This window comes from Patagioenas fasciata, chromosome Z, assembly GCF_037038585.1.
Source record: "Patagioenas fasciata isolate bPatFas1 chromosome Z, bPatFas1.hap1, whole genome shotgun sequence".
NCBI lineage: Eukaryota > Metazoa > Chordata > Aves > Columbiformes > Columbidae > Patagioenas > Patagioenas fasciata.
The window spans coordinates 36542840-36786632 of record NC_092560.1 but is presented as its reverse complement, the minus strand read 5'-3'; the positions used below and the strand labels follow the sequence as shown (position 1 = coordinate 36786632).

Here is a 243793-nt window from a genome sequence, read left to right as displayed (position 1 = left end):
ATACCGCTCTTGGGTTAAGATTTGTTAAGTAAATTGTAAACTCAAATAATGTTTTCTGAGAATTCTGTTTAGTTACATGTCCTACAAGAAGCTGCTTGGATGGTGCAGATCTGCTTGCTGCAAGTGAGAAATCTCTAAGGAAATTTCAAATGCTGTATTTCCACTAGTATTGACAGCCAATGTTTTGATAAAGCAAATACTACACTGATAGATCTGAAACAGGACTTCGATCTGGTAAGGGAAATCAATATCCAATAAATATGACAGCCAAAATGGAGTTAGAAACTTTGAAGAATAAATTTATGACAACCTTACAGGTTGACTGCATTCGATTGGACTTGCAGATTTGTCTATGAAATAACGTGTGGCTATTGTGGGACAGTATGATGAGATTGCTAGCAGATTGATATACTGACTGTTATATACCAATTGTCACTCTGATCAAGAAAATGTAGGGAATGAATTTAAGTCTTAATAGGCTATGATCCTTTTGTCATATATGTAGCAGTTGCGAAATTTAATTCTGATTTTTTTTTTCATTTGTAATCTATGTCTTTGTAAATTGCACTAGCTGGTTTTCTTAACAGCACAACTTTTAGCATGCATAAATGTGAATTGCTGCAGAACCTGCAAGTCTTTAACATCAGGTCATAGGCCATACTTGTATTTGGTCTGATCCTACATACTTGCACAGTTTTTGCTGATGATTCTGGAAAGTCTCATAAAGCTGTAGTGGTTTGGTGTGAAGATAATGATTGGCATAATTCTTTAAAAATTATTGAAGGTTCAACCCAATTAGCAGAACTTGGCACAGCTTTAAATTACTTAGAGTTTTTTAAGGAGGAACCTCTAAATTTGATCTGTGATTTTGAGTACATAGTCAAGATCCAACACACGTATCTGATTCCGAACTTTTGTTTGTTGGTTTAAAAAAAACGGGGGGGGAAGTAGGGGAAACACCACAAAACCAATTGTCAAAAGCATTGTATGTGATTAAGTATTTTGCAAGTATGACCCAAAACCATGCTAAATCAGAAAGAACGTACATTAGTTATGGTCAAATCAGTAGTCAATGGAAAAGGCCACATCAATTGATAACCTGGGGAAAAGGTTATGTTTGTGTCATTACAGGCCAAGGATTGAAGTGGATTCCTGTGAAATGGGTCAAGCCACGTCTGAATAAAGACAACAAAGATACAGTGGATGCAGATGGACAGAAGGGAGATAAGTTGTAAGGACTGTTTCAGATGTAAACCTTGGATCCTAATTCAGTGTTATAGATGCTATAGATAAATAGATGTTATAGATAAATCAAAGTCAATCCATAAGGAAATTCAACAACTTATGGACTACACCCAGAAGATTAAAGAAGATATAGGGCTTTTCAGCTTGGAGGAGTTAACAAACTGGCTAGGGTTAGAAGGGTGGTTTAAGAGCTTTTTACAAAGTGTGTTGCTTATCTTAGTTATAGTAGCTATAGGGTTATTGCGTTTAAGCTGCTCTCTCTCTTGCTTTAAAAGAATGTTTGAGCGAATAGTGAATCAGGCTCTGCTCATACAAAAAGAAAAAGGGGGAAATGTTGGAGAATGGCTTGGAAATGGGAGACGTGGGTCTGCGGAACAGTTGTGCGAGCAGAGCCTATTCTGAAGGCCTTAGCATAAGTAGCAAGACTAGGCTGCAGTGGGAACCGCTGACTGTTTCAATAAAATCAGTAAGGTCACTGAGACCTTGGCAGAGTTTCACAAACAGCTTTCAAGAGCACAAGAATGTAGAATAAGCATAGCTAGCAGCTGCAAGTAGGAGGACGATGCAAATGTGACTGTTAGAGCTTAAGCCAATTAGTAGGTGACAGGTATGCATAATTATCGTTAACTGTATAAGTATATGCTATTTGGGCTAATAAATCGAACTATGCTTTATCACTCATATTGAGTCGACCTGCGTGTTCCTCCGCCGCTCGAAGTTATTAACAATGAGGAGTGGTTATGTTACCCTCATGTCCCAAGTGGGTGGCCAGACATCAGTATGCTTTTTAATGAGACCGTTAGTCAGTTCCATGATCCCATTGGCATGCAAGTAATATGGTGTAAGGAACACCCACTTAGTAATCTCCCTTCATGTCCAGTCTTGAACCACTGCAGCTGTCAAGCATATTCCATTATCAATTAGAATACTCTCAAGAGTGGGTAAAACACTGTATCGCTCAAGCAACACTCGTACTGCTTGGTAAAACAAGAAGGGTCTGGCTAGCCTCTGTGGTCCCTTTTAGAATGTGCCAGAATAGGAAGCACGCGCTGCAAATCCCCATTCCACTTTCAACAGATCTTGTGGATGCAGCTGGCCCAGCTTCTGATTAATTTTACGTCTCTCATTTGGAATATGAAGCGCCTCTGTATGCTGTGAAGTCTAATCCCATTTCCTGTTCTTCCAAAGCAGGTCACATAGAGGGCAGGCTATCATTAAAAATCATTTTATGTGTTTTCTCCCCTAGCCCTATGTGCTCCATAGGTGTTGCAACACTCACTTTGCTATTTGGGGCCTGCCCCTCCTCAATAGCAGATAGGAAATCAATGGGTACTGCAATAGCTCCCACTACTCACCAAACCACTAGGAATTTAATTTTCTGCCTGGAACCTTGTACATTTGGAAGATGAAATATCTATTTAATTTTTTTGTCACTCAGTTCCAGATAGCTTCAGCTACCTGCCCAGCCTCCTTATTATCTCTGCCCACCAAGATGGCATCTATATATTGATATATGTGGATGCCTGATGGCACTTTCAAAGTGTCGAGGAGTACAGCTAGGACCTGGTGAGCAATAGTGGCATAGTATTTAGACCCTTGCAGAAGCCAACTGAAAATGTGTTGTCTCCCTTCCCAGGTAAAAGCAAATTGGGGTTTGTTCTGCTCCCTTAGGGGAATCATGAAAAACATATCTTCGATATCTAAGGCAGCCATCCATGGATGGGCTGCTGCTTGTATCACAGTCACCACAGATGTTATGTTTGGGATGGTGGCCATTAGGGATGGGGTGTTACTATTCAGTTTTTGATGATCAATAGTTAAATGCCACCACCCATTGGAGTTGTGAATTGGCCAAACTGAACAATTATAAGGAGAATGAATTTCAAGTTTATTAATGACCTCCGTAATGCCCTGTTTTGCTGCACTCAGCAGGGGTTATTGGGGGGTACAGGTTGTTTTGGATAGTGGCAATGCAGAAGCAAGCTGTAAAGTTCTAATGCAAACACCGTCTTTAGGCTGCAGCAGTGTGGGAGCAAAGTGCAAGGTCCCTAATGCAAGCAGCTTCCTTAAGTTTTAGCAGCACAGGAATGAGCTGTGAAGCCCTAATGTGAGTAGCTTCTAGCCCACAACTCCTATATTAATAAAAACCTCTGAACTTACCCATTTTGGACCCACAGGAATGTAAGGTTTATAGTCAGTGGACCACTGGCAAAAATTTACCCACATGGGGTGGGTGGCCCATATCCCATCCTGCGACTTAATTCTTTAAATCATTTTGTTCCCCCCACAGAGGCACGAAGCGGTCAAGTTTCCCCTCCTGAAGGGTGGCGGTGCAGTTGCCAAACCTTTTTTTCCACTCTAGCAGTTCATTCCCTCCTGGATTGTAGATTTGACCTGGTCTACCTCAGGAAGGGGAGTTCAGGCTCCTGGGGGACAGAGGATGCTGTCCAGTGTGGGGCTCAGGGCTGATCTGCCGGATCCCTCTAACCCCTCCTGCACTGCCTGTATCACCCCTTCCCTTTGCACACCTGAGAGTAACTACATCATGCAGTGTCTGCCATTGTGAGCACATGCAGAGGCAGATTCCATATTCCCTCCACTAACTCAAACAATCTCTTTCTCAGAAGCACTCCAGGTCCCCAGCACCCTCCTGTCATTGCTTAATAGTGCTTTAGTCTCTGTTTCTCTTGGTCTGACCAAAAACTTCATTTGCAATTCACTGAACTTGGGTCCCATCCCTGGGGCTGCAATGACAATAGCTTGGGGCTTCCTGCCTTGTAGACTTGTGTATGTCTCTGTTTTAATAAGAGGTTGCATGTCTTTTCACTCCAGTTCCTCCATTTATTAAAACTACTTTCATCAGGGTCTCTCCAGACTTTGCCAACCTGATCCTTGGAATCTGCACCCATCATCAGCTTTCGACTTCAGGCAATGTGGGGAGGGTGTGCTCCCCTGCTTGTGCCAATGTAAAATAAATCCTTTGTTCCAATGCATATGTCCACTCACTTTCTCTTTGCGATTCTACCTTTACACATTCTACCACTGATTGTCTCTTAGAGTAGAATTAACCTTTTCCAAATGCTTATAGTATTTATGCAGGTGCCAAGCTTGTTTTAAGCAGGGGTACAGGATGGCACACGGAACAGCACACATGCTTGTGACCACACTAGGATTGAACCATCTCTGTTCCACCCATTGTGTACTGGGGAGGGAAGCATTACAGATATGCCTGCATAATAATGTCTCAATTTTTGATATCCTGGTTGGCTACACTAATTTAAATGTCATGGAGGCACCCCAAAAATCAATTTAGGTACAACTTATATTGTGAAAGCATTGTTTTTTGACAGGACTGACGGGACCAGCAGAATGAAAGACTGTGCCCAAAAATAATTTCACAACTTAACTCTCAACCTCACATAAAATGCAGCTAGCTTTAGTCAGTGGTGAAACACCCACTGTTACTGTGGAGAGATTGTGAACAGTATTAGGGCTATCTTGTTTTTAATGTCCTTTACACAATAAGTACAATCTGTAAGCTGCAGCTCAAAGGCCAGTATCATATGCAGAGATCTCAGCAAGCTAGATGAGTACAAATCTCCAAGAATACACTCAAGAGTTATCTTCCTCTGTTTTCTGTCCAGTGTTGAATTTGAAGTGCATTTGTTAGTAATTCCTAGCAATCTATCACTAGTGGCTTTGTACTTGAATCTGAGATGAAAATGTAGTAAGACTACTACTAAGGCATGGGAGAAGAAGTTTGGGAAAAAACAGTTCTGTTCCTCTCTGACACTGCAGACATGTCGACTACCCCTTCAGTCCAGGGCTCTGTTCGTGTTGAAGACTGACTTCTGTGTGGCCAGAATGACTTTCAAAAAAGTAAAGTGAAAGTAAAAAGTCGATATCCACACATTTGAACTCTGACTTCTGCTGATATCATTTGTAAGAACAATTGGCCACTTCTTCTAGAACTTATAAATAAACAAACAAACAGACAAACAAACAAATAAATAAATTTAGTTAAAAAGTGACTAAGCACAAGGATGGCCCTATGGCCCTATGTTTCTGTTGTTCATCAAAGGACATACGTGTAAAATTTGATTGGAGGCTGTAAAACTAAGGGGATGAAATGGGAGATTGCATTTTCTACCTCTTTTACAAGAGAAAAACCGAAACTGTTAAAAGACTCCCCTGAAATTATAAGTAGAAGAACATGGTACAATGGACAGAAGGTAGACCTTCTAATTTCCAATCCAATTTTTTGTTACAAAATTGTCTTTCCAGTTTTTGAAGATATCGCCTGCCCCTGGCCTTTCCTGTTCCCTCCAAACGCATTCAGTGTGAGGTTGATGTAATACTCTTACCAAGTGATTATAACATGTAACAAGCCATGTAGACATGAACTCACAACATCCAGCTTAACAAGTTACTATACCAAGTATTTATTTTAGTTGGAAGGGCATTCTGGGGTTCACTCCTTCAGTCAACACCAGTACAGAACTGTTGTTATTATTAACCACTAGATGCCACTGTTGCTCCTATAGAAGCAGTACAATCTACATCTTGGTCTGTCTATGAAAACCCACAAACCTCCAACAGATTTACCCATGGTATATCAAAATATTGGTGTAGCATTGAGCTAAAAGTATAAATGCAGGTTCCCACTTACAATATTTCTGCTCCAAATATCCTTATACTCAATTCCTTTATAAATGCTAATACAAAACACCTTAAGGTCCATTTTTATCTTTCTGGTCACCTCTCATGGAGTCCAACTGCTCTTTTTGTGGCACAAATAACCACTGTAACACCTGAGGAGTTGGCACAGCTGACACTTACTGGAGTAATTTCAGTGTGTGCATAAGCAATAGAAGTAGCTTAGTGTCATACATTGTATCTCTGCAACCCCATAGCAGTAAGTTGTCTGGGAATTTAGGACACTGTGATGATAGGGTTGTGTAGGTATGAAGGAGCCCTTCCTACTGGAGGTCATACTGTGGATGCCTCGCTGGGACCTGGCCACCCCCAGCTGTATGCAGGGAGACAGAGGGAGGAAGTGGGAGATAGTATTTTTAAGTGAAAGACCCGTATGGAAAGCTGAGACACTCATAATATCCAGGATCTGCCACCCTGTTGCTCGCAGAACATCTTGCATGGTATTAATGTGCCTGAACACATTTCTTGGGCTGTTCTAAATGGTGACAGTGGAGCGAACGTGCACGTGTGCCTGGTACCTAGTGCTTTGCTGTCTGGCAGTATAAATGCTTGTGCCTATGTGTGTGTAGAGAGGAAATTAACGATCAGCTGCGTTGGAAAGGATGCTCAGCTCTTGGGAAGTTAGAAGGTGTATATCCTGAGCCTGATGCTCACACGTCTCAAAACCACAAAGAACACACAGCCTTCTCACTGCTATGGAGGAGGCAGAAGGAAAAACAGAAAATCACTCCAGTAAGTGACCTCTTCATAGCTAAAGGCTATGCAGAGTAAGCTTTTTATTTCATTAGGTGGGTGAAATAATTTCTGTCTTTTTTGGAAAAAGACTTGAATTTTTTCTCTCATGACTATTCCCTCACTTTTGCTAACATCATGCAGTAACAGCTTCCATACTCTTCCTCTTGCCCTGACATATGTATCTGACAATTGATGAAGCCACGTGAAGTGACAGACAATCCCATAGACTTAGGTACAAAAATGTGTGGTTTTGCAGACTAATGATTAAACATATGCTACTGGATCTTCAGTAACTTGGATGTATTTCAGTGAAATGACAAATGGATGTCAGGAACAATTTATGGCTTTTGCTGGAGTTGAGCATTTTGCACAATGAAGTTAGGGATGCATATAAATATGGAGAATATTAGGGAGATCTTAAAATTCTGAATTAAAGATGTCTTTACAGGCACAGAGGCCTGAACATTTGATTCCTGTTGTCAGTCATCCTGGGCTGTGGACAATGTAGTCACCCTGAGGTCATGAGGAGGCTCTGCTCCAGCATCTCGAAGCTCATGATAATCATGATATACTCTGGCTGTGGGAATCTGCGCCACTGGAAAAGACATCTTCAGGGAAGGGTACAGTTGCTGGCTAGAAAGTTGTTAACTCTTTGGGGATGAGGGCCAGATGGCAGAGCAGGGGCAGAGGAGGTAGCTTCGCTCCTGCTGAAACTGCACCCCCTGACCTGCCTTTCCATGACCACCCTTTGATTGAGAACCCAGGGCAGGACAGTCCTATCCCGCCTCCCGTGGCCGCCCTCGAGCGATGTGAAGCTGCGGCCGCAGATGAGCCCCCGGGTTCTCCCAGCGCGGCGGGGGGAGCGAGGCGCACCGGTGCGCGGCCGTGGCCAGGGGTCACAGCCGAGGGCAGACTCGCCCCACCGCTCGTCAGGCGGCGGCCCCGGCCCCCGCGCCGGAGGGCGGCGCGGCCACGGCGCGGCAAAGCCGCGAGCGGCACTTAAAAAAATCGTTTCCTTCCGGAGCGGCAGCGGCGGCCGCCACTTCCCCGGCGTGGCTCGGGCACCGGCGCCCTCCGGCGTGCGGCGCTCGGAAGCTGCGGAGGAAGCCAGCTGAGCGGCAAGCGCGCAGCGGGGCGGCTGCCGCCGCGTGGAGGAGGCTGAGCGGTGGGAGGGGCGGGGAGGGACCAGCCACCGCGGTGACAAGGTGCCAGGGAGCGGAGGGGCCGCTGCTAGTGCTCAGCTGTCCTCGCCGCCGCCCTCCCGCCCAGAGAAGTTTGACTGGGGAGCAGCACAGCCGCCCGGGCCGCCGCGGCGGGGCAGGGAGGAGCGCCGGGAGTCGCTGCGCCCGTGGCCGCCGCGGGACGGGGGTCTGCTCCAGAGAGAGGCGGCGGGGGCAGCGACGCTGCGGAAGCCGCCCCGCCCGCGCCATGGCAGCGCGGTCCCGAAGACCCTGGCTGAGCGTGGTGCTGGGCTTGGTGCTGGGCTTCACCGCCGCCTCCTGGCTCATCGCCCCCAAAGTGGCAGAGCTGAGCGAGAAGAAGAGGCGCGGCGCCAGCCTCTGCTCCTACTACGGCCGCTCGGCGGGGCCGGGGGCGGCCGGGGGCGCGGCGGCCGGGCAGCAAGCGCCGCCGGAGGCAGCGGCGGTGCTGGACGGCACGAGTTTCAGGAGCAGCCCCTGGGAGCTGCCTGCGGCGGAGGGCACGGTTTCCAGCCCCGCCGCTGGCGGGGAAGGCGAGCCGGAGGAGGAGGAGGAAGGCGGCGAGAAGCGGAGCGGCCGGACCGGCGTCAGCCACAACGGGAGCGGGGACTGGGGGGGCGCCCCCGGCTGTGCCAAGCCCCGCAACTTCCTCTACGTGGGGGTGATGACGGCCCAGAAGTACCTGGGCAGCCGGGCCGTGGCGGCGCAGCGGACGTGGGCGCCCTCGGTGCCCGGCCGCGTGGAGTTCTTCTCCAGCCAGGGCTCCGCCGCACCCCCGGGGCTGCCCCCGTTGCCCGTCGTCGCCCTGCCCGGTGTGGACGACTCCTACCCGCCGCAGAAGAAGTCCTTCATGATGATCAAGTACATGCACGATCACTACCTGGACAAATACGAGTGGTTCATGCGGGCGGACGACGACGTCTACATTAAAGGTGACCGAGGCGCGCCCCGCCGGCGGGATGGAGAGAGAGGGAAGGAGAAAGAGGGAGGCGAGCAGTGCAGTAGTGGCCTGGGGGCCTGGCGGGGTCCCACGGCGGATGCGTAGAGTAGGTTCCCGCCCGGGAGAGGGAGCGCAAGGGATACCTCGATCCACCCCGCGCCCCGGCGGCCTTTGCTTACAGCCCCCATATGCGGGAAGTGGGGTGCGATCCGGACACTGAGGACCCGGTGGGAACCCCGAGGTGCCCCCGTGGGGCCGGGCTCTGGGCGGCCGCGGCGTCGGTGTGTGTCGGGGGGCTTAGGCGGCGGGTTGGACCGCGCCGGGCACGGTGAACGGTCCCTGCGTGGGGGTGGGATCCCGATGCTGCGGCCCCCACGCTTGCTGGGGCACGGCTCTCTAGGCAAGCCTCTGCTGTGGACCGGCCCAGAGGGTCCAGCCCGGCTGGCAGCGGGTCTGGGCGTGGGCAGGGGAGCGGCGGGGCGGTGCCGGCCCTGCGCCCGGCCGTGCTCTGCTGCGCAGCCTAAGGGTGGCGGTGCCGCCTCGTCCCGCCAGCCGTGTGCGAGGGGCGAGCGGGAGCGGCGGGGAGCGCTGACAGCTGAGTCCCGCTCCGGCTGGACAGCCCTCGTCGCGGCTGCGGCTCAGCCCGAAGTCCGGTAGTCCTCGGAAACGGTGTTTTCAGCACAAGTTCTGCTGGTCTCCTTTGCAGCGTGTATCTCTGTAAAGCACTGGCCCTCTTTCCCTGCGAGTTTTGTCGCACTATTAGAAAGGGATGTTCCTTTTGGTCTCTGTTGCTGCTGTTGCTCCTGCAGTGTCTTGCTCTTAGGAAAGAGGAGCTGAAGTTGTAAGCATAAGCCTAGTTTGTGAGCATGGTCGCTTGCAGTGCTGAAAGTTAACTGGAGGTAACTGTAAACTTTGTCTCTTGATTTTGTTAGAGTCTTTTAACAGGCTGCTTGCTTGTCAGCTATCATTCATCTGTGAAATACTCTCACGGGTGCATATTTATATATGTACATATATTTGGTTGCAGGTGTAGAAGTCACTGATTTCTTTGGGCTCGTTTTAGAGTTGTAAAGATCCAGTCTTTAACTGCTTCCAAGGTTCCAAGTTGAACCTATCCACAAACTCTTAATTTCAAATAAATATAGATTCACAATTTCTTAAAAGAAATAGGTAAGGGGTTCGAAGAAAAAGTGTGTAGACATTGTAGCACTGGAATTGCTTTAGAAGGAGACTGAGTTTTACCTTGTTGCAACAGTTACTTTGTAATCAAAGATCTTGTTTAATTTAGATTTGCTCTTGTCTTTTCAAAAGTGAATCCTGTTACAATAATACCTGACATGTGTGAAAGATAGATTTGTCCAGGGATATTTTCAGTGAGGCATGAATACTGGGATACTGCTTTGGAAATGATCTCCTGTGACAGTCTCAGGTGCCTTTTATACTTTTTAAAAAAGCTTGAGGTACAAGAAAAGAGATGGCTGGCAGACTAAGCAGAGAAATAACAGTAAATTTTTTTTCAGGTGAAAAACTTGAGGAGTTTCTTCGCTCACTGAACAGCAGTAAACCTCTGTATTTGGGACAGACTGGTCTGGGTAATATTGAAGAACTTGGAAAACTTGGCCTGGAGCCTGGAGAGAATTTCTGCATGGGAGGACCGGGAATGATCTTCAGCCGGGAGGTTCTCAGGAGGATGGTGCCACATATAGGTGAATGCCTTCGAGAAATGTACACCACTCATGAGGATGTGGAGGTTGGCAGATGTGTCCGAAGGTTTGGAGGAACACAGTGTGTTTGGTCGTATGAGGTAAGTGACAGTGTAAATTGCAATGTGCTGTTTGTTTACAGAGTTTTACATTTGTAAGTAGCTGTATCCGCATTCTCTTTCCACCATAATTATGTTTTAATGCATGCATCACAATGTAAACTGCAGACTCTAAGGAAAAAGCAGAGGAAAACATTCATGTAATGCTGCTGTGAGCATATTTAGTCTACTTGTGTCTTTCAGTTTTCATTGTTAACAATTACTGCAGCTATGTTTCAAGTATTGCTCTGCTATAGGTTGCTTGACAGGATGCTGCTGTATTTGATGTATGCTGTTCAGGTTGGATCTCTTTATGAACTTGTTTTCGGAGAAGAATGAGGCATATTTGTTTGTTTGGTGTCATAGGTTCTTTGAATATGTTTTAGTATTTGAAGAAGAATTGCCTGCATTTACTTACTTGTTCAGATGTATTTTAATGGAGTTTATAACTGGTGAAAGCAGAAATAAGTTGGTATTGTGATTTTTTTGTTTTGTTTTTGTTTTTGCCTTGTACAGAAATGAAATTTGTTATACTGACTGTGTATACGATACACTTTCTAACAGTATTTTTCTTAGTGTAAAACAGTGTTAAAATGTATTAAGGACACATGCAGTGTAACAAATCTTCCTATGCTGAAGTCACTTCAGGAGCAAATCACTTCATTCAGTAGTAGCGTTTTCTAACAAAATGCTAACAAAAATGTGTTTCAGTACCCAAAAAGTTTATTTGCAATTCTGTAGCTAAAATTCAGCCCTATTTCTCTGGAAATATTGTGGTTAGTGGCAAGGCTATTTTTGTAGGCAAAAATAGGCTAAATGTGCAACTACCAGAAAGGGTAAAGGGTGACAGCTAAAATGATGAATATGATTTTAGTTATATTGACCCGTTCTATAATATTAATATATGCTTGCCATTGTGGAACTCCCTTGTTAAGCAAGAAAAATTATTTAAATGCACCACTGAAAGAGGTTATGTGCTATTAAAAAGACAAGAAAATAGTCAGTTTTATGGATTAGTGTTTTTCTGGATGGCCTGGGGAAAGGTGGTAATTTAACAAATGGGTTTGTTAGGCTACAGCATTGTAAATAGATGAATGAAAGTAAATTTTGAACAATGGATGCTAACTGGGTAGAAATCTTAAAGGTGGAAATTCTATCCTTTAACATACAATAGGAAAGTGCTTTTAGAGACTTCCAATAAATGCAAATACCACTGTAAAATAGTGCACCTATTGTACTGGTTGAGCAGGGAAAACATAGATTGTTCAGATGGATATCGATGTAGGACTAGTGGTTCTTAATCAGACTTCTAAACCCTGTGCTATGTTGGCATCTTAATCTGGCACTGATGTGTTTGGGACGTGTCTGCACAAAGTCGGTTTCAAATCCTTTTGGACATGTGATGCCTGCTGATCTGTATCAGACAACAGAGTTGTCATTCTGCCTTGACAGTGGTCTCTTGGAAGGGGTTTTGCTTTAGTTTTTCTGGTTTGTCTTCTTAGTAGGGAATCTGAAGAAGGGAAGAAAACTGATGGTAGATAACATTATCACTCTGGTTGTAGTTTTTTTTGATGTTGAATGGCAGGAAATTTTGACTCCAAGCACGAAGCATAAGTGGTATAAAATGGAAAAATATGGTTACTTTCTTCCTTTTTGGAAACCAAGTTATATGACTACTCAGATGCTCAGCTTTTCATGGTAGGATTGGTGCCTTGAAACAAAAACTTTTTGGAAAAAATGTATCTTTTTAGGGGATCTGGAATACAGTGGCACCAGTCTTCATTGTCAGTGCTCTTGAAGGTCCCAGGCTTATACATTAAGATATAGAAAAAGAAAATATGTGTTTGGCATTGCACTAACAGCTGCTGATTTCTGACCAGTCTTTCCATCTGTTAGAAGAATCTTTGATGTCAGTCAGCCTCAGGAGATACTCCAGAACATGCATATGATTAAGAAAAAACTGCTTAGGATGCTATCCCAGCATTAAATTTGTGTAGAAGGAAAGGAGTGAAATAGAGTGTCCAGAGAGATGGAAGTCGCATTTGTGCTTCGCCATAATTTGTGTTATGAAGCTGGCTATTTCAAGCAATCTGATGCTGCACCTGCACAGATTGGCATGTTGTGGGTTGGTAAATCAGGTGATGGCAAGGGTGCCTTTTTTCCTTGGGCACTGGAACTCTTGCTGTGTGCTTTCTCATTCCTACTCTAGATCAGAAGCACTTTTTGTATGCTAGAAGGGGAATTACTTCCTCAGATACACATGTGCAAAACCTCAGATAAGGGACAGGACTTTCTGCATAGCCAGTTGCACTTTTGTACTGAAGTTCTCTTCTTGTATGTAAGTATTAAACCAAGACCTTTTTAGCTGCAAGATCTTTATGAACTTCATTGCTTTTGGGAAGACGCATAGTTTGTATTTAATATGCGTGGCTGAAGAGTAATATAAACTTCAAACAAAAGTTGAATCACTCTTGCAGCATTATTTACTAGATTTCTGACTGCAATGGAAAGTTTCTTTTTGGTGAGGATGAAAGAAATCAAAGATTTCAAGAGAAGACCTAAAACTCTTGATCTGCGCTGTGTGGCTCCACTGGTGTAGGTAAGACTGGTTGCCTGTTTATTCTACTGCTGTTTAGAATTAGCTAATATGCTGTGCTAACTTATATGTATAATATGCTTGCTGGCAAGGAGAGGGCTACAACTTCAACTTTTTTGGGCGATAGTATCTTTTTTTCTTTTTTTGACAGAATGCATAAAAAAAAAGAGAGGTATACGAGCCTGCAATGAGCCGCTCTTATTTTGAACGCTTTCTAGAATTTAATTCTCATTCTGCCAGACTTGAAGCCAGGGCTAAAGGTTGGATCTCCCACAAAGCAAATGGGTTATGGCTGAGGTGATGAGTCTCTCCCTCTGCTGATCGAGTTCCTCCACTTTAAATAAAGAATTAGTCATTGCGTTGCTGAAGAGAGTGAATCTAATAACAGGTTTTTTAGGGCACTTGTGCAAAAGGGAGGATACAAAAACCTGCCCTCAGGCTGCAATTTGGCAGTTGCTCTAAGCTGACATAAATAGGGGCTTTCACTGAAGGGTGGTTGCTCCTTTCAGTTTCTGTCCTGTTCTGCAGGACTTGTGCAACCCAGTGGTGAGCTGAAGCAGAGGCGGGATCCACTTGAAACCTGAACCTGACCAGAAGTCTTTTCTTCAGCTGAATCCATTCTCGTGGCAAAGCTTAAAAGCATTAGAAGAGAGAAGGGGTGGTCGTGTTCAGCCAAGAATGAAGGGACAGGATAGCGTCAAACTGCCCTTCTTGGCAGCACCTTATGTTTGAACTGGCTGGAAGCAACAGTTCGAGGAAGTATCTGCTAGAAGCATTGTATTTTGGATGGATCATTTTCTTTCTACAGAAGATCCACCCTTGTTCTGATGTATTTCGTAGAACTGTAGAATGCCCGAAGTTGGAAGGGACCCAGAAGGATGTATTTTATTTATCAACTATATCTTAATTTATCCTCCAGTTTTGATGATGCTGTAATGATTAAGGTGTAATGAACTTGACAATTTTGTCTAAAATACCTCTGTAAAAAGTATTTTTATTTTTGTTAGGTGTTAGCAACATCTGCTTCCCCAAATCAGTAACTGTCGAGATTAAAAAGGGTCTTTTGCTTTTGTGCTTTCAGAATCCATATTTCAAGCTAGCACTCTCTCTTCCACTAATTTTGAAGCTTTGAAATGTTTTTCTTTAAATGAATGCTGAGATTAGCTTGATTTTAGTGACTCATACTTGTTTTATTCTTTGGAAAAAAATATAGTTTAAAAACTGAGATGCTGTGTTTTTCATCGCTTTGCTATTTAGGAGGGACTTGACAACAGAGGGAAATTTCCATTTGGAAAATAAAGGCTGGTGGCTTTATCCCTTACCTCCCACCACCTTTTTAAAATGATATTTCTGATTTCAGAAGACCATTTGGTAATTTGTAACCTAAATTTATAGCAGATCAGAGAGTGTAGTTCTACAAAAGGACAAAATAAAATGCAATGAATGGATCTAGACTTCAGCGGAGCCTTTGACACTATCTCCCGTAGTATACTCCTGCATAAGCTGGTAGCCCATGGCTTGGACAATTGCACTCTCTGCTGGGTTAAGAACTGGCTGGAGGGCCGGGCCTAGAGAGTGCTGGTGAATGGGGCTACATCTAGCTGGTGTCCAGTCACTAGTGGTGTCCCCCAGGGGTCAGTGTTGGGTCCAGTCCTGTTTAACATCTTTATTGATGATTTAGATGAGGGGACTGAGACCATCATCAGCAAATTTGCTGATGACACCAAGTTAGGAGGGAGTGTCGACCTGCTGGAAGGCAGGAGGGCTCTGCAGAGGGATCTGGATAGACTGGAAAAATGGGCTGATTCCAATGGGATGAAGTTCAACAAGGCCAAGTGCCGGGTCCTGCACTTTGGCCACAACAACCCCCTGCAGTGCTACAGGCTGGGCACAGAGTGGCTGGAGAGCAGTGAGGCAGAAAGGGACCTGGGGGTACTAATTGACAGGAAGCTCAACATGAGCCAACAGTGTGCCCAGGTGGCCAAGAAGGCCAGTGGTATCCTGTCCTGTATCAAAAATAGCGTGGTCAGCAGGACAAGAGAAGTGATCCTTCCCCTGTACTCTGCATTGGTGAGGCCACACCTGGAATATTGTGTTCAGTTCTGGGCCCCTCACTTCGGGAAAGATATTGAAGTGCTGGAGCAGGTCCAGAGAAGAGCAACAAGACTGGTGAAGGGACTTGAACACAAGACCTATGGGGAGAGGCTGAGGGAGCTGGGGTTGTTTAGTCTGGAGAAGAGGAGGCTTAGAGGTGACCTCATCACTCTCTATAACTACCTGAAGGGAAGTTATAGCCAGGTGGGGGTTGGTCTCTTCTCCCAGGCAGTTAGCAATAGGACAAGGGGACATGGGCTTAAACTCTGCCAGGGGAAATTTAGGCTGGATATTAGAAAGAAATTATTTCCAGAGAGAGTGGTCAGGCATTGGAAAGGCCTGCCCAAGGAGGTGGTGGACTCATCATCCCTGGAGATTTTTAAACTGAGATTGGACATGGCACTTAGTGCCATGATCTAGTAAATGGACTGGAGTTGGACCACAGATTGGACTTGATGGTCTCTGAGGTCTTTTCCAACCCAGTCGATTCTGTGATTCTGTGATTAAGCGGCTATAACAATTCAAGGAAAAGTCAAACATTTTCAGGGTATAAATACTATTGGAGAAGGTTTTTCTTAAGAAAATTAAAAACAACAAATCCAGTATAAAAAGAGTGAAAGATCATTTGTCAGCGTATTAGGGACATTTATTCTAATATTAATTTTGAAAGCTTTTATTTTTGTAGCCCTTTTTTCCTGTTCTGTGGAAGAAAATATCATAGAGTCATGGAATATCTCAAGTTAGAAGGGATCCATAAGGATCATCAAGTCCAATGCACACTACATTCACTTTAAACTTAAAAACTACACGCATACAATCAAATGCTTTCATAGAAAACACCCTTTATACTTTTGATCTTTTGGTAATGCATACATTGATGCTTGAAGAACATATTGTACTTTGTACATACAAGCAGTCCACATTAATGATTGTGTCTGTTTTCCCATTGTTTCTTTCCTTTTACAAAGTTCTATGACAATGCTAGAATACACGCTCATTACTATTGTCTCTCCTTGGTGAAGATGTTAGTGGATCACAGCTCAGGTTTGAGTTGAATACTTCACCAAACAGAAGTGTTAGAGGTTTATTTGCCTTTGATGATGATAAGATGGTATTTTACTCATTTGGGTACCAGATTGATCAGTCTTGAAGCAGTGGTACCCACTCTAACTTAAGATGTTGGTTTTGGGCAGTTTCATTCAGTAGTTACATGAATGCAGCTGTCATTTTAAAAAAAAACACAGGATGAGCTGTCAGTGACCCTAGAATAGAAACTCATGGAAGACTGGATAATTAAGATTATAGCAGAGGTCTCTGTGGGTATACAGAGAGGAATGGAATGATCACAGAGGCCTCAGGACTGTTTGCAAAAATGTCCAATTACCGATACAGGATTGTGTATGTGCTCTCTTAACTATTTGTTATTAATAGCTATCTGATTACAGAAGTGTGAAAGGTCGTTATTAAACTTTTTTACTTTGTTGTGAATCTCACCTGGTTACAAAAGTCAGTTATATTCCCATAGCATTGTAATATACTGTTTCTTTGTGTACACAATACCAAATAAAATGCAAATCATTAAATGCATATCCTATTGCGGTAACCATGGTGCTAAATTTGGGTCGTTACTCTTCCCCTGTGTGACTCTGGCTGGTCCTTATCTGAGCTGCCTGCCCCTGTTGTGCTTCACAGACTCCCTGCTCTTTCTTTGGCTTTGTAAGTAACCTCCTGTCATTCATTTGCTCTTCTACCTGGGGAATTTGGAGGGACTGCCTTGTGTTCACATACGCTGGGGACTCCGTGTCTTCTTGCCCCTTCTCGATCATGCAAGATCAGCTTGGCTGAGAATTGAGGAAGTACATGGTGAAAAAACAGTGGTCCCTGGAGATACGTTTCTTAGATGTCTTTATTGTGAAGGATTCTGATGGTATTCCCATAGGTACCGTGGAGGTCTGCGCCAGCACACACAGATCCATGGCTGCGGTTCACCATGTGATGGAGCCAAGAGCTTAAAGGGACTGTTTCTCTGCCTGGTTGAGAGCTAGATTCTCTGAGTTTTCTGGCTTGTTTGCAGATGGGGTGTCCTGTCTTTCCTGCTGTGCCCCAAGAATGAATACTGCTTGTGGCTTTTTGGAGTTTGACAGCTGTGTAGTTCTGACTGCTGTTGCTGAGTTGCTAGTGTACTGGAGGACTCCGGGGATGCGTTTTCACGTCCATGGTGTGACAGAAATGTGCATACACCTTCCTCTTAATGTACTTCTAAGATGCCAGCAACTATTTATGTGCAGGGCTATGTGGGCTAGCTAGCAGCTTTCTAGTCTGTTTTGAACATTTGTATGTCCTTAAAGGAAATATTTCAAAGGTTTTCCTCATTAAGAATAAGCTCTTGTTTGAATTACCAAAGCATCCCACAGATGAGCAAAAGAAACACATCAGGAAAAGTTCTTACGTTATTAAAAATTAGTTCTTTATATGGGTTCCCTGAACCATCTCTCCACCTATGTGGACATTAAGACTTTTGCACAATTGATATATTGGAGGTGATATTTCCATAGAAGTCTGGTGTGGAAGGCTAGCTGCTCAAGTGTACTTAAAAATAGTGTTTGACATGAGACAATGCAATTGTGGCACAACTGTTGTAAGAGTCATCTCATTGAAACCCATCACAGCATCACTCTTGACAGTGCCTGTCACATCATACAAGGAATAATCTTGATTTTTAAAAAGAGACTTAGAGATGAAGAACTCATCTGCTTTGGGGTCAACAGTGGATTCAGTGCTTTAAGTGAATCCACAAAACAAAGCACAATGAAACTCTGATGTTTTTGATTTTTACCCTGAAATAGTTTTCTGTACTTTACCTTAAAATCAAGTAAACCGAACATAAGAAACATTAGTTTATATAGGTATTCCCAGAATTATCTATATTTTCAAAATTTTGTCTTTCCTAGGTGTTCTGAAATAAATTTCCCTTTCACAGGTACTTACTTGATTGTGGTTATTGGTTATACTTTGACAGAGCATTTTGTTAAGCTGTCCTGGTTAAGCCTTTTTGAAGGCTGTTAGATGCAGATTACCAGGTAAATCAAACAGTATAGAGTTGCTCAAAGTATGTGCAGTCTTGTTAGAAACATTGATAGTCCACAGGTTGTTTCCTCCTGCTCCCTCTCAGCCCCCAGAGTTGCTGCATTTTATTACTTTTTCTGGACTGTTCTTTGTATATCTTCTTGTCCTGACTTAGAATATCTCCCTGAGATAACTTTTATTCCTGAGTTTCACTTCCAAGCTTCATGTCTTTTGATCTCATCAAAAGACGAGCTTCTGCTGAAGCAGAAAATGCTCGTAAAGAGAGAAGCTGGAAGTTGTAAACAAAGAGAGTTATGGATATTATTTGAAATAAGTGCTAATTAAATGTACTTGTATTTACTGTGGTATTTCATTAGGTATCAAAAGTGGGATATGTTTCTTTTTTTTTTTTAGAAGAATAAGCTTTCAAGCTGCTCTCCTAGTTCTGTATGTTTCTTGTGAGTTTTCTGAAAGTAGGCAAACAGGTATAAAGTGTAGCTGGGTCATTTTAGGTCTTCAGACTTTGTTCTGTAGTTCTCACTACTGGTTTTCATTTATTTTCAGTTCTCATGTGGAAAAATACATATTAAGTCATTGTCAGTATATGCTGCTGTAATGTATTCTCTAAAATATGCTTTTATTTAGTTATTTGATTTCATTATATAACATGAAATGTTCAAAAAATATGTACATTATTTAAAGCATAGCAAGAACTGCTATGCTTTGCAGAGTTTATTCCATCTGACCAGTGCTGGCTAATGATTTAAGCTTAAGGTTAGCACACAGGTTGGTTACTCTTTAGTACCTATTTGGAACTGGGCAGCAAGTAAATGTGTGGTTCTACCCTGGCTGCAATATTTTTGGCCTCCTGGGTATCACACTAAGGAAAAGTTTTTTTGGCCTGCTTTTAATAATTCTTTTGAAGCATACATATACTTTAGGAAACCGAAACTGACTTAAACTAGAGGTATAATTTTAGGAAATTCTAGAGAAGGATAAGCAGCCTGGTAACTGACACAGGCTTCTTGAATGCTGTTTTATGTATGCTTTAGTCTTGAAATGGACCTAGGAAAGGGGAGGTTACCTTTTCGTTTATTTTGTATTTAGTGTTTTTCAGACACATTTTCTTTCCGCAGTTATTTTCCACATTAGTTGAAGTTTTACCTTTAGTAAACTAACCTTTGTAAACATTTAAAAATTAAAAAAAAACCCCAACAGTATAAAGTTAATCTTCTGGAATGCGCTGGTTTAACCATGCAGTTAGAATATTGAAGACTAAAACCTGAGGTACTGACTGGATTTTTTTTTTTTAGTAGTGATGAAGTATTTTTATTTTGGGTCTTGGAAGTATCCCTGGTATCAAGGAGGTGTTTGTTCATGGGGCCCTTTCTGAGTCTAACATGTGTGAATGAGCTACTGATGGCCTGGAAGCAGATGTACTAAAGAGATGCAGTATTTCTTTAGTTTTATATGTGGTTGCGATGCAGTAAGTGTATGTGGCCTTTACAACATCAGGCTTACACTGGAAATCTGTGTGCACAGAAATGTGCATTTTTATGTATATATGTATAGATTTAAAGCTTGTACCTAGTTGATAACCAAGTTCCCAGGGGCATAAGTGAAGGTCCTTTGGAGCTTTTAAGTTGTGCTTCTAGGTTTTTATTGCAGTCTCTCTACTGTAAAGCTTAAGAATTTAGCTCTCAGCTTACTTTTGATTTCTCTTCATAGTTATATCTGTGACTTTCTCTTCTGTTCATACGTGTATTTTGGCTTCCAGCTTCAATTTAGCATAGCTTTTCAGCTTTCCATTTTCCTGAAAGCTTTTTCTTTCCAGCTATAGTACACCTATTATTATAATAACTTTTCATCACCAAAGGGGACTCTCTTATGGACCAGATCGTATCCTACCTGAATTGCACTGCCTCCTATTGTTGATCAGTATAAAACACAGTGCCTTTTTCTGTCACTTTTTATTGGTTTTGGGCAAAATTTTCTGAAGTGCCTGAGTCTCAGTTCCGGAGATAGTGGAATTTAACTAGAATGGATGTAGCTGATGACAAAGGGAAGTGCTTAACTCAACAAATGAAAAAAAATTGTTATCTACTGTTGACGTTCTTAATAGTTGTTTTAAAATAATTTGTTCGGTCTAAATCTATCCTGCTAGAATGAATGAAGGTAGATGCTAGTAGTTTGGATTCTTCTTTTCTTCCACTCCAAATTTTTGTGTTTGAACGTACTTTTCTTCATGTGGTGAGGGAAATAATTGCGCCTAACTGAGGTAGCTGACTGTAATAACAATATTGTCAAACTATAAAAAGTATTTTTTATTAATATTTGGCTGTAGTAATTTTGGGAAGTGAAGTATTCGTGTACCCAAGAGAGTCATCTAAATGTGTATATATACTTCTTTTGTGGCATTTGATGCTTGAGGTTTGCTTAGAGTTGTAGACTGTATCTATTATATCTTTGCAAAAATTATTGTTTGTATCTTCAAGAAAGAATTCTGGACTGAAACTATGCATTGGGCATTCCTCCATCCTGGCCATGGTAAGCTGGTGCTCACTTCCCTCTTCCAAATCAGTTAGCCTCATTTTTTACTGTACTAAACCCAAGAATAAACCTACCTTCAGACTCCATTCTTAAACTGTTATCATGCTATGCTGTTGGCATGTATGCTTGAAAGTGACAACTCTTGTTATGGGAGAGAAATATAAGAGACCTTTGGTCTTTATGGAACAGAGAGCCTTGAATGAGTAAGGTCTTTATTCAGTGTGCTTATGAATTATCCCAGCCCAGCCTGAGCTTCCTAGCTCATCACTGGAAAAAACAGTTTGAACAGCAGTGGCTTTACTGTTTTAGCTGCACATGATTCTAGAAGCAGGAGAAGAAGCAGCTGGAAGAAGGTAAGTTGGAATAGCAGACCGACATGTATTCATTGAGTTTGGCATGTTAGAAAACAGTTACTACAGATCAGCTGCTCATGACTGGGAGCTGCATCTTCACAAGTAAGACTTCTTTTTTTGCCTTAAAATAGGAGATGGTGCTGATGTTCTGTGTACGTGCAGATGTGTATCTATCTGTGTGTGTGTGGGTGTATGTATGTTTTTAAGAATAATGCCAGGTATTGCCTTTTGCCTTTTTGATCCACTTTGAGTGATGGATAACCGTGAAGGCCATTAAATTTATGTAATTTAGCTTGTTGCCAGCTGTGTCTGGTGTTGGTTATAAAAATTTTGTGCCTTGACCTATCCAGGATTGTAGGAACCTCACCCCCATAGCAGAATCCAGTGTTAATATTGTTTTGTTCCTGTTAAACAAGCCAGTTACCTTCTATAGTATTCACCTACTGACTGGGTTTTGCTGGTGCATTGAGGGATGTGAAAGCACTGATGCTCCCACATTGATCTGAATAGGATTTCCATTAGCTGTGTACTTTGTTGATAAAACTCTGAGAAAAGTTTGTTAATTCAGAAGGGAAAAATCTAACTGAGGCCCTTGGAACAACCGTGTTAAAATATGTTCTTGAGTGGATGTTTGTTATTGACTTGATTAAATGGGAACTCTCAAATTTTTCGTATTTCTGAATGTTGGTGATACCTGATTTAGTGTCTGAAAAATACACCAGTGGTAGCATTCCTGCAGGTAAGTCTAGAACTGCAGGAGCTTTCTGCTCATCTCAGTTTAGAAGAATTTTGCTTTTGCTAATTAGAATGTTTGGTAGTACTAAACTCATAATTTTAGTAAATAAATTAACTGTTAATTTTCCACTGCTAGACGTTATTTGGAGACCTCCTGTTTTCCTTGGAAAATGACTTTGAAAAGATTTATTTGGAGGTTCTGCCATGAATCTGTGGAGTTGCCAATAAAAATTAACCAGCTGATGGTTTCACCAGTTGTAATGTCTGTGTTTCCTGTAGTATAGATACACTTGGTGTTCTTGCAGACTCGAAAGAAAATAAAATGCAATGCCCTGGGTTGTGGGAGGAAGGGATTTGTGCTTTTCTTGTTGATTTTTTTGTTGTTGTTTCTGTTTAGCCATGATTATAATAATCAGCTTGCTCAAAATGCATCTTTCTCTGTAGACTACCTAGTACAAATGAAGTAGCTTTTCATCCTTGTCACATCCATTCTGGTCATGCAGGTAGGTAACAAAACTAGTTGCGGGATTAAATACTTCAGCTATGTGGTAAGAGGGGCTTTAATGACTAGTTCAAGAATAGACTCACACAGTGTATCTCTGTTATTTTTTAAACAGTTTCAGGAAAATGTGTATGTGTTTTATAGAATAATTATGATTCTTTGTTCACTGGGGATCAATACGTAGTAATGAGAGATGTCCAGTAGAGTTTTTGGCATCTGTTCATCAATACAGATAATAAAACAGCAACACTACTGTATTGAACAGGTTGATATTTGCATTCATTCACATAATCGAAGGAGGTATTTAAGAAACCTTCCTCACTTCCCACCATTCCTTTTACAAATATATTGATGTCCATCTAAAATAATGGGGTTTTCCATTTTACCTGTTTTATGCCACTGGAATACAGTTACAGAAATGAAATTGCTGCAATAAGTAGCTTCTTCACTTGCACTTTTAACTTTGAGGCAAATGTGCAGCCATTTGTTCTTCTATGAGTTGATGTTATTTACTTTGGCAAGCTCCTGTTTTATCCCTTGTACTTACACATACATATTGATAAATGCTACAGAACTCTTATTTAGTGAGTTACAAGGATCCGTGCTTTTTGTTCCTCTTGTTCTCTTAATCATAATCACAATCACTCTTCCTTTTGCTTCCTTTTGCTTTTCCTTACCTCAGTCTCTCTTTTTTTTTTTTTTTTTTTCTTTTTAAATGGGTGATCAGGGTTAGGTACAGTACTAAGTATGGGAACTCATCTGCAACTTCTACAGTGGTACTCAATGTTCAGCTTCACTACTGCAGCCCAGGATTACATTTACCAGTTTTAAGGCTTCATCACACAATAGGTTCATCATCATTTTGTAGTTGGTTAGTACTACTAAGTCAGTGTCATCTTTGGCCATTTTCGCCTATTGAGCTAGCGGAATATTTCACTTGTGTTAAAGTTTACTAGTGCTGTAGTCACACGCTTAATCCTGTTGCTATTGTGAAACTGTGCTGTCATAAATATGATGTTGAAGCATCAGGTAAAAATTGCCTTTTCCTGTGTAAAGGAGACATACCTGGTTAGTACAGTGACCCCCTATAGCAAGGGCAGATGCTGTGGTAGTAGGAATGTGCTGTATTGCATCATCACATCCCATTTGGAAAATGCTAGCCATCGCTCCAAGTCTACTTGTACCTCCTAGAAGAAAAAATAAGAAGGATTTAATCTCACAAAGAGCTTAATCGTACATGATGTTAAATGTTGAGAGCTTTCATTCCAACTAAAAGAAGCAATTCAGAGGAAAGTCTTAGAGGAAAGTTGCCTTTTGGTCTTTCAGCTTTATACTCTGTGATTTGCCATTTTCTTTTTTGATGTTGTTCGTTGTGAAATTACTGCAAATAAACATGTAAATAATCAGAAACCCTCAAAAGAGCTCAAAGGACTATCCTTGAATGATGGACATTCTTCTTAAAGTCAGTTACTTCAATCCAGAGGTGAACAAAGGTGGAGGACAAACATGCAGTAGTTTCCAGTTTTGCTCTACAGCTGTTGTAGCCAGGACAAATACTGAATGAATACTGGAGTCTGCTGGCAGAGCTGATGTCTCTGTTTGAACTATGTTGATTGTGTAGCACAGATCTTTTCAAGCCATGACTTCATACCTACTTTGGAAAAAATAAAGATCCTCTGTGTACTGTTTGAGTGTTTTAATTCATGAAGAATTGAATTGAAAGACTCCAACTAATTTTTTAAGGAACCAAAAGTCGAAGAAGTGTCTATGTATATGTGTATAGTCGCACATGTATGTATGTATAGATATATATATATACATATATATATAATGGTAGGAGAGCATACCAGTACTTTTGAAGCTGACAGTTTGAGGTAATTTCCTTGAAATATCTAAAAAATATATGTATAAAAAATACAGATTTTTAAAAGAGATTTTTGGATAGGTCAGAAAATCTGATGAAAACAAGGCTTGCATAAATGTATTTGTTTCAAGAGATAAAGGTCTCTCAAGAGCAGGTGGCATAGGTATGGTGGAAACCACCTCTTGAAAATACATGATTTAGGAAAGACATTACTGTATCATGCAGACTGGATTGATAAACCAAAATGTAAAATTAAAAGTTCTGATGCTGGCTGGATGTGTCCTTCAGCTTTCAGATTTCTGTTTTGTAAAGCCAGCAGTCCTGGCTTGCTGGACTGAGTTTGCTTCTTACTGGCAGGCTGAATGAGCTTGATGAAGAAACTTGCTAACAAGTCATCTGCTATGAGACTTGTAACTACTATGAAATGACAGTGATTTCCAAAGATGATGAAGCCTTTATCCAAGGCCATGATTTTTTTTCCCCTGACATTTTCTTAAATGACTTTTGTAGTAGGTACAGTATCACCTGTGCATGTGATTTAATTACATAGTCTGATATCTGCCACCCGTTATGTCTCAGAGGAGGGGGCCATGTTTCTGCGGACTACTAGCTACTTGACAAGGACAACAGCACAAAGTCTTCCATCACTGTGTATGCAAAGCATTGTAGAAGTTACACTGTTTCGATTCTTTGTTTCATTTTGTTTCTTTGTTGTTCTTAAAAAAGAAGAGGGAAAGATAAGGCACAGATGGAAGCCAGGAATGAGCTAGAACATACTAGTGTTGGCATGCTCTGATTAGCATGAGTCTCTGAGGCTGTTCTCCTTGCACCTTGAGCTGACAGTCTGTGCTTGGTTTTGTAGGCCCTTCTGCACCTGTTTCATTAGGGATCTGGTTTAACTTTAATTGCAGAGGTCATCCAGCATACAATAACAAAACATGTGAACTAGGCCTTGCTTGCTGGCAGCTGGAAACCTTGTGGGCAGTTCCTGTATGTGTCTTTTGCCAGTGCTACCAGTGTGGAGAGCAGAATTTGGCTATGAGGAGGCAGTGAAAGGCTTGGAGGATTCAGGAGGGGAGGAAAAGAGCAGGGAAAAACATCTGAGCACTGCTATAAGAAGGTTTTTAGTCACTGGTGCATGCTAGTGAGTGCAGAATACTTCGCAGATGACTTTGGTTGTAGCTCCTAGTAAACGTACATTATAGCAAATGCTACATCAGGAGAAGTACTTGTTTAGTAGTAGGAAACGTTCTGATTACAAATGGGAAAAAATGTACAGAACCTGTTTTTCTAAGGAGTTTTAACTTTCTCACTTTAGTACTAAGGAGCTGTCATCCTCATGTTTGTGTTACCTGATTAGGTATTTAAGTAGCTTTTATTTAACATAAAGTCAGACTTGGCATATAGGCAAGTTGATGTGTTCATCTTGGGTCTGACATGTTTGAGGATGTGAGTTCATTGTTGCTATTCCAAGGCTATCTGGGAAACCTTTTCCCTGTATTTAATCTAAAATAGTAGATGATTGCTTGCTCTTCTGGGTTCCAGACACTGATGTGCTCATCCATTGGTCAGCAGGGAAGGTCTGTCCTCACTGATATGGTCTGCATGGATAGTGGGTCTGCAGAGAGAGGGAAGAGTGCTTTGGATTTTTGCAGTAGTTCTGTCATTTTGTTGTGATGATTCTGTCTTTTTTCACTTTCCTGCCCTTCTTAGAGAGCAGAGCTACTGGCTATTCAATGTTTGGTGGTTTGAGGTGGACAGTGTGGGAAAACTTGGTTTTGTAAGTGGTAATGGTTTGGGTTGTATATTTTTCCCAGCTAAATGAAACTAAGCAGAAGAGCAGACAGGGGTTTCCATTATATTCAGGTGGTCTTTGAATCAGTGCTAAAGCCTTTGTACACCGAAAGCAGAGCTATCTTTTTTCAGACTTCAGTAAAGTCAAAGGTAATTGTTTATATGGTAGTATGGGATCATTTTTTTTAGCTGACAATGAATGAGTTACTGTTTAAAAAATGATGCAAGTGTAATATAAAAACCTCCTTTCAAATTTAGCAACAGACTTTTAAATTAGTTTCATTAAATTCATGTCAATGTGTATTTAATAAAAACACTGATGCATGGCTATGTGAAATACATTAGCCATTGTCTCTAGTGTGGACTTGTTTTGAAATGCTAATAAATGATATACCATTTTGTAGGTGGTATATTCTAGGCCAGCAACAATACTCATGGAAAGAAAGAGAGCCATTCAGACACTTATATCAGATTTCACCTCAGGAAAATGTCCATTGTTGCATTTATTTGAATTTACCTATTTCTACGTGTTTTTTTTTTCAAATGTAATTCCTACAAATGCAAGTATTATATGCAGTGTTAATGCTTCTTCAGAGCTTTTCAACTTCAGTAATAAGTAGTGTGTGTTATATGTCATGTGTACCTATGTTCTTTAAGGAGTTTAGAGCATACCTGTGTCTCGAAGTTGGCACCAGTCGTGCAACATATTAATATGCAATGAACAGTTCAGTCTTCGCTGCATACAAGCAACCTGCTCCTGCCAGCTCTGGGAGCTTTCTTTGAAGAGAAATATCAACTTTTGCAGAACTCAGCTTTTTCTAAGTAAATAAATTAATGTAAGTTGTAGACCTAAAGGTGCTTCTGGAGTCTCCTTGCGGTGACCTGTGGTACATGCTGCTACCTACTTAGGTATGAAAAAATCCATTTTCAGTGCCCCTTTAGCATTTAAATGGTGAGACGAGCCATAAAAGTCTTGAGGAAGCTCTAGGTGGCCATAGCACATGCAGGCATTAAAGCTACTGTCCATGACAGGTGGTGTGAGCTGAGCTGGAAGCAGTCCACCTTCTCTCTTTTCTCAGATCAAAATCCTTACCTTTTTATATGCTTTTCTTATAGTTGTAACAGGAAACCTTTGGTTTGCAGGAGAGGTGCAGCCCTTGAATTTGGCATAGGGTGCAGAGGCTTATTTGTGTTCTGCTTTTGGCTAACACAAAAGTCTGTGGGTAGCAGGAAACTTTACAACAGGGTTTGGTTAAGTGCAGTCGGTCCTCACCCAGGGAAAGTTTGTCTTTTCTCCTGTCTTACTCTGTTTGCTTTATGTATAGAGGAAGAACAGTGTTCATTCCTACATTTTACATCTTTAGCCTACTTCGTGGGAAGTGTCTTCAATTTAAAGTTCAATTAAATGTATGTCACATACTGAATATAGTGGCTTATTTTCTGCCATGAAATTCCCTTCTTGCTCAATGCTCACATTCCCTCTGTCCTTTGTCCCTTTCTGTAGCTTTGCCTGTTTATGTCCTGTTGCCACCTTGTGTGCTTTTGCAGCAAAATTTTTGCTGTGGCTCTTGTCTCTGCTTTAGAAGTGACATAAAAGCCTACAGAACCATAACAAATTGCTGTGTGTTAAATGAATCTGTTTTCATAAAATCTACGATCTGTCTATAAAAAGAAAAGAGACTTCTTAATGAAATAAATGTGCAAGGAAAACATATTAAAGGAATGAGGTGGGCTCTTAAAGTTTCATTCAGTCGTTTGAACATACCTAGAAAGAAGAGATGTCACTTTCAGTGCATGAAGCAGTAATAACTTTTTGAGGTTATTGAGGAGGAAGTACATTTCTTCTAGTCATTTTTGACCTTTTTTTTTTCTGAAGTCTCAGAAAAGTAGATGTATTTTCCTCGGCTTGCTTAAATAAAGAAATATGTGTAAAGAGGCTTCTCAGCTGCATTCTCTTCGTCAAATCTCTGTTTGAAAACCCTCTTCTTTTTTTTTCTTTAATTTAATCTATATGCACATTTTCCTAAGAATACAGCTTCTGTAGTTTCTGGAGAAAGTCTTATTATTTTTTTTAAGGGTTCTTAGTTTTGCTGTTGTAGGAAGTTCACAACTGGGATGTAATCTTCTGAGGCTGCGTAGGGAACAGGTTACTGCTGCATTGATTTGCAGTGCACTCCATCCTGGAATGGAGGAGTGTGAGTCACCAGATTTGTGTTTCTCACACAGTGATGAAGGCATTGAAGACAGTGCTGTTCCTTCTTCCTTCTGTGTTACCCTGTAGTGCTGAGCAGCTGAGTGCCATTGCCTGAAGTGCTGCCTTGACACCAGACATATTTTAAGATAAACACAAGCTTTCTTGGGGCTTCCTGTATACCATTATGCCTTGCGTATTTTTAATTATTATTGGTTTTTCTTCAGTACAATTTTTCTGTTGTATGTAGTCATACGAACTGTTGCTGAACTCAAAAAGCCACATTGTTTATACATACCCTTTCTGTTCACTCATTATCAAAAGTTCTTTAGCTACTAAATGTTCAAGATATGTTGCATTCTTTGACACAAATTTCCAAAGAATGAATAATGTGATCATCATGGAGCACATATGTTGAAGGTTTTGTCTAAACTGAAGGGAAGGAATAGCTTTTAGAAACCTTTTTTAATGTTTAATGATTTCATACACATGAATACCATAATGTTCTCTAAATTTTGAAATCACCCAGCAATAAAAGTGCTTTCAACATGGTAATGTGTGGTTTTTGTAGAGTTTCTCCTTGAATGCCTGTAGCCATGTTTTCTGTTGTAAATCTTTCAGATGTGATCAGTTAAATGTGGTTAGTTCTCAACATTATTTGAATGAGAGACATATGGAGGATCTTAGGTGTTTGAAAGAAATTATCATGACAATAACTCATGCAGTTCTCACTTTCCTGAATCTACACTCAGTGAATGCCTCCAGACTATATTGAAGATTGGAGATCTTGAGGTAGTGATTGTTGAGACGATGTGCCTACAAAAGATACCAAATTGTGGTCCTGGCAACTACGGACCCAAAGAGATCCCACGTTAAATCCCATGTTAATCTACTTGACAGCCTTTGTCTAACTTTTTTTTTTTTTTTTAAATGGTCAGCCTCCATAAATCTCTTTGCAAAATGTTACAGTATTGCCATGTGTTATTAGCTCATTAATGTTCATTTTTTAGCTAGACAAATTCTGGCATTGTAGAAGAGCTGAAATCCTTCAACTTCTGTCCAATACAGATAATTATAAAATCTTTCGGTGTTCACATGGTTTATGACCTTCATGCAGCTGACTTTTCTTTCACTATGTGTGTACTCAGTGAGCGATTTAAGTAATCGATGGAACACCAAGCATAACAGGTTGTTTTGCTAGTGCATGCCATTGGATTGGCTACAGAGTTTCTATAGCAATATTGTAAAAGTGTTCCTGAAATGCAGTTACAGAAAAAAAAAACATCAAAACTTTTATTTTAAAGCTTTAGAAGGATATACACACTCAAGTGATGAACAAACTCAATTAGTTGCCTTTGATTATAGATCACATAAGTTAATCTATTGTATAATATATTTATATACATACACATATGTATGTATACATACATAAACAAACTCTTCTTGAGAAAAATAATATTTAAAGTAAACTTTTCTACTAGAACCTATGGAATATGTAATTAAATAATAATTTATTTTACCAAATATAGTTTTAGAAATAGTCATTAAACTGACAAGCACTGTCATTTGGATGATTTAGAAGCCTTGACAGAAATTTTAGTCTTCATATCAGAAAATGTCTTTGCATGTGTATTTACAGCTAGTAGAGGTTATTCTCTATGCTGGTGAAAAATTGCATTGTAGCTAGGATGGAAGGGATGTTCCAAAGGATGCACAGGAAATGGCCCTGACCCAACGGGTGACTTGGCAAAAGCAAACTCTGCCGCCCTGAGGAGCTGTGAGGGATGGGAGCATCACATCTGCAGCTTCTACATCTGCATGATCACTGCTGAAGACAGAAGGCGAGAAGATGGAAGGCAAGATTGTGAGATGTTTTTGGTAGACAGAATAAGGATACCTGAGCAGATGCTCCCTTGAAAAGTTCTTTTTGAATTCTTGAGAGACAAAAAGGAGACCTGTGTCTTGCCATCTTCTCCTGTGCAGGGGAGAAGTATGTGACAAAGTGAGAGCTTGAAAGAGGAAAGCAGAGAGTAAGGGAAAAATATGATCATCCAGGAAGGGATAACAGCAAGTATGTCCAGTCTAGGGCAAGTATGTACAGCTCTGGGCAGGGCTTTGAAGTAGAGGACTTTTGACTACATACTGTTAGAGCTGGAAACAAAGGGACACTTTCTGTAACTGTGAATGACTTGTTTCTAGCAAAGGAGATCCATCTGGAGCTCCTGTAAGTAGGCAAGGAAAGGATAAATTGGAAGCACAATTAAATTCTAGCAATGTCAAAGGCACTCAGTTTAAAACATAATGGTAATAGTGATGGGATGTTCTGAGTGAAATGAAAGTGTCAGTAGTTAAGACACGATGGAAGTTTGGCAGGAGCAGCTAATGTGCTGTCTCTTTAAAAGAGACTTGAATGAAGGATTGCAACTTGAATGAAGGATTTAGTCGATTGTAGTTTTAATAACAAAAAATCCTCTCCCTGAGTAGCTTTAAGAAGTTGGACTTTTCTTTACAGTTCTCCATGTTACTTTTTTTTTCTCTTTTTTTTACAGCAGGGGTGTTAGGCACCTAAATCAACACAAGCTGAATAAAGCTGCAGAAAAAAAAAACCAAAAAACAAAAACAAAAACAATGATCTGTGCATGAAAGTAAAGTATGGGATTAAGTTTAAATGTGTAAAGGCATGTTTTATAGTAGTTTGCCACTAATCTTGTCTTCTTTTTTGTTGTTATTTGGTTTGTTTTCCAGTTTAATGGATTAGTGTTTTTGTTCAGGCATTCTTGGTCTGTAATTTCTCAGGATTACAAATCCTCAGCCTTTCACTTTTAACAACAACAGGCCAATGATGTTCATCTTCACTTTCAGAATGCATATAATGCATATGTGTATCTATCTTGTTAACTTGTGGAGTGCTGGGTTCAAACACCCAGGTAACTGCTGGTTGCTTCACCAGTTAGGTCAAACAGGACATGTCCATTCTAGTGGGTCTGCATCTGGTTAGGAACCAGATTTTGTCAGCTGTAAAAAATTGTGATGTAGGTCCAGTCTAAATATGCAGCAAAGGTTAATGGGCAGCTTTAATGACTCCTAATCAACTTATGGCAACCATTTCTTGGTAGAAGTTCTACTGTGTAGCCCCCATTTAATACCTTGTAGGCTCATGTTATCCTTCAATTGTTACTTTATACACTTTGGATGAAAGCAAAGCTCTTTTTTTCATTGTCCAAATACACAGTCCAAGTCAAGAGCATCTCTGTCTGGAGGCTCTGGTTCCTGCCATTTCAGACAGGATTCCCAGGCTATCGGGGGCAATATGGGGTTTGAACACAGGATTTTCAAATTCCTCGGTTTTTTTTTTTTTGCTCTTTACTCATTGGATGCTTCCCATCTTCCTTGAAATATTTTTTTGGTTTCCACAGATTTGTTCTTTTCCTATGTTCTTCTCCTACAGGAAAAAAAAAAAAAAAAAAAAGACTGGAAAACACATTCCTATTTATTCTGTCAGTGTTACTGTTTTGCCCCCTTGGCAGTGTCAGATAATTTTTGATTCTGCTTGGTGATGTTTTGAGACACTGTCTTATTTGTAACTCAGTATATATCTTACGCTGCATATAGTCCTTTTTTACAGAATTTCAGTTGAAAGTATATACTTCTACTCCACTTCTATCAACAGTTATCTTCAGTAACCTCACTGCAAAGCAGCTCAGACTTTAATACACTGCAGCAAAGAGCAACTTCTTCAAGTGCAAACTAAATGTAAAATTCTGTCACCTTGGCAAATTTTTGCAGGCAGTGTCCTGTGCGGTACAGAAGTAGAAAAGTAAACTAACTTTGGAACAGCTATTGTGTAGAAAAATATTATAACCAACATAGTTGATCCCTGTGCCCATATAGTCTATAGAGTTCAAGGTTTTTAAGGAGCTTGTCTAAAGACAGTAGCTTTAAATAATGTTTAAATTGTGTAGTGATATATGTTAATCAATTTTAGCAATATTTCTTTGTGTACAGGTAACAAATTGTGATTTCTTTCAAATGCTTGCTAGCCAGATGGAATTAATTTGTTTTCCCTCCCAACACATTTCAAGAGAGTTATACTGAAGGCAAGAATCCAGCATGAAAATCAATTATCTTATAAAATAAAGCCTATAAACCCAGGGATGAAGGCAAATAAATTCTGAATGTTTTGTTTTTTCTCTTTTGCCATAGTCCACAACACTTCCATTGCTGGTGTAATCTGTTGAAAAAGCGCTTTGTGAGGAAGCACTGTGAGAAAGTTCTCCAACAGTGCATTTATTAGTGTGAGGAAGTGGTGGGAGACACAGAGAGGGGATGGTGAAATACTGTCATCGTCAGTTGGCTGAGGAAAGCAAAAGCAAAAGCAGGAGCCTTCTGTGTGGCAGCCAGAGAGGGGCAGAAATGTGTTTTGCCTTTCTGGGTGCAACCAGCCAGGAACTGCGATACGGGAGGTGCAGTTCAGGTAGTCTTTCTCCCTTGTAGCCTGCTTAACAGCATCTTCCAAAACTGCATGCATGGTCATCCGTTACTTACCATAACATAGGAGGAATATAATACATTCCTGTGTGAAGGGAGTTGGGAGGATCCTAAAATAGGAGCTTTTCTGAAAGCATTTTTCCTTATTCGCTGACATTTGGTACTCCTGAGAAAAAGCAGGTTCGAGATGGTGTGATTTGCCATGTGAATTTCCAGCTCTGTGAGAATTAGGATTTTTTTAATTCTAAATTTTAGTCTTTGAATATTTTAAATTATCTAGGGTGTATATGACAAAACATGGCCTTCATGTCCCTGATTGACTTTCAGATGAATAATTTTACAGACATTCATTACAGCTTTTTGTCCCGCAAAATTTAAAAGTTTGCATATTTCCCTTTTCTGTTGGTTTTTTTTTTTTTTTTTCTGTGTGTGTGTGTGTATGAATCTGAGAAGCACAGAAGGAAGAAAAAGTATAATTATTTTGTCAATTGTAGCTTATGATTGCATGTTTAACACTCTGATCACTTTTCACCTTCCTGATTACATTATCAAGAGTATTTCATTTGCGCCTTTTGTTTAAAGTCCATACTAGTTGTACCCAAGTCAGCATCATACTTGGAGTTCCTCTGACAAATAAGCCAATGTCGTTTACAAGATGCAGGATTTCTACAACAAGGAATGGCAGCTATTTTATTTTGTGCAGGTGAAGGACAAATATAAATGTATGTGTATTTACTGTGTATGGGAAAGTAATTTTGTGACTGTGTGTCACAATTTCTTCCTCCAGCCTTTTTTCCACAATTCCTTTCCACAGATTTTGTTTTGGCAAGTAAATGTCTTGAGATTTCAGATTTTTCTTCATGAGAAGTAGGAGTCCAACGTTTTGTCTCTTACCTAGTGAGATACATTGAAAAATAGATCTATATGGATGATGTACTATACTGAAGAGTTTGTTACCACATGAGTGGTGTCTTGATTTCAGCAGTTTTGCTGATAGACTAAACTCTAATATGGGATTATCTGCTACTTTTTGAAAGAGGAGTTATTAAACCTTTTATTAAAAACAAACCCAACAGACTTCATTCCAAGTAGCGTGTGTTAACTGCTCCAGCTCATAGCCACAGCATTCCTGAGTTGTACTACAGTAGAATGACATCATCATTCCTGCTTCGTACATTTCTTTGTATTAATTCTATTGAAGCTTGGAATAAAGTGTTGCAACTTTTTCCCTTAGCTGTTGTTCCTTTTGATTCCTAAATTATAGATGTTCTTCCATTATGCTTAATGGTTTTGATAGTTATCCAACAGCTTCCTAAAATTTTTAGGTGTTTGACCTAGAATCTATTATAATAATTAAGCAAGAATGAATACTAGGTAAGATTTATGAATTTTCCTGTTCTGATGATTTGTCAAGATTTTATTTGGCCAGGTGTATTTTTTGTTTTTTATTTTACTCATTCAAAAATGAGGCATAAAATTTATGATTAAAATAAAAAAAGAGATTAGTTAACTAAAAGCAATATTTGGCTGATACAGTATTCAAAGGATGCATTGTTACATTTTTTTAGCATTGCTGGAGGAAGAAACATGGTCTTAAGTATTCATCTTGTTGGTTAATAAACCTTGTTGGTTAATAAACCTAGTCTTTTGACTAATATGTAGGAGAAGAACTGGTGATAAACTCTGAACGCTTAGAGATGCATAGATTTTTTCTGTGATGATACATCTTCAGTGATGGTATCTTCCGGTTTCTAACAGACTTCTGTAAGTGATCAGATTGATTCACTGGCAATGGTGTAGCTATTGTAATTAGATCATTTTGTTTCTGGTGTACTGAGTTAATAATTACTATGTGCCTTTTCCCCTCTGTCTTCTCTGCTTTTCCAAGTTCTGAAGCAAAGGGATTTTTAACAAAAATTGTTTCTGTAATTCTATTAATTTGTCCCTTTTGCAAATTTAGTTTTGTTGATATTTCGGGGGGGTTTATTTATTTATTTTTTAATTTATATGCCTCATTTAAATGACATCAGTAGCTCAGGTATTAGCTAATGATAATGCCATTGTAGTGCGCAGACACTCATAAAGATGTCACCACCATTCTAGTAATCTTTAATTTTTATGATCTGTATTTTATGCACAAATCATTACCTTTTTTGAAAATCAGCCTGAAATGTTTTCCCTGAGGAGTTATTTTTCCTTTCCTTTAGCCCTAAGTAGCCTTTTGTGGCTTTGAGTAGCCTCTTGTGTACCAGGTTCAGATGTGCTAAATATAAAAGGTAGAAAAAAGGGAGATAACTGAATTTACCAAGGTCTGCCGAGCAGGACTGAGTTCTCTGGTTTTGTTGGGGTAAGCAAATGTTCCACACTACTCAGCCCAAATCTGCAGGGGGAACACAAGGGAAACATGCAAGGGGACAGAAGGTAATGAAGAAGAGTTAGTTACTGAGGTGAGCAATGCTTGACCAGCCTCTGTGATGCCTCTATGCCTCTATGATGAAATGACAGGCTTTGCGGATGACGAGAGAGTGGGAGACTGAGTACACTTTCACTTTAGAAGACTATAATGCTCCCATATTACTCTCATTTGTAAGCTGAAGAAGTATAAGCTGGATGAACAGGGTGCTAGGTGGGCTGAAAAATGGTGGAACTGCTGGACCTGATGGACATGAGGGATGGTTCAATGTACAGTTAGTTCCTGATGAAAAGTTGTGTAACCTTGGGGTCCACTTCCAGGTGCATATTGTTCAGTATCTGTCAAGAGCCTGGTTGCTGAGATGGAAAGGAATACTGTACCCTCAGCAAGTCTGTAGAGAACATTAAGCTGGGGAGTGACACAGATGGAAGAGGTGAGGTGCAGTATGGAGGGACCATCAGACACCTAAGGAGTGGGCCTTAGAAACCTCATGAGTTAAACAAGAAAAATTGCAAAGTTCTGCAGATGCGATGAAAGACCCCCATGCTCCTCATGTGTCTAACTCATGTAGGAACAGTTACGTTTTTGCAGTCCTAAAATTACTTTTGGCCCTTTGAAGGCAACTGTGAGGCTGATGTGGCCCCTGATGAAAATGAGTTCGACACCTCTGCTCTATACCATCTTTGTGGGGACTGGCTGAGTAGTAGATACTCTGAAAAGGACTTCAGATTTCCAGTGGATGCCAGGTTACGCCAAAAGTACACTCACAGAGCAAATAAAGCAAGCTACATGTTTGTCTGCATTAGGAAGAAGCATGGCTGGTAGACTGAGGGATTTTTTTTTACCCTCTATTTACTACTGGAAGGATGCTTAATTCTAAAGGAAATGTAATAGTGGCCTTTTATAAATATTAGAAGAACAGTTACAAAGATGATAGAGCTGAGCTCTTGTCAAGATCACTAGGCAGTATAAAAAGGAGCATTTGTCAGAAGCTGTGGCTTTGGAGGTTCGTGTTGAACTTTAGGAACTTTTGCATGAGGAGGGTAGGGCAGTAGTAGGAGAGGTTTCCCACAGGGTTGTGCATACTCCATGGAGGAAAGTTTGGAAGCTGCATCCTGAGGCTGAACTGGGCGATCCCCTAGCTCCCTGCAAATCAACGTGTCTGTGAGGAGAGAGTGCTCTGAAGAATGGGGAAGAAACAGGATGTCTTGAATGATGGAGAGATCTCAGCAAAGCTCATGTGGGGTCCAAGTCTGTAATGCAGCACACTCTTAAGGTAGCTCTGAAGTGGAAAACAGCAGTATTTGAGGCAGTTCTACTTGTGTAGTATCTAAAGTAGTTGGAGCAGAAGCTGACCCAAACACCTAATAGAGTCTCAGTGCATCAGTAAAATGAAATTGTTTCTCTGGAACTGTGTATGTTAGGAGAATGCTAACCTGTTTTTTTAATAAAACCCTACCATAATACTGATTTTCTCTCAGTATTAAAATTATTTTTTGTCAATATCAGTTTGAAATTAAACTTTAGGCTAGAAACAGGTGTGAAAATAGGGCAATAGAATGGAAATAGGTCATCATAACTTAACTCTTGGTTTCTAAGTTTTTTTTTTTAGTTAATTTTCAAGCCTCTATCAGAGGTTAATTCTTTTTTTCAGTGCTTCACAAAACTTACTTGCTTGATATCTTCTTGAAGTTTTGAACTGCCTAATTAATTGCAAGTGTTTTTAGAATAAGTTTTCGTGTTATTAATGTGCTGGACTTGTACTGCATTGGCCCTCAAGCTACAGCAGATTCTATAGTTCACGTGGGAGCATTATGCTAATTTATAATTTAGATTCTTTGACTAAGAATTGTAATGTTTATATTTGATAAGCATAACGTAATGTGGTTTCTCTGCATTTCCAGGAAGCAAATTTGTTTTGAAATCTCTGCTCAAAATGGTTTTGATATTGTAATGGCAATTTCCAGTCTCTGACAGATATCTGCAGGAAGATGGATTTATTTGGCCAGGGGATTTCAACATGCTAGTTTAGGCCTGTAGGCAGAAGGAAACTAATCCAATCCACTGTCCGTTAGTTTCCTTGACCCCAAAATCTCAGTAAAATACTGCTCTGATTGGTCAAGGCATGAAGGCTTGGTGAAGGTTCTCCAGGTCTGGTTGGTCTACAGAAGTAAAATGTGTTAAAGTGATCAGCTTGTATCTTGAGTAATGATACAGCTGTAGGGAATAAACTAATCTGGGAAAAAGTTGTTTTGTCTGTCTGTATGCCTGCTTCATGTGGCTGAGGTAGATGAATCGGGAGAACAAAATAGTAAGAGAAAACTGGTGGAGGCTTGGATTGTAATCCTGTTTGAATGGAAATACTCTGGGTTAAGCAACATGCAGAAAAAGCAGGCAAAACATGTACCTTTTTTTTTTTTTTTCGCTAATAGAAAATACTAAGTAGGTGCAAAAGATCTATTCTCTGCATTTCAAATGCAGGCTTGGTATTTACTATTTAACCAGTAAAAAATAGGAACTGAGCACTGTAGGTCACCGATTGTTTTTATATTATCTGGATACCAGCTCTTTTTATTCCTTGACAAAGGAAGGGTATGTGCTCTGCTTGATTACTTACTGGCTTAATAATGTGTAGCTCTCTGTTCTATTTACTGTGACCAAACCTTTAGGAAAGGCAAATTAAATATTCTATATTTAGAATTGGAAGAATTCTATCCATATCCTATTTAGTTATTTTTAATCCTTTAATAATAAAAACAAGATAGAATTTTTTTTTCCCCATTCTTCTAAATATTACTGGCAGCAGCAGGGTTTAAGTCTGTACATCTCAGCAAAACATTGTCAACTATATGATGTGTTTATTTCTTCCCCCTTAAATGCTCAAGAATACTGTTCTTTAATTTGCTGTCATGTCAGTCTCCAATTTTAGAATTTGTGGGATTATGTTGACTGGACAACAGACTGTGTGTCAAAACTAATTTGGTTTGTACCAAAGAGACATTAAGATGCTGACTCTTGCCAGTAATTAATCTATGATGCTGTCTGGTGCTAGGGAGATCAGTCCAAGTTATAAATTCTTTGAGTGAAGCATCATCACACCAGTTATATCTTTTGGAAGTTTGGATGACTGTTGTACAAATATAGCATACTGTACAAATATCTGTGCGTGTTTCCTTAAGTACCTTTACACTTACAGAAAATAACTATGGATCAAGACAGGAATTTACTTGAAAAGAAGATAGCGGGGGAAAAATGGGTTGTTTTCATGATTTCTAGCACTTTATAACAACAAAGCTATGGCACTAGAATTTCCCAAGGTATTTAGAAAAATCAAGGTTTTGGCATTCATACGCCAAAAGGAGAAAAAATAAATGTGACTTGAGTTTGAGAAAGGCAGAATTACATAAGTCAGTAGCTTAAATATTGTTTTTAATCAGAGTGGAGCCTTGTGAAAAACACATTAAAATGTCTAACTTTCCATTATATCTTTAAATGGTCTCCATTGTGTGGTTGCATTTATTGGCTATTACATTTAATTTTCATAAACTTGGTTCGGACATAAAGCAGGATTATAGTACCTTTCCAGTACCTTTCATATTGCCCACTGAAACTCCTTGTTTTTTATTTGTATCTCAAGTTTTTTTAATTTTTGCTAAGAAAAAAGTAGTGTTAGTTGTTTATACTCTTTGACCTTTTGATAATACCAAATTGCAGCAATATTCTGTCCTTAAGAAGGGAACAAGGAATTTCATTGTCAGACTGGTCTTAAGTCATAGAGACTTGGGGTCACTTTTCTGTGCTTTTGTTAGCCCTTTCTTCCTCTTCGTGTAGAGAAGAGACTTATTTAATTTATGGAATTAATAGGACAGAACATGTTGTATAATAATGAACAATTATTAGAAACAATTGTCAATATATATATAACAAACTTAAATGTATTAATATATGAAGATGCATAGTTGTCATCAGAATGAAATTCTTTCTGTAATGACAGTTGGTAGTAATGTGTATTGCCATGTAAGGTTTGTGGTCTTGTAGTATTGATGATCACAAATTAGACTAATGGCTGTTGTCTCTTTTTTTTAAAGACACGTGAGCTTCTCTTTCCTGCTGACTGCACCTTATTTGAGGTCAGCCAAAGAAAGGACGCCAGAAGACTTGGCTGCATTTAAAACCAGAATAGAAATAGTCTGTCTTCCTTTCCTTCCTTTCCCAACTTTCCTTCCTTCTTTTCCTTCCCTTCCCTTCTTCCTTTATTTCCTTTCTTTCCTTCTCAAGGATGACTCAACATTTTTATTAAGTATTAAAAAAAAAAAATGTGGCAAATTTTACATTAGCTTATGAGAGAATTGTAATCTACTTCTAAAGCTGACCTTAGCACAGTTTTGGGTGGTGTCTGTGTCCTGTTCCATTCTTTCTCAGTACATTCTTAAATCCTGTTGCCATCATCCCAAGTGCATGATTTCTGTATAAATATTTCCTTGGCTTCTGTCATAAGACAAGCGTGTAGACCGTGTACCTATTTTAAAACTTTGCAGCTTACTACTCAGAGAGAAATAACAATGTTGCTTCATAACTGAAAGATCCAAGAAAGATGTCTGCTTGTTTGTAATTTTATCTAGTGCATAATATAAACAGACCAAAAATATGTGGACCAGACAATTCAATAGATTTTCTTTTTCTTGTTACAGGAGCAAAATCTGCAAACATTAATTAACACACTTACTTTATATTATGATATATACTGAAAAACCTCACTTGCCTATTCTGGTTCTGCAAAAGTAGTTGTTTTTCCTCACTGAAGTAGAGGGGAAAAAACAAACAAACAAAACCTAGACAACCAGGAAACCCATTTTCAGCCATAATTTATTGCAATAAAGTATTGTATAAGTTGAAATCTGTTGCAGCTTCATTTCAGACACTTAAAAGCCGTGTGAGGGGTGAGAAAGAATGCTGACTGTAGATGAGTCAGATTGCCTCTTTATGGAAATTTCTGTGTTACTTGAATTTATTTGTGGGTTTTATAAATTAGTCTGAGGAAGCAAAGACTAAGAAGGGCTTTACATACAGAAAACAGCAATTTTGGTGAAAGTATGAATTGTGTATATTTAATAAGTTGCTAGAAAATATGAATTAGTTAGAATTCATTACTGCAAAATGTTATGCTAGAAGCTCTTTCAAGGAGCACATCAATCAGGTTTATCTTTTTTTGGACCTGAATTCCTCTTAAATTGTTTGAAGCTTCTTATCTATTATAGACATCAGTATTGTCACGGTTTAACCTGAGCTAGCAATATAATCATGATAGCTGCTCACTAGCTCCCCTCCTCACCCCCCAAATAGGGAAGAGGAGGGAAGGGAGAAACTTGGATTGAGATAAACGCAGTTAAATAAAGTAACAAAATACTAATACACTAGAAGTGTATATGTATATGTAATAGAAATAGATTATAAAATAAAAGATACTCAATGCAATTCCTCACTAACTCTATCTAGACCGAGCAGCCAGTCCCAGGCAGCAGCACCTGGTCCCAAAGCCGATCCCAGAGAGAGAAAATAGGAAAAAGGTAGAAAGGCCCAGAGGCCTCTGCAAAATGTCAGTCAAGCTCTGCCCCATCCATGCCCCCCTTCCTTGATGCCTCACACCTGTGGGCAGAGTGCTCAGAACGTCCTTGGCTCTCAGACCATAGCAATTAAAAACATTAACTCTGTGCTGTGGTGTTATCTTATTGTTCTCAAACTACGTCCAAATAATGACTACGCTAGCTATGGTGGAAAAGAAAGTTTTCTAACTGTATGAAGAAAATTAACTCATTTTCAGTCAAACCAGCACATCTATGTACCACATGGATATTGTAAATTCCAGCTGATACTTTTTAAATTACAGATAGGTGATTCAGCTTCTTCACCAAGGTTACTGAATGCTTTGAGTAATACATTGTCTTTCGTAAATCTTCTGTTTGTGGATGTGGTGGTGATTTTGTTTGTTTAGGTTTTGTTTGTTTGTTTGTTTTTTATAAACCTTCACATCATCCTAAGTTGTCCTTTGGTGACCGGTTAGCTGTCTGGGACTTGTATGAAGAAAGATGCTGACCTGGTAGGCCACTCTGCAGTAAGATGTTGGCTATCATCAGCTGGTGCCAAGGTCCTGAAGCTCCCTGGGATGAGAGGGTCTGGCCAGGTTCTGGTCAGAATAAGCGCATCATCTTTGTCTTATTCCTTTGTAGAAATTTTTGTCTGGCAGAGGTAGAATAGAATTGAATGCTCTCAGAACAGAAATAAAAAATAAAGTGGCAATACTGGACTATATTTTTAAAATTAAATAAATGTAGATATATGTGTTATGGATTATAAATTACTGTCTTTATGAAACTTATAATAAGTAATCTTACCTAAGTATAAACACACAGAGAAGCAGAGATGTGATTCTTGTACTTAGTGCTGCTAAATATATCAAACACGTGTCAAACAAACAAATATGTCAAACATACTTTAACACTCAGATCAATTTATTTTAACATGCAAGACCTGACTACTGAAGCAACTTACTTAATATGTTTTTTAAGCTCTCTTGCAAACTGGGAGTTATTTAGAAGCTCCTGAAAATTGTTCTATCTGTTCTGATCACTTTCTGATCAGAAATGCAAAAATATGATCAAATAAAAGAGTTTAAGTTGTTTCAAAAAGGATGTAATAGTCTGTTTCAAACCCCCTGTTATCTAAATATAGTTAAGTTACTGAGGATTACTCTGGTTAATTCCATTTTTGTTAAGTCTGCTGTGTGACAGGGATATATGTAATCTCTTGAAATAAAGCAGACAATGTAATAGCTCCACAAACTACTGTAGCTCTCGTGGTAACAATCTCTCTGTATGCACTGAGACAGAAGAATGAAAACAGCACCCTGTGAAACAACAAACTTCTGAGGACAGTAAAAAAAAATCAAGAAATTTCTCTCCCTGGTTATGGATTGCCTCTCCTTGTACATAGATCAATCAAAATAACACTTCAACATAAACGGCATTAAAAAAAGACCATTTAATGAAATGTGGTCAAGTAATATTACTTATAAAAAAAAGTTGGCTGATGTGAAAACATGAAAGGAATGTAAAAATGTTTCAAAACTTAATGTAGCTTATTTTTGCATTTGTATATTACATAATAAAATCAGAGAGCTTTTTAGGGTAAATATATGCTCAAGTATCCTGTTTAAAAGGACTGCCATTTGCCATTAAGCAAGCTGATTATATGTCACTTTATGGATCTAGAAGAGAAATAGGGTGATGTGACTTGAAGAGTCATGAAAAGACTGTGTAGTATATTATAATCAAAATTCATAATTGAATTTATGATAAATCTTGCCACCATGAACCAGCTCACTGATAGACAGTTCTGTCAGCTGCTGATAAAAGTCTAGAGATAGAATCATAGAAAGTCCTGAGTTGGAAGGGACTCACAAGGATCATCGAGTCCAACTCCTGTCCCTGCATATGACAACCCCACCGTTCACACCATGTGTCTGAGGGCATTGTCCAGTCTCTTCTTGAACACTGTCAGGCCTGGGGCCGTGACACCTCCCTGGGAGCCTGTTCTAGTGCTCCACCACCCTCTGGGTGAAGAACCTTTTCCTGATGTCCAACCTAAACCTGTCCTGGCACATCTTCCTGACATTCCCTCAGGTTCTGTCATTGATCACTACAGAGAAGAGACCAGCATCTGCCCCTTCCCCTCCCCTTGTGAGGAAGCTGTAGCCGCCATGAGGTCTCCCCTCAGTCTCCTCCAGGATGAATAAACCAAGTGACTTTAGCCGCTCCTCACTCAGCTTCCCCTCCAAACCCTTCTCCAGCTTTGTATCCCTCTTCTGGACACTCTCCAGTAGCTTTATGTCCTTTTTATCCTGTGGCACCCAGAACTGCACACCGTGCTCCAGGTGTAAGCCGCACCAGTGCAGAGCAGAGCAGCACAATCACCTCCCTCGCCCGGCTGGCAATGCTGTGCTTGATGCACCCCAGCACACGGTGGCCCTCTTGGCTGCCAGGGCACTGTTGGCTCATGTTCAACTTGCCATTGACCAGAACCCCCAGATCCCTCTCTGCAGAGCTGCTTCCCAGCATCTTGTCCCCCAGTCTGTATGTACAGCCAGGGTTGCGATGTCCCAGGTGCAAAATCCAGCACTTGCCCCTGTTGAACTTCATGCGGTTGGTGATTGGCTTCTAGAATGGTGTTTTGCTCCCTGGTGGCAATGCTAGGTCTCTGTCGACTCTTGGGACAAATCTGTGTGACAAGGCTTGTGTTGTATTTTGTTTTGTTTGTGGTGAGTTTTTTTAAGCTCTGCACTAGATTCAGCTACCATTATATGTTTTTAAATTACTGCCAGCATAGTAAAATAAACAACTGAGTGTACTTAGTTGAACCTCCTTCTGAAACTGTTCTATGAAACTCGATTCTGGAAGCTGCTAAGTTATTTTTCTTTCTAAAATGCTTTTCCATTTGGCAGTGAATTAAAACCTTATATACAAAGCAAACAAACCCCTCTGTTTAAAGCATTAAGGTTGCTTTGGCAAGCATTTAAAACTGAAAGCACCAGGATGCAATTTAAATGCATCTTGCTTATGTTAAAGTAGAATTTCTGATGATAGCCTTGCATGTAGGTATTCTTTCAGTGGATAAGTATAAAATTTTGCTTTAAGGGATTTTCACAAATCGTAAACGTGAAGAGCATTCATTGCTGTACAGTAGCATGTAGTGGCCTTGAAAAGGTGGCAGATCATGATTTATTTTGTCTCTAATACACATATAACAAATGACAACAGTCCTATAAATGGTGTAGTATGATGATTAATGAAGTCTTCTTTCTTATGCATATTCCTAATCCTTATTAATATACTTTGTAGACTATAAAAACAGGCTTTAATAACATAACTACATACACAAGAAAGCAAATAATGAGTAAGGTATCCTTGTACTCTGTTTCAGCATCTGTGTGAAGTCAGAGGTCCATCCTGATGTGTCAGCATATTTGACAGTTTCATAGTTTTTTTTATTTAAATGTTCGGGTGCATTTCTTCCTACTCCCCTGTGATGTTGACATAAACTTTCTCATAAGATTCTTTTTGAAAGTCCTTAAATCTATTTCACTGAAACTTTAATAAAAAGAATAAGGAATAGAAGGAAAGGCAAAATGTGGCATGGGACATTTTAGTGAGACTGTTTGCCATAATGAAGTTTGATACTGCACTGTTCCAAAACTTACTTTTGATGCAGTACTGTATACCAATACTGCAGCTCAAAGGGGCATTGTTTTAGAAAATGCACTGGAAGGGATTTTATAATGAGAAACTAAAATATTCTAAATGTAATTTTTACAGCAGTAATACATCTTAGCTGGACAGAACTATATTACAGTTACTAGTGAACTCCAGAGTAGAAGATAGTACATAGGATAAGAAACCTTTAAAAACACAGTTATGAGTGCAGTGAGAGGGACTTTGCTTCCCCAATTCCTATCTTGCAAATCATTCTAACTTTCAGGAGAGTGCATTTAATAAGAAGGCTTTAGCTGACAGGCAAATTCTCTAAAAGAGAAACTTGTTTTTAACAAAACCAGGACATCCAGTATCATCCAGTATCACATCCCCTCTGGTAGGGCTGTATATGACCTGGCTTAAGAAGTTATCCTCAATGCACTTCATGAGCCTCCTGGATTGCCCACAGATCACTGTGCTACTTTTCCAGCAGATGTCAGGGTGGTTGAAGTACCCTAGCAGGATGAGAGTGTGCAAGCCTTTGATTTTGAGGTGTTTATTTCCATATTGATTATTGAATACCTTTTTTATTAGATCAGCATCTAGAATCTAAAAGTAATGTGTTGACTTATTACTACAGTCTCTCTCCCTGGCCCACCGCCAGTTGCAGGCAAAGCACAAGCAGTGCATGCAGGAGGCCATGCGAGCTGCATTTTAGATGTCTCTTGGGCAGATGGGGCACTGGGAGTCTGCTGCTGCCTCTGCCAGGCCTCTTGGGACAGTTAGCTCATGCCACCATCCTGTGTAGCAGTCCTGCTCTCCCCCATGACTTTGTCAGTGCCCAGCACCACGTCCTGCTGAGACAGATGTTAAAGTGCTTGGGCTTGTCTGGTGCTACAAGTTGTAAAACCAAGGAAGCCTCAGGACGCTGTGGGAGAGAGAAGGCAAGAGCGTCCCAAGGGCTCTTCTTGTGGGCTGAAAAGCAGCAGCCTCAGCTGTGGGGCAGGGCTGAGAGACATGGGGCTGGGCTGGGATGTGCTTTTTGTCAGATCAAAGTCTAGAAGTATTGTGTTAACTTATTACTACCACAAAATAAGCCTACATTCTTTGACATTTGCAGTAACTGATGATGCCTTATGCTCAGCCCTACCTTTTGATTGTTCTCTGTTGTTTGATGTCTGTTCTAGGTGTTGAAATGAAATAGCTCTTTAATAAAAGAAACAATGAGGCGGAACTTGCAAAGTTCAATGTCCATTATCTCTTAATGAAAGTGTGATTAAAGTAGGCTTGTGCAGTCTTGAGAAAGCAATCTAAATATTTTTGTGGCACTTCCTACGTAGCATATTTAAAAACTGAAAAGTCTAAAACCTGAGGTAACCATTTAGTGATTAGTCAGTGTACTCTTCCCATCAATTTTAAATGAAGAAAGCAAGAAAACAGACTGTTTTATCTGAAGGATAAAATAACCTTAAACCAAGCAGTTTTAGCAGGAAAATTAAATAAACTAAATACTTGCTTCTTACAACCAGGTATTTAGGTATTGTTTTTCTTTTCCATATATATGGTGCCTCTGGCCATAAATAAATGATCTTGCATCCCAAGCACTTCTACTCTAAAGTAAACAAAATTTTTATTTTTAATAAATCTCTATATCTTAAAGATACTATAATATTGGATTTAAATTCCTTTTAGACTTTGTAGATGAGAGTACATTTTTAATGGCATTTGCTTTATAAGAGTACATTGGTATCAAAAGGTATGCCAAATGTTATAATATCTACATCTGTATCTGTTGATGCCTAAACACTACTATAATCTTGCCTTAGAACTGTATCTCTTAACTGCACTAAAGTCAAGACACTCATACTATTTGCCTGACTTTTTCTTAAGGAATTTCTTTGAAGTTAGTGACAAAAAATGCAAAGCAAATCCCAGCTGCTTTGCTACAGAGGAGATAAGTTATGTTTTTTCTACAGCATGTCCTCTTAAGTTTTCTTTATGTCATCTTGTTATTTCAGAAAGCTAAGATGACAACAAAGGATTGCACTGATGAGGTTCTGCTGCTAGCATAGTCTGACTCACTTCTGTGTTTGTCAAGACAAAAACTATTACATTAAATTGGAAGGATGTTACCTGATGGTCACATTTGTAGAATTTCTTGCATATCTATGCTGTTGAAATATGCTATTTCTTGGGATGAGCACTGGGATGAGTGTTTCCATTCTTCCACATGCTCTTCTCACATTCAGTTCTTCTGGGTGTGTTATTTTCTTTAAACAAGAATTTTTAGCCGAATTATGGAAGGTGAATATTCCTGTCAAATGCTGTACAAGTCAGTAACATGCCAAAGTTTTCTTTCTGTCAACAAGTGTATTCAGATACACTTCTTTTTAATGGAGAGCAAAAATCCCAACAATTCTCAATATACCTTGAGTTAAAATTGCCTTGAAAAGAGCGTGCCTCAAGTAGTTTGTTTTTGAGGACTGCAGCTGAACTGCTCACCTGAACTTGGCAATTATTGCTTGGATTATGGAGATGATCAAAGCTGTCTTCAGTGTCTAATTTATACTATCTCAGCATAGTCCTAGTACTTTTATGGTATTCAAATCCTTCTCAGTAGGTGCATCACTCTTTAATCTGAGTATTGATTTGCATAATTGTCATCACTGTTTTTCATAATTGTGTGGAGACTGCCATTTCCTATTCTGAGGACTATCGTTAGCTTTTTCTGGTTCCTGTGTTGGGATATCAGATACCTTTATGGTTTGATGAGGTCTGACTTGAGCCTTCTCTTCTCCAGGCTAAACAGTCTGAGCTCTCTCTGCCTCTCCTCCTATGGGAGGTGCATTGGTCCCTTTGTCATCAACAAAGTACTGGTCCCAATATGGACCCCTGAGGGACATCAGTTGTTACTTATCTTTGTCTGGATGTTGAGCCATTATCTACAACTCTTTGGATGCTGCTGTCCAGCCAAATACTTACCAATGGAATAGTCCATCCATCAAATCCATATCTCTCCAGTTTGTTGTCAAGGATGTTGTGTGAGACTGTATCAAAGGCCTTACAGAAGTGCAGATAGATGTCATCAGTTGCTCTTCCCTTATCCACCAATGCAGTCATTCAACCGTAGAACACCAGATTAGTCAGGCATGATTTTTTGTTGGTGAAGCCAAGTTGGCTGTGTCTTCCATATGCCTTGACATAGCTCCCAGCAGGATGTATTCCATGGTGTTGCTGGGCATAGCATGATCCCACGGTCTGCCTTCTTATCCTTTTAAAAATGGGCACAATGTTTCCCTTTTTCCAATCACAAGGAGTTTAATCTGACTGCCAGGATTTTTCAAATATGCTTGAGAGTGGCTTGAGAACTACATCAGCAATTTCCCTCAAGACCCTGGGATACATCCTGTTGTGTCCCATGGACTTGTGTATGTTCAGGTTCCTAAGAGGGTCTCAAACCTGATCTTATACAATGGGAGCAAGTTCATTCTCCCAGTCCCTGCCTTAAGATTCAGGAACTCAAGAATGTGGGCAAAGCGCTTGCCAGTGAAACTGTGGCTCTTGCTCTGTATTTGTGGGATTCTGCTCTCTCTTTCCTCTTCTTCTTCCTCCCCACCCTCCCTAGCTAGCATCTGGTAAGCCGAATTGATTCAAGACACAAATCCTTTTCATTTTCCATGTTTCTCTCTATTCCACTTCCTCCCTGCTCCCTACTAAATTCCGTGACCTAGACTTACCCTGTAACTTCTTCCAGATCCGCTTGAATACAAACTCCTTTTGTTCCTGTGTTTGAGATGGGTGAAACTTGGATTTAACGAGCATGACTGAACACTGCTGAACACCTCACTGATACCCAGTCTTTGTAACCATGGTACTAGCCTCTGTTATGAAACCTGGTTTTGTGGTATGTTGCAAAAATGTTACAAATATATTAACCTTAACACGCTTTTTGTTGTGACGTCTAATAGCAGACTTGAACTTGAGGTTCATAATACATTAAACTTTTAAAAATAAATTTTGACACAGCTTCCGCTGCCAGGGAACAATGTTAAACTGTCTGTTGGTTATTTTTGTGATTCACAGTGGAGTATTTTCTGCAATATGTCAGTAGTGTTGTCATTAGCACAATGCTGAGTATGTTCAAAGCAGATCTGCACATTATAAAAGTAGCCATCATTTTTTTGAATGCTGCTGGTGAATTGTGATATTAGATATAAATTCACTGTTGAAAGATTTCTTCTTGAATTTATTAACTGATGCCATTTTATGATGCTTACCTTTTGCTACCCATTGCTAGTCTTAGTTGGCATAAAATCCTTCTGTTTATTAGGACAAGCCAAATGTATTTGTAATTCCTTAGTAAAAGGATGTCAATTGTCATTAAGACACAATTACAGTGGAGACCTTTAAGCCTCTAGCTGCATCTTGTTAACTGGCTTATGATTTTCTAGAGTAGCTATTAATCATACACAAGACACTGGGTGAATATCAAGGATGATGAAAAGACAAGCTGTCTTGACAGCTGGTTTGGCCTTAGCTATTGTGCACTCTCAGTCAGGTCTTATTTAAACTGGATGTTTAGATTTTGCTATGATAACAGACTAAAGAGTCAAACCCAAAATTGTCCTTTGTATTTGGAATCCTTTTAATTTAATCTATTGTCAAGTCATTTATCCTGAAATATTTGTTGGAGGCCTCTGATAGCTGGAAAGCAGCAAATAGAGTTCAGGGTGAATAAAATCTGACAGAGAGATCTCTTTTAATATGAAATCCTACCCAAGCTGTAAATGATGCTGACAGTCTGTTAAAAAGTGCCACTGTGAGTTATATTGTAGTATGTTACTGTGTTGTAAAGGCATGCAGTTCAGAATATAATTACAGGTTTTATGAAGATGTGTCAAAGAATATGTTGTGCATTCTTAACCACATCATTTATGAGAAATTTTCTATTTTGTATTTGCCATGGTTGTAGAGTTAAACTTGGATAAGACTTATGGGAAACCAGGTGTATTTTCAACAACCCAATAATAAAATCAGTGAAAAGGTAAAATAAATGGTATTTCACTGAAATTTAGTGGAACCATGTGTTAAAAGCAGAGTTGTTGGTTTGGCGTTTGTTTGTTTGTTTTTTTGCATGAGGAAGTACTGACTGATGGGATCACCACACTCTACAAATATCTTGCAAGGCCCAAAACTTCAGGTGGTATGGCATAAGGAGGGGTAGGTGAAAGATTTAAAGCAGGGGCAAAGGTAGCTTGTTACTAAATGGAAGCAGTAACAAAAGTATGCTTACTTAACACCTTGATGGGCCAATGTTGTCACACTTTATGTGTTTAAGGAGAGATTAGAGATGTGATATAAAGTAGGCTACAATCCAAAAGACAGAATGAAATAGTTTAAATTGTAGGCAAGCTAGGTCTGTTGAGAAAGATGAGACAGCAGTGTGGTCTACTGGAAACCAGTAAAAGCCTAATTAGTTATGTCCTGACAAAAGAAGTTGGGGAACTTACTAACTAGTGGATAATACGCTACCTCTAAGCCTGAAGAGCTTTTGCTAATGTTTTTGTTAAAGTTGCTGTTGTACTAAGAAGAAAAATGGGAAATTAAAAGAACATCTTTTATTTTTTAACTTGAAGTGAGGTGTGGATGGAGGAGCTGTTGTTCCTTCTTCATTTCCATGTCATAAATCACAAGTAATAATGTGATTATTTATATTGCATTAAAAAACGAGGAATTAATGTTTTGGAAGAAAAGTAATAATGAGAATACCCTTTAGTAAAGGGTATTTAAAAAGAAAACCTTTTTATATTTTAATCTATGGAACATCCTGGCTCTTTCTGTTTGAACAGACATGTTATTTGCATTTGGTAGTGATCTTAAAGTTGGGCAGGGCAAATGTCAGTTAGAGCTTGGAGTTGCATCCAGTCTCTCAGTAATTTCTGACTAATGCTGTTGTGAATTAGTGTTATTTTTGGGTTGCACATGCCCCTGGTAGTATTGCTATTTTTCTGCTTCAAATCAGGACAGAAGCTCAAAGGTGTTGATGTAGCAGTTGGGAAATGAATCCACTAACGCCAGTGCTCTCTGTAATACAGAAATTGTGTCTGCCTGAAAGGATGAAGTATACCACATGGCCTGAAAACTTACCAGAAAACTCTGGAAACAATGTCAGCATGGAGAAATATGACACTGATTTTAGGGGCTTATCTTTGCTGGGAGAAACAAGTTTTTGACCCAGCAGATTTGTGTGGATTTCATATATGTTGCTGAGTGGGTAACAGATTTTATTATTAGTGGTAATTCCTGAGGTGGAAAGTGTGCATCTTGGCTCTGAGCCTGGTCTAAATTTTCAGTACACCAGTTAGGAAAGCTTTTTGTCTACCACTTGAGCAAATTTTGCATGAAATCTGTGAGACAAGATAAACAGGGAAAACCCAGGTGCTTTTTCTAGAGTCTTATTTTGGAATTGAGTCACTTTTAAAGGTCATTTCTTTCTGAGGCGTGTGTCTTTTAGAGGATTGCAAGCTGAATTCATATTTTTGTGTAATAATTCCAATCCTGATTCACATGGTCTTCTCTCGCAAAAGTCAAGACTGGGTTTAGAAATTACTTCTGGAATAAGGCTGATTTTGCTTTTGATATTGCAGAAATTGTTTCAGTGGGCAGAGCGATGTAATTATTGTACTTTTCAGTTCATGTCTGTATCTCATTCATATCCATGAAGAGAAAGAAAAAAAAGAAAAAAACAAGTGATCTCTTTACAACTGATGAATACCTACCTGAGAAGTATTGCCAATGAAAACTTAATGAAATGCATCATGGAATCAGAGTCACAATCTGAAAACAACAGCTGTATGAACGTAGATTCAAAGGAAGATCTAAAATAATGCCTAGGAGGAAAACCAAAGCATTTTGAACACTTACTTAGGCAGCCTGTGTACAGGTGTTTCGAAAAGATGGACACAATTTGAATCACACTGCTTTGAAATTGGGTCCATCTTTTTTAAACACCCTGTATTTTTTACCAGGTGTTCTTTGGTTTTTGAAAAGTAGATCTCTATTAGATAATACGTATACACATATAAGACTATATACAACAAAAAAAATAAAGATTCCAGTGAAGTTTTCTTAACTGGCATTGTCCAACGTTGGATTACTCTTGGGGTTTTCACTCCACTTGAGTTTTGGAAGTTGTGACACTTGAATGTATGAAGTTTTTTAACATGGTCAGGAAGATATACCTGCCTGTCAAGAGACAAATAATGTTGGGAGAACTTTTTTTTTTTTTCAACAAATGCAGCTCTGCAGTTGGAAATAAAATTTATTTGATACAGTATGTGTCTATTTTAAGCAAGTCTCCATTTGGTCAGTTGAAAGTATGTGTGGGAAACTCAGAATAGCATTCTTGGTCTGCCTGCAGTTGGAGTCACAGTGATTATTTGCTAACTAGATGGTGCTTTTTCCAGCAACATCAATCAGCTGGTATTTCATTAGCTCTTAGTGAGTGATGTTTTCGTATTAGGTCATAGTGATGTGACTTAAAGCAAAGTGTCTAACAGGTCATGTTTTCAATACATCAGTGGCTCTTTGGGAGACTTCTATTTTGGACACATGAAGAAAAATCAATTGCAGGACCTGATTCACTTGGATCATTAAGATATATTGATAGAAACTTCAGCAAATCTTTTCTGCCATATTAATTCAAAAGCAGAGCACAGCATGCTCTGAAGAACTGAAAAGTATTTGAATATCTTTGATGTGTTAGAACTGGCCATGTGGGTTTGGTTTTTTTTTCAGTCAAGAGCTTAGCCACAGGTATACAGCCGCCACTGGAGCACGAAAAAGTGTGTGGTTTTCTTTTTTGGGTGAATTCACAGTAGTTTCACTAAGTTAATTGAGCTAGTTGGCAGAAACACGTCCTTCTGCTCCAAAATCAGAAAGCTGTGATATTTTTGTTTCTTGAGTGTCCAAATGACTTTGCTTTTGGAAACTAGCTTCAGCTTTCTCTAAAAATATGTAGCATGTCAAAAGAAACCTTTCAATCAGCAAGGTATATCATTCAGTCTGATGTTTGTTTTCCTTGATTTGTCGTTGGTAAAAGAGCCCAGAGCTTCCATGGATCCCAAAGTAATTTGTCAGACACAGTTCTTATGCAAAATGTTATGGTAATTTTTACTGGCATGCACAAGTTACATTTTTGTGGTGTTCATGTTTCTGCAGGCACTGGATGGGTCAAGGTTGAGAAGCTTCTTACCTGCCTTATTGTTGTGAATAGGAAGCACCAACTTTAGGACTACTATAGGATAAAACATTACTGTTGCTGAGAAATGGGACAGAAAAATCAAAAAATAGGATATTGTACCAGTAGGTACCTGCACCCCTTGACAGGCTCAATGAAAGTAGCCATCAGCTATAAATTGCAAAAGAAATGGTAGCTAAAAGTCAAGAAAGACTTAAAAACAGTTTACATAGTAAAAAAAAATCTTATTGAGACTTTTTTCTTACTAAGACTTGAAAAAAAAAGATGACCACTCAGTAGTCAGTCCTACTCATCACTTTAATGCACTTTTCTCGCCTCTTTTTTTTTTTTTTTTTTTTGCTACTGACTTATTACTTGCTTTTTAGTATATGTTTATTTTAGATTATGGAATGGAATGATGTTAAACAAAAAGCAAAATTGAGCAATTTTCTTATTTAAGTTCAAAATGGGTTGTAAAGCAGTGGAGACAACTTGCAACATCAACAATAAATTAGGCCCAGGAACTGCTAACAAACACAGTGCAGTGGTGGTTCCAGAAGTTTTGCAAAGGAGACGAGAGCCTTGAAGATGAAGAGTGTAGTAGCTGCCCAGCGAAAATTGACAATGACCAACTGAGAGTGATCATCGAAGTTGATCCTCTTACAACTACCTGAGAAGTTGCCAAAGACCTCAACATCGTCCGTTCCATGGTCATTCACCATTTGAAGCAAATTGGAAAAGTGAAAAAGTTTGATGAGTGGGTACCTTGTAAGCTGAAAAAAAATTAAAAAAAATAGCCGTTTTGAAGTGTCATCTTGTCTTACTCTACGCAACAGCAATGAACCATTTCTCAATCAGATTGTGACATGTGCCAAAAAATGGATTTTACATGACAACCGGCACTGACCAGCTGAGCGGTTGGACCGAGAACAACCTCCAAAGCACTTCTCAAAGCCAAACTTGCACCAAAAATGATCGCGGTCACTGTTTCATGGTCAGCTGTTAGTCTGATCCACTACAGCTTTCGGAATCCTGGCGAAACCATTACATCTGAGAAGACGCTTAGCAAATTAATGAAGTGCACCAAAATCTGCAATGCCTGCAGCCAGCATTGGTCAACAGAAAGGGCCCAGTTCTTCTCCATGACAACGCCCAACCTTGCGTCACACAAGTGACACTTCAAAAGTGCAACAAATTGGGCGAAAAAGTTTTGACTCATCCGCCGTATTCACCTGACCGCTTGCTAACCAGTTACCACTTCTTCAAGCATCTCAAAAAGTTTTTGCAGGGAAAACATTTCCATAACCAGCAGGATGCAGAAAATGCTTTCCAAGAGTTCATCAAATCCTGAAGCACGGATTTTTATGCTACAAGAATAAACAAACTTATTGGCAAAACTGTGTTGATTGTAATGGTTCCTATTTTGATTAATAAAGATATGTTTGAGCTTCGTTACAATGATTTAGAATTCACAGTCCAAAACCGCAATTACTTTTGCACCAACCTAATAGTTGGACTATTTGAAGAATTACCTGGTATCACAGTCACATGGGTAGGACAGCTTGAAATAGAAGTAACAAAAGAAACTGGAAACTCGCTGTATTTTTTTCTTGTTTTGAAGTGCTGTTAGATGAGAATTGTAAATGAACTGTGAAAGTATATTGCTTTTCTGATTCTTTTAACTTCAGAAATGTGACATAGCTAAGGAATTCAAATTTATTCGTGTATGTGAGAGAGATAGACTGAAATTATTATTTTCATGGTACAGCTCTGATACTGCTATTTCTACACAAAACACACAGAAAATTCAGCCCAAGCACATGTAACATAAGCATATGTACACACAGACACACATTTATTTGTTTTCCAAATTATGTGTGTGTATTCACGTATTTTCATGCTTTATCTGCATTATCCCATATGTTCAGCTGAGCAGTATATAATGTTTTCAAGATGTGCTTTCCAAAAATTTTAACTGCAGGAACAGAGCTGATGTTCTTCTCTAAGTAAGCAGGAGACATGTTGATTTTCTGTGTCAAAAATCTTGTATTTTTCCCCTGCATGTATATGGGTGGGCACTCAAATAATGGCTGCTGTTAAAAAAACCCATATACTTTTGTAGTGTTTATATCATAACTGACCAGAGGACTGTGCCGTGCAATTTTGTAATTGACAAAAACAATTCTCAGAAAGGCAGTTGCAGAGAACGATTTTTTTGAAGGTCTGTTCAAGACTGAGAGAATCATTAGCATAAAAACTAGAATGATATTTTTATGCTCTAGTGCTCTAATCCAGCTCTCACTTGACGGTGAACTTAAACATGCTGACTTAGTTTTAGTCTGTACAGGCTTCAACAGAAGCAAGTAAAGGATTTGTTTGACCTTTAAGTTATAAAATTAGCATTAGAACAAAACAAATTTGATAGACAATGATGTATAATATAGTTACATGTCAAATGGCTGTCTCTCAGACATAAATGATTGCAGGCCTGGTGCAGCCATAAATAGGGAGATGTGTCGTCCCTCTTGTTGCTGCCTGTGCTGAGCTTGCCTGCTGAGTTGCTTGGAGTGCTTGGGCTTTCCAGACCTGAACAAATACCAAACCAAAGGACCTGTTTTTTTTTTTCAGGATATGTTCTGACACAGAGCTAGTTTCTGATTATCTCCTTCAGTGAAGATATGCAAAACTGTGTTAGAACTGTAAATGGATTTTTTTCCTTCCTTGCATTTCAGATTTGTGTTAGTTAAATGTACAAAAATAAGTTTGAATGAAAATATTACAGAAAGGAGAAGTGTGAATATTACTTGGAGCCCCCAAAGCTTCTCCCTCGAGTGAGAACACATACTTGTTTTCCTTTTGTGGTCCCTTCATTTTTTTCTTAGTGTTTCTGTGTAATGCTTAATGCTTTGCTTAGGTGCTGATAAACAGGTAGAGGCATTTAATCCGCTATGTGATACTAATGACAGCCATGTTAACTTGCTGATGTTTATACCATATGGTGTGCCCCTGTCAAACCTTTTGTAAGTTGACAAAAATCTTCATAGAACCATTGTCTATAAAGCAAGTTAATTTGAAGCACTGGGGGATGAAAAAGACAAACCCAACCTAAAAAAAAACAAAGCCAATCACAAGGAAGTAGGTTCTTGCTGTCCCAAGTAAGTACATGAAGTGAATAGTGAGCATACTTGCAGTTCAAGTCCTATAGAAGAACAATGAGGTCCTGGTATCCATGTAGTCTGTATTTCACAGGCTTTGACTATATATGAAGTCCTGTGTTGTACTGACATATAAAACTCCGTATCTACAATAATGATCATATTCCCCCTTCTCTGTTAGCCTTGGCAAAAACCACTGCTAGCCTGTGATACAATTGTATTGCTGTAAGTAACCTACAGAAGTACAGGGTGAATGGTGGTACAACTTCCACAGCATATGCATGACATGTTTACTGTAACTTGCAGCCTGCCAAGGTGTTCACAGAAAGGTTGCAGGGTTGGGTTTGTTGACCAAGATTTTAATGCTTTCATGTGTCAGGCTTCTGAAATAAATCCAGATATTCCCATGGGAAAAAACAAACAACAAAACAAACAAACAAACAAAAAAAACCAGCCAAACAACCAAACAAAAAAAAACAAAACACAGAAAAAACCACCACAGAGTACATTTTTTCACTTTATATGATTTGGAGAATCTGGTGGTTTCTTTCACCAATATCAGAGTGAAAATCAGAGATAAGGTGCTCAAAACATGTATGAAATACAAGACAATCTATTAGTGTTGTTGTTTGTCACAGTGAAACAAAGCAATATTTTTTAAGCTCTTCTGATACTGATTTTAGCACTTAACGTGTATCCTAAATGAGGATGTTAATTATTATTTTAATTTCTTCAAGAACATAGGGAACTTCTACGAAGTTGGTTTTAACTCTCTAGTCCTGTTTTGCTACTATAACTGGTAGACTGGTGTAGTTTAGGTAATATAGGAATGTATCCTTGTTAAGATGGAAGTATTTTTTCCTAGCTTGACTGTTCTCATTCCTAATAGCTTAGACTAGTCCACTAACTCCTCAGATCTTACAGTTTATTTGACTTTCCCTGTGCTTTTAAAGAAACTTGCTCCAGCTTTGCTTTGCCTTTTCTCCCTAACATTAGAAGCAAGTGTTGTATTTTTAGAATACTGTGCGTTCGATCCCACGTAAATAATTGTTCCCTATCAAAAAACTGACAAAATGGTAGACACTACCTTTGTGTCAGTGCCAACGTGATTAGGCTGAGTAGAACATGACATTTTACACTGGAAAGATCAGATGTTATTACTGTGGTAAGTATGCAGTCCTCGTAAAAGGCAAGTATATGAGAGCTGGGATTTTGTTGAACTGTACCCTTGTAGGGCAGTGTGAGGTTTGGGTCCTTGTAGGATTAAACTTTCCTTAGAAATGGCTGAGAAACAAACAATCAAACAAGAACAGTTAGCAGGCTCATTCCTGGAACAGCTTGCAGATAATTTTACAGTAGTAGCATTTTGGTCAGAGACCCGGTAACTCCACGCTCAGAGCAATTAAATAGTTGTAATATTAGACTACAAGATAAAACTAAGAGAGACATTTCATTTGCAAGCACTGACTTTAGACAGAAGAGTTATTCTGTACAGCTAAAAAGAGGTGCCTACTTTGCATTATACTTGATGAGAAATTTACCTTTTGCTACAGACTGTAGAGAAACTACATTAATCCCTGCAAGTGTCTGTAAGACTGTGCCCATTCTGAGGAGAGCAGCTTGCCCCTTCAGTTGAACTAATGTATCTCAACAAATTTATCTTTTCAGTATCTGTGTTTGTTGTCCAGTATTTGGTGCTGGTTTGGTTTTTAGCAAGAAGATCAAAGTTAAGACTAAAACCTCTAAAGGAAAATCAAAGGGAAAGGAATGGGTATGCTTTTATTGTTTTATTTCCAAGTTGTAAGGCATAGTCACTGCCTTGTCACATGCAGCAAAATAAAACTGGTAACGACTAGCAAACATTCAGAGCTGATGACAAGAGAAATTGCTTCCTGGAAAGGAGGGGAACGAGTATGTTAATGTATAGTGATCTTGACTAACAGGGATTTATTCCAAAATACTATCGAGTGCTCTGCTTCAAATGGTTAAAAGTACATCCATAAGTTATGGTCTAATAACCATAACTAATGACTGACTGCAGAGAAAGTAACAGTAACATCTTAGAAGAGCATGCAGCAGTGTTGAATGCCAAAGAATCTAGGCACTCTAATTGAGATGGCAGGAAACGATTCCATTGTTGTTCATGAAAATAAACTAGTCAGCTTAAAACAATTATGCTTGTAAGATCCTGTAGAGGTATTGTAAAGACCATTTTATGTAGTCATTTATATCTAGAATTTTGAAAGCCAAATTTAATCTCTCGTTTACTCACTTTAATGAGCAGACAAACAATGTGGAAGTAATAATATTCAAATACTAAAAAAAATTACTACTGTAACATAATTTAAAAATACTGTGTTTGTGACACTAGAGTTCAGTTCTGACAACCCCAAAGTGATAGTTAAACCCCCCCAAATTATTGGAAAAGTGAGAAGCTGTGTGTTCTTTCAGTAGTGCCTTACTTTAGTCCCACTGATTTTTAGCGTTTTGTTTTTCTAATTTTAGAAAAAAACACTTCTGAACTTAATTTAACTGTTACTTCTGTGAAGCAACTCTAGTTTCTGGTGACTGACTCTTTGATTTCACAGGAAGAGAAAGAGCACTTGCCACAGATGAGATTTGTAAAACCTCAGGACTGTACAGAGAGAGGTGGAAGCAGGAACACTGTTGAAATTTTAGATTGATTTTAGTATGACTATGTTTCAAGCTCCTATTCTGCTCTTAGAAACTTGGGGACTTACCCCCACAAGTGCCAGTCAGCCACCACCTCTCTTGCTCTTAGCTGGAATCATCTGTGCTCACTGCTCTGTGCAGTAATTGTAAATCCATTGTAATCTGGGAAGTAGAATTAGATAATTCTTTATATAATTTACACATATTGAGGAAAGGCATCAATGAAGGATCTTTAAACCTTCATGAACCACTGAGCAAAACACAGTATTAATTGTGTGAACATGACACTTGGTATCATTGAAGTGCAGATATACCGTGACAGATGGCCGCTTGTACTATGAAAGACAGCTTTTTAAGTTACTGCTTCACCATCAGTACTTTGAGAACCATATAATATATTGGTTTTCTGTGGGCTTTTATGAAGTTACATGATAGCCTCCAGACAATATGCACCTCAAAACACAGCGTTAGCGAAGTTATGTGAAAAATTGGAAGTTACTGTACCCTAATCCGAAAGTTTCAATGAGCATGTGATGTGCCCTCCTGTTCAAGCTGTGTCACAGGTCAGCTTACTGAACAAAGTACATGAGGTGTAGCAATCAGAACCCAACTTGAATTTTTTAACTGCAGTGTTTAGCTTTGATATCATGATGTGGAATAATAAGAGGCCAATATTTTGAAACATTTAGTCCTGACTTCAGCAAGTGTATGAACTAAAGCAGGGAGAAAATATGTAATCAACTAGTCATATGATTCTTGATATATTGTCAAACCCCTATTGCTCTTCAAGTGTTAATTCCAGAATGGTCATATTTGTTTATTTATTTCTTAGTTGTAAATTGTATGTGTCTTGTGTATATGCAGGATAAAGCTATGGTATATTCTTCTTTGTTACAACACAGCTTTTTATAGAAACAAACAGAATCTCTACACATGTTGTAGAGATTTTGTTCTGGTGCTCTCTGCCCAGGACAAACAAAAGAATGTTTTTATTTTGAAATCCTTGGCCTTCTACAGTTATTCAAGGCTTGTCTGACATCAGATATTTCACAGCTGTTGGTTTCTTTCTCAGAGACCCCAATACTAAACACTGACTCTCTGACTTTCAGCAAATACAGCCAAGTTCCATACTCTATGTGGAACGAACTTGGATGCTGAAGACTTGAGATGTGCATCCTCACTTATCCTCCTGCGTCAGTAGAATGTCATAAGCACCTGATGTCCAGGGCTTTATTATTATTCATATCCAGAAACATTTATTTTGGCAGACCTTAGCAGATATTGTTCATATCTGAGGCTCTTTAGATTTAACAGTTTGTTTTAATGCTGCAAATGTTATATTATTTTTAATGCCAAACCCATCACAGAAGCACAATTAGTGCCAACATCTCTGTCTGCTCAGGTAGATTTCTCTGTTAGAACCATGGAGCTGTGATCCCTTTCTATTCTCATCAGGTTTTTTGTTTGTTCATAATGACACCTCACTCGCAGCCCAGAGTCCTGGGACATGGTAAGACTTCAGGCATATCCCTCTCTTAGGTGCTTCAGCTTCATTTGGCTGACTTAATCAAGCTACTGAGGCAGGGAGAAGGCAGGAATATTTTAGATGTTGCAGGTGGTTTATTGTTTTTGTTTGTTTGTTTGTTTTTGTGTGTGTGTGTGTTTTGTTTGGTTGTTTTTTTGGTTGTTTGTGTTTGTTTGGGTTTTTTTCCTTCTTCTTAAACCCTGTGCCCTTTTGATGAATTATGAAGGAAACTTAACAGGGTAACTTGGTAAAATGTGCACTTTACAATGGCCTAGAGTTAGGCACTTTATGCTCAATATCATGGTGTGTTAATATTCTTTTTTGTATCTGATTATAAAAGTATATTTGTGGAAACCAAGTGACTGAAGCTTGATGTGAAAACAATTCCCCCAAGCATCCCCCTGTCCTTCTTGCATATGTTGTTAGTTGGCATAGACTGCTGTACAGCTGTGTTGTCCAAGGGTAAGTGATCACCAAGAGTGGAGATGGCAGCATCTGGCATTGGAATGCAAGTCCTAAAGCCCAGAAAAAGGGGAGGAAAAAGTGGTGGGAAATGGTATAACAGCCTTCTGCAAGGTATGAGGCAGAAAGCTCTTGGGTAGTTTTTCTGGTACAATAAGGCACAGAACGAACCATTTGAAATGACAAGATGTCTGCGCAAGTTCAGCATGACACGGGCTTTTAAACCTGGCCCTTGATGCTGCTCAACAAGTCTTGCAGAAGTCACGTATGTTTGTAACATACTTATGTTTGCTCCAAAGATTTGTTTTGTTGCTTTTCTAGCAGTGTGTTTTAGTCTGTTGTCTGTTGTCTAGATTGTAGTTATTATTATTTTAAAGACTTTTGAAATCTGAAACTTTCCTGGTTTTCTACATTTACAGCTACTCCTGCCAGTGCTTCCACAGATAGTCTTGTGTTTTACTAGGAAGACTTACATGCCTCATTTGAACCTCTTCCATGGTGCATTTTATGAAGTCCTTAATACCTGAGTGTGTCAACCAGATAATCTTTTAAATAAGGAGACTCTAAAGCAATAACTTCTTAAGTGGCAGTCCTACAGCTATGTCTTGTGACCAGTGCAACTACTGATCTCTTGTGTGATGTTAAAAAGCTGTATGTATATATCAAAAGTGCAGGAAGAACTAGAAAAAAAAGTCTGAAAGATAGAATATTAAAGTTGGTTCATGATGCTCGAAGGCAACTATTGAGTAACAATGAGTAAGAAGTCTCAAACTTCAGCTGTTTCTAAATTTTAAGTGTAGAAACATTAACACAGGGGAAAGTAGGAACAAATGAAAGGAGTTTCTTCTATGCTGATGCTACTTCCTGGATGTGATATCTTCATTTTGCCCTGAAATATTAAAATTTTTTTTTTATTAAATGAGAAAAAAAAAATCACTCATGGAGTTTTGAACTGCTGTGTGAGTTTTTTGGGTTTTTTTCACTTGAAGCCTTATGCTTGCTCATGATGAATTTCTTGTGCTCTCACTCTTGGGATGACATTGTATACTCCTAAGTAGTGCAGGATGTCTGCCAGGAGAAGACCAGGAAATTGGTCCAAAGCAGACATATTTTCCAGAAGTCTATTACATCGTTGGATACAGGATAGAGGTAATTTACATAGGCCAAAATTATTTCAGTCTTGAAAATTGGAGACATTTTGAACTAGAGGAGACACTTTGAATTAGAAAAATAAATATTTTGTCTTTTACTAAGCAGCATTTGCTTTGATGTTAAAATAGAAATACTTCCAGCATAATCTCATAATCACTGTAGTGCAACACCATGTGTAACTACTACTGTTAATTCCATTTAATTAGACTTTTGAATTTCATCATGGAAGGGAATTTAGAAATGTGGATTTTTCTATTACCTTTATTTTTAGTCCATGCTAGAAAGTGGGGTATTAGAACACATAAATTTTAAGTCCAGCTGGAGACTGGCAAAATAGACTCATATACAGTAATGGCAGATGAAAATGAATTTTTCATTCAGCTCAAGAAAATAAAAATTCAGACATTAAATTGTGCTCTGCAATTAATTAGCTTAGTATTATGTATCTGCTTGGCTTTTAAGATCACAATTTAATTTCTGGAATACAATTTTTTTCAAGGCTTGGCACTTCAAGTGTAGGTGGTGGAATTTACTGAGGTCAGTTTTGTAGTTGGGGTGAAGACACAGCTTAGTGGTAGCTTCTGCATCCCTTATTTAGTGCTTTTATCCATGTAAGAAGGACTGAAGCATGGCTATTGAGAATGTTAGAAAAAAAAATTATGGTTGTCTTCTAGTACAAGGACTTGGGCAGAAATTTGTTTGATGCTATGTTGGAAATATATTTTATAAAATCAGGATATAGGTGTGAATTAATTTGCAAAATACGTGTTCTTATTTTAACTCTCATGCTGGGTTGCAGCATTCTTAGAAACACAAGTTCGATATGAAACAACAGAAATGTAAATAGAAGATGTCTGAATATTTGTCTGACAGCAAACCCCCACAGAAAAGACTGGTCCTAAGGCTGTCTAGCTTTCCTCAGAAATTGTCAACCTATTTCCCTTGTCTGTCCCTGAAGTAAGCACAGGTTTTCTAATTCCCACTTTGGTGAATAGAAGGTTTTGTTAAGGTAGTAAGGGTAATAATGACTATCGCAGAATTTGCTGTTTGATCTGTTTCAAAATTTTATTGTTTCCTTTCACTTGAACTTTTTTTTGGAATTATAATCTTGCCTGCCACAGTTGTTGTGTAAGCAGTTATGATACATCTAGGCCCATGGCATTTCTCTGAGCAGTATGTCAGTGTCATCTATGCTAAGACAAATTGCCCTTGCTTTACTCTTACAAATACTTACATTGAACTAAATAGGTTGTTATTAGGCATTTCCCTGCTTGAAATAATTTCCCTTTTACTGTAATTAGCCATTACATTCATCAAGGGTTTGCTTTGAATTTTAATAAGCATTAGTAGCATTTGTAGTAAATTTTATTACTAAAAGTTGTGTGAATGACTGCAGCATTTATTATAAATGTGAAAAACAGTATTGTTTTTGAAAGCATAAACCATGTTAGTAATAAGTTCCATTATGTGACATAATTGATTTACATGGATAATATCTTTGCAGTGCTGATTTCTCTTTACAGTTCTGATTTCTCTCCTTTTTTTTTTTTTTTTTTTTAAATAATTATTACTAGATATAAGCCGGTCTAGCATTTCTGCATTTGGAGAGAAAAATGGAAACTGATAGGACTGAAGACTAACCAGAATTAACTCTATTTCATTCTTTATTGTATAGAAGCACAGTGTATAAAAGCTGGTGACATGTCAGTTTTCTTCACTATTTATTTATTTCCCCGTTTCAATGGGTCATGATAAAGAATGGCTGGAAATTTTTTTTACTGTGATGTTATACCCTTTGGGATGGGGTTGGAGTGGATTATGAGAAGGTATTTTTTATTTCTTATGGACTATTCTCTGCTATTGGGAAAATAATCACAGAATCACAGAATGTTAGGGATTGGAATCACAGAATCACAGAATGTCAGGGATTGGAAGGGACCTTGAAAGATCATCTAGTCCAGTCCCTCTGCCGGAGCAGGAACACCTAGATGAGGCTACACAGGAATGGCGCTGGATGGCCGCACAGCCTTCTGGCGTATCAGCCACTCCTCCTACTTTCATGTCATCAGCAAACTTGCTGATAGTGCACTCTATTCCCTCATCCAAATCATTGATGAATATTTTGAATAAGACCGGCCCCACTACTGAGCCTTGAGGCACTCCACTAGATACAGGCCTCCAACTAGACTCTGTCCCATTGACCACGACTCTCTGGCTTTTTCCCTTCAGCCAGTTCACAGTTCACCTCACTACCTGATCGTCCAGACCGCACTCCCTCAGTTTAGCTGTGAGGATGCTGTGGGAGACTGTCAGATGCCTTACTCAAGTCAAGGTAGACCACGTCCACTGCTCTGCCATCATCCATCCATCTTGTTATGTCCTCATAAAAGTCAATGAGGTTGGTCAAGCGTGACTTCCCTTTGGTGAAGCCATGTTGACTGCCCCTAATGACTCTCTTATCCCTAATACGCCTTGAGAGGGCACCAAGGATAAGTCATTCCGTCTGTTTCCCAGGGATGGAGGTGAGGCTGACCGGTTTATAGCTACCTGGGTCCTCCTTCTTGCCTTTTTGAAGACTGGAGTGACATTTGCTTTCCTCTAGTCCTCAGGCACCTCTCCTGTTTCCCAAGACTTGGCAAAGATGATGGAGAGTGGTCCAGCAATGACCTCAGCCAGCTCCCTCAGCAACTGTGGGTGCATCCCATCTGGACCCATGGATTTATGGATGTCTAGATTGCCTAACTGCTCCCTAACCCAGTCCTCATCAACCGAGTCAAACTCCTCCATTGTCCTGACTTCCTCTGGGGCTTCAGTGGTACAGGGCTCCTCAGGACACCTTCCGGCAGAGTAGACAGAGACAAAGAAGGCATTCAGTAACTCTGCCTTCGCTGTATCTTCTGTCACCAGGGCACCCACCTCATTGCAGACGTGAATTCCTTTCTTACTCTTGACTTTGCTGTCTGGAAGGCAACCTGAGTAAAGAGGTTGTTGACTACACCCCCTAGACTTCACTCTCTGATCTTGTGTGGATTTTTTCAGCCTGCTGACTCTCAATACCCTTCTCTCTTGCATTGTCTTTCTTGAGGAAGTCAGGTTAAAAAGAGGTCCAATGCATTCTCCAGCCTGCTGCATCCTGGTGATAGAGACAGGACTCTAAACAGGGAATTTAAGCCCTCTGCTGCCCTGTGTATGGTCAGTAGCTTGTGTTGTAACCTTGGTCACCTGAGTTCAGGAGAATTAAATATATCTTTCTGTCAGTACACTAATTTTATCTTCATTTCTTCTGTTATCTTCCCATGTGTAGAAATGAATCAGCTGCTTTTATCCTCACAAACCTTTAACTCTATATTGTACTTAGAGTGAAGAATAAATGACTGTGACCTGCATATTCATGTGTTTATTTTTATTGATTAGCTACTGCAGGTTCTTAAAAGGAGCTAGACCTTTTGAGCATCTTCACATTACCAGCTGATCACTGGATTTCCATTTTCATTTGTCCCATGGATGAGTCATCTTTTCTTAAAGAGTAACCATGTGTCTATGTATATATATATTTAACTCCTTTTTAAGTTTCTCTCTTTTGGTTGACTTTCCCTCCTCTTTTGTCCCGGTGATCAGACCAGCACCTTGAGTGCATGACTTGACTCTTTAAAATTTTGTCAGATGTCTTTTGGGAGTGGGAGAATATTACCCGAATCACGTTCACACTTACTCCCTTACATGCCTACATGATGTTTCTTTTCCAAGTCCATTGTGTGTATTTGATATAGACACTTGGATTTTGCAAGCTCTGTCAGTTTTGTTTTCAGGAACCTTAAGCATATCTGAGCTTCTTTCATTTATCTGGGATGTGAGCATCGTCTTCTGCTATAAGAATGGTATTCTCCTTCCCCTTTAATGGTCTTTCACAGGTTCTCCTGAGATTGTTATGTGTGGTCCTTGTATCTTCAGAGTTACTCCACTTCAAATTATATCAAGGGAACCTGGTGTCTCTATTGATTTTCCAAATTAATAGAGATATAGATGTTGCACATTTTGATTGGTAGTATTATAGTAACTGTTACGTGTTATCTCTCTGTTTGTTTGTTTGTTTGTTTTTTAATTTATTTCCTTAGAATGCTCCCTAGCTGGGTTAAAGTATCTGGTTATTTTAGCCAATCAGAAAATGAATTAATTTTAATGATGCTTCATAATTTCAAAATATTGTTTCTTGAATATTAGTGATGAATTCCTATTTGGATAACTCATCAGTAAGGAAAAGATTGAACAGTAAAATAGGTGAAAACATTAGTTAAATATAACTAAGTAATCCTCTGAGTTAATCTTACTGCAGCTTCAAATCGAGGCAGAGTTCCCTTCTGACATGATTGTACAATTGCTATTTTTTGCGTATTCTTGCAGAGCAATGTAATATAAATTGCAAATTTATGGTAATGACATTCCTATTCCATTCAAATACTTTGGCATATGGCTTTTTCTGTATTGCAGACTTTAAGATAATAAAGAGCTACATGAAGTAGCTAAGATGAGAGGTGCACAAGGCATCGCACCATTGAGTTTGCATGCAGTAATGTAGCTTGCACCACTTGGGTTTCAGTAAATGACTTGGGTTACAGTGTACTGCAACTGTGGATCTTTACAACACAGAAGGCTTGTTATGTCTGGAGGTCTTACAGTGTAAGAGTAGATTTACACTAAAATAGGGTAAGAACCTGAGCCCTTGAAAAAAAAAATAGGATAACTATTTTATATTCCTAATTTCTGTGACAATTAGTATTTAATTCTTATCACCTTTTACTGCCAGTTTCAAGACAGAGAGGAGAAGGAAATGAGATTCCTTCTTATTCCCTCATTGTTGCCAGCAGTAGTGAAAGTTGCAATAAACTACAATTCACAAGCAGTTATGTCTGTAATGATACTGGTCCATGTATAACGAAGGCATGAAACTCATTGTGTTCACATCTCATTTAGAAACAGTTCTGGTAATTCTTATGGATGAGTCACTGACAAGAGAACCCCCCAAATCTTTGGTTTTTTGCAGTGCAGTGCTTGCCCTGAAACGTGTAATGCGTCTCCAGAACTATGATAGATCCAGAGCAAAATTAGACTTTATTAACTTAGTATGAGTAGCAAGAAGTTTTTATATTGGTAACAAGTTCTTGAGGTGTAATTTTGTTGTTCAGAAACTGCTGATTCTGGTAGCCTCTAAACCTTGCTAATTTTGTTCGCAGTAGGATCATGTTGGAAATGGGATATCCCACCTTGCAAGCATTTTCTTGTTCCATCAAGACTGGCCAAAGTGAGGAATATTTTAGTAGCAGTTTGTACATTTATTTTGCTTTGAGCAAGTTTTACAGTTTTTTTTCCTCAGTGAACTCATCTGTCACTTTTTCAAGCTTTCAGTTCAATGAAATGATCTTGGAAACAGAAGACTTAGGAGAATCCTTAATGTTAAGAACTGACAGTCTGATCTATTTCTGCTTCCTCTAAAAATGCATATCATGGATTGGAGCTTCTGCATCTGAAACTGACGCTCTAATCCATCAGTTCTGTAATTGCTTCCAGAAGGTGAAGTTTAGAACTGCAGGCTGTGTCTTGTTCAGTGACTTTTTTACTGACTGCTTGATATTTAATCCTTTTAACTATGTACCATCAGCACAGCCCAACAGTATTTTCTGCTTAGACTCTGTAACAATTACCTCTTGGAGCCTTATTCATTGTTGTATAAAGAGTATACCGTTAAGCATGACTCACTAGAAGTTTCAGTATCTGCTTTATGGTCTTCACTGAAGATAAAATGAATTTTTCTGTAGTATATTTCTCCGACAATCATCTAAGTTGCCTGTATTTCTTCAAAATGTGTTGCACTCAGAAGGGAAAAATATTTGTGAAATAAGGAATATCTTTTTCAGGATAAGCATAAACTTTATGAAAACATGCTAAATTTTTGTTGCTTATGGTGCTCAATCTATTTTTCCATTCAAGCACTTATATTGTTATCAGTTTCCCACTCAGTCTGTTCACATACATATTTAGAGTGGGAATAATGTGCATTTTCATGTAATGGTGGTATTTGGCTCTATTCTCTCACACCTCACCACAAATATGTCACTGTCAGCAATAGCAGTTCTGTGTTACTGGAAGGAGATTGATTGCTACGGGCAACCATTTACCTAAATTACCATGCAATGACAGATATTCTACTTCTGCAAGAAGTTATCCTTTGATGTCAAGAGTCAGTTATCAGCCCTGTGAACAACAAGCACAAAACTAGGCTCCTGAAATTAGTTGAGCTCTAGGTGTGGAGAGGAAGAAAAAAAGATTTGCAGCTTTGAAGGTGTGTTTAAGGAGAAATAAGTTGATGGGAAAAGGGGTGGCAGCTTGGTAACAAGTGACATGAATAAGAAGACCAGAAAAGGGTTTTAGGTAAGCATAAAATTGTGAACACTGTTGTTCAGCATTTTCAACCAAAATCAGTAATATATTTATCTTGTTTTATATAAGCACCGATGAACTTCAGAGATTATACTTCAAATAGAATTTGAAGGTATAATTTACTTTAAATAGGTCATTGCTTGATTTGTAGTTCTGTCTTTCTCTAATTCACTGTGTGAAAAGAATGTATGAGTATACTTTTATATGATGAAGTGTGAAGTGTATGATGGTGCTTCTTATGGGAAAGTATTATTCAGAGAATCAGATTGGATACCTTCTGTATCCTTCAGGAGATGTAATTTAGTCTGTAATATACTGATCTGCTACTTCAGAGCAGAGCTAGTAAGAGTGATGCTTTCTCCCCTTGAGCCAGAATTATTGTTTCTGTTTTTTCTAGTATAACCAATTTGGGGAATTTTGTTCTGTATAATGTATTAGTTTCATGTGAATATTTTTGTTCAAATTGCTTGAATGCTTAAGGTTGTTTGATTGGTTTTCTGGCCTTTTTTTTTTCCCTCCCTTTTTTGTTGTTGTTGTTGTTTTTTGTGTTTTGTTTGTTTGTTAATTCAAATAGCTTTTGGAGCCAGTAAGATGATCTTGTATCCACAGACTTCCCATGAAAAGTAGTTCATAAAAGCTATGTGGGGATGCCCTTTCTGGCAACCTTCCACACACTCTTCAGTGGTCAGTGTAATCTCCAGGGTGAGAAAACACAGGTTTTTCATAGACATACTGCAGAAGCATTTGAAGGGGACCATGTCACTGTTACAAAAATGCAGTTCCTCAGAGTGTTCTCATGTTGAACAAGGATGTTTGGCACTTCAGACCTTGTTCTTTTTTTCGTAGTATACCTCTGTGGCACAAGCTTTGTTCTGTGGAAAAATAATGGAGGATAAATGTATTTTTACACCTGCTTTTCTTCACTGAAAATGCTAAGGGACCATTAATTTTATTCCTATTTTTTTGAGAATGTGTGTTAATAAAAGGAATCAGGAATTCACTCTACACAAATTGTTGGCAAAGTTAAGGAAAACATATATGTGGGTACCTATGGCATGCTGTAAAATCTTCATAGTACTATCGTGCCATGCCAACTAGTCATCCAATATGCATAGATTTCTAAATTATTGACTAGGCTGAAGGTATTAAAGACAGGATTATGTGACCCTGTGATGCAAACCAGAAGAGCTTCCGCAAGGAGTAAACCAAATACTGCTCTGTACTACCGTAAAAGTAAGTTCCTCTGAAGACAGATACATAAATAAAGGCCTTGTCTGCTAAGGTCTGGGACAGGAGTCATATATTCTGAACAGAACAAAATCTGTGAAGGTTGTGTGAAGGTTAGCCCTTTTTGATTGAAAAACTACTTACAAGAATGGCTAGATTTGTTGCTATTGCTGTTGATGTGATAATGCAGAAAGCTGTACCAGATTTCCAGCAAGCACATAACTCTCTCTCTTCCTCAAATTTCTGCCAGATGTCAAATATCTGCTTTCTGCTTCCAACTTTGCCAGAATAGTTCTCAAGGCTGTTGATATGATCAAAGTGTGTTCTTTTTAGTTGACATGAGCTTTCCCTTCTCTGCCCTCCCTCCTTTCTTCTCCAGAAAACAACATTTATCCTGAGGTAGATAGGCATTGACAGTTACCATGCTGTAACTTGGTGGTGAAGAGTTTGATGAAGTACTTAAGTCCATGTAGACAGTGTCTGCTGCTTTCTCCTTGTCTCCAGTTGTTTTATTTTAGAAGGTCATAAAGTTGATCATGCATGAATTCCCCTTGGTGCCTGGAAATGGTTCCCAGTATTGGCTGTTCCATCACATTCTCAAGGATCGAGGTGAGGCTGACTAGTTTGTAGTTCACTTGGTCATCCTTCTTGCCCTTCTTGAAGACAGGAGGAGCATATGCTTTCCTCGAGTTCTCAAGCATCTCTCCCAAATACTGTGGTTATTCAAAGATTGTTGAGTGACCTCACAACTCCTTACTTGTTTTAGGGTCATCTTTAAAGGTCTGATGAAGTTTTTTCTCTAAAGAGGTTAAGTTTACTTTTCCTTAGAAAATTCAGGAAAACTCTATTTCTTTCTGTTTTCAACTAGAATTAGGTCAAAGCCACGAAAAACTGTCTTGTGCTTTATACTGTTACAGACTAAGTGCATGGTTGCACATTAGCATAGCTTGAATTGAATGTTCAACTCCCTTGTCACTGTAACTAGACAGCAGTCCCATCCCCTTCTGGTCCAGCTTACGTTCCCCCTGACTCATAAGCTGTATCTGCTGACTGAAGCAGACAAGTAGTGACCCCAGAAACGTTACTAATTTGAAATGACTTACTGGAGTACAGTTGGCTTGGAAGGACTTCAGAATTAAGCTAATATAAGCAGTGAGTACACACAGTCAAGAGGTGACAGTGAGTCGTGGAGGGGAAAGGAAAGAAAGAGACCTTGTGTTTGAAAAACTGTTAATTCATTTCAGTAGTGTAGAGTAACGGTTCTCTAATAAATGAGACTGAGCAGTGACAGGATCAAAGAAGTTAAATTTAGGACAGAAGAAGAGTGTCATAATTCAGAGAAGAAACACAGGTTTTAAAATCAGTATGTTAATTACAGTGACATTTCATGGAATATATTTTAAGTAATTTGTGTCTTAATAGAATATAAGGCAAGTATGTGAGTGTTTGAACATACTAATAGTTTCAGGTACATTTTAGTTAGTTTTGCTTGTAAGCCTGTATTTAATTTTTCTTTGACAATGTTTAAATATTGCTGAGATACGGTACAATGGTATAATTTACTATTTAATGAAGAATTAATAACTAAGGGTTTTTGTTTAATACTAAGCCAGTTTTGAGAATTACTGCTTTAAAAGTAGCTTGTTGTTCACTGTATACGCAGTTCAATGTCAATTATTGACACATTCTGGATATGCAAATCTCCATGGCTGTGCTTGGATTTGAATCAGAATTTGAAGTAGCAGTTCTCTTGCAAGTATTCTGGTTTTGTAATGAGGTATTGCTTCATTTTGTTGTAGTTCAGTTTTACAGAGCATTGCTTTGTTCATTCAGCAGTTTAGTATCTTGCCTGCCAAGAAGATCCTGATGACTTCCAGTTTTCCTTATGAAGAACAGAAGCCCTTGAACACTGCAAAACAAATGTGCTTTCAAAATGATTACCACTAACTGCTGGCAGGGTGACTGTCTCCCTTTGTTCGTTTCACTGTAAAATAGAGTGTGTTTATACAGAAGGCTTTCTATGGTAACTTTGTTAATACCAAAGATGAAGGTAATATCTAATAAATGTCATCTCTGTTTTGCCACACCTGTGAACCTCTATTTTGAAGAGAGGAATTGTTATTTCTATCAGAGCACTGTCACCTCAGACGGTATTTCAAGCAAATTCTGCAGCTCGCAAGGCACATACCTAGTACTGAAGATCCTCAGTCCTGACAAACCAAAACCATTGTCTTGGTTGGTAGACATGAAGTTTTCATACTTTTTGTTTTGTAGTGTTGCTGGAGAGGACTTTGTAAAACATGAGATTGCATAACTAATTAAATCTACTGTGAAACTTGAAACTTAGGCAATTGTAAGACAATGTAGCATTTGTATTATTGCTTTACCACATAGTGAGGTTTTATGTAAGTGAGAAATAAACAGAGCTCCGTGTTCTTAAACGTGACTGAGTCAGTGGAAACGTTGGGCTAATATTTGTCAAGGTCAGTGACACATTAGTTTAAATAAACCTTATTTTTCAGTCCTTTAGGTTATTTGAGCAAGCAGACTTACTTCCTTAGTTGTATATTATGCAATAGCATTTGATTTATGAAGATTTTGGTGATTTGATTCTTTTGTGTGTATGCTGTCAAAAGGAGCTGGCACTAGATAAGAGAGAGATCGAACAAACTAATATTACTTAAAAAAAAGGGTTTTGTTCCTTTTCTATGTCTCTAATCTGAAATTGTGGGGAGTTTTTAACGTCGGGTTGTGGTGACTTCTTGACCACTGCTTCCAACCTTTGCTTTAGAAAGGAATGCATGAACCACTTCAGTTTCACTGACATAGGGAGCTCATTTTCCATGATATCACCAACAGAAATATGGCTTAGTCCCTGAAGGCAACACTGTATTTTGCAAACAGCAAGATATTTGTGCATTCCCTTGAAGAAAAATGCAGTTGCATATGATATAATTATGGCAATTATATTGCAGTTCATTTTCATCGTCAAGTTTCTTGATAATGCTGTTTCCTATATTGCCTGTAGAAGCATATATTATGCTATTAATTTCATCACTGTGGGATGTCAGATACCACAAGAAAAAACAAACAAACAAACAGTTTTGCATTTCTCTTAGTAATTTTTGTTGTGTTTTATTATTACAAGTGGTATTCAAAAATAGCTGTATTCTTAAAAACAGAATTGTAATAGTTTTTGCAATTTCTTGATTCTGATGTTATAAATGCCTATTTATTTGAAATAGTAGGCAGTCTGATTCAGTTGATAGTGCTTTCTCTTTTGAAGCTATGCTTATATTTTTTTTGTGTGTGTGTATGTTTATTTCAATCTACTTGTTAATTAACATTTCTGCCCCAGAGAGAGGCCGTCACTTCTGCTTCTATAGCATATGTGTTCTCTTAATCCATTTTGTCGTATAAGCTAAGCATATTTGTCTTACCCAGTAACATTTTCTAACCCTTTCCTTTTTTGTCTGTGTTCAGCTGCAGTATAATAACTGTGTCTATGCTGGCTTCTGATACTATACTTCCCTGTTTTAAAACATTTGGAGGTCTCTTTAGGTCTTCCATGTATCCTCCTTTACATTCTGGTTCTGTGGGTTGCTTTGGGACATTATACCTCTGGCCATTTCAATTCTCAGCATTGTTCATGAAGTCATACTTCCTATTAATCTCTAAATTATCCTTATTATTTACATCATCATTTTACGAGGATGAATTGTTTTAATCCATCATTGCTTCCTTCTGTGTAAAAACCTTTTTTTTTTTTTCCCCTTTGGAGGAAGTAATCCTTTTCATGGACCTTTTTTTATTTTGAAGGTGATTCTTTACTGCAATCTCAAGTGCATTTGGTATTGCATTTGTCACACTATATCATTTTTATCAGGGATTGGTGCCTGGGAAGAGCTGTTCAAAGTAATTTTTTAGGTGTCCTTTCTCCAATCACTTTGATATTTTTATTAGGCAGTATTATTCTATGTTTATTCTTACTCTACTATTTTTTTCTGTAGTTTTGTTTTTCTTATTCTTTCATATTTCTGTCAGTCTTTGTTAAAATCTAGTCAGTATTCAGTGTCTTCTGATTTATCCTTTCGTCTTCCATTATCTAGTGTATTGGTATAGTTTCTTCAAGTTAAAAAACTGCCATTTTATATTATGGTACTGTTTCTGGTGGTCTGCGTCAGCACACATACTGCTCTATTCACGTTCTAAAAGGTATCAGCCTTCTCTGTATATACAACTCCAATTCTGAGCTAGGCAGCAAAAATAGAAGAAAGAGCTGCTCCATCTATGTTTTTTTTTTTTTCTTTTCTTTCTCCTCCCCTGTTTCATGAAAGGGGAAGAAGGTTTTCTGTAACTATTTAACACATTTCTCGTTCTGTATACTGAGACTACCTATATTCTTAGGCTATTTGTTCTACCATGTTTTCCTAAATCCTGTGTTCTATCAACAGTCTTCTTTCAGTTCATATTATATTATTCGCTGAGATCTGTTCTAATAATGGTGTCTTTATCCTTCCTTCAAGGTCCTTCTTTCTACCTATGATTCCTATCATCGATTAAGTCATCAAAGTCCTTTCTGGAATCAGGGCTATTTTGTCTTCTATCTGTTATGTCCTGCAAAGTGTGTTTCCTTTTGACAACTGTCTTTTAGTATGTACATTTAAGTGCTTTTTTGACTTACTGTCTATAGGAAGACATTTTTCCTTCAGCCACCCCCTCTCCCCCGATCCCCCCCCACCCCCGCCTCGGCTTCCTCTGGGAGAATAACCTTTCAAGTAAATCTGTTTCTGTGTTTTGACACTCTACTAATTTTCACTGCATAAAGTTAATGTAATCAGAAAGTGATTGCAGATTTTTCACTTGTGAATCTCTGCTACTTCATGTATTCTGCAACACTGAGATTTGATAACATGTTTAGTCCTAAATTCTAATCGCTGGTTGCTTATTCACGTGCTTGTTCCAACATGAACTGGAATTTCAGTAAGGTCTTTATAGTAGGTTATTGCACAGCTGTTTTTTTTAGGATTTAGTTTTTATTATTTTCTTCTTTATTTATTTATTTAGCTGCGCTTCATACATAATAATAATTCCAAGTGTTGAATGTTTTTCTTTTTGCTGCCTCCCTTGTGATTATCACTGTTGGTTGTAAACACTATCTTACCACCATTTGTTGGTGCAAAAGTGTAAACTGGAATGAAATTATATGATTAAAAAATGATATGATTTTAAAAAAAAAGAAAAAAGTCCTTACAGTTCATGCTGTAGCTATTTAGGTGTTTGGGGTTGGTAGGTTTGGTTTGGTTTTTTTTTGTTGTTTGTTTTTGTTTTTTCTTTTTAATCTTAGCTCTGACTTGTCAGAAAAGTATCAGCTGGCTGTCTGTTTCTTTGAAAATGTAGCTATGAAACTATTCATAGCACTGTGCCTATGTGAGAGACAGAGAGTGTGATTTCGTTTTTAGGCTGCCTCATTAGGCATTCCATTCCCCCACTTCTTCTGAGTTGTCCCTTTAATCACCTCCGGCAAACTGCTACTTATGGGAACTGAATCACAAAAATGTTGGCAGTTTTTTCTTCCAGTGGCTTAATCAGTTCTCCAGTCTGGGTGATGTCAGAGCAACCAGACAAGAAATTTAATCAAGATCAGGCTCAAAGTTGTTTGTCCAGATGCTTCTTGTAAAGGCCATTCCCGAGGATTTTAAAGGAGCTCTGAAGAAGCTTGTCAGTCTAAGCAACACACAAAAGGAAAATAATATTTTTTTAAGAGTAGTTTCTAAATAGTCAAATAAGTTGTTGGTGATGATTCTATAGATTCTTTACATGGCCTTCTGTCATACATGTCTGGTTTATTACCTTGTGCAAAACAATGTAATTACACAAAGATTCTGTGACTAGTCATAGTGAGAAATACAAATATGAAAGGATAAAATTAAATACTTTGCTAATAATGGTTTATTGAGAATGGTAGGCAATCAGAACTGCTTAAAACTTTATGGGCCTGAGCAAAAAGCACGAAGTTTCCTACTGTTTCCTCTCCTATTGTCTCCAGCGAGTTTGGATTGCTGAAATATTTTGATACTTGATGCAGTGCACAATATGGTATTATATTGCTCAGGTATTGTTTAAGTAGAAAAAGAATCAAAATTATAAAGATACATTTGAAATATCTTTAATTAGAAATGTATTAAAACTTGCAGGTTCTGCTAAAATGTTTTAAATTGTATTTAATACAATTTAGTCAAAGCGATTTTATAAAAGGTTTTTTTAAGCAGTTTGGGTTTTTTAACTGTTTTTGTTTTGGTTTTGTTTTTTTCCTAATTGCCAATAGCCTTAAGTTTTAGCAGCAAAGTACTTTATATTGAGGATTGTATTGCATGGCAAAAAGTCTCATTTAATATATTTCAGGGAAGAATTTTTTAAAGCTTGCTTTTACATATGTTTTTAACTTTGAATGCTGTGTTGAGTGAAAGTCAGATTTTTACTTAATTTTCATTGATGAATATTAAGATACAACTAGATTTATTTTTTCTTTCCACTATATTTGGTTGTTTGATTATTTTGTATGACTGTTGTAGAGTAGCTTAGTTGGCACTTATGAGGTGTGGCATGGGATGCATAAAGGTCAGTACTAAAACAAGGACCATATTGTTCAGGTAGGTAAACACTGGAAAGGGAGATGCCTGCTCAGAGTTTTCCTCAAACTGTGTGTAATTCACTTCATGAAGTTGAAAGAGTGAGCCTCTAAGCTAGGCTGAGGTCCTGCTGAGTAGCTGCAGTTAGTCATCTAATATAATTCTAAATCTTACTTATCCTTAAGGTAAAATCAAGGTACTGTTTCTGCTGAAATCTCCTGAAAAATATATGACAATAATTGTATTTGTACCTCTTCTAACATTTGTGGTGCTTGAAGATTGTGTGCTTCCTTTTTCAACTATCAGAGCAGAGGGGAAACTGCAATTACTGTTAGATCATGGCAAACATCTAGTCTTTTGGCTTGAATTTTAAAATATGCTTGTACCTTGATTAAAGATACGATGAGATGTACTACCCCTGCAGATTTTTGTCTTTTTTTTTTTTAATATTTTCAATTTTCCTTTTAAATCATGGGGCAGGACAAGGAAGCAGAGAAGCAGAAGATGTTTTAGATCAGATGTATCTGTTTGAATGCAACGTAGTTTTGAATGTTAAGAACGTTCTGCTTAAAATTAGGACATTTCAGAAAAAAATAACTTCTCAATAAAGTAGTTTGTTGGAAACATTGAAACAGAGTTTTTTTGTTGTTTTGATACAATTTGACAAAACTCTGATGAACTCAGAAATTTATTTGCATAAGTTTACTTATTTTTAATTCCTAAAATAGTTTTAGTTGGAAATTTTGTGCGATTCTACTTGAAGTCAAAGGCTCTTCCTTGTTTTACATTTCCTGACTGAGAGCTTTGTTGAAGGCACATCTGTACTTTTGGGAAGTGTGTTGAAATATCCTCTACTAGTTGTCTTGCTTATGGGGACTCCCGTATTACTTCTGAAATAGTTTTATTTTCTGAAGATTTTTGATTTCTCACACTATTTTTTTTTATAAATTATTGCAGAATTTGTTAAAGTGTGGTTTTTTTTTTTTTTCCAAGTACTTCTTATGTTTTACTAAAGATGAATCTGTTTAGCCTGATATATTCTGAGAACCAGCTTGACTCTTTACATGGGTTACAACATTATAAGGTTGAGCTATGGGCTCTGTTCCATATCTCTGTCTAGTGTATTGCTTTGGTCAGATCATCTCATTTCTTCTAATTAAGATATTTCCTCTCGGGTGAATTACATTGCATTGTAAAGGGTTTCTAATTTTCTCTCTATGTAAAATATTTGAAGTATGACTATTTTTCCATTTCTTCTTTCTGCCCTCTTTGCTTGATTTGTCTATATTTTTTGCAGAGAGATTTATCCTTTTTCTCCCCACTGTCAGGTTTGCTACCAGGTATGACAGCTCAGTTTTACAGCTTTCTCTTTTGCATTCTTCAAGTAGTTTTATTTTTGAACCTGGGACTATATGGAGTGGAGTTTCATTCATTACTTACTTATTCTGAAAGACATTCTGTAGGTAGACTCATTTCTTAATACATGTTGACCCCCATCGAATTTGAAAGAAAACTTCTTGTGGCCTAGTTTGGCATTTGGTAAATACCTCAAAAGATGTTCATAAAACACTTCAGATTTTTACTTCTTGTTTAGGACTGTATTAGCATACAGAAGGCATACCTGAGATTTTATGGAAAAATTACTGTAATACTCTCCTGATAAAAAGACTATGCAAGCAGCAGAGTTAAGTGACCTGGCTGGAGAAGGAGAATAATTCATTCATCTGACTGTTGGATTGAATTTTACAACTAAGTGAAGAACTTAATGTTTTCATTTTGAAGATTTTTCAATCTGACTTTGGCTTTTCTAAACGTATGTCCTTATGGTACCTATTTGCCTTCATCTCTCTCTATTTTCTGTTGTGTTGGTTGGTGGGTTTTGGTGTGTTTTTTTTCTTAGTTTTGTTGGGGGTTTTTTTGTTGTTGTTTTTTATTTGTTTGTTTTGTGGGGTTTTTTTGGGTGTTCTTTTTCATTGTTTTATTTTTTTGTTCCCTTATGAAAAAATACCCAGATTGTAAATATTGCCCCTGAAAGACTGGAAAAAGTAGTTCTAGTTATTAGCTGAAATTGAATATTTTTGTATTTTTCTTTATAATTTGTTTTTCCAGATCTTTTGATTGAAGAATTTCAGAAGGATCATTTTTTATTACTTTCAATTAGAATTACTGATTAAAAATAAAGCTATTATCAGTGCTATTGCCCTTCATTTGTGGCAAGACAGAACTATCACATATTCAACTTTTATTACTTTAACTCATTTTACCATAATATTTAAATATCCTAGATTCAAAAGTGATTTTACATGGGAGTGAATATTCACATGTCTTGTAGCAAGACCAAAAGTGACACATGTGGTTTGTACTGTGAACTTTACCTCCTTGGAAAATTCTGCTTGATCTTTAAATTTCAATTTAATTTGAACATTTAATAATTTGGGTTTCCTTTGCAGTATTTTAGTCCCCAAACAAATAGGGCTTGGAATTGTAGTTTGCAGGAAGTGTGTATTTTTCATTCACAGTTCCTGGAATATGTGTAATGTTGTCAATAAGAAAATACTGAAACTTGAAACTTAATATGCTATTGCTAATCTATGGTATCGCATACTTAGCTCTAATTCTGTTGTATTGACAGAAAATAGCAATTGTGGTAACTAAGACTTCTTCTATGGTTGAGTGATAAGCTTTGAGTAAGAATATGGTTTTGCAACTGAAGTCTTTGATAACAGAGCTGTGAAGCCAGAGCCTGTGTTGTTGCCAGCAATCAATGGCAAATGGAAGTGTTCACTGTACTGTATAATGGAAAACCGAATATGGACTTTGTTATTTGGGATAATTATCAATGAGCAATCTCTTTCTGATAGTAATAGTAATGCTAATACCAATATCAATCAATCAGTTTCTAATACTGGACCTTGTTCTGTGCAGTCAGTCTTACGAAAACAAAACCAACCAAGCAAAAACTAGTTTATACTTGGTCTGTGAAAACAAGGACAAAATCTTTAAATCAAATATGTTATGTAATAAATATTATATCCTCAGAGATTATAGAACGTGCATTTTGCCAAATCATTTATTTCACTATTCCTTGCCAATGAACCCTGCATAGATTTGCAAACAACTTCCATTTCATAGCATTTCATTGCATACTACAACATGGCTTTATTTGTTTATGGTTAGCTATAGAACTATTTCTGCTTTGTATTAATGTTTCACAATTACATATATTTTATTATTTTGAATTAGTTTGGAGAAATTAACTCATCTCCAGGAAATAAAAAGTTTTCTGACAGTTGGATTACTGTGAATGCTATTAAAACCTGTCTTGTTTTGTGTCTATATTTATTTAAGGTATAAAATAAGCAACTATTGCTGCCATTGTTATTTTGGTGTTGTCTTTAGGGTTGCAGTGTTCCATGCATGGAGCGTTGGTTAAGTATGACAGGCTGCACAGATATTTAAGGTTTCTGCTATTCCTCAGTTCCATACAAGCAGTATAAATGAGAACATATGCACAGAATTAATTTAAGGACAAAACATTCAAAGGCAGGTACAAAATTCAGTAAAGTGAGTAAAATACATTGACATCGTTTCATTCAGATCCAAATTAAATGAGTAATATTGGAAAAAAAAGGAAATCCCTTCACAATACCTCTTTTTCATATCATCTGCTAATTTGTCTAGTGTGCTAAATAAAAAGCAATTTATAAAGCACTCAGATGTCTGTTTTTGCTTTGTTCTGGTCTTTTGGAGAATAATAGACACAGGTACATGAGTCTGATTCACAGTAACTGAAGAAGTCTGTTAAGTGTTGGTTCATGCCTTCAAAAACTTTTGATACTTCAATTTAAATAGACTTTAAAAAAAAAGGAAAAGTGATTTCTTTGGTTTTAAAATAAATATGACCTTTTTTTTTTTTTTTTTTTTTTAAGTTAATAACTATCCAGAGAAGAAAATATTTACTTCCAGTTTCCACTGTCACTTTTGCTGGTTTTGGCATGTGATGAAATCTGAACCATTTTCTTTATGTCATTAAGTGAAATTAATGTTACCATTTGTATTTTTATTAAGATTTCTGTAACTAGTTTTCAAATGCAGCCTACAGTTTGGTCAAACAATTACATAAATTGTGATTATGAGCTTGTGACGGGATTCACTGTGAAAATGAGGAAATGATCTTTAATAGCAGGTCAGTGCTTAGAGAAGCTTAATGTTAGCTGCATATTGCTTCTTTCCACAGGAGCTGTCATAAGCAAACAGGTGTTCTTTCTGTCTTTATTATCACAGAATTAAGTTATTAACATAAAAATAGGTGCTTGGTTTTGCAGAGATAAAACATTGAATTCATTGAACAGTAGGCTGGGGTGGAGCAAAAAGCTATTAAATGTACATGTTCTCTATTAATATTGCTGTACTGTTAATGAGAAATGAACTCTGACTTGGGAAAATTTAACATTGTATCATGAAGTCAATAAACAGGAGGTGTCTCTGTTTGAAGCTCTCTAACTATCGTCTTACTATGCATAAAGAAATAGTATATGTAAAAAACTTTTGACCGTATCTCCTAGAAAACAAAGCTCCCATTCAGTGATATTTGTAGCATAATTTTGTTCTGGGTCATAGTATCCTAGTCTTTCATGTTAGCTGTGTGGAAGATACAGTAAAGTAAGAATTGGCATTTTAATTTCTCAAAAGAAAATGTGAGTTTTGTAGATCAGAGCTGGAACCCTGGACATTGGGTGAGGAGAAGGAGCAGCTGCTAGCTACTAACTGCTTGAGCAGGGTGTAGCCTCAGGCTTTAAGAGACACTTTATCCTCATTGTCTCCAAATAATGTTTCAAGAGATGTATACCCAAAGTTTTTAAAGATGTTATAGTTTATTTACTTGCCTGGGATTCTTTTTTTCCCCCAGAAAATTGTACTTGGCCTCCTGAGCTCTTGCTCTGCAGATCAGACTTAGCAGACTCTTTACACTGACAGAGTTGCATAAGCAGCATAGTTGTGTTTATTGAATTATATAATACTTTCCAAGTGTTTATTTGGTTTTGTTTGTTTGTTTTGGCGGGGAAGTTGTTGTTGTTGTTGTTGTTTTTATTTGGTTGGGTTTTTTGGGTTTTGTTTGGTTTTTTTAGTGTGGACGGATTTTCAGAACATTGTCTCTGAAATAATCTATTAGGTGTTGGTCTACACATATTGCATTTGAATTGCAGTTGAACTCCTTATTCTGCAGAATACTGAACATGATTTTAAACAGTTTCTATGCATAATATTCTGCTTTGATGATTTTGCCGTTTAATTTGGAAACAAAGATACGAGTGAGAAGATCCAAGGAGTAGATATTTCATAACCTTTTTCTGTAAATTCTTGATAGCTGCAAAGTGAACAAACCTCCTTTGTCTTAACTGTCAACAGCCAGGCTAGAAAATACAACTTTCGATTGCACTCTTTGTTGAGAGATTGCTAAAAGTAAGATGGTAAAGATTTTGATATGAGAATTATTAGAGTCAGATGTGAAAGAAAACAAGGGACTTCTTAAAGTTCAAGAACAGAAGTCTGCCAAGGAATGGCAGAATCCACATTTAGATGTAATAATAAGTCAGAATAATGAGGTTACAGAAACTAACAATCAAACCTGAATGGTTTGGTCATGCCATATCATATTACTAGTGTTCGTTCAACAGATTACCAATTTCATTTTTCCAGGTTATAGAATGATAAAATTTTTTCCATCCTAACTTATTTGCTTGACTATTCAAACGTGCTTTATATTGACCTTAGGGATTCATACTATCATTATCCAAGACTTGATCTATCTTTTATCATGCTTTAACCTCTCTCAAATTTATCTGCAGAAGCTAATATTTTTTCCTTCTTATTGTCAGGAACATTTTTGTTAATTAACGTTTTAAAATCCTTATTTTCTCATTTGTGATAAAGTTTTAATTTTATTTTTGTCTCCAAATTGGTTCAGTGAACAAATTGTAAGGAATGTATTCATACATGTATTGTGCGTGTATACATGTATTATGTGTAGTTTACTAGTTTACTAGCTTACAAAATGAACCTGATTGTTAGTATACCACACGGATATTTAGGACAGAAAAAAGCGTGTCAGTTAAAAGGGAAAGGCTGTCTAATGCTACAGCGTCTGTTGATTCAACTTGACTCCAACTTGATTTGGGTTTGAGGTACTGAGTTTGTTAGATTTAAGAGGAGGAGGTCTTGAAAGGAGAACATCTGCCTTTTAAATAAATTTGCTATGTAGTTGGATTAGACACACCGTAGCTACACAAGCATGCACAATATAGAAATGGAATGTTAGAATTCGATCTGAACATAACTTAGAATTATGCGTACTGCTGATACAATTTAGTCAAGCTTTAGTGACATAGTTGATCCTTAACTCCCGACTTCAATATCAGTTTATATGTGTTTTTAGCATTTTTCTGTTGTAGCCCATTTTTGCCACACAAGCATTAACTGAAGCAGGCTTGAGGGTGAGAAGGAGTCCTTACATTTTACATACATATATGTCTTTATCCTCTTACTAATATGCTTTGTAGCTTCCTTCAGAGAAAGTGAGATTTTCAAGATTCAGATCCAGGTTAACAATTATGCGATAAGAGAAACAGCAAAGTGGGATTCTCTAAATAACTATTAATAATATTGTGTGTGCATCTGTGTGTTTATATACATACATAGAATTAATTAAAACATGTAACTTTTTTAATAACACGGCCAAGCCAGCTCATGCATCTTGAAACTGATTCTCGGATGCCTTGTTGCATACTAGTTTATTGTTTAAAAAGAAGAAATATATAAAGCATTAAGTTTTTGCTTTTTGTTATTGTTTTTAGGTGAAGATATGCTTAGACAGGAAATGTTCAGCACTCAAATGACAAGCGTTTGCTGGTGTGAAAGGAGCATAGACCACGACATACTATCAAAGCAAGAACCTATATTCAGTGAAGCTAAATTGCAGGCTTCACCACTTTTAAAGAAAAACCTGAACTAGTTCTTTCAAAGATATACTCAATATATGTCAATGGATATTAAGCAATGAAATATATGTCAATGATCATTAGCACAGGAAATACAACAGTTAGGTTGTTGTTTGTAATGGCAGTTTGAAGAATCTTCCAGGAGTACCTGTTACACAGCCCCACAGAGATGGCTGAGAAACTGACTTTGCAAGTCAGGCAAACAGGATACTGAGCAATTTCTGTGAAGCTCAAATGCCTCAAGCGACACAATAGTAGCATTATTTTCCATAGCTTCTGTTGAGCCATTCTGTAGAGATCCATGGAAAGTATAGATACTTCTATTAAATTTGATGGGTGCTTACAGCACTATGTGGAAATGTTACAATTATCTATTAAATTGAATATGAATATTTTTTAAGGAAAAGCATTTGCATCAAATGTAGGGGGGAGTTAACTGTGCATCTTAGAGAACAATCTGCCAGATCCCTCCTTGGAGGGCCAGTGCACAGAGACATGAGCATGTCAAATCAACACTGGTTATATGTTAGCTTGCGACAAAAACGCCTGGCAGTCTGCTGTAAAATACTACAGCTTTTTCTGCTTTTTTGGCCTTCTGAAGAACTGTGGTTGGTCTCTGCTGTTTTTTCCAGAAAAGAAAGTGCCTGCCTGTGTCCCCCACTGTAGCTAGCCCCCTGCGAGTTGCTGCTCATGAGATGCAGAGCCAGACTGGTCCTGCTGGTCTCTCAGCAGTGTGAGGGAGTTATGGAAACCTGCTGCTGCATTCAGTGAGGCCTTCTCTGCCTCCAGCTTCAAGAAGTAAGCACAAAACCACCTCCTTCAGAGAGGTGGGAGCATTTCTTCTGTGTATCAACCAGATCAATTTTTTAATTAAATAAGACCTATTTCAGCAACCTTGCTGGTATAAGTACCTTCAATGCTTTGTTGTCTCAGAGTGAGTGCATTGCCCTGGAGATGACAGAAAGAACTGTCTGCCATCTCAGTTATCACATATTATAGAAATAGCTTCCGTGGGAGTATTGCTGATTTTCCAGGTTGCCCTTGAAATGCTGAAATGTAGTATGTCCATGTTCTTAACACAGTGTCTGAGGAATTTCAGAGTGAAGTGACAGAAAATTTCTGGGTATATTTTCTGCATAGAAAAGTGTGAAATGATAGACTGTGTCTTTGTTTTGAGTCTGAAGAAACCATTATTGAAATCTAGGCAAATCTTGGTCAAGAATCAGTTCAAGTGTCTGTGTTAAGCGCATAATTTGGGATTGTGCTAAACTGAATTCTTCGGTTCATTTGTTCATTATTTTTTCCAAATCACTTTTTACGAATGCACTTCATGAGATTGTATGGGTGTAATTTATGAAATATGTTTATTTTTATCTTTAGAAGCCTGCATATTCTTGGTAGAGATGATTGTATTTGATGTCATGTCAGGAGGATTAGAAATCATTTCATGCTGACTGTCAAGCCTTTGAAATGTGGGTTTGTTCTGCAAATAGAATGTTTCAGAAAAATAGAATTGTTTGGAGGTGTTTGGAGGTGCGACTGCATCTGTATTTTATCAGGTAAGTAGTGAGAATTTTGCTGCCCAGTACCTGGCACCTTTTCCCACTAGTATCTATAAATGTCTGTGGAGGTAGACATGATTAAACTTTCAAATGGGAGCATCCCCACCCATGGGCATGTAGAAGAGATGGAATATACATTCATAGAATCACAGAATGGTTTGGGTTGGAAGGGACTACAAAGATCACCCAACACCCCTGCCAGGGGCAGGGACAGCTTCCACTAGACCGGGTTGCTCAAAGCCTCATTCAGCCTGGCCTTGTTCCCTGTTAACTATGGCCATTGATTTGAACTGGGCACTATATGAGTTTGTGATGTTAATTCTGTCTTTAGATTCTTTAGATAGTCATCTATCCGATTATATTGTTAAAGTATGATTACACTTTAAATATCTGTGGTTACTACATCCTGTGAAATTTGATTGTAGACCAGCATATTCTCAAATACTCCGATGTTGAAGTTTTGATAAATATTTACATCTTTTATATAAGTTGCTTTCTACCTAGCTCCCTTGGGTAGCTAGTGTGGTATGTTGGGTCTGGACAAGACTGTCTACCCTTCACTAGATTTGGCACATGGTCTAAAATTTATTTGCAAAAAATTAATTAATGCCTGCTGTAGTAATCTTGTAATTTGTGTGTGTGTTTTATTTTGTGTTTGTGTAATAATGACATGTTATTTGTGAATATTGCCAAGAGAATTCTGAGTATGCCTCCTCCACCTATATTGGTCTGGTCAATGAGATCATTAGTAACTGGCAGTGGAGAGGTCTGCCTTCATATTTGAAGATATTTGTAGTAAAGGGAAACTGACGATGGGGAGGTCTTCCTTCATCATTTTTCCCACTTACCACTACATTAAGAAGACACAGAGGATAGCTTTTGCCTGCATTTGAAAAGCATTATCTTCGTATTTCTCTTATTACTGCTTTATCCATTTCCAGTTATGTTGGAGTTAGGTCTGGATTATTAGAGACAGCAGGACAAAAAAAAAAAAATTAAATTATGTTTAGAGTAGCCTTACAGACTGAAGCATCTTCATTTTGAGGAAATAGTTTGTTAAAATTGTATGTACCTCTTAATTATTACTTAAGATAACTATCCCAAAACAGTGGACAATACATGTATGCTGTATGTTGGCCAGAGACTGGGCCATGTGTCAGCAATGTTTATTATAGCTTTTCCTCCATGTTTAAAGTCAATGGAGTTCTACAACTAGCTTTTAACATAGCCACGGAAACTGAAGGTGTGCTATGGTTCAATAGTATATATACACCTTCTGCTCGAAGTAAGGGAAGCCTCTGACATTGGGGTGACCAGAAGAGGAGTAATGTGCACTGCTGCTGATGGAAGGGGGATTAGCCATGTTGGCAGGCTAAACTAGCGTGGACTCAAGTCCAATGGTAATGGCACTGTAAACTGCAGTGTGTTGCAGCCAGCAGGGAGTGCATTTACATGGTTTGCTTGACTGTTTCACCAGTTTTATCACTCTGCTACTTCACAATTTCAAGTCGTTAACTATCATATGGACTTATCACTGTAGGAGGTTAGCTATGATTAGGTCAAAGTGCTCAGGGGAGCTTGTTGTTTTGGTTTGGTTTTGATACAGATAATAGAAATTTTATTGTTAAGTTAGACCTAAAGAAAGAAATTATTTATTCTGGCCAGTCCTGTTGATTGAGTCCAATGCTGACTCAGCAGGTGTATCATGCTCAGACCTCTGAAATCCAAATTTAAATTTCAATGTTAAACATGGTTGTCCTAATGTGCATAAGCTATACTGATTAATTGAATTAGTCGTTTCCTTTATCAAGTCTTCATGGACTGTCAGATTTTTGAATACCTTAAATGCACTTTCTTATTTATGATATGAGGATACTTTTATCCTTTTCAATATTTTCAATTGTAAGGGACAAAACCTTTTTGTGAACCTGTAGGTCACTTATGAACTGCAATGCCTATTTGCATACTGAATTCTGAAGGTATTGCAGAATTTAATCTCCCTAAACTACTCCACAGGCCTGTTACAGAAAAGATCGCATTGGGCTTTCAGATGGAATGAATCAAGAATGTGGTAGAACACCTTAAAGAGAATGAAAGTAGATCAACTGAAGTTCCAAGTGAAGTAAATTTAAAATAAAAGAATGAAATCATACAGGGTTTTGCTAAATGTTCCTGTTTCTCCAGTTGTCTACAAAAATGTTCTTAACATAAAAAGAAAATGAAAATTCTACCTTGCATGAAGTCATGGACAGTAATTGTAAAATTATAAGTGAGCTGGTTCATATACTATTCGTTTATGCAGGCTTCTACAATTCTGAAAGGCACAGGCTTAACTGAGGATAAATAAAAATGATACACTTCTTCAAATTTTATTTCTGCTTTTTCAGTCTTCATCTGAGTTAGATGAGTGATTTCTACTCCAGTCAGTTACAATGTCATTCTGGTCATACGTAAGTAACAGCCATTTTTGGTAATAAATAGAGAAGAGCTTTTCTTGAAATATGGCTGAAATTCATACGGAGGGTCTACTATGTTGCATTGTAATTTCATTCTCTATTAAAAGCGTCTGAGTGCTTCATATTCATGCGCTTTCTACATTAAAAATGTATTTGGAAATCTGTAATTCCAGTGCTGTGCAAAACTCCATAAATGTTCCATGAACAAGTGTATCAATGTAGCACGTTTATACATGCTGTTGTAGAACAGATTTCAAAAATCATTGTGAATGAATGTGTCCTCAAGCCCAATAACATTTGTTTTGAGTTTATTACAAAGACTTGCTGTAAATTAAATAAATTTCAGGTTGATTGGGCTTTTTTTTTGTTTTCCTTAAATGGAATAAGCTTTTGCTTTCTAAATTTATAAGTGCCAAAACCCAGTCAAACAGATTGTGTTCAGTTTGATTTTTAAGAATCAGATCTGAGAAGATGCTTTCTGTAAGAACTCTGCTTTTTAAAGTTACATTTTCACAACCTAGGAAAGCATTAAGAGTATGTGCATTTTATACTATAAACAATTTATGCTTTGATTAGCCATCTGATTTATGTGGCATTTAGATGTATTATCGTTTCTTTTTCTTAGTGAAAGCAAGTGATATTTTTGTTATTATTGTTGGGGTGTTTTTTAGGTTTTGGGTTTTCTTTAGTTTTAAAGACCAGCAACCAATCATTTGTTTACCAGAAGTTTTATTTTAACATCTATAGAATTAAAAAAAAAAAAAAAATAGAAGTAATTAGAATAAGATAAAGGTAATTTTGATTGAAGGACATTAGATGAAATGCAAAAATGACTTTTCAGACATATGTTTACAAAGCCATTAACTGCACCCATTCAGTATATTAGTAAATCATATATGTTTTTATCCTCAATCTAAGTCTGTAATCAGATTTCAGTTTTAATGGTGCTGTTTCTGATGAAGATTACAAGAAGCAACGCTATGAATACAGAAATTGCTAACTGTAATTGCTACACTATATATGATATATTTAATGCATTTAATGACTTGTGTATAATTTCAGCTATTATGTGATATTTTGGTTTTTTGAGGGAATGATAGTCTTTTTCAGTAGTTTTTTTACCAACATTCAGTGATAGATTAAAACTAATCAACTAGAGTTTCTGTAAGTCTTCCTTCTTACAGTGTCTAAATGGTTACAACAATTCCTCTGTTTTGTTTGTTTGTTTTATTTGTTTGGGTTTTTTGTTCGTTTTTGTTTTGTTTGGGGTTTTTATTTTTTAAAAAATATTACTTTTGTTATATATTGTCCATAAGAAAATTATGTATTAGAAAGAAGTACCCATAGAAGAAGAAAACATGCAACATTGCAATGGGGTTTTGAGCATTTGTAACACTCTTTTTTCTCGTTGAACCTGTGCTGTGGGGTTGTAATTTAGGGTACTGCTTGGTGGGGTCAAGTGCATCTGCTACAATCTGCCACACTGTCTTTATATACATGTTGCCTAAGTAATACTTAATCACACCTCTGTGCACTACATGGAGAAAATAGAAAGGAAAGTCTGGAAAATGTCTAAGAAATACACGCACAAACATTTGGTATTCACATATGTGCTATTTGAAGCTTTTCTATTATGGTTAACTAATAGAGATCAACATCCTGTATTTTGCAGAGGCAAATGCATGTTAGCACTAATAGTTTGAGTAATCAGCTTCGTGTCATGCTTAAAACTCTTGTTTCAATGTGGACTGTAGGTTTTTAAAATAGAATCAGAGCACGTGCCTAAAATCCTCATCTGGAATTGCAGGAGTGGAAGTTTGGTCCAGCTGTGGAGTTGAGAGTAAAACGTCAGCTCACTCTGAGGCAGAATTTATTCATAAATACCGAAGACATGCACTCAGCAGGCTTTTTAATACTCTTAGCCATGACCGTATGAATACTTTTGTCAGGTCTATTCACATGCTTAAAGCTGAACATTTTCATTATTTGAAAGCTTTGCTATTTTATAGAAGGACAGAAAGAAACACTTTGGAGTGTTAATGTTTTAAATGTATTTTGGTGTCAACCACTGTTGTGTGTCCAATAGTAATCAGTGATATGAAGTATAATGGTACAAACCTTTTGTTGCTTTTTATTTTTGTGTATGTAAAAATTTTCTTAATTGAAATACACCAAATTATTCAATAATGTTCCCCTCAAAACTTAACCATAGTCATAGTGAGATATCATCCTTGTGATCAGAATAATGAAGAAAGAAGAGAAACAGATCTTTGGCAAGATTTACTCTAAAATTGGTCTTGCCATATCACTCAATTTCTCATCTCTTCTTAAGTGAGAACCAGTCTAAGCATCAAATATTGGTGAATTAAGCTCAAAGTTGTCATTATAATTATTTTTACTATTTTACCCAGCAACAAATATGATCTAATTTATGCTAAGAAGTGTGGAAGTGCACAAGGCAATAAAACAGAATCAGTATAGTGCAGCCTACATTACACTTTGAATTTGAGTGACACAGCATAAAACTGTTTCATTTCTTATGTTCAATTGTTCTTTCTCAGCCTCATTTATCAATCTCTGATTAAGAGAGGACATTTGAGATTCAGTACTCTTCAATATGCTGCCTCTTATTTAAGTGTTTTGTTTACATGTCAAAAGACGCGTGGAAGGAACTTTGTTCAAGCACCTTGGCTGTATTAGCACGCCAAATTATCCAATTAAAAGCACATTTGGTTTTTTTGAGGTTAAGATTGGAACAAGGGGCATTTTGAGAAGATGAGGAGGCTATTGTATTTTGATAAATGCCACAGGGGAGCTGTGCCTTTGTTTATGATCCATCAAAAAGGTGAACTGCATATGTTATCACTGCATCTGAAATGAAGTTACTTTGTTCTGCTCAAAATTTAGTAAGAGCCAAACAGTAATTTAGTTCATGAATATCTTCCATTAGGTCAAAAGTTGCCATTTGAAGACTTTTCTTCAGGCTTTTCAAGACCTTACTAGACTGTCATCTTTGTGCTGAGATGTGTTGCTATCTTGAAAATCCTGTGCTTTTGTTTCATTTCTGTGCACACCCTAGGTTCACCACAATGAATACAATTCATTGACCCAGAAAGCCTTTGACAACAGCTACTGGGCTCTTGAAGCAAACTGTCTGGTTCCACTGGTTAAAGCTGTACCCCATTAAAGATGAGGGAGAAAAGCCCAACAGTATGGTGTTCATGCAAAGATAAAGGAGAACGATAGCACTGTGTTGGTTTCTGTGTTATACGCTTCTTTCCTTCCTCTTTTTTTTTTTCCACAGCTGTGTTTATTAATGTGTTTGTCTTGGGTTATTAGTGTAATAAAAACAAGTGCTTTTTAATAAAAGGAACTGTTTGTTGCATGTGGATGCTTTGGTGATAGTAAACACTGGTGCTTTTAAACCCAAACTGTATCTGTGCTTCATAACTTTTTAGATCCTTTAAATGACTATGTAGCAACAAAATAGAAGTGGTAATCATCACAGAAAAGCGTATCTGCTGTCTTTTTGCTTGTGGAACTTAATCTTACCATATCAGTGTTAGAAACCTGAGCTCCCCTTTCTTGCAAACCCCATCTCTCAGGCACCTGAAATTGTATTTTTCTAATTATTATATTGTATCTTAATTATGAACTGCCAAATGTTTGATTGCACTGCTCTAAGTACTCTATGGAAAAGCATGCTCTCCAACAATTTCAACTGAACTAAGCACAGGTTTGTGGAGTGCTTTTCCTTTTTGCATTTAGATTTCAGCTTCTCAGTGTCTACTTACCCTATTTACAATACTTATTTTTTTTAATCATTAATTAAGTACCCACAATTGTTAAAAATATATTAAAAAGTGATGATATAGCAGAAACTTTGCCATCCTGCAGCTTCAGCCTTTGACTGCATGGTAGTGAAGCCTTTGGGGTTCTTATACTTGTCCATGTTTTGTCTGTGCAGTTTCTTTGAGACTGGAATATACTCATTTTAAAAGGAAAGTTAAGATTTTTATAAATGTGCAGGCTGAAGGTCATCACTTCCTATTGCTATCATAATTCCAGGGAAGATCACTTCTCCCTGCCACTGTTGTTCCTGGAATGGCACCCTGTCCTGTTTTCATGAAAATAACCTGGATTCCTTTAAACATTAGTTTAAGGTAACCTGACTGATAAATCAAGGTGCCAGAAGTCTCTGTCAGTGATGGGCACTTTGAAGTGGTATCGCTGTCTTGTTAGCTGGAATAGCTACCCCTAAAGGGAATCTGTGGTACAATCCTGGGCTGGCCCTTAGCTTCGTCAATCACCAAATACTTGATGTAAAAAGCACAGGAAATTCATACATTTAATTATACTGTCTTACAGGATGAATCTGCTTAGCAGACATTGATTTTCCTTTTGCTAAACAGTGTATAAACATTGAAAGTTTGTGCTTCCTAGAAGCCGATAATATTGTAGCTAATAATTTCTTCAGGTTAGAGCAGATGAGGAGAAGATTTTGAGACTCTATTAAAGCTCAGTTAGCCTGTAAACACTTTTGTGGACTGTAGCATTGAATAATTATTGTGGAGAGACATTACATGTAACTTGAGGTCTCTCATGTAGGAAAGGTGGCCTTTTGGGGCTACCTAGATAAACATTTTAAATGTAGAAGCAACCGTAGTCTTCTTCCTTAGCAGGGGTTGTAAGACAACTTGAAAAATAAACACGGAAAGTTAAAAAAATAACAATCAGATCGCTTGATAAGTGAAGTTGCTACTTGCAATAAAGCCAGTTTATAGGTTAGTATTTATTTGTTAATACTACAAAAGCACTTAAGCATCTCCTTATTTAGTTCTCAAATAATTTATTTTAAATGTCTATTTAATTTAATCATTAACAACTGTCAGCTTGGAGGTAGTCCAACGCATTGCTTATGATAAAAATATTGTTGGGAATTACACGATCTCTGACAATTAGTTTGAATAGTAATTCTAATCATGAATGTCTGCAGATTCTGATAAATGGATGTAAAATATGTTTCAAGAGCTTGTCTGTAGGGGAACGTCCCGTAATTAACTCCTGCTGTTTGTGTGTGTGTCTGTATTTATTTTGCCCTGGTTTAATCTGGTTCCAAAGTATTTCAGTTGGATTTAGGGTATTATTCATATATATGTGTGTGCGTATAATTATGTAAAAGAACAACTCTTAGTTTGTAATTTCTATTTGATTCAATAGGCTTATGTAGGCAGGCTTCAATATATGGCACACTCGCCAAAATAGGAATTACTTTTTAATTGAAGGGATCTGGTCAGTATCAGCAATATCACATCTTTAGTAATTATTTGGCTTTACAGTGTGGCATTTATAAGAATTACAAAAATAGTTTTGCTTTTTATGTTAGTCCTCTTCTGCTTTGCTTAGAAGATCATATATTGTTTTTCTCTCTAGACAGCAAAAACCCTGGATCAAGATTTGAATTTGGTTTATAAAATTACAACTATGAAAAAGGTAGATCTCAAAAGGTAGTATTTTCTGCTATTGCCTTCCTCTAATCTTTTGCAAGCAATGTGCAGATCCTCGTCAAGTACGTTTTATTTCTATGTTATGTTTTACTAGCAGCCTAATTCAGTATTTTTACTGGCTCCTTCAGTTATTCTGGCAGATAGTGCTTGCTTTTAGGAAATGATTTCACAAATTGAGTTCTTTTCATAAATGTTTTCATAGTGACCATCAATTCTAAGATACATTAAAGAAAATGAGTTAATTGTAATAAAAGCTACTAAAAGAAGGCTGTTTAAGAGTGATATTATAAATGCTCTAGCGATTCACTACAGAAGTTATGTAATGAAACAGCTCTGAAATTTAGAAGTAATAAAGCATTTAAGGAAACAACAGAAATAATTTGCAACCAATGTCTTCATGTACCACTCAGTTCTCTGTCTTGTTCTCTGTATTATATCCTTGCTGTTTTTTTAAACCTAAAGTGTAACAGAATTAACCAAAATGCTAACAGAAATCAGTATTTGTTATCATCTCTACTATCATCTCTACTTATCTTCTTGATGTGTAAACTGCAATTTGGAAAATAAAGAGCAAAAGCTGAGTAGTTTTACCTCTCTGGGTGAATGAAAAGGGTTCTGATTCTTAAAATATTCTTAGAACTTTGTAACAGAATTAATTTCTATTTTTGATACATTGTTCATCACTGTGATCCAGGTAATGTTGTAACATTAAATTAAGGTTGTATTTTTATACTCTTGAGAAAAATTTCTGGAATCAAATGCCTTTTCCATCAGGACAGGTATGCAAGTTTGGGACTCCTTTTTAGTACCTAGGTCTTACTTCTCAAAGACTTATAAAATAGTTAACTACAAACAAAATAAAAACCTGATTTTAATTACAAAATCTGTACTTTCTTTCATATTTTTATTAGGAATTATTAAAAATTAGCACCTTTGCTCCATTAAGACCTGTCAGCTTTTTCCTCTGCCTTTATGAAAATATTAATGGTAATTATAAGCTATTGTAAAGATAATAGTTCTTGTTCTTGCAGCATTATGGGTAGTTCTGAATTGTTGCTAAAACAGAGAAGAGAGTGAAAAAGATGACGATCAGACACACGTCAGCTTTATTATTCATTTTTCCTTCTGTAATGTCAGTGTGAAAGAGAGAGTAAGAGCACCAGGACTGCAGTTGGGTACCTCATTGTTTTAAGATTGTTATGACTCGAATTAAAAAGTGACAGTTAAACTCTTAGGAAAACTCTTGATCGTCATTCAGGGGGTTTTGATTTTAATTTAATGGTGATTCATGTATAATGGAAATACACTGAAAATGTGTTCTTGGGATGAAATTAATATAAATACCTGTACTATTACTATGCAGATTGGCAAATGGTTTTGCAACAATAATGGATGTCTTTGAAGTCTTTATTTACAGACCAGAAAGTCTAATCATTTGTTGGCAGCAGAAGATACTTTATTAGATGGTGGTGTAAACAAGGATGTGTTTTATGTTTTGTAAACCAGGGAGCATTGGACAGACATGCTCTGCAAGGTTTTCCTTTTTTGGTTGATTTTCTTACTGTGTGTTATAAATATAACTTTACTTATGTAACTTTCTTTGGTTAGCACAAATTCAATATTTGGTTCAAAGCCATGTGTATACATTTCTCAGAATAAATGTGTTCTGCCTCACATTTGCATTAAGCATATTAAAATTATTATTATTTGTTTGTGAATGACAAGCTATTCTGTTATTAGCTAAACAGCTTAAAATGTTTTTAGAGTATGTCTACTGTGTTCTTCGTAAAATTCTTTCATTTGTAATTTCAGAATTCTACTTACAAAGATAAGCTACTAATAGTACATGATGCACAATTTGTTTGGGAAGGCATCATAATAAATGGGGAAAAAAAAAGATTAAAACATTGACTTAAAATTGAGGAATTAAAAATATTGTGTGTGCCTTTTTTTTTTCCTCTCAGCAGCTTGGTATGTATGTAGTTGTAATTAGTGGAAAAATATTTTATTGGAATCAAGAATGGGTTAAACCTTCCACCTGCTTTCTGTGCTGGAGTATATGAAGAAGGTTAATGATATTTGCCATTTGCAGAGCCATTCATTCAAATAATTGTTTCCTGAACCATTTTGTCCTTAAACATTGTGTACGTTGCCTATAGTTTACATCCCAGCCATGCCCAATCTTCATACATGGGATAATTTTCCTTCAGATGTCACATTGAGGTGTCTTTGCGTTTACCCTTCACATCACAATTGTTTCTTGCTGAGTTACTTTTTGTTGCAGAGTTCAGTTTTGTAAGATATGCTTGTTTATAAAATGAGTAGAAAGGAATATCTCATTTATATCACTGTTCAATAAGGGATGTTAATGTTATTGATGTTGCTATAACTTCTGTTGTATTGTTACTCCATGGAAAGACTGATGAAGTGAATGTTTGGAAGTGTGGCTACTGAGTAATTTAAAATTATTTGCCAGAATTTCTATGGTAATATCATATCACCTTCGTTTCACACACATTCTACTACATTTTAGCTTGATGATATCTAGGCAAGATCAGTGTTAAAGGAAATATGTTAACCTGGGGGGGTGTTTCAAAAGCTAAGAATCAGCACATTACACAGAATTAAAGAAACAGTACTGTAATTGTATTCTGACTTGGATAAAGTACTCTTTCTATAGGATAACACCCTTAAATAGTAGGGTCCTGTAAGCTACACTTTTTGACATTGTTCAGAAACAGTCCATTGCACAGAAAAGCTTCCAGCAAGTGTAGCGTAGAATGGCCACATTTTACAGGTAATTTGCTGCCTATGATACCCCTTCAGCTGAGCTTCATCTGCTCACTCTATATTTAGAGCAATCCAATTAATATGTACCATTAATAAGACATCAGCATACTTTAATTTGGAAAGGGAAACCACTAATTCAAAATTAAACAATGGAGAAGACTTAATTAATGGACAGCTAGAATATTCTTCTAAGAACTTGGTTCATTGATTTTGAGCTAGTTGTTCTTCAGCAATCATACACATCTAAGTTACCTGAACTTCTCATTACGTAAAACCACACAGAGCAGGTCTCTGTTGAATCAAAGGTATCAGCATGTCTTCTGATATCTTTTTGTCTGCTTCCTGCAGATGGGAACACTCTCTGTGGTTTCTTCTCCTCCCCACTTCTCACCTATCTTAGTGGCCATAAAATCTTGTTAGTATTATAGCAGCAGTTCTCATTTGATACTTACAGTCCTTGTGTTGCTGTTGCATTGCTTTTTGTCTTCCTTTTAATTTGTAAGCATCACTACAAGCAACAATATCTTTTATGAAGAATCATGTAGGCTAAGGAAAAAAAATGTATGGCTAATAACTTCTGAAGTCAAAAAAGTGGCAGGGAAGACACATCTCAAAGAGTAAGGATAAGGTACTAGAGCAGAAACTAGAGCAGATCCATAAAGCTTCTAAGGATATGATAATGGTCCTGCTAGGAAAGAAGGACCTTCAAGAAATATTACAAAAAATTTGGTTTTATTGATCATCGTGTGTTACAAGTTTGCCAAGTCTTACAGCTCTATAAGGCTCTTCTGACAGGGAATGTGAGAAGCATTGTGTCTGGTATGCTAGAGGAGAAACTTACAAGACAGTCTTTTTTTCAGAGAGGATGGAAGTGGTAACAAAGCTTAAGAACCAGTTTTGCAATTCAGATTTTAGTTAGATGGCTATTAGGTTTGTATTTTTTTTTTTTTGTGAAGTAGTTACTTCTACAGAAACAAGGAGTTCAGATAATTATCTGCTTTATGGTGAGATTTCTCTGAATAGGCAAAGCACTCCAGCAGCTATCACATTTTAGGCAGCAAATACAGCCTTCATGCCTGTTCTCTTTGCAGCTTTGAATGGTGACTGTCTCTTGTGGGAAGGCACGGGGACCTTCTTCCTCTTGAGACCGAAATAAAAGTAATAAAATTTGCAATATAACACAGAAAATACATCAGATATTGTGGAACAGGAATTTTTTGAGGCTTACTGATAAATAGTATAAACTTGTAGCATTCAACACACTACGAATTATCTTTAATATACTCACATTTGAGAAAAGTATACTTTCTCTAAAGAACATAATCTTTCTGGTGGGTTTTTTAAATGGAAGCTGTAAATTCTGTTACTAAGAAGAATTCTTATTTAGATTCTTACTTTGAAGTAATGAAAAACAATGAACAGCAATAACTACCACGATAAGTAAGTTGCACCTAGGTTTTGGGAAACAAGTGTGAAAGTGTATTGCATGTCTGTTACAAAACAGTGTGACTACAGGGACAACATGTTTGCACATGCACATGCTCTACTTTCAGCTTGTTGGTGATCCAGTAGATAAAGTAGTAGCTCCACACTTGGAAGGTCTGGATATTGGGCTGTTAAGCACTTTCATAGAATAGAGAATGGCAGTTAAGTCCTGTTGCTGGCTTCTTCCATCAATAATTATCAGTTTATCTCTTCTTACTGACAAAGTTCATGCAGTGAGAGAATACAGACACTGAATTAGCACAATGACTTGGAAGTAAATCTTTTGATTACAGTTAAAGCTTTTAAAAATAGTCTGTTTTCCCTAAATAGGTTTTTAAGCTATTTAACACACTTATTTGACCAGAGGAAACTGTTCTTTTTTGAAAATGGATAACTTTGCCTACCTGGTTCTGCTTACAAATGGATATATGTGTGTATGAAGACTATTGTTAGCTCCATGAGCTCACCTGTAAGCCCTTAAAAAAGTGTGTTTGTGAACCCAGCTGCTCTGTGCAAACTTCAAAGCATCCCTTCATTCAACTCAGACATCACGTATCTTGCCAGCCTTCACTATCTGCTGTGCTGGGGAAAAAAGATCCTCTCATAAGATCAGATCCAAGGTTGAACTGCATCAGTTGTTACTTCAAGGATTTATCTGTAGCCTTTCAGATCCCATGGCAGGAAAATACATTGAATACTGATCATTCTCCATGTTACTGAGAAAATTGTGCCACTCAAGCTTTTCTGTGCAAGTCTGTCAACATATAGTCTTAAAATGCTGTGTTGAATGAAAGAAGAGAGGCATGATTCTTCCTATTTTCTCACGTTATCCAGGTCAAATAAAAATAAAAATGTACCTGTAGGATGTCAGTTATTTTGTCTCATTTTGTACTGTTTTTGAATTGATATACTTGAAAGCTGATGAAGGGAGATAGTTTCATCAGCATGCTGACTGGTCATTAAAATGTTTAATACCTAGAGTTGTTAACATTAGGAGTACACTGTGTAAAAAGGATAGCATTGCTTTGTGTTTCAATCTTACCACTGGTTAAGAAACCTGATATCTTAGTTTAAAAATAGTATATTTGTCTTCTTGTCTGGGTGGAGAGAAATGAAGTAACAGGGAGAATTAATTTTGGTTTTTGCTTATGAGCAATATCACATGTGCCTTTATTTGCCAATAATTTCAGGAAAACTCTGGAAGTATTAAAATAGAATGTTGTCAGATTCTGAAACATGCCAGTATAAGAAGAAAGAAAATTTTAAGACTATTTTTAAGAAGGGTTTTTGTTTAACCCCTGCTTAACCTTACTTCTTTTTAAAATTGGCCATTGTGCTTCAGTGTATTATAACATGAAGTATTTTGAATAGCATAACTGTATCTTTTTATTTCCTTAACGTTGGGTAATATGTTCAGTGTACCTTCAGTAGATGTATTTAAGGTTTTTCTGAAAGGTTTTTCTTAAAGGTTTTTCTGAAAAGAACTAGATGAAATTATCCTTAATGCTTTTATATTCCTGATGATCGTATATTTTGGAAATACACCCTAACAGAAGAAAGTCTTTCAGCGTATTTCAGAGCACTGTTATAAATCTCACATATATTTTCTTCTCCACTATATCTGTAAAGGAAACAGTCAGGAGGAGATCAGTTTATAATTAAGTAGGAGATACTTGTTGGCAGGGTTTTTTCATCTATAAGCAATGTAAATGTATAATATAGAAAGTTGAATTGCTTTTCTTCCATCTTGCACTGTTTTTTTATAAAATTGAGAACTTTATTGAAGCTCTTTGTGAATGTTGAGCCATTGTACTCTATCTCTGTTTCTTTTTTGCATCTTCTTTTGAATATTTTTGTTTGGGTTTTTAAATTTAAAAAATGGCCATCTGAAAAAAAATACTCCGTGTGATACACCCATGGGAAGAAATTAAGTTTCTGTTTTTGTATCCTTCATGTTCTGTTAACAGTTCTCTTTTGTTATCTAAGAAGAAGTACTTATTACAGTTTTACTGGTTTGTGTTGCATGAAATGCACTGACATTTAAATAGAGTTTCATTTCTAGTATCCTTGCAGTTGCTAGAATAGCAGTTCAAATTTTCCCCTTTTCTCCATTTCAAATTAATTATTCACAGCCTGACAATATTATGACCATAGGAGAATGTGATCTGCTAATCTAGGCTGACGAATATCCAGAAAAAATAGAAAGCTGGAGAAGCTGACGGTTCCAGATTTGGGCCTTAACTTACGCCATTTATCCTTATATAAAACTGCAGAAGCTTCTTCTGCTGAATTCAACAGTAATCATTTGAATTCAAGTGGAATCCGATTTAGTGAAAAAAATTCCCTGATGTCTTTATCTTTCCTCTATGTACAAAACACTAAGAAGAGAAGACATTCAGCAGTAATTATCATACAATGACATTTTCTTTCTTTTCACTGTTTTTCATCCAGCATTTTTGCTACAAGCATATGCTACTTCAGAACATACTAACCAGTAGTAGAGAGATACAGTACATATAGATACATTTGGATATAGAACGAGTACTGTTCTAACAGAAAATATTTACTCCTTTTTTACTTTAAATCTACAAGTAACAGAAATTTTTTGTTCTTGTGAAAAGTAGAAAAAGAGCAGGATATTATGAAGGCAACCAAGTTTGTTTTCACTAATTTCAATGTTATATGGTTTGAAGTGGCAAATACACTTATACATATGTGCACCTTTATTTTTATCTGCCAATACTACATGTGAAAAATTGGAAATATGAAGCAGAGCTTCAGTTAGTAAAGAAAATGAGATTTAATAAAACTTGTTGAAAGAGCAGTCTCTCAGTTCTGTGGTTGTTAACCGTAAGTGAAGATGTCCTTCTCCAACACATGCTGCAAATTAGAAATCTGTATTGAGTTTTTAATGGTTTGTTGATTGTTGTTGTTCTTGTTGTTGCAACAAGGAAAAGAAATATTGTTTTAAAGGCATGTTTAAATATTCTTCTGATACTGTTTGTTGCCAATGCAGCAAAGTAAACAAACAAACAAACAAACAAACAAATGTTCATCGGGGAACATTTTGCTAATGAAAAATACTGTATATTGTTATGAATCTTAGCTGTTGTAGCCTAACAATATTCATATTATAGTCAGATAATAATCAAATATGAGTTGAAAGGGAATTTGACTTGTAGAAGTTGGCTATCCAGTAGGTAGAGGATATTGTTATTTTTAAATTGGTTAAATCCAATGTATGTTTTATATGTTACTGAGTACACAAGTGTATTCTGGATTCTGCATTACTTCTAGTTTTCTTGTTCATTTTACCATGCGGATGCCGCAGCTGTATTCCACTTACGATACCAGGCCTGGCTATTACTGCGCACTGGAGTGCAGAGGACACACAAGAAGTGCAGGCAGTGGTTAACAGTGATGACTACCTTCTCCTGAAAGGGTGGTGATGAAATCCCATACTTGTAAGGTATCTGAATTTGATAATGGAACTTCAGGAGTAGTTGGACTGCTTTTTCATTTTGGGCTTCTGCAGCAATACCTATTTTTGCCAGTAGAGTGATGTGAGGGGAGAGCAGCGTTTTTATGTGTGTGTACGTGTGATCTTCACTCCTGCTAATGTCTTATTGCATTGTCAAGTAATTTTCTGAGATACTGGTGAATATATTCTCTGGGTTGTACAAGCAAAGAATACTTACTCTGTAACTGAGGGTGTTAATTTTCCAGGTAATTTGTGGCTGCCTTGGTGCACGTGCACACACACAGTGTGATGGGTTGACCTTGGCTGGCTGCCCACACAGCTGCTCTTTCACTACCTCTCCTCAACAGGGGAGGGGAAGAAAGTAAGACAGAAAAGCTCATGTGTTCAAATAGACAGGGAGATCACTTACCAGTTAGGGTCACGGGCACAGAAAACTTGGGGAAAATTAATTTTGTTTATTGCCAATTAAAAATACAGTAGGATGGAGAGAAGCAAAGACAAAATTAAACTCGCCTTCCCCCTACCTCCCTTTCTTCCCAGGCTCAACTTCAATCCTTTGTGCCCAACTCTTCTGCCTCCTCTGCCCCAGGGCACTGTGTATACAGCAGAAATGTTTGTGTTTTGACTGTTGGGATTATGTTGGCTCCAAATTTTCTTCTGACTTCAAAGTACACTATCTTGCTTTGTTTGATGTGTTTTTTTACTGTGCTGGTCACTGTCAGCCTCTGCCATTTGCAACAAGTACACATATTAGCCACATTATATGTAGAACAGATTATACATATTTTCTCTTCCATTTCCAGTGGGTGTGCTTTGTTATTTTTAAATTACCTTTGCTATTGTGCTCCAATCACACTTGGAGATTTTCCAGTGGCTCTTAAGTGAATGATTTATTAAACTTTTCAGATATGTTATTGATGAACAAATTATCACATAAATTTAATTATTTCTACTGCCAAGTTTTCAACGTAATTATTTCAGTGATATTGTAAAATAGCCATCTAAAAATCCATCACCTTCTATTTACTGCCCAAAGCAGCAACATAAAATTGAAATCATTCCATCATCTCTGTAATAGAGCTAGTTATATGGGGCCTAGGTTTATTCTAAGTGATAATAAAACTTAAAATTTGCCTACTAGTTTAAAGAAAATTGCAATGTAATATTTAAATATTTTTCACTCTTGTAATATAAAGCATTCAGAGCAGAGAAGGCATTTGTTCCTCCAACTGTTACACTGTGAAAACTTAGTAGATTAATCAAGTGGCAAAGGTGGTTTTTTGTTTGATGAGCAGTGCTGCTTTGATATTAATTTAGAGTTGGTTACCTCAGGATACCAATCTTTTCTCAACCAATATTAGCATACATAAAAACTTCACTAAATTGATTAAGTAAAATTTCACAAGTTTATATGTGACTGTGTCTCATTGCTTTGGTAAAATACAATTAGAATTGCCCTTTAAAATATTTGTAACTATGTACTTGAGAAGTTGGTACTGAATTTTACTGAGCTGGAAATCTATGCTGTAGACTTTAACTGCTGCAATTAGAGTATTAAAAAATATGTAGTTATTCATTTGACTGTGTAGATACTATATCTAAAGGTATGTTGCACAGTCTTCATTTGCTAAATTTGTTCCCCTCATTCATGTGCATTATGGTACAATTTCCAGTTTTATATTCGTGTCCTTTTTAACCAAGATACTGGAAAACTGATGCTTAGGAAGTAAACAGATGGAGATCTTGCCAGTAGAACGAAGGGAAAATTATCGGCTCACTCTCATAAGGCGTATTGAAAAACTGCAAATCTCCCCATTGTACTTGGTGGGAATAAAGTGACGTACGTTAATAAATGTGGTTTGAAAAAAGTAATTTTAAGGGTGAACCAAATTAATGTTTTCGATTATAAATATCAAGAATCCATCTCCATGTTGACAAACAAAAAGGATTTCTGTCCTCCGACTCATAACTCACATCTCAGTCAGCCTGAATCCCTCCAACAGTGGTGTTGCCTTTCCAAGGAGCCAGATTCCTTGTATCCTCAGATTTTTCCTTTGTGCGTAGATACATATCGTCCTCTCTTCTTTTCTCAGCACCTCCCGTTTCTTCCCTCTGTTTTACTAATAGCAAATTACCTAGTAATTCAAGCCAGCCAACCGGACTGCAAAGCCTCAGAGGAAACTGAGAAGAGTGGATGGGCGGAAAAACCAGGAAATTTGGGGGCTTGAGCAGGTGGTAAAGAAAGGGAAGGACTCTCCACATAAGACCTGCAGGAGCTATACAAAACAGGACGTAGATTTGGGTAGCTAGAGCTGTTGTTGTATGTCCTTAATCACCTACAGTGATTGAAGGTTTTTTTGTTTGATGGTGGTGGTGGTGTGTGTGATTTTTTGCTTGTTTGTTTGTTTGCTTGGAGGTTGTTTTGTTTTTGTTTTGGTTATTTATTTTTCTCCTCTGCTTTTATTGTTTGCTTTTTCTTCAAAAGCTAGCTATTCTTAGGTATGTGTGAAACATGATAAAATATGAGTTTCATTTTTGTATTGTGTACAGTAGCTTAAGTAGGCCCTGCACGTAGCTGTGAGTATTCTAGAAGTAAGCGTTTTATTCTGTAAGGTGCCCCTCAGCCTGTAAAATGCATTAACATTATGGGTGTATGTTAAAGCATGGCAACTCCACTTCTCAGATTATCAGCCTCCAACTGCAGTTTGCTGTCTTACTATGAAATACTTGTACTTGATGTTTTACCAGAAGATAAATTTTAATGTATTTGGAACATAACCAGCGTTCTGTTGGTTTTTTTTGGAGGGGTGGATTTCATTTGGTTTGTTTGTTCTCATGGAAAACTTTCTTGTTCTCTTTAATTACACAGGCATTATTTATTTTGTCTTATCTTGCTTTATCTGATTCCAACTTCTTTTCACATATAATTACTTTGAGCTTTCTCCGTTTTGTAGAAGTTGTGAGTTTATTAAAAGAGAAAAATTAGCAGGTAGTATTGCAGAGGAAGAAGTTCAAAAGAACACGTGACTAAATTTTACTTTAGCTATCCTGTAATGGTGTCTTGATCACAAGATAAGAAATAGTTGTATCAGTAGCTGAAATATTGAAAATATTTCTTCAAAGTCTGCATCTTTGTACTAGATGAGAATATTGGCTAAGACCTCTCCTGTTGTTTAAAGAGCAAAATATTAATTATATTCATGAGAAGTTGTATAATTTTGTTCTTCACAGAAGTATTTAAGTTCTGCATTCCAGAAATAATTTCTATAGATTTGACATTTTGACATGTACCTCTGTATGTGGGTTTTAACACAAAGGTGAATTTTGTACTTATTATTCCCCAAAGTATTATAAGCCCTCTTTATTAAGATATTTTTAGTCCTGGGAATGAGCATAATGCAAATAGTAATCTGACTCATAACTCAAACTTGTCTTTTTTTCCTCTATCCTTTTCTATCTAGAAATAGTTTTCTTGCATTTCACTCTTTGATGACTAGACTGGAATGTTGTGCTAATGTGTTTATGCTAGGCTGCCACCTTACTGATTTTTCCATAACCTACAGTCTAATTATGTGATTTTTAAAGGGTGAGGTACAATAAAGACATGAACAAAGTGGGAAGAAGAAATGAAACATGCATGCCTCAAAGTTTATGTTATGGACCATCCCAAGTGTTTGTGGGCAAATTATATTTTTTTTTATGGCACACATAAATTACATGTGGAAAATAATAGCTAGCTTCTACTCAAGTATATTGTTAGACTGAAAGCTAATGTTTGTAAAGTGGTTTGAGATGCTCCAATAGAATTAGCAGCTTACAGGCAAATAATGGTAAAAGTGGTGTCTGATTTAGTTCTAATGTAATTAATCTAGTAAGATTGTTAGTCAGTGATGTCTCTGGTGTCAGTAATGGTCAGTGTCCTGCTAAAGTAATGTGATATTTCTCATCAGAATATCATGAGAATACTCAAGTGCAGATATTCTGAATAAACTGCCCTTTGGAAATTCTGTGCTTCATTAGTTGAAGAAAAGTTGCATTTTTGTTCTAGGAATTACAGAAATGTGCTCTTCTTTTATCAAGACAAAGCGGTATTTGCTATTTTCACACTCAGTTGCTAACACCTTCAATTGAAAAGAAGTAGAGTTCATTCCAAGCTGAAAAGAAGTAGGCTTCGTGCCAAGCTATAGCTTGGGTTGTAGATATCTCACAACAGTAAACCTTCTTGTAGTGCAGTTCGGTTAACATACCTAGGTTTTCATTGACAGTGTTTTTACTTTACAGGTTGCCCAGAAAAATAGTGGAGGTTTTTAAGAGATGTGTAGATGAGGTTCTTAGGGACATGGTTTAGAGGTGGATTTGACAGTGTTAGGTTAATGGTTGGACTCAATCTTAAAGGCCTTTTCCAAACTACATGATTCTATGAGACTATGATTCTATGTATATCATGACCATGATATACTGAGAATAGTGAAAGATCTTGCATGCTGAGGCCATAATAAAATTGCTTACAAGTTTCATTTTAAGTTATTTAGATAATTAAGGAGTGAAATGTCAAGTGAAGAGAGTTAAGGAGAGAATGTTAAGGGAAATTAGAAATTCACGTCTCTTAGCTGTTGTAGCCTAACAATATTCATATTATAGTCAGATAATAATCAAATACGAGATCTAGCTAACTTGGTCAGATAATCCTCTAGGAACAAGCAACCTTCACAATTCTCTCTTCAGGGCTATGTATCTTTCTCAGGGTTTTGTGTCACTTTCAGTCTACAGTAATAGTATTTGTTTGCATCCATCTTCTTTCTGTTTTCATTTCTCTCTCTCCACATACCTCTGTTTCTGTTTCGTTTCCCCTGTTATTTGATTTGCTCTTTCTCACTGCTAACCCAAACTCGTGCAATTACACTCTTCATAAGAGTGGGTGTTTGTCTTGATGAGCAACATTTTTTTATATTTATCCAAATTGTTGATCTGTTTCTTAACTACTATAATTTCTAACCTCTCTTCAGTTATTTCCCTGTGGATTCTTTCTCTTGCTCTCCCATCTTCTGATACTGGAGTTCATCTCCCATTTTACTACTTATCTTACTATAGGGATTATGTAATTAATTCTGCTATATTCTATGGGTTATGTTGTCTTGAACTTTACATCAATAACCATAAATTAGAGACAAGGAATGATGACAGCTGGGGCTGAAAGTTAAGTATTTATCCAGTACCTGATAACTTATTCTACTCTCTTCACAAGTAAGATCTTTCCCATAAAACTTTCCAACTTGCAATAAATTTTCAAATTACATAATATTAATGATATATTATTCAAATTACATATTAATGAAATGTTATATTAAATGTCTCCAGACAGGAGACTATTTCCTTGGCAGAGGAGGTTAGCACTATGCTGTGCAGATCCTTACTGCCAGATATGAAAGAAGAGATATGTCTCCAAAGCTAGTGAGACCCATTAGCTTTTGTGTTGACTTAATGCAACTACCTAAGAACCTATATATCATATAACGTATAGTATTTTCTGTTCTAATTTTAGGGCATCAATTTTAATTCACATTGTATTTCCCAAATTATTTGAATGCATATAATCCATAGACATTAAATTTTTATTAGCTAGCTCCCATTACTGTTGTCTTGGTTTTTGCATGTTGTGTGGAAACTGTGTGTGCCTTCTATGTATTTTCTTCAGTGTTAAACTTAGCCAAACACTAGGTCTCATCTTTGCACCCTTCTTTGTTGGAGCAACATTTAAAAGTAACAAACAAACATAAAACCATGAAAAACACCTGTATGCTGCTGGAAACAATTCTGAGTAGCCAGATGATAGAGGAATGCAAAGACAGAGGAAGGTGGATGCAAAACGTTAAGATGAGCTGAACTTCACAAAACCTGTAAGGTCAGATACGAAAGGGAATGGGCTTAAGGGGTCTGACTGTCTGCTTTACAAGTGGGTGAGGAGAGAAGGGGGATGGTAGGTTTTCTAAAAAAAGGGTTCTTGCTTTGTGTTTGAGTCTGCAATGTTTACTATGTCCATGCATGGGCATATCTGGATGTTGAGACCTCTGACTCTCTTTTTTAGGAGGACCAGAGCTCAAGTGTTGAAAGAGATGTTGTTTCAGAAATTTTTAGATGTGCATCCTTGCACATCTGACTTTCTGACTTGAACAGTAGGAGTGCCATTAATAATGCGGTAACTTTTTTGGGAGATAAGTAATATATTTTGTTTTAAAATACTAATAGGTTTAGCTGATAACTTTAGATCAGCAGAGGTCCAGTTTTCATCTTGTGTAATTTATGTGTGCTCACTGATCTAATTTATTGTTAATTCAGATCTTTTTTTCTAAGACATTTGGAACCAATTATCTTTGCCCTTCTATGCAATTAATTTGCAGTGGCATTGTCTTTTGCTGTCTAAATCTACCTTTGGGTTACAATTGCTAGGCTTATCTGTGCCTTTGATGAAAAAAGAGAAAAAAACAGTTAATTTTAGTAAGTGTAGGAACACTAATTCAACTCTAGCAAAAGGGGAAACGGTAAATAATGTTTTCTTCTAATTCGCAGTGGAAAAAAATAGCTTTCAGACATTAAAGGGCTGTACAATGCCTTTACATTATGGTTATACTGTAAGATTTGAACAGATTACATTAATAATAATGATTTCTAACACATCTGGGTTTGTTTTTAACAATTATTTTCTCAGTCTATGGGAATAACATTTTCCACAGCAAATAGTTCATCAGATTTATCTGCCTCAGTAAATCAGTCTTTGCACATAGGAAAAGAAGCAGTTCATACATGACAGTTTAAGTAAGGTGCTAATTTGCAGAAGACAAAGTAGCATTGTAAGAAAATACCAAACTGCATACCTGGACTACTTTGGTATTAACCAAATACTGTATTTGCTGTAATAGCAAAACATTTATGGAAGTAAATCAAGGAGAGTTTGGGTATTTTTTTCTTTTTTTTTTCTTTGAATTAACAGTTTGACCATCAAAATAAACATATAAATTAAAATTCTTTTCAAAATGTGATGAAACAGAGATTAAATATCAGTGCTATCTATTAGCAACTACTTGATAAAAATATGTGGCGTCAAAATTTGTCCTTTTCTGCCATGGACTCTCCTGAAGAGGTTCAATTGCTGTCGAAGCAATGTAGTTTTATGTTTGAACACATCTATTCTGATGAGATTTTTAACTTCTATTATTATTTATTAGAATGAGTAAACACAATCACTTTCATGGGCTAGTCACTACTTGTCAGAATTTTATCACAGGGCAGGACATAAGGAGTGAATATTCTGCTGCAGTTACCTTTGTAAGACTTGATTCTTATGTTTGTCATGACAGCTAATTTAACTGCAGGACGTCCTGTTTTTTTAAAAATACTAATTGTAGCCACCAGTACTAAAAACAAACCAAAACAAAACCTAGTAGTTCTCACTCTCATTGAAAAACTATATTAAAGACATTTGCTGTCAAGTATACTTACATATGTGGATGTGCCTGAAGAATTGTGGTGCAGTAGGAAACTTCTACCAATGTAACGCAAACTGTTTGCACCCAGTAACAAAAGTGTTATTACAAAGGGTGCTAGTGATATGTTGTACTCTTCTATTGTAGTACATATACACATTTTACAGACTTTTCTTAACACTTTCAGAAAGCTGTATACACATTTTTTACATCAGTTTGTTTCATCTCTCCATTTTAAAAGGTTCATTTTGGAACCAATGTCCCCTAACACATGCTTTAATATCTAAAAATGATTGAAATAGATTTCACCTCTGAATAAAGATTCTTCACTTTTCACAATGTTACTTCCTTTTTTTTTTGGGGGGGGTGGGGGGGTGGTGGTGGTGGTGTTTTTGGTTGGTTGGTTTGGTTTGTTTTTTGGTGGTTTTTTTTTTTTTTTTTTGGTTGATTGGTTTTGTGTGCTTGTGTTTTGGTTTGTTTTTTTTTTTTTGTTCGCTTGCATGTGGAGTTTTTGTTAGTTTGGTCTGGTTTGGTTTGGTTTCCCTGTGACTGCTTTGAAAAAAGGAACAAGGGTTGGAAAAAAAATAAAAAGAAACACAAACACACACACCCCACCAAAAACAAAACAAACAAACAACAAAACAACCAAACCAAACCAAACAAACAAAACAACAAAGAAAAAACCGCACAGGTACAGTCTTTCCATCAGCAGGTGTTTTCAGTTGACTTCATCTGGATAACTGGAAAAGTGAAATACATATAATCAGATAGTAAAGCTGTTATTTTTATTTCAAATTCTAAGTAAACATAGCATGGTTTTACTGCAAGCAAATCCTATTAAGTTTCAGGGATAGTGATGAATACTGCTTCTGCAATCCAGAACTGCATCTGAAAAGATGCTTTATGTAATTATACATATATACAACTTTCTTCTGCTACGGTCTCATGGAGTTCAGCTTTAAAATTTAATTTTTAGTAGAGAATAATGCTTTCATCAGCTGATAACTTTATTTTAGAAGCTCTTGTGCTAAATGAAATAAAATAGTGGAAGTAAGTGAATTTGAAACATAGTGCTATAAGTTTTTTAATATTAGGTATATCTATCCAAAGCTGCCACATGGATTTTAAAGTTTGAAAGTCTAATGTAACTGGGAACTTGTCCTGCAAGAATTTAATTAAATTGTGTGACCACCGATATTTGAGATTTTAGTAATAGCAGAAATGTAATTGTATCAGAATTCTATTCTCAGCCTTGTTTGTGTTCAAAATCAGCTACTATAAATGCACAATTACTTTGCTTTTCATTATAACTGAATACTTAGTTTCTCCCTAAGTAACACCTTACCTCACCAGCTGATTGCTTGAAATACTTGTTTTGTTTACAGCCATAATTATACCTTTAGAGATATTTTGGCATCTTAATTGTAATGCAATATATATTTTATTGAATTGTACTGGAACAGTCTTTGGAGAACTCACCTTAATATAGTAAAGCATACTGAGATCACTGAAGCAAATGGAAACATATTCTCCAGTTTTATATTAATTTTTAAGGTTTCCAAAACCTTTTCAGAGAATACATTCTCAAGAGTATTTTGGATGCTAAAATGTAGAGTACATTACAGTTGGAGCAAAATGGATTGCATTATTGCTGTCTTATAAAAACAGCTTTTGAAAAATTAAGAGGAACAATATTTACTGTTAGAGTTATACCTGATATCTATATATATATGGGCAGACGGTACACCGCAGTTTGCTTACTACAGCTTTTAAGGCTGGCTTTTTCTGTCTGTTATTAATAGAATCTTTTACTATTCCCTATAGATTGGACCTTGTGTATTAGGTCTTTGAACATAAATGCTTAAAATTAAATAGGAATTGGTCTGGACACTGTTTTATTTTTAAGTAAACACAAACCCTTATGCTGAAATAACTAGGATGGTTACAGTTCAGGATTGTAATTTATCACTACAACTCCCTCATATGTTCCCCGATTTCCAGTACTATTGTGATATTTTACTCTTTGATACATTTTGCTCACTCATAATAGTTCTAAGACACTTGTAAATTGTGTACCCGTTAAAGAAGAAAAAATCTTTCAAGTTCTTTAATCCTGTTTGCAGTATAAAAATAAGTCCTCTTCAAACTCAACTTATAATTTTGTTTTTGTCTTATTTGGTTTGTGTGACTTTCTTCTGCACAAGTTCTGTACAAGTAAACATGTAAGTATACCGCTACCAATTTTATGTCCCATGACAGTGCTCTATATCATTGGCTTACACTTCAATTATTTTGGGCAGTTGCTAACATTTGTGTGTTTTGTGATTTCATACTAGAATGCTATGTGCATTTAAGCTACAATTATACCAGGTTGAGATAATGTACCCTCTTGATGACAAAATTAATCAGAATTTGACCAACAGTAGAACATTTGGAAAGAAGTTTTCTTTTTTCCCTCTCTGTTATAAGTTGTTCAATGGTTATTTTTTTGTTTGGTGAAGTATTTCAGAAAGAAAACACTGAAGAAATGTATAGATGGAACCTTATTTTTGGGAAGTGCAAATTAAAGTTTGTTGTATTATAAATTTGATTTACCTGATTACTAAAATGTGACAGCTAATGAGAAACACTTTTGTACGATTTTTAAACTTAATAGAATAAATTAGGGTCTCTATGTATTTTAGTTATTTTAGCACTGCAGATGAAACCCAACCCAATCAACAAATAATTCAACCAACCGTAAATCTAAGTGTTAGGCTTTCTCAATTGCTTTCGAACTGATTGTGTTTTTCCTACTTATCTACAACAGTCAACAATGTGTTGGTTTAGTCAAATCTTTCTGCAATGTTTGTATGGGTAAAAAGTTGAACAGATTATTATTATGTTGTCATTAGTGCTTCTACTGTAATGTAGGTGCATTTCAGGCAATGATGCGCTTATGTGTGTTTAACTTAAGACTTCTGAGATTTGCTGTATTCAAAGTAACACTTTTCAATACACAGTCTATATGGTTTTAGATAGCTTGATTTATAGGGTCATCTACCAGTCAAGCAGAACATACAGTCAAATAAAGTTTCCAAAACATATGGATTTTTAAGTACAACTTTTCTCTGTATGTACAGTCTTAGGAAGTTAGACAGCAGGCAAGTGGAATAACCATTAAGGAATCCTTTTTACACTTGAATGTTACGTGTAAAAGTAACAATAGTAACAAGGGGTTTTCTGTTTATTCTTTCTGAATGCTAGCTGAGAAATCTGATGTGATTGTTTTCTGTGTGAAAACATTTTATGAGAGAAGATCTGCTGTAAATTTAAGAAACTTTCAAAAATCAATCTCAATCTTTACAAATTTGAAACTGTTGATTAAAAACACTACATGACAAATATCTGTTGTATGGAAATTAAAAAAATATTTTCAGGCAGCAGGAATGTCAAATGTCAGATCTGAATAAAGAGAGACAGTTTAGTTTTGGTTACTGTGAAAAATGTCATTGGCTTAAAACAGCCTGTGTTGATGAATTAAGGTTTATTTTCTCTTCCTTCCCAAAAAGAGAGTTACTAAATTTTAGTGGATTTACAACAACTCTAGTGATACTTGAAGCCACTATGCTGGACAAAATACACACTGGCGTAGCACACCGTGAAAGGACTAGGGATGACACAAACAAGAAGGAATTATGTCTTAGGAGAGACTGAAGGCAATGCTGCATGCAAGAGCTACCTTTGCAGATTTTCAGACGTGCTGTGGGAACTGATGTGATACGGACGATCTAACATACTATTTCTTCAGTATGACACCACTACCCAACCATATTCTCTCACAGTTTCATGGCTACAGTTCCTTTCACTGCAACATTCTGGCCTATGATTGTTGGTGGCTGTGTGGGGATGACTCATGTTTTCAGTAACACTTTTATATTGAAGTACTCTTTCCTTTTTTTATCTTCTTTTCACCAGATACTTCCATTTTAATTACATCTGTAAACAGGAAAATAAAATATGGAGTCTGCATACAAAGAATCAAAAAGATGAAAGAGTAGAAATAAATAGAAGAAAAAATGGTGTGTCAGGTATTTGTCCTAATAGAAGAAAATCTGGTAAAATAAGTGTCAGAGATAGACTCTGTCCAGGTAGAAGTAACAGTAGAAGTATTTAAGCGTCAGCAGAACAAGCAGTAATCTGAAACAAGAAATTTGAAACAGAGAGTAGCCTCAGGATAGAACAGGCAACTGGTGAGAATAGAGAAAATACAATTAAAGGACAGCACATCTAATTAATATAATACGAACTAGTGCAGGATGAAAATGGAATTAAATACTGAAATAAGTATTTTGAGATGGATCTAAATAGAATTAATTATGGTGAAACACACAGTTTCATTCCTATACGTAAACCTGTGTTGATACATATATCTGTTGCCAACAGATACGTTGTCTGTCTGTCAACATAAATACGTTAGACCAGTAAGTTCATATTTATTATGAAGTAAATAGGTTCCTATTTATACCATTTGTCCTTTCACATTCATGTGAGAGGATTTTACAGCTGTCATAGACTGAATACTGCAATATTTTACTGTTGTTTGAGCTCAAACATTAGCCAAGTTCTCCCACGTAAGGTGTAGGGTTGTTTTTTGGTTTTGTTTTTTAAATCAGTGTAATCTGTATTTTCTGAAGACAATGAAGTATTTTTCTTTTAAATTATGTTAGTTACATCTAGAGCTGTCACTGATAGCTGAAGTGTTTGTCTGCACTGTGTGTGGACATTCTAATAGTGATAGCATCATTTACTTACAGATTTTCCAACATACTCTTATGAACTCTTCAGCTGCTTTACATGGAAGATTTGTTTGAGAAATTATACTTTTAAAGTATGACTTTCAAACTACATCAGCCCAAATAACCCTGGAGCATGTCTGGATGATTTTGAGGACACCTGGGCTGGACATTATTGCAGGGAGAAGATTGTTGTGGAAATTTTTTAAGTTTTATTCGATTACTTCAGTATTAAATTTTGTTTGATCAAAAATGACTGATGGTGTTTGTTTGTTGCAGCCTCACAGGGCACTAGAAGTATGTTTTGACTGTAACAGTGCAAGGCTCTTAGCTTATGTAAATCCACACACAGCAGAACTTTACACAGCTTGCTAAAATAATTCATTTTTATTCTGCTTTAGCAGGAACAGGCAGTGGCAGTATGGTGCAGGGGAGGTTACACAAACCAAAAATCGTATAGGTTATTCAGCATCAAAACAATACTAACAAGATGGAAATAGCAGTTAGGTGTTTGAGAACAAAAAAATTGAATGATTCCATGTCAAGCACGTTGTGGTTGTCTCCTGCTTGGCTCTTTTGGGGTTCAGCCTGAGCTGACACAGCCCATCTCTGCAAGGTAGTGGATGGCAAAGTTCTCACTGAGAGCTGCCTCTCAGGTGCAGCGTTGTTTGCTCTAAAAACTTATCCTAGCCTATGGAAAGGACAACTGAGGCTTGTGTATAGGAATTACATAAGTTTTAGAAATATATTTATCTGGGCACCATGCAACACAGAGAAGTCTTGATAATGACTAACCTGTACTGTTCTTCTCTTGGGTGGTAGCATTCTCCACTGCTGCAATGTATGCCTGGGTACATGGACAGATACCTACACACACATACACACCAGCTACAAAACCTTCAGTTGAGCTCTTCACTGCTGGAATATCACAGGGGCCCACATGGGATCCAATTAACTTTCTGTGCATAGAAACTAAGGCCTGGATTTCCTCTCAGTATGTTGTGCAATTTGTTGCAATCAGCAATTCAGGATAATGCCGTGGTTGGCATTTCCTTAGGGGATCTCTTCGATCTCATGTGGATGTCAAGTTTTTATTCTTCAGTGAGCTATGGGCATGAGAAACTTGGTATTTTTAATGCCTCATTTTAGAGCAATTCCTGATTAATGATTTTCAATAATTTCATATTTTAGCAGAAAGTGGGATGAATTTCAGGTAGGCAACTTCAATAACAGAATAGTAGAGATTCTTTTGTATATTTAGCTATGAGTAATGTTTTATACCAATATATTATGTTATAATAATACAAAGACAAATTCAATCATTGGATTCAGATCCAGTTCCTTTGTTGTCCAGTTGCTGTTCCAATAAAGAAAAGCAGGCTGATGTGAATTTTCTAGGATGCATTTATTCTGTATTTAGAGGTACTGAAATGAAAAATTTAGATGTTACAAAATTGAAAAAATTCATATGATACCAATATTTACATCTTTTACTTCAAGTTAAAGCTAACAAGGAGATTCCAGTTTTCTGGCATTGGCAGTGAGATACTTATATAAGAAATGGATTAAGAAATTAGATGGTTACTGTGGAAATCTAATGTAGTTTCCATTGAAAACAATGGACTTTTTAAAATGCAATATGTAACCCATAATGACTTTCAGCTATTAATTCTATAAAAGGCAGTGATAATAATTTAAAGATTGTCAGAACTGCAAGAAAATAATAAAAAATAACTGAGTACATTGTGAATATTTACTAATATAGTATTACTTTTTCCCTCTGAGGGAATCCTGTCTTTATTGCTTTTAGACATTTAAAAGTAATTCCTCCAAACTCTAAAAAAGCACACACAGCTTACTTTGCTATTTTTATAATATTTTAATTTAGTACTACTGAACTACTACAACAAGAAAGTTATAGTTAAGTTGGTCTAGATTTCTTTAATACTTGCAATAGTTACAGAAGTTACTGTGATTTAAATACAAGTTTTGGTCTGTGGGACAAGTCTGGAAGACCTATGTCCAGCCTAAAACTGTGGGAAAAATCTTCCCATAGTTACAAATCTTGATTACATGTTTATGATTAACAGCAAAACACTGATTGTTAGCATTTAAAACCATACCCTCATTCCCCTCCAGTTAGCATTTTAATTGTGGGATGGGTGTGCTTATAAAGTGAATGTTCCAGTCATGGCCACTTCCTGCATCATCCCTTTCCTGACTGCATAGATTTTCACTTTGGCTTCTAAATGTGTTTAAGGTTTGTGTTTCACTAAGTACTTGTTTTTATATGAATATTTAGCTTCTAAATATCTGACATGTGTGACATAGTTTTGCCTCACTACACAGTGTAGTAGATAATTACTGCTTTCGCTCCTTAGTTATCTTTACAAAAGTTGGATGTACAAACTTTTGTGCGTGAAGGCTGTCACCCTGACAGGGGAGCGTGAACTCTAGAGCTATCCCTGCATGAACATACTTTTCTTCTTCTTCTTCTTCTTCTCTGAAGGCATTTTAATTACCAGGCCAAATCATGGCATATTGTCCTGTCGATCTGTTTTACAGATCTGTAGATTCAAAATATTTAGAGTTAATTTCTACTGCGGGGAAAAACAAACTGTAACCAACATGTCTAGTTAAAATATCACCACTAGACATTAAACCATAACATTGTATTTTCCCATGAATCTTCATCCGCAAATGGGTATTTCTGCCTTTCCAAAAATACTGATGTAATTTAGAATGTGATCATTCACAGAATGCCTAGGGACCTTGTGTTCTTGACCTAGAATAATTTTTGAACTAGTTAGTCGTTTTGGTCTTCTTTGTTTTTTCTTCTCTAGAATCTTGCTGAATTCTGATGACAGAAGGTATAACGTGCACTGTTCGTTTCAAAGAAGCAAATTAGAATTTCTTTCATAGAAATGAAAAACCCTAAAACCTCTTCATCCTCCAGAACAAAGACTTGAAAAGGTTTTGAAATGAAGTGCCAAAGTCTTGGAAGCACTTCACTGCAAGACACCAAGCAGGGAAAAAAAAAAAAGTTTCTCAGTGGGAGAGTAGGACACAAGTTGTTTGCCTCCGTCTGCCTAAGGTAAAGCTTCTCTGTAGTGCAGTCCTCAGCATGTCAGAAAGCAGAAAATATGTTATGTTTTGTATGTTTACTGTGCAGGTAGGTCTTCTTTGGTAAGTTCTTCTTGCATGACATATCATTGCAGATACCTGTTTCTGTCTGGATTGGATTTGAATGCTTAACAGAATAAAAAAGATGGAACAATCTGCTCAGTCTTCACTGTTAGTGCACACAGGAGAACAGTATTCTCTGAGGAGCAAGCAATTCTGGTGCAGGTTATAAAAGAGCTAGGAACACATTTTTATAACCAAATGGCATATCCGGGGTTTGGCCAGCTCTCGCACTTACCTAAGCTGAACACATCTCCTAATTTTTTTTGCCAAAGGAGCTCTTTCATCCATTAGCCCTATTGGGAGCTGTCGATGCTTAAAACTAATTCTGATCCCTGTGTGAAGTTAGATAGTGCTGAATGATGGTTATTTGTTTCATTTTAGCTTTGTTTGATCCTACATGTGGAAAGCAGGACCTGCTGGTTTTACTTGGGTCAAGCAAGTCAGCTCTTTCTGCCATTCACGTTAGCGCGTGAAGGAGGAGCTAGCTAGTGAGGGTAGGAGGACTTACAATAATCACTTAGAAAATTTGTTATGTTATTCCTCTAAAAGTTCAGGCAGCAATTGCTTGTGAAATTATTCTAAGACAACACAGTCATAACAGCCTTGCCTAAATTGCCTCAGCTAAAAGCAACATTTTAGGCTTAGTGTGTTCGCATGGAACTCAGGAGGATTCACTGCTGGTTTATTAGTAGTATCTTTAAGCATTTTGCTGTAATTCTTGGGGAGAAGCCTGAAAATATGTGCTGGGAAGAGTTTCAAATGTCTTTAGGAACTATAAATTGTTACAATATGTAGTGCATAGTCCATTTCTTCTTTTCTTCACAGCCTCTCCTTGAGAAACATCTTGCATAATAAAATATTCAATTTTTAAAAGAAAGCTAAAGCTTTCATTTTTGATGGTGTAAATTGCATGTTGAGATCCACATAGAAGAGTGAAAATTATTTTTTTAGTGATGCAAAGTAAAAGACAGAAAAAATCACTCTTTTAAAGTTATATTTATTTTATCCCATTGGTTCTTGATATTATCTTACTCATTAGTGTATTTAATTTTCTGTTTTCTGTAAACCAAAAAAACTATTCCTAAGACACACAAAATCCAGTGCCTCAACTGCCCAACATTTTGTCCTGTACCATATTCCTAATCTGTCTCACCAGAGCAGTACAGCTGTTCTCTTTTATACCCTTTCATGAATTTGCTTTTTCTGTGCCACCTACTTGCAACTCATTAATTAGTAAAGTATGGTAATATTATGAAAGGACTAAATATTTCTGTTGTTACTACTATTATTTATTTATTAGTGGTTTCAGAAGCCAGAAGGGTAATAACAACAGGAATTGTACCTATATACTATGCTAGAGGAGAAGGAAGAATTTATTACATTTAGTATTAAATACGTCTAACTAGAAATTTGTGTATGATACGTTGTCCTGTTTTCTTTCCTTGTAAGTTAAATCCTTCAGATGCTTCATAGCTGCATAGTTTGGAGTATAGGTAACACTTTAAAAGTTTACTACAATCAGACAGTAACATTTGCCTGTGAAGAGTTCCAGAATAATTTTCAGTGTCTTTACATACAATCTGGCCAATCTAATCTTCATAAATAGCTTTCTATTCCTGCTAATGTTTATATCAGTATTTAATTGCTTTCAATATTTGAGGTCTTTATGATAAACTATTTCCTGTCAAGATATGACTTTTAAATATAGTATATTTAAATCTTATGTTCAAGCTACCTATTAGTGACAAAATATTTGTCTCTTATTTTTTATGTGTGTCTCATGTTTAGCTTGAAGTTCAAAAGTGAGTTCATACTGAAGGCCAAATAAACCAGGATGGTAATGGTGCAATGCAAGTTTTAATTAGTGTGGTATTTTAGAAACACAATGGCTTGTGTTCCTTTTGTTCTTTCAACAGTGCAGAGGACAAGCTTAATAAGAAAAGGAAAACTTTTCTTAAGATGGAAAGGTATAGATGGGAATTTTATGGTCACCTACTTCTGAGTCTACATATCAGCTTACTGCATATCAGCTTCATTAACTCATCTAGGACTCTTTCTACACTGAGTGGAAAAAGATGCCTCCATCTTTTTGAAGGTGGTTCAGGGAGGAAGGTTTTTCTTTTATACAATTCAAACGCTTGTCTTCCAGAGCCAGATGCTTTTTCCCCTTTTTCAACTCCTGCTCTACCCACCGTGTACATTATAATCTGTCCTGGTATCTGTCCAGTCAAAGATGACAAGGAATTAGGTGCTGGTGGTGTGTCACTGCCTGTTTCTGGGTCTATGACCCCCTTTTCAGCCTAGGGGCTTGTCAAAGCTGGGGCTTCATACACACAGGCTTTGCTGCACCGAAATCCCATTTCTGTGAGGCCTAAGCCTCTTGTATTATGTTGTCACATAGACAACCTTATAACTGAAAAATATAATCTAATTTAGAGGAATCATGGTTTTCTGAAAATATTTGGAAAATGTTCGCATAAAGGGTTGTACCTATAAATGGGATATATACGGATCTAGGTAACTCAGTCCACAAATTCACATACTACATTAGGCAGTCCTTATCTAGCAATACTGGCAAACTTTATTGATGCTGTTTCACAAAACTTCTCTTAGATCTTAGTAAAGGCACTGTCTGGCACCTTTGTAAAATGTGCACCCTTCCTGCAGCTGTTACTCTTGCTTACATGGTGCAGAGCTGAATTCCTGCCAAAGCTCAATGTTTGTATACATTCAGAACTTGATGAAATCATGAGAGGGTAACAAATCTGAGGCCTATTGATGTTCATAGTTAAACTGATTTAAGTTGGTTAAACCAATTTAAGTTAAGCTCATGGAACTTTCTTTCCAAATATTTAATTTGGTTGCAGTACAGTTAAGTTTCATTTAGCCTGTGTTAATAAGGAATTTATTCGGCTAGGCTGAATTCCTGTTAGTATTTTTAGCACTTTAAACTTCTACTTTTAGACAAACTGTTAAAATTGTCTTTTACAGAAAGCACCTGCTCTTTTAAAAAACCGGAGTGTGCAAAATAATGTGGTTTGAACCCATTCCCATGTCAAATGAATAAGCCAAGGAGATGTGCCCCCTGACAGTAACCATACCAGTAAAAAAAATATAAATCCAGATTCAACCTATGGGACTGTAGGTTACATTAGCCATGGAAGTGTCTATATAAATAGTTCATAACTAAAAAGACAAAGATATGTCTGAGACAGGACTTTTTTAGCCCACTCGAACAGTAGATCTCGGTTTCAAAATGTCGATAACAGGGATATTGCACCCCACTATGTATTTTACCCCACAGAGGCAACAAACAACCTTGCTTGCTTGTAGCATTTGTAGCAGGTATATGAAGTTGTGCATTCAATACAGAAATATTATTTTAAAAGGCATAGTCAAGAATTTGTACTCAAAACCAACTTTGTGAACACACATGATAAATGTTCTCCTGTCAGAGTCTCCCTGCCACTCATCTGCTGGGCTGGTGTTCTGCACGCCCACACGCTGTCTGGTGCCTGCCCTGTGTTTAGATCCAGGCAGCAGGGTTTTTAGATGAGTAGTTCTTCAAATGAGTAGTCAACACCACCACTGATTTTCTTCAAACTTGCAGTTGCTGATGTGATTGAAACTTGATGACCAAGCTGAGACTGATGACAAGCATTGACTGAACTGTGCATAAACTTTTGTATGGGGGGAAGCTCCTATTATTTAGTCTGTTAGCTGACAAATAATCAATTGGATGTTACCCAGTATTTCAATTTCAACATTGTATTTCTTTCCTCTCCTGCTTGATTGTTTTGTTACCTTTTCTATGTCGATGGCATGCTGTACCTGTATGTATCGTGAGAAGGAAATGGTGGTTGGGGAAAAAAAGTAGTAATGATTTTTTTCTTTTTCCATGTTTTCTTCATTCACATTCCTTATAAATATTATTTTCTTGTTCCTCTCCTCTGTTCTTACCTCATTATTTTTGTGTGCACTTCTGTTTTGTTCTGCCATCTCCTCTTAATTTGTGAATAGAGAAAAACTCTTCTAGCCTTTCCTATCCTTATCGATCCTAAAATTTTGTCTGTTGTGTTTGACCATAACCTAGTACAGACCTGAAAGTCTTATAAGAGTACCTGTTAAAATGCCAAGATCTTGTTTGTAGTTCTTGGTCATTGATTTGGAACACACTTAAAAGCTCTCTTCTGTATGATTCAAATGTTGTATGTTCCATGGTGAGAGACAGTCACATTATGACATTTTCACATCACTCTGAAAATGTGGATAAGGTGGCTGAAACTTTTATTCATTAACAATCTGTTTATAAAAGAACCGAGTGGAAGAAACTCAGAAGAGTGTATTGTTGTGAACCCTGAGTTAGAGCCACAGTGGCAGTGGAGAAGAGTAGAAGAATTAATGAAACATGGAGATGAAATTAATGAAATTAATTGTAACTTCACAGGTGGGAATTCCAAGTGTGGCTGTTCACATGGGTGTGTTTTTCTGCATGCAAGCTGAGCTTAAAAGTACCTTGCTGAACATGGGCTATCAAGAGTTCTGATGGGGTGTAATCTCAGTCCCTGGAAGGCTGCTGCTTGTCCTTGATGTCATATTGGTTCTGTTCAGACCTCTGATGTCTTCCTGGCAGAAGTCTGTTGGAGCATATGGCTGCTGCCCACATACTGGAGAGCCTGAGCTCTTCTAGAAAGGCAATGTAGTGTTGCAGAGTTTTTGCCATTTGATTATGAATGAGTTGCTACATGTTGTGTGCCCTCGGAAGCATTCTAAAAAGAAAAACCTTGGAATTCTCCCTTTACGAAGCAGTCAGTAAGCAGGATGAAAAAAAAGCAGTGAGAGTTATAAAATAAACTTTGGTGCCTTTGAGCAAGGGTTTTCTAGTGGTATTCAGGAGGACAGAGTTAAGGGATGTGTATAAAAGCTTTGATAATTTCAATAGCCGACACAGGCCTTCTCAGTTAGTACATGAAAGGCATTCCTCTGAGGAAACCATGAATGTTTTCACCTGTCTTTGTATTTTAGAGTCAAACAAAGTATAGCCTTTGAGTTAGAACTGATTTTTTATTGCTGAGTTATTAGGTTTGAGACATTTAGAAAACTCCCAAGGTTACTGGAAATCCTCCAGAAAGAAGTATTTTTCCAGATACTGATAATCTTACGCAGATCTTTCACCAGTCATTCACAGGTTTGGGGAATTTTGTTTTCATTATGCTTTTTAACTATTGTTGATACTATTTAAAATTCAACAGGTTTTATAAATGTGTATCTGTATAAAAGTGTTTCTGTGTATAAGTTATTATTTCATGAATCCTTAGACATTTTTCCAAAGGATCATTTTTTAACCTAGTTCACTGTTAAAATGTATTTAATTTCTGATTTGTTCCTTCTGATATGGATACATAAATTTTTGATGTTCGAATTTAACATGTGGGTCTAACTTCTTCAGGGTTATTTAGAAATGTAACTGCATGAAGGTCATCTGACCTCAACTGATTCAGTTCACGGAGACCTGCTTAACACTGCTTAGACTTCCCCTTATACTGATATGAATTTAAGTAAATATAAATTTAAGAATGTAGAAATATGTTCTTAAAAATCTCCCAGGTAGGATACTCTAACATATCTTATTTAATGGTGTCATACTTTTTTCACTATATATGTAGCTAAAATGTCAGTTTCTAATGTGCAAGCAACTTTGCTGCAAATTAAATTTCCCTTTCCCTGGAGGCCAAATAGACGTGAGAAAAAGTTCATAACCACATTTTGATAGTGTTTTTTTTTAATACTAGAAGGTTGATACCTTATTTTCTCTCATCCTTCTCTTTGTAGTTTTGTCTGTTTTCTCCAGGTGTATTATGTTTCCAGCATGAGCTGGTTTTGTGCTTTCCTAAACATCTGCAGATTGTTGATATCTTGATTAAAAAATTATATGTAGCATCTTGAGAAGAAAGTTGAAACCTGATTTTTGGACCTTACTGCTCTCTGCTTTAGGCTCATATTTACAAAAAAAAAAAAAAAGTTAAAAATTAAGAAGCCATGTACCCCTCACTTCTCCCAAACTCTGCATTTCTTCTTGGTATCTTTCCATACTCTATAATCACATTAGCTCCAGGCTACATACATCTGTCCTGTATTGGAAAGAGTACGGCATGTTTCTATGGTGGTTTGTTGTTGGTATTGGTTTTTTTTCAAAAAAATCTTTTGATGGCTTTATTAGGTCTAGAGCAGTGAATGCATATAACCATTCAAGGATTTTTCTTTTCTTCTGTTTTGGAGGTGTTAAAATACCAGTACTGCTGAAGCTTGACTGAGTGAAAAGCTGTTTTCTAGGAGAACTAAGGAACAACTGTTAGGTTTTTACCTGTCACTTTGTGTCACTGAATTCTGTCTCTGGCAAATGCTCTGGTGGTTTGTATGTCTTCAAGATGAGAAAGTTAGCCATCACTAAGATATAAACTGAATACATCAGTTACATTTTTTATTAACTTAGATTAAATTTATTCTTTCATCTTAAAAAGAGTTTTGCATTATGATTTGTCCACTAAGCATATTGATTTGGCCAGGTTCTCAGGAGGTTGTACTTTATTTTAGTTACATTGTGAGAAATTTAAATCTTTTCTCAGATGTAGCTACTGGTCGCAGTCTCATGTAGCTTAGTAAACCTAGGGTATATTCATAATTTGTGCTGGTGCAGTCTGGAATTCTGGATTCAAGCGTGTTTTCAGCTTATTGACCTAGTGTTCTTGGTGATACGTATCCTGGCAGCTCTCTTCAGACAAAATTAGGAAAATAGGTCATGAACAAGCCTTGTGATTAAATATATTGTTGCATCTGCAATGTAGAAACTTTTAATGCCAACAAAGTGTTTGGACCCTATTGCTCTGGTACTTGCCCTTGTAGCACTGGGAGCTGCTTGTTAAGCATTTGAGCCAGTGTGGTGGGTCACCAATCTCCCACCCAGCCGCTTGCTCATTCCCCTGCTTCAGGGCGTGGGGGAGAAAAGACCAAGACAGAGAGATCACTCACCAATTGCCATCACAGGCAAAGCAGAGTCATCCTGGGAAAATTAACTTAATTTAGTGCCAATTAAAATGACACCTCCTTCTCCTCCCTCTCTGACCTTGATGTTCTATCTACTGCTCTGCTGTTCCCTCTTCCAAGTGTTTTTTGCCTCTTCTTAAATATGCTTTCACAGAGGCACCATCAACGTGGCCCATGGGCTCGACTGTGTCCTGCTGTGTGTCTTTTGGGGATGGTTGGGACTGGTTGTAACTGGCTATGGCAGCACATGGTGCAGCAGAGCACCGTCCCACCAGCACTGGGACGCAGACACCCCACACATGCAGAGCATGGAATCTGCTGTGTTATGTAAAGTCCCAGCTTCACAGGTGCTAGAAGATACCTGTTGATACAACTCAAACTTTTGATACAACACTCCAAATTTAAATACTATCTCCTCAGTGCAAATAACATTTCGTGTTTTCACTTGGTGGATTCAAAGCTAACAACTGGCTAGCTACTGGCCTCAGCATATAGAAATGGTGGTATTTTCACTCTATTAGTTTATGGTGAAAAAAGGACTGCACAGTGCGTGGAATTTCCTTTTAATTTTTTTTTTTTTTTTTACAACACAGTGTAAGTTTGTGCAGCTTCTATGTGGGAGAAAGGAAAAATTTTTCTATTTATGAAGGTATGCTTGATTCTGTGCTTAAAAGCTTAGCAATAATAAACTTCTGTTTTTCCTCAACATACAGGTTATAAATTAATCTAGAGCAGGGCTGTCCAACTCATTTTCACCAAGGGCCACATCAGCCTCCTAGTTGCCTTCAAAGGGTCGAATGTAACTTTAGGACTGTATAAATACAGTATTTATACATATCTCTTCCTGTATATATAACCCTGATCTAGAGCATTTCATGTTTTTCTTCTCTTTGCAGTTGTGGTCATACTACTAGCAGTGGGATGGGTATTATTAGGGTTTTCTCCACCAATATCAGGGCTAGTAATCCTATTAGGGCTCATTATTATCTACAAGGCACTCTGTAAGCCTATTTTTTAAGATTGTTTTAAAGTGTTTTGAATAGCTTAAGCTAATTGTTAATAAGTGCAACCTGATTTTTTGAGCTCTCTATTCTCAGTGAGTTGGACTTCTTACTTTGCACTGAAAGGCCTTTGCCTTTTCTGAAAGGCAGAGCAAGACCTCATTTTGTCTCTTTTTTGTTATTTTAGTTCATTTAAATAATTACAACTTCTACATCCTGACTGTTTTGTGGCTGAGAAACCTGTAGAAAAGACACTGAAATAGGCAGCACTTGCATCTCCGGCAAGTATTGTTAGAGCATGTTGAAATCTACTGCCAGGATCCGCAGACACAGCAGCTGCTGGTCATTCCTGCAGAGCTGCCTACCAAGATAGATGAAATGGTAAGAGAGGAGAGCCATGAGTGGCAGATGCTTGAAAAAGCAGAGTAACAGTAGGATTACGGGAGCTTAACTAAGCGGGTCCTATCCATGACATACAGTTGGCAGATGTATTTCATGTCATAGCTACATAGTGAGTAGGGTGGAAGGATGTTACATGCTCTTTAAGCCACTTCAGTGATCCATGCAGATTTCCACTTTTTGCTTTGAAACCAATTACTTTGTACCTGAGAACAGAGAAATTAAAAACTTTTGGGATAAGATGTTACTTATCTGTTGCATAAGGCATTATTTGGGGAATGTATATGCCACAAATGTGTAGTTTCTGAGTTTATGAAAATTCTGTTTGCTGAGATCATCTGCTTGTAAAACAATTGGTTTCTGTATAAGTCATGAGTATAATGCTCATCATGTGTATTTGACAGCAAAGCAGATGTGATTATCCATGGATTTGAGATTATCCATGGATTTTGAGTAAAAAAAAAGAACACATATAAGCAATCTGGTTCCTCTTGCAGTGATGCTATATATGATGTATTGTAATTTTATGACTGAAGTACTATAATTGCAAAGCTCCTATACATATATTTATACATTTAGGATTCTCTGAGCTCTTGTTTCTGGAAAAAAATTAATGTAAAAGAGGGTCATGTGTATTTTTTTTCCCTTTAGACTTGAATCTCTGGTGCCTAATCATGCTACAGTAAAATCAGTAGCTCTTACTCTGTAGTTTCTTACCACATTAGCTATATTGTTATAGTCAAACACTTTTAGTAGACTTGGATTGTGTGATTAGGTGAAAAGGTTAAGCTATAAGCTACTCCTTTAGAGTCTGAAATCTAACCAATGGAGAAAAGCATCCGATTATATAAAGATCAGATTCTCTTGAAACAAATCTGGATGAAACAGCCAAACTAATGACCGTTTTAAATGGGACTGAAAAGTAATCAGCATGGAAAACTAAAATAAGCGAGGCAGGGGGTGGAGGGAACAGCATTTGTTTATTTGTTGCCACTGCCTCTGAAAAAGAAATAAAATATTTTGAAGTATGTGTTAGAGTACATTTATGCCTTTGTCCTTGTGGAATACTGATACCACTTGAAGAGAGATCTAGAGGAGATCAGTTATCTTATTTTTTAAATACAATGAAATTTATTTACAAATTGTGGCTAAAGAGAACATTTGGTGGTAAATTCAGGCAGATGTTGCCCTAAATATCCTTGTTCTCTTTATGAACAGTGTAAACCAAGAATGATAGATGATAGTGTTCAATCTTGAAGGCTCTCTTGGAAATGGAAGTAAACTAAATAATATGACAGTGTTTTCACCCCTTTGCAGAATATATTTTCGGTGAGCCTGTTTATTTTGCTGTGCCTTTTTTTTTTTTTTTGAAGACTTGTATATAAGCTTAAGGCCTTAATACCTTCTTTACTGTAAAATGTATGGGTTTATATTATTCAGAGATGTTTACATAATGTGCAGTAAACGTTAATCTGGCTAAGCAATATGGTACCCTCTTGTGTTTTTCTTAATGCTATATTCCTGTTTCATTGTAACTGCAGTGTGATTTATTTAAAAACAAACAAAAAAAAAGTTGCCTTTTCTGTCTTCTCCTACCTAACATATGCAGCAAGCACTAACTGTATTTAAACCATTTATGGTGGTTTGTTTCTTCTTATTTTCTAAGTAGCATACATCTGACTCTAATACTTCATTTTCTGAGTAAGAATGAGCTTTTATATAGTTATATTTTACTATTTTATAGCAGTCTGTGCATTTAATGATGAACTGTAAAACACAGGATAAGATTTCAGGACATAAAACTTAGCTACAGGTTTTGACAATATGCTTATAATAGTAGATTTCAGCCAGGAGTTTCAAGCATTAGCTCAAAAATATTATGTCATCTGGTGATAGGATCTACAACTGTGAAATTACGTAATTTACTGTAAAAGCACAGTTAGACTATCTGGTTATTTTGGCTGCTGGCCTCAGCGAGTTATAACCAGACAAAAGGAACTTTGTTCACTTCGGAGGTTTGACTGTTGAAGTCCACAAAATGCATGTTATATTCTCTCAGGATGTTGCCATTCTGTTTGCTCTTGTCTTTGTGATTCCCTGACCTGGATGTTTTCTGATAGTTCTTCAGCAAAAAGTAAGGCATTACTATGCTTGCGACCAGCTTAGTGTTCTCAGTTATTTCCTGCGACCTTGTAGTTAGATTCTGTCCTTAAGGGAGAGAGAGAAACTTTGACTGAAACAACAAAGCATGACCTTCATTTAAATTTATCAGGACTTTCATGTCTTTCTAAAAGAAAAAAGAAAAAGCCATTAGGTGTGCTGTTGGACTAGTGATGTGGTAAGACTTTACTTTTTTAAATAAATAAATTTATGAAATATTTTACTGTATTAGGTCATAGCATGTCTGTCCATCGACTGGGACAGCTGTTTTGCAGTTGCCAGATAACTTTCGTGTACATTGGTGATTATTTCCTCTCTCCACATCCATTCAAAGATTGCCTTGCTTTGTCCTTGTGTTGTGACACTAGGGAATCATATGCCCTGCAGCCTTTTGAGATCAAACTAAAAGTTAGGTAACATAACGGAAATGGCTTGAACATAGCTTAGTTTGTACTCTTGTTTCAGAGGGGTTCTGCAAGGCCACACATTGGCAGCTTGCTCCTTTGTCATGGATTGTCCTTCTTCCATAACTTGTTTCTGTAAATTTCCTCTGGAACCTGATTAACATCTCTAAGTTAAATAGCCCACTATTTCTGTTTTTGATTTCTGAAAGAAAAATTAATTAGAGTTAAAAGCGAAGTATGTAGTTATTAATAACATTCATCAGAACTGTTACATGGAAAATAAAAACTGTCAGCCAGATTCAATTGAATCCCTTGGTGAGATTCAGGTTTGCTTAATATAGGTAAATTGTTTAGAACTGATGATTTTTGTTAACTGTTTAATACTGCTTGGCATAATTTTTTAATAGCATTGTATGCTATGAAGAGAGTACATGTTAAAGCCATTAAGATTCAATTAACAGCATGTCAGATCTTTAAAAATATTTGGCAACTGGGAGAGATCATAATCAATTGTTTCTGGGAACTGCATTTTCTGCTAACCAGAGAACGATGGTGAAAGGCACAATTGAAAAATAGGTTAAAAGAAAGGAGAGCAATGGTAAATTTGACCAGTGTATGCTTTAACCAAGGCAAGTGAAGAGTGGAACATGGAAAGGAAACTGTCCCTATAAAATGTGGTGGGAGACTTTTGTCACTGAAAACATCTTCATACAGGTTTCAAGGGCCAGAGCAGCAAAAGGCTGAATGTGAGCTCCCAGTATGGCCACTGGAGTTAGTGAAATCCTTGGAAATGAGGAAGAAGTAAATAGAAAGGATGTGGGTTTAGTTGTACCGAGAAAACCTGTGAATGTCACTTGGAGGAGTATTTGCATTTTGAAAAATGAGAATTCAACAGACATGACAGGATTGAACACAGAAGTTCACAGAAGAAAAAAAATTACTGATACTAGATGGTTCTTTTTCTTATCACATAAACAAAACAAATACAAAAGGCTGAAAGTGCAAGCAGACAAACTGAAAATTTTACAGTGTTAAAGGAAACATTTTTAATTCCTGGATCGACAGCTGAGGCACACAGCAGATACTCTTCCCTTTGACTCCTTCAAATCAGGGTATACCTTTTGGAAAGCTACATATTTGCCAAAGATGATATATAGAATTTAATATCAGGCTTAACTAGAAGGTATTTAAGTACCTGTGGTTAGTAAGCTTGACTGTTTACTCTAATGGTTGTTCTGGTCTATTAGTCCATGAAAATGGATTACCTTTTTGGGTTACTTGCTGCTAGGTTGCTCTTGCTTGTAGTGCCTAGTTAAATTGTATTTCTGATGTCTTCCTGGAGTGAGATGAAGGAAATAGCAAGGGCATAACACCCACAAAAATGATGGCAGAGGAGGCAGAAGGAAAGCTTGCATGATACTGTCGTAAATGAAAATACAAGGCTGGCACTAAGATGGAGTTAATTGGGAGGGAGGGTAGGGATGAGGAAGATGTGTGCGGTGGTAGGAAACTTGGTCATCTTATAAAGGAAAGAACTTCTAAGAACTAGACTGAGTTCTCTGGAAGAGTGATTAAAATAATTTGATGATTCCATTATTCTGGATATGAGGAAACATTTATTCACTGAAAAGGTTGTCAAGCAGGGACATGGTAGAGTCACCATCCCTGGAGAAGATGTTTAGAGGAGGTGCTTAGGGACATGGTTTTAGAAGGTGGAAGTGGCAGTGCTAAATAATGGTTGGACTTGATGATCTTGAAGGTCTTTTTCTAACCTAAATGATTCTATAGCTACCTATATTTTTGCTAATAGAAATAAGCAGGGTAAATAATTTTAACAACTGAAAAAGCACGTCAAACAACTCAGCTGTGTTACTGTAACTTCCTGGTGGACTAAAATAATATCATAACATAATTAAAATCAAACAAATGTTGAAAACTGTTGGCACCAAGGGGAAAAAATTGAACAGATTGGCACTTAAAACACAAAGTAACTGTTATTTGATCTGAATAAAGCAAATATGGCTTGGAGAGATCTGAGACTTTGGGAATGAGAACCAAACAGATAACATGACATGTAAGAGAAAATCTAGGGCAAGATCTGTCCTTTGCATCCTTTCTGTGGCTGTGATCATCCAAATGGGCAGCAGCAATACAGTGGGGAATTCTTCAGTTGCAGCAGTAAATCCAGCTTTGTACCAGTACATTCTTCAAATGTGTTGCTCTGGGTTTGTGGACAACAGCTGTTATCTGTGCTATGCTGTTCACTGTTCCTGCTCTGAGCTGCAAAGTGCTTAGAAGTGGGAATGTGAAGGTGCAGTGAGCAGAAAGGTTAAAGGCAGTATAAACCAAACCAAAAAATGAATAGAAACAGAAGAGTTCCACCTTCCTGTTCTAGACACAGTCGGGAACTGCTCAAAGGTAGTACACTCAAAGAATATGAGAGGCACCCAGTAAGTGACAAAAATAGACCCTGAGTAGCAATAATGTTTTCAGTCACTAAAAGAAAAAAAAAAAAAAAAAAAGTCAAACAAAAATCCTCCCACCAAACCTAAAATCCCCAAGCTTTAGTTTTTTAAGAGCATATTGTTCCAAATCAAAGTAAGTGCATTTCTAACAGAGATGACCATTTGAATTCATGAGATTACTTCATTTATTGCAGCACTTTTTTTGGTTGATAAAGCATTTTAACAGACTGAGGTCCAAATAATCGACAGTTCAGAAAACATATGAGAGATGGTGCTAGACTAAGAAGTTAGTATTTTCATCAGGCCATGGAGAAACTCCTGTCATTCCTTTCTCAAAACCAGTGCAGAAAATGGGGAAGTCATCCCTCCCTAATTGCCACATTTTCATACTGACTTCACTTAACCTCAGGAGATCTTCATTAGTTTCCATACCACAAGAATTGAGAAAAGTATCATTTTAAACACATCTGAAAGTGAAAAGCGCTTGGGTTTGCTTGTCTGTATAAATAGCAGATCTGCAAGGAAATAGATGGTCACTGTTATACGTGCATTTTACTTTAGCAGTCTTATATTTGCTGTTATTTTAAGTGATGCCTCAGAGCATTAAGACTCTGTGATTGGGTTTGTAGGGAAATTCAAATTCCTGTGGGTATTCTTTAACTAACCACACTGAGAACTTTTATACTTATATATTACAGATAAACTTTTTTACATATTAAATATATTATTTCATATAAGACAATAGATTTTCATGAAATACATGCACGAAATACTTAGTGAATTCTTTGATTTACTTCTCTTATCCATGCTGCAATATACAAAACGTCTCTCTTTTTTCCCATTCCATGCATTAAAAGTATAAATTTCCCATAGCTTTTCCTTTAAAAGAATGTGGTAGGTTCTCTTAGAATTAAGAAACAAACATGTGGTGTAGAAAAAGAAACAAGTTTTTGTTCACAATGTCAATAGCTGTGTTTTGTTGTAAGACCTGCTGATTTCAATTACAGTTTAAACAAAAGAAAGAAATTAATGTGTTTACTAAAGATTCAGAATATCCAAGTGTCTCCAGTTGAACGCAGAAAACACAGAAATGTCTTGCTGTGTCAATCCAGTCTTTCTAAAGATAAAATGCCAAAAAAATATTTATTTTCTTGTTATTTCTGTTACTGATAATTCAGAAAAATATCTTTCAGAACAATAACACTAACTTTTCTAACTTTTTCTTTATGAAATTGAGGCAACAAGGGGTAAAACTATTGTTTCATTTCAATGATGAAACGTATAATCAGGCACTCATATGCTGGCATTTCAAATTTTGACATCTTTCTTCTAGAGTTATATATTGTAATGGAAAACTTGATGCTGAATGTGTGGTATATGTGAAAATGCAATAACTTGTATGGACTATTGAAATATCAATTTTAAGTTTATATTCATTGAGAATCAAATGATATTCAATTTTTAGATACCAGTACTGAACATTGTCACACCTTGTTAAGAGTTATTTCCAAATTGGGTCATCTTTGTTTCTTTGGCCTTTAAATCTAGAAATTCCTATGGAAACTAATGATCAAAAAATCCTAGTTAGTTAAAACTGTCAGACTGTTTTATTTCTTCCAGTATTAGCTTGACAAGGGAAGATAAACAAAACTGTAAATATCTTGAAGTTTTCCACAATCTATTTCTGTGTAAATTTTATTTTTTTTATTCTGACCTACCAGGTCTTATGTGTTGCCTGTCGAAACTCAGGCAAATAAAATGCTAATTTGAGAAGCCAGTAATAGAGTTTGGTTATATTCTCCTGCCATTTGGGGACCATTGGTTAACTAGACTTGAGGCCTGTATTTTGTATACATCTTTGATGTTTAGCAATATATAGGGTCTGATTAAAGATTTTGTGAGACCCAGAAACAGGGCTATTTTTGCAGAGATAAAAATTTATCCTTTTCTTCACGTTTGAAAACATTGATGCTTGTTTCCTTATATTACCCTAGAAGATGGTAAAACACCAAAGACCAAAATATTGGCTGAATCAGTGATCACTCTTAGTCTTTGATAAAATTAAAAATTTATTGCAAGTCTTCAAAGAAATCCCTTTGTGGGTTTGATTTGTTCTGAGGACTCTTTAAAGCTGTTTTAGCAAGTTTCTGGAACATTGAAGTCAGATTGTTTTTCTGCCTTTCAAATTACTGCTCTGTATAGTAGAAAAGGCAGACAAAAGGAGCAGTTAAATGATAAAATAATGTGTACCCAGGTCTCCTGTAAATACTGTGAATTGTACAAGGTGTTTCAAAGAGGTGGACCCAATAGAAATGTGGATACTTCTGGTATATAGAATAAATTATTTTTCTCCCTTCCTTTACATATGCACTTATCCTTCTTCAAATTCTCAGTATGTGCAGCAGTATTAGATGGTTTTCAGTACGTGTAAATTATTTGCTAAGACACACAAATGTTTAAGTGATTCTGGGTGGAAGCGCTGGAACTCTACAAAACCACCTCCATCTGATGTTCCCCAGGCATTTGTAATCTCTTTTCATACATCAGATTTTGCATGGGTGGGATGTTTTGGTTTGGTTTGGTGAACACTTTTCAGTCCCAAAGGCATTACAAAATACCAAGGCAAACACATATTTAAACAAGACAAATATAGGCAGGAAGCAAGGCACAATGCTTCGTAATTAAGGCAATTAACTGTTGAAACAATTTATGGGTAGGTGTATAACTTTTTTCTCTCTGGATCTTTTAAGATTGACAGTCTTCTCAAGAGAAGTGACAATCAGAATTCGTAGGATTATTTCAGGAATTTCAGCATAAAATATTGGAGAATATGTAATATCAAAAGTCCAGGTAAATTACCACAATGGTGCTTGCTGGCGTCAGTATCTGTGAACCTGTTGCGGGGGGTGCGGATGAGGAGGAGCATCTGAAGACTCTCCCATTAGGCTGTTCAAGAAACCACCTTAAAAAGTTGCAACAATTCATCATGGTAAATATTCTCATGTTTTTCCCTTGAGGTTTCGTGTGGCTGCATCTTAAACTTCCTCAGCATCTGGTTTGAAAACCTGTGGCATTGCCTTGTTCTCACTCCACTCCCAAGACTGCTGTCAGCGATCATGATTATGTGATGGTCAGGGAGATCATTAGAGCAACCATGTATTAAAGCATGGGCAGAACTACCTAGGAGGGTGGATAAGAAAACGTCAGATCCACTGTTCCAAAAAAACCAAAACACAACAAAACCCCAAGGCTGTTTGGTGAAATATTGTCAGATAAACTGACACAGAGATAATGTATGAGTTTGGTTTATGGCAAATGCAGTAAAGTTACCCTAAAAGCACATATAAGTGTTTAGTATGCCTCAAACCATTGGTGCATAGAGCTTTCTACCAGTCTCATTAATTTCTGGTTATAAATGATAGATTTCCTGTGCTTTTTTACAAGTCTTTCCTTAACACACTGCAAGTGTCTAATTATTTATTCTAAATAGGGTAAATGAGAAGAAAATTTAGGTAGACTAAATTTAGGTAGACTAAATGAGCTCAGAAATTCAATTCAACTACTAAGTAGTCATACAGGGTTTCAGATTTCAGATACAGGGAGTTTTATCTGTCAGATAATTGCTACTTAAAACTTTATTTATTTATTTATTTTAAAACTTCATTGAACCGAGTCGTGTTTTATTCTTACTTCTTTGAATATCCCCTTCCTCTCAGAGAAGAGACCAGAAAGAAATAGAGCCCTGCACAATTGGGAAGAGAACAAGGAAAGACAGGAAAAGGATACTAAACCTGAAATCTCACATTCCTGAAGATAGCTTGGCTTTAGCAGGGACGCTTGCGTGAGCTTGTACTCATCAGATCTTTGGGAGTCAGTCAAGTGACACCTAAACAGTATCATGGTGCATCTAGAGTTTTATTTGCAGTCAGTGCCTGCTGTTGCTGTTGTTATTCAGCCGCTTTACTGAATATCTTTTTGCAGGTGACATTGCTCCATGCAAGCACAAGGCTGGGATAAGTAAGTGCAAGTATTACCTTGGATATACGCAAGCATTACTGTAAGATTTAAAACAAATTTCAGTGAGACTTTGGATTCTACAGGCCCAAGTCTCTAGTGACTTCTTGTTTGTGTCCTTTAGTTTTTTCATCATGACTCCAAGTGACTTGTCTCAAGTGTCACCAGTAGATTTCTGGTGGCATGAAGAACTGAATAGGGATTCCTCAAACTTCAGTGCTGAGTCACAGAACTGCCATTTCTTTCATTTGTATTTATGTACTCTTATTCTCTTTGCTTAATGAGCATTTGAGGTATGGTGAAGAGGAAAATCACTGTTTTTACAAGCATTATGTCAGTCCATTTCTGGAATGAATACATCTACTTTTCAAAGTGATGAAGACACTCTAATTTCTTAAAAAAACAAAACAAAACAAAAACAAACAAAATGCACAAAAAAACCCCCACACTCTATGCACCCATTAAGCAATGTATAGCAATAGATCTTGCAGTAATTCATTTCTGTGGACCCAGAGAGGTTTTGATCACGTCCACTGCCTAAAGCAAATGAAAAACATGACTGACTCTCTTTATGAAAGAAGCAGGAGACCAATAGGGAGTATGATAAAATCTGTTAACATAGCAGCAAGGTTTCATATTTTGGTAAGCATTCTGCAGCTGCAAAGTGCTCCCTAATGGAAACTTGAGGTTAGTAATTCTTAAGCAAGTTTGGCACACAAGTCAGATGTGCTGGAGCTCTCCAGCACAAAAAGCTAACCTTAAGTAGGTGTATTGTGTTGGAAAGTCACAGAGAAAAGCTGAAGTCTTTGATTTCCAGTGAAAATATCTTACTTCTAAGCTCAATGTGACTTTTTTTCCCCTTTCAGAATCATAGAAGCCCTTTTTCTGTGTATGTGTTTGCCATATCAGAGTAGGAGTTAGTGTTTCACAACTAGTTATTTTTCAGTGAAACCCAGTGTTAGAGTCTTGTCGATTATTATAAGAATTTTGAGGGGTTCAGATTGTTTATACGTCTTCTAATGCTTGAAATGTTAAATCTTGTTTACGGTACGTGAGTAGTAAAACAGTATGTGGCTATCTGTAGTGGAAATAAGTTTCCAGATAAATTCTAAAGGATGATTCAGAAACTCTGTGCACAAATACACTGTATTCTGCTCTGCGTTGAAAAAGCCTTTGTGAATCATAATAGTACATGAGAGCTAAAATAGATAACCTTGTGGTGGGTTTGGTTTTATTAATTCTGTATTTTAATGGTAAAAGAGCCACTATCAGTCCAGCAACCATAATGGACAGCCATCACCCCCTTACTTTACTTAAGGATGAGAGTCCATTAAAATACACTGGCAACTGGGGAGAGCTCGTATTTACTAAATCGTGTTTAACACATTTGGAGGGAAGAGTAGTCACAGGAGATAGTATTTCTTTAGTTTGAACACTGTAAATAGATTTGAATTACAGAATCACAGAATCATACTGAAAAAGGTTAGGTTACTTCAGTGCCCCATCTTGATGGTATGCGTAGTCAGAGAGCAGAGCTGCTGCAGCAGACTAAGCAGAAAAAACAAACAAGCTCCCTCTCCATCAATGTAACTTTTGAAATGGCAGTGGACACAAATAGCAATCCTTAGGATTTTTTTCCTGATTCCTATTCAATATTTTTACTGGATTCTCTTCTAACTAAAAATGTTTCATTTAGAAATTGCTTTTGTCTTAAAAAGTGGAATTTGAGTTTCAAAAGACAAGTTGTAAAGCTTTTGAGTTCTTTCTTCTAGTCAGATGACAAAGTATTGCAGTAATCCAGAAAAGTAATAAAGTTACTTCTCCTCTTCTCTTACACTGCCTTTGTGTAGGTGATTAATTAAAGTGGAGTGAGTGCACTAGAAATTTCTTGATGAAAACAGATGGTGAGACAGGAGGTCATGAGTCGCAGTTTCCTGTAGGCCTGTGGTTGTTCACATGTAACTGGAACACTTTTGCTGCATAGAAGATGTGTAAGTGGTCACAGACTCTCTGCAGATCACTGAGCTACATTGCTGTCCGGTGCTTCAAGTGGGCTGTGATTTCATACCTAATGGTTCTGCTGGACGAAGTGAGCCTATTTGCCAGAGGAAAATACAGTGTTTGGCACTGAAGACATAAAACCAGCATGGCTTGGGTTGATTTTAATTTTTTTTTTTTTACCTGGTGACACTTGAATGATTTTATGATTTTAGAGAAACAAGCCCCCAGCATGTTTCCTGCTGAGATTTGGTAAATATCCATAACCAACTGCCCACAGTTGTTAAAACCAAGTGTTTGTTATGCCATGTTATTCTTTTTGGCTAAAAGAATAATTTTACTGTTACATTTAATACCTCCATTAGGTATATCTGAATATTGGAAGAAAAGGTGAAGTGTTCTTCTGTACCTGTCTAGAAATATGAGAACACATAGGATCTTCCAAACAGAAACTGCCAGTGTCTCCCTAAATAATCCTTTAGTGCTTTAGTGAAGGTAGCAAACTCTAACACTTAATGAAGATATTGTAACTAGGTAATAATTTTTAGAATACTCCTTGCATCAGTTTTTCAATATAGCCCACAAATTGCAGTCTTGTGTCACCATTACCATTTTTTTTAATTAGTGCAGGAAGTAGTTGGAAAATAAATGTGTTACTTTTTTGCTTTAGTTTGAAAACAAGCATTTTCTGTGGAGTGTAGTATGTCTGAAGCAAAAAAACTACAAAACACAAGGAAAACAATTTTGCAGAATAAGTTATATTACTTTGTGCTTGCAGGTAACAGTATTAAAGAACAATTGTGTTTTGAATAAAGTCTACAAAATTGCCATATTTCAGTTTCCATTTGCAATACAATAATAATGATTGCTATATTGTTATAGAACTATTGGTTGCTCTCAGTCATCTTTTAGCTGAAAAGAAAATTGAATTTGCAGAAAAGGTTTTTTCTTACAATGTTTTGGATGTGAGAAACCTACAAGACAAACTGAGAAAAAACATAAAGAGGTGGGAAAAGTATGATAAAATCATGTTTTGTTCAGATTAGGGAAATAGCACTGGATATCATCTCCCATAAATATTTTGCAAAACAGTTTTGTAATAGACCATGTTTGTCAGCAACATGCAGTGGCAGTATTTACAACAAGGGGACTAAGAGAAACACAACACAGTGTTTTAAACATAATATCTAAAGATATCTGAATATGTCTGACTTTGTTTGGGGTAAAATTTGACTGTTTTCATCAGTCAAAGTCTTTTTGTGCCTTTTTTTTCACAGGTATCCTTTTGTGCAAATTAACATAATCTGTGCATACAATAAATCTATCTACTTTAAAGTGCAGGAATCCTTAGTTTTCTAAGTGTATCCATCCAACTTTATAATAAAAGTAATCAGTAACTTAGACTTCATGCAGTGTGTATTTTGAGATGTTCCTTCAAGGATTCAGTAGGTTAGGGAGAGATTTATAAACATTGATCCGTGTGTCCCAGGGCTTAACCATGTGTTACGGCATTGTCAGTTGTTTATGTAGTATGTTAAATACATTGTTCCAGCAGACTACCAGCTCTGGTGTTATGACTTGATGTTACTGGTGTTTGTATAATAAACCAAAATATTTCTGTTATTGCACACAACCATGCCCCCTCTTCAATTTTAACGGTATCTTAAACTGCAATTTTCTTCTTAAAGTTTTTGACAGATGAAAGAAGACAAGGCTGTCTGCAAGGCAGCCCAGTTACAGTAGCCATCACAAGTTAAGGCAGAGGGAAGTAGTGGTCAAGGGAAGTGATGACCTGTGATGAGATTGTATTTCCAGATGCGATGTTCAAGCTTTATCTCAACCATGTCTCCTCATATGTATCTTCTACTCTGAATGGAATACTTTCTAATTCTTTGAATTATTTTATTTTCTGGCACACAATACTAATCTTGGGGAAACCAAAACAAAACAGAACTTGGTTACAACTGATTCCCTCTCTCCTTGTTTAGGATTTCATCATTTTATGTGTATTTGCATGCTCCTCCTTGTTTCTAATTCTATCTCTTGGAATTTTTACCTTTGATCAAGCTACCATAATTGAAGACTATTCAGGCAATTATTTAAGGTTCCATCTTGTGGAATGCAGTTTAAAAAGAGAGAAAATGGATGGTTCCTTTTAATAGTCTGTGAAGATGTCATTAGCTACAGGCTACTGGATGTTAGCTGCTGTTGTAAACTTAATGCATGTCTTTGTAGTATCATTTTAAATTCATCTGCATTATCTGGAAATCAAACACACATGTAGGTGAAACTAAGTCCATGTGAGTCTCAGGTTTATCTCTATGTGTGCTCCAGAGTGCATATTTGTTTATCTCTTTTTTGGAGGAAAAAGGTGTTGAACATTTGGTTTACCAGGATATCATTATAGAACCAGTGTTCCGTTGCAACTAGGTACTGAAAAAGTCTCAACAAAATCTGGAATAATTGTGCTTAATCACCTTCTGAGACCCCTGTTTTTTTCAGAAGTTGGTCTCAGATATACCACACCATTGTACATTGCACTTTGTTGGTGAGGATATGCCAAGGATTTATGCTGGAACTCTCAGTATCAAGGTTTCTAAAGAATCCCACAGAAAAGGAATGTTTTACCTCTAGCTATATAAGGAGAGCTATGATATCCTTGTCTAGGGAAACAAGAATTTTAGTATCCTTTTACAACAGCTAGCATAGGAAATACAACCATATATCTTTAAGCAGCTAACATACCTAGAAAAGATAAAAACATATGGCTTTAAAGATCTAAAATAAATATGAGTGAGAACTTTTGGGGAAGAAGAATGATTTAAAATCAGAGAATCACAGAATGTTAGGGATTGGAAGGGACCTAAAAGATCATCTAGTCCAATCCCCCTGCTGGAGCAGGAACACCTAGATGAGGTTACACAGGAATGTGTCCAGGCGGGTTTTGAATGTCTCCAGAGTAGAAGACTCCACAACCTCCCTGAGCAGCCTGTTCCAGTGCTCTGTCACCCTCACTGAGAAGAAGTTTCTTCTCATATTTAAGTGGAACCTCTTGTGTTCCAGTTTGCACTCATTACCCCTTGTCTTACCATTGGTTGTCACCGAGAAGAGCCTGGCTCCATCCTCGTGACACTCACCCCTCAGTCTCCTCTTCTCCAAACTAAAGAGACCCAGCTCCCTCAGCCTTTCCTCATAAGGGAGATGCTCCACTCCCTTAATCTTCTTTGTTGCCCTGTGCTGGACTCTCTCCAGCAGTTCCCTGTCCTTCTTGAACTGAGGGGCCCAGAACTGGACACAATATTCCAGATGTGGTCTCACCAGGGCAGAGTAGAGGGGAAGGAGAACGTCTCTGGACCTACTGACCACCCCCTTCTAATCCACCCCAGGATCCCATTGGCCTTCTTGGCCACAAGGGCACAGTGCCAGTTATGCATAACACAAAACCCAATTTAGCATTATAGTATCCATCTTTTTCTGTTGTATTTTTTTGAAACTTATATTGTTTTCTTGGATCAAATAAGATTTGCATCCTCTTTGGAGCAGTGAGATGGCACCAGGGTGATTATCATGCATTCTTTGAAAGTAATATCTGTTTTTCTCAAAGGTTTAGCTAATTTAACATTCCTTACAGGCTAAGAAGAATCCTAATTTCTCAGTAAAAGCATCATATACAAGGCACTGACCTCATCAGTTGAAGCAGACATAGAAGAAATGGTTTCATATACATATCAATAACCTGGTTGTAGGAATTCATCGGTTTGTTGATGCAGTGAGTACGTAGTCACAAAAAATTAATGTGCTTTTGGCAAAGACATGCAATAGCAAAACTAATTGAGAAGTTTGCCTGTGTGAGGTAGCATGGGACTATAGTGCTTACCATTCTCACTTGCTATGCAAATATACGCCTTTTTGTAAGTAAAGTGAGAAATATTTAAAAGCCATTTGCAAACTCCATGGAAATTGTAGTAGACATAGCTACACATAAGAACATGAATAATCGTGTCTCCAGTTGACACAGGCAACAATTAACAAAGAACACAACTTCAAGTTTTAATACACACATAAAAAAGTCTTTGGACTTGGGTTAGTGGTCTACAGTCCTTCAGAAATCAGATATAAAATGGTCACTGCAATAAATGGTGCTTCTGCTAGCAACATGAGACTGCATTGCTGCAGTTCATAGTCTTGTGTGACAGATGGTGCAGCTGGCTTAGAGGTCATCTTCTCTGTGTTCTCAGCTCTTTTGCAGGGTTCTCACTTTTATTAGTTAAGGCTGGATTATTTGAGCTGCTAATTGAGTGGGACATGGACAGGACCATGGATCTGGTCCCACACCAAGCTGGCTCAGGGCAGACAGGGTGTATTTGCTCCAGTGCCTTCTTCACAGATACAGCCTTGTGGCTCCCAGGTAGCAAAGGGTAGTGCTGCTTCAGGGCAGTGTGATGCTTGGCCTGATAAACCTGCAGCAGGCAGCACACAGGCCCGTGCAGGAATACCACTTGCAGTCCATTCCGTTTGCTGTATAATACTGTTATTTCTGTTTTATCCCATCATCACAGGAATCCTCTTTGTCCCTTTCCCCCGTTACTGGAGATAACAAAGGTAGAGTATCATTGATCTTGCCTTTTACCCATTATCTATACCAAATTCCTTGATTTAAATAGTGCTTTAAGCTAATGTCAAGCAGACCAGGCCACAGTGTGGAAGGGATCCTAAAATCCATGCACTGCTGACAACAGAACAGTGATTTAAGGGAGCTGTGTAAGCTGCAGTTACAGAAGTACTTGGGGTCATCATCAATCATGCTGGTGTCAGTATTGATTCATAGGATGACTTCTTTCATTTGGGCTAAAGTAAGGAGAGTAATTGAGGTATAATAACTTGAGCTAATTGCTCCAATAAAGCCCTCGCTCTGTCTTTACAGGACCAAAAGAGGTACATTTGCTAGATAAATTTCTTATTTTTTTTAAGATCTCCTAATGCTGTATAACTGGTAGGTATGAAAATGTGATCTTAATCTAAAACGAAGATCAAGCACAACAAACTACCATTTTCAGGTTTGTCCTTGGTGATGAAAAGAGGTTGTAGCATGGAGGGTGTTGGTCTCTTGTACAAGTAGCAAGTGATAAGACAAGAGGAAATGGCCTCAAGTTGCTCTAGGGCAGGTTTAGATTGAATATTAGAAAAAATTTCTTCACTGAAAGGGCTGTCTGGCATTGGAACAGGCTGCCCAGGGAAGTGGTGGAGTCACCATCCCTGGAGGTTGTTAGGGACATGGTTTAGTGCTAGACTTAGGTTAGGTTATGGTTGGATTTGATGATCCTGAGGGTCTCTTCCAACTCAAATGATTCTATGATCCTATGATTAAAATGACGTATAATCCTTTTGTTAACATGAACCCCATGTTCTTGGTCAGTGATGAACTTTGACATGTGCAGTCTGTCGGTTTGTAGAAAAGAATCTTATCCGTTGTTTGTAATAAAACACTCAGCTGTGATAAGATGATTAGTGTGTTCTTATATTTCACAGCAGTTTTGAGACAAATTAAACACAGTTGCTGTTTACAAAGAATGGTAGCATATAGTCTTTGTTTTCTTCCATCATCATTATTATTATTATGTCGGTGTGACCATTGCTAAGTCAAATGTAAAAGATGTCTTTTTTGGGGTACCATTGGGTAGCATTTGTATCAGCCTGTTGAAAGGTTAAATGCATTCTTAAAAAGACTTTCATAATTTGGATTGATATACATATTAGCCTGCAACAATATTACTGCTTTTCTGCACACTTTGTATGTAATTTTGCTTATACTAGTATTGCTTTTGGAGAGGAAATTATCTATAAGTCATACTCATAAATACTTACGATATTTTACACTCCATTTGATTGGAAACTTCTCATACGTAGAAGAGCCAGGATTAAAAAAAGTACTGTAAAATATTTCATCTGTTGAAGCAACCATGCTAGTTTTACTAATCCAGGTCATCTAAGGAGCTAACTACACCATTTTCCTAAATTTTATATGTTCACATATGTAACCTCCCAACTGTGAATTGTGAACTGAATCAATCACATTGTTTCTTTACTGTGTTTCCTTATGACTGTTTAAGCACCTGCACCATTTAGACAAGATTGTGTTAAATTCCTGCAAAGTTTCATAACAGTACCCACATTGTGTTTTATGGCTTTATCCAAAAAAGCAAACCAAAACAAAAGACGACACATTCTCAAGGGAGAGTGCTCAGTTTCATTGTATGTGCAGAATTGCATCAAAATCAGAATGAGTCTGTCCAAGCTTGAAAAATTGTGTTGTAGTGTTTACATTAGAAAGTAACAGACTTTTTCAGAGACCCTGAGATAAAGTTTGTGCATTTGCAGAGACAATTGTAAGGCAATTCTGGGCAAACTTTATGCAATATGAGTTGTGATCAGACATTGAATTAGTATATGTATTGTTTTGTCTCATCAACAAAACTGTTTTTTAGAGTTAGCTGATAAACTATAGGGACTAGTAAAGGAAACTGCAGTTACAGTTCTTACTCTCCGCAGTTTGTTTAGTTATTTGTGATGACATGTCCTATCTGTGCTGGCTTTAAAAGTTGCACCCATCACTTTCATAAGGAAAATTAAGTTATTTGCATTCTTCACTATAGCCAGTAATAAAATACACAGAGATGGGTATCTTACTAAAAAGGGAAATGAATCAGTGATTAAACTGCACAGATGGAATAGAGATAATTAAAATATGTATAAAAATTTGCTTTATAAGCCATAAAAAAGAAACCCATCTGTTTTAAAAGAAAATATAACCAAGTATAAAATCAACTTGACTTGTAATACTTTTCATAGCTCTTGAACATCTGTGCAAAGCACTTCGCTAGTGTAAGCGATGGTGGTTTTGCTTTTATCAGCAAAGATTTCATTCATACAAGTAGAAGGCTGTAGATACACACTGCTGACTCTGCAAGTGTAAATTGGACAGCTTCCATCAAAGGTTTCTTACAAGGGTGCTGCAGTTCAGTTTTGAGGTTTTTATTAGTGTAGACTCCTGTCCCTATGTTGCATCCAGCTGGAAGGTCATAGAAAAAGCTATGGTCTGCACGATCGTGTCTTGTGAAGAAAAAACTATGTAGGGATTAATTCTGTGAAATCATGTATTGCATTGCTATCCCTTCCAAATTTTGGATATATTCACACAGGAACACTATTGAACATTGCCTTTCTTTTTATTTTTTAACCTTTCAGGAATTAAACTTATCTACTTCATAAGCCAAAGAAGTCCCCTTTCATTTCTTTTTACTTAATTATCAGGTTATAGGGTTTTCTTCTTCACTTTCAGCATAGTTCAAATCCGTGGTTATACATTGCAAGAAAACTCCCTGACTGTCAATTATGTATACAGTGCCTGCAATGTTCTGTATTCACAATTTTGAAGTGTACCCAATGCACCTTCGTCTAGGGAGTCAGCTGGAACCCAGAATGGCTTCTCTCAAAAAAATGCCTGGCCAAAAAAGGAAGAATTAAATTTTACAGTTAGCTGTTATCTGCAGTGTTGTGTCCAGAGAAAATAGTTATTTGAGGATAGAAATAAAAATGAAGAACCTTGGTTAAAATACAGTGTTTTCTACAACTGGACATCTGAAGAAGCAGTTGCAAATATCAAACTTCAGCCACGAATATATAGCACAATGGCAGTTTCCTTCAAAATTAATTAACTTTTCTAATAAAGAGAAATAAATGTTATGTTTTCCTATGAAAACTTAAAAAGTCTCTGATGTGAAGTGAACCTCAGTTGTATTAAAATTTCATTTAATACCAAGAGGTATTATTTCTCTTAATGGCCAAAAAAAAATCGCTATGACTGTGGTTAAAAGGTGATAGAAAATAATGTAAAAATAGAAAAATACACATAAGTAAAATGATGAAAACAGAATTAAAAATTCCAGTATTTTAAGTCTTAAGCAGATTTTTAAATTTTGAATAAAATACTGAAAATCTTTACACAATGAAATTAGTACTCAAGCAGCTGCAAATCTAGCCACAAACCCTGAGAAGATGAACTCATCAAGCACACATACTGTAGTAGTAGAAGTGATTGGAAATTTCGGGTAAATCAGAATGCATCATGTAAACATGTCTGGATTTTTGATCAAAGACATTTATTTGTCTTCTGCTTTGGTGAGCAGAAGCTAAATTTATTTCTGGGTCAGAAGCCCAAGGTTTCCCTTGTTCTTTTACAGAGCATATGCTGTTATTTAGTGTAGTATGGGCTAATTGTGCTGCTGTTAATTACAAGCTGCATAAATCTTCCTAGAAAAGGGCTTTATTTCCTTTGCTTATAATTTTGCCAGATTTGAACCATTTGATCTGAAATTTTTCTATGCCATGAACATATTTCTTTAAATATTGTGAAAAATGTTGTAGTCCTTTGAAGTACAAGATTAGGGAAACTATATTGCTGATCTGTATTAAGGAAATCATAAATGCCTTTTACTGATAAATTGCTTCACATTGAAACTTACTGGAAAATTAACAGACTGGTGACCAGGTGGAGATGCATACTGACATAAGATCACTGTGAAAATTTACCTTCAAACTGATGGTGGTTTTGTAGGAAAGCCAGAGACAGTGATGATCTCCAAAGATACTGTCTACTGGAAGGATGTTTTGCCGACAGTTCTAGCCTGCCAAAAAACCTTGTTACTCATTATCCCACCAGAGCACACCAATGCACTGACTCAAGGGGGTGAAATAGAAACACCCTTGAGCAGCAGAGGAGTGGAGAGGGACAGAAAATCGCATGGGAATCCAGGTAGGAAAGGAATGGGGAAGTGGAGACTGTAACTGGCAGAGGGCACTGGCAGGACCTAGGCTTTTAAGAGATAATACACTAGGAGTTATCACATATACTGACAAGGACGGAGACAGAAGAACCAGTATTTTGTAGCGCATGCATCTTCTGGAGCCATCAGTAGGAGTTCTCATTTCTACACTTCCTCTTTGTTCAGTAGTAGCTAAAAGCATGCTGCAAATTTACTTTCAGTAATTCAAAGGATAAAGCCTGAGGATCTAGGAGATCAAACTGATTTAATAGGAGCAGCTAGGAGTAAACATGGCCCTACCTGGCTATTTCTGGTCCAGGCTTGAGCCTTTGTGCTTTGACTGTGTCCTATACCTTTGATCTTGAACTTCCTTGTGAGGTCGAAAATTTGAGAAGAGCAATTACTTATGTGGTATGGATGGGGTAGCAGTTACTTGGTTTTAATTTTTGTTACTTGGCAAGAAACGGGAAAATTGCATCCAAAATTTAGCAAAAAATAGAAGCGTTGAAATCTCCCACACTCAGAAACTGGGGCAGATCAGGCTTAATTCTGTCTGTGCACTAATGCTTTTGAGTGTTTTTTAAGAGAAACGGTATGTAGGGAGAGATAATGCTGTTTATTAGATCTACTTGATATAGGTTGAAACATAGGATTTGGACATACAAATCCTCTGCAGTTCTTCAGTGCAGCATTCGTTTCCAATTAAATACAATTTGAAAAGAATTATTTGGCACTTCATTATACAAAATTGCTTAGATCATCTGAGGAAAAACTGCAGTGAGTGGGAGGATGAGTTGACAGGGTTGGAAAGGTGAAGTCATTTATGGGATGCATTTCTGTGGGTGATCTTTTTGCTTGCAGAATATCAGAAGTTAATGTTTTAATCCTTTTAAAATACAATCACTTAATATTTTTCTAAAGGGCCCTGTTTTTTCTAGCTTCTGAATCTTAATTTGCAAATCTAAATTATTGTAAATTTGGCTTGTAATTTGTGTAGTGTTTTCAGAAATGCATATTTTAGGTACTTCTGTTCCCAAATATATTTACACAAATTTTCATTCTTTGCAGCTTTGTTCACTTGGGGATATTGAGCTTATTGAATTTATAATCCATATCTGGAAGGTAAATGTGTAGCTGAGGATTTAAAGGATGTTGACTTGCTTACTGTAATTGTCAAGTAGCTGTCAGCTTTAGAAAAATATTGTTTATACCTAGAGATCTAAAGTTAAATGTTCTGAAAATTTAGTTGTTTGATTATGGTGAACAGGCTTTACTGCAGTGTCTGAACTGATAATTCCTGGGTGATGTAGAAGCGATGATTAAGCATCATTTTGTGTATGCTTCTTGCTGTGTGTGCTGCATCCAGGTTTTTCTTTCTCATCCAAGTCTTGCATGGGAAGGAGTTTTGTGAAGTAAATCAATGAAAATTCAGTGATTATGTTTCTGAATTTATTTTATACAAAAATAGATTTCATGTCATCATGTGTTAAGGCTTCTAATGTGGGCATTTTTAAGGTAGAGCTCAGTAAGTATTACATTGTAAACACCTGTCTTGGAAAGAGAAAGGACTGGTTCATATGTCTGCAGTTTCTTTAAGCTGATGCAAGAAGGAATGAATTGTAAAATGGCAAAAGAGGTTTTGCAGTTTGATTCAGATATAGAAGTGAGTTGAGGCAACTTAATCTATCGACTTTATGACCCTTTTGGCTAGATGGGGTTTTGTTCCATTGTGGTGTTGAACTGTTCTGTGTTACCAGTGTAACTATAATTCAGACTGGAGAGATACATTAACATATAGCTGCTGGCACAAAGCCAGACTAAATAAGTCTGAAAAAGCTTAAAACTGAGTTACTAACACCAATATTTGTCCTTTTACAAATAGGTTAAATACAACATGCCTATTTGGTGAATGAGGTGACTGCAATTCCAAATGGTGCCATATCTGTATATTTAGACCTCTTTTTGAAAGAAGCTCCTGTCGGTGATATCTGTAGGGAAAATATGTTGATATATGTTCTAAATGTTGAAGAACTCAGGTGGCACTGAAAAGAAGAGACCAAAACTATTTTCCAAAGTGAAGATAGCTGATTCTTCTGCTTGCTTGCTGAAATCTTTCAGCAAATGATTGATCACTTTATCATATTCACAATGGTGGTAGGAACAATAACCAATTATGTATCTATTTTGTAGTCTTAGTGCATTTTAGCTTATTATCAGTAAGTTCCAATACATTATTTCTTTCTCCATTTCTGATAAGGTTTGTGAACTCCATATATGAGTGAGGTCGTTTGCATGTTATAGGGTATAGTTTTTCTCGAAAGGCAGAGTCTACCTGGTTTTGGGAGAGAGACAGTGACATTTCAACCCACTCTCCTAAACCCTGTTTCAGTGTAACTTGAGTGTCAATACCATTTGTGTCTTACTGCTTGTATCTCCCCGTTCCACATCAGTCTTCAGTCATAATACAGGAAAAATAATTTTGTTGCCATGTTTTTGAATGAACTTATCGTATCTCTCTAAAGGTCTTTGTTGTTTTCTGCGTTTTGTTCAGTATTTTAAACAAACATTGCCTGGTTTTACTCTTTATAGGAATTTGCAGGCATGGCTGTAACAGAAATAACAGCTCCCTGTAGGCATATATCCAAGAAAAAAAAAAAAAGTAATAATCCTGTTAGATGTGTTTCAAACAGCTCTGTAATGTTTCTTCAAGCTGATAATAAAAAGAAATTGTGTAAGAAAGACTTTGACTTGCTATATGGTGTCACTATCATTACAAAATAGAAGTATTTGCTACCTTGACAGAGGAGTCTTTTTCTTAATATCCATAAACGTAGTGTTATCTTACAGAAATAGCCCCAGCTCTCTATAGTCTTGGTCCCATTCCTTCAAGGTATTATAACATTGTACAGTGAGAGACAGGAGAAAATTTAAATGAACTATTGCACTTTGGATTCTTACTCTCCTTTGCCTCTTCCCTTCTGCCCTACATCCTCCATTCAAAACATAAATTAAGCCAACCAACAATTTAATAAAAACAAGGGCCATATACTTTCTGAATTATTTAAGTCAATTGTATTGGTAAAATTTGAAGTCCTTAAGTTTTTTCTGAATTATTTTCTCTGGGAACTTGCTTCTTTTGAATATTTCTCCAAATATGTCCTGGCCATTTGCCATACCCCATCACACTTGCCCATTTGTCATATTATTTGTTCACTTTTGTTCTAAAATGTATGGTAAGCATTTACAGAAATGGTTTCTGTGTATTTTATTATGCTGTGACAGATTTGATATAAAACAGAATGATGTGATATAATGTTATACAAGACAGTGCATGCAGATTATGAATTCCTTAATGACTTAATCGCCAAGAAAGACATGCTTTTGTGATTTGTAAAAAAATTGCTAGAGTTTATTACTGACAGAGCCAGTGAATGCACGGGTCTTTTACTACCTGAAAGAAAAACATAGTTTGAATTCTATGGCTTGAACCAGAAATTGCCATTAGGAGGGTAATACCACGTCTTTCGTATGCTCTTCAAATGTAGATTAAAAATAGGAACATTTTCAGCCATAAAGATGTATGAGGCAATATAAAATGGGTTTTAAATTAGCACTCTGTAGCTGGAAGTCTTTTTCTTTTTACTAATCAGCAGGACTTCCTAATTCAGAAAACCAACAATGAAGTATCTTGTTAAGAATATTTTATAATACTGTTCATTGCACCATCTCCAGTCCCCGTGAAACATATAACTCAGTAGGCTTGGATTTTGTTTATTTTTAGTGCAAGATTAAGTGTCAGTGATGATGTAAGAATACATTCTTGTTAATTAATGCTATTTTTTCATCCCGTCCAGTCAGAAAACAACACAGCTATGCCTGAGGAAAAATATGATGGCAATATAATTAAGATTTCTTCTAAGAAAAACATTGTAACAGACATCCTGCCATGCTTATTTTATTTTAATTGGATGTTTAGCTCAGGGGGCGTTCATAATTTACCATAAACTTTAATGTTAGTAAAATCAGCTGGAAGAAAGCTATGCTAAATCTCCTTGATTATACCATAAGAAGTAAAATCTTAATTTGAACATCCTTTTCTTTTTTCTCTTACTGACAAAACAAGAAAGGAAAACTGGGTTGACGAGGAGATCACACTGTTCACTTTGTCACCTGAGTAGTGACTCAAGGTAGTGCAAGTGTAGCAAAACTGAAGCAAAAAGAGGTTTAACCTGGTCTATCATGCAGGCCATCAGTATGCAGACTGTTGAGCAGCTTTTACGTCAAGTTAAAAAAAAGAGGTAAGTCCTTCTTAGTTTTTTTTTTTTTTAATTTTGTTGTCCGAAGGTATTGAAAATCCTGGTTTCAGTATGTTAATGTCATGCAATATATGTGAAAGTGGTGAAATTCTCACATTTTACTAAATATATTTGTCTGGGAAGAGTTACTAATATTGCATTCTGTAGGATTGATCTCTGCAGTGAGGTAATGCTGAGACCTTGCAATTGGACATTATTGAGCTACCAAACTGCTTTTGCCTGGGAGCAGCAAGGGTTCTCACTGCTCCTGTCCCTTATAATGTTGTCCTGGGTATTCCTGTTATCTGTATGTTTAATCATTTTAGCTTCACGCTAAGTTCTGAGCTTCAATAATGTTAAGAAGCCATGGCTCCCTTAGGTACTTTATCACACACAGAGTTTGTCCATCTCCATTTTACATCTGTTGATTTTCTGTTTCTTCCTCCTAGTAAAAAAGAAATGTCTCATTTCTGTTATCTATTATATGTAAATTATTCCTGTGTTACTATAGCTGCATGATGGTATGTTTTCTCTGTGAAGTTAATATTCCTAGCATTATACATATCTGGCTGGAGGCAGGTTTTAGTTCAAGTTATCTTTGAGGCTCTGCCCTCAGTGCTAAACTCATCTACCTGCCCCTGCCTGGGAAGGACAGACCATGCACCCACGCAGGCAAGACTTCTGCATGGCGGGAATATAAAGCCCCACCACTAGTTGAGTGAGCAAAGAAAGAACCTAGGCTTACCCATGCAGAAAAGGGCTCTGTAAATCTCCTTTGTCTTGACAATAAGGTGTCATGCCTCACTGAACTCTGTATTCACACCTGAGTCCCCAAAGGTGAACCTTAAATTATAAAAAATATCTGGACACAGCAGGCAAACGTTGTGGCATGGCCAAGACAAGTGTAAAAAACATTTCCTCTCTCTTACCTCATGCCTGTAGAAGGATATAACACCCTGAGCAAGGCATTTCTCAGTGGTTTGCTGTAATAATACAAATTACGCCTGTTTTTTCAATCAAATAAGAAAGATCAAGATTACTACTCTGCAGTATTTTCTGTTGTGGGCAGCCCTTTGTCACACCTCTAAGTCTCCCAAACCACTTCCATATAAATGTATATAAACAAATTAAGTCATGGCTGAGTGCTTGAACACACTTTAGTGCTTGCATCATCTGTTGTTCGTCTGTCAAGCCTCAATATACTGAAGCCACTTGAAGTGGAATGACATTCATAATCTCATATCCAGACAAATGCATGCAGAAGTGGCTACAGCTTCTGCTAAATTTAAAAAATTTGTTATGGTTTTGGCGTTCTGTGTCATGGGTTTCATTGCTGTTTTTGTTTTCCCTGGATGGTGTCTTCCAGGGCTCCTCTGCTCCAACATGTCCTTAACACCTACTTTCACCCAGCATTTTTTTCAAGCTGCAAGATTTCAAGGACAGTTTGAATAAACATGTAGGCTTCAAAAGAAATCAAATAAATTAAATGCCTTTAGAGTTTTAAACAGGAAGTTGGTGCTCTGCTACAAGTGCTGATTTTTATGAGATTGCCTTTTTGATATTGATAATATGTTCTTCCTTGTAAGTCTTAGGTATGCACTAACCCTGATCTGTTTCTCTTTTCAGTTTGACAATTTCCATAATCATCCTTTATCCTTTTTTTGTCAGTATGTTGCATTTATTACCAAAAAACTGAAATCCAAACATGGCCTGAGCTTGAAACCAGCAAACATCTTAGCTATCTAAGATGTCTGAAAGGCTTCCAGGCAGCTTTGTAGGTCTCTTAAAGTTTTCTTTCCCTAGAAGCATGTTTATACTTTCTTTTTATGCTAGTTAGATTTAAAAACATGTATTGCCTCTATCTCACATGCTTGTGTCTGTCCTTAGACCAGCACTGCATAAAAGATTGCAGTGAGTTTTTATCTGATGCTGCCTGGCTGAGTGTAATTTAAAATGGATGCTGCAAACTGAATTCTTATTCTCCATCTTTAAAGATATAAGCAAGTATCATTCCTATGCTAAGCTTTCCATTATGTATGTCTCTTTACAATGCTTGTCCTTTTTTATTTTATATGGAAAATCTATTCAAATGAGGCTAATGGACTGGGGAATTGAAATACTTTTAATTCTTTGTGGAATATTGCTAATTGTGAATAAACGAAGATAACTGAGGCCAAGTGTTTTCCTACACATTTCTTTTGTAGGTATTTAGGCATTAATGTAAACAAATGTGTAGTATATTCAGACAGTGGATCTATTTTATTGGTGAAGTTATTAAACACAGAATTCATGGTGTGACTTAATGGAAGACATAGATGCTGTATTTTCCACATTATTTCAACACTATCTGATAGTGCTGGAATATAAATCTGTATTTAATCGATTATGAAAGCATTTTTGAATTTTCTAATAATTAAAGACTTTAAAAGCTTATTTAAAAGATAAAACCAGCAGTTTTCTGAAGTCTATTTGCAGTAGAATGATAACTTCTTAAGATTAAAATAACAAAAGTGTAGTTGGTGAACAGAACAGTAGAGAAGAAAACAAGCTATGTGCCTGTGCCTCAAGAGAAATAAAATTTTAGATGCATAATTATGGATTGTGTGGAAATAGGATTTTTTTCTAGCCAATTTCATTTTTTCCTGAGCACTGCAATGACTTTTTAAACAATTTTTCTCATGTTAGTGCTTGAGTTGTTTTTTTTTTTATTACTAATCTGATTTGCTATTATGCGTTATGAAGATTTTCAGATATGAAAACACTTCTCCGATGTGCCTATATCTGAGGAGAAAATACTTCTAGAAATAATCAAACAAGCAGCAGTGAAGGCAAATGTAGCATTCTATTTCTTCTTTTGCAGACTACTTAGAGGCCTGAACAAATTCTGTTGAGAAACTCACCAAACTCCCTTTTGTTTGATTCCAGTCTGCAGGTGATAGCAAACTAATCTCATGGCATTTCAGCCAGGGACCAGCACTGCTCTGCCTAGCAGTCCCAGGCCTCTTTGGGATTGATCTTCTATCTAGCAGCCGTTCAGTATTAGAAAAGTTGTCTTTTTATGAACCTAGTGCTTATTTCTCATAGTCCCCTGTAGCTAAATACTTTAATTCCAACTGTGTGAGCATTCCTGGTATGGTTTAACTTAGCGCTGGGAGGAGTTGGATATAGGCAAGACTTAAATTGCAGTGGTGTTAGGAGCACACCGCTGGTATTCGCTTGTACATGATTACTGACAAAGCAAGCCCTATGCTCATTTCCTTGCTTAGTTATTGTTACCGTTCAGAGCTTTTTATTAGCAGGGAAGAGATCTGCTAGTACACTGCATTCTTCTACATGGGGTAAGATACATTTTCTGATAAAGAAATTCCTTCCAGTGTATCTTGCCTTCCCAGCTCTCACTTGGTCATGTAAGTGAATTGATCCTCACTACTCCCCAGGGTAGGCTGGCATCCCATCCTTGTCTTGTTGTGAAGTTTTCTCTTTTGACTTTTTCTTTTGGCTTTAAAATGTCTCTTTCTTGCTGACTTCTATTCTTGCCTTCACAGGCTTTACATAGAATTTTAGTAAACTGATTTTTCTGCTCACGCAGTCCTTTAACAGCTCCGCTTTGACCAAGAAATAAGTATTGTGTATTCAGTATTAAGCTAAATAATCTCATTTGCCACTTATCTGGTAGATGTGCGTACAGTCTTGTTAGTAAAAAAAAGAAAAATCACATTCTTCACAATATGTTATACAGCACTCTTCATGGCATCAGCTGCTTACTACTAAAATATCAGTCAGCTTTTTCAAATTACATGGAAGTTCAGCTGATGACATTGCCATTGATATAATTTCGTTTAGCTGGCTGTGTACAATACTTTTTGTTGAGACTATGTATTTAATCTTCAGGACTATTATGGTACTCTTCTCAGAGGGCTCCTAATATATAATTCCAGGACAATATAGACCTAACAGGGAGGAATTAAAAAAAAAAAAAAAGGAAAAAAAAGAAAAAAAAAAAAAAAGAAGGAAAAAAATCCCACCACTAGGTATCTGATTAAATGGGCATGTGTGAACTAAGCACAGGAGTATGTGCTGTATCTAAATACTTTCCAGAAGTCTTCAGAAGAGAAAGACACTCCCAAGAATAGAAGTAAGTGAAAATAATTAACTGTAAGATAAAGGGGGAGGAGATAAAATAAACAGAGGAAGTAGAATCTATTTAAGGCTGAGTTACTCAAAAAAATTTTGATTCATGCTAAATGTTTGCTTCTCCATATGTGCTGTATACCATAGGTCATGTATTAACAAGTTAAAAACACCCTGAATTGTCAGTGTTTCCAGTCTCACAAAGCTTATATTTTTGTGAAAGACTTTTGGAGGATACCATGTTCAGATTCCCTAATACAGTGGAAATTCCTGCTACCTGTTCCTATTCAAATTATGTTTGGTAACATCAGAATACTTATTAATGTAGATTTGTAGAGTCATAGAATAATTTAAATTAAAGAGACCTTGGAGATAATCTGGCCCGGCGCCTTGCTCTACAAGCAGGATCAGCTTAAAGGTTGAAGATCAAAGTTGCATCAGGTTGTACTGGATTAACATTACTTAACAAGTTCCCAAACTGTATGTTTTTACAGAAGAGGATAGAATGAGAAGGCAGAATGCCTATTGCTGTTCAAAGGCAGTTTATATTAATTAGCTGTCAATAAATAATTGTGATGCTAAGCCTAAAAGGGGAACTTTTCTGGTGCATTGCTTGTATAGATAAATCTTGTAGTTACAGTAAAGAGATTCTTATTGTTTCTTTTAATGTTTGTGGAAAGTGAAGTGCTGTTTCCAAATAACTGTGGACTTTGGAGAGAATAGGGCTGTTTGGTTTTGCTGTCTTTCGTATCAAAATGGATTCTGCAGATAATTTGGTAAAACTGAGGGTAAAAAGCAATAAAAACAACTTGAAAAATTTTTTTTTTCATTTTCCTTTTAGCCTTAAAGGGTATTACTTATTAGATTCCTAAAACCTACTAAAACAAGATGAGGAAAACCCTTTTGTGTCCAAATAATTGACTGCACTGATACATAGTACCTCAAAACACTTCCCTTTTGTAGGCTATGCTAAATATATTGTGCATATTAAAAACAAAGTGTTGTTACTGGGGTGGGTGCATGTGGGGAGCTGCTGCTTCTTGCTTTATAAAATTATTCTCTCCCATGGTATTGAGATTATACACTCAGAGTACTTGAAGCATGAAGACTATAGAAACACTATATTTCTATATTGCACCATAAAATTGAGGCACAGAAAAAAATCTCCCTGTTCTTCATTCAGTGGTAGAGATTTCATGCATTGCACATGACAGGGTTTTGAGTGGAAGCAGTTACTTTCCCACATCAGGTGATGTGACAGGACTGCAGATCATGTGCTGAGACTCTGTCCTCGTGTCAGCTTGTCTGATAGTAGTGAAGTCATAGTGTGAAGTACAGCCAACAGCATGGCCTCAGGCCCACTACAGGGTGTTAGTTCCCTTGCCCCAAGCGTGTTTGGGTAACATGAAGTGGGGCTGGATGAACCAAAACTCTCAAACACATCATATGAGAACGTTGGTCTCTACAAGTGAAGAACAGAGAGGGTCCCTTACAGCTACGTTTTTAGAAATAGCTCTATCCAAGTATCTATGAATAAATACTGTCCCCTGAATCTTCACACAATCATAGAACAAACTGCTCTTTGGTGTAACACTGTAGAGAACTTCAGCCGTCTTACTGTGCTGAGTACAACCATGCTAAAAAACACCGAGTGTAATTGTAGGTTATTGGCAACAACTGAAGGTAAACACGTACTAGTTGCTTGATGCACAAGGGCCCAGAGGACATCCAAACCATCTGTCACAAGCCACAAAGTATTCCATAATTCTCTGTAATAAAACCCAGGATTAGAAAAATCAAAAGCTTGAAAAACCCAGCTTGTCATTAGAATAATGGACTTGCCCATGACCTTTGTCTATGTAACAAAAGGGAAATTGTTCAGTAAAAATTCCTTCTGGGGTAATCCTGTAAAGTGGGATATGTTGCTAGACCAAATGCGACATTACCCATGTAACACACACACACAAAAAAAAAATCAGGTTTACATTTTTTATATAATTTGTGTATATGGAATCAGCTTTTGTGCTATTAATACACTTAGAAGAATAATAACAGTTTTCAGATCTTTGATCAGATATGCAGATGCACAACACCATGTTTTAATGAAGTTTATCATTAAACAAATAACACTGAGTCTGAAACAACTCAGAAAAGAATATCAGTCATCACATGACCGTTTAATGTTTTTTTCCATAAGCCAAAGGATGGAATTTGATGTTTGTGACTAAATATATGATCTTAAAGACTTCTTCCTTTTTTTATTTTCTGATGCAAGTGTTGAAGCCTAATAATTTCACGTTTCTATGTTTTTGCCTCTGTATGGCCAAATCAGTGGCACAGTGAGAGAGACAGTGTAAGATCAAGAAGTAAAAAGAAATACATGATTCAAAATATATGTACTATGTAATAGAGTTAATTGTAACTTTCATTTATTTTAATACATAACTCCATAGTCACAGTAAAACTTTCATTATTATAAATTTTTGCTAACAGAAAAACTTGGATTTTAAGTTGGGGAACGACCTGTAAGAGAGCAATGTAGGGGAAAGGGACCTGGGGGTCCTGGTGGACAGCAGGGTGACCATGAGCCAGCACTGTGCCCTTGTGGCCAAGAAGGCCAGTGGCATCCTAGGGTATATTAGAAGGAGAGTGGTTAGTAGGTCAAGAGGGGTTCTCTTCCCCCTCTACTCTGCCCTAGTGAGACCACACCTGGAATATTGTGTCCAGTTCTGGGCCCCTCAGTTTGAGAAGAACAGGGACTGCTGGAGAGAGTCCAGTGCAGGGCAACAAAGAAGATTAAGGGAGTGGAGCATCTCCCTTATGAGGAAAGGCTGAGGGAGCTGGGTCTCTTTAGCTTGGATGAGACTGAGGGGTGACCTCATTAGTGTTTACAAATATGTAAAGGGTGAGTGTCACGAGGATGGAACCAGGCTCTTCTCTGTGACAACCAGTGATAAGACAAGGGGCAATGGGTATAAACTGGAACACAAGAGGTTCCACTTAAATTTGAGAAGAAACTTCTCAGTGAAGTGGACAGAGCACTGGAACAGGCTGCCCAGGGGGGTTGTGGAGTCTCCTACTCTGGAGGCATTCAAAACCCACCTGGACACATTCCTGTGCAACCTCATCTAGGTGTTCCTGCTCTGGCAGGGGAATTGGACTAGATGATCTTTTGAGGTCCTTTCCAATCCCTAACATTCTGTGATTCTGTGTTTTAAGTTTTTTATTCTATGATGGCTGTAAAATATCTTCAGAAATGGTCTAGCCTTAAGTGAAAGATGTTGGCAAAGTAACTTTCCTCTTCCTTTGCTCATTGAGGTTTTTCTCAAGTGCGTATTAAAAGGAAGTGTGAGTTTTGTAGGTAGAAATATTTTTAAATGCTCTGATGAAGCTTTGTGTGTGAACTTTGGGAAGTTTTAGTGAGTTGTGCTGAAGGTACTTTGTTTTCTGCAAGTGATTATGCATTACTTTTGTGATCAAATTTTGAAATGCTTTTTTAAAAATATAATATGAATTCTGTAAATAATGCAAGTACATAAAAAGCTAATGTTTCTTGTCAAGTGTAGTTGATACAGATTATAGCTAGTTGGTAGACAATTATAATGAAATTAAACGTGCTATTTTAATGATGAAATATTTTACGGACTTGATACAAATGCAGAAAGAGTCTGTTTTTATTGTTTCTAAAATGCTGAATTAAAGTTATGAAATAAATTGTAAAATTCGTGAAATAGCACTTATTAATCAACTCTGCACCTGTCTCATACTGTGTGTATCTAAACCAGAAATCATTGAAATCTTGGTCTTTATATTTGAAATGAAAATTGATTTTCTTTACATTCATCACAGCAAATTATTTAAGGGCTCAGCAGGAGAGCATTTTGATGTACTACTTGTTGATCCTAGAACATTTACAGTCTGAAGATAGAATTTCAATATGTATTGTATTTTCTGAATGATTTATATAGATACTGCTGTAGGATGTTACACAGCTTCAAGTTCTCTGAGCTGTATACAAAGCTATTAAAAGGATGTCTTGTTTTAAGGAAAATTCCAACAAAAAAAAATTGATTGGGAATAAATGTTAACTGTCGGCAAGCTCGGAGTAGAAAAAAACAGTCAAATTCAGCACCTTATACACTGTTCTTCCACATCTGACTCTTTTTCTGAGAGCTCACTGACAAGTAGCAAACAGCTGTCAGATCTCTTTATCCTAGAGGTGGAAGAGTTTACTCAGAAACCGAGGCAGCAATCTCTTAAATTTTCCAGCAGGGTTCTGGCAATCAAATATTGGGCATCTTTCTTTACTGCGGGAATAAAATCAGAATCCCTGTTTCTCAGGGACAATGTACCCCAGGCACAACCACCACAAGTGAGCGAGGCGCAGAGCCCTAAGGGTGGTCATATGGGGAGCTGTAGCAGCCTTTGTGACATGGCAGGAACATGGGTGAGATCTGGTTTGGCAGTAGGTCCCTGAGGGCTTGGAATGGTTTGGCTTGCCTAAGGGTGGTCTGCCCCTTCACCTGGCTGATGGAAGCCCAAGAACAGTTTTATCACTTGGAAGACTTTTAAGCGAAGACCTGTTGCTTCAGAAAGTGCATGTGTCTGCCAGTATCTTCGAAAGGATACGAAGTACATGCATGCTTTGGGTTGTCCCCTGGATCCAATAGCAAGCAATGCTGCTTGATAAATGACCTTCAGTAATGTCACACAACTGCAGACAGATATAACTGCTGTTGGACTGCAAATATGTTCAGTTAGTGCTGAAAAGGGCATGTTCAGCTCCCAAGACTCATGTTGTAAGCATGTGTAGGTGGTCTCAGTGCACTTGCCAGTGTCTGACTGTGTAACTCCATGAGAATATGGATATGCTTTGCTCTCCTGAGTTCTCAATGACATGAGGGTGGAGGAACAACTACAGGTTTGAAGATCACTGAATTATACAAAGCTTAAGCTATGCTATGAAAATCAGTTACACCTTTTCCATGATCACCGCTCCTTTTTCATCCAGGACAGAGAGTGAGTCAGATCTTCATCATCATCAAAACTTCTGAGCCAGCCTTTTCCCTTTCACGTGCCAATGGAAGGAAGATTTGCAGTGACTGGGGGGCTGTTGTTCACTGTCATTCTTGCACTGTTAGCAATTCATTAATCCCTCACCCTTTCCCCATTACCTCTGGTGCTCTGAAGGCTGCTTTGTGCCAAAGAAGGGGGTTAGTGACAACAGACAGACAAAACATAAGCAAGCTGAAAGAGTGTCAGTCTAATTTCCTTAAACCACAATTACTCCACTTAGATAATGCAGAGGGTAATGGAAAACATTTTGCTGTTTTCTTCCATGTGTGCTGCTGTATTTGCATGTCAATGCTGTTTAATTTTCCTGTTTATCAGTTAAATTCCAAAAGTTCAAGTATTTACCATTCTTTCTCTAGCATATGCTTTTTTTGTCTCTACTGATTTCTTGGATTTTATTACACTGTGTGCTTGGTGAAGTATCCCTATAGCAAGACGGTAGCTGAAACAGCATTTTATACATCTTTCTTGTATTGTCTGTCCTACGTTGCAGGAAAACTTTGGGATTTGGAGTGGGTTTGTTTAGTTTAGAACTATAAAGAGATGAGATATCAAAAAAGTCTACTAACAGAGCAGCACTGTTTCATGAGTGCTTTATCTTAGCTTTTCTTGGTATCACCTGGCTTACAGCATGCTGAACTGATTTCAGTCCAATGGCTTGACTAATGTGAAGAAGGAGGTGCAGAGAAAATGTTCCAAAAGGATTTGTTATTAACCTTTATTTATTAATCTCATTAAAGTCCTAATGCTGAAGAAATTATTAATTTAATTTGTGGTGTGTGCTTGTAATTTTTTCCCTTACTAACCCCTACATACCAGAGCTAGAAACAGTACATCAGATTTTGTTCATGCAGTGGATGATGTCAGCAGAAAGACAGTTGGTTCTGGTGCTTAATTTATTTACTGTGTCTGTTAATGATGTGTGAAACAAAAGAGTATGCTGCACTTTCTTCTATGGCTATGTGGGCTCAAACTTACTTCTCTAGGAGAATTAGTGGATTTGCCTTTCAATATGCAGCAGATTGTAACTCTTGTATACATGGCATTTAACTATCGTGCACAGATTATAATTACACTCCAGTTTTCCCTGTTGTTTCTTCGTGCATCATATGCTAAAGTGATGGGCATAATATAGAGATAGCAGCAAGTTTTAATCCCTTACAATAATTTGAATATTTATACATGAATCTTTGTTCTGGTTTTGTGGCAAAATGCTTCACAACATTGTTACTCTGATGGCATTATAAACTACAAACTAATGGTTGTGTTATAAAGCTATTACGTTACCAGTCATCATTTTTGCAGATATAAAGCTCATTTGTTAGGCATTATGCTAAGTGGAAGTATAAGGAACTACTGTTGGCTGAGGACTGTGAATAGAAAGAGGAAGTTAGATATTTTCAATGTAATGTCTGTTTGTAGGAAGGCTGACTGCTGCCAATTAATAATATGTAATTAATTCTTACTAAAAGCTGAACACTATAGCATTAGGAAAAACTGAATGGATCTCTCAAGTCATTGATTTCCCTACTCACAAGCAACTGGTTTTTTTTATAATGTGATTAAAAGTATGCGTTACTTTTATTGAAAACCCGATCTATACCCTTCTTCTGACAGCTAGAAATTTTCCTTTGATTTCCTTCCCAGGTAAACGTAAGGCTAGTTTGCTTTCAGTATCACTTTCTTATTTACTTAATGTATTTATAGACAATACTATTCTTAATATTCATTTTGCAAGGTTAAACAAGCCAAGTAACACTAACCTCTTCTCATAGGAAAGTTTCTGGTCCTGGCAAATCTCTTTTGTGTTGATTTGGTTCCACGCATTTGATAAAGGTACAGATTAAGAATTGTGTGAAATTGTCTGGTGTGTCTTTCAGAACTATTCTGACTGATGCAACACAAAATCACTGATGTTTCATAATCTCTCCATGTGACCTGACTATCTGCTAGTATTGTGTTCTCCTTAGTTGTCAGTTATTTCCAGTTTAAGAAGTCAATTTTCCTGAGATATTTAGTCACCTACCTCTTAAAAACATAGGTGTATGATTATGTGTGTTTTATTATTATAACAGCTGAATTTCTGAAGTGTTGCTTCTCCAAGTTCTCTGGCTCCTCTTGTGGAGTGTCTTCTCCTCTTGTCTCTTCATGTTGTCCTTGACTTTGTGTCATGAGCAGTGTCCCAGATTTTGTGCCACTGTCACTAGGTATGATATTGTTCTTCGGAAGCTTCTGTAATTACTTCCCTCCAAACTAATAGTTCCCCATTTAAACATAGCTGGTTATTGCTTCTCTTTTATCCAGTGCATATGCATTTCATAATTCCAGTCTTAATCCTTGTCTTCTCCAGGCTGACAGTTTTTCTCGTAGCACCATACCAAATGACTTGCTGAGATCTCTTATGTCATCCAGAAGCTTATGACCACCCACAGCTTAGTGGTGCGCTTTATTATAGTATACATTATTGAGAACATCCTTCTGTGCCTCTAGTTACCTGATTTTTTTTTAACTCATTGTTTGATTAAAGCATTCAGCTTGCTGCTGTTCAGCCAAACAGTTTCATTTTGAGCACAGTAGATTTTACATGTGTTCTTCAAATGGATGAAATGCCCCTTGAAGTCACTGAAAAATTCAGTGATCATCAGTGAATAGATCTTCGTCTTTAGGAGAGCTAAACTCTAAGGAGCAGGGTGAAGAAAGACCAGAAATAGTTCCTTCTCTTCTTATTTCTAAATTTACTAAAAGTCCAGTTTAGATAAAATGGTCAACAGTTTAGTGCTACTGTAGATTTAGGAACAGCTAGAGTGGTTGAAGGATTAAGTTCCATGTCTTCTCTGTTAAATGGGAAAAAATATTGTTAAACAATGCTCAAAGAAAAATTGTGTTTATTTAAAAAGCAGCATTTGCATTCAATCTTTTAATATGAGATAGTCTTGCAATAATAAAGTAGGTTAGTTTGGGCTTTTGTGTATATGTAATAAGAACATTCATGTTTTTATTACATCACTAAATCACAGAGATTACAATGATTTCCAAGCTTGCAATGCAAATTACACTGTGCTTACGTATTAGCTATTGTATTTTTCTGCCACAATAATGAGGTATTGCCTTTATTATAATTTGTTTCTTTTCATTTTATTTTTGTATTCCTGCTTGCAGTTCAGAGTTCCTCTGAGCACAATTAAATTATTCAGATTTCTTGCCAGCTTCTAGTTTCAGCAGCATGAAAGGAGGCAAGCAGAAGTCCTTGCCAACTCTTGCATTAGTTGTGCTGTAAGAATTGTTCAGAAGACAGGAAACTCTTCAGGAATGTCACAAAGGCATGCAATATGAAAAAATAAAATCTTGTGCCTCCATGTATTGTGTTGAATTGAAGACAACTTCTCCCATTCACCATTTTCAGTGAATGTGAAGTGGTTGTATCATCTCAGACTAAATCTTCGTTTAACAAAATATCCTCTCTCTGCAGTAACCATTAGAAAAAGCTGAGGCAGGGGTGTACAACTGTAAAGACATTTTGTGATATAGGCTCAGCTGGGGCTCTAGAAGTCTTGAGCACAGCAATATTGTGGGGAAAGTGTACCTTTGCATTTAACATAGCAATGATGAAAGTCTTCCACCAAGCTGCTGGCTCACTCTTTGAAGCCGTGCAAGATTTTACCATCAGCAGCTTACTGTGCCAGCAAGTTCTCTCACTGAGCTATGTATTTACTTTTCTGGTTTTGAATCCTGAGAGCATAATTACATGTGGTGTAGTTCCGTATCTGTGATAAGATGGTGACTATTGCTATCCTTTCCCTTTATGGTGCTACTGACTTTAGAGATCTCGAGGTTGGCCCTCTTTGGATTACTCCCTTTCACCCTAGTCATCTGTTCATCTAACCATCTGTGTTTGTGATCATCTGATGGCCTTGGTTAGTACCTTTCTAATCATGTTATCAGTTTTGGATGGGACATCATGATATTGACGAGGTACCTGCCCACAGGTTTCAAGATTCAGGTGCACTATGGACACAACCATATAAATAAGTTTCTGATTCACTCTGGACTTGTCGTCATGCTATTTGCTTTTCCTTTCTTGCACAGGATTGCCTACTGTGTAACTAGATTCTCTTTCCAGAGTGCTAACACCTTGCACAATCTGACATTCTTCAGGTATAATTAGAATTGCCTTCTTCACATGTGCTTTGCATTTATCTGCACAGAATTTACACTGCCATTTTATTACATAGGTATTAAAAATCATGAGAACTTTTGCAAGCAGGTTTACTTCTACCATGCTGAATAAATTTAATATAGATTCAGTATATCTCACCACTTCCCAAATCACCTCATTTTGCAGATCCCTTATGACTCCATTGACCAATTCAGACACTTGCACAGATCCATTTTCCAGGAAACTTAATAATCTTTCCCTTTGCCTCCAAGGCTTGACCACCTTGCTTAGGAATTTCAAAGCAAAGTTAGGATCACGTTGAATTGCTTTCATTTAGATGTTAATAATTTGAGTTGTAAAAATATATGTTTGTCCTGCAATGTTGGAAACAAATTTCTGTGTGGCACCAAGATTAAAACCAAATAACTTCAGGAAGAGTTTATGATTTCAGTGTCATATTTGTTTTGCACTGTTTTCTCTGTATTGAGATCTACTAAAAGTGTTCAGTAACATAATTTAAAATGGATTAGTACAGTTTTATGTGTGTGTGCTAATATTGTATTGCTGAGTTGTTTTTTTTTTCATTGCTGCTGCTAATCTTTTGTTGATTATCAAAAGCAAAATCATTAGTATAACGGAGTGCATCCTCTCACTGTGATTTCAGTGGAGCATATCTAATACACCCAGGCATCTGAAATTGGAATGTAATAAAAATGCAGTATTTATGTTAATACAATATTCCTGTTAAATGAGTACTGCTAATGAATCTGCTGTGAAGCTCAGCTTATAATAATTCGAGGGTTACAAAAGAATTTGCACAATAGGACAGCATTTCGTTTTACAGCGATAGTTTGTTATCTTTTAAAAATCTTTTAGATAAAATATATTATATTACTTTAAATGAAAATCACTATGAACATTCAGGTACCAAAAGTTAAATGTGCAAAGACAGTTAATGGTTGTTTTTGTTATACTCAAATACCATTCTTCACTGTGGATGAAGAAAAACGCAAGTGATTAGAGGACTTAGGAAAGAGTGAAGTGTCAGGGTTTGTGGGGAATAATGCTGATACCATTTAGCAATTAAACATCCTCCCCTTCTTTCTTTTATTTTCAATGTTATACATTTTCTTTATTTTCCTATAAGGGTATTTTAATGTGAAATTCTAAACATGAAAATAATGAATTCTAATTTTTCCAGAAAAATTGGAGAATAGAGAAGTACAGTCACCTTGCAGAGCACACAGTGGACAGCTTTGAATAAAAAGGACCGGCAAGGGAGTGTGATTTATAATTGGAGAGACTGAAATCTCACCTGATCATTTTGATTTTGCCAGCACTGCTGGTTAAACACTGACTCAGTACTGATGGTGTTGATTCCTTTTCTCTGTGATAGCAAAAAAATCACTCAAACCCTCACGTCCCTGGTTCATCTCATATCCTGTGACAAACAAAATACCCACCTCCCAAGACAGAACAGCTGTACTTTGACAGCGTTAGGTAGGAGTTCTGCAAATAATGACTGTTTGAGCAATTTTGTAATTATGTGTGTTTCTTCCTCTCAGAATTAGACTCTTGCTTTTCTCAATGTTACATGATTGTAACCTCAAAAACACCAACTTGACTAATAGGAGTAGCCATGCAAGAAGACTAATTTGTGGTCTAAATGGGGTGGGAGAGAGATTCTAGAAAATTTCTATTAAAATCCTGTTTTTCTATATATGACAATGTGTACTTTTTTGTATCTGCTAATGGATTTTAAATAATTGTCATGGTGCTTAGCTTTGGTAGGAGTTATTTTACTGCTATTAGCAAAACCTCTGTTCTAGAAAGAATTGCAGTAAAATGAGCTAAATATTTTGAGTCTGAGACATTGTGTCATCAGACCTCACCTCTCTTGATTTCTTCAGTGTATAAAAGACAAACTTCAATACCCATCTCGAAATCTAATTATAGCTCAATCGTACAGCACCTCCTTGAACAACATTTCCTATCTAATTAGCACATTTTCCTCCTGTATTAGTTACAGACCAGTCTGTTTGTAGATGAAAAGTCAGCCTCTTCTCCTTTTTCTGCTACTTGTGGGAAATAATTCTGTTTCTCAGGAATTAGTAGGTGTTAGCTTAGCAAATAGCAGTGAATCTTAGATGTATTTACGACATTAATATTTTACTCCTCCATATCACTTCTCATTTAAGAATAAACATTCATCACATTAAATAAATATTGATCTAAGTTTTCTTTTAGGAAGGAAACTGAGTCAGAGAAGGTTTTATTGTTTGCTTACAGTTCAGCTGCTAGCACAGAAAGGTAAAAAAGGCAGATGCTTTAAATCCTAGACCTGTGCTTAAGCCATAAAGTGTATCTCTTCTGCTTAGAAGATATTGCAATTGCTAATTTGACAGTAGTAGAATGTCTTTTCTTGCCACAGAAATACATTGGAAATTACTCGATGTGAGTTATACTAGCATGAGCTATAGTTTAATTGACGTACTCTATTATATGTATTCCTGCCAAAACACATATTCCAGTGGTTATATTTCAGTCATTGAATTCTTTGTCCACATGGAAAAAAACAGTTTTGTTGAAATGAAGTCAGTTCCGTTTTTTAATGTTAAGAAGCACTATTTATTTGCTTATGTCTGTAGGAAATACAAGCAGCCTTGTGCTTCATAGACATAAATCCAAGGTCCTTTTGAAAAACATTATAAGTGTTGCTAACCTTTCAGTAAAAATCTATGCTAATGAGTGTTTAGATGTAGGTGAAGTCATAGTGTTTCATACATAGCAGCATTCAGCCTGCACCTAGGAACTCAGAAATATTACCTACAGACCTTTGGTTAAGTGTTTAGTTTTGCAGTTACATGAAGTGAAAATAAAACCAAGATATCTGCCCTTCTGTTTAGTTAGAGGACAATATTTGCTTGCTGTGGAGAGTACTGAAACTGAGACCAAAACAGAGTAAATAATTCTTACTGAATGCTTTAAATTCTGTACCTAAAAATAGCTGTGATCTATTAGAATTGGTAATGATCAACAGTGCCAATGTGGGTCCATTTGTTGGTTAGAAGTACTTCCACTTAGTGTCTTTTTTCTCTCTCTCTCTCTAGATGCAGCAATTGTTCCATGAAAACTATGAACACAACCGCAAGGGTTACATTCAAGATCTTCACAACAGCAAGATCCACACAGCCATTACACTTCATCCAAACAAAAGACCAGCCTACCAATATAGGCTGCACAATTACATATTGAGTCGCAAAATTTCTGAACTGCGCTATCGGACCATCCAGCTCCATAGGGAAAGTGCCCTGATGAGTAGGCTGAGTAACAGTGAAGTAAATAAGGAAGATCAGCTACTGGGATTGATGCCATCTTTCAATCATTTCCAACCACATGAAAGGGATGAAGTTATTGAATGGGAGTTCCTGACAGGAAAATTTCTTTACTCAATGATGGAGAACCAGCCACCGCGGCAGAGCCTGAGCAGTGTCCTGCGGGCTGCACTGGATGACACTGTGATGCAAGTCATGGAAATGATAAACGAGAACTCCAGATCTAGAGGAAGACTCATTGACTTCAAGGAAATACAGTATGGCTACCGCAGGGTTGACCCTCTGCATGGAGTAGAGTATATCCTGGATTTACTGCTTTTGTACAAAAGGCACAAAGGAAGAAAAGTGACGGTTCCAGTGAGACGCCACGCTTACCTTCAGCAATTGTTTAGCAAGCCTTTCTTCAAAGAAGCAGAGGAGCTGGATGTAAGAAGCCTGCTGGAAGATACTAACATTGACACTCAGTCTTTCTCTTTTCTTTCGAATTCTTTAAAGATTTTTTCCTCATCGTTCCAAGGCACCAAAGACACTGGGGGACGCAGTGACAAGAAAATACATATTCTTGTCCCTCTCACAGGAAGATTTGACATTTTCTCAAGATTTATGGATAACTTTGAGAAGACGTGTCTGATTCCAAGGCAGAATGTAAAGCTGGCAATAATTCTTTTCAGTTCCGAGTCGGGCCAAGACTCCAGGAAACACATAGAGCTAATGAAGGAATACAACATTAAGTATCCTAAGGCAGATATGACCCTGATTCCAATGACAGGAAAGTTTTCTAGAGGTTTGGGTCTTGAAATGGCCTCATCTCGATTTGACAATGGTACTTTGCTGCTGTTCTGTGATGTTGATCTGGTATTCACACCAGACTTCCTCCAGCGATGCAGAGACAACACTATTCAGGGAGAACAGGTTTACTACCCTATCATCTTTAGCCAATATGATCCAAAAGTAACCTACAGAGGCCACCTTCCAGCTGACAGTAGCTTTGTTTTCACAAAAAGAACGGGATTTTGGAGGGAGTACGGATTTGGAATTACCTGTATTTACAAAAGTGATCTACTTACTGCTGGTGGATTTGATACCTCAATTCAAGGCTGGGGCCTTGAGGATGTAGACCTGTTTACTAAAGTGATAACATCTGGCTTGAAGGCTTTCAGAAGTCAAGAAGTAGGAGTCGTCCATATTTTTCATCCAGTTCAGTGTGACCCCAATTTAGATCCGAAACAATATAAAATGTGTTTAGGGTCCAAAGCAAGTACATTTGCCTCTACCATGCAGCTCGCTGAACTCTGGCTACAGAAACATTTGGGTGTCAGGTACAATCGAACTGTCTCCTGACATATCAGCCCATTTGTCCTCTTTAGGGGAGTTTACCTCATTGTTGTTATTATTATTTGATTTTTCTGTCATAGTTTTAAACTCCCTCATCGTTGTCTTCCAAAGACTGTTGACCTCAAGTGGGATGAGTCTGCTGTTCACTGATGTTTCGTATACCTACTGAACTCATGAGGTGAATTCCTTGATATTTCTTTATTTGAAATTCAGTCAAGTCACAGCAATCGTATGATCCCATGGAGGACATCTGTCGTAAGAGACTGCATCAGAAGAATGTTCTCATTCAGCTTTGGGATGCACTATCATCTTTGTTGCATTTCTCAGATTTGATGTGATACAAATATTTACTGGTGAAGGTACCACAAAAGTGCTTTATGCTTCTTCTGGGGATGGAACTCTATAAGATAAACTTGAGTTTTATAATTTATATGAGGACTTATATGTATAAATGCTACTTTTCTTCATCTTTAGAGTTTTTAAAGTAAATAAATAACTATGATTGTACCTTTATTTTTTAAAAAAAAAAGAAATGCTGAGGAGTTACTTGCAGATACAACTGGTACTGGATACCAAGGTCCTTAAATGTCTTATTAGAACAGGAAATTCCTCATGGTGATTCATTCCAAGTGTAAATGAAGTTTATTTTCACAAGGAACAGGATTTAAACAAATGCTCATTTACATTTTAGAAGATTTGTGAACCAATGTCTTTTATTTGCAGACAAGAAGAAACTATGACTTAATGTTTTATTTATGATAAAGTACAGACATATAATTTTCTTTTTTTGTAACACATAGTATAAGTTGCTGTTTCTGTTTTTAGAATGAGTGTCTAATACATAATTTTTCTTTTACATTCCTTTCATAAAGCTGCACTTGATACACAGTGTTAGAAGTATCTTTTTTTTTTTTTACATTTTCCATGAATATTGGTACTCATTAGCAATTTTTTGTTAAAAATAAATGTAGAATAATATTTTAAGTTTCAAAATTTACTATTGCTGGTCAAAGTTCCTTGCCAATATATTTATATTAGTGGAGGTTATAAGACTGTTTTAAGATTTATCTTTCTGGACAGCCTGAAGTTGTCATATTGTGGATTCCCAGAGTAAAGTATTTGAAATGCACCCAACATAAGAAATAATTAAATAAATTTTTGTGTTTTAGATAAATGTTTCTGTAGGGATATATATGTGTGTGTGTGTGTATATATTTAGACAGACAGAGAGAGATTAATTTCGAAATATTTTCCGCTTTTCAATTCAGGCAGCAATTTGTTACAGTCATCATTATTTTTGCCACATGCTTAGAATGTTTCACGTTATACTGTGATAACAGCTCAAAGGCATCCAATAAACCATCAGAATTCAGCCAAACTTTAATACAGTGGGTACAGCTAATAACCTCAGTACCCTTGATTTCAAACTGTATGTCAAACACAGCTGTATAAGAAAGAGTAAGCAATTACTGAATTTAAGTTTTCAGATGCTTAAAAATATTTTAAACTGTAACTGACTCCTTCTGTGTGTCCTTTCAAAAAACAGCTAAGACACTGGAGTTCACTGACGCATCTACTTGTATGAAATGATCCTGATATATTTCCTAAGGCACCAGGAAGGTGTGTAAGTCAGTTAATGCCTCTTACCTGAAGTTCTCTGTTCTGGATATACCATGCAAGGAAAAAGGCATCCCTCAAAAGGAATGAGTAAACTCAGAATAAAATAACAGATAGAAGGTAGTTTATGGTTGTCTGCCCTCCCCAAGGACATCTCCTGGTTTGTTATTCTCCTGGATGCTCTTGCCTTACCAGCCTACTGTTGTTAGCTCCAATGTCTGGAGAAAGTAAAATTCAGTATTACTTATGAAATAATTCTTGGAAAGTGCTCTTTGAGTGCAAAGGCCATGTTTTATTCAATTAGAGAACCAAAAACAAGGAACATACAATTTATTCAATCAATCTCGAGTAACTGGTGGAGCTCAGATTGTAAATATCAAAAATTGAATGCCTGTTGGTAAATGTCTGTGATGATTTCATAAACAGGAAAAAAAAAATAGTTATTTACAAAGACATCTAAGGGAATCATTGTTTGCTGGGTTGTATTCCAGTGCTTATTTCAATTATATTTAAATTAGTGGCCAGAAAGTATTTGCTCAGCTCAAAGTAAAATAGTAGATTAGAACAAGAAATGAAACCAATCATTCAGTGGGGATAAAGATGTATACATAGGGCTTGCAGGATCAGGTCCTACATGATATAAGCAAAATGCTAGTATCTATCAGTACAAATATTTATTTAGTGTCTGACTGATTCATTTGTTTATATGATGAATTACTTTGTTAAAAACCTGATTATAAATGTTTATTATGAAATATGTTGTATTGTCTTTTGAAATAACTATCCTGAGATAACTTGATAACTTGTGTTAGTTTCTTTAAGGAATAATATGCCTCTAAGGAGATCATATTAAAAGAAATAAAAGCACAAAAGTGTTAGAGTAATGTTATGGATGTATATAGATTAAGATGGGAATGTCTGTGCTAATCAGCTGTTTGCTTTACTAGTCTGAATCATGATCTTGATTGTAAAATGAAATTTTAATGTGTATGATGTCCCATTGTAAATGCATAACTAATTAATCCATAATAGAACATAATGACCAATTTTTCCAAAATCTCCTTGACGTGCGGATAGGTTCCATGGTTTCATTGCTGGGAAGTAGGTTGTGAACTGGTGGCATTTTGGCTTTTCAGACACTGCCTTTCACAGACACACACACAGAAACCTCAGAAATCCCCATACCACCCCCATTGAAGCATATTTTCCCATTCACAGTACTTAATTTATTAGAGCATTTGCATCTTTTGGATGAAGGAAGAAAACCTAAGACTTGCTGAGTATACTCTAGAGCAGGGTACTGGTTTTCCAGATGGAGAAAGGCAGAGGGCCAGGCGGAGGTGTGAGACTCAGCCATGGGAGTCAGCACCTTCTGCCCATCACATCCTTGTTGCCACCAGCACTGCCCAGTGCCTCTCCCTGGAGCTGCAAACAGACAGCACAAGGCAATGCAGAAGAGCTCCACTTGCTGCCACCAGGTGATTTTGGGAAGCAAACAGGCCATTTTAATCAGGGCTTGGGAGGAGTGAAAGGAGGATACCAAACTGAGGTTTCATTGGGTTGGAGTGGCAGGGTATGTTGTGTAGATGCTGTGTCTCCCTGTTCCCAGTTGGAAAGGGAGTCTGGTCCCACACCTGTTCCCTGCTTCCTCTCAAGGAGTGTTGTGAAGGAATGGGCAAAACCAGCAGTTCCTCTGTGCAGTGGGGCTGTTGGGCCTGGACCATGCACTTGGAGTCCTACCTTATCATGGGACATGTGGGGAAAATCTGCCAAATGGTCTTCCCAAAAAGCCGTACAGAGAAGGGCACTTTCTGCACTTATCAAAGACTAGAAGGAAATTCACAGAAGTGCCTTCAGGGCCTTCAAAGCAGTGTGTGCTGAACAATGCCTCAAGACTGTTTCAAAAATTATGATCCTGGTAAAAACAGCTCATAGGAGTGTACTACGGATCCTGAGGAACTGTGGAGACTTCCAAAGAGCATTAATTAACAACCACTTTCTTTAAATAGAGCAAATAAGCAATGTAAACTTCTGGTTTCTTACGAAGTAAATCTAGTGATTACTGAAGGCATGGTTTGCCACAGAGATTTTGCTCCGAAGAAGAGTGCTAAGCTATAAACAAAACACATGTGCAATCTACATCTGATTTTCCTGCAAGTTGAAATCGGTTAAAATTTTTTGAAAAAAATATGGACTAAGCATTCCTGAGCCACTGACTGGAGGAAAGTTGTGTGTTTCTGCTCTATTTTTAAAGGAGAATCAGGTGAGAAGAAAAAAAAATGCCTCAAGTAGTTATGCAAAAATCAATCATGATGTGAGAGTGGCAGTGTTGATTATGGTCCTAAGCTGCAGGACAATGAGATGTTTCACAAAAGTCTGACTATTTACAATAACTGTATATCACTGATGATTATACTCTGTCATAGATCTGTTAGTAACATAAATTTAACTCAGTCCATTTTTAATTCTCTGATTTGTTAGAAAAATTTTTTTTACATTTGCTTCTGTTAGCATTTATTCACTTGATTAATAAGCTGTTTTTTAATGACTCACTCTCTACTTCCTATTTTTCTTTTCCTTTGGTCTTCCCATTTGTGGTATGTATTAACTACAGTATCTGAAACTTTTGGAGCTAGCATGATATTTCTGTTGTGTTGGTATGATGCCACTGCCATATAAAACTGCTGAACTAAAGTATTTTGCCAAATGAGTTTCCAGTCCTGCTTCAGATTGTTTCCAGTTGCCTGTCACTGTAAGTTAAAAGTACTCTGAATATTATTACTTCATCCCTTCATCTGGTCTCCTTCACACTGGAATCCCACAAATGCAAAAACTTTCCAATCCTTAAGTCTAGGAAAATGAACCAAATCTGTGGATTTTCTTAATCTCTTTTTATTGTTTTGTTTGGGGTTTTTTGCACTTTCAGATACTTTATCTAGAATTCCAGAAGCATGTTGATCAGTTCCATAATTTTAATAAAGTAAATAATGGTCATTAAGGTATAAGCATATGAACTATATGATACAAACTGTAATTTTGCATCCTTATTTTCTAGGTACCTAATTACTCGAGAGGTGTTTGCCGTTTGTAGGAACTTTGAAGATAAAATAAAGGCATCCTTGATGATTTAGCTTTATTTAACATTAGTGGAAAGCTTAACCATGTAGGCAGAGATCAAGTGTTGCACTATTTGCCATAGGCTTCTGGGTTTTGTTTCTTTTGTAGTGCTGGTGGGAAGATCCTTAGCTCCAGGCAGGATACTTCCAGTGTGGTAGTATTCTTCACAGTTCAGCCATGTCTAGCAGTTATTTTAAGTAACTGCAAAGCTATGGACATAGCATCCAGGTTCATACAGCAATCAAGACTTAATGGACTTACCTAAACCTTTGAGAGACTGATCCTTAGATTCAGAGGGTCTCTCGTGTGGCATAGTCAGATGGTAGGTGCATAGGTCAAATACTGCTGCAACAACTTCTGGGCACAGCCATGGAAGGAGATACCAGCAATGCAATAAGCTCTGTGAAGATAGTCCTAAAAAGATGCATGGCCGCTAACAGGTGCCACATACTTTAACTTAGGTAAATTGCCCTTAAGTTATTTTAAACACACACACATACACACACACACACAAGATAGAAAGAATAAAATGAATGGTCAGAAAAAAAATTATTGTGCTTGGGATCATGAACATTTTTATTATTTGTTATTTGGGAAGTCTCTATGACTTGCTATTGCCCTTGTTTATGGTAATATGGAGGAATAAACTATACTTATTTTACACATTTGTCCATACACTGCTGACTAAAGAAAAGCTAAATAAATGCTTTAAGGATGGTGGTTGAACCATGAGTGACTGAAGAGAGAACTGTTGAGCATAGTTCGTCCTCAAAACCAACACTCAGATATGCTCCCATGTAAGGACAATTGTCTTAGCTGGCTGACTTGAACAGATGTAGGAAGTAGAAGCCTGAGTTTGTACAAAGCATCATGTCATCTGGGGATCCACCTTCATACTTCTAATGTGTGACTGCTCGGAGCAACCCAAACCCAGTGCTGCCATCAGTTAAAGAAAACTGAGGAATGGAGTTAAGTGAGAAGTGCAGTAGAAAGTGCTTCATGGGTGACAGGATAGATACGAATTACGTAAATCCAGAGAGGTGTGTGTGTCTGTGTTATGCTAACAGAGTGGAACACTCATGTACAGAAGAGACCGGAGAGACCAAGATTTAGCCCAGAACACTCTTAGAAGAAAGCCTGCTCTGATAAAAAATGGGACTGGGCAAAGAAGGAAGCGTGCAAGAAACCAAAGATTCCCTTTTTTGTCTTTATGCTTGACATGTTGCTGTGTTCCACAGGGAGCCATCAGGTCTCCCTGCACTCAGCTGGGCACCAATTGAGGAAGCCCATTCATTAAGCCCTGAGGAAAGAAAGCACAAGTGCTATGTATGTGACAGGAGCAAATACACATGGGTGATGAGAAGGAAAGTGCATGGGAAGGTATGTAAGGAGCTAAGAGGATGGATTTTTTTTTTTTTTGCCTTGTGAAGTAGAAATTTAGTCTATGGGTAACCAATTTTACTCACCTTGATTTGTAAAGAGAAGAGCCAGTTATAAACAGAGGAAGAAATATGAGGACATAAATTCGAAAGGAAGGAGAAGATACGGACACAATGCAGGAAACAAGAGTACCTGTGTAAACAGGAAATTTAATTAAAGTAGACATTAAAGTAGATGGGAAAAATAGCACAAGCAATAGAAGGAAAAAACTGCAGGAAGGAATGAGCTTAGAAAGGTTTAATAAAAAACAACTAAAGGACTAGCATAGATGTAACCATTAAGCAATGGGTACAGAATGCTTTGCAGTGCTGCTTGAGAAACATGGGAAAAGTTATGGGAAACATTTCTGCAGCACTGCACACCACTGCTTTACCTGAGGGTGGCTTAAGAAGCAAATGTCTAGCTACAATTAAAAATATTTCCACTTCTGTTTGCTTTTTATCAAAGACTAAAATACCTGTGTTTGTCTTCCTGTTGGTTTGCCCCAATCCTGTGGTAAACATCTACTCCAGTGCTGTGTTATTGGGATTTTCTTCTTCTGAACAGCATAAATAAGATGGGAGAACCATCTTTAATACTAACAGTTGGAGCTTAGTGGTAGAGAAATGGCAATACCAATGTTACAGTACATCTTCTGAATTTTATTTGGATTGTCATTGAGATTATATTGTCTTCTAATTAGAAACTTCTGTTAGTACTCAGAGGTTAAGCCCACTACAGCAGGCTCCTGCTGGCTTGATCACAGATTCTCCCCACAGTTATTTTCCTGTGAGCATACAGAAAGACTATTTAGTTCCCTTTAACTCTCTCATAGAGCCATTCCCTCTACAAAAAAAAAGGTACAAAGATTGTTGAACACTCAACACCAATGCTGAGTAACCTCTTATCTATTTTCCTACATTTGCTTACTTGAACTCAAGTCAGCATCTGTAAGATGTTTTTATTTTTTTATTTTCATCATCAATGAAACTGCAAATAAATACAGCTTATACAATGCTGATCTATCTAATTTTTAATTTTGTTTACTGTTTTCTCCAGAAGCTAGGGTTTCAAGTATTAAAAGGATGAGCATGAATTTTGAGTCCCATTATCTAGTTCTTTTTGGGTCCTAAAAATGAACCAAGCGTTGTTTAGAAATATGACCATCACTCAATTCAGTAAGACTATGCACTGTAATGTAGTGCAGCCCAAAAGTCTTTTTTGTTATATTTTATCTCCAGGAAATCTAGCATTCTGCCAGTGCAATATAATGAAAAGCATGAAAGCTGAGCCATTAATGTGATTCCAGATATACAAAGAAGTGTGCTGATGAGAATGTGGAGGGCTAATCCTCTTCAAGCTGTTGTTCTTAAAATGAAGAGGGACTGTGGACTCCAGCAGCAAGGGCAACTCTGGAAGTACATGTTTATGTCATTCTTTATCCTTCTCATTTCAAGTTACATGTTTTTATCCTTTATGTGGAAATACTGCACTTTTTCCAGACTCTCCAGTATGTGCTGGCTGCTAAATGCATTGCTTTGTGACAAAACAATTACATAGGCTTCTTCACAGCACTCCTGTCAAAGTAGAAAAGAGCAGGGAAGTATCAGTATAGTTTGCAAATGAATGCTCTTCACATATTTTCTTCTGTTCTTCTTTCTAACTGGAAAATTACGTATTCAAAAGCTCTAAAGCTAATTACAGTTAGATTCCTAAAATGGAAATAGGTAACTTTAAATTTGTCAGACTGTAAGCATTTGTCAGGACATTCTGAATTTTAAAGAGACAATTGTGTCTCTGTTTTTTCCCTAGTTCCCATTACAAGGAGCTCTGAACCCTCCCCTCAAGGAGGTCAGTCGGGCTGCCATAATGGAAATGCTCCTTTCCTGAGTCAGTAATTTCTGTTCTCTTTGTAAGCAAAATATGACACAGCATTATCACTCAGGATCAGCATAGGAACATACAAGCATTAATAAGTTCAGAATTAGTTATAAAGTGGTCGCAGGAAAGGTATGCTGAAGGTGTCCCCTCCATCCTAACCCCTGTTCTGTAATGATACTGAATGCTATCAGATCCTGTCAGCCAACTGACATTGTGATGCTGAAACCACATTTCTTTCCAGGAGTCACTTATTTTAAACACAGAAGCTGTCGAACTGAAAGGGAATATACCAGCACTAAAAATGCTAGCACTAATTACTATGGCAACTCTGAAAATTCTGATGTTAATATTAGATACTTTGGTCTGGAGAAAAAAACCCAACTTAATAAAATTTGATATATCTTACTTATAATAAAAATATTTAAGCATAAGTACATGCTTTTAATACATAATATTTAAATCCAAATAGAAATGCCAAACACAAACTGATTTAGATCTGTAATCTGTGAAAGACTGTAAATATGAAAAAAAATATTCTACAGATGTGTTTTGTGGGTAGAGTTGAGCAATGCAGTTTGGAAAGTGGCAGCAATTACCTTCAACTCATGAGTATCTCACCAGTTATTAAAATGTTCTGTTTCTAAAATCACCAACACCAATGCTCTGTATGAAGAAGTAAAAGCTTGTAAAATGTCATCCATTGAAATAAACAGAGGAATGTCAAGGCTTCGTTTAAGAGGTGCAGAACATGTTATTTGATGACCTAGAATAAAAAACCTCTTTTAAGAAAGATTTAGCTGGGGAAGGGAGGAAAAAAAAAAAATTAAAAGCAAGTGGAAGAACATATGCTGAGATTCCCACCTTGATATCAAGACTTCGGCTGAAGCTGCCACAGCTTAAACTGAAAGGCGAGTTATTCTAGAAAACCTGCTTGTTCACAGAGATGATAAGGTGACCAGATGAAAGATGAGCCCTGAATTCAATGTTTGCTTTTCTTGCACACATAACAACCTCAGCTGGTCCCTGGAGGGACCCTCTCAGACTGCCCCATGGCTCCCTCCACCCACCAGTAGATGAAGGTAGAAGCAAAACCACTGTTTGCATAAATCCTGTTTGCTCTGGATTCTGGGACAGGGCTTGAATGTCCTTCCAGAGCTAGGAGATGCTACAAGGGCCCAGAGTGTAGGCTGGGTCAGAATCAAACTGAAAATAAACATTGAAAAACACTGACTTCAATAGAAATTAGCTTTTCTTCACCTGGTCTAGGTACTTGATTCAAGTCTCAGTACTATATGGTTGCCTTTCAGACATACTCCTTGTGTACTTGAATGTCTCTTAGTAGAGCCAAAGCATACACATCTCTTGACAGATATTTTTTTTACAAAAAAAGGTGAACATGAGTGACAAGAAAAAAGCTCCCTCATTTTTATATAGTCAGATACTGCTTAACAAACAGTTAACTTCCGTGTTAAATGGTTAATTTATGTCTTTGTTCTCTTAAAACTAACCAGCAATCAAATGCAACTACATTTTTACTGGCTTCAAAACCCACTGAAAAGGCAGTGAAAAAGATGGGGAAAAGTTACTGATTTGTGCAGATGGTGAACACCATAGTCCATGAATTTTCACAATGAAAAGCCATCAGATTTTCCTGTTGGTTACAGTGGCCCAGGACTACAACACAACAATGATAGCCTATGCTGTGCTATCTGTGTGGTTTCTTTACTTTACAAAGCATTAAAAATGTGTGGGAGATAATTCAAAGATGGGACTCTTGACAGAGCAGGGAGCTGTGCTTGTTGACAGATTTCCCATTCCCTCTCTCACTTTGTCACAGTTGTCAGCTCATCTCAGATTGTAGAAGTGCTTTCAGTCTGCCTTTCTGCATTAGCCTGTCATTAGTTCTACACTTTGTTCTTTCATCAGTGTCTCTTAATTACTGTAATTTTGTTCTACAGTCTTTTATAAACTCATGTTCCTTTTTCACGTTTTCATCGTATTGACTTGAAGGCCATGACTCCAGCAGTTGCAAATGGAGTTAATGGACTAAAATACCCACCAAACACCAATTATTAGGTACTCACATCACAGCTCCCACTTTTTTGCAGTTATTTCAGGAGATAAGGTTTTGATGTAAATAAAAGGGCAATGTCCAACACATGTGGAAGGGAAGGAGAACAAACCAGATTTCATTACATTTTATCTGGACCTGGTTGTGACTTCAGTCCAGTTTCCTGGCTGGTGGATGGTTCTCTGCTGCCCACTTCTGAGTAGACATCAGATGTCCCTGCCTGTTCACTAGTGCCAGTAGCTGGCAGGAGTAGGCTTTATAACACTTACAGGGATGGACTAGGGGTGATACACTTTGCCTACCATCAGCTGACAAAAGCAAAATGCTGAACAAAGAGTATGCTGTTCTAAGAATAACTTTCAGCTAACAGCTTCAGAACAAGTATGTTCGAAGGTAGGGTGATCCTATCTAAAGACAACCTTTATAAGACAACTATGTATTCGTTTGTTTGGTGGTTTTTTGTGTTGTTTTTTTTTGTTTGGTTGGTTTTTTCTTTTTTTTTTTTTTGTTTTGTTTTGTTTTTGTTTTGTTTTGTTTTTTGGGTTTGTTTTGGTTTGGTTTGGTTTGGTTGGTTTGTTTGTTTTAAACTGATCCATGAAGACAAATTCTATCTTACTGTCACTGTTCCTCTTTTTCAGGCAACAGACATAAAAAAAAAAGTATGTAAAGTTTTTGTATGACCAAATTAATTGCACTCTTGAGCCTGACAGAGGGGCACTTAAAGTCAAAAATCTACACAGTGGTAGAGGTAAGTCTCTATAAGCAGATACAAACACCCATTTTCTGGAGCATCCATTTTTTTGCCATTGAGTACTGTAGTTATAAACTTCTAAAGCCAGAACCATGCGATTGAACTTTAAGTTGCAAGGGTACTGAGGTGCAGAACTCATTAATCTTAACACAAATTACATGGCTGGAAAACTTATGTTTCTTCGCAAATGTATGTATAGCTGTTCAGTCATTTTTTTTGTTATTTAGTATTTCTACCAACTGAAGCATTTATATGTGAAGTAAAGTAATTGGAAGTTACTGTAACAGAAATGTCTGTAATGTTCAAGTTGATGTTTTTATGATTAGTGTTACCATACCAGCAAAAAATTGTATGCTACCATATTATATGTAAAAGCATTATCTCTGCAAAGCTGGCCTCACAAGATCCTAAATCAGTGTATCATTTCATTAAGGGGTTAAGCACAAAGACAATATCAGGCAAAAACCACATGAGGCTTTTTTGTTACTGGGGTGCACTGTAGCCCACAAATGAACTTGGTGGCCTCTTATACATGGTATGAACATAGGCCGAAAAGCAGAATGGACCTCAGAGACCTACTAGCCATGTTTAAAATAAGAAGGAAACAAAATGAAGATGTATTAGTCAGCAATGAAAAGCAGAACCCACTCCAGGCATCTGTGTAAGAAGCTTGTTTAAAAATGTAACAAAGGTTTGGCAGTGGTAACTTATGTTGATGATAAAAGAAAGATTGTGTGTATAGATGAGAGCTCACCTCTGGAAATGCAGAAAAGTAGCATTCATTTTAGGAAATGCAGAAGATAATTGGCTGGAATTTGTGTTTCTAATGGTTCTTATCCTAACTTTGAGTTCTAGCATGGCTTCCACCAAATTTATTAAGCTTGTCAAGGAAAAAATAAGGACACAATAAATAGAGTTGCCCTTGTCAAAAATGTACTCTTCATATGACTTACAATCTCTTTATGAAACTTCAGGAAACTGCATTATGCAAAATGGAGCATGTGTTGTCAATCGGTCAAAGGTTACTCAAGCCAGAGAGGTACCTTCCACAAATCATTACTGTTAATTCAAACTGATATTGTTGAAACTGGGAAGATTTCTAAAGGGTCAGTGGTGATGGAGATGATGATGTTTAATGGCATCCTGTTTCTAGGAAAGACATCTTGATCTCACAGGTTTTAGCAGGTTGTCAAATTACATTGCTTTGATTAAACTTTGAGCTGCCAACGGATTGTTCCTGAGATCAAAAATATACTAGTTGACAGAGGGAGTCACATTTGATTCCTTTGGCATTTGTGTAAGAACAACTGTGACTGGAGAAGTTTTCTACCTGCTTCTGCCAGCAAAGTCCTGTGAGCCATTCCAACTCTGACAGCATGGCCTGTCTCAAACAGTTTGCTAGCTTCAGTGGTGTTTGTATCTTCACCTTTTTCTGTGAACAAGTTCACAACCTATTTTACAGGGTAAGCAGGACATTTCTTCCTGACTTCACATTCTTATCTAAATAATCATGGCATGCAGGGGGTCTGGGCGTAAACCCCACGCCTATGTGCATCCTGTCATGCTTCAACTACTGCAAATTTAATCTCAAAACTCACCTCAAGCATCTTTCTCACTCTTCTTTTACTCTTGCACCTCCTGTTGTCCAAACCTGTAACCTAGATTATCCTTTCTTCATGTGACTTTTGGCCATAACAAATAGCCCTTTTGTTCTCTAGATAAAGGAAGATGTGGCAGAACATCTCTACAGCAGTTATTTCTCTCTGTCACCCTGTGCTTCCTCAAGGTGTCCTGTATTTCTTTTCAGGCCCGGAAGCACTAGTTGCCTGTTTGTGAATGTAATGCCATAGTAGCTAGCAGTGCAAGTAGTGACTGACAGTTAACCTTGTGCTCAATCAGTCCTAGAATAAATTAGAGCAGGTATAGGGTTGCTGCAGTGTGCACCCACCAGATATGCAAGACTAGCATGGCAACTCTTTGTCAGTGTCTTCCTAGGGTTTTGCTAACTCCATCCCATTCAGGAAAAAATGAAGATAGGATTTGACAACCTCTCACAGCCCAGTGATGGGCTGTTGTCAGTGATAATTCAGCCCTCTGAATATGAGGAGAAACTTCTTTACTTTGAGGGTGCTAGAGCACTGGAACAGGCTGCCCAGAGAGGTTGTGGAGTCTTCTTCCCTGGAGACATTCAGGACCCTCCTGGACACATTCCTGTGTGATCTACTCTAGGTGTACCTCCTTTAGAAGGTGGGTTTAACTAGGTGATCTTCAGAGGTCCCTTCCAACCCTAACCATTCTGTGGTTCTGTGATCATGCCTGTTCTCTCACTCTACAGACATGTGCACTGTTAGTTTTGTTTTCTTCTCCTCAAAACCTTTAAGACATGGATTGTAGTCCCAGTAATGAAGTTGACCTGAGTGATAGTTAACAGTCCTTCTGCTCCAACAGCTGCAGGAATCCAATTGCCTCCAAACCTCTTCAGTTCAAGTAACCTGTCCTCTGCTTCCCTGAAGCTGGGTGCAGCCTTTTATAGCCTCAGCAGCCACAATCCCTTTGCCAAGGCTGAAGATTTATAAAGAGTGATAGAGCTTATGAGAAAATTTGCAATAAACTTATTCCAGCTTTCAGTGTAATTTTGTCCTGTAATCTCAATCCTTAGCATTTGTTATTATCTGTTTCTCCTGGATGTTGTTTTTTTACACTTTTCCAAAAGCTGATCTTATGCTTACCACAATGGCAAAGATGCTGCAGACTTTCTGAGACCATTTAAGAGTTTTAAATCATGTCTAGTGTAGCTTTAATCAGCCAAATAATGTACTCCAAATGACATTCGTCCTTCACTCTACTCCCCTTCCCTGCAGAATTCCATTTTAATAAAAAAAAATCCCTGCAGGAAATCTTTAAAATCCTACATCAAAGCCTTCTGTAAAGATGGCTTCATCTATAAATGGCCCATAAAATAATAGAAATTCCTTGTGTCTTACTCTCGAAGTGAGGGCAGATGAAAAGGCAACTATGATTCACTCCTATGGCTGAACGAAAGTGGTAGAGAATTCAGAAGTCATTTCTAAAAGTTAATTTATCAAAAAATGTTATATATTGCATCACAAAGATATTGTTTATTTGGAATATGGTGTACTGCAATCTATTTTATCAGTCTGATTTATGAATCCCATCTGGCTGCAAAAAGCACTTTCTGAATCACTTCACTTTGTTGCAGTCCTTTGATCCAGAAGCTGACCTCTGTATCAAAACAGGATAAACATATCCTGCTCTGAATGACTGCTTTTCAGTTTCTCAGGAACTGAAGGAGCTTTTAGAAAAGGCAAGTAACTTGGCTAGCTTCTGTTTACCACCACCACCACCACCACCCCCGCCCCCTGCCCCAACCAATCTCAGCCATTCAAGGTGGGTGAAAAAGAACACGTAACTCTGAGTCACATCAAGTTTTACTGGAAGACAAGATGGCAGAAGAACACTAAATAGTCATAAATTAATGTTTTTAGATATTTTAGAAAGGTTTTTGCAAGAATAAAACAGGTAGAACATCTAAACATGTTTTGTTTGCAATGGTGAAAGACTTGCTTCCTAAGCGAACTTTATTTCATTTGAAGGTAAATACAGAACCAGAACTTCAGTGCTGTCCGAATGTGATCTTAGTGAGTGGCTGCCTTGACACTGTCTACAAGCGTCAGGACATTCCCAACCCATCCGTTTCACTCATTTTCTGAGCAAACTTGAGACTACTGTGATACCACTCAAGCTCCTCTGTCAAGTAGCAGAAACTGTGTGCTATGTCCTCTGATGCTGCACATTGGGCAGGAATCATATTAGCTTTATGCTTCTCTTTTAGTTCTGGCATGCTCTCAAAGACTGTTTGAAAGTTAGGTTACAGCTTTCTGTGGCGTGACTCGTGTCAAAATTAGATAACTGAAACCAGCCAGAAAGATGGTGTGAATATGCCACTGAGTATATTTATATGAAAAAAACCCTCTACTTCCAGAGACATGTAAAATACACAATTTGTACTACAGGTATTACTCTGTAAATCTTGATATTGCTACAGTAATCTGGAGTGTTCAGCTTACCATTACAAGATCAGTTGTTTTTATATACAGGAAAACTTGGAGCACGTCTATATTGAGTTCTAATAGATTATTCAGTTGTAGAGGTATTCCTTAACAGCTTCACAAAACTGTCATTTCTTCCTCCTCCTAATTATTAAATACCACCAGCAATAGTTTAATTGCTCACTTTCTGCTCTCTGTAGCTTTTACCTTTATTGGTCTGTGCATGAATCTGTTTTGACAGACTTACAATGAGACCGATTTGGCACCTATTTGTTGCCACTATTAATGATCACCACATTCAGCAAGTCTAAGCGACCTAGAGTAGACAAAACAGAAAGAGATAATACAGGGCACTAACTGGATAAACCATTTGTTCCTTTTTATAGGAGGAAATGTCACTGCCTAAAAAAACTCAAGAACTGACAAAACATAGATTCTCTTGTTTCTACATTCCTGAAAGATAGCAATACATACAGAATATTTTCTATCAGTACCAGTGGCATTCACATTAGTGCATTTTCTTCCCTTTGGTGCTTTAGACTAGGCTTGCAGGAACCAAAATTAAGCCAAAATTATTTTTAATAAATACCTAACATTATCATAAAAGAACATGAAAGGGGCAAATAAATTCACTGTTTGATAGCAGGTGGATCACAGTCCCAGGTGTTCGAAACACAAATATGCAATGTCTTAGTTTATCAATACAATATCATAGGACTTCAACAGATATCTCTGGCCATGCTGGTAGTCAAGCTGGCCAATTTACTGTTTCAGTTCAGTCCTCAGCAGGTAACTGTCTTCTTAGCAAGAGCAACACTGCAGTTTATCTTAGAAATATCAATAAAAAACTTACTGACATGCTCCAAATCTTTTCTGCCTGCTTATCCCTGGGTCTTTTCCCTGTAATGTCTTCGTATCATTGAGTATCCTGCTTACCACTGCTGGACAAGATGGATCCTCCAGAGAAGCTCATGGTAGCTGCCTTGCAAGTACATGTTCACTCCATGGATCTTTTTCAGTCACAACCTTGCAGGGTTTTTAGCAGTACAAATTACATCTGAAAACACATTCAGGCTACTAGCTCAGAGAGAAAACAGTGTTTTGTACTGGAAGGCTGCCTGAATACCATCCTTTGAAAAACATGCCTGTATGGATGAACAAAATTAAGCATAAAACATGCAGGAGGTGAAAGCAAGGACAAGTAACCCATAAGAGATAGGCACATATATTCCTGTCATGCAGAAGTGGGTTAAGAAAGCCACCAGGACTTGACCCTGGCAAAATCATGGGTCAGCTCACATGGCACCTGGCCCACTAGTGACAAATGGGATGCTCCTGTATCAAAAGGGGAAAGGATCCTGGGACGGGAGTTAGCAGGACTTACTGAGATGGCTTTAAAGTAGATTTGAAGGGAGGGAAAGCGAGTGTGGCAGAGGCACACACAAGAATGGCATACTGTCATCTGAGGGTGGTGCTAACAAGGCCTTTTGGTCTGCTGTCCAAGTGAAGGTAGGGGATGGAGAACCATGCAGTAAGAAACACAAGGGTTGTTGGTGCATCAGAAACTGTGGAAGTACTTGAGGGTGGCCACAAAGAAATTAGGCCTTCTCACCAGAAAAAGGTGGTGGAATCAATTGTCCAGCTGAAGTGCATCTATATGAATCCATGCAGGATGGGCAACAAACAGGAAGAGCTGGAAGCCACTGTGAGGCAGAAAAACTACCATATAATTGCCATCTCAGAAACATGGTGGGATGACTCTCATAACTGGAGCACTGCAATGGATGGCTATAAACTCTTCAGAAGGGATAGGCAAGGAAGGAGAGGAGGTGGCGTAGCCATGTCTATTAGGGAGGGGCTTGATTGTCTAGAAGTTGAGGAGGGTGATGATAGGGTTGAGGGTCTATGGATGAGAATCAAGAGGAAGGGCAACAAAGCAGACATCCTGGTGGGGGTCTGTTAATGACCACCCAACCAGGATGAAGAGGCAGATTAAATGTTTTGCAGGCAGCTGGAAAAAGTCTCCTGATCACTAGCCCTTGTTTTTGTGGGGGACTTCAACCTACCAGATGTCTGCTGGAAGTACAACACAGCAGAGAGGAAGCAGTCTAGGAGACTTCTGCAGTGCATGGAAGACAGCTTCCTCACATACCGAGTTAGTGAGCCAACAAGGGAAGAAGCCACTGCATCTGAGCTGTTGTTTGTAAATAGAGAATAGCTCGTAAGTAACGTGTTGTTTGGAGGTTGCCTCAGGTACAGTGATCATGAAATGATGCAGTTTACCATCCTTGGAGAAGTTAGAAGGGTGGTCAGCAGAACTGCTACTTTGGACTTCTGAAGGGCAGACCTTCACCTGTTCAGAAGGCTGTTAGGCAGAGTCTCTTGGGAAGAAGCCCTGAAGGACAAAGGAGTCCAGGAATGCTGGTCTCTCTTCAATAAGCTAATCTTAGAGGTGCAGGAGCAGGCTGTCCCTGTGTGCCAGAAGGTGAGCTGGCAGGTAAGAAGGCTGGATTGGCTGAATAGAGAGCTGTGGCTGGAACTTAGGAATAAAAAGAGAATTTTTAACCTATGAAGGAGGGGGAGGCTACTCAAGAGAATTACAAGAATTCTGTGGGTTTATGCAGGGAGAAAATTAGAAGGGCCAAAGCCCAACTAGAGCTGAGCCTGGCTTCTGCTGTAAAAGGCAAAAAAAAAGTTTCTATAAATATATTAGCAACAAAAGCAGGGCTAAGGAGAATCTTCATTCCCTAATGGATGCAGAGGGAAACATAGCTACAGAAGATGAGGGAAAGGCTGAGGTACTAAATGCCTTCTTCACCTCAGTCTTTAATAGTCAGAGCAGTTGTGCTCCAGGTACCCAGCCCCCTGAGCCAAAAGACAGGGATGGGGAAGAGAATGAAACCGCAGTAATCCAAGGGGAAATGGTTAGTGACCTGCTACACCACCTGGACACCACAAGTCTATGGGACCAGATGGGATACACCCCAGGGTGCTGAAGGAGCTGACGGAGGTGATCACTAAGCCACTTTCCATTATCTATCAGCAATCTTGGCTAACTGGGGAGATCCCAATTGACTGGTAGTTGGCTAACGTGACACCCATCTACAAGAAGGGTCAGAAGGATGATCCAGGGAACTACAGACCTGTCAGTCTAACCTCAGTGCCGTGGTAGGTCATGGAAGAGATGATCTTGAGTAACACCACACAGCCCATACATGACAACCATATGATCATGCCCAGGCAGCATGGGTTTATGAAAGGCAGGTCCTGCTTGACCAACCTGATCTCCTTCTATGACAAGGTCAGCCACCTAGTAGATGAGGGAAAGGCTGTTGATGTTGTGTACTTAGACTTCAGTAAAGCCTTTGGCACTGTATCTGTCAGCGTCCTCCTGGTGAAGCTGACAGCTCATGGCCTGGATGGGTGTACTCTTTTATGAATAAAGAACTGGCTGGAGGGCTGGACATGAAAAGTTGTAGTGAATGGAGCCAAATCCATTTGGTGGCCAGTCACGAGTGTTGTTCTCCAGGGCTCTGTACGGGGACCAGTTCTGTTTAATCTTATCAGTGATCTGGATGAAGGGATTGAGTGCACCTTCAGTAAGTTTGCAGAATACACCGAATTGGGTGGGAGTGTTGATCTGCTGGAGGGTAGGTAGGCCGTACAGAGAAATCTGGACTGGTTGGATTATTGGGCTGAGGCCAATTCTATGAGGTTTAACAAGGCCAAGTGCTGGGTCGCAACAACCCCAGGCAGCGCTACAGGCTCAGGGAAGAGTGGCTGGAAAGCTGCTTGGCAGAAAAGGATCTGGAGGTGTTGATTGACAGACAGCTGAATAAAAGCCAGCAGTCTGCGCAGGTGGCCAAAAAGGCCAACAGCATCCTGGCTTGTACCAGGAATCGTGTGGCTAGCAGGACTAAGGAAGTGATTGTGCCCCTGTATTTGTCACTGGTGAGGCTGCACCTTGAATACTGTGTTCAGTTTTGGGCCCCTCATTGTAAGAAAGACATTGAAGTACCAGAGAGAGTGCAGAGGGGAGCAACGGAGCTGGCAAGGGGCCTGGAGCACAAGTCTTATGAATAATGGTTCAGGGATCTGGGGCTGTTTATCCTGGAGAGAAGGAAGCTGAGGAGAGACCTTATCGCTGTCTAGAACTACCTGAAATGAGGTTGTAGCATGGAGCATGTTGGTCTCTTCTCCCAAGCAGCAAGTGATAGGACAAGAGAAAATGGCCTCAAGTTGTGCCATGGGAGGTTTAGATTGGATATTAGGAAAATATTCTTCCCAGAAAGGGTTGTCAGGCATTGAAACAGGCTGCACAGGGAAATGATGGAGTCACCGTTCCTGAAGGTGTTTAAAAGGCATTTAGATGAGGTTCTTAGGGACATGGTTTAGCACTAGAGTTAGGTTATGGTTGGACTCGATGATCCTGAGGGTCTCTTCCAACTGAAATGATTCTATGAATGCCACCAGGACTTGATCCTGGCAATTGGCACAAGATATCAAGAAGGGCTGCTAAACGTAAGAGAAAGGGAAGAGAAGGGAAAATGTGATTCCATTTTGGAATCAGGCAAGGAACATCATGATGAAAGAGAAGGAAAAGGTCACAAAAAGGGTCTGGAAGATTCTAAACCATCTGTATGATAACATCTTGCTACAGGTACTAAGAGAATTGACCAGGAAAGGTGCCTTCTTAGGTTTGCTGCTCTCTAACAGAGAGGGTCCTGTGAGTGAAGTGGTGACAAGTGGCTGCCTTGGCCACAGCAAAGAAAAAACAGGTTTAAAAATCTTTGCTAACAGGAGGAACACTGGCAGCAAAACCTCAGCTATGGATATGAGAAGAGCAGAATTCAGGTTGCTCATAGAACTATTTAGTAAGGTTCACTGGGAAGAAGCTTTTGAAGGTGCTGGGGTTCAATAGTACTGGTCACCTTTTAAGCACTACTTCGTAGAGGCAGAGGAGCAAGCAATTCTAAAATGTTGAAATTAAAGCAGGTGAGGCAGAAGACTGGCTTGACTGAGCAGGGATCTTCTTCTAAAACTATGGCAAAACAAAAAGTATATGGCCAGTAAAACCAAGTTGAGGTGTCATGGGGGGATTACAGAGGTACTGCTCGCCACTGTAGAGAGGAAATTTGTGTGGCCAAAGCTCATTTAGAGTTGAAACTGACCAGTACTGTGAGGGACATTAAAAAGGGATTTTAAAATATGTTATCAGCAAAAGGCAAGCCAGAAATTTCATTGATCTATTCCGCAATAAGCGTGGTCACCTCACAAACAGGGACACAGACAAAGCAGATATGTTTAATGGTTTCTTCACCTCAGTCTTCGACACTGTAGATGGGATAGAGAAACATGACTTTGAGAATTATAAACTCCCAACCAACCCTGAACTTGTTCAGGATTTGTTGCTCCAGCTGGGTCTCTGTAAGTCAATGGGGCCTGATAGGATTGATCCAAGCATTCTTAAAGAGCTGGCTGATGCCATTGCGAGATTTCTCCCCATGATTTTTCAATATTCTTGGGAAACTGGAGAGCTCCCAGTTGACTGGAAGTTATCAAACATTGTCCCAGTCTTCGAGAAGGGCAACAGGGATGACCTCAGCAGCAACAGGCCTATCAGTCTCACTTCTGTGCCTGACAAAATAATGGAAAAGATTATTCTGGGAGCTATTGAAAAACACCTGAAAGACAGTGCAGTCATTGGTCCCAGCCAGCATGGCTTCATGAGGGGGAAGTCCAGCTTAACAAAATGGATTTCTTTCTGTGGCCAGTTTACCCACCTAGTTGACCCAGGGAAGCCTGTCAATGTGATCTTTTTGGCCTTTGATACTGTGTCTCACAGTACCCTCCTGGACAAGATGTCCAGTATACAGCAGGACAAATACAGAATGCAGTGGGTGAGCAATTCACTGATGGGCCAGGCTCAAAGGGTTCTAGTGAATGGGATTATGTTGTGCTGGCAACCAGTCACTAATGGGGTTCCACAGGGATCCATCTTAGAGCCGTGTTCTTTAATGTCTTCATAGATGACTTAGATGCAGGACTTGATGGAATATTAACTAACCAAATTTTCTGATGACACAAAATTGGGAGGAGCTGTTGACACTCTCCAGGGCAGAGAGTATCCAAAGGGATCTGGAGGATCTGTACCTGCAGAGGGATCTGCAGGGAGGACCTGCAGACGGATCTGGATAAGCTGGAGAACTGGGCAATCACCAACCACATAAAGTTTAACAAGGGTAAGTTCTGGATTCTGCACCTGAAACATGGCAACTCTGGCTGTACGTATAGACTGGGGGACGAGATGCTGGAAAATGGCTCTGCAAAGAGGGATCTGGGGGTTCTGGTTGATGGCAAGCTGAACGTGAACCAACAGTGCCCTGATAGCCAAGAGGGCCACCTGTGCATATCAAGCACAGCTTTGCCAGATGGGCGAGGGAGGAGATTGTGCTGCTCTGCTCTGGTGCAGCCTCACAGTATCACAGTATGTTTGGAATTGGAAGGGACCTCAAAAGATCATCTAGTCCAATCCCCCTGCTGGAGCAGGAATGCCTAGGAGAGGTCGCACAGGAATGTGTCCAGGCGGGCTTTGAATGTCTCCAGGGAAGGAGACTCCACAACCTCCCTGGGCAGCCTGTTCCAGTGCTCTCTCACCCTCACTGAGAAGAAGTTCTTTCTCAAATTTAAGTGGAACCTCTTGTGTTCCAGCTTGATCCCATTGCCCCTTGTCCTATCATTGTTTGCCACTGAGAAGAGCCTGGCTCCATCCTCGTGGCACTCACCCTTTATATATTTATAAACATTAATAAGGTCACCCCTCAGTCTCTTCTTCTCCAAACTAAAGAGACCCAGCTCCCGCAGCCTTTCTTCATAAGGGAGGTGCTCCACTCCCTTAATCATCTTTGTTGCCCTACGCTGGACCCTCTCCAGCAGTTCCCTGTCCTTCTTGAACTGAGGGGCCCAGAACTGGACACAATATTCCAGATGGGGTCTCACCAGGGCGGAGTAGAGGGGAAGGAGGACCTCTCTCGATCTACTGACCACCCCCCTTGTAATACACCCGAGGATGCCATTGGCCTTCCTGGCCACAAGGGCACAGTGTTGGCTCATGGTCATCCTGTTGTTCACCAGGACCCTCAGGTCCCTTTCCCCTACACTGCTCTCTAATATGTAATTTCCCAACTTATACTGGAACCTGGGGTTGTTCCTGCCCAGATGCAGGACTCTACACTTTCCCTTGTTAAATTTCATCAGGTTATTCCCCGCCCAACTCTCCAGCCTGTCCAGGTCCCGCTGGATGGCAGCACAGCCTTCTGGCGTGTCAGCCACTCCTCCCAGCTTAGTGTCATCAGCAAACTTGCTGATAGTACACTCAATTCCCTCGTCTAAATCGTTAATGAATATATTGAATAATATTGGCCCCAGTACTGACCCCTGAGGCACTCCACTAGATACTGATACTCCGCATCACTGACCACCACTCTCTGGCTTCTCTCTTTAAGCCAGTTTGCAACCCACCTCACTACTCTATTGTCTAGACCACACCTCCTCAATTTAGCTGTGAGGATGCTGTGAGAGACTGTGTCAAAGGCTTTACTGAAGTCAAGGTAGACCACATCCACCACTCTGCCATCATCCATCCACCTTGTTACATTCTCATAAAAGGCTATGAGGTTGGTCAAGCATGACTTACCCTTGGTAAAGCCATGCTGACTGCCCCTAATGACCCTCTTATCCCTGATATGCCTTGAGATGACACCAAGGATAAGCTGTTCCATTACTTTCCCAGGGACAGAGGTGAGGCTGACCTGTCTATAATTACCCGGGTCCTCCTTCTTGCCCTTTTTGAAGACTGGAGTGACATGTGCTTGCCTCCAATCCTCAGGCACTTCTCCCGTTTCCCAAGACTTGGCAAAAGTGATGGAGAGCGGTCCAGCAATGACTTCAGCCAGCTCTCTCAGCACCTGCGTATGCATCCCATCTGGACCCATGGATTTATGGATGTCCAGACTATTTAATTGCTCCCTAACCCAGTCCTCATCGACTAAAGCAAACTCCTCCATTGACCTGGCTTCATCTGGGGTCTCAGGGGTACAGGGTTCCCCAGAACAGCCTCCAGCAGAGTAGACAGAGACAAAGAAGGCATTCAGCAATTCTGCCTTCTCTGTGTCTTCTGCCACCAGGGCACCCACCTCATTCATCAGTGGGCCTACATTGCCTCTGGTATTAGTTTTATCTGCTATGTATTTGAAAAAGTTCTTCTTGCTGTCCTTGACCCCTCTCGCCAGCTGTAATTCTAAGGAGGCCTTGGCTATCCTAGCTGCCTTCTTACATCCTCTAACAGCAGCCTTATATTCCTCCCAAGTGGCCAGCCCCTGCTTCCATGACCTGTAAACTCTCCTCTTCTGCTTGAGCATACCCAACAGATCCCTATTCAACCACACAGGCCTCCTGGCTCCCTTCCTCGACTTCCTACATGTGGGGATGCTCTGATCCTGAGCATGGAAGAAGCAATCTCTGAATGCGATCCAGCTCTCTTGGGCCCCTTTTCCTTCAAGCAGTCTTGCCCATGGGATTTCCCCCAGCAATTGCTTGAAAAGGCTGAAGTTAGCCCTGCTAAAGTCCAGGGTTGCAATTCTACTTGCTATTCTGTTCCTGCCACACGAGATGCTGAACTCCACCATCTCATGGTCACTGCAACCCAGACAGCCCTCAACCTTTACCGCTTCGACCAGACCCTCTTTGTTAGTGAGGATGAGATCCAGCAGTGCACCTCTCGTAGTCGGTTCCTCCACCATCTGCATGAGGAAGTTATCATTAACGCACTGGAGGAACCTCCTGGACTGTGGCTGGCTGGCTGAATGGTCCTTCCAGCAAAAATCAGGGAAGTTAAAATCACCCACAACAACCAGGGCCTGCGACTGTGAGGCCACTCTCAGCTGCACATAGAAGGCCTCATCAACTTCCTCAGCCTGATCTGGTGGCCTGTAATAGACACCTACAACCGTATCACCCCTGCCAGCCTGTCCCTTGATCCTGACCCATACACTCTCAACTCGTTCCTCATCCGCTCCTGGGCAGAATTTAGTACATTGCAGTTGCTCTCTCACATAGAGAGCAACTCCACCACCACGCCTGGTTGGCCTGTCTTTCCTGAAAAGTGCGTAGCCATCCATGACCACATTCCAGTCATGTGAACTGTCCCACCACGTTTCTGTGATTGCCACCAGATCATAATCTCCCAACCGAACATAGGATTCTAACTCCTCCTGCTTATTCCCCATGCTGCGCGCATTGGTATACAGGCAGTTCAGGGAGCAAGCAGAGCACACCAATTTCTCCCTAGGGGCACAGGAGGCCACCCGGTCCTCATCCATTTTAGAATGCTGCCCCTCTGGGGCAAGCCCAGCTATAACCCCATCCCTCTTCGAGCCTAGTTTAAAGCTCTCCAAATGAGCCCAGCTAATTCCTGCCCCAGCATCCTTTTGCCTCTGTGAGATAAACCTTTCCCACATAACACTGTCCGGACTGGAGTCTTATAAAACCAGCCATTATCTAAAAAACCAAAGCCCTGCCTGTAGCACCAGTCTTGGAGCCAACCATTTAGAGATTGAATTTTCCCATTCCGCTCCACATCGTCACTTGAAGAGGGAAGGAGCAAAGAGAAGATCATTTGAGCCCCTGAGTCTTTCACCATCCTTCCCAAGACCTTGAAATCGTTCTTCATTCCCCTCAGACTACGGGAAGCAGCTTCCTCCCCATCTGTCTGGAAGACCAGCAGCAGGTAGTAGTCTGTCAGGTGCACCAGTCTGGGGAGCTCTCTAGCAATATCCTTGATCCGGGCTCTAGGTAGACTACAGACTTCCCTAAGATGAGGGTCAAGCCTGCATATTGGGCCCTCTGTTCCTCTCAGAAGGGAATTTCCTATTACAATCACCCTTCTTTCTTTCTTATCGGAGGCAGCCTTCACTTGTGTAGTCAACCGCCTCTTCCTATGTGATCTTGTAGGCAGGCTTAGCATCACCTCCTCACCTACCTCTTCTTCAAGATCCAGGGCCTCAAACCTATTACGGAGGGGCACCTGGGAAGGCGAAGCAGGCAGGGAGGGGGGCTGCCCGTGATGCCGAACTGGAATACGCTTCCAACCCTTGTCTTCTTTTAGGTCACTTACCTCTGCCCAACAGCGACAAGGGTGGGGCTGTCTCAGGACCTCCACCTCTGTCCAAGAGGGCATGAGATCCATCTCTTTTTTGGGGGTACCTCCCTGGGGCCTTTCCGACTGGCACATCAGGGTGTTACTCCACCAGTCGATCTCCCTTTCGCACTCCCAGATGGACCTCAGCGTCTCAACCTCCTCCTTAAGTTTCACAACCATGTCGAGCAGATCTTGCACCTGCTCACACCTCACACAAGTGGAGTGCTGGCCTCCCTCCCCTGGCAGCAGCAGGCTCTGGCACTCCCTGCAGCCGGGGACCTGAACAGCCACCGTTCGGGACAGAGCCTCAGTCTGCGTTGCCACAGTCTTTTTGAGACAAGCTCTCCTTCTGGAGGCGACCATGGCCACCAGCAGTCTGGGACGCTGGCAGTAAGTCGGAGGGAATGACAAGCAACAAGTGCTCTCTGCACCCCGCTGCACACGCTGCCACACCCGCTGCACAAGCTGGTGGCTCCTCTCTGCACCTGGCTTTTTCAAGGCAAGGGGAGGGGGTGTGGTCGCCGTCACCGTGGGAACGCCCCCCGCCACGTCAGCCACTCTCTTGCAATGGCTGCTGGGGTTTCTGGGGGGATCAGGACCGCCGGGAATCACGCTGTCCCTGTACGTTTCCCTCTGAGCTTTCTAATCTCGGCTAAACCTCGTAGTCAGCTGAACGTTGCCGGCTCTGGCTCTCGCTGTGCTGGCTCCGATCAGCAGTTCTGTGTGCAGTTCTGGGCGTCACAGGATAAAAAGGATATAAACTTACTGGGGAGTGTCCAGAAGGGGGGTACAAATTTGGTAAAGGGTTTGGCAGGGAAGCCACATAAGAAGCAGCTAAGTCACTTGGTTTGTTCAGCCTGGAGAAGAGAAGACTGAGCTGAGACCTCATCACAGCTCTAGCTTCCTCTTAGGGGGAGGAGGAGGGGCAGGTGCTGATCTCTTTAGCAACTCATGACAGAACCCAAGGGAATGTCAGGAAGATGTGCCAGGGGAGGTTCAGGCTGGACATTAGGAAAAGGTTCTTCACCCAGAGGGTGGTGGAGCACTGGAACAGGCTTTCCAGGGATGTAGTCATGGCCATAAGCCTGATAGTGTTCAATAAACAATTGGACAACACCATCAGACACATGGTGTGAACTGTGGGGTTGTCCTGTCCAGGATTTGGACTCGATGATCCTTGTGAGTCCCTTTCAAGTCAGGACACTCTGTGATTCTACGATTCTATAAGTTACTCAATGACTTCTTTACCTACATCTGGCTATTAAGATTTGACTTCAGGAATCTTCAAGACTCCTAAGATTTGCCTTCAGGAATTTGCCTTTATAAACAAAATTTTGATGTGTGAGCTGAATAAGCAGACAGTGAGGTAGATCAAAAACTGTCTGAACCCCAAGGCTGCTGATTAGTGGCACAAACTCTAGGTGAAGGACAGTAACTAGTGATATATCCCAGAGGTCTGTACTGAATCCAGTCACAAAATCACAGAATCACAGAATGTGAGGGATTGTAAGGGACCTCAAAAGATCATCTAGTCCAATCCCTCTGCCAGAGCAGGAACACCTAGGTGAGGTTGCACAGGAATGTGTCCAGGCAGGTTTTGAATGTCTCCAGAGAAGGAGACTCCACAATCTCCCTGGGCAGCCTGTTCCAGGGCTCTGTAACCCTCACCGTGAAGAAGTTTCATCTTAAATTTAAATGGAATCTCTTGTGTTCCAGTTTATACCTGTTGCTCCTTGTCTTATCATTTTTTGTCACTGAGAAGACCCTGGCTCCATCCTCGTGATACTCACTCTTTACATATTTATAAACATTAATGAGGTTACCCCTCAGTCTCCTCTTCTCCAAACTAGAGACCCAGCTCCCTCAGCCTTTCCTCATAAGGGAGGTGCTCCACTCCCTCAGTCATCTTTGTGGCTCTGCACTGGACTCTCTCCAGCAGTTCCCTGTCCTTCTCAAACTGAGGGGCCCAGAACTGGACACAATATTCCAGATGTGGTCTCACTAGGGCAGAGTAGAGGGGGAGGAGAACCCCTCTTGACCTACTAACCACCGCTCTTCTAATCCACCCCAGGATGCCATTGGCCTTCTTGGCCACAAGGGCACAGTGCTGGCTCATGGTCATCCCGCTGTCCACCAAGACCCCCAGGTCCCTTTCCTCTATGCTGCTCTCTAACAGGTCGTTCCCCAACTTAATCTGGAACCTGGGGTTGTTCCTGCCCGGTCCTGTTCAACTTCTTCACTAAACATCTTGATGATGTGACAGAGTGAATCCACTGCAAGATTACTGATGACACAAAACTGGGAGCAGTGACTTATACACCAGAGGGTCATACAGCCATCCAGAGGGACCCTGACAACCTGGAGAAAGAGGCTGACAGGACTCTTGTGAGGTTCAGCATGAAGAAGTGCAAATTTCTGCCCCTGGAAAGGAAAAACCTCATGAATCAATGTTGGTTGGGGGCCACTCAAGTGGTAATCAGATTTGCAGAAAAGGCCCTGGGGTTCCTGGTGGACACGAAATTGAAGATAGGCTAGTACTGTGCCAAAGAAGGCTGATGGTATCCTGGTCTACACTAAAAAAACTATTCCCAGCAGATTGAGGGAGGGGATCCTTTCCCCTCTATTCAGCACTTGTGAGGCCATACCTGCAGTACTGTGTCCAGTTTTGGACTGTCCAGTATGAAAGAGGGATGGAGCTACTGACAAGAGTCCAATAAAAGGCCACAAAGATTATGAAGGGAGCGGAGCAATTCTTATGTGAAGAAAAGCAAAGAGAGCTGGGACTACTTAGCCTAGAAAAGGCTTAGGGAGATCCTATTACAGTATACAAATACCTGAAGGGAGGGTGCAAAGACGACAGAGTCAGACTCTTTCCAGTGGTGCCCAGTGACAGGACAAAAGGCAATGAGTACAAATTGAAAGACAGGCGGTTCCATGTAAATGTCAGGTATCACTTTTTACTGTGAGATTAACTGAGCACAGACACACATTGCCCAAGGAGGTCATTGAGTCTCAATTCTTGGAGACATTCAAAACCTTCTGGATATTGTTCTGGGCAATCAACTCTGCTTGAGCTGAGCAGGGGTTTTGGATAAGATGACCTTCAGAGGTTTCTTCCAGCTTCAACCAATTATGTGATTCTGTGAGTCCCAGGCCTCTGACACCAGTGAGAAGGTCTAGAGCAAGAAAAACTTACTCTAGGTGGAAGAGGACAAAGTCAAGGAATACTTGAACAAACTTGATATATGCAAGTCCGTATGACCAGATAGGATACACTCATGAGTGCCTGGGGAGCTGTGTGATGTCACTGCAAGGCCAGTCTTCATGATCTTTGAAAGGTGATAACACTCGAGGAAGGTTCTTGAGAATTGGAAAAAAGCAAATGCCACTCTTTCTAGTAAGATGGAAGACCAAGGATCTACAGTTGGGTCAGCTTCTTCTTGATCCTAGGGGAGTGGGAAGATGGATCAAATAAAGTTGGAAACCTTTTCCAAATCCATTAAGGGCAAGCAGGTGACTGGAAGCACTCAGCAGGATTTTCAAATAAGAAATCATGCCTGACCAACCTTGTCACGGAGGCACCCCAAAGTCAGTTTTAGGTGGACAACAGACTTTCCAAAGTTCCGAAGTTCCAATACAGACTTTATTCTGGCCAGAAAAGTGCAGCTAATAAACTGATTAGAAACAGGGTTTATACAATTATTTAGCACTCCGACAACATAAAATACAAGCTCAGTTGAGGAGATTATTGGGGTACAGCAAAACAAGAATAATGAAGATCCACAGTGTGCGTGCACACACTCACAAGAAACAAAACCAGAGCCCTCTGACTCCAGGATACCCACAAGAAATAATCACTAACCTGCGTTAGGCAAGGACTCACTCAAGGATATATCCAGTAAATAACCACTCACCAAAACGAGGAGGTGAGGCACTCTCAGTCCCAGGAAGTCTTCTTACATGACGTCTCAGCCTAAGGAGGTCTCCAGTTTACAGACCCGCTGCTCTGAGAAGACCACTCCCACTTGTCAGGAGCCCCGTTTTATAGTCTGGTAAGACCTGGCTGTGGGCATTACAACATAGTCCAGAAGCTTTGCAGCTACTCTGGACACCTTCTGTGCTAACGACGCTGTTAATTGACTCAGGGTCCCATTAAGGACCCGGTCAATTGACTGAGGGTCCCACCCCTCCAGCCCTACCAGCTGGTGGAGGTGAAGTCACCTTGCCCGGGGAAGAGGAGGGTATTACTATCAACACCTTGGTACAACCCTAGGTGTGTGCATGGGGACAGGCACAGTGGGGCACAAAAGGTGCTAAAGAACTATCAGCTGCCCCATTGAAGGCTCCAGATCTCAGGGGGATGTGCAACTGTCACTGTCGCAGGGAGGAACAAAAAAGACAAGAGTTAGACTCTTCTCAGTAGTGCCAAGTGGGTCTGGGTAAACTGGTACAGGTTGACCTTTGAGGATGTGGACTCTCCATTTCTGGAGATGTTCAAAACACAGTCATGTGTGACCTGTAGTAGGTGATTCTGCTTTAGCAGGGCTTTGGGCTAGATGATATCCAGAGATCCCTTCCAGTCTCAGCTGTTCTGTGATTGTGTATGACTCTGTAAAACGTGCAGTACACAAGCATGACAGTTTTTAGTAAGGTGTTTATTCATCTTCAGGGAACCTAACCCCACTATGGAAAGGAGGGTGCCCCTCAGAGGCCTTGCTGACCCCACCATTCTGGGAACACTAACAGAACCAGCCTTGTAGTAGAGAAGTATGGGTGTACTTTTCCTCCTCTTTTGTCTCCCAAACACCTTCTTGACATTTTAATTTACTTCAAAATTACTGCTGTCAGGCAACACTCCAGCATTTAAGTCTAATAAAGCAACATAGCTGTCATGTGTGTTAGCAGGTAAAAGAGCATTATAAAAATGTGACTTCACAAAGTGCGATATATGTCTCATGAGCTAAGGACTTCCTGTTTCTTTGTCATTTTCTCTCTCTGTTTTCAAGGGTTTTCTTCTCTGTCACTGAGCCCTTCTATATCTGGTGAATCAATGAGTCTCATATATTTCTGTCCTGATTTTGGAGAGGTGTTTCAAAGTCTGGAAAGGTTTTGTGTTCATGTTCTTGGCAAGAAACTCAAGATGTCAGGAGAAGAGACTGAGGGAAGTTGCAATAAAAGTCAGGATATTTTAAAGAGAAGTGACAAGCCAGTAGAAATGACTTGCAACAGAGCTGGGAACCAATTCAACAAAGCAGTGTAGTTCAGCAATTTTACACAGCAGTGACATCGTTACAGTGTCTAACTTTGTATGAATAAACTACCAAGGTGTTGAAACATATTTTTACCTGAAATATGTGATTTTGGGTTAAATGCATAAGCTCACAACAGAATTTGTGCCCCAAGTTTGCTTCCAAGGGATTAATCCACTTGCTGTGTTATGGGTGGTAGAAGAATAAATTCATATATTCCAATAAATTAAGTGCTGTCAATTAATTTGATCTCTTAAATTTATCAAGTTCAAAACAATCTACAATCTTTCAGCCTGTTTAAGATATCTGAATAATCTTGCAGGCATGTCAAAGATCTTCAGTGTCATCATTCCTTAGAAGACTGCTGAAATTTTGTTAACTTTCTAGATTTAGTGCTAATGCTTAGAAGCAGGCATTAAATAAAGTGTCTGGCAAAAGGATACAACTTCATAAACATGTTTGTATTGCTTGAAACTACGTTTCTGTTGTTGATTTATGAAAAATGGAACATGACTGGAGAAATAACAGGTGAACACCCATTTCTTTATCTTAATCAGTGATCTCAGTTTACTAATAGGGAATGCATGTTCATTCTTTTGCATTGAGAAAACAGTATGTGATCCTTATTCTCATATATCACATCAGTTACATCAAATGGAAACATTTGCAAACCCTAAGGCTGTCAGTAGCAGGTTCATATTTACACTATAAAATAGCTTGCCTATGATGTTTCAAGTAGGACAATACCAAATCTATTGTCTGGCAAAGAGCAGGTCCTGATTTCCCTGATAGTGTAGAAATTACAAGGGAAAATACTTAGCTCTAAGTGCTGTGGGTCAAACAGGGAAGACCTGTGCTCACAACATTTAAAGTTTAAGAGTAGATTTTATTGGTAGATTTTCACACACAAACTCTAACCAGCTACAGATGAAATATGAGAAACCTCAGGTTTGGTTTGATCAATGCTGAAACTAGCTGGGGACCCAAACCCAGCTGGCACCAACATGTTCTTCCCCTCATAACAAAACTCTACAGTAGTCTTGTGGGAATGGGGCTTGCTGTCCTTTCTCTCACACATTTTTAGTCCTTTATATTGGTTGTATATTACTTTCTATGTAAAGAAAGACAGTAAAGTGCAAAATAGTTAGAGGTGTGTGACAGACATGAAGCTTTTGCATTGGCTACTGTTGATCTCATCTTTCTGTCTATAAGATCTCCTATGCTCATAGCCAAGTCTAACTGCTGTACTTCTTTTAATGTATAAGATCATTTTTCAAAAGGCTCTCCAGATAACATGTTTCTGAGCCATTTGTCTTATGCTCCACTGCCTTTCAGTGCTACTACAGGCTTGTTATATTTGCCCACAAATGCATTGCCTGATTACCAGTTTATTTCTCTTTAGGATGAGACACACATTGGTTTCCTTTGTGTGCAAATTTTCTTGTGCTATAAACAAAATTAAAAGTAATGGAAATGGGAAGAAAGGAGAGAGTGTATTGCTGATGTGTGCTCCAAGTTTACAGGAGAGCTGGATCTCAAGTGATACTTGCTTTATTTTTGCTTTCTAGTTGTTATAGACTGTTGATTAATGAGCCAATCTCATTTCAAAATACTAGGATGTACTATATTATACATAAACTATTTTAAAGCCATCTTTTCGAAAAAAATGGATAACATGGCAAGTAGCCCCAGATAAAAGATGTGCCACTGAAAAATAATTTGACTATATTGTGATGAAAATTATTTTAAAATTTTGTGTTTCCATTGTTTGGGCTCTTTATAAGGTCAGGTGTAAAACTCCACCCATACAAAGTTATGTGGAAGCTATGCCTCAGCTGTTTACTTGTATCTTTTAAATTAGGAAACATCATCAGAATCCTGAAGAAGAATATTATCAAAACCTCCAAATTTTTTTACATCATTGAATTAATCATTTGCAGTTAATTTCAGTCCTCAAAGATTTCATGTTTTCCTTTGATTAAATTGTTTGTAGCTTTGTAAATAATATTTGTCAGATCTGCAAACACAGCTTTGAAAGCTTTGTGTTTGTGAAAGACCATTCTACTTTAACTACACAGAGAGTAAAAAAAAATACGATGTTTCTAGGCAACTGCTAATCTGCTCCAGCCCTTTTGCTTGAAAGAGGGAGATGTCACTGATTCATCCTAACCACTTGTGCTAGAAGAATAATTGGTTGAATATTGCAACAACAAGAAAATGCCTACCTTTTTAAGGCATTTTTTGGTGGGGGAATCTATTAGCATGTTGGCAAATGCACACCCCTTTGACTGCAGCCTATCAGTACTTATCCTTAAGGAATCCCTGTGACTTTGAAACAAACACAGCAGGAGAAAAATAACAGTAGAGTTTACTCAGAGGCTTCATACTGTATGTCAGAAGTGGTTTGTGGAACCTCCAACATAGTGCCCTGCTATGCAACATATGAAGAATTCTTAATCCAAAAATATCATATGAACTCTTGTTAGCTCTGGCAATTTGTTAAGAAAAATCTGAAACAGTTATTGTTCTGTTACAATATTCTAAATTCCCAAATCACAAACCATGTTCAGTGAGATAAAGTGGTGTAGTCTCCAGGTTGCACTGCCATGAAGCACTGTGTCACAACCAGGACCTGCTGCTGGAGCAAGCAGGCAGGGAATGTGAGATGCTCTGTAATTCAATATCTCTGAAATGACCACTGTGAACGTAGGGAGGAGGGCTAATATTAGTTCAGAATTCCAGGAGAACCTTTATAATGAAATATTTAGGTTTAAGGGATGAGTATTGGCTTAGTTCAGATGCTGCTTTTCCTTTGAATCATGCAAAAGATGATGCAGGTTCAGACGACTTTCTTTTTTAAGACTGTCATTTCTTATGATTTAAAGCATTTTTCTTTCTTCATGTAAAATATTCAGTTAAATAGCAAAGGAACTGAATAATTCATTGGTTTATGAAGACAAGCTTATGAAATTCAATGAATACATACCAGAGTAAAATGGTAAATGTTCTATGATATCCCTTAGTTTTAGCTCCTCAGGGTAAGAAGAAATGTGCAAGAAAAGTGATTATTCAAATATCTGCCAGACCTTGGCAAAGTGATGTGTCCTGGTACTCTCCAGGTGTATTTCTTGGAAATATAAGTTGCTTAAGCCCCAATAAGCTGTAGGACTTGTATTATTCAAATTAAACAGTCCCATGAGGAAGAACAGCAAATACTGGGTAAGTATTCTGGTTTTTTGAATGCAGCATCTTAGCAGATTCTGTCTTCATGAAAAAACTACAATTTTTCCAGGTGTACATCAGAGGCTGTTTGTATGTATAACTGATGATAAAATATTTTTATGATGATATAATATTTGCAAGCTCTCCAAGTCTGTTAAAATGTTTCCAATCTGAGATGAGTAAATTTTAAGTTGTTTTACCGCTGCTATGGCCAGAGACGCTGTACAGGATTTCTAGATAAATTAACTGTTCTCAGAGTCATGGTTTCATTTACTATGTAATCATAAGAAAAAGAGAGCAGTGAAATTACTGGAAGAGTAATGAAACAAAATTTTGGCCCAGATGTCCAGGAAGCATTAATCAATACTCTTTTCTTACCATGTTCACTTATGTGAGGCTACAGTGAGGTAAAACAATTTAATGTTAAAACTCAAAACAATGGAAAGATATGCAAAGAATCCAAAACTTTCTTAAGTGCGCTTGGTTACTCTGCTTCTACAGTGATAATGACAATTTTGGAACTCACAGATAATATACTGACCATATGCAGGATCTCAGGGAATTATCCTGTACATATAAAGATTTTCTGTCTGGTTTACCCTTATGTTCCCTCACCTGAACAGCAGCTGAGCTTACAAGCCTTTCCTATCTAATCCAAAGGAATTAAGTTTCAGGCAAACAGCTTCTGCCATTTTGAATACTTGAGATAATAGTACAGCCATATCTGGCAGAGAGGCAGAGAAGAGAGCTAGGTTAAAAGTGACTGCAGAGTTAAAGAGAAAGAAAAAAAAGGACAGCTCTTCTTCCCACATCAATCTTATGACATTTACCTGCTTAACAACAAGCAAATGCCAATCAAATTCTCTGAGGTCCTCGAGGTGATATTCTGGATTGGAGAAAGGGAAACATTTCTTTCAGCCTGCCCTACTGTGTAAAAAGCACTCATGATTCTCCAGGTTGACTGATGTGGAACGAGTGATATCTCACATCACAGGGTAACATCTTGGCAGGGCAAGGGAGGGACTGTCTTTCACACCTTGTTTCATCTCCATTCACATGCTGAGATAAAGTGTCAATTGCACCTTTTAATAAATGTCTGAAGCAAAATCCAGTATGTACAATATAGACAAATGAGCTGCAGCTGTTGGTAGATTTACAGCAATTCAGTGACCAAGTCCAGCACATCCTCACTACTACTATAGCCTCAATTTCTAACCATTAACAGATTAAGGACTGCTGGGCTGCAAAGGAGCTAAATTCCAGTTGAATTTTGGACATGAACTGTGGAATTCATAGGCCTGACTATTAAGCCATGGATTCTTCTTAATGTTCTCTGGAGGGCACCATTTGGAAAAATTAATATAAAGGAATTAGTTTACAATGGCAAACTCACTGTTAAGATAAAGGAGAGATGAGGAAAGATGATGCAGTTGCTCATTAAGAGTAAAAGAACAAGATGCTAGTTATTCGCAGTATTCACAGAATCACAGAATGGTTGGGGTTGTAAGGGATCTTTGGAGGTCACCTAGTCCAACCCACCTGCTAAAGCAGGTCCACTTAACTCATTCACATAATAATTAAAAAAGCTGTTTGATGTGATGAACAGCCATCAGAAGAAATAGAGAAACTATCCTATATTTGTCCATCTTCATATCATTGTTCAAAGCTCCAGGAAGCTTTAGCACAGACTGAAACCCCCATGAGTAAGAAAAGTGTCACCATGTAGTCCTCACTTAAACAGCATCATTCCTCTAATATGGGGCAACCCATGGTTACTGCGACAAGTGAATTGTAGCACTGATGTTGACCTCTGCATTATTACTGAAGGTGGCAGTACACTGAATTTCATAACTGAGGTATACTCTAGGCTATAATTTTATCATTTCCATTGAGGATCCAGTGTCCAGGGCTGAACAAATGACTGACAACCCTTGGTGAGTATCTGAAAGGTCATAACAGGAGACTGGAGAAACTCTCTCAGGGATGTTACACACAGACATGAATGAATGACTTTTTACAAGCTAAATGTATGGCATGGAATTGTTAATGAAAAACTGAACTTGTACTAATGTTTTGATGGCACAAATATATTAGGTACCTTGTCCTTCCGTCTCTATTTGCCATAATGAAATGGTCTTCAAAGGAAACTGAACTCACCTGCTAGATGTTTTAGTGCAGCTGGGTCACCCCCATGAGCACTACTTTAAGGAAAGTTATCCTCTTTAAAGTGTTTCCCTTTGAAAAGATCCTAAAATGAAAACTTGCGAAGAATAAATGACAGGGGGTCAGCTAGGTGAATTTTCTCTATAACAATAATAATTAATTTGCCGGAAAAAGCCATTAAAGTGTTTCTCTATCCCTTCCTCACCCCTGCCATTGTACATTTGCAGTGATGTCAGAAGGCAATAATAACCTGTTTTTCTTTTCCTTACAATACTGCCATCCCCACAACCTGATCTGCAGTGTGCTTGGAGAAGAGACATTGTCAGACACTCTTGCTGCTGCTACCCAGAGCAATGCCTTTGGACATCACTCATGTTGATCAGGCATGACCACTTGTTTGTCACTCTGGCCGTTTTCTTGACACAGAACTATTTTAGACTCCACAGCCACTCCAGGGAAGGCTCTAATATTAATTCAAGATGTGGAACAGATGGTTAAGAACAAATTCCACTAACTGAAACACAGCTTAATCCTGTATTCTTTTCACAGCCAACCAACACAGGCAACCTTTTCTAGGTTGTAGTTTGTCATTGGATTTCATCTACATTCACACCTTGTAGTTTGAAAGCTTGATGATAATAAGCCTTCTCTAAAGGGAGATCAAAACTCAAAACATCCAAAGATCCTAACTGATACATATTCAAACTTCTCTTAACCTTTTCATACATGTTTTTTTTTTTTTGGAAAAGATATATTTTACTTGTTCTCTCTTTTTCCTGATCAACTATTCTGTCAAGTAAATGCCAATTTTCTGTTTCCCATTGCTTTGGTTTCCTTTACAATTTCCTTCCTCCTTTTGTCTTCTCTCCAGACAGTGACTTGGCCTCCAAACACTGACTTTCTGCCTTATTGCAAGGAAGATATTTATATTCTACAGGTAACAGACAAACCTCACTCTTGCACCCTTCCTTTCTTTCCTCCTACAAAGGAGCATCCATCCAGAGTTTAATTAGCTTTTTGTATCCCCCTTGCTAGAGCATAAAGGGAAAAATTTGGAATATAGTTAAAGTCTCTGTATTCTGGTGCATTAAAGCCTTTTGTTCATGATATAAACTCAAACAGCTACATATATCTGCCTTTTTTTGCCTTATAGCAATATTCTTCTCAAAGGGTATGCAGACAGTGGCCATTTTGTGTTAAGATGTGATGTTCCAGGAAATTATACTGAGCTGCAAATCAGTGTTTTGTAAAATAATTGCTGTATATCATCTGGACTACCTCAGAATATATAACAGACTATTGAAAATGCTACGTGCTGGCTGAGAAGAAGAAATTGTACTTAGGCTGCTAGAGAGGTGCAGCTTGTATGTCTGGGAGAATGGTTTAAAAGTGGCTTAAATGTGCACCTGTTTAGTGTATTAATGGCAGCTGAAAGAGAGTCCTCAAACAGAACTGGGATTACCATAGCTATTCTTCTAAAGGCCACCCAAAAGCCTTGCATCTTTATCCTTCCTTTAAAAATGTGTTCTTCTTTCAGTTTGTCTGATACATCTGGCATACCTTAATTTCAGTTGCATGCCCAGAATCTGTGTAAAATTCTCGTGTAATTATTTGAGAGGATTTTGAGGTGGATTTGCAAGAAAGAGTCAAAAGCAGCTGACATGATTTTGAGAACAGTGAGATACCCGTTTGCTGACTAGAGACTGATGATAAAATGCAATATGCCATTGTGTTCTATCTCTGACCAATGACTTAAGTGATTTACTGTCTGCCCATGGCATATCACTTGGGTAGCAGAGGTGGAGCATCTCCATCCAGCTTGGCCTTACAGGGTACTACTAGTAATTGCTTTATGAAAATGAAGAATGGGGCAAGAGGACAAGCTATAGAGCTCCTCTCTCATTACCTGCTTTCCAAGAAGATGAAGCCGTTGACGGGGTAGTTTCACATGCAAAACTAGGAGAGGTCGGGCATACAACCTATTTCTAGAAAAAATTCAAGAAGCTCTTTGGAAATGTAGGTGGCCTTGTTTTTTGTTTTTTTTTTTTTTTCATTTCCAAGTTACATCAGCACTGTGACGAATGAACAGAAGTCAGTAAGCTGGTTGGCTTTATCAATACAGACTAAGGGTGCAAGAAAGGTCTCAAAATGTGACACAGATATCAGGAGTTTGTTTAGTTATATATTTATTGGCTTTTTTTGACACTCACCTGCCTTTGAGTAAGCAGCACATCAAGACAAAGGGAATTCTGAAATGGAAAATCAAGGTTTTGTTCAGGTGAAGAACAGATGATCTCCTAGGCTAGACAGGATTTTTTTTGTGGTCTGTATTAATTCCTTCACATGCTCATGGTTCTTCTTCTTCTCAAAACTGCACGTTAAACTCCAAAATTAAAATTATGCTGCCGTCTCTTTATTTAGTAAGAGTATAAATGAAATATACCACCATGGGAAATCTTCAATACCTTTAATCTCATTTCTTTTATACTTTCTTTCCACACTCTCAGCTGGATTTTTTTTTTTAAGAGGAAAAAAGTGACATTGCTAATTGCTACAATTAGAGCTGCTGCTGCTAAAGCAATTATATCTATAAATTAAAAAATAAAAAAAAATCCAACCAAACCCCAAATGACATTAACAGTTCAATTTCAGAAAGCCAAGAAATAAAATTCAGATAGAGGCTGCTCCTCTGTCCTGAAGCTGCCCCTTTGTCTGTTTCATGAAGTCTGGGGGTCTGACATTATTCACTGTCACTGTATGTATCTTGTCCTTGTTGAAATGGAAATTCAAATGCTATTCACTTCACAGAGAAAAGTGTATTCTCTCCCTTAATTCCATATATCTTTTATCACAGTTTATTTCAGATTTTTTTTATCAAATGAGAATAACTAAACCTAGACTTGCATGATCTGAGATTTCCAATTTATTGTATGTTGTTGATATATGTGATGCTGATAGCTGATGATATTGAATTTGGCTAAGTCAATGGATGAAGCTGATGTGAATCATATAAACTGCCAGTCCTACAATTACAGTCTTACACTTGCAGTTTCACAGAATCGCATAGTAGTTGATGCTTGAAGGAACCTCTGGATATTACTTAGTCTACCCCTCTGTGCTCAGTGCCCTGTCCAGTTGGGTTTTGAGTATCTCCAAAGACAGTGTCCACATACTACATGGGCAGTGTTTTACCACCCTCACAGTGGGGGGGAAAAAAAAAAAAAGTGTTTTCTAGTGTTTGGTTTTGATTTCATGGTTTGGTTGGTTGTTTATTTTTGGTTTTGTGCATTGCATCCTATCCAGTCAGTGGACACTACTGAGAAGAGTCTGTCTCGGTCTTCCTTCTTTCCCCTTCTCAGGTATTAATGTTTATAGATATAGATGACCTGCCCATGAGCCTTCTGTTCTCCAGGCTGAACACTCCCAGCTCTCTCAGCCTCTTCTAGTATATCCAGTCCCTTAACCATCTTTGTGGTCTTCACTGGACTTCAGTGAACACATGTCTCTCTGTTCTGGGGAACTCAGAATTGGACCCAGAGCTCCATGGGTGTCTCACCAGTACTGAGCAGAGGGGAAGGATCATCTCCCTCTTCCTACCAGTAATAGTCTTCCTAATGCAGTCCAGGATGCTGTTGGCCTTTTTCACTGCATGGGCACAGTGCTGGCTCATGGTCAGCTTGTTGTCCACTAGTCCTGGTTAGCTCCTAGTGTGTTCTGTTGGCTGAGATTACGCTTACCCATGAGCAGAACTTTACATTTCCCTTTCTTGAACTTCATGAAGTTCTTGTTTATCTGTTTCTCCAGCTCATCAAGGTCTCTCTGAACAGTAGCAAAAATGTATTAACTATTCCTCTCAGTTTTGTATCACCTGCAAACTTGCTGAGGGTATACTTGGTCTCATTGTCCAGGTATTAACAAAGGTGCTGAAAGATGTTGATCCCAATATTAACCTCTGACGGACACCACTAGTATAACCACAGACTGGACTTTGTGCACTGATCATGACCCTCAGCCAGTTCTCAATCCATCTCACTGTCCACCTATCTAACCCATAGTTTGTCATAGTGCCTATGGGGGTGTTATGGCAGATTGTCAAAATTCTTACTAAAGTCAGTCTCATTCACAAAGCTAGGTCTCTCTTCTTGACATTTTTGAAGCCAGGAGTGAAATTTGCTTTCTTCCAGTCATTTGGCACTTCTATCAGTCACCATAATTATTTAAAGATTATCAAGATTAGCGTTGGAATGAAATCAGACATCTCCCTCAGCACCCATGTGTGCATTCCCTCAGGCCCCATGTACTTATATATGTCCAGTTTTTCTAAGTGCTTCCCAACCTGGTCTTCCTCTATGAAGACTAAGTCTTCATTGCTCCAGATTTTCCCTGTGGTCTCAGGAGCCTGGGATTCCTGAAGGCTGCTTTTACTGATAAAGACTGAGTCAAAGAATCACAGAAACAGTTTGTTTGAAAAATACCTGTAAGATCAAGAGGTTCAACCGTTACCTAACACTACCAAGTCCACCACTAAACCGTGTCCCTAAGCACTTCATTTGCATGTCTTTTCAATACCATCAGGGATAATGACTCAACCACTTCCCTGGGCAGCCTGTTCCAGTGCTTAGCAACTCTTTCTGTGAAGAAGTTTTTCCTTATATCAAATCTAAACCTCCCCCAGTGCAACTTGAGGACATTTTCTCGCATCCTGTCACTTGGTAGTTGGGAGAAGAGACCAGCACCCTCAAAGGTACAACCTCCTTTCGCATAGTTTTAGAGAGGAATAAGGTCTCTCCTTAGTCTCCTTTTCTCCAGGCTAAACAGCCTCAGTTCCCTCAGGCACCCCTCATAAGACATGTGCTCCAGACCCCTCAGCAGCTTCATTGCCCTTCTCTGAATCCTCTCCAGCACTTCAATGTCTTTCCTGTAGTGAGGGGCCCAAAACTGAAAACAGGATTTGAGCTGCACCCTCATCAGTACCAAGTACAGGGTGAGTATCACTTCCCTAGTCCTACTGCCGACATTCTTTCTGATACAAGCAAGGATGCTGTTGGCTGTTTTGGCCACCTGGGCACACTGATGGCTTATGTTAAGCTGGCTGCTGATCAACACCCCGAGGTCCTTTTCTGCTTGGCAGCTTTCCAGCCACTCTTCCCCAAGCCTGTAGTATTGTATGGGGTTGTTGTGACCCAAGCGTAGGACCTGGCACTTGGCCTGTTAAGCCTCATACAATTGGCCTGTACAGATCCCTCTATAGAGATTTCCTGCCCTTGAGCTGATCAAAACTTCCATGCAACTTCGTATTGTCTGCAAAATTACTGAGGGTGCACTTAATGCCTTCATCCAGATCATTGGCAAAGAGATTAAACAGAACTGGCCCCAATACTGAGCCCTGGGGAGCACCACTCATGACCAGCCACCAACAGGATTTAACTCCATTCCCCATAACTCTTTGGACCTGGACATCTGACCAGTTTTTTGCCTCATGAAGTGTATGCCTATCCAAGCCATAAACAGTCAGTTTCTCCAGGAGAATTCTGTGGAAATAGGTGTCAAGGTCTTTACTGAAGGTGGACAACATCCAGAACCTTTCCTTCACAGAATCATGGAATGACAGAATGTTAGGGATTGGGAGGGACCTCGAAAGATCATCTAGTCCAATCCTCCTACCAGAGTAAGAACACCTAGATGAGGTTGCACAGAAATGTGTCCAGGTGGGTTTTGAATGTCTCCAGAGAAGGAGACTCCACAACCCGCCCTGGGCAGCCTGTTCCAGTGCTCTGTCACCCTCACCATTAAGAAGTTTCTTCTGAAATTTAAATGGAACCTCCTGTGTTCCAGTTTATACCCGTTGCCCCTTGTCTTATCATTGGTTGTCACTGAGAAGAGCCAGGTTTCATCCTTGTGACACTCACCCTTTACATATTTATAAACATTAATGAGGTCACCCCTCAGTCTCCTCCAAGCTAAAGATACCCAACTTCCTCAGCCTTTCCTCGTAAGGGAGATGCTCCACTCCCTTAATCATCTTCGTGGCTCTGCACTGGACTCTCTCAAGCAGTTCCCTGTCCTTCTTGAACTGCCCAGAACTGGACACAATATTCCAGATGTGGTCTCACTAGGGCAGAGTAGAGGGGGAGGAGAACCTCTCTCAACCTACTAACCACACCCTTTCTAATCCACCCCAGGATGCCATTGGCCTTCTTGGCCACAAGGGCACAGTGCTGGCTCATGGTCATCCTGCTGTCCACCAGGACCCCCAGGTCCCTTTCCCCTACACTGCTCTCTAACAGGTCATTCCCCAACTTATACTGGAACCTGGGGTTGTTCATGCCCAGAAGCAAGACTCTACACTTGCCTTTGTTATATTTCATTAAATTTTTCCCTGCCCAACTCTCCAGCCTGTCCAGGTCCCGCTGGATGGCAACACAGCCTTCTGGCATGTCAGTCACTCCTCCCAGCTTGATGTCATAAGCAAACTTGCTGACAGTGCATTCTATTCTCTCATCCAGGTCGTTGATGAATATATTGAATAATACTGATCCCAGTTCCTTCACTCAGTAAGAGACTCACCTTGTCACAGAAGAACATCAGCTTGGTCAGGCCTTTCATAAATCCACGTTGACTGGACCTGATCACGTCGTTGTCCTGTACATGCTGTGTGATGCCACTCAGCATGACCTGCTCGGTAACATTCCCCAGCACTGAGGTCAGACTGACAGGCCTGTAGAAGATGATGAGTACTTTGGCCTCTTTCGTGTCCTTTCTCACCAGGTCCCCTGTCCCACTCAGCAGCAGGCCCATGTTTCCCCTAGTCTTCCTTTTGCTGTTCATGTATTTGTGGAAGCCTTTCTCATTTTTCTTGACATCCTGTGCTCCCTGCAGGAACTCTAGGTCGACCTTGACTTTTCTAGTCCAATCCCTGCAAGATGGGACAGTAGCTCTGTACAGCTCCTGGGCCACCTGCTTTCACTTCTTATACACTTCCTTTTTATGTCCAAATTCAGTCAAGAGCTCCTTGCTTATCCATGCATGCCTCTTGCCACTTTTCCTTGATTTGCTACTTGATGGAGTCAACCATTTTTGAGCTTGGAGGACATGATCCTTAAACATCAACTTCTGAAAGGCTAGTTGAATCTCAATAAAAAAACACTTCCATATGAATAACCAAGTCAGATGAGAAAAATTATGGAGAGACTGTGAAACTAAATTTGGCTTACAAAGGGAATGTTTAAATTTATCACTTTTTTCTGCTTTTCACAGGCCAGTCCTAAGTGGGGAAATGTTATTTTTCCTGCAGTAGTGTACACTTTTTTAATATTAAAAAAAAAAAAAAAAAAAGGATTTCCATGACTTTTGGACATTTTTTAGTATCATCATTTAGTAACTTATCCTGAAATAGCTGTGACAGGATCATCTCTTGATTTAAGGCATAATCACTTAGTAGGCACATGCTGAGAGTGCCAGTATTTAAAAAAAAAAAAAAAGAAAAAAAGTTGCCATTGAAGCTAGAATGGACAGGAAATCCTTGTGAGATCAGATATTGCTCAGTTTTCTCTGTTGTTGCAAGAGCAATAGCACTGTGTCATCCCTGTCTCCAAACCATTCTTCTTTTCTCTTTCCAAATACCCACTCCATTCTCTCCCTGTCAGCTAACCCGATTTTTTTCTTTTTTATTCAGCTAGATGTGTGCTTATTAAAAAGGATTCAGCTTTCAAAAGCATGGCTTTTCTTACCAGAATAATTTTCCTCAGATTTAGTGATAATATAGTGCACAGTATATGCACAGAGTGAAATAAAGTTTTTCTAATATAAGGTATTCCCTTAAATATTCTCCTTATGCGACCAATGCTGTCCATCTTTCCCTAAACCTGTGTTCCCCACAATTTGCTCTATTTCACTACTATTCCTTCCCAAAATATTTGAAAGTAAATATAATAAAGCACCATGTGCTGAAATACTAGTCTGGAATCCATACAGACAGAATTTATTGCAGTTTGCCCCTGGCAAGATGCCAGAAAATGGAAAAAAAAAAAAAAAAGTAGTAAAAAAGAAAAAGATTTCATCAGAATTTTTCCAACAAGGCAAGATTTGCATTCCTACCTGATCAGGACTTGGGAAAAGCACACATTACTGGAATTAAAATAAATTTAAAGAGCGGGAGCTCAAATTGATACTCTTAATTTTAGCCTATGCTGGTTCCCAGTAAAGGAAACTCACAGTTTTTTTCAGTTTTGATCCAGCCTTCACTGTTATAAATCCGTATGTGGCATTGAGGTGAGGGAGAGATCATAAGAAGAACACTAATAAGACATCTGTAGTGCTCCTAGACAACTCCATAATAAATTTGATTGGTTTTTAATCATGTTCAGGATTATAAATTACATTCATTGTACTGAAGGTATACTCTGGGAATAACATAGCTCAGAAGATCTGCAACAGTCGTCACTAATGTCACATGCCCAGATACTTCTGCTATTCTGCCAGGCTGACAAGAAAATCCTTTCTTGTCATGCTCCTTGAATTACCTAGCCCTTTGGCTACACAGACCTCAGAGGTTTATAGTGCTGCAGCATGGCTGAAAAGAATCCTCCTCCAACCTTTCCCACACCTCTCCACATGAAAAAGCACTCTTCTTTAATGCATTAACTTCAACAGGTTTTAATAGCTGTTTTATGAGAGGTGGCTGTGTACAGTAGCTTTGAGAAAACTTCAATCTGCAGACTAGAACTGTCCTTTTCAGATCTAGACTTGAGCTTGTTTATAAAGGGAAGAGTTGAGTGCTTTGGCCCAGCTCAGGATCAGGCGAGTTGGAAAAGTGTTCGTGCAGCTCTTGCCTCGCCACAAACTGATGCATAGTCTTCCCCCTATCTCCAGCAAATGCTTCTGCCAGAGAAGGACATGAAAGGAAGATGGCTTTTCCTCTACACCTCCGTTGTACTCCTCTGGGGAAATGTGTTGAGTTAGTTTAATTGACTTAATGTCTTTCTTTGAAGCAAATGCAGCAAATAACTTTCACTGTAGTAAGCAGATGAATTGAGGCTGGCAGATTCATATGAAAATAAACCAAATCCTTTTCCCCTAGGAATAAGAGAAATATCCTGTCAGGTCAACTGAGCAGCTCTTCAAGAAAAGAGCAGGGGAGGAAGAGAAATAGAGAATTCATTGATAATTCAAGGTGTCAGTCTCTCTGAGACCTCAGGAGCCTGAAGCTACATGGTTATCCTTGGAAGAGAATGCCAGCAGGTGCAAACATGCAGGACCACAGGCTGACAGTCAGCCAGAGATGCCCAGGAAATATTTTGCCATCTGTGCAAAGACCCTGAGGGCAGCATTGGAAATGTAACATTGAGTCATTATGTTTCAAAATACCAGAAAGATTGCTAAATCAATCTCTTGAAAGTTATGAACCATGAGGATTAAAGTTGGCAGCATAAATGATTCAGCAAGTCTGCCTTACTTTGAAGTACTGTCTTCCTGACAATGTTACACGCTACTTTTTTTCCCCATTGGAGTGCTTTCTACATTTCTCTATGTACTTTCCATCATGTTTATAGCTTCTCCTTTCAGCTTTTCTACTTAAAAAAGGAAATAGAATGTGGCAGGAGAAATCTGCATGTGCAAAAATAGAAAGAGATAAAACATTGTAGATGAATACAGACAGATAGTCTAAGCAAAATATTTGTAAAGTTGAAATGAAAGAGTGAGTTACCTATTCCCATCCTAGAAACCTGTTCCACCCCCCCACCCCTCTGCCCAATTTGATGGATCGTCTGTTCTGAAAAACAAACTCAGTACTTATTCCTAAGTCTACAATTCCAGTACTTAGGCAGATGGGCACTCTGAGTCTCAAAAGGTTCATTGTTGTGTTGTCATTAATTTCCCATTGGGTGAGATAACTGATTCCAGTGAAGGTCTCAGCACTTACCCTGGCTTGCACCACTGGTTTAGGCACTGAGGGAGACCAGTACCAGCTCAGTTAGAGAGCAGAGTGGACTATTTTGTGTTAAACTGGATGCTCATGAGAACATGAGCTGACCAACTCTGAAGCTGCTGCAGGAATGTAGGAATAAGAATAATGTAGTAAAGCATTTGTGACATATAAATAGATAATGTTACCTTTTTAAAAAAACATTCGCGCCCCCTGCTTTTTTTTTTTTTTTTTGGTTTTTCAGATAAAAGTTTCAGTTTGTTGTATTGTACTATGGATCTTAGAATTTTTTGACACATCTTCTGGAGTTCATTTTGTATATGAAGAAAAACAATTCCATTTTCCCCATCTATTATAAAGGAAGATAGTTTTAAAATTACTTTAAACAACATATTAAGGAAAAACAAAAAAAACCAACACAAACAAAACCACCACCACCACCAAAAAACAACCAACCAACAAACAAACAAAAAAAGAAAAAAAAAAGAAAAAAACCCCACCTCTAATACCTAATTGCTTTCCAGCAAGTATTGGAGAAATTAACGTGAATCTGTCAGAAACTTTGTGGGTTTTTCTTTATTTGTTCTCATTACCAGCTTCTACAGAGACAGTTGAAACAAAACAACAACATCAACAACAAAAAACCCAAACAAACAAACAAACAGAAAACCAAAACCAAGCCAAATATTTTTGCCCAAATGTTTGAAAAGGAATACGAAAGACCCAGTTTGGGTGGTGATGATCAGTTCATTGCCCTCTGAGACCCCCACACAGAAAAGCAAACAAAGAACACAGGGAACTGAGAGCTCCCTAAGAACCATTTTTGCATATATACTTCCTTTAATACTAGTTGTAATCTGGTTTTTGGTATTCACTAGGGTCCCTTTTTACAGGAAAGTAGAAAAAAGAGAACAGAGGAATTCTGCCACAAGAGATTTTATGAAATTGATCCTGACCATATTCAGATGCACTGAAAATGGAGAGAGCAATAAATACAAAGAGCTAACTACATGTGTCTTTAATTTACTGTGTTTAATTTCACTGAGTGGCCCAGTTGCCTTCATGACTCCGCTGTAACTATGAAAATTGCCTTATAGTCTGCACAATAAAATATCTGATTTCAACATGTCTCTGTTTGTCTTACCACCTTGCAGTATTCTGGAATATGTATGATAAAATATGAATGAGTTTCGTTCTTCCAACCTCATTTCAATGAGTTTACAGCAGCAGTCTGAAAACATGAAACTGAACCCTGCATAACAATTGAATACCCATATTTGTTTTGGACTCTACCTTGAAGTATCTTGCTATTTTTCTTGGTTAACTTGTATTGAAACTTTCTTCTCTTTGCTGTCAGACTATTTCTTGGGGCTGTGACAATGAGTTAAACCAAATGTGCTGAAAATATCTGCTCCAAAAGCAAACACACTCTTTCATTGAAAATTCATTGCAGCTCCCCTTGCTCTTGTTGCTCGTCAGATTTTCTGGAAAAAGCAGTGATGAGATTTAATTCATAGGGTGATATAATTATTCCCTTGAATTGCACTCAGCCAGCTTTTGCAGTCCTTCATCAAACAAGAAAGGCCTGCTGACACACTGTTAATGCAAAGAACAAAAGACTATGCACTCTGTTTTTAATCAAAATCATGTTTAAAATGTACCCCAAAAAATTCTATGTCTATTTATTTACTAAGAGAATCTTCTCAGGAATTCCACTGAATTGTCTAAAACTCAGTGAGATCAGATAATTTTTTTTGTTTGTTTGACTTTTTTTTTTCCTTATAACGAATCATTTCCTTCTCTGGGTGTAACATTGGGATTTTGCTGTGAACAAAGCTCATAAGGAACAGATCCGACCTTTCACACTGTGGTTCCTGATTCTGCATGACAGATAATGACAGATATTTAACAAATGAGTGTCAGAAAGCATATCTGAGAATATCTCATGTAGCTTGGAGGTATAGACTAAACTGCTAATGAACTAAAAGTCAGCAATGAAAAGCATAAATCGTCTGTTGACATTTCCTCAGAACATTCTTGTACATTCAATATCATAGGGAAGAATCCTTCCCCATCTGAAAATCTTGGCTGAACACTTATAACACAAGTGAGGAATAAAATCTCCTTCTCCTTCCTGCAGTTCAGTACTTTAAATGATTTCAAATTGTAGGATGAAGCCTTCACAGTAAATGGTTATCTTCAAATCTCCCTCCTCTGTGGCCATTGCACCTTCACTCTGGAGCTACAGTAAGCCACCTATGGACTACTGATCTGACTCCTGTTTCCCTAAATTCTATTCAATTGCTTTAAGTTTTGCTTTTTTTTTTTTTTTTTTCTCCTTTCCCTACAACACTTCTGAGGCCAAATAGCTGAGCTGGCAGTAGTAAATTTGGTTTACCTACCTTAGCACTATTTGTCCAAAACAAATTTCCTGAAAACTACAATGGAAGCCTACATTGAGTGCTTGACATTACAGCAGAGTAGCAATATACAAATTCTTCCTGGGTTATACATCTTCAAGTTTTCCAAATTAATGGTGGGAGGAATTAAAAAGAAAATGATAGGATTATTTATTTATTCATTTATCTATTTATTTTTTAAATAAATCCTCCTGCTTGCTAAAGTTGTTTGATCTCATAGTTTTACTGGAGGGATTTATGAAAGCTGGACACTCCAAATCATTGGCAGACTTACACCTTTCCGTCTTTCTTGAAATTATGTCTTCAAGCTGAATTTTCTTAGATTGCGTTTGCTCCATGAAACTGAATACCTCCTGCTTCTCTAGTGAGTGAGCACTGAGCCTGAAAAAGCTTTGCATCACAGAAGAAAACTTACATCCATAGTAAAGTAGACAGTTTAAACAACTATTATACTGAAAATACTACAACCTTGGCAATAGTGGTCTCAATGAAATAAGCTACTTTCCTTTTTATTGGAGTTTCTAGTTTCTGAGTTACAGGGTTGTCTGAGTATGCTATTTCTGCTTGGAATATGCAAACAGAGAAATGTTTTCACTGTCACATACCTAAAAAACAACTACATTTTTGCATACTATAAAAAACATTCGTGTTTTAAACAGACACTAAGTACTGGGAATGTTGGTCTCAAAGAAGAAATGGAAAAGGGACAGCTAGAATGAAAACATCACTTCAGCCTTGGTTTCTGTGATCTGCTTTAGAGAAGTATAGTTGTGTGCACAAAAGAACAACAAATATGTATTTTTCCTCTATTCATAGGAGTGTTACTCTTCAGCAGGCCATTGTACTTTATGACAATGCATTTCACCATATAACAAAGAACAATAACTGTTACTGTCTCAAAATCATAGATGTTGTTAAGGATGAACAAGACCTGCGTGATTATGGTGTTAATCGCTATGTGGCTATGGGGTTCTCACTTGCAGTAAACAGAAACTGGAACAGCATCAACCTCCCAGGTCTGAGGACATGCATTTTCATTAACTTAAAATAAAGAAAAATTCAACCGATGAGCAGTTTCTTTTCGGATTATGTTTAATATTGCATAAAGCAATGTTCTGTGCTTCAAAGTGTGTTATAAGACTATAATGCATTCTGACAAGTGTATTTCCTTCTGTCAATGCTGCCATGTGCATTGTCTTCATCTTTATTACGATTTTTTGTGTTATGTGCTGTTCTTGAGGAACAGTTCTTGACACTGTTCTTGTTCAAATTATTCAATAAGTTGAAAATGCTGATTTTAAAGTGCATAGACTGCTTGAAAACAGCAATCACAGAAACACAGTATGGTTAAGGTTGGAAGGAGCCTCTGGAGATATGTGGTCCAACTCCCTGCTTAAAGCAGGGTCAGCTACAGGAGGTAGCTCAGGGCTGTGTCCTGTCAGGTGTTTCATACCTCCAGAGGTCCAAACTCCACAACCTCTCTGGGCAACCTGTGCCAGTGTTCAACCACAGTCACAGTACAAAAGGGCTTCTCATGTTTAAATAGCTTTTCCTGCATTTTGATTTATGTGGCCATTGCCTCTTTTCCTGTAAGGAAATACCCATCAGGTATTTGTACACAAGCACAAGATCCTTCTGGCCCTCCTCTTCTCTAGGCTGAATTGTTCCAGATCTCTCAGCCTTTCATAATATGGAAGATACGCCAAACCCTTAATCATATTCACAGAGATTCACTGGACTCATGATAGTTCGACTTCTTATCTAGTTTGTGCTTCCTAAGTCGATCTATGAGGATGTTATGGGAGACAGTGTCAAAATCCTTATTTAAGTCCAGATAAAGAACATCCAGTGCTCTTCTGTTGTCCACCGAGTCAGTCATCCCATTGTAGAAGGCCGTCAGGTTGGTCACGAATGATTTATCCTTTTTAAATGCTTACTGACTACTCCAAATTATCTGCTTTCCTTCATGTGTTTGGAAATAGTTTACAGGTTTTTGCCCCAACACATCCCAGGGACCAAGGGTTCCTGGGTCCTGTTTCCTGCTCTTTTTGAAGACAGGAGTGACACTTTCTTTCTTCCAATCCCCATGAAGCACCTCCCTTCTCTGATCACCTGATTAATATCACCTTTCAGAGAGGATCGAAACTGGCCTCATAAAGACAGCAGTCATCTCCCCGAGCAGTCATGGGTCCATCCCATTCATGGGCTTACATAGAAAAATGTCTAATCTTTTGGTATGTTTCCTAGCCTGATCCTCCTACATTAAGAATAGTTCTTCCTTGCTCTGGATTTCCCCACTGGTTTTGGGCCAGGGATTTCTGAAAGCAAATCTGACACATGAAGGTGTAGACAAAGAAGGCATTGAATGCCTCGAACTTTTTTATATCCTCTGTCACCATGTTCCTTGCCCCATAAACCAATGGGCCCACATTTTCCTTCATTTTCCTTATGCTGCTGATATACCTGTAGAAACCCTTGTTGCCTCACATCACTTGTCAGGGTAAAGCCCATGTGGCTTTAGTTTTCTTAGCCCCATCTCTGCACTTTTGGACAGTGTATACTTATTTGTCCTGGGTCACCTGTCCCTGCTTCTAGCTTCTGCATGCTTCCTTGTTATGCTTGAGTATAGTCAGGAACCTTTTATTCATCCATGCAGACTTCCTGCTACTTCTGTTTGATTTCTTGTTCATGGGACTCTTGAGCTTGGATTAAGTGATCCTTGAAAGTCAACTAGTTCTTCCGAACCCTCTGTTCTCTATGACAACCTCCCATGGCATTCTTCCAAACAGGTCCCTGAATAGGCCAAAAGTTGTTCTCTTGAAGTTCACTGCTATTTGCCTTGTTCCCTCCTCTCAGTTCCGAAGCTCCACCCTTCCTTGGCTGCTGCAATCCCTGCTGCCCTTGCATCCCCAACCAGTTCTCCTTGTTTACAAACAGCTATCACATCCAACAGAACACCTTCCCTCATCCACTCCTCAGTCATCTGTCTTAGGAAGTTATTAAACAATTAACTTCAGACACCTCAAGGACTGCCTGTGTCCTGCTGTGTTGTTCCAGCAACAGATTATCTGGGTGGTTCAAGTCCCCCATGAGGACCAGAGTCTCGAAATGTGAGGCTTCTTCCAGCTGGCTGAAGAAACCTGATCTGCTTCTCCCTGATCAGCTGGTCTGCAGCAGACTCCCACAACAATGCTGCCTACACTGGTTTGCCCTCTAATCCTGACTCATAAACTCCCAGTCAGCTGACCACCCATCTCAAGCAGAACTCCGTGTATTCCTGCTGCTCTCCCACATCCAGGACAACCGCCTCTTCTTGCAGTTCCAGCTTGTCCTTTACAATGGCCTGTACCCACCCATTGCAACACTCCAGTCGTGAGATTTTCCACTGTGCTTCTGTGATCTCAGTGAGACTGCAGACTTGCAGTGGCACGCAGACCTCCAATTCCTCCTGTTTGTTCCCCATCCTGCCTGCAGGATGTGTGCAGGCACTGCACCTGGTGATGATCATTTCTCAGATAAAATGTCAGAGCTTTCCTCACAATGCTCCATAATTACTGTGAAAATAGTGAAACAAATTCAAAACTGATTTGTTTTTCATTTAGTTTAGAGGATCGCTCTTGGATTTTTTACTTATTGGTGAGTTCTCCAAATGATGCTTTGAAAGTTATTTCATGAAAATTAATTAAACTTTGTCTTTGACTAGATAGAAGATATTTAATAAATCATAAGAGAAGTCACTGTGTCTGCTTGACAGTCTCCAGGGGAAAAAATGGATAATTACATATACATGTACATTTTTTATCCATAGGACATACACATCACAGAATCACAGAATGGTTGAGTTTGGAAGGAACCTCTGGAGGTCATTTACTCCAACTCCCTTTTCAGGCATGGGAACCAAGAGTTATAAGCACATGAAAGTATTTATGTATCTTTGTTCCGGCTTCTGATGAAGCTGCTTCCATGACTGTGCCATTTAAATTGGAGAAATGAGTGAATACAAATCAAAGCACTTGAGCTGAATTGACTGAAATTCTTATACTACCGAAACTCTTCTAGCAACATTAGGGAAACAAATAATTAGGACAGTGATAGAAACAGGAACAGTATCTTAGTATGAAGTGATTTACACAGAATGTCACCTAGACTGTTGACAGATTTAACTTGTGTCTCTAATTTTTCCTGAGTAATGTCCTTCTTTATTGCAGGAGTGTAAAGTATATGATGAATCCCTGAAGAATAAAAAAGACAGTAAAGATCATAAGCAATGAATAAATGAGACAAAGAATGATTTTCCAATGACTACTGTATGAGTTCCCTCAGATTCATGAAAATTCTTAATCTACTGGGTTCAATATGTTAACTTTTAAAATCTATGCTAATAGGAGAAAAACTGCCAGTAACACCTCAACTCTGGATATAAGAGCACACTTCAGGTTGTAAAATGCAAGCTGGAAATAACGCTGGTCCCTTGCCTGATGAGCATGGTAACCTCACAAACAGGAACATAGACAAAGCAGATATGTTTAGTGGTTTCTTCACCTTGGTCTTCGACACTGAAGATGGACTCTGGGGCACCAGGAGCCCTGGGCTAGAGAACCATGACTTTGAGAATGATAAACTCCCAAACAAACCTGAACATTTGCAGGGTTTACTGCTCCAGCTGGATCGCTCTAAATTCATGGGGCCTGATGGGATTAATCCAAGGGTTCTTAAAGAGCTGGCTGATGTCATTATGAGACCTCTCCCCATGATTTTTCAACATTCTTGAGAATCTAGAAAGGTCCCAGTTGACTGGAAGCTGGCAAACATTGTCCCAGTCTTCAAGAAGGGCAACAGGGATCACCTTGGCAATTGCAGGCCTGTCAGTCTCACTTCTGTGCCTGACAAAATTATGAAAAAGATTATTCTGGGAGCTATTGAAAAACACCTTAGAGAAAACACAGTCATGGGTCCCAGCCAGCATGGGTTCATGAGGGGAAAGTCCTGCTTAGTAAACCTGATTTATTTCTATGGCAAGGTTACCCACCTACTTGACCAAGGGAAGCCTGTCAATGTGATCTTTCTGGATTTCAGTAGAGTCTTTGATACTGTCCTCACAGTATCCTCCTGGACAAGATGTCCAGCATACAGTTGGACAAATACACAGTACAGTAGGTAAGCAATTCACTGATGGGCCAGGCTCGAAGGGTTCCAGTAAATTGGGTAATGTTGGGCTGGTGACCAGCCACTAGCGGGGATCCGTAGGGATCCATCTTAGAGCCAATGCTCTTTAATGTCTTCAAAAATGATTTAGATGCAGGACTTGATGGAATACTAACTAACCAAATTTTCTGATGACACAGAATTGGGAGGACCTTCTGACACTCTCCAGTGCAGAGAGGACCTGCAGAGGGATCTGGAAAAATTGGAGAACTAGGCAATCACCAACCACATAAAGTTTAACAAGGGAAAGTCCTGGATTTTGCACCTGGGACACGGTAACCCTGGCTGTATATACAGACTGGGGGATGAGATGCTGGAGAGGAGCTCTGCAGAGAGAGATCTGGAGGTTCTGGTTGACAGCAAGTTGAACATGAGCCAACAGTGTCCCTGGCAACCAAGAGGGCAACTGTGTCCTGGGGTGCATCCAGCATAGCATTGCCAGCCGGGCGAGGGAGGTGATTGTCCTGCTCTGCTCTGCACTGGTGCGGCCTCACCTGGAGCACTGTGTGCAGTTCTGGGCAACGCAGGATAAAAAGGATATAAAGCTACTGAAGAGTGTCCAGAAGAGGGCTACAAAGTTGGTGAAGGGTTTGAAGGGGAAGCTGTATGAGAAGTGCCTAAAATCACTTGGTTTGTTCAGCCTGCGGAAGAGGAGACCTCATCATGACCTCATGGCAGCTACAGCTTACTCAGAAGGGGAGGGGGAGGGGCAGACGTTGATCTCTTCTCTGTAGTGATCAATGACAGAACCTGAGGGAATGACAGGAAGGTGTGCCAGGGGACGTTTAGATTGGACATTAGGAAAAGGTTCTTCACCCGGAAGGTGGTGGAGCACTGGAACAGGCTCCCCAGGGAGGTGTCACGGCCCCAAGCCTGACAGTGTTCAAGAAGAGACTGGACAATGCCCTCAGACACATGGCATGAGCTGTGGGGTTGTCCTGTGCAGGGACAGGAGTTGGGCTCAATGATCCTTGTGGGTCCCTTTCATCTCAGGACATTCTATGATCCTATATACTGGAGAACCAAGAGCTATAGCAAATGTTACATAAATAAAAAATAAAGACTTGGTAACAAATGATTATGAAACTTATGCGTCTAACTGGAGTGATAGAAATAAAACGAATATTTTCACTTGGAATTTACTATAAATCAAGCTTTAAAGAAAATGAAAAATTTGCAAGTAAATTTTATTATACAAAAGGCACAATATATGTATTTGAGATAAAAATCTGAAGTCAGATATAAGATCACCATAATTTCATCACAGTTAGGAACAGAAGAGACCTAGATTTACAAATTCATCAGAGACATGTTTTTCAGCATTTGCATTCCCTTATAATATAAGCTTTCTCACTCAAGCATGATGTCTGCCAGGGTCTAGGTTTGTGCCTGGACAGAGAAACCTGAAATGCTGGGAAAACAACTGGATACCTTCTGCACTAGTGCTTTGAAGGTGGTACTAAATTATCCAAAATAGTTGCATTGAAAGCTCGCAAGAGGAGCTACATTAAGTTCATTTAATGGTGCATGCCTGCGAATCAGAGGGCAAATGTCATTCAGAATCACTAAGTGTACAATAGTATATGCAGGAAAAATCTAACCTTATCTTCACTTCGTCAGGGGCTGTAATTACTTGTTACCTCTAAGAAAGAAGCCATGGGTCTATTATGAACAGTTTCCTAAGGACCAGCTGCAAAGCTATTTAAAAGGACAAAGAGAGCATAGGTCTGTCTTGGGAAAGGAGAACAATTAAGTGAAGAATACTGTGGTGCTATATACGCCTGTGGGTCCTACAAGCCTAGGACAAAAACTTCAGTCATTATGCGGGGGAAGGAAAGAGTACAGAAAAGTTTGGAATAGCACTTAGGCAAAGTAACAGAGAACAGCTATCTTAAGCATGGAGTATCTGGATTTGTCTGTAATTTCCCAACTGTTAGAGCCCTGGAAAATACCTTATGCCTCTCCATTTAAGCCATTTTTTTCAGGTTTTTTCCAGAAGTCATGGTGGTCAGAGGCAGAGTATAATCAAACTGTTCCTGTGTTCCTATTCACAGTATATCCAGCACTATTTAACTTCACATACCAAAGCAGGAAATTCAGTATTATCTTCTCAATCAAGAGAAGGACAGGTGCCACATCATCAGGTCAGTTTTTCCCCTTTCCCAAGATACAAGGTCCTTACATTGTCCTGCAGGGACAGACACACTTGCAGTCTTCATTCCATCAAAAATGAGCTAAGACACTAGAGGTATATGTGTGAATAACTTCTTTTTAACTGCGAAAGAAAAAGGAAGGGCAATAGGTTTAGAAAGCACAGCAATACATAAACCAGTACATCAACTATATATAATGAAGAACACATGAGGAAAATGTCTATTATCACTTCAGTAGGTTCTTGTGATGACAAAATGATAAGATTTCAAGCACTTTTATTTGGGAAGACCATTTGTTTCCATGGCTTACAAGTTACTAGTTAACAAATTCCTTCCCTAAAATATCACATTTGTTTCTGAAATGGCTTTGATGTGGAACATTATCACGTTGAATTTTTTTTCTGTATTATGGTAGAGTAATTAATTTAAGGTAATTGCATCTTTTGATGTACTGTGATTTCACATAATTTTATTAGTCACAGTGTAAAACCATGGAATTAAAAAAATAAGGAAAAAAAAAGAACCTCTGTGAGTGCTTCTGACTGCTAATATTGTCTATGGAATTAATTGGTATTATGAATATAATACTATGTTTGCAATGTTCTGCAATGCAGATTTGTATTAAAATTGTATGAACTGACTGTCTTATACCAAATGAAGACTTGATCCACTTCAGTGCAGATTTTAAAAAGGTAATTAAAGAAGTAATTTTTCTGACCTGAAAAATCAAAACTAAAAATACACTGTGTGGTGGCATTAGAGGACTTAATACAACACATAAGTGATTGTTCTGCAAAGAAAATGGTGAAATGGCTCTTCAAATTCAGCACACCTTGCAGGTGGAACAATTTTTTAAGTTCTTTAAATTGTAGCTCTGGGTGATAAAATACTAAAACAATTGTAGTTCCCCATGTCTCTGGTGTTCCTGGTAACATTTGGTATTGCATTCCTATTTTGCACTCAACAGTCCTGAGAAATTAAAAACAAGTTCTATAATATATAGCCTTTGCAATACATGAAGGACAGAAAAATCCTCAAACGTTGCTACCAAACCCCTTAATATTCTGAAAATCTTTAAAAATGTATTTTACTGGCAAAACACTCACTTTATGTTTCATTGTTGCTCTTTTTACCCCAAAGTCACCCACTGCATATGGATACCACTTAGAGCAAAATTATTTCCTCAGGAGATTGTCGTTCTTCTCTGCAAAGGAAAGTTCCACTTAGTTAGCATATATATTACTCCTTTAAACTATTATAACTATGTATTTGAGGCATCTACATTGGGAATCCCACAGGAGTACATCCTGAGCATTTTAAAGGCAATGCTTAGTGAAAATAAAGATGTGCTAAAGGGAGATTCAGAACATATTTTTTTAGTATCTAACTCTTTAGAAATCCAGTTTAGATCTTACGTTATGTCCTGTGATGAGCTGCATCCAATATATAACAGCTTTGTGAACATTTAGGAATAACACTTTGCCACAAATGGCTCTGGCCCCCCATGGCTTTGCAGCAGGATGCCAATCCATCCAGGCAGATAGTGCACTCACTTTCAAGAATCTTAGCATGTAAAGTAAGCAGCACAAAAGAGATTGATTTCTGCACATGAAATCAGGTCATTTTTTATACCTGCAGTTACACTTGGATGGATTTGCAGCAGCAGCTTGGTAACAGTGGTACTGGAATGTATCAAGCTGGAAAGAAAGTAAAACTCCCTGAAGAACTGTGGTTAGTGTTACATACAAATAAATAAAATTTAATGGAGAAGAAAAAATAGGAACATGCCACCTCTACACCTGGAAAAAATCTTTAGTTGTAAGAAATGGACAGATTCTGGAGATCTAAATACTGATTTAGAGGTCAAAATTATATAGATTAGTTATGTACAGTTTCATAAATATTTAAATGTACAAGTGCAGTAGCAGTTCCCACCTATAATTTTGTGAAATGAACTCATATAAAAGATATAGAAATGCAGCATATAACCATTGGCTGGCTTCCTAGTGAAAATCTTGGATTTTTTAAGTATTGTAAATTCTTACATCTGGGAAAAATAGTTATTGATTTGGTATCCTTACAGTAAAGCCAACCTGGGACAATTTATTGTGTTTCACTACATTTAATAGGTATTCTTCCTTCAGCTGCCATTCATGGTTTCATGAATATGAGCAGCTTGTCAACAAATTAATAAGAAATTAGGTATGCAGCCAAAAAGAGAAGGATAAATATACACGAACTGCTGAGTTTGACAATCCTACCTTCTAATGCTGGATCAGATCTTTTGCAACATCAATAATCAGTTCTCAGTGAAATCTTTGTGAAACTATTCACACTCCCAGTGTGAATGAGAAAGGTGAATTTATGTGAAAACTGTGTTTTCTTTTCTCGTCTTCATTAGTAATGTGTGTTTTGTCACTTTTCCTTCTCCTTTGTCCTAGCTCATATATTCAACATTTCATAAGAAACAGATCTTGCTGTAAATTCAGCTCAAATTTGGTAAACATACAGAATAGTTTACATGATCAGCTGCTTATGACAAATGGTAGTTAATTATCATCATACATTTCATTGGTGTTTAATGGTGTGAAACAGCTACTCCAAGTTTTCATGGAAAACAAAGCAGAGGCTGCAGCATGAAGATTTAACAAAGGTAGAGGAAGTGTGAAAAGGCTTGAAATTTGTGGTCCACTAATGCAGCTTTCCTTTTCTAGCGAATACCTTCTATAACTTTGCCCTTCCCTTTTTATACCCATTTTTTCCTCATAAAGCTTTGTGAATTGTAGATTCCATATCATAATAAGAGAAAGTAAATTCTCTCCTGGCTCATTGGAGCTACCCAGAACCTGAGACCAAGTAGTTTGTTATATTTAAAGAAGGAACTTTATCATAGTCTGCTTTCTATTTGAAGTAAAAGACTAGCAGCAGTGTATTACAGTACTGATGTCTTCACCATTTAAGTGTCTAATCTAAAGTAATACAATATTGATTTTCTTCATAGCACAATTTCTTCTTGTTTGCATACAAATGTAGTACATCAGAGTCAAACAGGTAATTGTTAGATACTTTTTGTCATCACATTCATATACCTCAAAGAAGCCACGGTAAACTGTTATGTCTGTGTTGAGGTTGATTTATACTGTTTGAAAGCACATTGCAAATAATTACCAGATAATTTCCCCAAGCTCAATCTAATATCCAGAAACCAAAGTGTTCATGCATGTTCATGTTGACGTGATAGCTTCCCAGCTACAGGAACTGCTGGGAAAAATCCCTGTATTATCAAAATCCGGGTCAGAATGGTTTTACAGTCTCTAAAGGAATAGCACATTGACCTAAATATGACAGCTTAGTGGCAACATAATATCCTGAATGTTTAAGACGCCTTGGACTTTAGGGAGAATTAGGGTCTTTCTACCAAATCTATGTGTTTTCCAGTTTCAAACTGGCAGAGCAAACAGTTCATTTTCCAATGGAAGAGAAAGAGTACACGCAGTAGATAATGGCAATGACCAGAAGAAGACCTTTATCTCAAAAGTCAGTCCAGTCCCAGAAAGGGAAATTAGATAATCTATTTTTACTAAAGTTGATGGCCTCCATTTGTGGTGAAGCTATTACTAGATGGAATAATCAATGACAATGCTTCAGACACACCTGTTTGTACACCTGTACATTTGTTACTCTTTGAAAGAGAGAGACTTACGTCTGAGAATGATGTCAAATCCACACATGGCTAGATCAGGACAGCTAGAAAATACAATAAATTACATCCATGAGGCTTTTTTGCCTAGCTTGGGCAAAATCTTGCTATTGTGTTGCAGTTATCTGGGAGCAGAGCAAGAAACAATTTTCCTTTCCCCTTTCACCACACGAAATGCCCAAACCCAAAACATAATACTTTGCACTTGTGGCTGCTGATGATGGCAAAGCATCCTGCATCATTAAGGATTTGTGAACAGTAATCGCATTTACAGCCTCTGCTACTCCTTCCCACTGCACAGTGAGTGAACAACAAAATGGAGACCACACAGAGCTCATTTTGGAAAGGCAGTGGGAACTAATTGTGTATGGGTTGCACTCTGCTATGCTGTGACACTAGTGTCCCTCTGCATGGGCATCTGCCTTTCTGGTCACCTCTTGCTCTTCTCTCCTGGTATCTTTTTTGTTCAGTTGTTGTAATTCACAGTTAACAAATGCAATAAGGGCAGAAACTATTAAGATTTGAAGCACCAGATTTTATATTTGGAAGATAGTTAGAGAATTAAAAGTGGCGAGAATGTTAGCGAAGGCTTTTGCATCCCTTGTAGTAAAATAAATCATGTGTGGAAGAAGTCTATTTAGTTGTTATCTCTGATGGAGCTGGCTTTCAGAAGTAACTAAATGCAGCTATTTAGAATTATATTATATTTAGAACTATAATATCTTAATTTAAAGTTGAAGCAAATACTTAAACAGCTATTTGAAAATTAATCTTGCTGCAGTGCTTACCTGAGTGTGTGTGTATGCACTCAATGCTTTGTTATAGGCCATGTTTCTGAAAGCTTCTTCCCACTTAAATAAGCTGAAGGAGACACTTCCAGAGAAAGTTGTCTGTTATTTCACGTAACATATAGTCAAGCAAGTGATGCAGAAGAGCTCCATTTTAATAGAGAGTTGCCAAAAGAGAAAGAAGATATCATGACTACAGAAAAAGCAAACTGTTTTTATGTTCCGTTTATAGGTCATGAAACAGATGCCTGGCACACAGGGCTTCTGCCATTCTTTTTCATTTTGGCTTCAGTTGATTCTGCAGCTCCCAAGCAAGAAGCTCTCACACCATAGAGTGGCATTTGACACAAGTAGGAGTGGCACACTCTATCCCATATGGAGTTAAAGCACTGAGTAATCCATGTTTTTATGTATCACTACTAGCTTGTGACAGCACCAGGCAGAGAACTCTTCCCTCAAGTTAATACACTGGAATAGAATTAAGATGATGTCTTGATGAATATGAAATACAACTCCATGGATGAGACTGCATCTTTAGGCTGCAGCTTTCAGGTCAGAGGAGTTGCCCAGCAACAATATTTTTTAAACAATTTCACACTGATATTTCCCATCTTTCACACAGCAACTACTTTAGCCTAACAAAATGGAGACATTCAAACCCCGCCTGGACACCTTCCTGTGCGACCTCACCTAGGCGTTCCTGCTCCAGCAGGGGGATTGGACTAGATGATCTTTTGAGGTCCCTTCCAATCCCAAACATACTGTGATACTGTGAAAATTAAGTTTAAAACCCCGCCAATATCTGTATTGAGTACCAATAGTGTACACCAAACTCTAAAGTTTAAAACAAAGTCTATAAAAATTTTGGAAAGCTACCCAAGGTATTTATGCAGAAGAGTAAAGAAATGTTTAGATAAAAAGAGTATATCACACTTCTTGAAAGTGAAAGTAACAGCTTTCTCAAAAAAAAAAAAAAAAGAGGAGAAAAGAAACTAATTAAGCCATTTTAGATAAAAACAAGATGTACATTTAAATCAAGTTTGTTGCTGTATGAAGATTACAATTCTTTGGTATTTTCAGTAAGGAGGAATATTCAGGATCAAATATCTTCTATTTACATAAAGGGGTTTGCTTTATATATCTGCATATGGAGGTGAATGGGACATATTCACAGTAAGGTAAATTACACCACGTAATGCTGTTCATTTGGCAGACATGATTGACATATTTTTCAGAAATTTTTATTTGGTGTCTGTTGTTTGGATTTTGTCTTTTCTTTCATTTCTCTCTGAAATCTCTGCTAACTTTTCAGGAGTAATCATATTTAAACGAAGAAGGATGTGGAGATTAAGAGATCTCTGTTGTTCTACCAGATGGTACTAATACGCATATATAATAATTAAAAAAAAAAAAAGTGGGGGATTTTTTTTAACTTCTTTACCACCCAATATCAGCTAGACAAAAATTTGATTAATCTCTTTGTATTTATTATATATGCAAAGTAAGACAACAATTAGTTTAATGATTGCAGTCATAGATATAAAAGGAATTTTAATGGTGTCCCTGAACTATTCTAAAGGGCAATAGGCTAAGGCTTGGTTTTCATTTCAACATGATTAATTCTATGCAAAACATTAATTTTCTACCATTTGATCTATTTTATGTAAGGTGCCTAGATAACATATTTTAAATCATCCTTCAGTGATTTACATGGAAAATTAATACAATATGATAGAAAGCAAACCTCAGAGAGAAAAGAATTAAGATTTGGGCCAATTATGCCAAATATAATGAAAGTAAGAGATATGGATTGAACATTTCCTTATGAAAGGGAAAAAGAAAGGTATGTTTTTCTTAAAACAAAGTAGAATGAAATCCACTGTAGATTGGAGACCTGACTCATCTATATTGAGAGTAAAATTTCTGTCAGCATTCAGATCATTAGGGTAAAATGAGGAATTTGCTTTCTTCATCTTCAGTTTGTTTCCTCAGATAGACATATATTTAACATGAAACACCAGTCCAAGCCATGTGACAACTCAATACATAACCAGCTACTGAACAGCATTCATTCTGAAATTCTAGGATTAAGTGTTTGATTTAATATCAAACATCAGCTTTTACAAAACTGTGTAATGATACAAAATTTAGTCAAGGCTTTGAGCATGTTATGTTACGTTACGTTACGTTACGTTACGTTACGTTACGTTACGTTACGTTACGTTACGTTACGTTACGTTACGTTACGTTACGTTACGTTACGTTACGTTACGTTGTTATATGTTATGTTATGTTACGTTATGTTATGTTATGCTATGTTATTTTTAATTACAGATGCCCAGAACTGCAAGGTTGAAGTACAATATACAATATTGGAAGTGGACAAAATTGTATTTTAACCATCCTTGAGGATTACAGTCTTAAATAACAGAAGATTAGCATAATAAAAAGCCAGTATTACCTTTCAGCTACACCGTGTTATCTTTCACAGTGTAATTAAAGTCCACGACATCTGCAGAAGTTGCCAGCTAAATGCTCAGTATTCTCCCTTCTACCAAAATGAGAACATCGCAAGAGGCATTTGGCATTTTAAGGTCAGGACTTTGATTTTCCGTTCTGATCCAATCTTTGAACTGAAGTACCTTATTTCTGCAAGAGAAATTAGATGTCATTTTACACTTGAGAAGCTGATTTTTATATATGTGTGTTTGTATATATTGTACACAAATGTACATTGCACATATACACATGCCAATATATATGTGTGAAAGGTGTGAGAATAATTACTCTGATTCTCTCTACATTACAGGTTTTTTTTGGCACAATTTGCAGTAGAAATGTGTCTTGATGGTTACTGATAGTTTTATGCATATTTTTGATTTTAGACACTATCTTTGGATTTAAGAAAAAAATCCTATTATTTTAAACTATATTTTTTAGTTATTTTGGGGTATTAAAATATTAGATATGCCAACCAGTGATTCACCATGTATAAAAGCATTAGCTGTGATGGCAACTAGGGACAAATGTTCCTAATCTCAGCAATCTCATTTTATGTGCTACTGCATAAAGTCCATTTTGCTTAATTAGAATTGCTATTATTGCTAAACACTTTATTACGTGGTTGTATAACAGCAGTGCTTTGAAAATTAGGATCTAACACTGACAAGGAAATTTTTCTGTCCCTGACTTACCTCCTTTCCTGTTCAGAAATGTGTATGAGGAGAGGGTTAACTTCCAATCCTTTAACTATTTTTTTAGGGCTTGATAGTGTCTGAATTAATCTAAGTGCCTATGTGACCTCACAACAAACTACTGGTGGCCCATTGGAGTCATGGCCAAAGTGAGTGTAAAGCCACTTGCCACATCCCAGCTTGCATTTTTGGTGATCTGGAGTGGATGGAAATTTTTGGGTGATGGGACCTGGCCTCTGGGAGTGCTTGCACCGTGGTGGCTGCCACATAGCTGGTGAAGGTGAACATTGCATGCACAATGACACAAGTACAGCTTGGGAGAATACCTGTCTCCCTTCCCTGTCAGCCTCCCCTGCCTCATACTTGCCACCACACCACCCTTTTTCCAAGCAGGGGTGGCCAGCTGGACTACACCGGCAGCTGGTGACTTAATTAGGCTGTGTGAGTGGAAACAGTTGGAAACTGCTAAGCTGAAGTTGGAGAACAGAGCAAGAACACGGTGTGGGAGACTGAGGGGCTGGTACCACTTCTCCTCTTTGCTTTATATGACTGTGTGGGTTGCAGAAGATTGGTCTGAGAGTAACTTGTCTCAGCAAATGTGGGTTAGGAGAAGTGGCATAAAGTGTCTCTCCCACCTCTAGGATCTAGTGCTGGAGTAAACCAAGCATGTAGCTTGCAGCAAGAGCCATAAAACGTGCAACATGTGCATTTGGACACAGGCTGAAGATGAAGATGTACTGGAGGAAAACACAAACAGATGTAAAATATAACTTCTGCCTTTCCCAGATGTGCTAAGAATGTTTTCCTTTTCCCTACTTCTTCCTTCTGGTAAGAGGATTATGCTGTGGGTGTGTGCTTGAAAAGAACGGGGCACTTAAAAATCACAGGGCAGCTCAGTGGCTGAGCTGAGCCTTGTCCTGATTTATTTTCCTGTGTGATCAGGGAATAGCATTATAAATTCAGAATTGTCTTGAGTAAGGGGATGGGGAGAATTTTTTGATGAAAGGTGATCTAAATAAAATATCAGTAGGAATACTAGATCTCATAAAAATGTAGTGAAATCTTCTTGTAGCTGAGAACTTCAAAAGAAAAACTGGCTTAATTGTCTCACATGCTCTTCATAAAGAAAGAGCATGACACACATTTAGAAGAGTGCATGGATGAGAGAGAGGAGCCTGGCTGCTGCCATAGCAAAATCTAAACAGATGATTAGCATTTCCTTACATGGAGAGTAATAACATTTGAACATTACTAATTATGTTACAATGGCTACTGGTATCTATTCTTGAGCTGGTAACAGCTATATTACCAGTTAACAAATGACATTTATAAATGTTTTACCTGAGCTAACAATACAACCACGATAGCCCCTTGCTCACTCCCCTCCCCACTGCCCAGACGAGGGAGAGAATTGAAAGGGAAGGAAGAAACTTGGATTGAGATAAACACAGTATAATAGCATAACAAAATACTAATACGCTACTAGCAAATGTATACATAAAATAGAAATAGAACATAAACCAAAAGATACTCAATGCAATTCCTCATGAACTCTGTCCACACCGAGCAGCCAGTCCCAGGCAGCAGCACCTGGTCCCAACAGCTGATCCCGAAGAGAGGAAAAAGGCAGAAAGGCCCAGAGGCATCTGAAAAATGGCAGGATGGCAAAAGGCCAAACTAAATGTCCCAAACAGAACTCCCCCAGCTCAAACAAAGAGAGAGAAGAAAATGAAGAAGGTAAGAGAGACCAGAAGGTCCCGACTCTCCTTCAATGAGACGCATGATGCTAATGGGATGGAATACTCTTATTGTTCAGTCTGGATGTCAGTCAAGCTCTGCCCCATCCATGCCCCACTTCCTCAGTGCCTAACACTTGTGGGAAGAGTGCTCAGAATGTCTTTGGCTCTCAGACCAGAGCAATTAAAAACATTAACTCAGTTCTGGGGTGTTATCTCTTGTTCTCAAAATGAGTCCAAATAATTACCACAGTAGTTACGAAAATAAAGTTTTCTAACTGCATGAAGAAAATTAACTTATTTTCAGTCAAACCTTCACATAAATGCAATATGATCTTGTGTGGAGTTATTTTATAATTTATTTTATTTTATGTCATTATGTCATTTTTTGTCATTTTATGTCATTTTATGTCATTTTGTGTTGTTTTGTGTCATTTTGTGTCATTTGTCTTTGATTGTTATGGTGTCTGATTAACACAAACACCATCTTTGAAAAGTATTATTTATCCATTTTTTTGATGGCTGAAGTGTAAGCTAGAGAAATACTTGTGATGACAGTAACAAATCATATATTTGTAACTGTTGAATAAAGCAAATAATGACTTTTACCTAATGGTGAAAGAAGGGATGGCTCAAAACAATGTGTTATGGAGAATGGATTGTTCTTTACACTATGGTTTTGGAGCAAGTTTTCGATATTTTTTTCCTGCATGGGATGTCTCTTTGTCTCTTGAGGTTTTTCTAGGAATGTTAGTTACAAAACATCACCTACAGACATCAAAGACTGAGTGTATGAACTACATTTACAGCAGGAAGTTCAGTTACTGTCAAAGACTGTTGAGGAGTTAAGGCGCATCCTTGTTTTGTCCCCTGATGTTATACCGAACTTCTACAAACCTGAAAGAACAGTTATAGAAGACTCATAAATAAATCACAGGAAATATGTTGTGGAGTAAAACAATTCCTACACATCCTGCTTGCGCAGGACAAGCATTTCTTAGAGAATTTTATTTTTTTTTTTTCTGAAAAAACTGCTTAGTCTAAAGTATTAAATAGTCTTTAATCAACAATTGGAATTTGTTCTTGTGTTGTTAGTTATTACCATCTAAATATGGTAAGACCGTTTTGTTTATATAGGTGGACAGGGATAGATAAATGGATGGAAAAAAGGAGAGAACTATTTCTTATAAATAAGACAGAATCAAACCTAGAGTTTAGCAAATAATAATAGCAAATGGATTTAGAACCTTTCTTTACACTGTTTTGGTGCCTAAATTTGCAAAAATGGCAACTACTTTACTAATAGAATAATGAACTTGGGCCCAGATCTGGAGTTTTGCTTTCTAAAATGTGAGCTTGACTAAGTTTTCTTGTATGTAGAAGGACAAACTGCAGTCCTGAGCTCTTATTAATAATTCCTTTCTCATTTCCATGGAGCTGGTATATAAATATGTCCCTCTGCAGTTTGGTTTATATTAATAACATTGGAGAGTTCAGACTAAGTGAATATAGAAAGATAAAATGCATTAGCAGTTTTGTGATTTGATCTAAAATTCTATTATTTAACTTTTTAAAAAAATTACAAATTACTATGACTTTTTTAAATTGAAAGTCAGATCTGATATAACTCTGGAAAAAATAGAAATACATTTTAAGTAATAAGGAAGTTACATTTTTATCTCAGCCAAATTATCAAAATATCTTTGCATGAGCGCCTAATACACATTACACATTTCTTTGCTTTGTGTTGTTCAGTGGATCTTAAGATCAAAATTTAATTTAAGTTGAAGACATACTCATAAGAAAATGCTAATATAGCAGAATCATTTGTACAGAGACATCTCACATTGGCAAAATAATTTGTGTGTGTGTGTGTCCGGGTGATGTCTTTGTAAGTGATTTAGAATGTTTTTCATTTACTCTACACTGTTTTTCTGTTCAAATCGGAATTCTTGGCTCAGCTTGTTCAGGTGATGCCACCTTGAACAGCAATGGCTCTGGGTGCTTTTCTCTGTTAGACAATCAGAGCTGAAAATGTAGGTTATAGCTTTCTGTTAGGTAACTGAGATGATGTCTTAGGAAGTATAGTATTCCAGAGAGCTTTGAGCCCAGATAATAGACACCTGACGAAGAAAGAATATAGGCTCCACAGGATCTTTTTAGGACCACTATAAAAGAGGAGAAAACTGGTCTATGTGTAGCCTTGCCTTCACTCTCCGTTTTACATCCTTTTGGAACTGCTGGGAAGCCCACAAAACAAAAAATGTTGGAAGCTATAATTATGGGGGAGCTATCATTATTATATATTTAAATCTTATGTGGCAGATGTAACTTTACCTTCCTTTTTAAGAAAATGTTATCCATTAGTTCAGCTCTTTTTTTTAAAGATAACAATAAAGATTACATCTTTTTCTGGCACTGACAGTCTTCATACTTATATGTAATCATCTACTGAGGCTGTGAACAAGAAGAGGCATGTTTCACTGGAAGCTGTTTCCCCTAGTAATAGCCATTACTATTGGCCTACTGTTACTATTGGTCTCTACTATTTTTACTTTTCTCTGTCATTCTGTGTAAGCCTTTCTGCTGGTTTTAGTCCCTTCCAGTAGATCCCTAAAGGCAAGTCAGGTGTACCTTTTCAGTTCTCTCCTTTTTTTTTTTCAGATACAGACACACATGTCAGGATTGAACAAATCATCCTGAGTACCATCATGTGGCACACATACAGGACAACCAAATGATTAGGCCCAGTCAACATGGGTTTATTAAAGGCAGGTTCTGCCTGACCAACCTGATCTCCTTCTATGACAAGCTGACCTGCTTAGTGGGTGATGGAAAAGCTGTGGGTGTCAGTAAAGCCTCTGACACCTATTCCCAGAGCATTCTCCTTGAGAAAATGGCTGCTAAGGGCTTGGACGGGCATACTCTTCACTGAGTGAAGAACTGACTGGATGGCCAGACCCAAAGAGTTGTGGTGAATGGAGTCAAATCCGGTTGGTAGGCAGCCACAAGTGGTGATCTCCAGGACTCAGTACTGGGGCCAGTTCTGTTTAATCTCTTTATCAGTTATCTGGATGAGGGGATGAAATGCACCATCAGTAAGTTTGCAGAATACACCGAATTGGGTGGGAGTGTTGATCAGCTCAAGGGTAGGAAGGCTCTACAGAGGCATCTGGACTGGCTGGTTTGATGGGCTGAGGCCAATTGTATGAGGTTTAATAAGACCACATACTGACTCCTGCACTTAAGTCACAACAACCCCAGGCAGGGCTAAAGGCTCGGGGAGGAGTGGCTGGAAAGCTGCCTGGCAGAAATGGACCTGGGGGTGTTGGCTAGTTGAACGTGAGCCACTAGTGTGCCCAGTGGCCAAAAATGCCAAGAGCATCCTGGCTTGTACCAGAAATAGTGTGGAGAGCAGGACTAGGGAAGTGATTGTTCCCCTGTACTCAGCACTGCTGAGGCCCCACCTTGAATCCTGTGTTCATTTTTGGGCCCCTCACTACAAGAAACACATTGCCTTTCTCTGATCCCCCTGCAGCAATTCAAGGAAGCTGGTGAGGGGTCTGGAGCACAAGTCTGTTGGTGAGCAGCTGAGGGAACTGGGGCTGTTAACCTTGGAGAAAAGGAGGCTGAGGGGAGACCTTATCGCTCTCTACAACTATGTGAAAGGAGGTCATAGCATGGAAGTTGTTGGTCTCTTCTCCCAAGTAGCAAGTGACAGGATGAGAGGACAAGTCTGCAAGTTGCAGCAGGGGAGGTTTAGATTGGAGGTTAGGAAAAATTTCTTCCTGGAAAGGGTTGTGAAGCAGTGTAACAAGCTGCCCAGGGAAGTCGTTGAGTCATTATCCCCGGGGTTTTGAAAAGACATATAGATGAGGTTCTTAGGGTCATGGTTTAGTGCCAGTGTTAGGTTAATCATTGGACTGGATGATCTTGAGGGTGTCTTCCAACTGAAATTATTCTATGGGTCTGTGATTTTATGTTTGGAAGAATATAAATTTATGCCTCCATAGTGAGCAGTTTTCAGTATCTCATGTGATGTTTCAGAGTTGTGAGTTGTTTTCTTTTTCTGTTTCCTTAAGCAGCAGTAGCATTAGAAATCAATCCAGAATATTTTTCTTCCTTTTTTGAATGGATAGGCTACTATTTTTGAAAGCTTTTCAGTTGAAATTTGGTAGGACTCAGTAGATAACTAATAATTCAGGACATTTGTTTGCTAAACATGTCTAGATTCAGAAGATTTCCTTTCTCATCCATTGTAGACTGCATTTCCACTAATCTCCAAACTGACCTGAAACAGTAGACAACAATCTTGGTCTCCCAGACTTCCAAAAATTGCTTTTGCATGTAGGAACCCAAAAGAATTATCTGCAATACTGCAAAGGGTCCTAGCAATGCTTATTGTATTTGGTTGAGCTTAGATTAAGCTAATTTCTAATTTTAAAGGTTGCTATGTGCCTAGTCTATCAAAATTGAGGGTTAAGTTATTGATAATAACTTTGGAAACTGTTTCATATAAAAAATAAATAAGGTCTTTCACAGTGAGATCCTCTATTATCTGGAACAGGGCGCAAACTGTCTGGGAGGGTATGGGGGCAGAAAGTTTGATGAAAAACTACCTTTTTTTATTCTTCCTGTATTTGTGCTGGAAACCTGTGAGAAACTCTCATGCCTCCTTCCACAGAACTCCTCCTGGTTTTAGTGCTGGGCAAAGTGAATGTAGCAGGATTCAGAGCCCACTTTCCATCTGCTCTAGAAATTCACCTTTGTTCTCCTCTGAGCATCACTCAGCAAATTCTTTCTAGCTTAAAGACCCTTTCTGATGTCAACAGTGTTTTCAAAACTGTTCCAGTGCTTCATAAATCATGAGAGAGATTCACCATGTTTGCATCTTATTCAATTGAAAACCTCTAGCTTGACATTTCTTCTTCATGCAGCTCATATGTCACACAGTGATCATAAAAATGCAGTATCTGTCTTTGGTATTACTTGATATTAGTTTTCTACAACTTCCAATTCCTCTTCTCTGACCTATCGTTATTGGGGACTCATGAACTCATATTTTATGATTATTATTAACTGAAATTAACATGAACTATTTGCACAATTTTAAAAAGAAGTTTTACTTTAACATGAAAAAGTGAAAAGCGTAACATGCAGAATGTACCTGTCCAAAGTATCTTCTACAAAGATGATCCCCCATGCATTTCCAGCTTTATTGTAAGAGAGGAAGTTACTTTAGTCTGTCACTGACTTCAACTTCTTTCATTGAACTACTTGAATTCTTAATTAGGTAGTTTAACTTCACTGAATGGCCAACATTTTGGGAGTGCAATTATATCTTAGACTTAAGAGCTAAACAGAGTGTATCAGTTTATCACTGTATGTTTTTCCAGAGTTTCCAGGAGAAAGATGCAAAGATGCACACAAACAGATCTGACAGATGGGTCAGTTTCTACCTGTCATGTTTATTTGTCATCCATAATAACTCTTGACACTCCATCTTTTTTCTCTTTTTCGTGTTTTTGTTTTTTTTTTTTTTTTTTCAGTGGTGGGGACATGTTGCAGAGGAGGTGTGGTGTTTAATGCATATTTAATGCAAGTTCAGATCTTTAATTAGTTACTATATTTTCAAGACCCTAAAAGTACTAACTACAAATAAACTGCAGATCCTAGGAGACGCATGTCTGGGTAATAAATATCAAGTACTTCTGTTTTAAAAATAGCAGCTAGGATACTTTAGTTCTTTTAACCAGCTCACTTTAAATCCTTGCTGTGAAGCATAGCTGTCAAAGCTGATAAAGCATTCTCCCTATTGCTGCCGCCAAAATCAGTGCAAACATGGACAATGTGAGGCCCTTAGTCACATGCACAGGGAAAATTAGATTTAAATGGCAGTCAGTCTTATCAGTGAAATGTTCATTTTTCATGTGTTTTTAAGCTCACTGCTGGAAGGTCAGCATGAGTGAATTAAAAGTGCTTGTAATCTTGCAATGATGCACGTTATCTCTCCTGATCTGGTCGTACTATGCTCACTAGAGATTGAGATGCTTCAAGGATATTAGCAGATTAACAGTTAAAATTGATGTATCACACACAACATCTGTAATAATAAATGTACTTGAAAACCGTAGCGAATCATAGTTGCAAGTGAGGTGATAATTCTTTTATTATAAAACCACCAACTCACTAGCGTTAATTTACTTTTGTGTTACAGTGAGTTAGAAAGACATAGCCTCTAAAAAGAAAGGGTTTCCTGTTAATAATTGTTAACGCTCAGGGATTTCTCAGCTTTGTTCCATTGGGGACAAAGTTATTTGGTTCTTATCATGAGTCTCTTCTTTGCGTTTACTTCTTGTGGGAGTTGGTCAACTGTCATGGTGAAGGTCCACCTCATGTAAGATTATTAAATTTATACATCTCTTGATGTATCAAAATGTATCCAGGAATAGCTTTCTAATAGCTTGAATCTCTGTGGAAATGAGATGGCAGATTTTAGCAGGGAATTTCCGTGATTCTCAGGCTGAAACCTGCAGAGACATTTTGGATTTGAGAGCTAAAGTCATAACATAAAATTATAATAATACAGATTTATTCACTGCTATTAGGTTTAATTAAGGCATTTATTAGCATTAGCTCTGTTCCTTAAGGACACAGTATACACAAATTTTATTGTCATTCTATGAAGCTTATTGTTTTCTCTACAGAGTATGCCTTGAAATAATGTTGCTGAGAGTAAGATTAGAGAATGTACTGAACAAAACCGCATGATCCTTTGTGTAGATGCCATGGATGGAGGATGTTGAGTGTATTACTTTTTTTTTCCCCCTCCTTCTAGTCTCACTAAAAAAAAAAAAAAAAGGGTTTTATTAGTTCAAATGCACTTTCAACAAGATGGCTGTGGAGTTATACTGTACATACCAGGTAGTGAACAATTGACTAGTTCTGAATGAATGAATCATTCACTTTACAGTATATGCTCACAAGTTAAGCACTAGTGTCTTCCTTCCTTCCTTCCTTCCTTCCTTCCTTCCTTCCTTCCTTCCTTCCTTCCTTCCTTCCTTCCTTCCTTCCTTCCTTCCTTCCTTCCTTCCTTCCTTCCTTCCTTCCTTCCTTCCTTCCTTCCTTCCTTCCTTCCTTCCTTCCTTCCTTCCTTCCTTCCTTCCTTCCTTCCTTCCTTCCTTCCTTCCTTCCTTCCTTCCTTCCTTCCTTCCTTCCTTCCTTCCTCTCGAGGGAGAGGGCTGGAACTATGAGAGGTTATCTATCAGCGTTACATATTTATATAGTGTAAAGCAAAATCAAATCATTTTGGGGTGATTAAGACCTGAGGAAATATGATGCATGGAAAAAATGATTCTGTGAAAATGAAATTTGTATTCTTCACCCAATGATATTTGTGTTCTTCTGCTTGTCAGGATGAACTGACATGAAACAGAAAACACAGCTAAAATACATAGCCAAACAAATGTATTCACTTAAATTCAGACACAAAGTACTTCATGCTTCCATAGCCACATAGAAGGAAAGTGCTTATTTAATTTTAAATGACCTATCAGACTAGGGTTCAGTGGGCTTCTTGGTGTTGTCTATCATGTTGTCCTTCCTGCAGAGTCCAAGGGCAGGGTTATGTTGTGCCTATTTCAGCTAAAAGATACCTTAGTGCACAGGCACGTTCTAGCCTCTGTAGTCTGCACCAGCTGCTTGCTAAACTGTTACTGAACAGAGGACAATAAAACCATCCACATGCAAGCCAAGGAAATAAACCAAATTCAGTTACTTTACCCAGGTCTGTTTCTTTAACATATGCCATGCAGCATATAAAGTTGACAGCAAAATAAATTTTGCAACCAGAAATCATGTCATCTGGATCCAGTTTTAAGGAGTCCACTGCCTACCTGGTTCTGAGTCCACATTCTTTATTTGGCAACTCAGTGTAAACTGTCAAAATCTGACGCAATTGTTAATGTTAAAAGGCTTGAGGAAAAGTGATAGACAGTTATAAAGGCAGCATCTTACATGTAAGTCCTGTCAAGTAAGGCTATTTTTGTACAATCCCTTTTATGTAGTATGTCTTAACCACCTGTGCTTCATCAAACTAATAGGTAATAAGAGTTGCCTGTCTTTGTTCTGGTATATTCTATAACTGTATTTTACCTCCACTAGCACTTTTGCAGTTAAAATAGTTAATTCTTGATTGAATCTTGTGGTTAAAGTTTTTACTGATTTTAAGTTTTTAATACACATTCTCTTAAGCTAAATGGAGAAAACTGGTTAATTCCACTATGAAATCCGACTCAATAGTACTATTTTATTCCTAGAAAAGGTTTTAGATCAAAAAATCAGCTTAGAGTTGGTAATTAAATTGAAGTAAAATGGTACCAGTTATTTCTGCCTTTTGTTCTATTTTCCTCTTTCGGATTGTTAATATGAAAATAAGACAAAAAAAGCGCTTTATTTTAGTGTGTCATAAGGTTTGTTGTTTTGTGTAGTCATATATCATGACAAGGAGACATTAGGATTCTTTTCCTTCCTGTAGGTTTTAATATGTAAGCCACAAGTGAGAGCTTCCCTGGACTAGCCCCACAAAAACACCATTGCTTTCAATACAGGTTATTCTTTTATTCATTTGACATTTTAGCTTTAAAACTTGGAAAGTGGATATGAAAGGATAAGTTATCTGCTTTCTGATTTCAAGACAATTTATAATCTCTGTAGTTTAATACACCAGAAACAATGTAAACTATGTCGTATCTTGAATTTACAAGGCTCATGAGGGAGATGCTCGTTCAAATCACAGCTTTGCCAGGGTTTTGATTTTTTGTTTCTAATTATGTGGATGGTAAGTCAAACCAGCTTGACATCCCCTTTTGACACTTGAAGGCTTACAACCATCCTCAGTTCACTCTTGTAACCATCAGAGCTATGGATAAACAAACTGTGTTGGCTATGCAGTAAATGTTAAAAGGAGTAGCCTAGTGGAGTCCATCCAGATATTTTGTCCTTGAAAGCCATTTCCGATAAGTGTGTTCCAAAGGGAAACGTGTGCACATCAAGAGATAAAGCTGTTAAATAGGAAGTGACGGGAGAAAGAAAAGGCAGAGGACATCTCCAGGGTGCAATGGAGAAATTTGCAGAGAAGATCCTTTAAAGTAATGTTTAAAATAATTGATTTACTAGTAGAGTAAGCATCCTGCAACTGGATTCACAGCAGAAGAGTGAAGGTCATAAGTAATATTAAGTGGGGTTTACAAGAAAAATCATTAGACAAAACGGTACGAAATCAATAAAAGCAATTCAGCCTGGAAACAAACAACATAGCAATGAGGGACAGAAAGTATGCAGCAGAAATAATGCTACTTGTTAAATTAAACTGTGTGCATAATGGACTTTCAGATGGAAGACTGGCCCTGCTTGGCCTCTTTGTGAGAGATGTTGAAAGTACTTCAGATCATGCCCTTTCCAGCCAGCTATTACAGTGTGAGGGTGCTGGGCTTTCGTAAGGCACTTGTAATACTGATGGGAACTGGGCTCTGTTTACTTTTTGTAAATTTTAGATATAGACAGCTAAGAAACACTGGTAGTGAAGCCATTCTGTCATGGCCCTAATACAACACCAGTACAGGCATAACAAAGACTCTGAGTGCTAATTCTTCTCTATTTAGTTCAGCACACAATGCTTTCATTTCGATGAGGGATTGCAGAATCAGGTCACTGCACCTCCCCTGAATTCATCACTACTGACAGGAAATGGTGCTGGTATTTTGGCAGCCTCTAGGTTCTCGAAAAGCTCCAAGGCTGCTTCTGGCTCTGCTGGCTCAATGTCAGGCACAAAGCTCTCAGAATTGCACACCAAGATGGGGATGCAGTAGCTGGAGGAGGAAAGCAGGAATCAAACCTGAGGTCAATAAAAAATGGGAAGGCCTCCAGAGGCATAGAGTGGGTTGGTAGTACTTTAAACTGAGTGACTTTTGAACACTGACCTTCCCTGTGCACCCTGCATGCTTTAAACCTCTGGGAATTGTGCATTTTCCCTAATGTTTCTGTGACTAAAATATAATTGCTTAATCAATACAACATACGAACATTACAGAAACCCATCCTTGTGCAATAAATAAATATTCCCAATGAAAATTTTCATCCAATTGCATCAGTTAAAAATGAACAAAAATTAAAATGAGATAGGGGATAAGAAATATGAGATAGGGGATAAGTATGACTTAAATGATAGAAGGTAAAAAAAAAAAAAAGTTTTCTTAAAACCAACAGGAATTGCATTATTATACAATAAATGGAGTTTTCTTGACAGTATTCAATTCATTCGAATTTGGATGATTCTGCCTGTACCCTAATGGTAACTGGTGCCACAACTAAAAGGTTCAGTTATGGAATTTCAAGGGTGCTTGTAGGAAAATTTGTAGTCAGAGTCTGCTACAGGCTGCCCAGCCGGGGGGAACTACTGATGGAGCCTTCTTACTCCAGCTACAGGAGGCGTCATGCTCACAGACTCTTGTCCTGCTGGGGGATTTCAATCACTCCAACATCTGCTGTGAAAGTAGCACAATGAACGAGGGCACTCCAAGAGATTCCTGGAGTGCAGTGAGGATAAATTCCTAAGCCAAATACCAGGCAGCTCAACAAGGGGGATGTGATCCTGGAGCTGATGTCACCAATGGAGATGATCTAGGAAGTGACGTCAAGATTTGAGGCAGCCTGGGCTGCAGTGCTCACATGCTCGTGGAGTTCACAGTCCTGAGCGATGTGGGACAGGCAAAGAGTAAAGGCAGGATCCTGAATTTTAGGAAAGCCAATTTCCAGCTCTTCAAGGATCAGTCAAGAGGGCCCCCTGGGAAACTGCCCTCAGGTACAAGGGAGCAGAACAGAACTGGCAGATCTTTAAGGATGCTTTTCATTGAGTACAAGAGCTCACAATCCTCAGGCGTAAGAGGTTGGGTAAGGAGGGAGAGGGGCCAGCACAGCTGAGTTGAGACGTGCTGGTCAAACCAAAGGGCAAGAAGGAAATTCTCAGCTGGTGGAAGCAGGGAAAGGCATCCTGGGAAGAGCATGGGGACACTGCCCAGTTTTGCAGAGATGTGGTCAGGAAGGCCAAGGCATAGCTGGAGCTGAACGCGGAAAGGGACGCAATGAACAAGAAGGGCTTTTATAGGTGTGTCAATTGGAAAAGGAAGGTCAAAGGAAGCATGGCTCCCCAATGAGCAAGACTGGTAAACTGGTAAGAAGAGATGCGGAGAAGGCTTCTATGACAGAGTAATGACATCAGCGGACAAAGGAAGGGCTACGAATGTCGTCTCTCTGGACTTCTGTGAAGCCTTTGAAACAATCCCTCACAACATCCTTCTCTCTAAATTGGAGAGCTATGGATTTGATGGGTGGACTGTTTGGTGAATGAGGAACTGCTGGATGGTTGCAGCCAGAGAGTGGCGGTCAGTGGCTCGATGCCTGGACGGACACCGGTAGCAAGTGATGTCCCTCAGGGGTCTGTACTGGGACCAGTACTGTTCAATATCTTAATCAATGACACAGACAGTGGGATTGAGTGTACCCTCAGGAAGTTTGTAGGTAACATGAAGCTGAGTGGTGCAGTTGAAATGCCTGAGGGATGGGATGTCATGCAGAAGGGCCTGGAGAAGCTCAAGAAGCGGGTCTGTTTGAACCTCATGAGCTTCAACAAGGCTGAGTGTAAGGTCCTGCACCCGGATTGGGGCAACGCCTGGTGTCAGTTCAGGCTGGGGGATGAAGGGATTGAGAGCAGCCCTGCTGAGAAAGACTTGGGGATACTGGGGGATGAAAGATTGGACATGAGCCGGCAATGTGTGCTTGCAGCCCACAAGGCAAATCGTATCTTGGGCTGCATCAAAAGGATTGTGGCCAGCAGATGAAGGCCTCTCTACTCTGCTCTGGTGAGACCCCACCTGGAGTCCTCTGTCCAGCTCTGGAGCCCTCAGTACAGGAAAGACACAGACCTGTTGGAGAGGATCCAGAGGAGGCCACCAAGATGACTGAAGGGCTGGAACACCTCTCCTATGAGGACAGGCTGAGAGAGTTGAGCTTGTTTAGCCTGGAGAAAAGAAAGCTCTGGTGAGACTTCATTGCAGCCTTCCAGTACTTAAACGGGACTTACAAGAAAGATGGGAACAGACCTTTTCTTTTTAACAAGGCATGATACAGCAGGATGAGAGGTAACGGTTTTAAACTAGAAGAGGGGAGGTTCAGGTTAAACACGAGGAAGAAATTTTTTGCAATTAGGGTAGTAAAAAACCACTGGAACAGGCTGCCCAGAGAGGTGGTAGATGCCCCAGCCCTGGAAGCATTCAAGGCCAGGGTGGACAGGCCTTTGAGCAACCTAATCTAGTTGAAGATGTCCCTGCTTATTGCAGGGTGGTTGGACTAGATGACCTTTGAAGGTCCCTTCCAACCCAAGCTATTCTATGATTTTATGAGTTTTCTTGGTCATTTGCCGAGTTGTAGCAACAATCAGAATTTACTGAATTGAACGAATTAAATAAACTAACTATA

General features: G+C 38.2%; 1 protein-coding gene across 1 annotated transcript; it reads left to right on the top strand.

Moving 5' to 3' along the window:
* Positions 1–8007: 8007 nt before the first annotated feature.
* Positions 8008–169036, top strand: CHSY3 (chondroitin sulfate synthase 3). The gene is made up of 3 exons (XM_065860823.2): positions 8008–8827; positions 10356–10639; positions 164821–169036. Exons 1-3 carry the CDS (start codon positions 8125–8127, stop codon positions 166384–166386), a joined length of 2553 nt encoding a protein of 850 aa, XP_065716895.1. The 5' UTR covers positions 8008–8124; the 3' UTR covers positions 166387–169036.
* Positions 169037–243793: the final 74757 nt, after the last annotated feature.

Bases quoted from the DNA above. Each gene is read 5' to 3' on its own strand.
- CHSY3 (XM_065860823.2), top strand. From the start codon at position 8,125: ATGGCAGCGCGGTCCCGAAGACCCTGGCTGAGCGTGGTGCTGGGCTTG. The intron at 8,828-10,355 runs GTGACCGAGGCG...ATTTTTTTTCAG, and splicing joins CGACGACGTCTACATTAAAG to GTGAAAAACTTGAGGAGTTT. The intron at 10,640-164,820 runs GTAAGTGACAGT...CTCTCTCTCTAG, and splicing joins AGTGTGTTTGGTCGTATGAG to ATGCAGCAATTGTTCCATGA.